Raw genomic sequence first — 288,358 nt, forward strand, 5'->3', positions numbered from 1 at the left:
GGGGATCTTGCTGTGCACAAATTGGCTGCCACCTTTTCTGCTGTAAATAAGCTGAATAAATTTAGGACTGGGGTGGGGTGGAGAGCAGCCTTAGGATTGTCCCACACTGCACAAAATCCATCTACAGCTTCTGGACTTCTGCCACAGTTCCTGCCAGCCCTGAGCCTCCCAGGGAAAAGGACAGCATCCCAGAGCAAAGGAGCCTAAATCCCAAAATAATTGGGTCACGTGAGAAGCAGTCAGTGTTAGGACTTGGTCAGAATCAACCATTCTTCCATTCCTGCGGAAAGATCAGGGTCAGAGATGAATCTGAATTAAACAGGTGGAGCACAATGGCTCCCCTTATTGTCAGTATGCATCATTCAATCCCACTACCACAAACTGAAAGAAATAAGAGAGGCCCTCCCCTCCCTCATCTTTCATTCTCTCTCTTTCTCGTGCAGCTTAGTTTACTCTGGCTAACCCTCTCCCTACAAGAGGACTCTAAACATTTTATCCCTTATACCAATTTCCAGTGGAAGGCTCTCCTCAACCCCCCCGTTTGGATCAGACCGTTTGACAATGAGACTGTTAAGACCCACTGCTGAGAGGCAAGCCTTTGGCCCTGAGGATCTGAGCTGGTCTTTACATGTTACACAAGCCTGCTCCTGCACTAACTCACCACAGCTTAACAACATGCACCCCTAATCCTTTCTCCACTCTCTGGCTATAGAAACGTCCATAGAAGCCAAAGGAGGCTATTAAGCTCTTTATGCCTGTTCTACCTTTCAGGGAGATTATAACAGAACGTGGCTTCAGTGTTATTTCCCTCTACTAACCTCATTTCTTTTGATTCCTTTAACATCCAAAATTCCATCAATCTCTGTCTTAAAAATATTCAGATCCCAAAGATCAATAGCCCTCTTGATTTCAAAGAGAGTCCGAAGATTAAACATCTTTCAACACCTGAATAAGATTGAAAGAGTGCAGAGAAAATTTATGATGATGTGGCTTGAGGACTTGAGGTTTTTTTTATTTATTGAATACACTCTTCCACGCAGCAATCCCTCAATTTAACCCTGGCCTAACCACGGTACAATTTACAATGACCAATTGACCTACCAACGGGTACATCTTTGGACTGTGGGTGGAAACCAGAGCACTGGAAGGAAACCTATACAATTACGGGGAGAATGTACTAACTCCTTACATATTGTCTCAGATGTATAGGATGGAAATAGTGGATTTAGTGGACGTATTGGATTTCCAGTATCTGCAGATTTTCTCTTGCTTCTGATTGAATTTAGCACATGAGCCTGTTCGGTAGAGAGAGTTATTTACAAGGCATTCAAAGGCAGGTTTCGCCCTGGAACCTTACCACCAAATTGTGTAAAGTGACCAAACAGCATAAATATTTTATAACAGTTCATTATGGGATGACACATAACAGTAGAGTAACAGTTAGTGTAATACCTTACGGCATCAAGAGTCACCAATGAGGGTTCAATTCCCACTGTTGTCTGTACGGAGTCTGGACGTTTTCCCAGTAACCGTGTGGGTTTCCTCCAGATGCTCCGCTTCCTCCCACCTTCCAAAGATGTACGAGTGAGCTGTGTGCGTACTGTGTCAGTGTCAGAAGCATGACGACAATTGCCCCCAGCACATCTTTAGACACAAGATGACACATCTCACTGTGTGTTTTTATGTTTTCATGCACATACAACAAACAAAGCTAATCTTTCTCTTTAGTAATTACAGAAGAAGCAGACTTAAAGAAGAAAGAGAGACATTGTCGTGAAATATTAGGTCATAAAAGGGCTTGTCAGAGTAGATGTCAAATGCTTTCACCAAAGGGAGAGCCATGAACAAGGGGGCATAGTTTCACAATTAAGAGGTCAGTCATTTAAAACTGAGTTATGTATGAAACCCTCTCACTGGGCTCAAATGGAAACTTGGCTCATTGCCGGCCTCGCTAACAGCCACGGGACTCAGCAGTGAGAGGGCCACCTTTCATAAACAATATACGTCTAGAGTTGGTATGATGTGGGGTTAACCAAACAGGAACATGGTGATTTTCAGATTAAAAGAACCTCGATTTGAGTGAATGCTGTGCAAATACTGCCTGTATACAATTGTCAATCAGCACGAAATAACAGACTGTACACCACTTAAAATTATAAAGAAAGTATAGTTACAAATTTTTGCTTTATCAAACAGTTAGGAAAAAGACAAGGGGGAAAAAATAAAAGGGCCCATTACAGTTAACCCAGTCCAAGTGTGTACATAAAGTTCGAGCTCATCCTGGAGTTCTCTTTGCTCACGAGCTAGACCCACGTTCTGCGTGAAAACACTCACATCCCGAATGTCGCTCGAAATTCATCTCAAACAAACAGGGTCTCTCTCGGGAGTACTGGCCCTTCCTCCTCAGAGCCATTCATATCCACAAAGCACCTTGTGCAATGGGAACGCTCCTTCCCACGTCATCTTCAGCCATCTTCCATCTTTCCGCAGCTCCCGCCAGAAACCACGAACTCCACCAGTGCCCGCCACAAGTCCCTCTCCGCCCAGCTTTCTCTAGAATCTTCTCCCGATTCCACCCTCCTGATCGGCTGACACAACATTCTTAAGTTGAACATCACACCACCTTACCTTTACCCGAAACCCATCAGTAGGACTGCAGAAAGCTACTAAATGAAATACCCTACAGCACTGGCAGTAAAAATCTTAACCAGGGCATTACATGTAAAAATTTCATCTCTCGAAGGTGCTGAATCTCTGTTCAGTTCTCTGCCCTAGAAGGCTGTAAAGGCTGGGTCATTGGAGATAGTGAAAATGTGGGTATAAGCCAACAGTTCCCAACCTGTGGTTCACAGACCCTTTGGTTAATGGTAAGTCCATGGCTTAAAAAAAGTTAGCCCCTAATATAAGCATTTTTGAAGGTCAGGAGATTGACACAGAGGAGTGGGGCGGTCTGCGGTCGACCAGCCAGAATCACGTTGAATGTTGAGGCAGACTTGAAAGAGCCGGAAGCCCACTCCCGTTTCTGTTTCTTGTGCTCTTGTGCACTTTGTACTTGTATCTTGGACATGTTCTGGAATAGCCTCGAGTTCCACGCTGGACTCATTACATTTGAAATTCTGCAGATGCTGGAAATCCATACATGAAATGCTGGAGGAACTCAACAGACCAGGCAGCATCTATGGGGAGGAATAAACGAGTCCTGCCAAATAAACGGTCTCGGCCAAAAACGGCAACTGTTTATTCTTTTCTATAGATGCTGCCTGAACTGCTGAGTTCCTCCAACACTTTGAGTGTTTCACTCATTACACTCAATGAGCTTAGGACCACTGGCTTATCTTGTATGTTTTAACTGCTTCTGCCCCGTGACCCTAGAAAAGTGGACTGGACACCCCAGGAATCTCTTTCATGATCTCACATTGAACCTTGATGAACCATTGTCACAGAATCCATCAGAGACAGGATAAAGAGGTATGTGGCTTTTCCTTCTGACAGGGTTTCACAGTCCCCAGGGATTTCCCCATGAACTTCACGTTGCACTAGACTAGAAGATGTAACATCACCTCCCTCCTTTCCGAAGAAGAAGGCTGCTTTCTCAGTCTGCACTCCTGGGACCTGGTTCTTGCGAAATGACAAAACTCCTTTGGCACCGGTGACCTCGGAGATGTCAGGAGATGCTATTTAGAGCAGAGCGTGTGTGGCCCACATGTTGTTTACCTCAAGGTTAGAGAGTGTTCTGGTCTACAAGCTCTGCACCTGTTGCCCAGGCCTAACACTCTGACAGCTAAAGGCTTTCTGATACATCTCTCCAGATCCATGAGGAATCCTGAGGGATTTCAGGGAAAAGGGATTCCTGGAGTGGAAGGTGATTAAAAGAACATGTGGCTCTCACGGTAACATTTATTCACTGCTTAGCATTTTAATTTTGTCATGCTCCATAGGGGAAATCTAAAAGTCAAACCTTTAGACATGGAATTTGATATTGGATATTAGATGTAATGATTTCAGTAAAGAGTAATACACTGTAACATGTAGGGCTCTGCTGAGACCCAGAATATTGTACACAAGTCTGATCTCACCCGCGAAATATGAGGAAGAAAAATGAGATGAACCGGAGTGATCATCTGGGAGCCGGTATGAATCTTACGGGCAGAATAGCCTCCTTCTATCTCATTATAAATATAAGTCGTTAATGCAAGGATAGACTTGCAATACAAAGTGTGACTGCATAGACTTCACTTGGGGTAAGCTGGGCACTTGGTTGGCATGGATATGTTTGGCCAAAGGGACTATTCCCATCCAATAGATCTGAGAGGGGTGAAGCACCCCTTTTACCCTCTAGTCCATGACTCTTCCACCCTAAGGAGGAGACTCTTTACTTCACCCCTGCTCCCCCTCCCAGTTTCACCTGTCACCTTGTGGCTCTTCCTCCTCTCCCCCCACCCCCACCTTCTTACTCTTACTCCTCACCTTTTGTCCAGTCCTGATGAAGGGTCGCAGACTGAACCGCCTATTCTAATCTTTTCCATAGATGCTGCCTGGCCTGCTGAGTTCCTCCAGCATTTTCCTCGTGTGTTAAGTTATTAGTAGTGACTCTGGGGGTAGTATACCTGGCCTGGAACATAAATTTGTGGGTTCAAGCCCCATTCCTTGGACTTGACTCAGAAGGAGAGTGATCAGCTGCGTTCTGTTCTGGTCACCTCATTACAGGATGCGGAAGCTTTCGAGAGGGTGCAGAGGAGACTTACCAGGGCATTGCCTGAACTAGAGGGCACGTCTAGCGAGGTTGAGTGAGCTTGGGCTTTTCTCTTTGGATTGAAGAAGGGTAAGAGGTCTTTGATAGAGGTGTACAAGATGATAAGAAGCATGGATAGAGTAGACAGCCACAGACTTCTTCCCAGGGCAGAAATAGTTAATACAAGGGGCATGATTGTTAGGGTTTTGGAGCAAAGTTTTTTTTTAGAGTGGGGAATGTGCAGAAGAGGCTGATGCATTAGAGGCATTTAAGAAACTCTTAGATAAACACATAGATGAAAAAAGAATGGAGGGCTATGTGGGAGGGAGGAGTTAGATTGACCTTAGAATAGGTTAAAAGGTTGGCCAGTACTGTGCTGAACTGCTCTATGTTTTATGATGCTGTCTGTTAATGCTCTTCCTGACCCCACTGCCTTCTCCAGCCCTGGGTGCAGCAGCGTCTGTGCAGTTATAGGCTCAGGCAGGCATCGGCATAACAGCGTCACACAGTTTTACAGCACGTTAACAAACCCTTAGTCCCATCGTGTCCCTGCTGACTGTGACGCCCTCATTAGGCCTGAACTCCCATACTTCTCTCCTAGTCTATCATCTCTCAAAAATCTTTTAAATGTTGGAATTACATCGGCCTCCGGGAACTCGTTCCATCCATCCGCCTGAAAAACTTGCCTCTCGGATCTTCTTTAAATGTCTCCCTTCTCACTTTATCCTCTAGCTCTACACACTTCACACCTAAGGAAGAGACGAAGTATCTATCTAATTTGTACTCCTTCTAATTTATCAACATCCCTAATGTTGCCCGTCAGCCAGTGAGAGTCAACTTGGATTATCCAGTTTCTTCTTTAAAGCCAAGCAGTTCATTCTCGGCAACATCCTGGTGCATCTTTTCTGCACTTTATCCAATGCCACCTCATGATTCCTGTAGCGTGGTGATCAGAACTGTACACAATACTCCAAAGTTTGGTCCAGCTGCTCCCAGTGCTCAGACGAGAGTGCACCCACCCACCTCTCCCCCCCCACCTCAATTGGCCTCTCACCTATCACCTGCCAACTTCTTACTTCATGCCCCTCTCTCCCACACACCCTTCCCCTCTCCCTTCCCCCTCTTCTTCTGATTTCATCCTTCCCCCTCACCTGGTCTCACCTGCCCTTCCCCTCCACGCACCCCTCCCCACCTTCTTATTCTGGCTTCCACAGCCTTCAATTCCAGTCCCGTTGAAGGGTCCTGGCCTGAAACGCTGACAGGTTATTCCTCTCCATAGATGCTACCTGAGTTCCTCCAGCATTATATGTGCCTTGTCCAAGAATGCTGAATGCCTTCTTCATAGCTCGATGTAGTTATTTTCAGCAAGCAATGATATTGGACCCTACCCAGGGGAGATAACGTCCTTTTGCATTTTGCTCAGCATGCCTCGGCGCAGTCAAACGGGCAATGATTTTACATCGGAAACCTGTGACTGGTGGTGGGCTGGGCCCGTCGCTCTTTGTCATTTCTATTAGGGATCTGGATGAGAATATAATTGGCCCGGCTAGCAAGTTCACCGATGACACCATATCCAGTGAAATAGATCTCAGTGAAGAAGTTATCTAAGATTACATCAGGCTCTTGACCAGCTGGGGAAGAAGGGCAAGAAATGGCAGGTGGAATTTCGCTCAGACAAGTGCAAGACTTTGTATTTTGGTCAGGTAAAGTAGGACAGGATTGCCCAGTAAATTTCTGGGCCTCAGAGAGTATTACAGAACTGAGGGACCCAGGATTACAGGTATAGGGTACTGACTGTGACAATAGAGTGATGCAGAAGGCATTTGGCACCCTTGCCTTCATCAGTGAGGGCACTGAGCACGAGAGCTGGGGTATTATGTTACAAAAGGGACAAGAAATTGGTGGGGCCACACTCGGAGTATTGTGTAGGAAGGATGTCATTTAAATGAAAGGGTGAAGAAAGCATTTGCCAGGATGTGATTGGAATTGGAGGGCTTGAGTTCAGATTGGACAGGCCCTTGGACATTTCTCCCCAGAGCAGAGGAGGCTGATGGGTGACCTTATAGAGGTTTAAAAAAAAAATCACGAGGAGCATTGATAAGGTGAAAGGTCGCAATCCTTCCCCAGGGTAGGGGGATCTAAAGCTAGAGGACATAGGTTGAAGTTGAGAGGGGAAAGGTTTAAAGGGGGCCTGTGGGATTTTTTTTTAGAGGGTAGTGGGTATGTGGAGTGAGCTGCCAGAGGAAGCGGTAGAGGTGGAAACAATTACTTCCTTCTTTATTGAGAGCAGCGCTGGCCAGCAAACCCCTGATTTAACCCGAGCCGAATCACGGGACAATTTACAATGACCAATTAGCCTACCGACCAGTAGGAACACACACAAAATGCCGGAGGAATCAGCAGGTCAGGCAGCATCTATGGAAATGAATAAACAGTCGATGTTTCAAGCTGACAGGGCTTCAGCCAGATAAGTCGACCGTTTACTCTTTCCCATAGCTGTTCCCTGGCTTGCTGAGCTCCTCCAGCATTCTGTGTGCGTTGCTTTGGACTTCCAGCATCTGCAAGTTTTTCACTTGTTCGTGTACCGACCAGCAGGTCTTCGGACTGTGGGAGGAAACCACGCAGTCATGGGGAGAACGTACAAACTCCTTACAGGCAGTGGTGGGAATCGAACCCGGGTCCCCTGTACTGTAAAGCATTGTGCTGACCACTACGCTACTGTGCCACCTCATATAAAGAGCCAACATTTAAAAGATATTGGGACAGGAGCAGGGACAGCAAAGGAGTAGAGGAATGTGGACCAAGCCCGGACAAATAGGACTAGCTCAGGTGGACAGTGAGGTTGGCATAGATAAAATGGGCTGAATGGCCTGTTTTTTGGCTGTAGAACTGGATGGCCGTATGGAGGATCATGTCACTATGCCGATCATTAACTTTCACTTTGGCTTCAGAAGTTTGTTCTCTATTGTTGCCCCTGGCAACATACACTCCATCTAACGTTCGCTCGACACTCTGCTCATTTGTTTCAGCGCCGAGGGAGCCTCTCCCTTCCAGATTCTGGATTTCGCTCGCCTGAAGAAGGTACTTGGCAGAATGCTTTCTGGCTTGCAGTGCTGGGTTCTAGCCTTACACACCGAGGTTGTGTGTCCTTTTCCTTATTGCACTCGAATCATCTCGTAGCCACCCTTAGTGATGGATGATGCCCGTCATTTCACCGGTCTCAGCCTGTGACTCCGGCCAAGGGCTGGAGCTCCCCACTGCGCCGCAGCCTCAGATTCAGGTTTATCTATCGCAGTGAAATGCATCATTTGCCTCAGCAACCAATAAAACGGCACGGTATGGTAACATGGCAACCAGTGCAATGTCATTACATCGTCAGCAACCAGGGTTCAATTGGCGCTGCTGGCTGTGAGGAGTTTGCACGTTCTTCCCACAACCGCGTGGGTTTTCCTCCGGGTGCTACAGTTCCCCCCCAACCCCCCACTCCAAAGACATACGGGTTAGTAGGTCAGTTGGTCACATGGGAGTAAATGGGCAGAAGGGCCTGCTACTGTGCCGTATCTCCATGCCTGCAGGAGCTGCCACACGCTCATGCCCACAATGTCCAGCAGAACAACAGAAGCAGCAATCCCTGGACAGTCTTTAGCTCCAGACCCTCAGACATTGGTCACAGGCTTGCAGACATCGGGCTTCCAACGACGAGACACACCGACCCAGAGGCTTTGGGACTCCGACCATTGGGCCACAGCTTCTGGACTCACAGTCTTTGTTCTTCAGCCTTTAGGCCTCAGCCTCCTCAGATTTTATCCAAAATCTCTGTCTGTTTAATCCACAGTGGTGTCAAGAAAACAACCTCTCCCTCAATGTCACAAAAACAAAGGAGCTGGTTGTGGACTGCAGGAGGAATGGAGACAGGCTATTGACATCAATGGATCTGGAGTTGAGAGGATGAACAGCTTTAAGTTCCTGAGCCTAAACATGACCGAGGATCATGTGCTCTGTACACACTGGCTGTGAGGTGAAAGAGGCGCTGTTGAAGAAGTTTGGTGTGGCCCCCCCAAATTCTAAGAACTTTCTACAGGGGCATGATTGAGAGCATCCTGACTGGCTGTATCACTGCCTGGTATGGGAACTGTACTTCCCTCAGTCGCAGGACTCTGCAGAGAGTGGTGCGGACAGCCCAGAGCATCTGTAGATATTCCCAATGTTTAGGACATTTACAAAGACTGGTGTGTAAAAAGGGCCCAGAGGATCATTGGAGACCCGAGTCACCCCAACCACAAACTGTTCCAGCTGCTACCATCCAGGAAACGGTACCACAGGCATAAAAACCAGGACCAACAGGCTCTGGGACAGCTTCTTCCACCAGGCCATCAGACTGATTAATTCATGCTGACACAATTGTATTTCTATATTGGCTATCCTGATGTACATAATATTTATTATAAATTACTATAATTTGCACATTACACATTTGAACAGAGACATAATGTAAAGATTTTTACTCCTCATGTATGTGAAGGATGTAAGAAATAAAGTCAGTTCTATTTAGCTCTTCGATGGGATTTTGGCGGACTCATGAAGGAGATGGGTAGCTCCTGGACGTTCATGTTGGAGTTGGAATTCGAGCCAGCCCTTTGTGATTTCATCACGTACGTGAGGTCGTCCAGTACCGGAGAAAGTTCAGACTCGCCGAGCCTCGAACAGAAACACTGGAAAATTTCAACAGTTCAGGCAGCTTGTGTGGAAAGAGGAGCGGATTGAGAAAGAAAGAAGCAAGTTATTCCAGGTAGTAGAGAAGGTGGGGAGTTTGATGGTGGAATAATAGGATTGGGTGAATTTGGGTGACACAAGAAAGGCAATGGATGCTGGAAATCTGGAGTAACACACACAAAATGCAGGAAGAAGCCAGCAGGTCAGGCAGCATCTATGGAGGGGAATAAACAGTCAACATTTCAGAGTGTTGGATTAAACAGTACAATTATTTTTTTTTCTTTTCAGTTTTAACTTCCTTCTGCCTGCTTGTATTTTATATAACTACTGATTTACATATAACTGTTCTGTACGCTTCCTAGTGGTCACAGTATGTATATGCAATTGTTCAGTGTGCCCCCTAGTGGTCACAAAATATATATGCAATTGTTCCGTGTGCCCCCTATTGGGTACAGTTCTTTATATGATTCTGGAAGCTTCTCGGTATTGCATTATTTGATTAGGGGCTATTTGAAGGTTGACTCTTATCTACAAATTTGAATGGACTGTATCTTATCTATGGTGGGGCTGAACACATTGTCCCACCATCATTGCCATAGGCGGTTGTGGAGGACAAGTCGTTAGGTATATTTAAAGTGGAGGTTGATAGATTCTTGATTAATCAGGGTGTCAAAGTTTGCAAGGAAAAGGCAGGAGAATGGGGTTGAGAGGGATAATAAATCAGCCATGATGGAATGACAGAGCAGACTTAATGGGCCAAGAGGCCTAATTCTGCTCCTGCGTCTTATGGTCCTATAGGATTTAATTGACCTGAAAACCGATCTCAAAATGTATCACTGGATGTGCCATTTGTTGAATATGTCTATTGACCTTAATGCGTCAAAAATCCGACTGCCTCTGTGGAGTTTATAAGTCATCTTGCTATTAATATAGAAACTGACTGCCTCTCCCTTCTCTTCTGTATTCGCAACATCGGCGGCTGCTCTACTCCTGAGTCAAGAATCAAACAGACCCTTTCTACCGCCAGGCTTCCACCTCTCTCTCGTCTCAGCTCTGCCTGAACCCCAAGCCCTTTGTCATAGTGAGCGGACAGACACCGCCATCACTTCCAGGTGTAAGCACCCAACACAACTTGGCCAGCCTTCCATCCCTGCTCTCCATACGCTTCTGTGCACCCAAAACTGAAAGAGGCGAAATTGCTACCTGAACTCGAAGTTTTTAGGAACAGCTTCTTCCCTTCCCCTCTGCCGTCAGATTTCTGTATGGACCATGAACTCACAAACATGACCTCAATGTTTTTGCTCTCTTTTCCACTATTTTTAATACACTTTCCTAATGTAATTCATAAAATATGTTATGGATTGTACTGTACAACTGCCGCAAAACAACAAATTCCATGACATACAATTTATTATTGACAATAAACTTGATTCCAGAGGAAACTGCTCTTAATATGAATGACAATAAAAAATGATCCACATGACAGACAACCCATCGGTATCCCGTGTGCATACTCACACCACGGATGAGTCACGGAGCACTAACGCAGACGCACACACACACACACGCACACACACACACACACACTCACACACACACACACACACACACACACACACACACACACACACACACACACACACACACACGCACACGTTACACAACCCCATCCGTGCTCTGTGCACACACTCAACTACAGACAAGTTACATAAACCCATCCGTGATGTATGCACACTGTCACATTCCAGACAAGTAATAGAACACCATCACGTTCTGTGCCCACAGCCACACTACAGAGGTTACACGACCCTATCAGTCTTCTGAGCACACACGCAAACTACAAAACACCACCTGTATCCTGTGCACACCCACACTACAGGCGAGTTACACAACCCTCTCAATGTTCTGAGCACACACCCACACTACAGACGTTGCACGACCCCATCCGTGTCCTGTGTACACACTCACACTCCAGACGAGTTACACAACCCCATCTGTGATGTGTGCACACTCTCACACCACAGAAAAATTAAAGAATATCATTGTGTTCTGTGCACACACTCACACCACAGATGAGTTACAGAATCCTATCCGTGTCGTGTGCACATGCTCACACTACAGATGAGTTACAGAATCCTATCCGTGTCGCGTGCACACGCTCACACCACAGATGAAATATCGAACACCACCTGGATTGGAGGAGAAATTGGACAAACTTGGGCTGTTTCTTCTGGAGTGGCGGAGACTGAAGGGAGGCTTATAAGAGCATGAGAGGCACAGATAGAGTAGACAGACAATATCTTTCTCCAAGGGTTGAATTGTCGTGCATTTACGGTGAGAGTGGTAATTTGAAAGGAGATGTGAGGGGCAGGATTTTTACACAGACTGGTGGGTGCCTGGTATGTGCTCCTGGGGTGGCGTTAGAGGCAGATGCATGAGGGAATTTTAAGAGATGTTTCACTAGGCACATGAATGTGAGAAAAGAGGAAAGGTTAGGCATTGCATCAGCAGAACGGATTAGTTTAGTTGGCCATTCAATTACTAATTTAATGTAAAAGGGCCAGAACCTGTGCTGTACTGTTCTATGTTCTAGTCACCTCACTACAAGAAGGATGTGGATACTATAGAGTGCAGAGGAGATTTACAAGGATTGGGGAGCCTGCCTTATGAGAATAGGTTGAGTGAACTCAGCCTTTTCTCCTTGGAATGACGGAGGATGAGAGGTGACCTGATAGAGGTGTATAAGATGCATTGATCGCGTGGAAAGCCAGAGACCTTTTCCCAGGCCTGAAATGGCTAGCACGGGGGCGCATAGTTTTAAAGTGCTTGGAGGTGGATACAGAGGGGATGTTTCTCACACAGAGAGTGGCGGGTGTGTGGAATACACTGCCAGTGGCAGCGGTGGAACCGGATACAATGGGGTCTTTTAAGAGCCGTGGAGCTCAGAGAAATAGAGGGCTATGCGGTAGGAAAAATTCTAGGTAGTTTCTAGCGTAGATTACATGGTCGGCACAACTTTGTGGGCCGAAGGGCCTGTAATGCGCTTTAGATTTGTGTTCTATTGTGCCATTCTTTATGCTACTGGTGTCAGTACCACTATTGGCCAGCAGATGGCACTGGTTCCCACCCGGTGCTCGAGTCAGCGGAGGCCAACAGCATCGCCAAGGACGGGCGTGGATCTACAGCTGCCCAGGGCAGGCATAGGAACTTACTGCACTCTGCTTTTTGCCAAGTTCCAGCCTCAAGAACGAGCACTATTTAACCATGTAGCTTTGGGGTTTTAAAAGTTTTTTTTAAAATTCACGTTTGCCGCGTGAATATCATTGGCCTCGTCAGCATTTACAGGTCCATCCTGCACGGCAAGAGTTGTGCAGTGGGGAAACTAGGCCCTGTGGCCCATCACATCCATGCCAACCGTCAGGAGCTATCTACACTAATTCCACTAACCAGAACTAGTCCATAGGCTTCTTTGCCTTGGCAATGCCTCGTGCAAATTGGCCACTGCCTCCGCCAACCCCTTAGGCTGTGTGTTCCAGATCACAAGCAACCTCTAGATGGACAAAATCATCCTTTGTATACGCTTTGTGTAGATGTGCTCAGTGGTGGGGAGGGCTTTACCCGCAAAGGACCGGGCTGTATCCACGACTTTTTGTGGGACATTGGTGTTTCCATACCTGTCTGTGATGCAGTCAGTCAATAAACTCTCCACCACACATCTATAGGAGTTTGTGTAAGTTTTAGAAGTCATGCTGAAATCTGCGCCCTCTCCAAAATCTCCACATCCTTTCTTTAATGGGGTGACTAGAACTGCACGCAGCACTCCCAAGTGTGGTCTAACCAACATTTTATCCAGCTGCAACCTGATTTCCTGACTCTAACACTAAATGCCTCGACCAGTGAAGGTAAGCATGCTGTATACTTTCCTTACCACCACTGTGAGGTCACCTTTAAGGTGTTGTGGACTTGGACCCCACTGATCCCTCTATATTTATATATATATTTATTTACTGTATTTATATATATATATATATATATATATATATATATACACAGTATATTACAAGCTCAGTGGTCAAGTTGAGTTCAAATTTATTGTTATTCTTCTACCACCAAATGCAATAACATTCCTCTGCACCCAGGTGCACAACACAGCACATTAAACTCACACGCAACACATAAAGTAATATTATCACAAATAATTTAACAAATAATGAAATATATTCCAGAAGATTGACATTTAGTACAAGGTGCATTGACAACATGTTGAAAAGTAAACAGTACAATGCCATTGGCGTTCCATGCGTGATAAGACCTGGGAGGTGGCTGGGAGTTCAGTAGTCCCACAGCCTGGGGGAGGAAGCTGTTTCCCATCTCCTGGGATTCTTATGCACGACAATCCCTGGAGTTTACACGGAATGGTTGAAAAAAATCAAAAACAATCCAGTGAGCGGAGGTTCTGGGGGCAAAAAATGCCTTGTTAATGAGAGATGTCAGAGAAGGACGTGATGTCGAGGCTTTATAAAGCACTGGTGAGGCCCCACTTGGAGTATTGTGAGCAGGTTTGGGCCCCCTATCATAGAAAGGATGTGCTGAAACTGGAAAGGATTCAAAGGAGGTTCACAAAAATGATTCCAGGATTAAACAGCTTGTCATATGAAGAGCATTTGATGGTTCTGGACCTGTATTCACTGGAATTCAGAAGGTTGAGGGGCGACCTCATTGAAACCGATCGAATGGTGAAAGGCCTTGATAGAGTGGATGTGGAGAGGATGTTTCCTATGGTGGGGGAGTCTAAGACCAGAGGACACAGCCTTAGAGGGGCATCCTTTTAGAATGGAGATAAGGAGGAATTTCTTTTGCCAGCGAGTGGTGAATCTGTGGAATTCTTTGCCACGGGCACCTGTGGAGGCCAAGTCTTTATGTATATTTAAGGCAGAGGTTGATAGATTCTTGATTGGTCTGGGCATGAAAGGAGAGGGCAGGAGATTGGGGCTGGGAGGAAAATTGGATCAGCCATGATGGAGCAGGCTCAATTGGCAAAATGTCCTAATTCTGCTCCTATATCTTATGGTCTAAGAACGGCCAGACTGGTTCAAGATGACAGGAGGGTGACAGTAACTCACGTAGCCATGTGTTACAACAAAGGTGTGGAGGAGAGCATCTCCGGACGAACATCAGGTCAAACCTTGAAGTGGATGGGCTACAGCAGCAGAAGTCTCCTCTACCTAATGAAATGGCCACTGAGTGTATCTATAAACCAGTAGGATGAAAATGTAGATGAGTGGGTTAATGAGTTTGCAGCTGACACAAAGACTGATGGTGTTGTGAACAGTGTAGGGGTCAGTCAAAAGATGCAGCAGTACATATGGTACTGTGAAAACGTCTGAGGCACATAGGCTGGGTTGCCTAGACTTTTGCACAGCAGTAGAGCAATTTTATGTATTGCGCTGTATTGCTGCCACAAAAAACACAAATTTCATGACGTATGTGAGTGACGATAAACCTGGTTCTGATGTGGGTCTCCTTTGTGGACTGAAAGTGGGACGGGGGCAGGGAGAGGGGAATCATGGCTGGGAAAAGGGAAGGGGAGAGGGGAGGGAAGTGGGAAACACCAGAGAGACATTCTGTAATGATCAATAAGCCAATTGTTTGGAATCAAATGACCTTGCCCGATGTATCAGGGCTGGGTGTGCCAGCATCCGCACCCCCCCCCCCCCCCCGCCCCACCTCTGGCACTCCTTCTCTGCCATCTGTCCCACACCCCTTCCACGGTGCACCACCCTTGCCATTTCTGCAGGGTACGGACCCAGGTAGAGAAATATCTGACGGAGCTTATTCCAAGCAAGTGGGAGGCGTTGCACCTTGGGAGGTCAAATGCAACACTTAGTAAAGGACCCTTAACAGCATTGATGTACATTTAAATACAGAGGGATCAGTGGGGTCCAAGTCCACAACACTTTAAAGGTGACCTCGCAGTGGTGGTAAGGAAAGTATACAGCATGCTTACCTTCACTGGTCGAGGCATTCAGTGTTAGAGTCAGGAAATCAGGTTGCAGCTGGATAAAATGTTGGTTAGTCCCAGTTCTAGTCACCCCATTAAAGAAAGGATGTGGAGATTTTGGAGAGGGCGCAGATTTCAGCATGACTTCTAAAACTTACACAAACTCCTATAGATGTGTGGTGGAGAGTTTATTGACTGACTGCATCACAGACAGGTATGGAAACACCAATGTCCCACAAATAGTCGTGGATACAGCCCGGTCCTTTGCGAGTAAAGCCCTCCCCACCACGGAACACATCCACACAAAGCGTTGCCGCAGGAAAGCAGCATCCAACATCAGGAATCATATAACCATATAACAATTACAGCACGGAAACAGGCCATCTCGGCCCTTCTAGTCCGTGCTGAACACTTACTCTCACCTAGTCCCACCGACCCGCACTCAGCCCATACCACTTCATTCCTTTCCTGTCCATATACCTATCCAATTTTACTTTAAATGACAATACCAAACCTGCCTCTACCACTTCTACTGGAAGCTCGTTCCACGCAGCTACCACTCTCTGAGTAAAGAAATTCCCCCTCATGTTACCCTTAAACTTTTGCCCCCAACTCTCAACTCATGTCCTCTTGTTTGAATCTCCCCTCTCAATGGAAAAAGCCTATCCACGTCAACTCTATCTATCCCCCTCATAATTTTAAATACCTCTATCAAGTCCCCCCTCAACCTTCTATGCTCCAAAGAATAAAGACCTAACTAATCACCCAGGACATCCTCTCTTCTTGCTGCTGCCACCAGGAAGGTGGTACAGGACTCACACAACCAGGTTCAGGGTCAGTGATTACCTCTCAGCCATCAGGCTCTTGAACAAAAGGGGATAACATTGCTCAACACCACCTGCCTCACAACCTATTGATTCACTCTCAGGTTCTCGATATTTATTGCTTATTTATTTTTTATTATTATTTCTTTCACTTCATATTTGCACAGTTTGTGTCTTTTGCGCACTGGCTGAATGCCCAAGCTGGTCTAGTCTTTTGTTGATTCTATTGTGATTATTATTTTATTATAGATTTATTGAGTATGCTTGAATCTCAGGGTTTGTATGTGGTGACATATATGTTCTTTGATAATAAATTTACTTTGAACTTTATGGCTATAACTGGAGGATATGATTTATAACTAATCCGCGATGCTGGCTGGATTAGAGGAAAGGATTTATAAGAAAAGTCACAGAAAGCAGAGTGTAATGCAGAGATTAAGGTGTCTCCCCTGGAGTGTCAGAGGCTGAGAGAAGACCTGGCAGAAGTTTATAAAATGGTGAGAAGCATCAATAAGATAGACAATCACAATCTTTTCCCCCATGGTAGGGATATCAAATACTAGAGGACGTGCATTTTAGGGGGGGGGGGAGTTTAAAGGAGATGTGTGGGACAAGACTTTTACAGATAGAGCAGTAGGTGCCTGGAACAAACTGCCAGGGCTCCCGGTGGAAAGAGATACAGTAGAGGCGTTTGAGAAGCCATTAGATAGAGGGACTGGAGAGATGTGGATCATATGCAGGCAGAGGGGATTTAGTTTAATTTGATAATGTGTTCTGCACAGAACTGTTCCTGTCTATGCATGTCATTATTTGGTTTACTTCTATCAATTTCTTCCTCAATTGTATCAATGCCTGTGAAAACAAATTTAGTCTATCTAAACGGTTCCCTCCCACAGTCCAAAGGCGTACCGGGTGGGTTCATTGATGATTGTAAATTGCCCCATGATTGCGTTAGGATTAAGCGGGATTGTTGAGGTTTGCTGAGGCGGTGCGGCTGATGGGCCAGAAGCCCTTACTCCATGCCTTATTGCCACATAGATAAATAAATAAAACAGATTTAACATTCAGTTCAAATGTGGAGAAAATGTCGGGAAACAGGAATGATCCTGGAAAGTACAGTGTGGAACGAGCTGCCTGAGCAAGTGGTGGATGCCATTTTGATTTCAATGTTTAAGAGAAGTTTGTTTGGTACATGGCTGGGAGATGGACGGCTATGGTCCGGATGCAGGTTGATGGGACAAGGCAGTTTAAACGGTTCGGCATGGACTGGATGGGGCGAAGGGCCTGTTTCTGTGCTGTAGCTTTCTATGACTATGACTCTCTATAAACGCCAGAGATTCTGCAGGTGCTGGTGTGTGTTACCTCCCCCCAGTCTATATGAAATATTTTATCCCAGGCAACCTACTCTGCACCAGGTCTTTGAGGAGACGGAGCCCTGCAGACTTCATGGGGAAAGGGCTGACGTGATGCCATTGGGCAGGGAGATGGTTAGACCTAGCTACGATGACGGGAGAAGCCATTGCCTTGAGGTAATAGGGTGCAGATTGTAGAGGGGCCGGCAGGTGGCGCTGTTGCCTTGTATCTGTTGCCCTGGTCCTCGGAGTTGGGGGTTGCAAGTTCGGGAGGCGTGATTCAAGAAGCTTTGGTAACCACAGTGAGAAGCTTGGCTGTCCGCCATTCGGCGTTCTGTATGTGAGCAGGGCCCTAACAATAGGTAATCGTGAACTGTCAAAACACATGAAGATATTCCCTAGCAATAACAATCCTCTTGGTACAAAATCCGATCACAAACGCATCCATTCACCAAAGTGGAGTGAGGGATGTCAGCTCCGAAGGTTGATCTCTGAGCAGTTGTGTGTCAAGAGTCACGGGGCAGGTTGACGGCTGTGAAATAATTTTACATTTCAAACCCGGGTAGCACTTAGTATGTGTGATTCAGGTGAGGTCCGGGCTGCCGGGCTGTTCTGGGAACTGAATTCTGTGCATGTCAGGAGATCCAGGTTGGCTAGTCAATTAAAATCACCACAACATGCAAATACTGGAAAATTTATTTCCGAATTCTGGCATCTGCAGATTACTGATTCTTATTTCGAAGTTCAATTTATGATCAAAGTTCGTATTACCCTGAGAATTATTTTCTTGCAGGCTTTTGCAGGGAAACAAATACAATAGAATTTATGAAAAACTATAAAGAAATAGACTAAAGCCAGCATCAATTTGAAAAAGAAGAGAAATGGCAAATAAAAAATAATCCTGAGAACATCAGTTGTAAAGAGTCTTTGAAAGTGAGTCGGTAGGTTGCGGAATCAGTAGGAAATCCCTCCAAACAGCAGTAGGAATTGAATCCCTATTGCTGGTGCTATAAAGCATTATACGAACCCCTACACCACTGTGCTGCTCGTGACCCAGTGGTTCAGAGACAGTTCCTTTGCTTCCACAGTCAGATTTCTGAATGGGCCCTGAACCTGGGAACATTGCTTAGTTTTTTATTTTGTTTTGCTCAATTATTTTTGTAATTTATAGTAATTTTTACGTCTTTGCATGGTATTGCTGTCACTGAACAACAAGTTGCACAATTTACTAGTCAGTGACAATAAATCACTGTCTGTTCCCCATTCCTGTCTCTGTCTGTTCCCCATTCCTGTCTCTGTCTGTTCCCCATTCCCCATCTCTCTCTTCCCCATTCCCAATCCTTGTCTCCCCTGCCTGTTCCCTGTCCCTGTCTTATTCCCCATTCCCATCCTTGTCTGTTCCCCTTTTCCCATTCCCCGTCCCTGTCTCTTCCCCATTCCCCTTCCGTCTCTTCCCCATTCCCCATCCCTGTCTGTCTGCATTCCCCATCCCTGTCTGTCTGCATTCCCCATCCCTGTCTGTCTGCATTCCTCATTCCCTGTCCCTGTCTGTTCCCCATTCCCCTTCCGTCTCTTCCCCATTCCCCATCCCTGTCTGTCTGCATTCCCCATTCCCTGTCCCTGTCTCTTCCCCATTCCCCTTCCGTCTCTTCCCCATTCCCCATCCCTGTCTGTCTGCATTCCCCATCCCTGTCTGTTCCCCATTCCCCATCCCTGTCTGTCTGCATTCCCCATTCTCTGTCCCTGTCTGTTCCCCATTCCCCATCCCTGTCTGTCTGCATTCCTCATTCCCTGTCCCTGTCTGTTCCCCATTCCCCATCCCTGTCTGTCTGCATTCCCCATTCCCTGTCCTTGTCTGTTCCCCATTCCCTGTCCCTGTCTGTTCCCCATTCCCCATCCCTGTCTGTTCCCCATTCCCCTTCCCTGTCTGTTCCCCATTCCCCATCCCTGTCTGTTCCCCATTCCCATCTCTGTCTGTTCTCCACTCTCCATCCCTGTCTCTTCCCCATTCCCTGTCCCTGTCTCTTCCCCATTTCACATCCTTGCTCTATGAACCAAAGTCCACAAGACCTGTTAGCAAGTTTGTATTCTAGCCCGGAGTGGATTTTCACAAAGTCTGCTGGGACATAACTGGGTTTACAGGCACAGTGAGGAAATCGGAAAGAACCCGTTGATTAGGGTCTGTTATTGATCTGAGCTCTGGAGCTGCCGACTGGCCTTTCTCAATAGATTGTCCAAATGGTGTAAACTGACCCTCAGTTTCCCTCTGTGAAAGGCTGGATTAGTCAGGCTTGAGCATAAAGTACGGGAGCAGACAATACCTGTTCTTTGGTTAAATCTCTTTCATCTCTCTTTCTTACAGATCAGAGGGGAGAGAGAAAAATAGCCCCTTTGTGCCGATATCATCAGACCCCCCCCTTCCTCAGCTTTTAAAGAGCTGAAGTATCATTTCAGAACCCTACCTTCTGAATGTGATCAGTCCTTTGTTACTGCTGATGGACAGATTGCCATTACGAGCCTGAGGAGTGAGGGAGAACAATCTCAGCAGATGCCAAACGTGGCGGAGCTAGAACGCCCTGGTCCAGTTCCGTTCCCGCACAGTTATCGGCTCCGAGGACTCTGAATGCAGCTTCAGCAGACAACTTCACCAATACCTTTCATAGCCTAGCCTCTCTGAGGAGAGATGCAACCAGGTGCAGAGATGAAAGGGCTTGTTCAAAGCCGTACAGATGGGCATATGGTAACGCAGAAGTTAAGCTACTGGGCGACTAATCTGTGAGTTCAAATCCCACCATGACAGCCAAGGAATTTAAATTCAGGCAACTGAATTATAGTCTACACTTTAAGTAACTGAATGCTTGATTTTAATTCAGTTACTTGAAACGCCTAAATAGGCTGGACAGGGAAAGATGTCCCCTATCGTGTGAGAATCTAGGATCAGAGAACACACCCTCAGAACAGAAGGACGTCTCTTAAGAACAGACATGAGTAACTTCTCACAGCCACAGACGGCTGTGGAGGTCAAATCTTTGGGTACATTTAAAGCTGAGGTTGATGGATTCTTGATTCATAGGAGGGTCAAATGTTAATGGGGAGAAGGCAAGAGAACTGGGGTTGAAAGGGAAAATACGTCAGCCATTATTGAATGGCAGAGGAGACTCGATGGGTCTAATTCTGCTCCTGTGTCTAATGGTCAAACTTAATCTGCTGAATTGTTATAAAACCCATCCAGCTAACTTCAAGCAAAGAAATCTACTGTCTCACCTGAACTGACCCATCAATGACCCCAGACCTACCGATGTGGCTGGCTCTTAACTAGGGTAACTCAGGTGATTAAGTGCGAGCAACAAACCCTGGGAGTACCCACGTCCTGTGAAGTAATAATTAAAATCAGCCTCGCTGGTTGTTCCCATGGAAGGTCGAAGTGCTGGAGATGAGAAAGATGCAGTGGCCATGATGATTCGTAGCAGAAGCCAATTCCACCACAACTCTGCAGAAGGGATGGAAAAGGGAAGGTGGCATGTGGGGGCAATGGGATTTACTGGGAGGAGCAGACATTTGTCTCTAGTGGCCCGGATTCAGTCTGTAGCGGGTGCTGTCTGTGTGGAGTTTTCATGTTCTCCCTGCTCGAGTCCCCACACCACCCCGGGCAATTTCCTCCCGCATCCTGGAGACGTGTTGGGTCGGTGGGTTAGTTGCCGCCCGGGGTATTTGATGGGAATGTGGAGAGATTAGAATGGGCTAGGATAAGAGTGGTGGAAATGGGTGGTTGATGATCAATGTGAACCTACTGGCTCGGAGGACCCGTTCCCATGCTGCCTCCCACTATCACCTCGTCACCTCGCCAGCAGAGTAGACTGAATGGACTTTATGTTCCATATGATTCAATAGCTCCAGAGTCAATTCCACCACTGCATTTGCCCATCTCTGTGCCCACCTCTCCCCCCGCTCCCACCTCTCCCCTTCCTCTGGGAAGTGCTGGCATTCTCTCCTCATTAACTGGGCAGAGTTGAACTTACTTCATTTATTAAGGGATCCAGCACAGTAACAGGTCCTTCCAGTGCAATAAGCTCACACCGTCCATTGTGACCAATTAGCATACTAACCCGTACAAAGTTCAAAGTAAATTTGTTATCCAGGTACATATATGTCACCATATACAATCCTGAGATTCACTTTCCTGCAGGCATACTCAGAATTATAACCATAATAGAATCAGTGAATGACTGCACCAACCAGGTGTTCAACCGGTGCGCAAAAGACCACATACTGTGCGAACAGGGGAAGAAAGAAATAGTAATAATAAATAAATAAGCAATAATTATCGAGAATGTGAGATGAAGAGTCTTTGAAGGTGAGTCCACAGGTCGTGGGAACATCATCAATCCATAGTAGCGGACATGGAGACCTGGGCAGGGGTGTGAGGCGTGAGGAGGTGACTCTGATACCCTAGCCACTAGTGGTTGGTTTTGGATCTTGTCGTGCATTGATTGGCTGCTTGGCCTCCATCATTTTATTCAGAACTCGTCTACGAAGGTGTCCAGAAACACTCCTGACATTTTTCAATCTTTCTATTGTCAAGCTATTCCTAACCCACGGGCTAAACTGGTGAGGGGCCTTGAGACTGGAATGGTGCCTCTGTCCCTCTCTCCACAGTTGCTGCCCGACCCGCTGAGGGTTCTTGGCAATCTCCGTTGCTGGTTCAGATATCCAGCCCCTCCAGTTTGTGATTTTCATTTTCTAAACCAAGTGTTTGCAGAGTCACCTCAGAGATCAATGAACTGGTGTGAGCAATGGAGTCACACAGATCAGGTGAGGGTGGGAGACTTCTTTCCCATTAACCAGATGGATATTTACAACAATCTGCTGATGACAAAATACTGATTGTAATTTGTTTCAATTTTCTTTAACTTAAACTCTACATCTACTATGTGGGATTTGAACTCCAGATCTCTGGATATTAGTCTTGAATCTTAATCACTGTGCTCGAGCATGGTCTGTAATACCTGCCCTCATGATATGGAGGTGAAACTGGTCTTTGAATTGAATAAAGGGGCAATCAGTAATGGCTGATGCCCCATCCCACCACCCTGTGCTTTGAGTAGGCACTTTGAGTGGGTGGGTGGAGGGGATCACTGGAATTTTCCACACAGTTTTAATTGATAAGCTGCTCCGGTGTTCCTAGCTCTGAATCTCTCTACAAATACTGAATGTTTAACATGATGGCTGAGGAGACATCATGTGGGAGATCACAGGGTAGGGCGGTGCACAGAGCACACTGATATTGTGATCTTCGTGAACTCGCTGCTCATTGTGGTAAACTTCGTTATCCTTCTGGCATGGCAGTGAACCTCCCAACAGAGCGCACGCCATACAGCCGGACTCACACACTGCACTGTCAGGGAGTACCAGAGTCCAACTCACCCTACCTGCCTTCACTGTTGGTGATGAAAAGCTGTCAGTAGTGCCATCTTTCAAATATCTGGGGAGCATTCTCTCTGAGGATAGCGGCATTGACAACGACATCCAGAGCCGCGTTAAACAGGCATCAGCTGCCTTTGGGAGATTTCGGCGTAGAGTCTTTCAGAACAGGAGCCTTCGTCCCTCCACAAAGGTCGCCGTATACCAAGCAATCTGTGTCACCACCCTCCTTTATGGCTGTGAAGCTCGGGTAACCTACAACCACCACATCAAGTCCTTGGAGCGCTTCCACATAAGCTGCCTTCAGCGCATCCTGGGAATTACCTGGCGTGAGCGGGTGCCTCACACTGAAATACTTGTAAAGACCAACTGCAGAAGTATTGAGGCCATGATCACCCAGCGTCAGCTGCAGTGGCTGGAGCACGTGATAAGGATGCCCCCATGTCGGCTACCCCGCAGAATGTTATATGGCTAGCTACATCATGGTCGACGCTCAGCTGGAGGGCTGAAGAGATGAAGAATGCTTTAAAAAAGTGCAAGATCAGACCTGAGGACCTGGAGGATGTTGCTGCTGAGCGTATCACTTGGCGACAGCTGTGTAGGGACGGGGTTCGTATTCTGGAGATGGAAAGGACCAGAAGACAGCAGAAGAGAGCCAGGAGAAATACAGCCATGGTTGCCATCACGACCACCACCACTACCACGTATACATGTCCCACCTGCAATAGAGCTTGTGGGTCCAGGATGGGACTGTATAATCATCAAAGATCTCACCGTTAAAGGAGTGGACGTCGTCATTGGATTCCAATGGACAACCAAAGAAGAAGACAATCAGACTCACACTGTACAGTCAGAATCATTCACTGTACAGCCAGATTCACACTGTACAGTCAGACTTTCAAAACCGTATAGCAGGACTCACCTTCAGCAGAAAAAAGATTAGTGAACCAGCACCGGCAGTGCAGCAAATTAATAAGATTGTGAAACATAGTAAAAAAGAATGTCACTTGTATACCAAAGTTCAAAGTACATATGTAATGTAATGCATATGTAATCTTAAACACCCCTGAGATTCATTTTCTTACACACGCATACTGACAAACAACCAATGTGCAAAAAAAGAAACTGCAAATACAATAAATAAATATGCACACACACACACACACACACACACACACACACACACACACACACACACACACACACACACACACACACACACACACACACACACACACACACACACACACCTACCTACCTACCTACAAAGAACATAAGCTGTGGAGTTCAGTGCTGAGCTGAGTAAAGTTATCCACTCTGGTTTAGGAGCCCAACAGTTGAAGGGTAGTAACTGCCCTGAACCTGGTTGTGTGGGACCTAAGGCTCCCATACCTCCTCCTTCATGCATTAGCATTGAAAAATTACTGCAAACTAGATGGGCTGAATGAATGGGCTGTGTGTGAACATAATTCTGTCCAGCATTATATCAAGGGAGCAGCCACCGGAGACGTCAAGGGTCACTGTTTTAATTTTCATGACTTCAAAGAACTGCATTGGTATTTCATAACGGAAAGACAAACTCAAAACTTCACAGTGCACAATGTACCTGTGAAGTATAATCACTGTCAGGTGGGAAAATGCAGCTGCTGTCTGTTACACCATCTCCCTCGTTCAGTGACAATGACCAGGCGGCATCCGTGGGAAGGTCAAAGGCCTTGCCTAGAATGGGATTGGTGCAAATGCTCTGAGTTGGCAAAGACTGGGAAAGCTGAATAGCCACTTTCTGTATTGCTTAACATGATGAGCAGACTGGACAGAACCTTACAACACAGCAGCATAAAAGTTACCCACGGACCCTTCAGTTCACCGTCAGCTCAGTAACATCCATCATCTCATTGATTGTGGACTTCCAGAAGGGGAAGTCGAGAGAACACACCCCAGTCCTCATTGGAAGATCAGCAGTGGAAGGGATGAGTAGTTTTAAATTCCTAGTGTCATGACCTCTGAAGATCAATCCTGGGCCCAACTTATTGATGCAGTTTACAAAGAAGGCACGACCACAGCTACATTTCATTAGGTATTTGAGGGAAATTGGTTTGTCACCAAAGACAATCACAAATTGCTAAAGATGTACCATGGAGAGCATTCTGACTGGTGTTGGGGGGACCACTGCACAGGATTGGAAAAAGCTGCAGAAAGTTATAAACTCAGTCAGCTCCATCATGGCCACTAGCCTCCCCAGTATCAACGACACCTTCAAAGAGCAATGCCTCAAAAAAGGCGGCAGCCATAATTAAGGATCCCAGTCACCCAGGGTGTACCTTCTTCTCATTGCCAGATGTGACTCATTGTAGAACTGTGAGGCGTATAAAAGGTCAGTAATGGACACCGCCCGTAGGTGTCTTAATGCCCATATCTACACAGGGTATGTTAAACTGTATGTACACTTTTTGGTAGGAGAGGAAGTACAGGAACCTGAAGACACACACTCAATATTTCAGCTTCTTCCCCTTTGCCATTAGATTCCTGAATGGACAATGAACCCACGTACACTACCTCACTACCTATCTCTCTTTCTTACACTAATTATTTAATTTATTCTTATTGTAACATAGTTTTTATTATTATATATTGCAATGTACTCTTGCTGCAAAACAACATATTTCTCAACATACTATGTGCCTGTGATATTAAACCTGATTTTGAATCTCATCCACAGGATCCCTCAGGACCGTTTGGAGCATCAGCCTGGTTCTTGTGCTCAGGCCTTGGGCGAGCAACCTGAACTGATGACCCACAGTCCCAAAGGCAAGGGCACCGACACCTCGTCTTCAGTCGCTGACATTACATTTTATCTACCGGCCACAGACGAAGTCTCTATCTGTGGGAATTAACTTCTTGACCACACCTTGCTGTGGGTTCCTCAAGGCTTTGCATTGACTGGAGGCTGCACACTGATTCTTACAGGCGGGTAGACTTTCAGTCACACTGGTGTATGTGAGCCCTGGGCCTGAGGAAGGCCAACAATGGGGCTTCCATTAGGAAGAGTGCTCATGTTGCATTACAGGGTAACACTATCTTCCATCATCCTGAACAACAAGATGAAGATAATGTGGCTCTAAAAAGAGAGGCCTCTTTTAGTTGAAAATACTCAACGGATTTCTGAAAGATGTGCTCAAAAGAAACAAAGAGGAAAGCCATATTGAAAGAGTGTTGGAGTCCCCAAGGATAGTGCTGAGAATTGAAGTCTGCCTTGTTGCTCTAAGGGTTGTTCACCCAGGTTATAGAACATAGAACATTTCAGCACGGAACAGGCCCTTCAGCCCATAATGTTGTGTAAGCCTTATAACCTACACTAAGATCAATCCAATTTCTTTCCTACATAATCTTCCAATTTCTGATCATTCTCATGGCTATTTCAGGCAGATGGGGCCTGTCAGCCACGATTGGCAGCTAACCTAGCGAAGGAAAGCTCCGATCTCAAGCCTCTGCTACCTCGCGGCTATACCCACTCACGAGGAAGGCTGCTGGAGTAAAGCCCGAGGAAAATCCCAGAGCTGCAGTCCCTCAGGTAGTCCTACATTGAGTTCGGTGTTGGCTGACATCTCCTGTGGTGCCACTATGCCAAGCTGTATCAGTCTCTGTGCTGCGTGGAGAGGGGGAGCCTGCTGCACCATATCATACTGCCCTGGCTTGCATACAACTACCTCTTAGTCAATGTCAGCAAGGGCAAGGAGCTGAGAAGGAAATCAGAGGTCCACGAGCCAGTCCTCATTGGAGGATCAGAGGTGGAGAAGGTCATCGTCTTGGTGTTATCATTTTGGAGGACCTGTCCTGGGGTCGGCATGTAAGTGCAATTATGAAGAAAGCGTGGCAGCACCTCTACTTCCTTAGGGGCTTGCAAAGATTTGCATGACATCTAAAACTTTTGACAAACTTCTATAGATGTGTGGTGAAGAGTGTATTGACTAGCTGCATCACAGCCTGGTATGGAAACCAATGCCCTTGAACAGAAAATATTACAAGAAGTACTGGATACGACCCAGTCCATCACAGGTAAAGCTCTTCCCAAGCATTGAGCACACCTACATGGTGCATTGTCACAGGAAAGGAGCATCCATCATCGGAGACCCCCACCACCCAGGTCATCAAAGTTCAAAGTAAAATTTATTATCAGAGTACATACATGTCACCACATACAATCCTGAGATTCTTTTTTTCTGTGGGCATACTCAGCGAATCTGTAGCACAGTAACTGTAAACAGGATCTGTAAACTGTAAACATCAGGAACTGTAATCTGTAAACAAACTGTGTAAATGCAGGTAACAAATAAATAGCAATAAATAATGAGCATTAAATAACAAGATAAAAGAGTCCTTAAGTGAGTGTAGTCCTTTTGTTCAAGAGCCTGATAGTTGAGGGGCAGTAACTGTTCTTGAACCTGGTGTCACAGGTACTGTAAGTGTTCATATATCTGGTGGATGTATGGAATACATCCCTGAGGCTCCTGTACCTTCTTACCTGATGGCAGCAATGAGAAAGGATGCCGTAGGTGGTGAGGATCTTTGATGATGGATGCTGCTTTTCTACGGCAGCGTTTCATGTAGATGTGCTCAATGGTTGGGAGGGCTTTACCCCTGATGTACTGGGCTGAATCCACTACCTTTTGTAGGATTTTCTGCTCAAAGGCATTGGTGTTCCCATTCTAGGCCGTAATGCAGCCAGGCCATGCTCTCTTCTCACTGCTGCCATCAGGAAGAAGTGTCAAGAGCCTCAGACCCACAGCACCAAGTTCAGGAAGAGTTATTAACCCTCAACCATCAGTCTCCTGAACAAGTGGGGATAACTCCATTCAACTTCACTTGCCCCAGCATTGAAATGTTCTCACTTTCAAGGATTCTTCATTTATATTTAATGCTTATTTCTTTATTTCATTATTTCCTTTTTGTATTTGCTGTTTGTTGTCTTTTGCACACTAGTTGAATGCCCAAGTTGGTGCAATCTTTCATTGACTCTACTAAGGTTATTATTTAATTATGAATTAATTGATTATGCCCCCAAGAAAATTAATCTCAGTTTTGCATATGGTGACATAAATGTAGCTTGATAATTAGTTTACTTTTAACTTTGAAGTAACTTGCGTATCGACTACGTAGATACCTAGGATGCACCTCCATTGTCAATCCAGACCAATGAAGGCCTCGCATATCCTGATCTAAGAGTTTCTTAAATGCCTCTGATACATCTACCTCTATCACCACCCCTGGCAGTGTATTCCATACATCCACCAGATATATGAACACTTACAGTACCTGTGACACCCCCCTATACTTTCTTCCAATCATCTTAAAATTATGTCCCCTTGTATTAGCCATTTCTGCTCTGGGGAAAAAATCTCTGGTTGTGAACTCTATCCATGCCTCTTAACATCTTGTACATCTCTATCAAGCCATCTCTTATCCTCTCACTCCAAAGCGAAAAGTTCTAGCTCACTCAACATACTGTATAGCGAATGATACCACGGCCTTCACACCAGTCAGCAGAATATTTAATATTGAATATTTAAAGTTCACAGAGTATCTAAAAAAGAAAATCACTTTTTCTATTGCTTTGAGAGTGGCAGGGCTCACAGAGGCAGGGGATAGCAAAGTCCATGAGATCTTGAGCTTTGAAAGCAGAGCTATAGAGTTCAGAAGCAGAGCAGTTACTAAAACCTTTTCTCAGCATTACGTTGACCACACCTGCAATATCATATCCGCTGTTGCCACAGTTGTAGCTGACTTCATTAAAACCTGTGTGGATGAGTGTGTACCTATGAAAACTTGCTGTACATTCCCAAACCAAAAGCCATGCATGAGCAAGGAGGTTCATCGCCTGCTGAGGGTGGGATCTGTGGCATTTAACTCTGGCAACCCAGGTCTGTATAAGAAAATCAGGTATGACGTGGAGGGATATTTCAAGAAACAATTCCAGCGCGGTCGGAGGCAACATCGGATGCACGTCAACTCTGGCAGGGTTTGCTGGACATTACTTCTTACAAAGCGAAAACATGAACGACAGTGATGCTTCACTACCAGACGAGCTCAACACCTTTTATGCCTGCTTTAAAAGGGAGAACATAACTACACCCGTGAAGATTCCTGCTGCACCTGGTGACCCTGTGATCTCCGTCTCGGAGGCCGGCGTCAGGCTGTCTTACAGGAAGGTGAACCCTCGCAAGGTGGAAGGCCCTGATGGAGTACCTAGTAGAGTTCTGAAAACCTGTGCCAATCAGTTGGTGGGTGTATTCAAGGACATTTTCAACCTCTCACTGCTTCTCACAGTCGGAAGTTCCCACCTGCATCAAAAGGGCAACAATTATACCAGTGCCCAAGAAGAGTAATGTGAGCTGTCTTAATGACTATTGTCCAGTAGCATTCACATCTACAGTGATAAAATGGTTTTGAGGGGTTAGTCATGGCTAGAGTCAGCTCCTGCCTCAGCAAGAACCTGGATCCACTGCGAGTTGCCCATTGCCACAATAGTTCTACGGCAGACACGACCTCAGTGGCTCTTCACACAGCCACAGATCACCTGGACAATGCAAACCTATGTCAGGATGCTGTTAACTATAGCTCAGCGTTTAACACCATCATTCCTACAGTCCTGTTTGAAAAGCTTTAGAACCTGGGCTTCTGTACCTCCCTCTGCAACAGGATCCTCAATTTTCTAACCGGAAGTCCACAATCTTAGCCCATTGCTCTACTCTCTCTACACCCATGACTATATGGCTAAGCACAACTCCAGTGCCATCTATAAATTTGCTGATGATACAACCATTGCTGGCAGAATCACAGGTGGAGACAACAGGGCATACAGGAGCGAGATATACCAGCAACAACCTTGTACTCAATGTCAGTAAGACCAAAGAGCTGATTGTGGACTTCAGAAAGGTAGGACGAGGGAACCAGTCCTCATAGAGGGACTTGAGTTGGAGAGAGTGAGCTATTTCAAGTTCCTGGGTGTTAAGATCTCTGAGGATCTAACCTAGCCCCAACATATTGATACAGCTATAAAGAAGGCAAGACAGCGGCAATACTTCATTGTAAGTTTGAGGAGATTTGGTTTGTAACCTAAAACACTCAAAAACTTCTATAGATGTACTGTGCAGAGCATTCTGACAGGCTGTGTTACTGTCTGGTATGAGTGGGGGAGGGAGGCTACTGCACAGGACCAAAAGAAACTACAGAAAGTTGTCAAATTAGTCAGTTCCATCTTGGGTACTAGTCTCCATAGTATCCAAGATATCTTCAAGGAGAAGTGCCTCAGAAAGGTGACATCCATCATTAAGGATCCCCAGCACCCAGGACATGCCCTCTTCTCATTGTTACCATCAGGAAAGAGGTGCAGAAGCCTGAAGGCACACACTCAGCGATTCCAGAACAGCTTCGTCCCCTCTGCCATCCGATTCCTAAATGGACATTGAACCCGTGAACACTACCTCACTTTATTAATATATATTACTTCTGTTTTTAATTTAACATGTATATATATATGTGTGTGTGTGTGTGTGTGTGTGTGTGTGTGTGTGTGTGTGTGTGTGTGTGTGTGTGTGTGTGTGTGTGTGTGTGTGTGTGTGTATGTGTGTGTGTGTGTGTGTGTATGTATAATTAAATTAGTATATACAGTACTTAATGTATTTACTTGCTTTATCATATATTGCATTGTACTGCTGCCACTAAGTTAACAAATTTCATGACATATGCCGGTGATATTAACCCTGATTCTGATTCTGTTTCAGGGAGGATTTGAAAGCCCCAGAGATTTGCCGAGATGGTTCTAGGTCTCAGGGTCAGTCTGGAGAAACTGAGGCTGCTCCCCTTCAGGCAGCAGATCGGAGACGATCCAATGGAAGTGGAGAACCTCACGAGTGGCTGAGAAAGAGGAGATTGATGAAAGCTGGTTAAAAGTGAGTGTGTGTGTGTGTGTGTGTGTGTGTGTGTGTGTGTGTGTGTGTGTGTGTGTGTGTGTGTGTGTGTGTGTGTGTGTGTGTGTGTGTGTGTGTGTGTGTGTGTGTGTGTGTGTGTGTGTGAGAGAGAGAATGGGAGACAGAGAGAGATTCAAGGATGAAGGGATAAACATTTAAAACATAAGGCAAAATATACAGTTGGGGGGGGGGGGTGGTGGGATGGATGTGAAGAAAAATATCTTGGGCAGTGTGCTGAGAACCTGGAAGGAGAGTGGAAACAGACTCACTCTGACCCTTGAAGAAGAAACTGCACAGAGAATCAAAAACAGAGTGCCTTGCAGAGAAAGAGCAGGGGAAATGAGACTAGTGGGGATGCCCTGATTGCCCTAACGGGAGCCCACATATCCTTGTGAGGCTGATTGCCCCTCTGCTGCGTCAAATGATTCCAGGTTCTGAACCGTCAGTTAACTGTGTGCGCCAAGTGTTGATGAAGTGTTGGCGATCTGTCGGTGAACTGCTGGTGAGATGTTGGTGAACTGTCATTAAAGTGTTGGTGGTGTTGATGAAGTGTCAGTGGACTGTCGGTGCAAGTGTTGTACAAATCCCACAAACCTCACACGAGGCAGCGACTCCTTGCTGGTTGGTTGGACTGGGGTCGGGGCTTAGTCTGCAGGATGCTTAGGTGGGCCTCACCAATCATCTGGCAGCCACTTGCCAGCAGGAAACTGAGCCAAGAGCTCAGGCGGAGGACAAAGTGCCTCTCTGGCCAGCAGGCAATCAATGCCTGACAATGAGGGAGCAGCTTTTCTCATTACGTGGTTGGCTCCTCATTACCCCCAGACTACCACAAGGCCCACCCAAGCTTCAGTAAACATCTCTACATGCCGGATCTTTCAGTCAAAAGCGGCCTAAGGTCATGGGACCTCCATGGGTTTACAAAGCGTGCACCCTACCCAAGGCAGTGACGGCCAGCCAGCACCTATCCTGAACTCCATGTCTCCCAACCAGATCTTTTCCTTTGCAAGGGGAGTGGGGGTGGGTGTTCCCATTTGATAGCTTTTGGTGGGTGAAAGCAGGGATGGGACTTGTGCTGATCAGGTGATGTGAAGTCATTTTTTTTTCATTCACTAGGAATCACAATGAAATTATAGAAATGTGTGGTCCAAAGTCCGGGCCATTCAGCAGATGAGTGCAACTTCAATGCTAGATCCTGAATTCTGCTCCCAGTGTTATCACACTGCTGCTTCAATGTCCGTGCCTGCAGGAGGCATGAAGACCAAAGAGTTGGCGAGCCCAGCGTTTGAGCCCCCTCGTCAGCTAGACCAGGGGTCGACACTGATGATGATCGAAGCCCAAGGGTCGATCGGATGTCCAGAAGTCGAAGCTGATAGTGGAAGCCTGGGGAGTGGAAACTGGAGGTCATGGGGTTGGAGGACTGTCCGTGTGTCTGTGGATGAGTGGCTGGGAGGGGGGAAAGGGGCTTGTTTTGCTGTTGTTGTTTTGCTCCTTGTTGTGTTGTTTGTTGTCCTGCCGAGCACTGTAGGCATGCTATTTTGGTGCTGGAATACGTGGTGGCGCTTTCGGGCTGCCCCCAGCACATTGTTAGACTTTGTCGACCGTTAATACGAATGATGCATTCCACTGCATGTTTTGATGCACGTGTGCTAAATAAATTCGAATCTGAATCTGAAAATCTGCAGTTGCAAGTCTGGGGAGCTGTCAGTTTGCAAGTAGCAGCTCGTACCGTCCACCCTCCAAGCAGACAAGGACTGCCTGAAGTTGCGGAGAGTTTGGTCTTCCAAGTCCCACAGGAGTGACGGGAACATGCTTCATATCTGTACCAGTATGGCGTCTCCCTCCATGCAAAGATAATTGTTAGAATCGTAAACCTCTGTGCAAGTAGATTTCTGCTGTAAGCTCAGGGTGCATTTACAGACAGACCAGTGGAAACTGAAATAGACAACGCTGGAAACACTCAGCAAATCAGGCAGCATCTGTGGAAGGAGTAACGGTGCTAAAGCTTCAGGTTGAAGACTCTCCGAGAAAGGCAAGTGAAGTCTGAATAAGCGATAGGCTCATCCTGTCCTCTCCATTGTCCTTGGTTGTAGACTTTGTCCATAAAACAGAGAAGCAAAATTAGGCCATTTGGCCCATCAAGTCTGTTCTGCCATTCAAACATGGCTGATTTATTAACTTTCTCAATTCCACTCTCTTGCCTTCTCCCCATAACCTTTGATGCCCTTAGTAATGAAGAACCTATCGGAATTGGAAAGGTCGGGTACGGGTTGAATCGAGGCAGTATGTCCCAGGCCCCAGAGCACGTCGAAGCGGCAGGGCCCGGGACCAATTACAGGGAATGACATGAGGTTTTGCAGATTTAAATGCCAGGCCAGATTGAAAAGGTCAGGGTGTCAGGGCCAGAGGCAAGGGATGGGCTGAAGTTCAGCTGACTGCTCACAAGGTTTACTCGTCTCTGTGCTGAACTGAGGCTGTGGCCAACAGCTACTGACTCCTGGATCGGCTGCAGTGATGACTGGTTTCGTGGCTGTGGGCTCACTTTGGTGAATTTCAGTTACTTACATGGTTTGTTTCTTTTCTGCACATTGGGTATTTGACGGACTTTTCATTAATGGGTTCTATTGGATTTCTTTGGTTTGTGGCTGCCTGTAAGGAAACAAATCTCAAGGTTGTATACAGTATACAATCTTTGATAATAAATAAACTTTTGAATTTTGAACCTCCATTTTAAATATATTCTAAGACTTGTCCTCCACAGCCGTCCATGGCAATGCATTCCACAGATTCACCACTCTCTGGCTAACGAAAATCCTTCTCATCTCTGTTCTAAAGGGACGTTTGTCTATTTGGAGGCTGTGCCCTCCGGTCCTTGGCTCTCCCACTATTGGAAACATCCTCTCCATATCCTCCCTATTGAGGTCTTTTAATATTCGGTAGGTTTCAGTGAGATTTCCTCATTCTTCTAAACTCCTGCAAGTACATCCACAGTACCCATAGTGACATGAGCATCAAGATTAAACACAACTCCCTCCACTTCCCCCAAAAATTCAAAGTATTCAAAGTACATTTATTATCAAACAATGTATAAATGATACAATCTTGAGCTTTGTCTGTTTACAGGTAGTCACAAAGCCAGGAACCTGAAAGACCCCATTATAAAAAAAAGACCAATCCCCAATGCGCAGAGAAAGAAAAAAAAGACAAATGGTGCAAACAATAGAAGTGAGCACCAACAACAGTCCTTAGATCCAAATACCCGGAGCAGCCAGGTGTAGGCCCAAAGCCTCGGTATTCAGTTTATACTATTTGTGGGGCAAATCACTGCAAAGCCCACAAACACGAAGCACAGCAGCTGGGGACAGTCTCACAGCCTCAGCATCGTGGAGAGAGGAGCCCCTAGAGTATCCGGGCCAGCGTTTAAATTGTCTGAACAGCACCTCACACTAGGACCTGGGCCTAGATTTTGCTGCTGAAGAAGCTGTTCTCAACCTCTCCTAATTGGCTTGGCACTCAGAGTGATCCAACCTCGCCCGACTCTTTACACCCCGCCCTTCCTGTCTATATGGGCCTGTGTCTGAACAGCAGATTGTACCTCGCAATAGGACCCAGGCCTTGCTGCAGCAAACCGCTCCAGGCCCAGAACCTGCCACCCAGCGATTTACTTCAGACCTGGATTTCGCTGCCAAAGAAGCCGTACTCAACCTCTCCAAATCGACATGGCACTTAGAGCAATCTTGCCTCACACCCGTGCCAGCTGGAGGGGCATCAGAACTCTGTCCCATCTTCTCCCCTCCGAACGCTGTTATCTGTGTTGTTGGAATGCAGCTGCCATTCATTGAATCTACAGAACACAGTAGCATGCTGACAGCTTACGTTAAACTTTGCCGTACTAGTGACGTTGTCCACTCAGGTCTAATTAGTCTGCACGACCGCCACTGGACTCGGGCACTGGCCGACAAGCTGGTGATTTACTTTGTTTTTTATTTCCTTCTACAATCAACTCACAGTCAGTTTTGATTGCTGCACGTTACCTGCGAATGTTGGCGCTCCAAGATACTTTACTGGCTAAGTCTTCTTCGATGATCGTCATCTCGTCATGGTGGACAGGCTTCTGAGTTCCTAAGAGTGATGCCGTCTGGAGTTTAGTCATCTGGTTCTTGGCTCCTGATAGAGTCACCCATGATGGTAAGGTCAAGGGGGGAGGTTCCAGGCGAAGAGCAAGCCAACGGAAACCTCAACAGAGGAGCTGGCAGAAGATGACTCATCACAACGGCAGTGAAGACAAGGCTGCAATGAAGACTCTCTTGTCATCTTGCACTCCACGCCATTGGACCCTGACCCAGACCTATCAAGGACCATGTGGTGTCTCCCCATGCATCAGCCTCCCCACGTTAAACAAAGTCATGCGCAGGCTTCTCCATTAAGGGAATCCACCCTAACATCCCAGTTATGTGGATCCAGGATCAGCCTCACCAGCCATCTGGGGACCCACCAGTAGAAAACCCTTTGGAGCACGTCTTATTTGATTTGAGTGAGTGCATTCCTACTGCTGGCCAAGTGTTATCAGTGAATAGCATGGGAGGGATCGAGCCTGCCTGGCCGTGAATATTACCGGGATGCAGCATCAGCTAGGAGACCTGACACAGCGGAAGGTTAAACATGAGAAAACATGAATGGGAAACATGAGAAGGTCCGCAGATGCTGAACATCCAGAGCAACACACACAAATCGCGGGAGGAACTCAGCAGGCCAGGCAGCGTCTACGGAAAAGAGTAAACAGCCGTTTCCAATCGCCAGCAGAGCAAGAAGCCCTTCTCATCCCACGGTCTGCTTCATGCATTAACCTGAGGTGGAATTAACTGCTTCCATTCATGAGCTCACATAATTGTGAGCTATTATTGTAATAATCATATTTTTGTTGGCAGCCACTTTCAGCTCATTGGGGCTAAATAGGATTCACAAGCTTTTTAAATGGAACACATCTAATACATGATGTCACTGGGAGTGTGTTGTTTAAATCAGAGATACGGTATAACTGTTTAAATTTATTTATTTAAATACAGTGTGGAATAGGCTCTTCTGGCCCTTTGAGCCACACCGCCCAGCCACAACCTACCAACCACAGTCTTTGGACTGTGCAAAGAAACCGGGGCACCCATGGAAAACCCATGCATTCCATGGGGAGGACGTACAAACCCCTTACGGAGGATGCCGGAACTGAACTCTGAACTCCGATGTCCCAAGCTGAAATAGCTTCGCGCTAACCGCCATGCTATCCTGGCGCCCAATTTGATACTTTATCTTGCACAAGCAAGCTCCCACAAGCAACAACGGGAAAGTGACCAAATAGTGTCATAGATTCATACAGCGGGGAAAGAGGCCATTTTTTCCCAACTTGTCCAAGCTGACTGCGATGCCCAGTAAGAAAGTCTCATCTCCCCACATTTGGCCCATTTCCTCTAAACCTCTCCTATCCACACACTGATCTAGATGACCTTTAAATGTTGCTAATGTTCCCAATATTTCTGGCAGCTCATTCCAAGTGCACACCACACTTTGCATGAGGAAGCTGCCTGGGAAATTTCTTAGCTGTGCTATTGGGAAGGTGGATTTTCAACACCTTTACGTCAGTTTGGGGCAGATTTTGGAGGAAGCTGTCAAATAGACGATAAAAATATGAAAATTTCTATAAATATTCACAGCAAACACTGACAAAAAAACATGAAGGCATAGTGAACTTCTTGGATTTCTTGATGGCAAGGCTCCAGTCAGTCCAAGTTGGCAGCAGTAACTCTTTGAACACTGGTGCTCTCCCAGGCTCTGTGCTCAGCCCGATGCTATGCAAACTGCCGACTCACGACTGCACTGCCAGATCCAGCTCAAACCACATCAAGGGGTTGGCCTCATCAGCAATAATGATGAGTCAGCATACAGAGAGGAGGGTGAAAGGCTTGTCAAATGGTGCAAGAACATCAACTTGAGTCTCAACGTGGACAAGACAAAAGAAATAATTGTTGACTTCAGGAAGGCACAGGGTGACTGCACTCCATTGCATGTCAATGGCTCTGCCATAGAGAGAGTGAAGAGCACAAAGTTCCTTGGACAATCTGACCTGGACACACAACACCTTCTCATTTGTCAAGAAGGCACAGCAGTGTCTATACTTTCTGAGGAGATTGAGGCCTGAAGGCTCCCTGTCCCCATTCTAACAGTGTTTTAAGGAGCACCAGGGAGCTGCAAAGCAGCAGACCCCAGGACCCTACAGATGATAGTAAAAACCGCCGAGAGGATCATCAAGGTCTCCCTCCCTCCTATTGTGACATTTACTGGGAGCATTGTATACAAAGAGCCCAAAGCATTGTTCAGGATCCCTTCCACTTATCCCACAATCTCTTTGACCTACTACCATCAGAAAAGAGGTACAGGAGCACCATGACTAGGACTGCCAGACTGGATAACAGCTTCTTCCCTCAGGCTGTGAGTCTAATGAATACCCTGCCACCACGAATACTAGGACAGCAAGCTGTTTGCTGTTTACAGTGCAGTTTACTGTTTATTCTTTACTATTTACCTGTGCTACTTTCTACATGCACTTAGAATTATATTCTATTAATTTACTTGAGGTAATATTTTGTCTTCTGTGTTGTGCAGGATATATGTTGTTAGGGTGCACCGTGGCCCGTATAGATGTTGTTTTGTTTTGTTATACATGTACAGTCAGATTACAATGAATTTGAACTTGAACTTTGAATGGGCATGTAGTGACAAATTAAACTTAAAGTTGAGAAATGACATTTTGGAAGGATGAATTGGAATACAGAGGCAACATAAACCAGAGGATGCAATCTTAAAAGATGAGAGATGGTTAGTTTTTTGTAAGTATTAGGAGAGGTTAAGAAAGTGATTAAACAGCATATGGGACTCCAGGCTACATAAACAGAGGCATTCAAAACAAGAGGAAGTTATAATAAAGGATGTACTTTTAATGCTGGGGGAGGGGGAGTTTAAAAGTAATGTGAGGGGCAAGTTTATTTTACAAAGCATGATTGGTACTGGGAATAGATTACCAGGGATAGTAGTGGAAACTGGCAGTTTGGTGGTGTTTAAGGTATTCTTAGACATATGAATATGAAGAGAATGGGGAGGTATGGATGATACATAGGAGGAGGACATATGGTATCAATTGGCATCGAGATTGCACATTGTGGGCCAAATGGCCTACCTGGTGCTGTACTGTTCTACATTATACAGTAACCCATCCATCAAGTGGAGTATTGCATCCAGTTTTGGGTGCCCCAGTTTGGGAAGTACTTGCAAGCTTTAGAAAGGAATAGATTTGCTGAAATGATTCCAGGAGCAGACAAGTACTTGTGCAGACAAGTACTTGTACACATGAAATAAACTCAACTTTGACTTTGTCAAGTAAAATTCAAATGTACAATCTGACTGAAGAGGCGAATGTGCTCCTTGCATTAATCCATGGTTCATGTGTAAGTTATCTATCCACTCACCTGGACAAAATTCTGTCTCTAAATAATAAAAAAAATGTAAGTGCTGGAATTACTCGGCAAGTCAAGCAGCATCTGTGGAGGAAGAAACAGTGACTTGGTTTGTCCTGACTTTCAGTGCTGCCTTTGTGGAGTTTATATAGTTCTCTATGTGACTGGGTCAGGTACTTAATTGATCTCTGTTAATTATCTCTAGTATACCAGTGAGTGGTAGAATTTAGGGAGGAATTGATGAGAATATGCAAAGAATAAAATAATTTTGAGTAGGATTAGTGTAAAAATGGGTGGTTAATGTCAGCATGGACTCGATGGGCCTAAGGGCCCATGTCCCCCCCCCCCCCCTTAGATACAGACTGACCTGCTGGGTGTGTCCAGTGTTTTCTGCTTTTATTTCAGATTTCAAATATTTGCAGGTTATTTTTATTGATTTTCCAATCTGAAGAAGAGGTGTTAAACCAAGTCATAAAGGAAAGGCTTGGACAGGCACAGGAGGCTTGAATTAGAGCAATGTAGAGTATAGGTTTTAAACTGGAGAATGCTACAGATAAATAAAAAGTCTTTGAGTATAAATAACCAAACTGAACCCACCTACCTATGATCTGTGCTAATCCTATTTTCCTGCATTTAGCCCCTTTGCTGTCTATTTCTTTCCTTTTCTTGTACCTCTCCAAATATTCCTGCCTCTCCCACCTCCTCTGGCAGCTAATTCTGTATACCCACCATTCTCTGTGTGACAAACTTGCGCAGATCTCCTTTAAGTCTTCTCCCTCTCACCCTAACCTGTGTTCTCCAGTTTTAGACTCCACTAACCTTGGGAAAGTATTGTGAATATGAAAGAAGGGATGGACATTTAAAACCAACACTCTGGGGAGGGGGGTGGGAGATATGTAGGCACTGGAGCATTAGGATGCAGGCAGAGTTTGGAGCAGCTGAGGATGAGGGTGATTGTCTGGCCAGAAAGATCAAGTTTGAGTTCAAGTTTATCATCATTCAGCAAACAAAACAATGTTCCTCTAGACAAAAATTGCACAAAACACACAGGGAAATAGTCCAAAAGTAAACAGTATAACACTACTGGTGCTTCATATGTGATGAGACCTGGGTGGTGAAAGAGAGTTCCCATAGCCTGGGGAAAGAAGCCGTTTCCCATCCTAACAGTCTTTGTCCTAATACTATGGTACCTCCTGCCTGATGGTAGGGGGACAAAGAAGTTGTTGGACAGATCACTGATAGCACTCCTGATAAATATCCCTAATGGGTGGAAAAGAGACCACAAAGATCCTCTCAGCAGACCTCACAACCATTTGTAGGGACTTGTGGTCCGATTCCCATACCAGAAGGTGATTCAGCTGGTCAAGATACTCCCAATGGTGAAAGTCCCTCAGTGTGGGGTATGTACACTAAAACAAAAAATGCAAGTGAGAGGAAGGGGTCTAAAGAAGGGGTGGAATTAACGCTGGAGCGTGAAACAAGAGTAAGTGTTTACAACTCAAATCTGTTGGGAGCAAAATTACAGAAAGAGAAATTTATGTTTGATTTTCACACAGGTGTAAGTGATACAATCCTTAAAGGCAGAATTGGGTTTCACTTATTCCTTGTATAACGCAAAGCCACCAAGACCCTTTGAAATGTAAACCATTGTGACAAAAACATTTAGTATCACTAAACAGCAGGGCCAGTGAACAAAGGGAAAATTCGATCCAGTTTCACTTACGACTGGGAGAGGGCACAATTCAGGATCAGTCACTGCTAGGAGATAAAGAGAGATATAAGGACTAATAAAAGGGAGTGCAGTGTTTAAATGCATAAGAGCACCAGACTGTGAAGGCCTTGGGCAGAACGAGTACAATGGAGCCCAGTTTCACCTCGGTACAGAGGATGAAGTCTGCACTTCATGGCTAGTGTGTCAAGAACGCTGGTAAGCTGGTTAAATTAGTAGATGAGCAAAAAAAAAGTGTGAAGACAAATCTTTAACTTGAATTTGACGAACTGGAAAAAAGTAACACTGATAATGAAACAACAAGAATTCCTCTGGTAGATTGATGCTCCTCAGGAACTGTCTGTTCCTGACCTGGCCTGAATGGAGTCACAACTTTGGTTAACACACAACAGTTTCACCAGGACATTCAGTTCCACCACAAGGTTGAATCCACTTAACCACATTTACCACAGTGGCTCAAGAAGGTGTGAGCTTTCAAAGTTCAAAGTTACTCAAACCACTTGTTCAAGGGCTGTCAGGGACAGGCAACAAATGTCGGTCTGCTACTTTGTAAGCAAAGAAAGTAACATGACTTGGCAATTTCCCAGTAGATAGATAGATACTTTATTGATCCCGATGGAAATCAGAGCATCACAGTAGCATTACAAGTGCACAGATAAATATTAGAAGATAAGTAGAAAGAATAAAAAATAAGTTACCACAAACAGTCTAAACCAGGGGTGGGCAAACTTTTTGACTTGTGGGCCACAAAGGGTTCTAAAATTTGACAGGGGGGCCGGACCAGGAGCAGATGGACGGAGTGTTTTGGTAATACACCTCATAAGAGAAAATAAAATATCATGGGATATGTAGAAAACACGTGCTTTAATTTCAATTGAAAATGAACAAATGCATTACAACAAAATATCTGTCTTTGAAGTCCCATGGTATTTAGCTATTTATTGAAATGACTTTTAAAACACTGAAAATTAAATGAATAAAATACAGCTTTTTTAAATAGTAACAGTTATTATTTTAAAGCACTGAAAATTCTGTTATCCTTCAAGATATTATCATCATCACTCTCCTCCTGACTGTCTTTATTTCAAAAACGGTAGGAGATGCAGGTCTATTTGTCCTGCTCCTTCTTATTCAATTGTCCCCTGTGCCAAAACTCAACAACGACCAGCACAAGGACAGAACAGTGACAGCGCGCCAGTATGCGGAGCGCGTTATTTGATCTGGAGCGCATTTTTTATTTTGAGAACATACGTGCACCTGCGCACTACTCATGTCCATCACTTAACAGAAATGACATGTAACATGTAAGGCTTATTGAAAAAAATATTTTCAAATGCATTTTTTACATAACACAACGAAGAAACTTATTTTTAATTTCAGTGGGAACAGTGTTGTTGGTCTCCCTTTTTAGCCAGCACATCAAAGTCTGGATTTAGTTTTGTTGTGGCGAAAACGCCAGAATTGCGGGGAAAAAAACGTTAACAAGGTTTATTAATATAATTTCATCAAGTTCTGCGGGCCGGATTAAAAATCTTAACGGGCCGCATATGGCCCCCGGGCCGTAGTTTGCCCATGCCTGGTCTAAACGGAGGGGGTCATCATTTCCCTGAGTATAGGTTGACTCATTATAGAGCCTAATGGCCGAGGATAAGAATTAGCTCATATAATGCTCTTTGAAGCAACACAGTTGGTTGTGATTAATTTGATTCACCAAATTTGTGAAAACTATCATCTATCCAATTTATCTTTCGGGAAGAAGTGAGCATATTTTTATTGGAAATTGTGGTGTTTCAGTCATTGGTTCTATGTACTCCTCTCTTCAGATTCTATTTCTGAGCACACTGATCTTCATTACAGTAGAACAGTTTTTTTTTGCTGTGATCTGAATCGGTCATACCCCAACTCACTGGCTGAAGCAATGATGCCAAAGGGAATTCTGGACTGTAAAATGATGAAGTTTAATTAACTAACTATTGTACCATGCCAATTAAAGTCAATGGGAAAAAAACTGGACTGACCATAAATGGCCTGTCATCCCAAAGGAGCTCATTTAACACCATTGTCCAAATTAATGAAGGTATGGAAACCAAGTGTTTAGGAGAGTTACAAGTACAAATCATACTTTTGTTTAGCTAAAGAACATAGGCAAACAGAAGCAGCAAATAGTGGGATGTTTTCAGACGATTCTGAGCTTCCCCCTGAGATCTCCACCATCACAGAAGCTAATTTGATTTACTCCACATCATATCAAGAGTAGTAGATGCAGGAAAGGCTTTAACCAAGACAGTGCTGAAGGTCCAAAGTCCAGAACCAGGAATCCTCTGCTGAAGCTGTCCCAGCATGGTTACAATACCAGCAGCTCCCAACAATACCAGCAGCTCAGAGCAAGCAGAACAAATCCAACCCATCTAATCACCACCGGGGCAATTAGGCTACATTTAACCATCATAAAGGTGAAGAAGGGTTCAATCAGTAGAGCCATCAATGCAAGAACTCAATAAAGTTAGGTTTCACCAGGACTACTTGGCTCAAGAGCACAGACAGTGACTGATCCACACATGGATTGCAGAGCTGTCTAGAACTGAGATAAAAATAATTGCCCCGACATCTGGATAACATCTGACTGAGTGTGGGCTCAATGGATTGTTGGAGACCAAACATCCAAGCCATAGGAACTAGTCAGAGTAGTGTCCACAAGCCCAACCATCTTCATCTATTTCATCACAAACCTTGCTTCAGTGATAATATGGTGATGGCTGAGGAACACACAATCTTCAGATCAGTTCATTATTCCTCTGCAGCTGACCTACTATCTGCCTGAACAGAGCATCATCATCATTATGTGCCATGTCGTATGACATGGGCGATCATGATCTTCCATCTGTCTTTAATCTGAGAAGTTTTAATCAGCTCTTCAAAACTTCTGCCTGTCCATCGCTTGACGTATTTCATGAGCGTCATGCGCTGTCAACTGCGACTTTTCCTTCCATCAATTTTTTCCATCACTGCAAGATGTTTGAGCTTCTCTTTCCTTAGTGCATGTCCCAGAAATTCTAGCTGCTGTTTCCTGATTTATGATATCAGCTCTCTTCTTATTCCAGCCTTTTTGCAACAATTCCTGATCTGTTACTCTGTCTTCCACAATAGCTTCATCATTCTCCTCAAAAACCACTGAACCGAGCAAGGTGACTGGAGAAAAGTATGAGTGGGGGGGGGGGGGGGAATGTCAGAGGTATTTTTAACACAGAGATGGTGGGTGCATGGAAAACCCTCCTAAGGGTGCTGTTGGAGGCAGATACATTAAGGACATTTAAGCGACTCTTAGATTGTCACATGTGTAATAGAAAAATGAAAGGTTAAGTGGGATGGAAGGGTTAGATTGATCTTAGAGTGGGTTAAAAGGTTGGCACAACTGTGGGTCAAAAGGCTTGTACTGGGTGAAAGTAGTGTGCTATGTTCTATGTTCTAATTAGACATGACGTGGACAAATAAGTAGCATTCATGTCACCAAATTGCCAAGAAATGATTATCTCCACCCAGGGAATCTAACCACCTACCATGGACATTTAATGGCTTTGCTATTGATAGGTCTCCCACCACTGAAATCTATTATTGCCCAAAATGGTAACTGCACCAACTGCATAAATATAAGATCAGGACAGATACCCAGTGGCCTGTGGTTAGTGATTCACCTCCTGAAACCCCAATTCCCTTTCTACCCTCTACACTGCACACATCAGGAATGTAATTGAACATTCTCCACCCACCTGGACATATGGAGCTCTCAAGGAACTTGTCTGCATCCAGGACAAAGCATCTTGCTTGACTACAATGTTTTCAGCAGCTCTAAACATTCATTCTCTCTTCCACCGATACACTGCAGCTGCTATATAGAAGACTGAATACTACAGCACAGCAGAGAACCTTCAGCCCATGATATAACCAGTTAAAACATGCATTACAGTAATTTGCACAGGACCTTTCAAACTCATGGCTTCTACCACCAAGAAAGGGCAGAGCAGTGGGAACATGCCAATGCCACCGGCTACAGGTTTCTCTCCAACCTGAAAACCATTCTGGTCATTCATCATTGCTGTTTCTAAATCAAGAACTCTTCCCAACAGCTCGGTGGGAAGACCGTCATCAGAAGAACACTGCAATAGCTCAAGTTAGTGGTATAACATCACCAATGTCTAAGGCAAATTCAAAGTTCAAAGTAACTTTATTATTTAAGTACATATATGGCACTTGAAATGCATTTCCTTGTGGGCATTCACAGTAGAAACAAAAACTATTGAATGAATGAAAAACTACACACAAAGACAACCAACCAATGTGCAAAAGAAGTCAAAATGTCCAATTAAAAAAGTAAGAATAATAATGATTAAATAAATAAATAAATAAATAAATAGGAAACATTAGTTGTAGAGCCCTAGGTTGTGGGATCAGTTCAGCGCTGTGATAAGAGAAGTTATCCAAGCTGATGAATGAAGGGTAGTAACTGTTCCTGAACTTGGTGGTGTAGGACCTAAGGCCCCTGCATCTCCATTCCGATGGCAGCAGAAAGAAGAGAGCATGGCCTGGTTGGTGAGAATCCTTGATGATGGATGAGATCTTGAAAAAAAAGTATTATCTCCTTTATTTATACAAGGAATTCAAAGACTATAATTGCATTGCACACGCACACACACACACACACACACACACACACACACACACACACACACACACACACACACACACACACACACACACACACACACACACACACACACACACACACACACACACACACACACACACACACACACACACACACACACATACAAAGGAAAAACAAAAATGCAGATAGATAAACAAGCAATACAATTGCAGCAAAGTGGTGCATAATGTTTTCATTCCGATCTCCACTGAGTAGGAACTTTGCACCCTCTCTGGCAAGACAGTACTGTCACATTCTTAGAGAATGGGTTCAAATGCTGCAAGGCAGATGTCAAGGAAATGAGACCCATCTGTATTGGGTTCTGCGAAGCCAATAGCAGTTGCTCCCACAGCTGCCTTTACACAAGCGTCTGTCATAGATAGAGGAGGTTCTTGCACCCTCAGATATTTTTTCCAGTACAATGCTGATTAGAGGGAGATGATTGTGGGGAGAAAAAATCCAATCATCACTGTAAATCTTTTCCAGCTTCAACAGAAATATTTAATTAATCCTGTCATACCAATGTCTGCTTCTCATTAAGGATCAAACCAAAACCTGACTCAGATTAGAAATTTCAGGCATTATAGTTTATTTCTGGTTCTTCCAGGTTACACACCATGCAGAGGGAACTCATTTATCTTCTTACTAAATAATGCCGTGAGATCTTTCATGTCCACCTGGACTTATCCTTTGCAAATGGGTTCAGTGTAGTATCTGTAACTTCAATGATGCAGATTTTTATCACGTTACCTTGGAAGCTTTCGGAAAGAGTAGGTTGGCCCCCACCAATAGGAAAAAAATCCTTGAAATTCATTTAAACTAATTCATATAATTAAACTGAATTTCTGAGTTTGCATGATGTAAAAGACATTCAATCCATATGTGCGTTACAACTGCATTCCTAAACAAGCTTAAATCCTCAAAGCAGTAAAACAGAAATTCAGTGCATTTACAGCATGTGAAGTTGTACAAATCAGGAAACAACTTAAGTCCAACTGCTTAACCCACTTCGTCAGCTGGGTGGACCCCTACGGTAACAGTGTGAATGATCTGCACTACCAAGATCTTTCAGCTGCACTGGAGGAGGTTACTGACTTCAATATAAGAGGTTGTCAGATTGGCAAGAGACAAGAGCTGATGCCTCCAGGGAGTCTTTAATATTTCATTCAGTGTTTTTATTAGATATTATCATCCACTGAGTTGTCAGATTACTCATTCAGACACTTGTTTATAAATCTGGCCATACAATACAAGAACAGTCTTTTTGCAATTACCAAGCAGGAAACGCAATGCACCACATTCCCAGTGAATGTCCTGAACAAGAGTGTGAGATCATTGCAACCCTTTTGTTCTGCTGCTAATATTTTGGGAATGAACACGGGGGACCAGAGTGAAGGGTGGGTCAGCATCGGAGACCGGGTGCATTTTCTGGCAGTGTACGCTGCTGACTTGAACAGAGCCAGAAACTTGTTAGTGGCCAGGAGGCAGCATTTGGCCCACGGAGGCTGCACTAACCAACCCATTGTTCATTCCCTGTAGCCCTGCAAACTCAAGCAGTTATCCAACTATCTTTTGAGGGCACTGACAGATTCTGTTTACATTACCTCCTACAGGTAATGAGACCAGAATAAGACTAGAAATAAACCGGTCAATAATAAACACAAGAGATTCTGTAGATGATGGAAATCCAGGGAAACACACAACAAATGCTGGAGCCACTCAAGTCAGGCAGCATCTAAGGAAAGGAGTAAAGAGTAAATGTTTTGGCTGAGACCCTTCATCAGGATTCTGGTCAATAATGGCTCCTTATCAAGTTCAGTAGAACCGTCTTTGTCTATAGAGTGAAATTTATTCTCACTGGATGTAATTAAGATGAGAAAAGTAGGAATATTGAACTGAGTAGGAATATTGATCTGAAGCTAAAAGAAATAATGAGGGTAAAAAGGAATAGAAGGTGAATCTACTGAGGTTGGATTGAGAAGGGAACGTGTTCATGAAGAAAAGAATCACCCCCATGGACATGTTGGCAATTGAATGGGTTGTTTCTCTGATCTGTAAATCAGAATCAGCTTTAATATGACCAGAATATGTCATGAAATTTGATAACTTTGCAGCAGCAGTACATTGCAATATGAGATCATATCAAAAAAAAGCTGTGAATTACAGTAAGTATAAATATGTATATTAAATAGTTAAATTAAATGTACCGCAAGAACAGAAATAAAAAAGTTGTGAGAGAGTGTTCATGGGTTCAATGTCCATTTCGAAATCGGAGGGCAGAGGGAAAGAAGCTGTTCCTGAATCACTGAGTGTGTGCCTTCAGGCTCCTGTACCTCCTACCTGATGGTAACAATAACAATATATGTCCTGGGTGGTGGGGATCCTTAATGATGGATGTCATCTTTCTGAGTCATTGCTCCTTGAAGATGTCTGGGATATTAAGGAGGCTAGTATCAATGATGAGCTGACTAATTTTACAGCTCTCTGCAGCTTACTTCAATCTTCTGTAGTAGCCTCAACCCCCCCCCCCCCCACTCCCACCATACCAGACAGTGATGCAGCCAGTCAGAATGCTCTCCATGGTACACCTCTAGAAATCTGTGAGTGTTTTAGGTGACAAACCAAATCTCCCCAAACTCCTAATGAAATATAGCCGTTGTCTTGCCTTCCTTATAGCTGCATCAATATGTTGGGACCACATTAGGCCCTCAGATATATTAACATCCAGCAACTTGACATGCATGAAATATTATTTTTGTTTCAGGCCCTTCCTGCCAAAAATAGCCCAATTACACCCATGAGACCAATTAATGTACTAACCTGTACTTCTTTAGAATGTGGGAGGAGATTGGAGCACCCAGAGGAAACCCACGCAGTTACGGGGAGAATGTCCAAACTCCTTACAGACAGCAGTGGGAATTGATGCCTGATTGCTAATGCTGTAAAGCATTACGCTAACCAACTGTACCATCGGGAAATTCACCAAAAATAAATGCTTAGACTTGATCTCCTGAAGGATTGGTCACAGTTCTTTCTGAAGGCAGAGTGACGATGGTACTGGTCCAGGTGAAGAAATTAATTATGAGTAGCAAATATCGTAGATGGATGTAAGCATGACCTAACTTTTTGGTTTGAACCTAAAACTGTGTTTGCAATGTTCTTAACACTACAAAATTGTAGAATTGATTTCCAAAACAGAGCAAGGAAGACCCCTTGTGTAACCATACCCTGTTTCAGCAGGTGTTAGAAAATGAACATCCCACAATAATGGCACCTTCCTTTGCACCTGTGACCAAAGGAAGCTTTGAAAGGATCACACCACAATACAGTCTCCTCCATAACACGCTTCCAGTCTGCAGTCAAGTGAGGAATTGATGGTAACTCAGTAACAACATAGTCCCGCAAATCTATGTAATTGTGTTGGATTATGAGGTTCCCCTATATTACCACATCTACCGCCAGCTGAGACAAAGTTCATCCTCCAATAGGCAGATTTAAAGTCACCTTTCCAATTGCAACTTTGAGACTTTCCAAAGGGCACTCTATTCATCCCTTAGTATGACTTGTGGCTGCTGCTGCTATATGTCTGTCCCACCAATACATATTGCAAGAAAGACTGATTATTTACAAGCAAAATAGACAATGAACAGTTTTCATTTGTACTGAAACCACAAATATTTTCATGGTACTTGCCCACACTGTTAACTTTTTCTCTCTACTTAACCCCTGTACAATATCCTCCTGTGTACAGCTCATCACAATTGAAGCAACCTTTGAAAAATGCTTAGTTGTAACTGCCCAATAGATATATTTTGTGTGAATCACTGTCCCACTCAATATTCACATGAGTGTGATCCCACAGAACTGAAATCTTACCATGGCCATCTTTACTTGAAGGCTGCTCAGTAATTGGATATAAAACTGACTATTTATTTAATCCCGCTAGAAAACATCAGATCTCACAGTGGCCACCCATTTTAATTTGACTTTCCATTTCCATTCACTATTCCCCATTTCCATTTTCCTCTCTCTCATCTCCCTACCTGCCCCATTACCTCCCTCTGGTACTCTTCCCCATTTTCTTTCTTCCATGGCCTTCTGTCCTCTCCTATCAGATTTCCCCTTGTCCAACCCTGTGTCTCTTTCACCAATCACCTTCCCAGCTCTTTACCTCACCCTTCCCCTTCCTCCCGGTTTCACCTATCACCTTGTATTTCTTCTTTCCCTTCACCCCCCCCCCCACCCCACCCTCTAACTCTGACTCCTCATCTTTTTTTTCTCCAGTCCTGATGAAGAGTATCAGGTCAAAATGTCAACTGCACTCTTTTCCATAGATGCTGCCTGGCCTGCTGAGTTCCTCCAGCATTTTGTGTGTGTTGCTTAAAATTCCTAGAAGCATGGTTTTCCATGAACAAACACCTAGACCTCGCTCCTACTTATGAGCTGATGTGGGCAAAAATTCAAACCACAACGCAAGAAGTTCACCACACAGCCAATCAGTGATGAGATTTCCTCCCCGCATCACAATTGAGTTTCTGAAATGATGTCCAATCAGCTGATGGAAAAGCATATAAAGGCCAAGCATTCAGAGGACAATCAACAGCACACTGATGTTGTCTCCTTGTATGGTGACAATATGTTTGGAAGTAAATCACTAAGATCGGAGAACAACCCAACCCAACCAGACTACTCAGTCCTTAGTAAGCACTCCCTTGTACTCTTTGCATATTTCTTTACAACTCCTCCCTCGGAGCGTCAGACACCCTGAGCCAATAGGCTGGTCCTGGACTTATTTCCACTTGGCATAATTTACCTATTATTATTTAATTATTTATGGTTTTAGTTTGGCTATATTTCTACACTATTCTTGGTTGGTGAGACTGTAACGAAACCCAATTTCCCTTGGGATCAATACAGTATGTCTGTCTGTCTGACCCTGCTTCTTCTATCAATTATCATAAATCTGCTTTCATTTTTCTCCTCTTAAATCCACAACCTCAGCTTGAAGCTCTCTGTGTTCTTTTACCCTTACTTATCTCCCGCAGTTGGTTCTCCTCTTACTATCCTATACAGGTGAGGAACCACCTACAAAAATAGAGTTTTATTTTCTTCCTTTGTGTCTTAGTTCTTGGATGGTCTTTATCTGATCACCTTCCACCTCCCCTTGTTATTTTGATACAAATGGTCCCTCGGAATCACTTGCTATGACATCCTGACAACCACATGGTTTTCCAGTCCAATGAAGAATATCTGCAATGAAAGTAGAAACTTCAACACTCTTTACAACCACATCTCAACCCTGCAGTGTCAGGTCTGACTGACTAAGTCATTTTAATTTGAGCATGCAGCACTAGCTGGATAAATATGTGCTTTAAGATGGTCAGGGAATTAATGTCAAATTGCTGTTTGGACCAGTCCAATATTTAAATTTAACTTTCGTTTGTACTTTACATAACAAACACAATGATTGCATCAAAACTATTGTCCAAAGAAATTCAAGCTCAAATCCAAGGATCTTGTTAGTAAAAACAACACTTAGGAATGCTCCCCAGATATTCCAATCTTCCAAAATATTAATTCCAAATTCCCAATTTAACTGTCCACCAATGACCAGGGGGCCAATCATGCTGATGATAGCACCGGCTCCTTTTGGTTTACATTGATGGGAGATCTTCGGGTGGAGGCTTCAATCATAACTGTATCTGGTCACCTTATCTACTAAATCACTCCATTCCATATTCTATATTTCTATACTTCTCTGCTCTTTCTGATCAAAAAGCGCATATTATTCCTCTCTGTGCAGCAAGCTGGCACTGAAGCTTTTGCCTTGCGCCCTTAACTCGTGGTGGAGTCATCGGGGTGCCGACATGTCAAGCTTTGCACCAGTCTGTTCCATCTGTCGCGGTTGTGTGCCAGAGCCTGGGTCACCGCAAATGTTTTCCCTGTCCATTCTTTAATGTTGTCCATCTATCTTTTCCTCTGTCTGCCTCTCCTTCTTTTCCCCTCCACAGTTCCTTGTAGAACGGTCTTTGCAAGGCCACTGGATCTTGTTATGTGGCCGTACCATCTCAGCTTTCCTTTCTTCACCGTTGTGAGAAGGTCTTCACGAGGGCCAATGTGGTGCCGGATGGTCTTGCGGACCCGTTCGTTTGTGATGTGGTCCAAGTATGAGATGCCCAAGGTGTTGCGATAGCATCTCATTTCCAATGCCTGTATCTTTTGTTTCTACTTTAATCTCTTTGTATGATCTCCAGTGTTGTTTTTCTTTTTGTGTTCTGATTTCTGTATCACATTCATAGCTGCCTTTAAGTTGCTACACCATTTCCTCAATCCCTCCAGTTCGTTCTTAGCTACTTAGGCTTCTTTTTCTTGTTACTCTTCACTTTAACTGGTTTTGTGTGGAAGGCTGGTTAATCTTGGTGAAGGCTGAGAGAGGTTGTGGATGGTTAGTTAATCCTGAATGGAAGAGGTGAAAACAGGAAAGGATGAATGATATATGTTGATACTGTAAATTGTCTCCTTCTGTAAGTGCTGGAAATCTGCAGTAAAACAAAATACCAGGAACTTTCAGCAATTCAGGAAACTAAACCCTGTTTGGGTAACCACCTTACAGAACATTTCCATTCAGTGATAAATGGTGACCCAGAGCTTCCAGTTGCTTACCAGTTTAATTCTCTATCCCATTCCCAGCTCTGTCTTCAATCTCCTTGCCTGTTCCAACAAAGCCCAACATCAATTTAAAGAGCAACATACTGGTACAATTACAATGTTTAAAAGGTGTCTGTACAGGTATTGGATAAGAAAGGGAAAAGAAAGATACCATCTGGCTACCAGAGCAGGTTAAAGGCCAGGAATCCTGTGGCGTGTAACTCACCTGCTGAGTCCCCAAAGCCTGTCCACCATCTACAAAGCTCAGGGCAGGAGTGTAATGGAATACTCACCACTCATCTGGATGCGCGCAGCTCCATCAACACTCAAGAAGCTTGACAAGGTAGCCCAGGTGATTGGTACCCCTTCCACGAGCATCCAATCACTCCACCATCAGTTGCAGCAGTGTGTACTATCTACAAGATGCACTGCAACAACACACCAAAGTTCCTAAGACAGCACCGTCCAGACCCACAACCACCACCATCTAGAAGGACGAGAACAGTGGACACCTGGGAACACCACTACTTGAAAATTCTCCTCCAAGTCACTCACCATCCTGACTTGGAAACCATATTGCTGTTCCTTCGTTGTCACTGGGTCACAATCATAGAATTCCCTCCCTAACAGCACCGTGGGTGTACCTACACTACAGGGACTGCAGCGGTTCAAGAAGGCAGCTCTTCACCACCTTCTCAAGGGCAACTAGGGATGGGCAATAAGTGCTGGCTTAGCTGGCGATGCCTACATCCCGTAAATGAATAAATTAAAAAAAAAAAAATCCTAATGCTGACAAATGGGATTAGCACTGATGGCCAGCATGGACGAGGTGGAACAAGAGAACCCATTTCCATAATCTATGTTCACTAGGACTCTACAATCTCACTTTCTGACTAGACACATTCTAGTCTTCAGGACTTTAGCAGAATTCAACAGTTTTTGAATTCCTGCTTTGTATCAGAACTGTCTTGTGAGGTTATCTCACTCTTTCTTTCTCCGTGGATGCCACGTGACCTTTTGAATACTGGTATTGGCTTATTATTATATAAGATACAATGAAAAGCTTGTCTAGCATGCTGTTCATACAGATCAAGTCACTACACAGTGCATTGCGGAACAAGGTAAAACAATAACAATGCAGAATAAAGTGTAAAAGCTCCTAAAATGCAGTGCAGGTAAGCAATAAAGAGCTAGGTCATAATGAAATCTATTCATTTAGAGATACAGTGTGGAATAAGCCCTTCCAGCCCATTTAAAGTCTGGTGACAGTGGGACACCTCCAAGAGGGCCACCACCTTGCCGCAGTTTAGAAGTTTGCGTGCCTCAATGACCCGGAGAGCTATGTTGGCTGGAGTCAGGGCTTTATGCTTTGGGTCTTGGTAGGGTCTCCCATGCCAAACAGGTCAAAGGGTCGAGGCCAGCAACTGGTCTTCCAGGTTCGGGGGTTCAACTCAGGGCTAACAAACCTGACTGGTCAAACAAAAGTGTTACAGAAACAACAATGAAGAATCCTTCTACATCTGTGTGTAACAGTATTCCTGAGTCTCCACCCCCTCCACCCATGGCTGACTGTACTGAAAACCGAGGGGAAGCTACTGGCATGATGAAGGAAGCCCTGAACACCACCAAGACCAAGACCGAAATTGGCCAATGACAGACAGAGATGGAAGGCTTTAACGCCAATGGCATAGCGGGCAGTAAGTAAGAGTGGGAAAGAAGCTGTTCTTGAGCCTGGAGGTACGTAGTTTCAGACATTAGTATCTTCTGCCCAATGGGAGAGAGGAGAAGAAAGCATGTCCAGGGTGGGTGGGGTCTTTGATTATGATGACTGCTTTACTGCGGCATACAGAGGTGTAGACAGAATCCATAGAAGGGAGGCTCACTCCTGTAATATTCTGAGCTGTGTCCGCAACACTTTGCCATCTCTTGCAGTCACGTGCAAAGCAGTTGCTGTACCAAGCTGTGATACGTACATCCAGACGGAATGCTTTCTTTGGCACATCGATAAAAATTGGTAAGAGGTGACACATGATTTCAAATGTTCCTGTTGCTCTTTCCCTTTTCTGACCTCTCTCGTTTATTCCATTTTCAGGCTGATCACTGTAGTTAACGGGCCACGAGAAGAGCTCTCAATGGCTGTTTCTCAGTCATCGTCAGAGTCGATCAGCTGAATGGTTCATTCTGTGTTAATAAATTCCCTGATTGACCCCAGTATCCAGTGCAGTCCCTCAGGAGTGCAGCAGATTTGGAAGATTTCCTTCAGAAGAGATACCAGACTGAGGCACTGACTCAATCCCCCACCACAATATCAAAGAGGAGCAAGGGAGGGGGAGTGTATTCTAACATTTAATCATCAACCAACCAAATTAGAAACAGATTGTCTGGTCCTTATCACTTTCCAGTTTGTGGAAGCACAAATTGGCCAGGTTACAACACAGACTACACTTCAAAAGTGTTTCATTGGCTGTTAAGCACTGTACTCCGTGAGTTTGCAAGAAGAAGGGCTCTTAAATTGTCTGAGGCGAGAAAATCAAGCCACACGTTTCCACAGCAAGAATAACAACTGGTAACTATGGTATTGCTGGTCGTTGTGCTCAAATAAAATTATCTTTCGTTTACCAGCCAGACTGAGCCCTGCATATCTTTCAACATCGGCCAGATTCATGAAGTGCTTGTTAAGTCGTGTTAACATTTTACACAGTACTAGATCACAAATTCCTATAAACATAAAGCTACCACATCCACTATGTTATTCAGCTATGTACTATGACTACTCCCAAATGGATGCCACACATGTGGCCACGGACTAGTGAAAATACTTTGCTTTTTCAGACTCTGTGATGTCTCAGATCACATAAAAGTGTGCGATAAACATTTCTGCCCAACACATCAGACGCCAGCTACCCATGGCCTCCAGATGTGGTTCACTGTAGAACTGTGCAGCGTATAAAATGTCAGTAATGGACACCGCTCATAGGTGTGTGATCTTAATGCCCATATCTACATAGGGTATGTTAAACTTTATGACACTTTTTGGTAGGAGAGGAGGTACAGGAGCCTGAAAACACACACTCAATATTTCAGGAACAGCTTCTTCCCCTCTGCCATCAGATTTCTGAACGGTCCATGAATCAATGAACACTACCTCATAACACACACAAAATGCTGGAGGAATTGGTAAAGAGTACAGTTGAAGTTTCAGGCCGAGACTCTTCATCGGGACTCGGCCCGAAACGTCGTCTCTACTCTTTTTCACAGACGCTGCCTGACCTGCTGAGTTCCTCCAGCACTTTGCATGTGTTGCTTGGATTTCCAGCATCTGCAGATTTTCTCTTGTTTGTGGCAACACTATCTCAAGATTTTTTTTTTTGCTCTTAATTCACTAATTATTTTCTTAATATATATTTCTTATTATCATTTATAGTATCTTTATGTACTGTGGCAAAACAGCAGATTTCACACCATATGTCAGTGGTAATAAGCCTAATTCTGAAGACTGGAAAAGCAGAGTGTAGCTTTTTTTAAAAAAAGTGTTCACTTCCTTGATAACGGAGATTTGTTTGAGAGAATTGAATGCACATTAAGTATATTTATCTGTAAAGTGGGTGCACAGCAAGTTCCACTAAAATTACTTCACAAGGTTAAACCAGCAGCAATTTCACAGATTTAATCGTGCAAAAAGCTGTATTATCCTTTTATTATCGTATTATGTAAAAAAAATTCTATTACATGATTCTCTGCTGTTAAGCTAACCTCGGCAACATCTCCACTCATTTCCGGAGGCAGGAGGGGCTCAGCTCGAACATCAGACGGGGGAGGCTGCATTCTTTGGGAAAAAGAACAGAGAGGAAATTTGATCGGTGTAAAGATCAGGACAAGTTCGGATAGAGTCTACGGGTCCACAGCTCCACTGGAGGTGGCTGTCCTGGGGTTGGAGGGCTGTCTGTGCATGAGTGTGGGTGGGTGGATCGGAGGAAAGGGGCTTGTTTTGCTGTGGTCATGCTTTGTTCTGTTGCTGGCGCCAGAATCTGTGGCGACATTTGCTGGCTGCCCCCATCACACCTACAGGTTGTGTTGGTTGTTAACGCAAATGACTCACTTCATGGTATGTTTTTGAGGTACAGGTGATAAATAAGTGAATCTGAGTCTGAAGAGGGGAATTGTTCCCATTAGTGGATGGGTTAAGAACCAAAGAAAACAAAGAAAAATCAGGGGGGTACGTCACAAGGGTGGAGGAAGCAAGGAAATATTTTCATGCCAATGAGCATTATGGAGTGACGTTCCTGAGCTGATGGGTTGTGGAAGCAGTCAATCCAGCTTTCAAAACTAGGAGTAGGTACTCAACGAAGAATAATCTGCAGTACTTTTAAAAAAGCAAAAATAAATGGGAGAGATTTGATTGTACATAACTAACAATGGGCCAAATGGCCTCCTTTTGTGCTTTATGATAACTGAAGGTCATCGGTAGAGAACAGAGTGCCTCTCATAGTCCCACATTTATGTTCTCCAGTGAAATGTGAACTTGGCGGGGGTTATCCAAACCGAGTGTTTGAAGCCCGTCGCTCTTGGCTCCCTGTGAAATTGTGGCTATCACAACACTCGTCAGCTGTTAAAGGGGGGTCATGGGACCCAGAGCCCATGAGAGGAAACTTCCAGGAATAAAGCAAAGTTCAAAGAGCAGGTGCAAGAGGCTGGAAACTTGTAAAATGCTCTTAACAGAAATCAAAATGGAGTCATTAAGTTGATTATATCGGACCAGAAGAAAAATCAATGCACAGAGCACCCCTGCCCCTGTCTGCATTCAGCTCCTGGGAGACAGACAATAAACTTGAAAGGAAATTACAGCAAAAAGTGTTTCTTTTCAGTACATCCAGCCACCCACACCCATCCCCCTGCCCCCCACAATAATCAAAAGGGAATTTCTGTCTCAATGTTGTTAGTCTTGAGTACAACTCATTCCCTAATACTGTTGCTTCCTCCCAGAGGCCTGAATCACTTCATTACTGGCTTTAAAACTCAGAAGCAGTTTCAATTTGTCTCCTCGCTGCTTAAAGTCAGTCCTGGACTGAGCCTAGGTCCTGAAGTGACACAGTGTTTTTGCTGTTGATGCAGATAATGCCCATTCTCATCACAAAAGGGTATCAAGTCAAGGATTGGTATGACTGGTTTATATGCTTAGTGAGTCCTGAGGCAAGGAGTCAACATGAAATTCTGACATTCCCTTTCCTCCCACAGATGCTGCTCGACCTGCTGAGTTCCGCCAGAGATTGTTTGTTACTGGCATGTTCCTGATCTTGGCTAAATTTCCAGAGGACAGGAAATCATGTTTGACTGACAATAATAGGCTGAATGAACTCAGCATGTAGGGCAGTGGGTGGAGGCAGTGCTTCTCTCCACACATAGAGCAATACAGCACAGAAACAGATTCTTCGGCCCATCTAGACTGTGCCTAGTCCCTTTGACCCCCACTTGAACCAATGCCCTCCATACCCCTCCCATTCATGTACCTATCCAAATTTCTCTTAAATGTTGAAATCATTCAAAATGTCTAAATTTTGAATTATGAAGAAAGCACAGCAATGCCTCTACTTCCTTATGAAGATTTATGAATCTTCATGAAGATTTATGAAGATTCATCACGACATCTTAATCTCTGATGCACTTCTATAGATGTGCAGTGGAGAGTATTGACTGGCTGCATCACAGCCTGGCATGGAAACACCAAAGCCCTTGAAAGGAAAGTGTTACATAGAGCCGTGGATCTAGCCCAACCATTGAGCAAATCTAGACAAAACACTGTTGCAGGAAAGCAGCATCCATCGTCAGGGTCCTCCACCACTCAGGACATGCTCTCTTTTCACTGCTGCAATCAGGAAGAAGGTAGAACAGCCTTAGGACTCACACCACCATGTTCAGGAACAGTTATTACCCGTCAACCATCAGGCTCTTGAACAAAAGGGGATAGCTTCACTCGACCTCACTTGCTCCATCATTGAAATGTTCCCACAACCAATGGACTCATTTTCAAGGACTCTTCATCTCTCGTTCTTGATATTTATTGCTTATTTATTATTATTCTTTCTTTCTTTTTATATTTGCACGTTTTGCTGCCTTTTGTTCACTGAACGCGGTCTTGCATTGATTCTATTGTGGTTATTACTCTACTGTGGATTAACTGAGTATGCCCACAAGAAAATGAAATATGTACTTTGATAATAAATTTACTGTGAACTTTGAAACTCACTGCAGGACAAAGGGAAACCCAATCTGCTCATTAGGGTCACGTTCAGGTCAATGACCGAGAAGGGAAGAAGTATTTTTCCCCAGATCTGGCAATGATTTGGAACTAATATTGAAAAGTCACATTTCTGAGATCTCTGTATTCTATGGCTCGATATTTGGTAGATCAGCATTCTCACCTTTGCCAGTACTTGTGGGGTGATCTACTAGTTCTATCCTAGTCTTTCCTCATAACTCTTCAGATGACTTGCTCTTCAAGCGCATAGGCAATTTTCCTTCCTAATTACAATACACGGCCTTTCTGCCCATTGGTCCATGTTGGCTCTCAACACAGTGCTCTCAGCACACCAATTTCACCAGTCCTACCTCCCAACCCTAACTTCCCCGTGGCCGTGTAACTCATTCTCTCTCACTTCCCTTTGGTTCTTTCATCACTTAGCTACACTAAGCATTAGTTATAGTCAGCAATCAACCTACCAGCAAGTCTCTGGGATATGAACGAGGACTAGAGGGCTCCAGCAGAAATGGCGTGATCACAGATAGAGCCTAAAAGCTCCTCACAGTGCCCCTCAAAGCTCAGGTCCCTGGTTCTCTGATGCAGCCAGAATGACAGCTGAAACACTTTCTGGCCTTGTTGGCTTTGCTTCCACTACCCTGACAGGGAGCCAACTCCTCTCTTGTATAAAAAGGAATGGAAAGGGTGAGAGAGGGAATTAAGAAGGTTATTTTGGGGGTTAGTTGGAACCAGGTTGATTAGAGCAATGTGGATGGCTTGTGGCTCACAGATGTTAGAAAAGCTCAGTTAATGAGGCCTAGAGCAAAATAACACCAAAACAGGCCTTGAGGTTCATCAAGTCAATGCAGACCATCAAGCAGCCATTTTAACACCCATCCTACTCCAAACCACTTTCTCACATTCCACATTCCGATCAACTATTCCAGATTCTACTGCACTAGGAGCAATGTACAGTGGCCAGTTTTTGGGATGTGGAAGGATGGCCAATTTCCCACACTGCTGTAGTGCTCTGTGACTTTATTCCCTGGAGCATAGGAGAACGAGAGCATATTTGAGAGAGATATGAGGATTTTGATAGGGTAAATGCAAGCAGGCGAGAGACTAGAACCAGAAGTCATGGATTAAGGGTAAAAGATGAAATATTGAAGGGGAACTTCTTCACTCAGAGGATGGTGAGAGTGTGGAATGAGCTGCCAGCAGAAGTGGAGGATGGGGGTTCAATTGCAACATTTAAGAGAAGTCTGAATATGCACATAGATGGGAGGAGGTATGGAATATTATGGTCCAGGTGTGGGTCCAAGCAGAATAACAGTGGGGAAGAAATAACTACCAGCTGCCTTAGCTTGCCAGCCAGAGACAATGAATTTCCGCAAACTATCGGTGTGAAGTGGGACGCAGATATTTACATGGAGTTAGTACTGATAATTAGATCTGCGCTGAACATTGAAACTTAAGACCATAAGACATAGAAACAGAATTAGACCATTCAGCCCATCGAGTCTGCTCCGCCATTCGATTGTGGCTGATCCTGGATCTCACTCAACCCCATACTCGCCATAACCTTCAATGGCCTAACAGGAAACTATCAACTTCCACTTTAAATATACCCATGGTCTTGACCTCCACAGCTGTCTGTGGCTGAACATTCCACAGATTCACGACTCTCTGGCTTAAAAAAATCCTCCTTAACTCTGTTCTAAAGGGTCACCCCACAATTTTGAGGCTGTGCCCTCTAGTTCTGGATACCCTCACCTCAGGAAAAATCTTCTCCACATCCAACTTATCTAGTCCTTTCAACATTTGGTAGGTTTCAATGAGATCCCCCCTCATCCTTCTAAATTCCAGTGAGTACAGGCCCAAAGCTGCCAAATGCTCCTCGTATGTTAACCTCGTGAACCTCCTCTGGACTCTCTCCAATGACAAAACATCTTTTCTGAGATATGGGGTCCAAAACTGTTGACAATACTCCAAGTGCAGCCTGACTAATGTCTTATAAAGCATCAGCATTATCTCCTTGTTTTTATATTCTATTCCCCTTGAAATGAATGCCAACATTACATTTGCCTTCTTTACCACAGATTCAACCTGTGAATTAACCCTCTGGGAGTCTTGCATGAAAACTCCTAAGACTCATTGCACCTCTGATATTTGAATTTTCTCCCCATTTAGATAACAGCCTGCACTTTTGTTCCTTTTACCAAAATGCATTATCCTATATTTCCTAACACTGTATTCCATCTGCCAACTTTTTGCCCATTCTTCCAATCTGTCTAAGTCCTTCAGCAATCAAATTGCTTCCTTGGCACTACCTACCCCTCCACCTATCTTTGTATCATCTGCAAACTTGTCCACAAAGCCATCAATTCCATTATTTAAATCACTGACAAACAATGTGAAAAGCAGCAGTCCCAATACCGGCCCCCTGAGGAACACCTCTAGTCACTGTCAGCCAATCAGAATAGGCCCCCTGTATTCCCACTCACTGCCTCCTGCCTGTCAGCCATTCCTCTATCCATGCCAGTATCTTTCCTGAAATGCCATGGGATGAAGAGGATGAATTTGTTGGGGTTTTGCCTCAAACCATGAACCTTCACTGTATGGCAGTGTTACCCGTACAATCTCCAGTCATGTGCTCTAGCACAGAGAATTCAGTTGAGCTGCAGAGCATTGAATCAGAATCAGAAGCAGGTTTACTATCACTGATGTTGAGCAAATGTCATTGTAACTGCTGAACAAAGCTCTACAGAATTCCAGCTGAAAAGCCAGATCTCCACTTCCAGTGAGACACCCAGGTCCGAGGACACCGTGAAAGAGATTGCAGACGATGTGGCTGAGCAGGAATTGAAGCCCAAGATTCCCAAGACCAAGGAGAGGCTTCTACAAACAAGGGAAAATCTGCCGATGCTGGTAATCCAAGCAACACACACAATATGCTGGAGGACCTTAGCAAGCTAGGCAGCATCTATGGAAAAATGTACACTGCACGTTGCGGGCCGAGTCCCTTCGGCAGAACTGGGAGGCTTTCTACCTTGGCCAAAGATGTAAATGGGTCCACAGGCGATCAAAGGACGCTGTTGGAGTGGTAACTGAGGCAAAGCCTACAATGAGAATGGAAAATACTAAAGAGGATAGACCAATTAATTTGAGAGTCTTAGAACTCAATTCAGCATGGAAAAACATGCAGTATATTACTCAGGGAAAAAACACATCGAACTTTGAGAAGGTTGATGCAACCATTAAATATAACCATATAACAATTACCAATTACAGCACGGAAACAGGCCATCTCAGCCCTTCTAGTCCATGCCAAACATTTACTCTCACTTAGTCCCACTGGCCTGCACTCAGCCCATAACCCTCCATTCCTTTCCTGTCCATATACCTGTCCAATTTTACTTTAAATGACAATACCAAACCTGCCTCTACCACTTCTACTGGAAGCTCATTCCACACAGCTACCACTCTCTGAGTAAAGAAATTCCCCCTTGTGTTACCCTTAAAATTTTGCCCCCTAACTCTCAACTCATGTCCTCTTGCTTGAATCTCCCCTACTCTCAATGGAAAACCTATCCACGTCAACTCTATCTATCCCCCTCATAATTTTAAATACCTCTATCAAGTCCCCCCTCAACCTTCTACGCTCCAAAGAATAAAGACCTAACTTGTTCAACATACTTAAATTTTTAATATTTCAATATTTAAATATCTTCATCATCATCACTTACATGAAAAAAAACAAGTGAAAGATCGTGACCAACTGGAAAATTCAAATGCACAAATTAGCAACTTTAATCAAGTAAAATCAAAGTGAAGAGACAGCTTCATGAAAAACAGAATTGATAAATTGTTTTATTATTTTCACATGTACCGGGGGGAGGGGCGGTGAAGAATTTTGTTTAGCATGTCATGCACGTAGATCATTTCATTACGACAGAGCAGGATGGTAGCACAAAGGAAAAGAGCAACATAATAACAGGTTGCTATTAGCTTGTTGACTCATAAGTGTTAGGGTCTGTTTCAGACTCACAGCTAGAGCTCTGGCAAGCAGTTTCAGGCCAAAGTGGAAACTATTCAGACTCCACGGGTGAATCATGTAAAACCATGCTGCTACTCAGAAATATGCCAGGTCCCATCAATAATGGTGTTTTACATTTCCGCTCAAGACGCTATTGGATGTAACTTTGTTCCTCCCCAGTTTCCAGTGCACTGCGTTGCTAGAGATACTGTCCCTCAAATGAGATGTTAACCCCCAGATGAATATTATACCCAGTGGCCACATTATCAGGTATGCTTGTGCAACTAATGCAAATATCAGCCCATCATGTGGCAGCAACTCAATGCACAAACACATGCCGACATAGTCAAGAGGTTCAGTTGCTGTTCAGACCAAATATCAGAGTGGGAAAGAAATGTGATCTAAGTGACTTTGACAGCGGAATGATTGTTGGTGCCAGATGGGGTGGTTTAAGTACCTCAGAAATTGCTGCTCTCCTGGGATTTTCATGCACAACAGTCTCTACTGTTTACAGAGAATGCTCTGTGGTGTTTACAGTTCTGTGGACAGAAATGCCCTGTTTATGAGAGAGGTCAGAGGAGAATGGCCAGACCAGTTCAAGCTGACAAGAAGGCGTCAGTGACAGAAATTACCACGCCTTAGAACAGTGGTGTACAGAAGAGCGTCTCCAAATGCACAACATATTGAACCTTGAAGTGGATGGGGTCCAGCAGCAGAAGACCATACACATACACTCAGTGGCCATTCCTCAGGTACCAGAGGCACCTCATAAGTGGCCGCAGGGTGTACATTCTGACAGAAAGGATTTCACTACAGTATTTTGAAATAAAAAACAAAGGGACGTTTTTCAGTGTCTAAACTTCCCACACACTGCAATTTCTTTTGGGAGCTTACTGTACCCTCACTGTGTCTCCCTCACTGGAATAATGGCTGCAAAAAGACAATTATTTAACGGACTGTGAAACATGTTGCCCTCCAAGAGGACCGCAACCTTGTTGTAGTTTGGAGGTTTGTATGCCTCAATGACCCAGACAGCTGTGCTGGCTGGAGTCAGGGATTTACGCTTTGGCTCTTGGTAGGGTCAACCATGCCAAACAGGTCAAAGGCCAGACATAAGAGTGTTCCACCACTCCTCCAGGTTCGGGAGCTCACCTCATGGTTAACAACCCTGACTGGTCAACCTAAGTTCTTATGGACAGAGCAATGAAGAATGTCTCTGCACCCGTGTGTGATGATTTTCCTGAGTCCCCACCCGTGACTTGCATGATTGACAGCAAGCCAAGAGGAAGGGACAGAAGCCATGAGTGCTACCAAATACAGCGGACTTTCATTGCTGCCACTGAACACCAGCAGCATAACAGGCAAAAGAAGAAACACATTGAGCTCATGAATGATACAATCCAAAAGCTTCTTTTCCCTTCTTGCAGAACAACAAACAATAAATCTAACAAAAAAAATCAATAGGTTAAAATCTCAGTGCTGCTTTCACCACTTAAGGAGATACTTTTTTTTGTAGAGGTGCAACACGATCACAGTAATCTCCTAACTGAACTGCATTAATCTGGGAGTTCATCCAGGCAGACACAGCCACGCATTGCACTTTCATGGTTGACAAATTTTCAGTGTCAGACACACATATAATGATGTCATTCTCCGTGCAACAGTCCGGCAGAAAGTTGCCAGGGAATTCTGTCAGCACTGCTCCAGGCACATCTGTCTTCTGGCTCTCTCAGTCCAACCAGGTTTTTAATAAAGCTGCAGCAATATGATTTAAAACAGCCTCCTAAAGCAAATAACAGCCTGGCACTGGATCGCAAGTCAGGGAGATCCCCTTTAATTCATCAATTTTCCTCGGGCACTCCATTGAGGTAGTACAAGGGAGTGGAGCTCAACATCATAACACTCAACTAAACTAAGTTTCACAATGGGTCAAGAGTTAGCTTTTAAAAACTGACTGGATACCACTAAAAAAGGAACTTTAAGGAAAGAAAAGATGAAATTGTGAAGATAAGCTAACCTATAATATAAAAGAGGATGCCAAAAGTTTTCTTCAGATATAATGTGTGGATATAATGTGTGGCAAGAGTGGATATTGTTCAGCTGGAAAATGGTGCTGGAGAGGTAGTAATGGGGAGATGAAGAAACAGCGGATGAACTCCTTAAGTATTTTGCATCAGACTTCAACATGGAAGACACCAGCAGTTTGCCAGAATTTTCAGAGTGCCAGGGGCAGATGTGATTGCAGTCACTATTACTAAGGAGAAGGAGCTTGGGAAACTGAAAGGCCTGAAGGTAAATCAATTACCTGGATCAGATGAACTACACCACAGAATTCTGAAAGAGACAGCTATACATTGCAAAGGCATAAAAATCTATAAATAACAAAAATAAATAATCAGTGTGTTAAAAGGGAAATACAAGATGGTGTATACATGATGGCAGAGTGGAGGAAGCTACTTCTGAATCACTACGTATGGGTCTTCAGGCTCCTGTACCTCCTTCCCAATGGTAGTAATGAGAAGAGGGTATTTCCCAGAGTCTTTATGGTCAACAGTTTGAACTATTACTTGTAGGTTCAATGCACAGAAATATTATTGCAAACTAAAGGCAAATCAGCAAGAAACAAATAAATCTTAAACTATGAGACCTGTTCTTTTTTAAGGTGGATGACCAAAGGGCAACATGTCAGATGGAATAATTTTTTTAAAAAATTGCAATAATCTCTACTAAATGGCAGTCTTACTACTTGCGCAAGAAATGAACGTAATCAATCCTACACTGATTTCTTTACATTCTTCTAACACATTCTCTTCGGAATAAATTCCTGCCCTTACTTTCATTGGATTTTAAGCTAACGACTCACTTTATAGAAACATAGAAAACCTACAGCACAATACAGGCCCTTTGGCCCACAATGCTGTGCGGAACATGTACTTACTTAGAAATTACCTAAGGTTACCCTTAGCCCTCTATTTTTCTAAGCTTCATGTACCTATCTAGAAGTCTCTTAAAAGACCCTATCATATCCGCCTCCACCACCGTCACCAGCAGCCCATTCCACGCACTCACCGCGTAAAAAAACTTTCCCCTGACATCTCCTCTGTTCCTACTTCCAAGCACTTTAAAACTGTACCCTCTCATGTTAGCTGTTTCAGCCCTGAGAAAAATCCTCTGACTATCCACACAATCAATGCCTCTCATCATTTTATACATAATACAGAAACTGATGCAGACATATGCCAAGATAAACAAAATTTCAAAACATTCTACTGAAGACATTTATGAATAATTATATTTCATAAACTTCTGGGCAGGATATAATAGATCAAATTAACAAAGATGTTGAAACACTTGAATGTGCACCTGCATATTCATGAAATATTCAGCAAACGTACAGATTTTCTTTCTCAGAATGACACAGTTTGTTTAGGCAAATCCTAAAATCGTGCAGAGGAAGGCAGGATCGAGAGGAAATTATGAAAATTAGAACTGAGCTGGGAGTTACCAGGGGGCCACTCAGCAGCATGGTAGAGTTACTGCCTCACGGCTCCCGTGACCCGGGCTTCAGCCCGATGGCTGGCGGTGTCCGAGCGAAGTTTACGTGTTCCCTCTGTGACTGTTTGGATATCCACAGATAGGTTGGTACTTCATTGCTCCCAAAGGAAATTACAGTGTCACATTAGCATTTTAAGTGCACAGATATAAATATTAGAAAATAAATAAGAAGAATAAATAAAAAGTAAGCTACCACAAACAGTCTAACCGGACAGGGTCATCACTTTCCTGGCTATAGATTGACTCATTATAGAGCCTAACGACCGAGGGTAAGAATGACCTCATATAGCGCTCTTTGGAACAGCACAGTTGTCTTAGTCTATTACTAAAAGTGCTCCTCTGTTCAGCCAAGGTGGCATGCAGAGGGTGAGAAACATTGCCAGGATTTTCCTTAGGGTCCTTTGTTCTACCACAGCCCCCAGTGTGTCCAATTTGATTCCTATAACAGAGCCAGCCTTTCTCATCAGTTTATTGAGCCTGTTGGCATCACCCGCATTGATGCCATTGCCCCAGCAAACCACTGCATAGAAGATTGTACTGGCGACAACAGACTGGTAGAACATGTGAAGGAGAAGCCTGTGTACTCCAAAGAACCTCAGTCTCCTCAGGATGAAGAGACAACTCTGGCCCTTCTTGTACACAGTTTCTGTGTTGGTGTTCCACTCAAGCCTGTCATCCAGGTGCACCTCCAGGTACTTGTAGGTCCTCACCACATCCACGTCCTCACCATCAATAGTAACAGGGTGCAGTGCAGGCTTAGTCTTTTTAAAGTCTATCACCATCTCCTTTGTGTTACTGATATTCAGCTGCAGATGATTCAGCTTTTGCACCATTTGACCAAGTCCTCCACTAGGGCCCTCCCCATTGTTCCATTTCTCCCCATTCCCCTGAGATGTGCAGGCTGGTAAGTTAATGGGCCACTGTAAATAGCCATCAGTGTGTAGTTGAGAGAAAGAGTGTCTGGTGGAGGGAGTTGATAGAACATGGGGGAGAATAACATTGGATTAGAGTGGAATTAGTGCAAATGAGTGCTGGATGATCTGTATAGACTTGGTACATTGAAGGCTCTATAACACTATACAAAAGGCAATAATATTGTGAATTCTTTTCCCAAAAAGTCTGGAGTCCAGGGCTCAGCTGTAAAATCTTAAAAATGACATTGATAAAAAAAATTCTGTTTGGGAAATGTACTGTGAATTACACCCAAAGGACAGTAAGGTGCAGATAAACCATAATCTATTTAAACAAGGGAAGTGACAAGGAGGGTACACAGCAGTTCTTAATCCTAAGGATTTACTGGGGAAGGTGTGGAAGGCTATCAGAGCTTGCAGTGGAATCTGGTCCAGCTGGAAAAATGCCAGATGGAATTTAATGTAGACAAGCCTGAGGTGTTGCACTTTGGAAGGAGCAGTCAGGGTAGGTCTTACATGGTGAGCAGTCAAAAGGAACTACAACACAGAAACAGGCCCTTCAACCCATCTAGTCCATGCCAAAACCATTTAAACTGCCTATTCCCATCCATCTGCACTGGGACCATAGCCCTCCATATCCCTACTATCCATGTACCTATTCAAACTTCTCATAAGTGTTGAAATGTAGATTGCAAGCACCACTTGTTCTGGCAGCTCATTCCACACTCTTACAGCCCTCCGAGTGAAGAGGCTTCCCTCATGTTCCCCTTAAACTTCTCACCTTTCACCCTTAAGCCATGACCCCTGATTGTAGTCCCACACAACCTCAGTAGAAAAACCTGCTTGCATGTACCCCATCTATACTCATCTTAATTCTGTACACCTCTATCAGATCTCCTCTCAATCTTCTACGTTCTAAAGAATACACTCCTAAGCTGTTCAATCTTTCCTTATAACTCAGGTCCTCATGACCCGGCAACATACTTGTAAATTTCCTCTGTACTCTTTCAACCTTGTTTACATCTTTCTTGTATGTAGGCGACCAAAACTGCACACAAAAGGAGTAATATAGAAGAGAGGGATCTGGGAATAGAGATCCATAATTCCTTGAAAGTGGAGTCCAAGGTAGATAAGGTCGTTGAGAAAGCTAAAGGCACATTAGCCTTCATAAATTAATGCATTAAGTTCAGGAGTTAGGATGTTAGGTTGAAATTTTATAAGACGTTGGTGAGGCCTAACTTGGAATATTGTGTGCAATTTTGGTCACCCTCCTACAGGAAAGATGTAAACAAGTTTGAAAGCGTGCAGAGAAAATTTACAAGGATGTTGCTGGGACTTGAGCACTGAGTTTAGGGAAAGGTTGAATAGGATAAGAATTTATTCCCTGGAACATAGAAGATTGAGGGGAGATTTGATAGAGGTATACAAAATTATGAGGGGTATGCACAGGGTAAATGCAAGCAGGCTTTTTTTGCTGAGGTTGGGTGAAACTACAACCAGAGGTCATGAGTTAAGGGTGAAAGGTGTAATGTTTAAGTGGAACATGAGGGGGAACAACTTCACTCAGAGAGAGGTGAGAATGTGGAACGAGCTGCCAGTAGAAGTGGTGAATGCAGGGTTAATGTCAACATTTAGGAGAATTTTGCATAAGTACATGGATGGAAGGAGTATGGAGGCCTATGGTCTGGGTGCAGGTCAATGGGACTAGACAAATTATTAGTTTGGCATGGGCTAGATGGGCCAAAGAGCCTGCTTCTGCGCTGTAGTGTTCTATGACTTCTATCCTGTGTTCACACTAAACAATTTTCTTTCTTCTTAAATAGTTGCCAGGATCCAGTCATCACTGGCAAGGCCAGTATTTACTTGCCTTTTTATTTAACTCTCCTTGATAAGACGTCTTTTTGAAGCACTTAAGTTCATTGGATGTATTAGTTCATGTACTGCCGAGTGGCTTGTAAGACCTCTTCTGAGTCTTTTTAAAAGTCAGCCAGGTGGAGTGGGAAGTTTCACATGAATTAGACTGGGCAAGGACAGCAGGTTGAAGGATATTTAGATGTTTTCATGATCATCATCACTGTTGCTTTTGCCTTCCAGTTTGCAGATTACTATCTGAATTTAAATTACCACTGTGGGATTTGTGGTTTGTTAGGCCAGCTCTCGGGAGTACTTGCCTGTGCATCTGTTCCCTTTAAGTTCTGGGGTAAAGCACAAAACTGTCAGTGTGACTGCAGCAATTATCCCATGTAATCGACATTAACTTTGTGGATTTTGGTGCACGCAGAGCACTCAGATTCAACTCCGAGCAAAACGTTCCTTTAAAAAACCATGACGACTTCTCACCTAGAGACTGAATTTTCACGGAGACACACCTTTCCAAACTTAAATAAGCTCAGCAGTGAAAGTGGAAGCAACTTTCTACATTCATTCAGTGAGTATTAAATATAATTCAGAGCAACTGCTTCAAGTCTGGCACTATGTTTAATTCACATATTTGTAGTACAGGGAGGAGTTCTGATTGCAAAAAGAAAGGGTTTGATGTAAATATTTACTTATAATAATATACTTAGTTGACTTTGGATAAATTTATGGAAATTCTTAAAAAAGAGAGAATCTGCAGATGCTGGAAATCCAAGCAACACAACAAAATGCTGAAGGAACTCAGCAGGCTAGGCAGCATCTATGGAAAAGAGTAAACAGTCAATGTTTCGAGCTGACTGTACTTTTTTCCATAGATGCTGCCTGGCCAGCTGAGTTCCTCCAGCATTTTGTGTCTCACAGAAATTCTTACCCTGTGACAAAGTAATACATCTGCCACCTGGAAGCTGAAGGTGTCATTGTGCTTAATCCTCATTAATAAATATTTGCATAGGCTTATTTAACAAGACTTCTGTTGCTCCTCAGCAGGTGGTATTGAAGTTCAGGATCAGGGCTGTGTTGAATTTGTTATGGCCTCAGTAAGATATGTGAATAAGCAGTTTAGCCCGGAGCCCCCCACTTTTTAAAAACTATCCATGAAATATAACGAAACTTGGTCATGTTTAGCTAATAAAGAAATATAAAGGGGCTCTCAGTATACAGTGTAGATTTGAGTATGATGATGTTTGAGTGGTTGCTGATCTGACTGATCTCTCCTCTCTCACAACACTCCTTTAAGCCTTGACTCCATTCCAATGGCCATTCCGTATGAAATATTAACCCTCTTGTAAAGATTCAGGTACGGAATCAGAATCACAGTTAGTATCACTGACATGCATCGAGAAATGTGTTCCTTTGCGGCAGCAGTTCAGTGCGAGGCATAAAACATTACTATAAATTACCATTTTAAAAATAAACAAACACCGCAAACCAGAAATAACGAGGTGGTGTTCATGGACCGTACAGAAATCTGTTGGCAGAGGGGAAGAAGCTGTTCCTAAAATGTTGGGTTTATGATGACATTCAGCAGTATGTAAACATTCCAGAAGACTGCGGAAGATAAACTCAATGATATAAGTGTTTATATATTAATCCAAGGAAGTTTATTACTTTCTTTAGAAAAGAGTTAACATGATGATTGATAATCTATATAGATTGACATCTGGTAATATCTCAGTTTAAAAGTGTTTATTGTAAACTCTCTACAGCTTCATAACTCCCGACTTCTCTAACCTCTTCCAGTTCTTTCAACCTCAACTGCACCTCTCCAGTTTAAGCAATGCGGCCATACCCAATATTAACCATTCCCCCTCTGTGGCTCAACCTTCAGCTGCCAAGACCTCAGTACTGGAATTCCTCCCCTGAACCCCTCCCTCACCTCTCCCCAACTTCTCCCTCACTCCATTCCCTTCCCGCTCCCTACCCACCTCCTTCTTCGTTCTTCCTCCCTTCTTCCTTCCCCTAAACCTTTCCACTTCTCCCTCTTCCCTTCCCCCACCCACAACCTTCCTCATTCTCCTCCCCTAAACCTTTCTGCTTCTCCTCTTCCCTCCCCCACCCACCTCCTTCCTCATTCCTTCCTCTCCTCTTCCATCCCTTAAACAGTTCTGCTTCTCCCTCTTCCCTCCCTTACCCACAACCTTCCTCATTCCATCCTCCCCCTGCCCTCACCTAAACCTTTCTGCTTCTCCCTCCTCCTTCACCCCTACCCACTTCCTTCCCTCTTCCCTCCCCTAAACCATTCCACTTGTCCTTTCCTCCCCTACCCACAACCTTCCTCATTCTCTCCTCCCCTCTTGCCTCCCCTAAACCTTTCCGCTTCTCACTCCTCCTTTTAAACCGATTTCCATCCATACCTTCTACTGCGTCTCAAGATGAAATACTGTCTATCAACTTTCCTGTAACATTTCAAAATACGGTTTGAATCTTGAAAGATGTTCTATTGATAAATTTTTGATACAGTGACAGGAGGACATTGTGGGAATCATAGGAGAGAGAGGTTCTGTGAATTTAAGCTACACAGAACCTAAAAAATAATAGCACAGTACAGGCCCTTCAGCCCACAATGTTGCGCTGAACTTTAAACCTACTCGAGAGCAATCTAACCCATCCCTCCTACACACCCCTCCATTTTTCTATCATGTATGTGCCTATTTAGGGGTTTTGTAAATGTCCCTAATCTATCTGCCTCTCCCACCATCCCTGGCAGCATAACCCACACACACACACCACTCCCTTTGTAAAAAACTTACCTGACCTCCCTCTATACTTTCCTCAAATCTCCTTAAAATGACACCCCCTGGGAAATTGTCTTTGGATCTCAGTCTATCTATGCCTCTTATCATTTTCTACACCTGCATCAATCCACTCTCCTCCTCCTTTAGTTTGCTGAGCCTCTCCTCATTGGGCATGTCCTCTAACCCCAGCAGCACCCTGGCAAATCTCCTCTGCATTGTCTAATGAGCAGAATATTCCAAGTATGCAAGTGAGACTGCAGTAATTCTGGGGCACAGGAGCCCATGCACAGAGCACCAAGAGGATGCCATCTGACAGCGTTAAGCTGCATCAACTAGACAGCTCCCGTGACTTACCAGGACAGGCACAGAGGTCAGAACAAGAATGCAGGTTTAAGTTAACGTGGCTACGTGGTGGTGGGACAGGAAGTGGGATTGCACTCCGGGGAGAGCCTTGAAGAGTGACGGTGGATGTGATCTTGTCTTGTTGACTGACGACAAACATTTGCTGGAAGATGGGGTCCCGGGTTGGGGTGGGGGGGGTGGGGGTGGGTGGTGAAGAGGCCTGTCCTGAGGTTGGCGGACTGTGCGGGTGATGGATGAGAGGGAGGAACAGGGCTTGTTATGCTGTTGTTGTTCTGTTGGTTGTTGTGCCCTGTGTGGTTCTGCTGACCATTGTGGGCATGCTATGTTGGCGCTGGAATGTGTGGCGCCCAGCCATCAGTGTTAGTTGTTAGAGGAAAACACCGCATTTCACCGGGTATATTTCGATGTACGTGTGATAAATCTGGATCTTGCGTCTTGAAGAGGAAGAGCTAGAAGAAGTGTGTGGAGGGTCGGAGCTGGTGGGGGGGGGTTGACTCGGGGGGTGGGTGCAATGAGAGAGGGGCAGCTGAAGCACGAGGGGTAAGAGGTGAGAGGAAAGGCAGCCAACAAAGAAGATGGGGACAAAATGAAATAGACCTGTGTGTTTAGTTTTTATGCGTGCACCAGATCCGAGCAGCACAACCTGGTGTCCAATCCACAGCCACACTGCCACTGGAGCAGAAAAACATGGTCGCCGGTGTGTAAAGACCAGAGCCAAAGAATTCCTGCTGTACTGGATTATTTCATATCTTTGAAATGGAGTGGAAACAAGTCACCCGGGATCCCACTGACTGTCCAAGGAAAGCTGGGTAGTAATTATAATGTCATGATATATTGTAAATAAACAAAATAAAAATACAGAAGCATTTTTTAAAAAATACTAAATCTACTAATCTTTGTCACACTCTATGAAATTAGTAATATTAATTTAGTATTCGCATTACAGACTTTCTGTGTGATTATGTCATTAGGAATACACATGCATCTCAAGTCCTGCTCCTAAACACACAAGCTCAGTCTCTACATGTCAAACATTGTAAAAGTAATTTGCATTTTATTTCTAAATTCCACTTTCCCGAAGGGCAAAACATTCCCAAAAGGAGCTAATTGGTTTTGTTACTGTTTTGAATTAAGGACTTTTAGGACATTCACAGATTTTCCCAAACCAGGAAAAATTCAGAGAATCGAAGGTGACTAAGAGTGGGCTTTTTGTGTCCATGGTTCCAGTTTAAGATGGTGGCCAATGAAATAAGGAAAACAAATAAATACTTTGTTAATCACTCTTTTTCTGGTAAATAATAATTGCAAACAATAGTCTGTAACTTTCCTTTGAACTTGGAGGCAATTCGATGTGGCAGAACAGAGTTGAGGCGAGCCAGTGGTCCTGTCGCCAAAAGCGAGAAAGATCTGAGGTTCAATTGATTCAAGAGCCATTCTAAATTGGAAAGATCAAATTGGTACAGGTCAAATCAGGGCAGTAGGGTCAAGCCCCAGAATGTACCGAAGTGACTCAACCCAGTGTTTGGATGACAATGTAAGCGCCTGGCCAAATCGGAAAGGCTAAATCGAGGCGGTGGTGTCCAGGCCCCAGAGCACATCAAAGAGACAGAACTTGATGTTTGGACAACAATTTAAGCCCGAAGCCAGATTGGAAAGGTCAGGGAATCGGGTGTCGAGGTGAGGGTCAGGTCAGTTCAGCTCACTGCTTTGATCTAAGGGCCTGTGGATAGACTCTCTTTGGGGACTTCAGCTATTTGTTTATGTTTATTGTTCACGTGATTTGTTCTTTTTTTCTCTGCACATTGGGTGCTTGATGGTCTTTTTTTAATGGGTTCTTTTGAGTTTCTTTGTTTTGTGTCTGCCTGTTAGGAGGCGAATCTCAAGGTTGTATAATGTATTCATACTTAGAAAATAAATGTAGCTTGAACTTTTTGAACTTTGATTGTGTGCATTGCTGGATATGTCTGCATTTATTACCTCCAGTGCCAAATTCAAGTTTACTGACAACACCACTGTCGTTGGCTGAATCTAAAGTGGTGACTATTCAGCATATGGGAGGAAGATTGAAAATCTGGCTGAGTGGCAACAATGTCAGAAAGACCAAAGTGCTGATTTTTGAAACCAGAGATCCAAGGGCCAGCTTTCATCAGAGGATCAAAGGTGGAGAAGGACAGCAACTTTAAATTGCCTGGTGCTATCATTTCAGCAGACCTGCCCTGGGTCCAGCACGTAAGTGCCATTATGAAGAAAGCATGGCAGTGTCTCTACTTCCTTAGAGAATTACAAAGATTTGGCACGACATCTAAACGTTTGACAAACTTCTATAAAAGTGTGGTAGAGAGTATACTGACTGGTTGCATCACAGTCTGGTATGGAAACACCAATGCCCTTGAATGGAATATCCCACAAAAAGTAGTGGATACTGCCCTGTCTGTCACAGGTAAAGCCCTCCCCACCTTTAAGCACACCTACACGGACCACTGTCGTAGGAAAGCAGCATCCATCATCAAGGACCCCCACCAGCCAGGTCATGCCCTCTTCTTGCTGTTGTCATCACAGAGGTACAGCAGCCTCAGGACTGATGTCACCAGTTTCAGGAATACTTATTACCCCTCAAACATGAGGGTCTTGAACCAGAGGAGATAACTTCCCTCAATATCATTCGCAAATCACTGAACGATTCCCACAAACAATGGACTCACTTTCAAGGATTCTTCATATATTTATAGAAAAGTACAGCACAGAAACAGGCCCGTTGGGCCAACAAGTCCATGCCGAAGCATTTAAGCTGCACCGGGACCACAACCCTCCATATCTCTACTATCCATGTACCTATCCAAACTTCTCTTAAATGTTGAAATTGTGCTCGCATGCACCACTTGCACTGGAAGCTCATTCCACTGAGTGAAGAGGTTTCCTCTCATGTTCCCCTTAAACTTCTCATGTTTTCACCTTTCACCCTTAATCCATAATCTCCATTTGTAGCCCCACCAAACTTCAGTTGAAAAAGCCTGCTTGCATTTACCTTATCTATACCCCTCATAATTTGGTATATCTCTATCAAATCTCCCCTCCATCTTTGACATTCCAAGGAATAAAGTCCTAACCTATTCAATCTTTCCTTATAACCCAGTCCCAGCAACTTTTCTCTGTACTCTTTCAGCATTATTTACATCTTTTCTGTAGGAGAGTGACCAAAACTGTACATAATACTCCAAATCAGGCCTCACCAATGTCTTATACAACTTCAACATAACATCTCATCTCCTGTACTCAGAACTTTCATTTATGAAGGCCAATATGCTAAAAATTTTCTTTACGATCCTTGCTGTCCACTGCACCTCTGTTCTTGGTGCCATCTGCAAATTTGCTGATCCCTTTAACCACATTATCTTCCAGATCATTGACTTAGATGACAAACTACAATGGATGCAGCACCAATCCCTACACAGGCCTCTAGTCAGAGAGGCAACTATCTACTACCACTCTCTGGCTTCTCCCACAACGCCATGTTGACTATCCCTAATCTGTCCCTAATCTATCCAAATATTCATATATCCAGTCCCTTAGAATACCTTCCAATAACTTTCCTACTACTGATGTCTGGCTCACCGGCCTATATTTTTAAGAGTTTATTTTTAAGAGCCTTTCTTAAATAGTTGGACAACATTGTCTATCTTCCAATACCTCACCTGTTGCTAATTATGATTTAAATATCAATACTAGGGCCCCAGCAATTTCTGCACTTGTCTCCCATGGGGTTCAAGGGAACACATCATCAGACCCTGGGGATTTATCCACCCTAATTTGCCTCAAGACAGCAAACACCTCCTCCTCTCTAATCTGTACAGGGTCCATGAAGTTGATGCCGCTTTGCCTCACTTCTATAGGGTCTGTGGCCACCTGCTGAGTAAATACAGATGCAAAAAATGTATTTAACATCTCCCCCATCCCTTTTGGTTCCACACATAGATTACCAGAGGATCAATTTTGACTCCTGCAATCATTTTGCTCTTAGCCATATTTGAAGACTCCTTTGGGATTCTCCTTCACCTTGTCTGCTAGGGCAACCTCATGTCTTCTTTCAGCCCTCCTGATTTCCTTAAGTATTTTCTTGTATTTTTTATACACCATAGCACCTCATTTGTTCCTACCTGACTGTACCTGCTATGCACCTCATTTTTTTTCTTAACCAGGGCCTCAATATCTCTTGAAAACGAAGGTTTTCATCTCCCTGCAATTCTAGTTTAACTGCATCCCCCCTCCCTGCAGCATTATCAAACCTTCCTGATTGAATATTAGTCCCCTTCCAGTTCAGGTGCAAGCCATCCCTTCTGTACAGGTCCTACCTTCCCTGCAAGAGAGCCCGATGATCCAAACATCTGATGCCCTCTCTTCTACACCAACTGCTTAATCTCGTATTAAACTGTAAAATCTTCCTATTATTGGCCTCACTAACACGTGGCATGGTAGCAATCCTGAGATCACAATCTTCAAGATCCTGCCCTTTAACTTACCACCCAACTCCCTGAACTCATTTTGCCGAATCTCATCACTCTTCCTACCCATGTCATTAGTAACTACATGGACCACGACCTCTAGCTGCTCACCCTCCCACTTAAGAATGCTGGGGATCAATCTGAGGTGTCCTGGACCCTGACACCTGAGAGGCAACACACCATCCAGGAATCTGATTTTCATTCACAGAACCTCCTGTCTATTCCCCTAACTAATGAATCCCCTATCACCACAGCTTGCCTCTCCTCTCCACTTCCATTCAGAATCACAGAGCCAGACTCAGTGCCAAAAACCTGACTGCTATGATTTTCCTCTGCTAGGTCATCCCCACAAAGTATCCAAAATGGTATGCCTGCTGTTGAAGGGAATGGACACAGGAGTTCTTTGCATTGGCTCCTTAACTCCTTTCCTGTGTCCTGCACCTTGCGTGTAGCTACCTCTCTCTGTGTTCTATCTATCACCTCTTCAGTCTCTGAAATGATCTGGAATTCATCCAGTTCCAACTCCAATTCCTTAACAGGGTTTGTTAGAGGCTGCAGCTGGATGCACTTCTCATAGTTGTAGTTGTCAGGGGCTCTGGAGGGCTCCCTGCCTTACCACATCCCACAAAAGGAGCATTCAATCATCCTGCTTCACTCTTACTGTTCTAACCGAGGAAATATAAAGAAGGAAAATCAATACATAAACTGTAGGGGAAAACTCTACGTACAGCTTTTCGATTTTTCCAACAGAAGCCTCACCCCGCTGAAGCCTCGAAGAGCTAAAGCCTCAAAATCCCCACTCTATGTCCCCTCCAATGTTGGCCACTCCGCTTGTTCTTGTCTTGTTTTAATTTCTTCTTGCCAATCAAACCTGAATGCTGATTGACCACTTCTTAAAACACCAAACTGCCACAAGTCGATGCCTTTTCTGCTCAATCGGCGAACCTGAGTGAGCTACGTCTTCTCACACTTCGGATCTCCAATTAGCCGCTACTCACCTCATGTTCTCAATACTTAATGCCTATCTATCTATCTATCTATTTATTTATTTTTGTATTTGCGCCATTTGTTGTTTTTGCACATTGATTGTCCGTCCTGTTGGGTGTGGTCTTTCATTGATTCTATTGTGTTTCTTGGATTTACTGCATATGCCTGCAAGAAAATACATCCCAGGACTGAATATGGTGACATATATGTACTTTGATAACAAATTTATCTTTAACTTTGAGGTCTGAGTGTTTGAGTGTCTTTCTGGGTCATTTCAAAGCACTGTTAAGATCTAACTGCATTGCATTGGGTTGGATAAAAACAGATTTCCTTTCGTGATCAACGTTACTGAATCAGTTAGCATGTTAGTACATGAAACATTAGAACAATCTGATAGTGTCACTATTTTCAATTCTGATCCCAACTTTCTTTTTAATTCTGCGGCCTGTCATTCACCTTTCCTTTCGCCTTCCCTCCTATTTAATTGCTGATTTTGATTTTCCTGGTGTGATTTGAACTCATGCTTCCTGATCAATACTCTAGGCTTCTCTATTCTATACCAGTAGCATAAGCACTATGCTGCACACCACATTAATGCCAATGGGAGAAGGATTTTGGAAATGTGTTCTATATCTTATCAACAAGTTCAATATGACTCCTTCAAGATTATCATCACATTACTGCAGACCTGATGAGAGATATGTTGTCTTGTACAAACACCAAGTCACTGATTCTAAACACTGAAATGGGTTGTTACAAATTCTAACTTTTTTGATGAATGGTACCTAGTTAAAAAACCAAATTCCACACTTAATACACTTTCCTCGGATTAGCGTCTCTCTGCAGATTAAAATCTTGTTTCAAAATACTTTATATTGCTGATAAACATCAAAAGCCAAACAGTTATGTGTAATACAGACATCAACAATTTGATAACATTAACAGTCGGCAGATAGTGAGAGGTGCTGGGAGGTAACAGTTCAAGTCAACCATGTCCACAACTGTTTATCAGTCAGAAATTCCTCATGAATGAGGCTGGCAAGGGATGCGGCTAATCTTTTCAATTGTCAATGGTAGAAGCAATTTCAACTCTTGACAATTTGATCTGTTCAATGTACCATGACACTTTACTGCACATATTAACAACTTCCACTAACGCTTTATCCATTAATTCTGCCCCTTTCAATCCTTCCCACAGCAGGAATTCTGAGCTAAGGAGCAGATTGGAGCAGGTGGTTGATCTTTCCACACAGTCTCAATCAACGTTCTCGATCTGTTCTCAGAGCAGACCACACAGGGAAGACAAAACTGCAAGGCAGTAATAAAACTCCACATGAGGGACACATGTAATCAGTGATTGAACAACGATGAGAATGGGTTTCTCAGAGCAGCCCGGGGCGGCACGGCAGTGTAGTGGTTAGCACAGCACTTTACGGTGCAGGTGTCGCGGGTTCAATTCCCGCCGCTGTCTGTAAGGAGTTTGTACGTTCTCCCTGTGACCATTTCCTCTGGGTACTCCAGTTTCCTCCCACAATTCAAAGATATAAAGGTTGGGTTAATTGGTCATTGTAAATTGTCCTGTGATTAGACTAGGGTTAAATAGGGGGTTGTTAGGCAGCAAGGCTCAACGGTCTGGAAGGGCCTATCCCAATAAACAAAAAGACCGTGAACCATCAACTAAGAAGTCAGTTAACAGTCAAATACATTCAAGTTGGTTTGGACTAAAAACACTGATTTTTTTTTCCCTTGACCGACAATAGTGGATCAGATTGTTTTACTTTACAACTATTAAGTCTCATGTTTACCCTTCCTAAATAATAATTACTCAAATGTAAATTCCTCAGCTGTCATAGTGGTATTTGGACTCACTCTCTGGATCAATGGTCCAGTAACAAACATTACGCTACCATTCCCTAGAGATGATAGATATTCCTACTTCAGGAGGGACCACACAGAAACAAATAGAAATAAGCAAATCAGTTGCCGCTTTTAATGCTTTCAGACCCACAGATTTCTTTCTTACTCATAAAACTGTTCAATTTAAGCATGGAAGTGACACGCAGATGAGCTTTAAAAATACTTCACACTCTTAAAACTAGGTTTTGTGCAGTAGTACTTGGAAACTGGTACATCAACCAAAATCTCTAAATTACCGATGCAACCCATCTGTCAGCATCTGTGACCCAGGCTGGACTCTGTGGTGACAAGCATGTTTTGGCTTCCATTCAGAAAAGGAGAAGACGAAAATGTCAGCTAACCAGAGCCAGCACATTCAATAGCACATGGGGAACCCCTGGTTCAAAGCCTTTAATTGCTGCCAATTGATAAGGCTGAATGGCCACAGTTCGAAGTGAACATGTGTGTGTAACACGTCTCTGTGGCTGGGACAGTCTAGTGCGACACAATTAACTTAGAGCTGGGTTATGAACACCCATTTATAGGGGACATATCATGTTCTGTCTTCCAGCTCGGGTTTCTTGTTTGCTTCTTTAAAGGAGATTATGAATATTAATTGATTTCTAATACATGGTGCAAGTAAGTGATATCTTTGCCTGAGCTGTTCGCCGCACTGCAAAATAATGTAACAAGAGATCCTTAAATTGAAATTCTGTCACAATCCCATTGTCCCAGAAAGTCTTTGAAGTTGAAATATTTGAAATGAATTGATAGGAGTGATACCTGTGAACACCTGGGACAGCTTTTTCAAAGAAGGGATCTGTTTTCTGACCACGAGTAGGCTGCATTTCCTTTTGTCCGCATCATGGAAGTTCTGGAAGAAGAATTTTTTCCTTCTTTTTTTCATTCCAGAATCCAGTGAGATGTCACTAATCAGAGCCAGATGTGGCAAGCCACTGAACGCCTGGATTGTAGCTTGTTTAGTGTTACACTTTGATTGGCTGACAAAAGAGTGCTCCCTCTTTTGACAAGGTGTGTAATCAATACTCCAGCGCCTGGGTCTCAAAAACTTTCACAACATGCTTTAAGTACTACCATTCATGGAATTCTGGAAGGGTAAAGCACTAAAAGAGGCCATTGGGCCCACTGTATTTGTGTTCCCAGGTGTTATTTTGGACAGCCTGTGCTGGGCACAGCACATAAGTGGAATTACAAAGAAAGCACAACAGCGCCTCTAGTTCCATAGGAGTTTGCGAACATTCAGCGTGACATCTAAAATTCTGACCAACTTCTAAATATGTGTGGTGGCGAGTATATTGACTGGCTGCATCACAGCCTGGTATGGAAACACCAATGCCCTTGAATGGAAAACCCTGCAAATAAACAAATACAACCCAGTCCATCACTAGTGAAGCCCTCACCATTGAGTATATCTATATGAAACGCTGTCGCAGGAAAGCAGCATCCATCATCAGGGACACCCACCAACCAGGACCTTAAGACCATAAGACATAGGAGCAGAATTAAGTCATTTGGCCCATAGAGTCTGCTCCACCATTAAATCATGGCTGATCCTTTCTTCCCTTCCTCAACCCCATTCCCTGGCCTTCACCTCGAACCTCTTGTCGTTGTGTCTGATCAAGAACCTATCAATCTCCACCTTAAATACACCCAACAAACTGGCCTCCGCAGCTGCATGTGGCAACAAATTCCACAAATTCACCACCTTCTGACTAAAGAAATTTCTCCCTATCTCTGTTTTAAATGCCACTCTATCCTGCGGCTGGGGCCTCTTGTCCGAGATTCAACCACCATGGGAAACACCTTTTCCACATCTACTCTGTCTGGGCTTTTTAATATTTGAAATGTTTCAATGAGATCCCCCCTTCATCCTTCTAAATTCCAGCGATTGCAGATCCAGAGTGATCAAATGTTCCTTGTATGACAACACTCTCATTCCCGGAATCATCTTTGTGAAATGCCTCTGAACCCTCTTGAATGCCAACACTTCTTTTCTTAGATGAGAAGCCCAAAACTGTTCATGATACTCAAGATGAGGCCTCATCAGTGCCTTTTAAAGCCTCAACATCAGATCCCTGCTCTTGTATTCAAGACCTCTTGAAATGAATGATAACATTGTTTTTGCCTTCCTCACGATGACGCAACCTGCAAGTTAACCTTGACCATGTTCTGCAAAGGACTCCCAAGTCCCTTTGCATCTCAGATTTTTGGATTTTCTTCCAGTTTAGAAAATAGTGTGCACATTTATTTCTACTACCAAAGTGCATGACATGGTGTCTTCTCACTGCTGGCCATCAGGAAGAAGGTAGAGGAGCCTCAGGACCCACACAACCAGGTTCAGGAATAATTATTACCCCTCAACCATCAGGCTCTTGAACCAATGGGGATAACTTCACTTGTCCCATCATTGAAATGTTCCCACAAACAATGGACTCACTTTCAAGGACTCTTTATCTCATGTTCTTGAGATTTATTGCTTATTTATTTATTATTATTTCTTTCTTTTAGTAGTTGCAGTTTGTTGTCTTCTGCACTCTGGTTGAACACCCAAATTGGGTGGTCTTTCATTGATTCTCTTGTTTCAAAGGTACATTTAATGTCAGAGAAATGTATACAATTTAATGAAATGCTTTCTCTTCACAAACATCCATAAAAACAGAGGAGTGCCCCAAGGAATGAATGACAGTTAAATGTTAGAACCCCAAAGTTCCCCCAGCTCCCCTCCCTCCTGCGCATAAGCCGCAACAAGCAACGATTCCCCCTCCCCTCATTGGCACCCACCACCAAGCACTCAAGCGTGCAGCAAAAGCAACAGCAAAGACACAGACTTGCAGTACTCCAAAGACTACGCATTCACCCGGTATTCGACATACCACAGGCTCGTTCTCTCCTTAATAAGGGAGAAAGATACGTCTCCGTTTCACAGCGAGAGGGGAGACATTACAAACAACTGGCTGGTTTACGATGTTAGAAGCCCGTTGTGTCGCTTTTTCTGAGCTCTGTGCCCAAAGATCTCAGGTCTCTGGGCACACGGCCAAACATCTTCTGGCGCCCACGACACACCGGTCTGTTCGGACGCTTACTGTTGATCCGCCCGACTCCAGAGCCCCGAGATCCTAGGCCTCCAAAGGCGAGTCAAACTCTTAGGCCGAGCCCTTGGCATGTCATATAACGGCCGGTTGTGAAAACCCTGACAGCAGGTCCCATTCCCGCAAAGAACCAAAGTCAGTATGTAACTCCAGGTCAGGGTCTTCAAAAGAGCCCCGAAAGGGAAAAACGGAAATATTAAAGATGGAAATAGAGCCATTTCCAAAGATGCAAGCAAAGGAGTCGCCATTTAAACTAAGCTCCACCCTCCAAAGTTGTGGTTATTTAAAAATTTATTGAGTTTTTAAAAATTTATTCATTTACGGGATGTAGGCATCGCTAGCTAAGCCAGCATTTATTGCCCATCCCTAGTTGCCCTTGAGAAGGTGGTGATGACCTGCCTTCCTGAAGCACTGCAGTCCCTGAGGTGTAGGTACACCCACAGTGCTGTGAGGGAGGGAATTCCATTACACTCCTGACCTGAGCCTTGTAGATGGTGGACAGGCTTTGTGGAGTCAGGAAGTGAGTTACACGCCTCAGAATTCCTAGCCTTTGACCTGTTCTGGTAGCCACGGTGTTTATATGGCTAGAGCAGTTCAGTTTCCTGTCAATGGTAACCCCCAGAATATCGATAATTGAATTTGGTGATGGTGAATGTCAAGCGACGATGGTTAGAGCCTCTCTTGTTGGAGGTGGCCATTGCCTAGCTTGAATGTTACTTGCCGCTTCTCTGCCCAAGCCTAGAAATTGTCTATGGTATGAACTGCTTCACTATCTGAGGAAACACGAATCATACTAAATATTGTGCAGTCATGCGTGCAAGAAAGTGAATCTCAGGGTTGTATATTGTGACATCTCTGTACAATTCTGGAGGCGGAGCAGAGTAATGATAGTGCTAAATGGCAACTCCTTTGCTAGAAACAAAGAAAGCCTACAGCACAATACCGGCCCTTCGGCCCACAATGCTGTGGAAGCAGCTCTATTTCCATCTTTAATATCTTTATTTTTCCCTTTCAGGGCTCTTTTGAAGACCCTGACCTGGAGTTCCACGCTGACTTCGGTTCTTTGCGGAAATGGGACCTGCTCTCGGGGTTTCGTGACTGGCTATTGTCCGGTACGCCAAGGCCTCAGCCTAAGAGTCCAGCTCGGATTTGGAAGACTAGGATCTTGGGAACCTGGAGGCGGATGGATCGAGGTCAGTATCATGGCAGGAGACCCATGTAACATCGGGGGAGTTGAAATATCTATGGCTGTGTGCTTAGGGACCTGAGATCTTTGAGATCTTCAGGCACAGATCTTGAAGAAAGCAACATAACGGACTTTTAACATCGTAAACCAGCCAGTTGTTCGTATTGTCTTCCCACTTGCTGGAAAAATGGAGACACCTCTTTCTCCCTTATTAGGGAGAGAGAGAAAACCTGTGGTATGTCCTAAACTGGATGAAACACTAAGTCTTTGGGGTAACTGCAAGCCTGTGTCTTTGTTATTGCTTTGCACACGCTTGAGTGCTCGGTGGAGGGTGCCCATGCTTCTTTTTTGCTGGTGGGGGGGGGGGGGGGATAGTTACTTGCTGCTACTTACGTGCGGGAGGGAGGGGAGCTGGTAAGGACTTCTGGGTTCTAACATTTAACTGTCATTCATTCTTTGGGGCACTCCTCTGTTTTCGTGGATGTTTGCGAAGGAAAAACATTTCAGGATGCATATTGTATACATTTCCCTGACATTAAGTTGGACCCTTGAACTTTTGAACTTTGATAATAAGTTCACTTTGAGCTTTTTGAACTTTTTGGCCAATCCCACTTTCTATTCCTCGGTCCTGTGGTGAACTACATATACCTGTCTGGACACGCCCCCCGCTGACTGCTCCTGTGGCTCCTCCCACAGACCCCTGTATAAAGGCGATTGGAGGCACTGCTCCTTCCTCAGTCTCCAGGATGTTGTGTGGTGGTCGCTTGCTGCTGACGGTGCTTTCTTCCAGCCAATAAAGGCCTACCTTAACTCACGTCTCCGAGAGTTATTGATGGTGCATCAGGTCCACAGCCCTGAAATTGTCTGGACTCTCTCGTATCCAGACAAGATGGTGTCAGATGCAATGTTCATCAAGTTCGTAGCTCAGACTTACCTGTTTTTTTTAGGTTCATAGGAGTGGTTTTGGGGGTTGTGTGGGGATTTATGGTTAAGGGACAAGGATGGGGGAGTTAGAGATTAGGAGTTAATGGAGCGCTGTCTGCAGGAGCTGCTGTTTGGAGTCCAGGTTGGCACATTCCATGATTAAAGGCCAGTAATCACCCTATTTAAATGTCTGGTTGGCAGGCGCTGAGGACAAAGACCATTGTTACCCAAGGTTGGTGCGCTCCATGGAGGAGGGTTGGAGACCCATCCCTCACCCCCAGATCAGCGAGTCACAGAGTCAGAGGACGGTGCAAGTCAGGAGTTAATTGTTGTGATCAGAGAGTCCTTGGATTGAAACCAGTGGCTGGAGCCCAAAGGTTGATGACTAAAATTGGCAGGCCTAGACATTGAGAGCCAGTGGGGTCAGTGTGTCCGGAATTTGAAGGCCCACTGGTTAGAAGTCTGTCAGTCTGTGAGTCCGGGCCAGGGACTGGAAGTTGGAAGCCTCCTGTGGTTGGAGGCCTGTGTGTGGGTTAGTGGGAGAGAGAGAGAGAGAGGAAAGGGGCTTGTTTTGGTTTTATTTCTGCTTCTGTTGTCGTCGTTCTGCTAAAGATCGCGGGTGTGCTCTGTTGGTGCCAGAATGTGCGGCCACACTTGCGGGCTGCCCCAGCACACCCACCGATTGTGTTGTTTGCTAACCAAACGACACATTGCACTGTATGTTTCAGTGTACATGCGATAAATAAATCTGAATCTGATAAATAAACAGTCTGGTAAAAACTGTCAGAAAGTACAGTATACAAGGGAGTTAGAAAAAGAAAGCCTCGACTAATTATACCTTGTATCCATTTAAGGAATACATCGTGTTGTAATATCCTGTGCAGGTAAGAGGGATGATTCTCCTGCATGGGACAAGTTGGCCTTCGTGGAAAACATATAGATTCTTTCAGGAGACAAAACAGCTTAAGGCATGTAGGCTTAGCATAAATGGTTGGCTGACGTCAGCACAGACTCGAAGGGCTGAAGAACCTGTTCCTGTGCTGCAAGGCTCAGACTCCATGACTCCAAGTGCTATTATTCAATTATAAAATTGACAGGGCTCAGGAGGCATCCGATGAATGTATTTAGCGTCACTTTCCCCACTCTTCTTCAAGTACTTTTCCAACTTCCTCTTTAAATCTGCTGCTACCACCTTTTGGGGCAGTAACTGTTGTACAAAATAATTTCTCCAATGTTTCCTACAAAACCTGGCTCTCCTCATGCTTTGGCTTTACACTTTCCTCCCAGTTCCTGCCCACTCACGTCCTGAAGAAGGGTCTCGGCCGGAAGGGGCAGATTGTTTCTCTACCCAGGGATGCTGCCTCAAGTATTGAGTGTTTCTGGTTTTAGTTTGCATTTCCAGTATGTTTAATTTTTGCTCTCTCTCTCTCTCTCTCTCGTGCTCCTCTCCACTAATGCCTCATTCTTTTCCCTCTTCACCTTCTTCATCAAAATTTTCCTCAGGGGAACAAGTGGATTAGATACCAAGTTCTTCATTCTTCAAATTTTAACCTCTCCCTGCTCCAGGCTATGGTTCCCTCCTGCTTTAACAAAACCATATTCATCCCAGTACCCAAGACAATCATGATAACGTGCCTTAATGACTACTGCCCAATGCCTCTGATATCTATCACCATGAAGTGCTTCAAGAGGCTCGTCATGGCTTGCATCAACTCTAACCTTTCACACAATTTAACCAACTACAATTTGCTTACTGCCAAATCAGATCCTTTTCCCTGGCCCTACACAAATCTTTGGAACATTTGGACACTAAAGACCCCTTTGTCATACTATTGCTCGATGATTACAGTTCTGCCTTCAAACAATCATTTAGGTACAAGGGGGATGTCAGAGATAAGTTAGGAACAAGGGAGATGTCAAGTGAGCTAGATATAAGGGAGATGTCAGGTAAGTTAGGTACGGGGGGTGTCAGAGGTAAGTTAGGTACAAGGGGGATGTCAGGTAAGTTTTTCACACAGAGAGTGGTGGGTGCATGGAATGCACTGCCAGTGACGGTGGTGGAGACGGATACAATAGGGTCTTTTAAGAGACTCTTAGACAGGGACATGGAGCTTAGAAAAACAGAGGGCTATGCTGTAGGGAAATTCTAGGCAGTTCTTAGAGTAGGTTACATGGTGGGTACAACATTGTGTGTTGAAAGGCCTAGAATGTGCCGTAGATTTCTATGTTTATCATTCCAAGCAAACTCATCACCAGACTCCAGACCCAGAAAGTCGCTCTGCAAATGGATTTGGCTTCCTGACCAACAATCAGTAAGGATAGGCAGCGACACATCTGCTACGATTATTCTGAACACTGTTGCTCTGCAAGGTTGTGTCCCCAGCCCCCTGCTCTGCTTCCTGCACACTCATAACTGTGCGGCCAGATTCTGCCCTAACACTATCGACATGTTTGCAAGTTGTAATAAATAGCAGGGGATGTGCTGGTGATGCAAGTTAACTCACATTCCTGTAGTAAGTGGGAATGATCACTTGTCGAACTGCTTTTCCTCTGTGTGTGTAACACAGAGTAAATAGCCACGGAATCTCCAGGCAGGAATATTGATGTCTGTAGGAAGGCGGTGGAGGACACAACTGGTAGAGCTGCTGTCTCATGGCTTCAGTGATTCAGACTCCAGTGCTCCTTCTCCCAATGACCACATGGGTGTGTCATCCTAGATTCTAGACATCACTGTGGGCTGAAGGGCCTGTTCCTGTGCTGAGTGTTCTGTGTCCTGTACATGGCGTGTGCTGGGTTATTTGGTCACCGACCTGCTGAGTTCATCCAGCTTGTTTGTACGTGTTGGTCAGTGAATGAATCTGGGGTAAATAGCGGGCAAGCTAAGGGGCGTCCTGTGGGGCAGCTTCAACTTGACGGGCCAACGTGGTTCCCTTTTAGAAATATATACCACTCCACTCTGCAACTGTTTCTATGAAAATTTCTGCCTGAGGCCCCAGTGCAGGAATTATGAAAGAAAACTTGAAAATGATGGAAACGTTCAACAGAACGGACAGCGTCGGTGGGGAGAGGAATACTGCACAGGGAAAGTTCACAAATGATGAGGAGGCCGAAGGAGTACTACACTCCGACATCAATCTCGCACCCATGGGTCGGACAATTCAACCACAACACAACACAACAGCAACAATCAGGCGCCGCCGCAGTTCCCACAGACCCGGGCCCGTGAGTGTGCATGCGCCATTGCAGAGTGCCCGGCAGGGCGTCAGAGCGCATGTGCGTTAAGAGCCCGCGGAAATTTAAACCGTCACCAGGAAGTAAATTCCGAGGGAGAAAAATAAATACCTTGGCGGCTGGGTTAAGAAAATTGAACTGCACTCGGTAGGTATTGGCAGCGACTCTGCCTACTACCGGGGAAGCATCGAGCGTTGGCCGGGACCTATGTGCTGGGCCTCGGGATCGGCCCCGGGAGGCGGCGGCTTATCTTCTCATGGGCCCGCCTCACGGACATCGGGTCGGCGCGGCACCGTTACCCCGATGATCCCGAGGCATTAGCTCAGAATTCGGGAATTAAAGAAGGGCGTCTGTCATCGTACCGAGAATGATTCAGAGTCCCAGTGTCCCACTCGGGGGCCTGTAACCCTTTCCGTGTGTGTTTGTGTACCACACCGATGTGTCCCAGCAAACCCTTTTGTGATGCCCCCACATTCGACAAGAACTACAGTAGGTATCTGGAAGTGACCCGCCAAACTCCTCTGATGCCCCCGCACTTCCACAAACGAACAGTCTCCGGCAGCAGGTTTAGGAGCCTGAAGACCCACACCCAACAACTCAGAAACAGCTACTTTCGTTCCTCCATCAGATTTCTGAATTGACCCATCAGTACCATCTCTTTCATTTATTTTTGTTATTTATAATTACGTCTTTGCACTGCATTGTTGCTGCAAAACAACAACCTTCATATTAGATAACTTAGTAATAATAACTGTAGTTCCAAAAATAATCAGGTTGCTTGGTGCTTCTTGTCTGAGGATCCTTGTAACTGTTTCTTTGAGCTGAGCTACGGTGATGATGTGAGCAGGCCCAATTCACAATATGTAAAGGAAAGGAACTTGGGTTTACTGGAGGCTGGCTTTTAACTCGAACCTGAAAACTGAAGATCTCATTCATTCCAGACAGAAACAAACCGGGTTATCAGCATTTTAAAATTATTGAGCTACAGCGCAGAATAGACCCAACTGTCCCTTTGAGCCATGCCGCCCAGCAATTTAATCCTAGCTTAATCTTGGGAGAATTTAAATGACCAATTAACCTACCAACCGGTAGGTCTTTGGACTGTGGGAAGAAACTAGCACCCAGAGGAAACCTGCGCGGCCACAGGGAAAACGTACAAACTCCTTACAGGCAGCAGTAGGAATTGAACCAGGGTCAGCTGTACTGTAAAGCGTTGTGCTAGCCACTACGCTAATGCACCGCCCCCATGTAGTCAAGTGATCCATATTGTTTGTGTCCCCATGATTCTACCTTTGGTTTGGCCTAATACTTTTATTTCCAGATGGCTCTTTGAAAGGGTCCCAGCAAGCATCAGCAAAACTTGGCATTAAGCTGCATTCTAATATGGAATTTTTTGATTTTAATTTTGGGGTTTGGTAATTAAATGGTTTTTCTAAAATGGTGGATGTGGACAGATGTAGGAAGGCAGCTGCTGAAACTGAATTGCCCCATTCTGTGTGCAAGCCTGTTTCCTTTTAGTTGTGGTAAAATAGCCTTTCCAGCTTTGACATGTGTGACATGTTCAGAACACCTCACCGTCTCTATTGCAATCTTTTCTCTGGTGTCTTGGAGGAACAGCAAGAAAGCCGCTGCCATTTGTCCAGAAATCTTGCACTTTACTGAAGTGATTGTAGGGTTTGGCAGAGGAACCGAATGCTTAGACATTTAAAAGTTGAGCAACAGGAAAAGTGAAGCAAGGGTTATGTGTCAAGTTTTAATGACTGTTAATTCCACTCTATAGTTACTGCCTGAATTGCTAAATTTCTCCAGCATTTTGTGCAGATTGTAACCTTGAGCTGAGTATTTGATTCTACATCTTACCAAATACTAAGGCTTCAACTTGTATACCTTGTCATCTCCTCTCAAATTTAGCTTAACTGCTGCTGACAAATCCTCTTCTGGAACATCCTGACCTCTGAATGTCTATTTCAATGATCTGGGCATCCACTGGCGAGGTAAAAACTGAGAAACTACAGAGAGCTATACACAGAAATATCAGCTAGAACTTGTGTGCTCAGTTCCTAAACTGCACCAACTCCAATTCACTCAATCACCATTGAACCAAAATATTTTCAGTTTAAAAATCTCCTTCATATTTTCAAATTCCTCTTTTGATCTCTTCCCCCCACAACTGTAAATCTCAATTTTGTTTTGATATGTATCCCTGATATTTTGATATTCATTAGCACACCAGCGACACCTTTGCTAAAATCTTGTCTTCTGGAATTCCATACGAAACCTCATTGGCTCACCTCCCTTTAGTGCTCTCCTATCTGACAGTATCATCAATCCACTTAAGGATGCACGTTTGTAAGAAGCTTGTTGCTTTATTTTATTACACTCTTATTAAGATTTTGCAGGCGCTTTTACTACGTTGTAATTGTTGTATAAGTGCAAGTTTTGTTTAAGACTATGTTTCACTATTTTTGACAAATTTTGTGCAGTGAATCTGCAGCTCTATAATTTGGTCTGAAACCAACAATTTAATCAGAAGGGGCATGATCAAGAAAATTGGTCAAAGTATTGTAGCCAAATCCACACCTGAACTGATTCAATCAAATGAAGACCTGAGCATTAGACAGGGACAGTGTGGTATTTCCACCGGTATGACAATTTTGAAACTTATTTCTCACGATGAGCTTTTCTGTATCAAATAAATGCATTTATTAGTTTCAGTATAATGCTCCCTTAACAGATAAACTTCTCGGGCTTCCAGCCAGTTACAGGTGTCAATTATAATTGATGTTGTGATGACAAATTCTGCCATCTTCTTCAGGGATGATGCCTGGATATATCTAGACCGATGGTATGTTTGTATATTCCTCATGTACGCTGGGAAAGCACTAGATCCTTTTTTTGCTGCCTTAGCAGTTTATGCCATAGTCAGCCTTTTTTTTTTGTCTTTGACTTAAAACTAGTTTTTCTTGCTGTAAATCAGGTTGCACTGTGTTTGAAGTTGTCATAGAATTTAATACATTCCTTTTTGTGTATTTTTTTATTTATTTAGAGATAAAGTGCAAATCAGTTCTGGCCCACTGTACCATGTTGCCCAGCAACTCACTGATTCAACCCTAGCCTAATCACACGGCAATTTACAATGACCAATTAACCGACTGATTGATACACCTTTGGTCTGTAGGAGGAAACTGGAGCACCCGGAGGAAACCAACATGCACACGGGAAGAACATACAAACTTTCTTACAGAGGTGTGTAATCACCTTTTACTGAATTAAAATGCTCCTCTGGTAGTAAATGTCTCTTAGGTAGGTTTCATATAAGATTTTGTGTGTGTATATATTGTTCCTTCAAAAATAATAAAAAAGATAAAAACTGTAAAGTTAAGCTTTTCTTTAAAAAAAATGGTCAGTGAATTAAAAGCTGCAACATGACAGAATTATTGCATAACACATTTTTCTGGTAGTCAGTGCAGTTCAATATGGATGAAGCGATGTGCAATGGGAAGTAGTGACACCACTCTAAAGTAGACTTGCCTGGCGAACGCAATGCAGTTGCAGTCTGCGACTGTTTAATGAGAATGGCCATTGGGCAGTGTGTGTAGTGAGGTTGGTTTAACCTGAAACTGGAAACTTGCTGTTGCTTTGGTTGGAATGAAATTATACAGTGAATGTAATTTCCTCAAAGTTAGACAGCTTTTGCTGTCTAAAGTCGAAATTCCACGCAGGTTGTTGTACTTGTTTTGAGAGCAAAAGTAAATGAATGGTGGGGCCACATTTCAATGTAGTTTTGTTTGAAAGATCGACAGTCTTCTATGAAGCCTACCTAGGAAGCATTTACTGTCAGAGGAGCATTTTGATTCAGTAAAAGTGATTATATGCCTAGTTACTGTAACATTAATCCTGCTATAATTAGAAAAGCAAAGGATTTATTCCTGTCACCTGAATTAGAAGGATAATACTAAGAGGCTAATTCCCAGAGACACAGTTTAGATTCTTTGGTTAGAGTATAACTTGAGTTTGATTTTCAGGAACTTGGTTGTCATCTTATTATGATTCTGTGACCATTCTTCAGTGAATAATTGAAACTAAAAGAACCAAGTTGTATTTGTGACTGTCTTGCAAAGGAAGTAGATTCTAACTCCTTTTATGTTGTTAAGACCAAGCCATATCTTCCCCAATAGTTAAAAGATGCTGGTGACCCACTTTTTCCACAGCAGCAGACTGCCTCCTTTTTGCCAGTGTCTTTTCCTCAATCATGCACACATTCACCCTGCTGAGATATGGATCTGGGCAGGTAAAGGCATGCTCACGTATCCAAGTGGATCATAAAATGTAGGAGCATAATTAAGCCATTTGGTTCATCGTCTGTTCTGCCATTCCATCATGGCTGATTTATTATTCCTCTCAAACTCCATTCTCCTGCCTTCTCCCTTACTATACTTACTAATCAAGAACCTCCACTTTAAATATACCCAATGACTTGTCCTCTACAGCCGTCTGTGGCAATGAATTCCACAGATTCACCACCCTCTGGCTAAAGGCATTCCTAATTGAATTGAATTTTGGTTTATTGGCATTTAGAAACCACAACTACAATGTAGTTACAAAATGAAACGACATTCCTCCAGAATGATATCACAAAAGCACACGACAAAATAGACTACACCAGAAAATTCTCATTATGTTTGGCAATCCCTAAATCCAGAGTCCGGAGAGGCTGCCGCATATTGATATCATGCTACCCTCTTAGCATGTTCCCCGGAAAGGAGCTCCAAACCCACCAGACGAAACAAGACTACCCAGATACACCAAGTCAGGAGACCAACTCTACCAACCAACAAACCAGAAACTAAAGCTACAAGACCTACACAAAACCACATAGTTACAACAGTGCAAACACTACCATAATTGATAAAAAAAACAGACCATGGGCACAGTAAAAATAGTCCAAAGATGTTAAAAGACTATAAGTTCGAAAGAAGCCACCACACAGTTTCCACAAGTCTTCAGGGTCCCGATAGACAAGTCATCCCATGCAGGCAGCAGAAGGGAATACCCCCGCAATGGACTTCCTCGTTATTATCTCTATCCTAAAGGAGCTCCTTGTATTCTGAGGCTGTGCCCTCTGGTCCTAGACTTCCCCGTTATCGGTAACATCCTCTCCACGTCCACTTTTATCTATGCCTTTCAATGAGATTCCCCCATCGTTCTAAATTCCACTGAGTAAATTCCACAGAGCCATCAAGCACTGCTCATACCCATCATTCTTGTGAACCTCCTCTGGATCCTCTCTCATGCCAGCACATCCTTCCTTAAATAAGGGGCCCAAAGCTGCTATTGTTGTCTGGATTGTAAATGCATATGCTGTGCTTGAATCAGCCTAAATATTCTCTCCCGTTTCTTTACATTTGCTTCAGCTGCAGCTACAGGAGGAGGCAAACCAGGAAGGATTTGTAATCTATGAATGTGAATCATGCCACAGAAGGAAGAAGGGAATGTGAATGTGTCTGTGGTAGTCCGAATAAGACCGCTGAACCATCGGGAACTGGACAGTGAAAACCATGTAGTTGCTCAAATGGTTGATGAAAACGTCCTGGTCTTTGACCCAAAGGAAGAAATTAATGATGATGTGTTTTCAGAAGCAAAGTTTAGAAGAGTCAGGGACGCAACACGCCGCAAAAGGAAGGACCTGAAGTTTGTGTTTGACAGAGTTTTTAATGAAAACTCTACACAGCAAGAAGTGTTTGAGTTCACAACTAAACATATTTTGGAAGGAGTTTTGAACGGATACAATTGCTCAGGTAAGAGTTAACGCTGATGTACTGTTTGAAAGCATTGAGCCATTGTAAGCCCCAGTACTGATAAAAATCTGTATTAGTAATGAGTGAAGCTATTCAACTGAAGCCCATTTATACAAAACTTTTCCCAGTGTTTTTTGCGAAATGTACACATACTGTAAGCAATTGTCTTCGCTATTTGGCTTCAACATATTTGATGTGTTGTAAGAGATAAAGGCCTAATGATATGGTTTGTCATCTTAGTTCCGAGAATAATAATCTCTTCTACAGGCTACTTTGTGAGTTTTTGTTGAATCTCAAATGCAAAATAGGGTTTCATGCTGAGTACTTTAGAGTAAATCAAATTCTTTGTGGTTATTTACAGAAGTCTTGCAATTGACCTGTTAGTGTGTCTGGGCCATTTCCCTCAGGGATGGAAAATCTTTGTAAATCAAACCAAAGTACTGACGTAAAGTAAATACAGCTGAATAAACCATACCATATGAAGTGCTGCTCAGATCATTCTCTACACATTACCAGGATAGTGTGTACATGTAGCAAAATGATTGGTGCTTTTATTAATGATACTTAAGGTACATCTATTAAGGCTTTTACCTGATAAAATTCACTATAAAATTCATCTGGAACTAAAGCAGAACTCTGGACAAATTCAGTGAATCAAACAACATCTGCGGAGGCAGGGGGTGGGGGTTGGGGTGTTAAGTGAAATTGGTAAATTCATTATTCGTACCATTAGGATATAAGCAGGATTGGATAGGTTTTTTTCCCAGTTTGTGTTTGGCTTCTCTGTCGCAATGGAGAATGTCACTGTGGGGGTGGGAAGAAGAGTTAAATTGACATGCAATTGGAAATAGAGGCATGGCAGGTCACCTAGTCAATCTTTGGTTTCACCAATATTGAGGAGGTCAGATTGTGAGCACCAATAGTGGTAGACCAAGCTGGAAGAGGTGCAGAACTATTTAGGTGCCTGGATGCTGGTGAGGAAGGAGGTGAAGAGACAGGTGTTACACCTCCTTCATTGCAGGGAGGTGTGAATGGGGAAGAATGAATGTACCAGGATTTCCACAGTGATCAGTTCCTGCAGAAGGAGCCCTTGTGTTTCCTCCATTTCCCACACGTATGTTTTCTGACCCACCTCCTCTCCCCAGGCAGAACAGCAGCGGGCTTCCCTTGAACCTTACCTGTCATCCCTACCAATTTCACATTGTTCTCCACTCTTCCTACATGAATCCAACACCAACATCTTCTCCTCTTCACTCCCTATCTTTCTGTACTTCCTTGCTTATCCCACCTCCTGACCTTTTCTCCTACAATCAAAAGTTTTGTAATGCCCTTTTCTTCACATTTCTCCCTTATCCCCCATGAGACACTAAAACAAATGAGGGGGAAGGTGAAGAGTTAGGTGTTCCTCTTTCAACTCAGTTTACTGTATTAATTGATGAAAACTAGGCAACCATAGAGCACCTGCTCTATGTCCACAATGACAATCTTGAGCTTCGTTACATATCATTGTAATTCTTTCATTCCCACAGTGACCCATCTCTATTGTTATCTAGAGGCCAAATGCAAATTGGAAAAATGACATCACCTACTCCACTTAGTTTGCAGCCCTATGTTGTGAAAATTGGATTTCCCAGTCTCAGGTAATCCACTTCCAGCTTACACTTATAACCATATAACATATACCCCAGTATGACTCATGACTCTAAGCGCAGCTCAGACACATCTATAAATACTCCAATGACGCTGCCTGTTATTGGTAGAATTTCAGAGGCTCACAGGAGTGAGATAGATCGGCTGGTTGAGAGAAATCAGATCAGCAACCTTGCACTAACTGTCAGCAGGACCAAGGGACTGCTGTGGACTTCAGGAAGGGGAAGTTGGGAGAGCACACACAAGTTCTCTCTGAGGAGTCAGCAGTGGAAAGGGTGAGCAGCTTCAAGTTCCTGGAATCAACATCTCAGAGCAGGAGTTCCCAACCTTTTTTTATTCCATGGACTAATACCATTAAGCAAGGGGTCTGTGGATACCAGATTGGGAGCCCCTGTCTCAGAGGATCTATCAACATGATGAAATCACAAAGCCATGCCAGTGTCTCTGCTTCGTTAGTAGTTTGAGGAGATTTGGTATGTCACCAAAGCCTTGCAAATTTCTACAGATATATGGTGGGGAGCATTCTGACTGGCTGCATCAGCATCTGATATGGAGCCTCCAATGCACAGGATCACAAGAGGCTGCAGAGGGTTTTAAACTCTGCCAGCTCCATCACAGGCACAATTCTCCCCACCACTGAGCATATCTTCACGAGGCGGCGCCTCAGGAAAGCAGCATCTATCAGTAAGGACCTTCACCATCTGATACATGCCCTCTTCTCACTAATACCATCAGAGAAGAGGTATGAAGCCTAAAGACTGACACTGAGCGATTCAGGAACGGCTTCTTCCCCTTTATCAGATTTCTGAACAAGCCTTGACACTGCCTCATTATTCCTTTTTGCAGTATTTATTTATTTTCATATTATGGATTCTGTGTCTTTGCACAGTACTTCTGTTGCAAAGCAACAGATGCCACATCATATGTCAGTGATAATAAGTCTGATTCTGATTCCGTATGCCACATGTTCCGCACAGTGGAATACTTGCTAAACAAATATTTGTCGCGTATTCAACCCACTTGAGAAGAGCTCTCCTCCCACGTACATTCACATGTCTACCTAGTTTTTATCTCCCTTTGATCATGCCTTCTATCCTCTCCCCCACCACTTGATTCCATCTGCCTATCATCTCCTCCCCACCTGGTTTCACTTATCATCTACCAGCCCCCTACACACTGCTGTATACAGACAATCTTCATACAGCACTGTATAATCACTTTATACAGCACTCTTTATACAGGGACTGGAATGCCCCTCCAGTCCTGATGCATAGTTGTGACTGAACCATTAACTTACACCTCTTACCTCCACGCATGCGGTTAAATCTGCTGCATTCTTCCAGTGTTCTGTTTTTGTTCTGGACTCCTGCATCTACAGTCTCTTGTTTTTGGTCTTCATAAAATTGATTTAGCATGTTTCGCTGCAGAATTTTTATTGCATTTTGATTATAGCTTCTATTTCTTGAATTCTAAATTGTTGTCTTTCTACTTTCCATTTTTTCCTGACATTTATAATCTCTCTCCAACCATTATGCCCTGATTCCTCCCTCCCACCTTCATTCTGCCCTGTCATTTGTCTCTCTCTCTGCCCTCTATTGTTATTAGTATGAAGAAGCACTAGGTGAAAGTCCCTTAGAAAATTTTGTGCACATTTGTCTTTAAAAATAACTAAGTTTGGTCAAACTTATTTCAATTTAGTAATGATCTTTGTAGTACAATCTAATACTGATCAGCAATGTAGATATGTTTGCAATTAATGCTGGAATGTTGGATTACTACCAATGTTAACCCTTTCCATAATATGCTTCTTGTTTACAGCCCTGAGGTGTCATTACAATGGCAAAGCTTATTGTCTGAAAATAGATTAAGCAGTTAAATTGCAACTAGTCACACAAATATTTTGAGTTTCTGCTGTTTTGTTATCTTCGATTTAAAGTTTATTCCTCATTAATAAATTCAAGACTTACTAGCAGAGTGATAACTTTTTAACAGTTTGATAGAGCAGCTGTACATTACTCACAATAAGTATCAATCTGGTGGTGAAAGCTGCAAGATTTACTTCAAGTTGTGGAGCTACAAAACACAGGTAATTACTGGTGCAATTCTTCTCCATTTGAAGAATACTTCTCTCCAAAGGGGTCTATAATCTGTCTCTCATTTGAGCAGATTGAAATGTGACGGGGAGGAGGAGGTATAGGAAACTGAGGACCCACATTCGGTGATTTAGGAACAGCTTCTTCCCCTTAGTCATCAGATTTCTGAATGGCTCACATCGCATTATTCCTCTTTTATAGGATTTATTTATTTTGAAACTGTGTAATTTTAGGTCTTGTACTGTACTGCTGCTGCAAAGCAACTAATTTCACAATGATGTCAGTGATAATAAACCTGATTCTAATTCTCTCATGGAACATAAAGGAGTAAAATTAACAAGAAATCAAAAATTCCATTGAGTCTGTTGCTTCTGGAAAAGCAGGTATGATTTGTGCCGTTTACACTTCTTAGCATACAAATACATCTTTGTGTACTGTTCAACACAATCATACCTGCAGTTCTAATCAACAAGCTCCAAAACCTGGTCCTCTGTACCCCCCTCTGCAACTGGATCCTTGACTTCTCACTGGGAGACCACAGTCAGTGCAGGTCAGAAATAACATCTCTCCCTTGCTGACAATCAACATTGACGGAAGCTTAAGGATGCATGATTGGCCCACTGCTCTACTCTCTACACCCACGACTGTGTGGCTAGGCTCAGCTTAAAACACCATTATAAATTTGCCGATGACACAACTATTGTTGGCAGAATTAAAGGTGATGAAAAGGAGGCGTACTGGAGCGAAGTAGATCAACTCGTCAAGTGGAGTGGTGTCAACAACCTTGCTCTCAGCATCTGTAAGACCAAGAAATTGATTGTGGATTTCAGGAAAAGGAAGTCGGGGGAAACTCACAGCAGTCCTTGTCAAGAAATCAGCAGTGGAAAGGGTAAGCAGCTTCTGGTTCCTGCGTGTCAACATCTCTGAAGATCCATCTTCTGTCCAACATATTGATGCAATTACAAAAAAAGGCATGGCAGCAGATACATTTCATTAGAAGTCTGAGGAGATTTGGTCACAAAAGAGTCTCTCAAATTTCTACAGTGGAGAGCATTTGAACTGGTTGTATCACCGTCTGGTATGCACTGCACAAGATTGGAAAAAGCTGCAGAGAGTTGTAAACTAAGCTAACTCCATCATGAGCACTAGTCTGCCCGGCATCAAGGACACTTTCAAAAGGTGATACCTCAAGAAGGTAGTATCCATCATTAAGGATCCCTATAGAGTCTTAGAAAAGTAATCCATGCCAAGCCACTTAAACCATCGACCTGCACTGGGACTATAACTTTCCATACCTCTACCATCCATGTACCAATCCAAACTTCTTCTAAACATTGAAATCAAATTACATGCACCACTTGCATTGGCAGCTCATTCAGCACTCTCATGAGTCTCTGAGTGAAGAGTTTTCCCCTCATGTTCCCCTTAAATTTTTTCATTTTTTCACTTTTATCCTTAGTGAAAAAATCCTGCCAACATTTAACCTATCTATCCCCCCTCATAATTTTGTATACCTCTATCAAGTTTTCTCAATCTTCTATGTTACAAGGAATAAAGTCCTAACCTATTTGATCTTTCCATTTAACGCAGGTCCTCTAGTCCTGGCAACATCCTTGTAAATTTTCTCTGTACTTTCAACTTTACTTACATCTTTCCTGTGGGTAGGTGACCAAAACTGCACACTATACTCCAAATTAAGCCTCAGCAATGTCTTATACAATTTCAACATACCACCCCATCTCCTGTACGTAATATTTTGATTTATGAAGGCCAATGTATGACACTATCTACCTTCAATGAATTATGGACCTGTATTGCCAGATCCCTTTGTTCTACTGAACTCCTTAGTGTCCTGCCATTCACTGTGTAAGCCCTACCCTCACACTCATCTGCATTAAATTCCATCTGCCATTTTTCAGCTCATTTTCCAGCTGGTCTAAAAGGCTGCAAGCCCTGATAATCTTGCTCGCTGATCCCCCAATCTTGGTGTCATCTGCAAATGTGCTGATCCAGTTGACCACATTATCATCCAGATTATTGATACAGATGACAAACAACACCGATCCCTGCAGTACTCCGCTATCATAGGCCTCCAGTCAGAGAGCATCCATCTACTGCTGCTCTCTGACTTCTCCCACAAAGCCAATGTCTAATCTAATTTACTACCACATCTTGAATGCCAAGTGACTGAGCCTTCTTAACCAACCTTACTAAATCCACAGCCTTGCATTCATCAGCTTTCCTGGCAACTTCCTCGAAAAGCTCTGCAAGAGAGGTTAGATACAACCTACCACGCATTAAGCCATGCTGACTATCCTTAATCAGTCTATTTCTATCCAAATGCTTGTATATCTGATCCCTAAGAATACCTTACAGTAACTTCCCCACTACAGATGTCAGGCTCACCAGCTTATAATTTCCTGGTTTATTTTTAGAGCCTTTCTTAAACAGCAGAACAACATTGGCTATGTTCCAATTTTCTAGGTTCTTATTTGTCGCTAATGATGATTTAAATATCTCTGCTAGGGACCCTGCAATTTCTGCACTTGCCTCCTGCAGCGTCTGAGGGAGCACCTTATCAAGCCCTGGGGATTTATTTACCCTAATTTGCCTCAACACAGCAAGCACTCCTCCTCTGTAATCTGTACAGAGTCTGTGCAGTTGATGCCGCTTTGCCTCACTTCTATAGACTCTGAACATCTTGTGAGTAAATATAGATGCAAAAAATGTATTTAGGATCTTCCTCATCTCATGGTTCTACACATGGATTACCATTCTGGTCTTCCAGAGGAGTAATTTTGTCCCTTGCAATCCTTTTGCTCTTAACATATCATTAGAATCCCTTAGGATTCTCCTTCACCTTGTCTGCTAAAGCAATCTCATGCTTTCTCTTAATCCTGATTTCTTTCTTAAAATTTCTCTTGCATTTCTTATATTCCGTAAGCACCTCATTTGTTCCTACCTGCCTACACCTGCAATACACCTGATATTTTGACCTTTTATTCTGACAGGCACATAGAAGCTTCATACTCTCACAATTCCACTTGTGAAGACCTTCTACTTACCAAGTGCACCTTTGATGGAAAACAGCCTGTCCCAAACCACACTTGCCAGATCCTTTCTGATACCGTCAAAATTGGCCTTCCTCCAATTTAGAATCTCAGACCTATCTTTTTGACCCATCACCCAGGACATGCCCTCTTCTCATCGCTACCACCGAGGAGGCCACAGCTTCTCCTCTGCCATCAGATTTTTGAATGGACAATGAACCCGTGTAGGACGACTACACTTTTTTTTGCTCTCTTTTTGCATTACTTACTTATACAACAAAATTTCATGACATAGGCCAGTGATATTAAACCTGATTCTGATTCTGTGTTTCTTAATTATTTTCTGTTTTATGAACTATCGTGTCCTTTTTTGAGCTGAGTATCGTGTTGGGTGAGGCCTTTCTCTGACCTTTCCAAGAATATTCACCTAAGATAGACTAGAGTAACTTTATAAAGAAGCTATATTCAGGTGTAAATTTCTTTAAGCGGTGGCTCTTCAGAAAATTCAAACTCCATTCTGGAGCCCAACTACACATCAGGTCAGTGGGACACAAATCCTTTTGAAAGAGTGCCAAATTTTTTATTCAAGATATTTCCAAGAGTCACTCGGGCAAATTCTCTGGAGAAGTTAAAATTTAATGTCAATTTTTGCACAGAAATGACTTTTTAGCATTTTTTATTTTTATTTCAGAGATACAAAATTACAAAGTTTTGTTTTTGCACCACTAACTTTTAGTATTTTATGAAGAAACAGATGTTGTAGTCCTTGTTGCTCCAGCAACCTACCAGTTTCACCTTCTTACCTTTCGCACATCTCTAGTGTTCTTTTTGACCTTGTCAGCATTTTCAGCATCTCTCCTAATAGAGTGAAGTTTTTGAAATGTTAAGCACCATCAGTAAAGCACAAAACAAGGCTGCCTTTTTAGGCCCGTGACCTTGCATTAGAAATGGCATCAAAATGAAACAAAATTGGACAACCAAGCATGCCAAATTCATTTAGCAATGGGTTTTGGAAGGGAAAACAATATTTCTGATTTTACAAATACTGCCAGGCCTGTTGAACAATCCCAGCATTTAGCTTGATGAATGCATCTGCAGTGTTCCGCTTTCCTTCATTCTCCTTGATGTATTTCAAAGTTCTTAACCTCCCTCTGATTTGTGAGGAGAAACAGTGCTGAATCTGGAAGGGCCAGTCACCAATACCTTGCGGAATCAAGTGCATGCAAGAAGCCAGCAAGAAGTGTACTGAGGAACAACACCAGGAGAGAAAAGAATAAAGAGAATTGGAGTAAAAAGTGTAAACAAGAAGAGTTTCAGACCTTAAAACCAAGCAAATCTCAGTAAGCCAGGCAGCATCTATGGAAGGAAATAAACAGTCAATATTTTGGACTGAAACTCTTCATCAATACATGAATTTACTTCTGTAATTGCTGCCTGAATTGCTAAGCTCCTCCAGTGTTTTGTGTGTGTTAGTCCCTTCATGTATAGTGTACAGGATTGAACAACGTTAATATATTACATAAATAGTTTTTGATCTTGGAATGGTATAAGTGGTCATGTTAATCTTAAAGAAGGGATAATGATATCTTCCCAGAGAACAGTTTTGATGTACTCGGCAGTAATTCTGTAATCCAGGCATTGTAATTCAGGTCTACAATTTCACATTTGTCCCATTGCACACTGAGTCCACCAGTTATTCATGTAATGCTGATAGCTGATTGTTGATGTTTAATTAGCGGCTTGAAGATTACTTTTCTAGAGCAGCATTTGCTTTTTTACGAAGCTGTGCTTCTCTAATGATCAGTGATCAAAGGAGAAATCTGTAATCTCTGATTAATCCTAAAAGAAAGATATATTAAAGCAAATGAGATCAGCAAAGTTAATTATGTGAAGATGGATAGGCGACTGAATTACTGAGGAAGCAATGGTAGAAGATTATTAATGAAATTGATCATCTTAAATATAAGAGTAGAAGATATAGGAGCAGAATTAGGCCACTTAGCCCATCACGTTTGCTCTGCCATTCCATGATGATAGATTTACTGTCCCTTCCTGCCTTCTCCCCATAACCTTTGATGCCCTTACAAAGCAAGAACCTATCAATTTCCACCCTAAATATTTAAATTTAGAATAGTTTTACAAAATTGGGTAGCAAATATAGCACAGCTAGGTTTAGGTTTATAATTTTAAGAATATCTCATTCCATGATATTCAGCAATAAATTGCCCAAAAAATATTCTACACTGCTTTCATCCCAAGATCCAGACTGAGCGAAGGACTCAGTTCCTTCCCAGGCCCAGTTCTTTCTATCATTCAGCACTGCAACCATGGAAGCTTTCAACTGATTCTAAATTCAAGGCAGAGAGACTAGCTTCATCAATAAGTGGTGGTTGGAAGGTCAGCAAGCCACTTTCTAATATACCTATCTACAGTAGGTAAGTACCTACAGTTCTGGCAGAAATTAGGAAGTTTAGAAAGCCCATCCCTCTCCAACAAAAACCTGGAGAGGGATGGGCTCTGCCAGGTTTCAGATGCCCAAGACATGCCGTACGATGAGCATAACAGAAAAAAAGCTTGTCAACAAAGTTCCATGAAAGAACTCACCAAGGAGGTTTAAACTGGAGTTGCAAGGGGATGGGAACCAGAGCACCAGACAGATATTGGAGTGATTGTGGAGAAAGATGTTGTTAAGCCTATATACAAAGTCAGGAATCGAAAGGTTCAACATGGTGGGACAAATGTTCTGAGCTGTGTAAATTTCAATGCAAGGGGTATGTAGGAAAGGTGGATGGGCTTAGGGCATGGATCACCTCGTGGAATTATGACATTGTAGCAATGATATTTCCCCTGAGTAGTAATTCCCAAATAGCATGGCTTTGTTGCAGGGGGACAGGACTGGAAGCTCAATGTTGCGGGGTTCTGTTGTTTTAGACATGATAGAGCAGGAGAGATTAATAGTGGCATGGTGGCATTACTAGTCAGGGAAAATGTCATGGCAGTACTCACTCAGGCTTTATGGGTAGAACTGAGGAATAAGAAACCCAACAGTCTGTGGGATTTAGAGGAGCAACACTGTAGAGAGATCACAGACTATTACAAGAAACATAAGGTTGTGATAGGTGATTTTAACTTTCCACATATTGACTGGGACTCCCATACTATAAACTTTCCCTGGCTGGGAAAGTTTGTCAAAAATGTTCAGGAAAGTTACTAGATCTGTTAGGAAATGGGACAGGGCAGTTGATAGAAGTTTGTGTAGAGGATCTAGTGATCATAATGCCATTGGTTTCAAGGTAATTCTGGAAAAGGTTGGGTATGGTCCTCGGGCTGAGATTCTAAATTGGAGAAAGGCCACTTTTGATGGTATCAGAAAGGGTTTGACAAGTGTGATGATGCACAGAAAACATGGAGAAATGCAAGAGTGTTCTGATGAAGGGTCTCAGCCCAAAATGTCGACTGTTTACTCTTTTCCGTGGATGCTGCCTGACCTGCTGAGTTTCTCCAGCATTTTGTGTGTGTGTTGCATCTGCAGGTATTCTCTGTTTGTGGTTTGGCAAGTGTGGATTGGGGCAGCTTGTTTCTTGGCAAAGATGTACTTGCTAAGTGGGAAGCCTTCAAAAGTTTGAGAAGTATAGAGTTTTTTTTTATTCCTCTCAGAATAAAAGGCAAGGAGAACAGGTTTATGGAAACATGTTTTTCAAGAGCTATTGAGGCCCCGGTTAAGAAAAGGGAGGAGGTGCATAGCAGGTATAGGTAGGCAGGAATAAATGAGGTGCTCATGAAATATAAGAAATGCAAGATAACACTTACAAAATAAGTCAGTAGGCTAAAAGAAAGCATGTGGTTGCCTTAGCAGACAAGGTGATTGAGGATTCTACAGATATGTTGAGAACAAAAGGATAACAAGGGGCAAAATTGGTCCTCCGGGAGATCAGAATGGTAATCTTTGCGTAGCTTAAATTTGTATTCCCTTGGGCGACGGATACAGTCTATAGGTGTGAGGTAATACAGAGTGAAGTAATGAACCCTGCACAGATTACAGAGGTGGAGGTGTTTGCTATCTCGAGGCAAATTAGTCTGATAAATCAGCAGGGCCTGACAATGTGTTCGCTTGGATCCCGTGGGAGGCAAGTGCAGAGACTGCAGCGGCCGCAGCAGAGATATTTAGAACATCCTTAGCCAAGGGTGAGGAGCCAGAGCATGGGAGGATAGCTAATACTATTCTGTTTAAAAAGGCTGAGAATAAACCAGGAAATTATAAGCTGCTGAGTCTGACATCAGTAGTGAGAAAGATATTGGAAGGTGTTATATGGTATTCTAAGGGACAGCATATCTGGATAGATTAGGGATAGTGAACATGGCGTTGTGCATGGTATGTCGTGTCCAACCAATCTTATACAGTTTTTCAAGGAAGTTACAAGGAAAATTGATGAAGGCAAGGCAGTGGATGTTGTCTACATGAACTGTAGTAAGGTCTTTGACAAGGTCCCGCATGGGAGGTTGGTCAAGAAGGCTCAGCTGTTAGACATTTCAAAATGTGGTTGTGGTAGCAGTAGTAGATGATTGCCTCTCTGATTGGAGGCCTGTGACTAATGGTGTGCCACAGGAATAGGTGCTGGGTCTGTTGTTTGTCATCTACTATATCAACATTTGGTTCATAATTTGGTAAAATGAACAGCAAATTTGTGGATGACACCAAGATTGGGGTTGTAGTAGAGAGTGAGGAAGTCTTTCATAGCTTGCAGTGAGATCTGGACCTGATAGAAAAATGGGCTGAAAAATGCTAGATGGAATTTAATGCAGACAAATTGGAGGTTTTGTATGTTGGGAGGACCAACTATGGTAGGTCTTACATGTGGTAAGGCACGGAGGAATGTGGTAGAACAGATGGATCTGGGAATACAGATATATAATTCCTTGAAAGTGGCATCACAGGTAGATAGGGTTGTAAAGAACACTTGACATATTGGTCTTCAAAAATCCATATCTTGAGTATAGGAGTTGGTATATTATGTTGAAATTGTATAAGATGTTGGTGAGGCCTAGTTTGGAATATTGTGTGCAGTTCTGGTCACCTACCTACTGGAAAGATGTAAATAAGATTGAAAGCGTGCAAAGAAAATTTACAAGGGAATTATAGAGAAAGGTTGACTAGGTTAGGACTTTATTCCTTAGAACATATAAGATTGAAGTGAGATTTGATTGAGGTATACAAAATTATGTGTGGTATAGATAGGGTAAATGCAAGCAGGCTTTTTCTGCTGAGGTTGGGTGAGACTACAACCAGAGATCCTAGGTTAAGGGTGAAAGGTGAAATGATTAAGGAGAATATGAGAGGGAACAACTTTGCTGAGAGAGTGGTGAGTATGTGGAGTGAGCTGCCAGTGCAAGTGGTGGGTGTGGGGTCAATTTCAACACTTAAGAGAAATTTGAATAGGTACGTGGATGGGAGGGCTATGAAGGGCATTGGTAAGGGTGCAGGTTGATAGGATGGCAGATAAATGGTTCTGCATGGACTAGATGGGCCGAAGGGCCTTTTTGTGGTCTGGTGTTCTGTGACTTTATGACTCTAAGTAGTACTTACAAGCTTCCCAAGGTAATTTATACATATATTACGATCAAGAAGATGAGAGAAAGCATAGGTCCACTCAAGGACAAAGCAGAGAACTTATGCAAGGAATCAGAGAAAGTAGATGAGGTCCTGACGATGGGTCTCAGCCCGAAACGTCGACAGTGTTTCTCCCTATAGATGCTGCCTGGCCTGCTGCGTTCCACCAGCATTTTGTGTGTGTTGCTTGAATTTCCAGCATCTGCAGATTTCCGTTGAAATCTATCCTTGGATAATGAGGAAACAAGGTAGGAGGTTGCTGTGTCCTTGGAAAAGATCTTGTATCCTCTTTGGCTGTGGGCAAGGTAGCAGAAGATTGGTGGGATCCACTGTTGGTAAGTTAGCTTGGTAATAGAAGACAGAGGGTTGCGGCAGAGGAAAGTTTTCCTGACAGGTAGTCTATGTATGACGAGTGGTGCTCAGCAAGGATTAGTGCTGGGACTCAGTTCTTTGTAATATATATCAATGACTTGGATAAAAAGGGTAGCTAGGCAGAGATCATGGCTGTTTAGGTGGGGAGCCACAGGAGACAGCAAAATTTTTAATGAATGCTTCTCATTAATTTTAGTGTGTCGAAGTTCATGGGTGTTAATGAATTAAGGCAAGCAGATTGTGATGTCTTGAAACACAGAGTAATTTCAAAGTAAATTTATTATCATATATATTACAAATTACCAAATTATACCTTGCAATTCATTTTCCTAGAAAATCATTTTACAGATGAAAAGAAATATGAAATTTTATGGAAAAAACTATAGATAAACGGACAAAGACTGACTAACAACTAATGTACAAAGGAAGACAAATGGTGCAATTGTGATGGTGTTCAGTTTGCTGACCATGAAGTTTTAAACTCAAACAAAGACAATAATATGGAGGTATCAATGGAAGTGTACCAGTTAGCAGAAATGGAGGGAGTCCAGATGGAAAAGCTTATAAGATATTTTATTACTCCCTGTCAGAAATCCCATTATGATAGTAACCTCCCTGTTTGCTGGAGAAATTGTGGAAATCAAAATGCAAACCAGTGTCATATTTTCTGGGAATGCCCCGTTATCAAAGGCTATTGGAGTGGGATACACAATGCACTACAAGACATCTTTAAATGTGAAATACCCTTAGAAAGTAAGACCATATATCTTGGGTATATACCTTAAGAATGGTTGAAAAGAGAAATATTTAATGAATATACTGCTGGTGGCTGGTAAAAAGACTCTTACTTGGAAATGGTTATCACAGAAGAGTCCAACCTTAAGTGCATGGATGGAAATTACAATAGACATTTACAAAATGGAGAATATAACAGCATCTGTTAATTATAAGATGGAATAATTTGATTCATACTGGGAAAAATGGTTTAACTACATAACACCTCATAGGCCTAATTTTATCCTCACGAAGTAATGAATATGTTGTAATAAAAAGATCACTCCCTACTTGTACATAGTTTTCTCCTTTTGCTTGTTCTTTCTTTCCTCTCTTTTCCATAAGTGTATACCTCAGATAAATATTATGTGGAGATTTGTGGCATATATTATATATATGTACAATATCTGAAATACATCTTATGGAAATGTTTGATGATGAATTTCAATAAAAAATAAATTACAGAAAAAAACACAAACGAAGACTTTAAGCCGTCGGATATAAATAGCCACGAGTACTCTCACGAAAGGAAGATTATACTGTAACTACCCAATCTGCATAAACTAGTTTACTTCCCTGTTTGTTCTCCATAGTGAGTTGTGCTGCCAATACCTACTATTCCCTACCAAGGAGAAGGTACTTCTAGCTAGCAAAGTAGTTTAAAATACAGTTTATTTACAGTGATACACATTTAAATCCACACACCACTCTTAAAACACATTTAACACTCACAGAAAATTTCTATCTTAAACATTTCCCAATTATAAACCATTTCTATATCAAAAGCCATTTTCAAAACACAAGCATTTCTCAAACTTAAAAGATTAAGGATTTCCAAAACACAGGTACAATTCCTATAAACTAAAAAGACAAACCATGATGCAGACAAACAAGTTGTCCATCACAGAAACCGAAGCTGGAGGAATGGAATTTAGTTTTTCCATGTTTCTTGGTGTTCCTTACCCCATTCCTCATAAGCTGAACTGCTCACTACATTTATACACCTTTTCTCTCAGTCGAGTGACTTCAGAAGCCTGTATTTTTCTTTGGATATCCTTTTAACACAAATGATCTAAAAGCATTTTTGGATACATAGATATTTGCTGGCTACCATTAATGCAGTAAAGCTAACTTTTGAGTATGTAAAACTTTCCCAGCTCTAAGCACAACAGTTATTGATATGCTACTGATATTATTCATCTGGTTCTGCAAGCTACCTTGAACTAAGCAACTTCTGAGTCTACTTGTCTGTTTGAAACAACCCATTGTTTTATACTCTACTTCTGAGCAATAATAAAACAGGTGCAGTGACTCTTTATAGATGGAACTTCTTTAAAATACAGAACCTGTTTGCAAAGCTGTTCTATAAAGTGTTTTTTTTTACTTTAAGCTAGTACCCATTTTAATTTTAAGCACTGAAGACAGACTTCCATTTACAACCAAGAATTAAGCAAAGAATATAATTGAAAGTTTACTTGGAACTCTTTGTGACGTTTCTTGAACCAGTGGAACAACTTCACTCAGCTTTTTGTGCCCCGTCACTGAACTGTTCCCACAATGTATGGATTCACTTTCAAGTCTCTTCATTTAATGTTTTTGATATTTATTGCTTATTTATTATTATTATTTTAAAAAATTTTGTATTTTGCAGATTGTTGTCTTTTGCACAATGGTTACTTGTCCATCTGATGGGCGTGGTCTTTCATTGATTCTATTTTAATTCTTGGATTTGCTGAGTAAGTCTGCAAGGAAACAAATCTCAGAGTTGTATATGGTGACATACATGTACTTTGATAATAAGCTTACTTTGAACTTTAAAATGGCAGCTGCGATTTAGAAAGCAAGCTTAGCAAACATGAAATAGAAACAAATCTCTTATCACACAATCAAAAATAATACTGGGAACATTAGTTGTGAAGAGTCCTTGAAAGTGATTCTGGAGGTTGTAGAATCAGTTCATAATTGTGAATGAAGTTATCCATGTCAGTTCATGGGCCTGGTGGTTGTAGAGTATTAACTGTTTCTGAACCCGGTAGTGTGGGACCCAAGACTCCTGTGCCTTCTGCCCGATGGTAGTATCGAGAAGAGGGCATGGCCTGGATGATGATGCTTGCGGCTTTTGTTTGGCAATGTTCTATGTAAATGTATCCAAAGTGGGGATGGCTGGCAAAACTTCTGGTGGTCTAAAGCACGTCTAGGTGGATAAATCCTCAGGGGCTGACCAAGGGCACAATTGGACTTTGTGGAAAGCTAAGGAAGAAATTATGGAGGTCTTTGGAGAGATATTTGTTTCATCTTTAGCCACATATGAAGTCCTGGAAGACTGGAGAGAGACTATTGTCATTTAGGACAAAAACAGCAAAGACAAACCAGAGAACTACAGGTGAGTCTGACATCAGTGGTGTACAAGTTACTGGAAGGGAATTTGAGAGGCAGAATTTACAGCATGTTGATAGGCAAGGGCTGATTAGGAATAGTCAGCATGGCATTGTGGTGGAAGATTATATCTGACAAATCCAGACATCCTGGTGAACCGCTCTGGCATCTTTTCAAAAGCCTCCACATCCTTTCTGTAAAGGGGTGACTAGAATTGCACACAGCACTCCAAGTGCAGTATTTTGTAGAGGTAGCCAAGAGGATGTATAATAGTAGAACAGTTGTCTGTGGGTCTTTGACAATGATATGATATGCTAGAAGAGCTAAGTAACCGGATTCATAATTGGTTCAATGGTAGGAAGCATATGACAATGGTTCTAGTTTTTCAGAAACATAGAAAATAGGTGCAGGAGTAGACCATTTAGCCCTTCGAGCCTGCACCGCCATTCAGTATGATCATGGCTGATCATCCAACTCAGAACCCTGTACCTGCTTTCTCTCCATACCCCCTGATCCCTTTAGCCACAAGGGCCATATCTGACTTTCTATCTAACTTAATATCTAACTCAGCTGGAAACCTATGCAGTGGTGTGCCTCAGGTATCAGTGCTGGGACCTAGTTGTTCGTTATTTAAACAAGTTGAATGAGAACCTACAAGGCATGGTTAGTTGGTCTGCAATTGATATTAAAGTAGGTGTCTGGGATGAAGAAAGCGTTCAGTACGCTGGCCTTTATCAGTCAGAGCATTGAGTATAGAGGAAGAGTTTAGAGATTTATAATGCAAGTTTTTACACAAAGTAGTGAGTGTGTGGAATGCACTGCCGTGGGGGATGATGGACACAGATACAACAGCAATATCCAAGATGTATTTACACAGAAATGTGAAGGGCAGGGAATAGACAGATATGGACCATGTGCAGGCAGAAGAGATTAATTTTATGTAGCATCATGATGACATAGACATGGTGGGCCAAATGACCTGTTCCTGGGCTGTTCTTTTATTTTCTATGTTTTATAAATATGTAAAGGTGAAATTCATCTGAGGAATCATAATTTAATATTCATCACAATTATCTTCCTCCTGAATTCTTACACAAAACCTTTGACACCGAGGAGTAGTGGCTTTCCACTGTGCAATTGTCATTAAACAGTTTCTTATATTCTCTATGTTCTCTTTCAGTCTTTGCTTATGGTGCTACAGGGTCTGGGAAGACCCATACCATGCTGGGCAGTGAGGATCAGCCTGGAGTGATGTATCTCACAATGCTGGAACTCTATGAAAGAATTGAACAAATGAAAGATGAGAAAATTTGTGAAGTTGCCGTCTCATATTTGGAGGCAAGTTAAAAGCAGATGGTTTTGAAAAGTTCATTCTAAGTATAGTAGCATAGTTTTATTCAATCTTGTTTAACATTAGATTGCTTCCTCTTTTATCAAAATTCCAAGCAAATCTGCTAGTTTTGCTTCAAATGTTTGTATAACAATGGTACAGATTCATCAGGGAGATTTTCAGCTTGTAATACTTGGAGTTTCAGCCAGTGCAGCGTAAATATTCTGGACTTGGGACTTAGCTGGAGCAGAAAGTTGGACTTCCATGTCCAATCTGGAATCCTGAGCTCTACTTAGACTTGTGGGCCCTGGATTTTAAGAGGCAGATTTGCTCATGTCACCCTCTATACCTCATCTAAATACTATGAATTCAATGGTATAATAGATCTACCTAATATCAAAGAATGTATATGGTATGCAGCCTGAATTCTTACTCTTCACAGACATCCATGAAACAGAAGAAAAACCCCAAAGAATGAATGACAGAAAAACATAGCTCCCCCCATGCACAAGCAGCAGCAAATCATCAACTCTCCCCCTCCCCCAGCAGAAAGCATCAGCCCCCCCACCACCCACCATGCAGACTATAGCAAAGACTGACAAGGAACAGGGCTGCAATGCTGCTCTGAAAGGGGCGCATCTTCCAGGCCACACCTAGAGATGTAGGCTGCTCGGCGATCTCCGAGAGTAGGAACCCATTACTGTGAAGAACCACAGTTTGAGTGCAGCTTAGTTCATGGACTCCAACAGTGATTACATCACTGTTGTTGCATGGCAACATTCAAATTGAAGCGTTAACAATTCTGAGCACACAGAATGTAGCTGTTGGCTCTGATTGCAGCCTTTATCAAACACATGAACACAATAGAATGAATTAATTTTTTTCATTCAAATTTTTTCTAACAAGAAGGATATCTGGAAGTAATGGGCAGCAGTTTTTTTCCAGCAGTTCAGATGATGACTGAAGGTTTGTTCTTTGTTCTTGTGGACCCTTATTTAGATCACTACCTTATAAAGTATTCCAAGTCTGTACTCATATATCTCCTAAAGGAGAAAAATAGTCCTCATTCACATGACAAAATCTGCAGATGCTGAAAATCGAAAGCAACACATACCAAATACTGGAGGAACTCAGCAAGCCAGATATGGAAAAGAGTAACCAGTTAACGTTTCGGGCCAATGAATGCTCTTGGCCTGAAACATGAACTGTTTACTCTTTTCCATAAGTGCTTCCTAGCCTGCTGAGTTCCTCCAAAATAGCCCTCATACCTGCTTTATATAAATGGAGCACCACTGTGTAAGCATAATGTGCTGTAGAGTATACCTTGAGCAGCTGACCCCAAAACACTAGACAGTGCCAGGTATTCTGCTGCATGAAATGTGCATGATGTTCTTACCAACCTCGCAAAGAAAGCATAAAGCAAAAAGGAGCTACTAATGCTGCAAAATGCAATTGGTGTTAATGCTCTGGTTTTACAGCACTGTGGGGAGATAACAGTTAAAGAGTTAACTCCTTCTGTTAGAAAAATGTGGAATTGAAACGGTTCAGATTGAGAGGGGAGAAGTGAAGAGAACCAAAAGGAATAGGGTAGACACAAGGTGAATGATGATGGTGCCTTCTAAGAAAGGTTGATGAAGGCTTGTAAATCACAAAGGATCTGTCTGGAGGAGATGCTGGCTAATGTCAGAGTGGTTAGAATGGAAGTAAGGCATCAGACTGAAGAATGAGGCAACCAAAAGCTCCTCGTTCCTCCTATGGATTGAACGGAGGTTTCCTGCAAAGGTGTCATCCAATCTTAAATACAAGAGATTCTGCAGATGTTGGAAATTCAGAACAACACACACAAAAAGCTGCAGCGATTTAGCAGATCAGGCTGCATCTTTGGAAGAGAATAGTCAATGTTTCGGGCCAAGACACTTCATTGGAACTGCGAAGGAAGGGGGAAGAAGCCAGAATAGGAAGGTGGGGAAGGGAAGGAGCAATGTTCCCTCTAACTTGTAATGAACAGCGTGTGTGGAAATCTGGTGTTGTGCAATTTTTTGCACGGTGATTGATAACAACATGTGTGCACTGAATTTTTAAGTGAAAGTAAACCTGCAGCTTATTCTAAGGATAATAAGCCATGCCTTTTGCTTCTTTGAAATTCAACATAGTGAATCAATAATTTCTTAAATAAAAACAGTATAAATAAGCCAGTTCTAAAAGCTGTGGACAAATCATAACAAACTCCACTTTGTCAACACTGCCCGTAACAGAAACTGGAAAAGGAGATGTGATTGTGTGCGATCATGAAATATACTTAACATGCCAATGAGGTAGAGGGTGACAATCTTCTGTGCGCAGTTTAAATTCTTTTGTGCTTGTGCACCTTAGAGGGAACATTGGGAAGGAATACAAGCCAGGATGTGATAGATGAAGCCAGGTGGATATGAAGCAAGGAGGTGGGAGGCAATAGGGAGATAATGCAAAAGGCTGGAGAAAGAGGAATCTAATAGAAGAGTAGAGTGGACCATAGGAGAAAGGGAAGGAAGAGGAGCACCATGGGGAGGTAATAGACAGATGTGGGGAAAAGAAAAGGTAACAGGGGCACCAAAGAGGGGAATTGAAGATTAGGGGAGGGGGAAAAATTACCAAAGGTTGGAGCAATCAATGTTCATGTCATCGGGTTGGAGGCTATCCAGACAGTATATCAGCTGTTGCTCCTCCAACCTGAGAGTGGCCTCATTGTGGCAGTTAAGAAGGCCATGGACCGACTTATTCGAATGGGAATGGCAATTAGAATTAAAGTAGTTGGCCATTGGGAAATCCTGCTTTTGTGGATGGAGCAAAGGTCTGCAGTGACTTTTGTGAGGAAAGGAAACAGTGCTCACATCTTCTCATAATCGGCACATAGTGGATTTATATATCCACCACATCCTTGTACCAATTCTATCTCAGACTTCTAAAGTGACTTCATCCATGTTGAATGGAATACATTGATCTTTAATTGTAATTGACACTGCTCATCATACTTAACTATACTTATATTTTCCTCTCTTTGAACTTTTGTTCCACAGGTACTGCATCCTTACTTCCTGCCCTCCAACTCCAACGTGATTTTACCATTGGTCACATCTTCCCTTCTCCCTAGCTTTGTGTTCCATGGAGATCATTCTCTTAATAATTCCCTAGTCCTCTAATTCCCTTCCCACCTTTCCTCCATGTCCTGTCTGCCTCCTGACCTCATCTAGTTCAACGTACCACTTCTGTCCCATCCCCTCTTTTTCCTTCTCCATCCCCTTCTTTCTCAGTCCTGGGGGGGGGGGGGGGGGGGGGGAGACACAAAATGTCTGCAAATGAATTTTGTTCACTGAGTTCTTCCAGTATTCTGTTTTTGCTCCAGATTCTAGCATCTGCAGTCCCATTTGTTTTCATGCTCGTGTGCATTCTTGGCAAAGTACTTATTGACAAGTTTCTAATGCAGTAATCAGAACAGCAAATAAGGTTTATTTCTTAACTAACAATACACACATAATGCTGGAACACAGCAGGCCAGGTAGCATCTCAGCCCGAAACGTCAACAGTGCTTCTATAGATGCTGCCTGGCCTGCTGTGTTCCACCAGCATTTTGTGTGTGTTGTTTGAATTTCCAATATCTGCAGATTTCCTCGTGTTTATTTCATAACTGTTTATTTTAATTATTCCACAGAGCAATTACTGCTCTCATGCATTTGTGTGTATTAATCTTCCCACGAACACCTGGGATGTAGTTTAGCAGCAACTCAAAGCCTTAGCCTGTCAGTTGCCTTTTACCTTAGTGGTTTGAATCCATCGCACATACTGCTATAGAGGGATACATCACAGAAACAGGCTCTTCAGCCAAATCCATTAATGTCAACCAAGTTGTCTACTGAAGTTGCTTACCTGCTATTGACCTACCATTTGCCCGAATTTTGACCATATCTATCCAAAGCTTTCCTATCTGAGTATCTGTGCAGATGTATTTGAATCATAATTGTTCCCTACTCTACCATTTTATTTTGCTAGCATCTTGTTAAATACACCAGCCTCTGTGTGAAACACGCAGGTTCACTTCAAATATTTCTCTTTCTTACCTTAAACCTATTCAATATAGAAGATTCCCCAACTCTTGGAATAACAGGGTAGAGGAGTTTTCTCTGGTGATAGGTTTATATAATGAAATAATAACAGTTATTTGTTATTTTAATAACAATTCTGATTTTTATATAACAATTGATATTTTTGGTAGTAACAATTATCACAAATAAATCTGGTTATTTTTAAACTGTTTGAAAGTTTTGAGAGCATGGATTTTAGTGCTACTTTTACTTTTCCTCCATTTTAGCTCTTAAACCTTGGTATAAATGATTTTTTTCCCCATATTATCAGGTATACAATGAACAGATTCATGACCTGCTTGAACCTAAAGGCTCGCTGGCTGTGAGAGAGGACCCTCAGAAAGGAACAGTTGTTCAGAGACTAAGCTTCCATCAGGTGGGAGTCACAATCCCAGTGGTGTTTATTCATGCTCTATTGCTGATAGTCTTTGCTATGCCATTGGATAGCATCGGTGTACTGTAATTATTACCAAGCCATGTTATACGTCCATTAATGGCTAAGGGAAAATGAAATTCATTATGTAATCTTTAAATTATAATTTGTTATTTGCAGACAGTGCTGGATCATCTTCAAGCAATGCTTTCCAAAATTTACAGAACAATATAAATTTAGCATTCTTTTTTTGTATTCTTCCAAAGTATGAGCTCTCACTTATAATGGTTATAATGTTAGATAGAACTGGCTCTTAATATGGAAGGACAGAGAAAACTACCTGCCCCTCCATCTAACTTCGTATTGTCTGCAAACTTGGCAACCAAGCCATCAATTCTGTCATCCAAGTCATTGACATATAATGTGAGAAGGGACTGTCCCAACACAGACCCCTGTGGATCACCACTAGTCACTGGCAGCCAACCGGAAAAGACTCCCTTCATTCCACTCATTGCCTCCTGCCAATCAGCCAATACTTTATCCAGGCTTGTATCTTTCCTGTAATACCAATGGCTGTTTACTTGTTAAACAACCTCAGGTGTAAGACCTTGTCAAAGGCCTTGTGAAAATCCAAGTACACCACATCCAATAATTCTCCTTTGTCTATCTTGCTTGTTAATTATTTTGGGCCCCTTATCTATTTTGTGCTGACATTGGAGAGGGTTCAAAGGAGGTTCAGAAAAATGATTCTGGGAGTGAAAAGTTTATCATGTGAGGAGCATTTGATGACTCTGGCTCTGGGCCTGTACACACTGGAATTTAGAAGAATAGTGGGGGGGGTTTCTCATTGAAACCTGTTGAATGTTGAAAGGCCTAGATAGAGTGGGATGTGGAGACAATGTTTCCTATAGTGGGGGAATCTAGGAACAGAGGGCACAGCGTCAGAATAGCGAGTCATCCATTTGGAATGGAGATGAAGAGGAATTTATTTAGCCAGTGGGTGGTGAATATGTGGAATTTGTTGCCACAGGCAGCTGTGGAAGTCAGGTCATTGGTGGAGGTGGATAGATTCTTGATTTGCCAGGGCATGAAACAATATGGGGAGAAAGCAGGAAAATGGGGTTGAGGGGGAAATGGATCAGCCAAGATCAATGGCGGAACAGACTCAATGGGCCAAATGGCCTAATTCTGCTCTGATGTCTTAAGGTCTTATTTTAACAGTGTTCTTTTTCCAAATTGTGAATATTCCATTGCATTTTCCGAATGTTCAGGGATCTTCCACTTTCAGTGTTCTGAGACTGCTGCTAGTTGTGACTTTTCAGTGATTGAAATATGTAAAACAATGTGCCTTTTCTTACACTTCGGCTATAAGTATTTGCTTTTTCTTGTCTTTTGCCAGTTGAACAGATAGGTTTTGGCACTGTTCTAATTACATTGAAACAGCCATTTATTGAGTAGAACATGGCCCTTAAGGATATAGATGTTCAGCAACTTTGTAAATTAAGGGTCATAAGATATTCAATAAAATGAAACTCAAGTCACTTATGATGCTTAAAGTAAATTATAAAAGTCACAAATATGACCATATTTGGTTAATGATTTTTTTTTATTAAAAAGGAAATTCACTTGTAGCCATTGGTCACTGTGTGAGGACAGGCACAACATCCAAACCTACTTGTGGCTCGTAAGGAAGCCTTTAAGCAACTACTAAACTGTTGCTTTATTTATAATAGATCAGAGAAATTGGTGTTTTTAAGTTTATTAAGAGAGTTTATCTGGACTTTTATAAAATACCACGTCAACCTGATGAAATAGTTGATCAGTTAATATTGTAGATAAGATGCTATAATTGTTGATATCATTGACTTGATGGAATGGGTGAAAGGCAAATACTAGTAGTACTTACTAATTCTCTAACATGCAAAGATAGCTTTTGGAACATTAGCCTTCATAAATCAGACTAGTGAATACGGGAGTTGAGATGTTATGTTGAAACAAGATGATGAAATAAGATGTTGGTGAGGCCAATTTTGGAGTATTGTGTATAGTTCTGGTCTCCGACCTACAGGATAGATATCAGTAAAATTGAAAGAGTACAGAGAAAATTTACAAGGATGTTGCTGGGTCTGGAGGACCTGAGTTATAGGGAAAGCTTGAATAGGTTAGGACTTTATCCCCGAGGCATAGGAGAATGAGGAGAGTCTTGATAGAGGGATACAGATATATAAAATAAATAAAATTATGAGGGGTATAGATAAGGTAAATGCAAGCAAGCTTTTTCCACTGGAGTTTGTGAGACTAGAACTGGAGGTTATAAGTTAAGGGTGATAATTGAAATATTTAAGGGGAAACTGAGGGGGAGATCTTCTTCACTCAGAGAGTGGTGTGAGTGCTGAATGAGCCATCAGTGGATGTGGTGGATATGGGTTTGATTGCATCATTTAAGAAAAGTTTGGATGGGAGGGGTATGGAAGGCTATGGTCCAGGATGGGACTAGGCAGAATGCCATTTTGCAATGGATTATTAGATGGGCTAAAGAGCCTGTTTCTGTGCTGTGGTGATCTATGACTCTATGTATTAGAGTGTCTTGCTGTTTCTTATTTCAAACTAATATCTGTCACAAAGTTACATAAATTCTTTTGGGAAAGGATTTATCCATTGTTAGGATGATAGGAGCTCATAGAAGCCTTGGTTCCAAACAATTTAAAACCCTGGGAGCTGTTGAGAGATAGGATGCTGTGTGTTGTAAGATGATGTGGTGTCACAATGGCCATTGAGGAGATAAAGGAGCATGGGATTTACCACCTGGTGATCTACAGAAAGAGAAGTTACTACTAGAGGGGATGGAATTAAAACTGAACAGCATAGAAAGTCTGACTGAACAAGATATGGATGAGAAATTAAGAGATAAATTTATCATCAGCATTGTCATAGATGTTTTATTTACTTGATCAGGACAATTTTGAAGCAACAGCAGAAACAGAAAGAGACAGTGATTTAAACATGGAATCAAAGGAACAATAGTAGGGAGTTGAGAGTTGAGAGTACTCTGAACAGAGACCAGTATTGGGGCGATGTGATAATTTGGATTGAAAGGCTGAAAATAAACTTTTTTGAGCCGGGTTGAAGGCAGTGGATTTGAACAACAGATGCGAGTACCTTAGAAAAGGGAACTATTTATAATGTCATCCACTAAAAGGGCCAAGAATGGGTGTTGTGAGCAAGATGAGCTCAAGGTTTCCATGACAGCAGATGGAAGATGAGCAGAAGGCTACAGGTGAAGCCTGTTGAAGGGTCATGGCTTGAAATGTCGGTTGTTTATTCCTCTTCATAGATGCTAACTGACCTGATGAGTTCCTAAGCATTTTGCATGTGTTACACTTAACAAAAACAGGGACTTAATTATTCATTCATTTGTTTTTGATTCACCCTGGATATATTTCTCAGTTTTTACCTTTTTTGGCAAAATGGGCCATTTTCAGGTATTGAGAAGATTAAAGCTTTGAATCAGCTTTCAGTCTATGGTTAATTGACAATAAAAATAACTGCACATTCATATACAGGCCTGCCCAGTGCATCCATATCCCATGTAAGAATATATTAAATAAAATATTGTTCAATCTTGATCAACATCTCACCAAACAACACTAAAGTTCTGGTCTTTTCATTGGTAAGTCAGAATGTGTGCCTTTTTGTGAATGTGAAGGAAACTTAATTTTCTGAGTTTAAGAAATTGACTTTGTGTTGTTTTTTTCTCTGTCCTTCAGCCCAAGACTGCCAAAGAGCTTTTGGAGATGTTGGCAAATGGAAACCAGAACAGAACCCAGCATCCCACGGACGTTAATGCCACATCCTCGCGATCCCATGCTGTCTTTCAGGTCAAAACTGCTGAGGCCTAACTCATGGGGCTGAAATAATTTAATTTTATTAATGTTTGAAAGTTGCATGCCATCCCTAGCACATAGTTTGTAGGAGTATACATGTACAACAGGAATTGGGAACACGTTTGTTTCATGATTGTTACTGAATCCAGCATTTGCACCTCACAATTCGCATCACCAAACCATGTGAATTCAAATAGTCTCAGGTTTACTGCACAGCAGAGTTATTCTAAGCTTGCACGTTACACGGGGCATCCAGAGGTATTGCTGCCAAGTGTCCCCTCAAGGTAAATGTCAGTATTTACCAAGTTTCAGCGAAGACGGTTAATTTTATTCTGCCTATTGAACTAAAGCTCAAATGGGGAAGCAAAAACTTTGAGAATAGTGCATGTGAAAGTATTTGAAACCAAGAAAATTATATTATTATCAAGATGTAGTGTTGACTTAAAATCAAGTGTAAACTGCCGTCTGTAAGAAGTTTGTTCATTTTCCCCGTGTGGGTTATATCTGGGTGCTCCAGTTTCCTTCCACATTCCAAAAGCAGTTCTTAGAATGTACTGCATTCGTAATGACAGTCTAGGAAGCGAGGGCTATGATTGCAACATTTAATCAAGCACCTTTTCACATGTATGTATTTCGTTGTTACAAAATAGGTGTATGTAAAACAGCAAGATCGTATTGCTAGCATCAGCAAGAATTTGCGGGTGGCCAAGATGTGCCTCATTGACCTGGCTGGGTCAGAGCGAGTTACCGCAACTAAGGCTCAAGGAGCACGGTTCAGGGAGGGAGCAAACATAAACCGTTCTCTGCTTGCATTAGGAAATGTCATCAATGCACTGGCAGATAGCAAGGTAAGACAGTTTATACCCTTTGAGAAGAAAAAAGCACTATCTAATTTTGTTTTGAAACAAAACCTGCTTCAAATTAAGCTGTATCACAGCTGCTACTTCTCTGCAATCACTGTGGCTTCTTTTGTTTTAGCCGAGTAATTACAGGCAAGCTAGATATTCCTTTCATTGAAATCTGTGTTTCTTTAAGAGTTCTGCTGAAAATTTTAAACTGATTGAAGGAAAGTATAGGGGGAGAGGTGGTATGGTGATATCAGAGAGGTATTTTTAAAAAAGAAAGTGGTGGGTACATGGAGTATGTTGCTGGGGTGGTGGTAGAGGCACTAGGGGCATCTAAGAGACTCTTAGATAGGCATATGGATGAAAGAAAAGTGGAGGGCTGCATGGAAGGGAAGGATTAGATTGATCATAGAGTAGGTTAAAAGGTCGGCACAACACCTTGGGCTGAAAGGCCTGTACTGTGTTCTAAAATCACTCATAGTTTTATTAATTTGTGTAGTTCCATGAATGCAGATACCAAAATCAAATAAAAACTAGCCCAATGTTATTACACTGGTGTTCGTGTGACTTTCTATGTATTTAGCAGAGGCTGTTGTACTCCCACAGGGCTGCCTTTATGTTGTGTCTCCCAGAACACAGTTCTGAAATCCTTCTGGAAGTCTCTAGTCAGCCAAACCAAATAAGAATTAAAAAAAAAGAATCTTGGGCTGGGTAGTAATTGAACTGATGCAACTTGTGTAAGCTTTTAAGTATAAAAATCATTAAAGTGATTCATTAGATTTACTGTGAGGACAAGCCTCTCATCCCATAAGGAGAGTCTGAAAGGAATGTTTCCTCTTTTATAATATATTATATTCCTTTTGCAGAGAAGTTTGAATTGAAAGTTCTATGGAAGTTTCTAACTGCTGCTGTTTTCTTTTATTTCTGCTAAGGGTAAAAAATCTCACATCCCTTACCGAGATAGCAAGCTAACCCGTCTCCTTAAGGACTCGTTGGGGGGAAACTGCCACACGGTGATGATTGCCACTGTGAGCCCTTCATCCAGTAGCTATGAAGATACATATAATACCTTAAAGTACGCGAATCGTGCTAAGGATATCAAATCTTCCGTAAGTTTATCTCCTAATGCTAAAAATGTCACAAACACAATTATTATTGTTTTACTATTTTCGACCAGTCTTATAGTGCTCATAAAAAGTAACATCAATGATTTTTCAAACAGTTTTCATCTGCAGATATGGCATACTTGCTTTTAGTAATCCAGGAACTAAGTTCAGGAGATGGAAAGCTTTGCAAAACTCTATTTAGACTGCATCTGGAGTAGCGGATTCAGTTCTGGTTGCCCCATTATAGGAAGGATGTCAAGGCTTTGAAGAAGGTATAGGAGAGATTCATGCATTAGAAGGCATGTTTTATATGGAGATGTTGGACAAACTTGGGATGTTTCCTCCAGAGAATCAGAGGCTGAGGGAAAGATTGAGAGGCATAGCCAGAACAGCCAGCTAGTATTTTCTTCCCAAGGTGCAAAGGTCTAATATCAGAGGCATGCATTTAAGGTGACAGAGGTTAAATTCAAAGGAGATATGCAGGGCATGCTTTTTACACAGAGTGTTAGGTGCCTGGAATGTGTTACCTGGTTGGTGGTGGAGTCAAATATGACAGAAACATTCGGGAAGCTCTAATATAGGCACGTAAATGTGCAAGGAATTGAGGGATGTGGACATTGTGTTGGCAGAAGGGATTAAATGGGCATGTGATTGCTAATTTAGGGCCTGTTCCTGTATGGTACTGTTCTAAGTGTTATGTCGATGATACCAAAGTTGTTGGAGTTGTGGATAATGAGGAAGGTTGTCAAAGGATTCAGCAGGTCAGTTGGAGAGATGTCAGAGAAATGACAGATGAAATTTAATGTGGACAGACGTGAGGTGTTGCACTTTGAGAGGTCAAATGCAAGAGGCAGTGTAGAGTGGATGACAGAGGCCCATGGGAGTAATGATATATAGAAGGATTTAGCTCCTTAAAAGTGGCAACACAAAAAAATTGGGTAGTGAAGGAAGCCCACTGCATAGTTGCCTTCATCAGTCAGGATGTGGAGTTTAAGGATCAGGAAGTCATATGGAGGTTGTATGAAACAATTGTTAGGTGACATTTGCTTTCTTGTGCGCATTTCTGGTCACCACATCACAGAAGGGATCTGGAGGCTTTGGAAAGGGTACAAAAGTGGTTCAGCAGAACGTTGTCTCAGTATTAACTATCAGGAATGGTTGGACAAACTTGGACGGTTTTCTCTGGAGCATTGGAAGCCGAGGAACAAAGCATATAAAATTATGAAAAGCATAGAAGGGGTAAATAGTGTCTTCTTCCCCAGGTGCAAATGTCAGCTATTAGAGAGCATAGACTTAAGGTGAGAGAAGAAAAGTTTAAAGAAGATTTGTGGGGGACGTTTTTATTTACAGGGAATGGTAGGTGCCTTGATCAAGATGCTGAGGGAGGTGGTGGAAGCAGATGCGACAGTAACGTTTAAAATGAATTTAGACCAACACATGAAAAAGCAGACAATGGAGGGATACAGACCATATGCAGACAGATGGGATTATTTTAATTTGACGTCGTGATCAGCAGAGACATCTTGTGTCAAAGGGCCTGTTCCTGTGCTGTACTGTTTTATGTGAAATTCCACACGACCGTGCAGATCAGAACAGAGTGGTGCTGTCTTTTCTTCCTCTAAGGGAGCAACCTGACCACTTTCTGACTGAGCTCTGCAACAGCCGAATGTTTGTCTAAATACTGGGCTGCATCCGTGGAAATAAAAGAAAACAAATATGAAACAAAAAATGAAGCAAGAAATTCCTTGAGGCATTTTTGTGAGAGATCTCATGAGTGAGTTACCGGGAATGGGAAATATGTTGGTGCAGTTGAGACATGCTTTAATGAAGTTAGGGTTGAACTCCATTGTAAAGGTCCATCAGCTTAACTGCTAACCTGAGGCGTGCGTGATATGCAATGCACCTGATGTTCCCTATGTACAGAGAAGCACAAAAAAAATGTTTTAATCCCCAGCTTTCTGTTCCATTAACTTGCTGAATGCCAAGCAGAATAAGGCGTTCCTTATTTTCAGAGCAGTAATTTACCGTGATTGAATAAGTAACTCCATTTTCAGTCATAAAATCTAGTGTTTATACTTGTGATTTGTAAAACATCCTTCTGCATGAATACTGAAGCAATTTGGCATCTATTTAATCTGACCTGCTCCTGAAGACAAATCATAATTTTTGCAAATTGAAAGCGAATTAAAGAAAAGAGAGACACTCCAAGTGCTTTTCTGGTTTTACTTAATCTGTTTGTACACTTGTTTTTATTTTTCTGCTTAAATTTGATTATTTCAACATGGAATAGAGTGAGAATTCAGTTTTAGACATTGATAACTTTCTGTTTAGATCTTCTGCTGTGAATTCTGCAAAGTTTCTGTGTTTAATACTGATCACCCGTTGTAGGAGGATAAAGCAGTTTTATGTACAGACTGATCTTTTTTCTGTTGCAGCTGAAGAGTAATATTGTGAGTTTGGACTGTCATATAAGCAAGTATGCAGCCATATGCGAGGAACTTCGGAGAGAGGCAAGTACTTTGACTTATTTAATCTTCTACTGAGCTCTAAGTTGGGCGCTTCATTGTGGGCTGAACAGTTCAGAATCTGGTTGTCAGAAGATTCCTATCTGGAACTGGTCAGCAGTGAGACAAAAGCCTGAATCTTTTTGCCTGAGTCATGGACTATTACCATAGAATGTAAAGGTGTTAATATAGTGTTTAAAAGAAAAGGTAGCAATGAGGCAGAGCTTGGTTATCATGAGTTCTTTGCAACAGAGTGATGCATGTATGGAACACCCTGTTGTGGTGGTGGTAGAGACAGATATGTTAAGGACACTTAAGAGACTCCTAGATAGGCACCTGGATGATAGTAAGATGGAAGGCTACGTGGGAGGGAAAGGTTAGATTGATTTTAGAGTAGGCTAAAATGTCAGCACAACATAATGGGCCAAAATGTCTGTACTATGCTATAGTGTTCTACGTTCTATTATAAATGTTCACATTACCATCTGTGTCAAGATATCAAATGCTTATCAATAAGGAAGACATTTCAAGCCAAGACATTTATTTCACCAGATCCTGATGAAGGATCTCCATAGATGCTGACTGACCTGCTGAGTTCCTCCTTTTGTGTGTTGCACCGGATTTCCGGCATCTGCAGAGCCTCGTTATTAACTTTGTGGTGCTCCATTGCATATTTTCCAGCATACAAAGAGGCCGAAAGGAGGCAGTGTTTTAGCTCAGGCCTATACAGGCAAAAATGAATGTGCTTGCCAGATGGCAGAGGGCAATTAAAGGTAATCTGCTGCAGCCACTTAAGAATTCCCTGGAAGTCCTTGAGCTGAACACATCAGTTGATTTGAATCTGGTGGGAGACAGGGTTGCTGTATTAGCCCACGGATATCACTATTAGATCTGCTGCTCCTTGTCATCATGAAATAGCTCGTTGTAGTGTTGAGTAATCTGCAGAGATAGAATGTATGCAGGAATGTAGAGGGTGTTAAACTAGTAACATCATATCTTGTGTGTTGTGGGAAAGATAATTACTTCAAAAGGTGTAGAGTTATGCAATGTTAAGTATACAAACACCTTAAAGACAATGAAGGTAAAAAATGTCAGCTGTCATAATCTCTACAGATTCTTGATTAACTGTTGTGAATCCATAACTGAAACATGTGAAGGATTTGGTTTGATTCACCATAAACAAAGTATACTATTTGTCCGTGTTCTGAACGATGTAATTGAGCATATTTTCCATTAACTACACACTTCCCATTTCTTTAAATTCTACCCTCCCCTCTCCTCTCTTTTGTTAACCCATCAACCAATCCCATCCTGTCTATCCATCTCCACAAGTCCCGTCCTCAAACAGAAAGTTAGCTTTTGAAGCCTGTAAGAGAGTTCAGAAAAGGTTTATTGTAAAAACCAGCATATAATAGATTGAAGTTTTGGCTCTTGGAAATTATGTCCAATATTTAGCTCCTGTGTAAAAGCTTCGATCATCCCCTGACTTGACAAAGCATGATCATTGGGTGAATCCCTAATGCAAAGTTAATTCAAATTATTTTCCCTGTTTCACACACGTGATTTTTGTTCCATCTGCTGTTAAGATGTTTCTTCCTCTGGTGAGGCATATTCCTCCCTTCATTAGCATCGGGCACTTTTACTGCAACCTCCCATATAGTAAAGAATCTCGATTCACTTTTCTGTACATGCAAACTTCAGCAAAGCCAGCCAGTGGTGTAGTGACATCTGCACTGGGCTTCGAGGTGAGTGGTCCCTGGTTTGAATCCGGCCAGTTCCTTGCATGCTCTCCACCTGCCCTGGGTTGAGCGTCAAGCTAGCAATTCGGCCTTGTAAATAAACACAAATACTAAAGAAACACAGCAAGGTGCTTGGACTCAAGGTGCCGAAGCAGCTTTGAGTGCTTCATTGCCTCATTAGACAGCCTCCGGGCCCGAACTCCAGCCTCCCACTGCCAGACGCCTTGGCCAGGTGCGGCTGTTCCTGTGCCAGGGCCGCGGCGGTCACAGTCCGGAGAGCGTGACCGAGCAAGGAATACGACAGGTCGCGCGCCCGCCCTCCACCCCCATAGGATCTACCGGCCGATAAAAGTTTGGCTCGAGAGATGACTTTCAGTAGATCGCAGCGAGATAGTTGCTCTGCTACTTACAAAACCCTGAGCCCAAATTAGGTTGTCTGCGAATATTTCAGCACCGGGTTCCCCACGAACATTCGGTGTGGTAAACAGGTTTAGAGGCGGCGCCCATCTGTCCGTGCTCCAGGCCAGTAGCAATGGCACTTCTTGCCGGCCGGTTACCCGAGGCCAACCAGTGATCCCTGGCGCGAGGATATCACTGCATTTAGGCGACTGATGACCTCACGTGCGTTCAAGTTCAACAATGGGCGTGACAGGGAATGAGGAGAGGTGCAGCTGACTCATATCGTTTCCTTGCAGTCCGGTGGTTGGGGACCACTGAAGTACACTGTGTAGTGCGTGATGGGGAAGCTACACGCATGCGCAGTGGCCAGAAACAACGGAACTAAAACCCCGCAACCCGGAAGCAATATCTCAACAGTATTTGTGTATTTATTTTTCTTTTTTTTTGGTATCTAATGGGAAAGTCTCAAAGATCGACCAGTCGATCACAATCGACGGGTTGGCGACCACTATTCTAAATTGTTAGGGCAACAGGTCCTGATGGACTATTTGTGCCATTCTCTAATTGTCCTTTTTTCTCTCCAGTATTGCAACTTTCTTAATGCAAGCTCTAGTTTGCAGATGGGATTTGCGGAAGTTATGCAGCTTTTCCTTTGTTTACGAACAGTAGTGTGTTGCTTAAACTTGTGGACCGTTCCGAATACCATGATCTATTTCGTTATTTAGAGCAGGGTCAGGTTTGAGGATGTTTTTTTCTCTAGCTGCTTGGTCCTATCTCCCCAACCGGAAAAAAACTTACAAAACTTGGTTCAATTTAACCTTTGAACGTGATGAATAGGTGGAATTAAGTTCCAAGCTTCGGGCTCTTCTGTGGGAGGTGTGTCATGTTCATGATAATGTAAACGGTACGGCTAACTAAAGTACCAGAGATTAGAAGTGATTATTGTAAATTGCATTAAAGAATATGCTCCTTTCCAAAATGTTTTGTTTATCGATGTTTCATTTCATGGAACAAATTCAGTTGTGCTGTAAATGCTGTGGAGGAGAACCCTTTATTTTTTAAGACTGTATGCAATATGTTTCAGTTGAACTGCCATTACCAGATAAGCAGTAATCCCCACAATCAAGGAGATGGTTTCTGTGATGATTTTCCATAGAATTGTTGAACCAGAAGGATTTCTTTCTTCCTTGCTAATGTAGGCATTAAAATTAAGCCCAGCTATCAAGCTCAAACTAGATGTTCTGCTCATCAGCACTGCTGTCATTTATTATATCCTTTTTGAGATGAGAAGCCTCAGTTCTTGGGCGTGCCTGAGGGAAGGGGAGAGGGAGCGATTGTGTGTGGCTGTCCTCTGTGGAATTTTATTCAGAATACTGCCTGCAGCCCCTGGGCAGTAACAAATTCCTATGTGATTAGCCACAACCAAACTGAGTTAAATGGACAGTAACTGACTTTCTTGGAATCATCTTTACCCGCAGGTCACACAATTGAAAGACAAGTTGAAGGCTTATGAAGAAGGGAAGTACACCATTACCAGGAGTGACCCAAGTACAGCCCAACCCATGCTGTCCAGTCAACAACAGGGGTAGGATGCCTAGATTTACTTAAATTAGACCCTTTCAGAAGATTGAACAGATTAATCTCAACAATTTTTTCAGACTTCAAAAGCAGTTTATTGCAAACTAGCTAAGTGTCATTAATTCCCCACGCCACAGTTAGTCCTGTTCATTTCTGTAATGCTGGGTTAATTCAGGAACAATGCAATTTGCAAAGCATCAAAATACTAATAGATATTGCAAAGAAGTCATGAGAGGAATCCATTCCATTGGATTTCATGCTCCTGATTAAATAACTTCATTACCCTAATTCACTGTTCATTTTATTCTCCAGACAGATAAATTATACAACTGCACACAAATGTTTGTATTAAACCTCAATCATCCAACAGTCCAGCACTCAGATGCAGCAGGGATTGATTTGTGCAGAGATGATTAGTTAGGATTCCTAAATGAAAGGTCTTGGCCTGAAACGTTGACTCTTTATTCATTTCCATAAATGCTGCCTGACTTGCTGTGTCCCTCCAGTATTTTGTTTCAGGAACTTGAAAAATTGTATTATGCTTGGGCTCTTCTGAAATGCTGGACAATGTTAGCTTGTCCCTAACGGGAGACACTGCTTTCTGGTGCTGTATGTTGTTTACGGCATGGTGCTGTGCTGTTGCTGGTCAAGCAGCTGATGCTAGAGAATCAAAATAGAAATGTACCTCGAACATATCGACCATGATACTGATCTAAACTAACGCAATTTGCTCACAATAGACAAGTGTCGCTTCACTTGTTTGGTATCCTGATAGCTGTCTAAATATTGTTACTATATCTGCCTCCACCACACGTCTTGTTCTAGGTAATCTGCGTGGAAAACCTTACACATCAGATCTCCTTTAAACAGTTTTCCTCTCACCTTAAGTCTGTGCGCTCTGGTTCTAGACTCCCCTAACCTGGGAGGATGACTATTGCTATCTACCCGATGATGCCCTTCATAATTTTGTAAACCTCTAAGGTTCCTACATTCCAGTGAGGACAAGCCCGGCCGATCCAATCTCTCCTTATAATACAGCAATCTATTCCAGGCAACATCCTGATGAATCTCTTCTGCACTCTCTCTATTGCTGCTGCATCATTCCTGTAGTGCAGCATTCAGAACTGTAAATGCACTCTACTCATGTTTTGTCCCAACTCTTACTTTCAAAGCCTCGCCCGGTGGAGGCAAGCAAACCAAAAGTCTTTTTCACCGTCCTATCCATCTATGTCTGCACTTTCAGGGAACCATGGACTTAGATCCAAGATCTCTCTGTACAGAAACGCTCCTAAGATTGTTGCCATTTACTGTACATGTCCTACCAGAATTTGACCTCCTGGAGTGTACTACCTGACACTTGTCTGGATTAATGAAATATTGATAGGATTTGTGTTTCAGACCTCACACTTGGACAATGTAGCTGTGTAAATTGTAGAAGTCTAGAAGAATCACCTGCAGCTGGAATTATCGATGAAACTAGATTCAAGTTTTAATTGGCAGAATTTATATAGATAAGCAACAATTTGCATTTATCTGGCACTTTTCATGACCTCAGGACACCCATTCTACCCCACAAAAGTAAGCCCCCTGAAGCAGCAACTAACAATGACTGTTTAATTTTAGTTGCTTAAGAGGTTAATATTGCATGATACTATCTGTTGTCCTTCAAAAAGGTGCCTCGGCAACCTATATAGCCTGCCTGAAAAGACATAGACTGTGTAACCTCCTCTAAATCAGGACATCTGATGGCTCAGCACTCTGCTGTACTGAAACGTCAGCCTGGATTTTGTGCTCAGGTTTCTGGAATGGGACTTGAACCCACAATCTTTTACCTCAGGGGCAACTGCTGGCCAACCGATGGAAATGTGGAACACACCATTGCTTCACTGCTAAGTGAAGCCCGACAGATGCAATAGATTCTAAAAACAAAGTTGTGGATCCGGACTAACGTATGGTTCCCTCGAAGATTGGTTGAGTTTATTTCCTGTGTTCGCATAAGGGGTGAAGAAAAGTTTGAAGCATGCTGGCAAAGTAAATACAGAGCATTCTTCAGTAGGTTGACTGGAAATAATGTTTGCTTTCAGTATATTGTAGTATGATAAAGATTTTATCTAAGCTGAATCCATTGAAACTATCAACAGATACTCTTGATGATTGATTGTCCTGCCAATGGAAGAAGGTTTTTGGCAACTAAATTTCTGGTTCCAGTTTAGTAAGAAATTACTTAATTATATAAAAACATTGTTCCCACTGAGGACCTGCCTTCCACTACTCTCAACTGATCTCTGACCTTGTGGAAATGAAAGAAAGGATGTTTCAAAGCTCCAGCAGTGGAGAAACCTATAAATCATGAGACAGCAACCTATAAAAACCTGTTAGGAACTGGAAATTTCACTGAACATTTCAAGTGTTCTTTATAATGCAGAATGTTTCATTTGTGATTTGGAATGAGAGGATAATAAGATGCACTTTTTCTATTTTTGTTTTAAAAAGAGTGTAGTTCTGAGGGTACAGAGTACTTTACATATTTATGAGCAGACAAGGATAGGCACTCACTTGCTCCAAGTCTGCACATATTTTGATATGCATGTGATACATAAATCTGAATTTGAAGGCCGAGAAGAGATTTAATAGTGTAAAAGGATCTAGTACATTCACAGTGTATATAACTAATAAACTCTTCTCAGGTACAGTTATCGATTATAACTCGTGTTTTGATGATAACGGCCATCTTCATCAGGGATGATGCCTCGGCATGTCTAGTCCAGTGGTATTTATACTCTTGTGGTCCATCCCTCCTGATGGGTTAGTCCTCATCCAATCAGGTTTCCACTCTCCCACCTTGATTGCAATTGAATTCCAGTTCTTATGAATTCCACTTTTAATGAAAACAAAGGTCTCGCTCCTAAGTAAGAACTGGAATACAATTGTATCAAAAAACAGAGGACATAGATGTAAAAGTTTAGACTAAAGTATACAAGGGGGAAAGTAAGAATAACCATATTTACATGAAGAGCAGCTATGAACTGGAATTGGCTAACTGGGGAATGGTGTAAACAGAATCAATCAGGACTTTAGAAGGAGAATTGAGTAGGCACTTGAGAGAGAATAATTTTCAAACCGACGGGGAAAGAGTTGGGAAATAGGACTGGAGGGATTACTCTGTTCTAGGATTTGGCATTGACTTGAGGTTGAATACTCTTCTGTGCTGTAACAATTCAATAATTTACAGTTTCATTGCTTTCTCAGGAAACATTGTCTCAACCCAACGCACATTTCCACCTATTTCCAGTCTCTGAGTGAATTTTTCACTTCCATGGACTTCAGTCCCACTGAGGTATTTGAAAGCAAGTAGCACTTCCTACATGCAAACAAAGATCTTATATTTTCAAGCAAATTAATTCAAATAAACAAGAAAGGGATATTATTTCCATCAGCTTAGATTTTGCTTTAAGATGTTGGTGTCAAATTGCATATGATCTAGCTAAATTTACAGTAGACACAACACAGAGAACAGTAGTCAAAGACAAAATTTGGTGGAATTGTGCAGTCATGGGGGAGAATAAAACTAATGCAGAGAAGTGGAAAATGACTTGTTTGCCAGAATGGTTGAGAGCCAATATGCACTAACTGGCACTGAAGGAAGTGCAGGAACATAGCTGTATAAAGGCAGATTGAGAAAATCATTTCTTAGTCATAAGAGCTCCTTGGCTGCTCATACAGACGGTACATAATGCTAAGTGAAATTGTTATATTGAACCATCATGACAGATTACGTGTAGATCAAATATATCGTAGCAGAGTGTTTAAATCACTGGACGAATATCCTGAGGCCAGGACAACTGGCATCTCAGAATTCCTTCATAGAGCTGAGGAATTCAAATAATTAAATATATTGGAAATATGAAAAAAAGCAATTAGCCCATAAGACATTGGAGCATGTCTTATATGTGCTTGCTGTCTTAAGTGCGATTTCTCTCTTATATGCTATGTGTGCCTCGTGCTTTGTATAATCATTGCTACTGTGTTCTGCACCTTGGCCCCAGAGTAATGCTGTTTCATTTGGCTATATTCATAGCATTCGTGTATGGTTGAATGACAATTAAACTTGAGCTTGAGAATTAAGCTATTTGACCCATCAAGTCTGCTCCACCATTCCATCATAGCTGATTTCTTATCTCTCTAAACTCCATATCCCTGCTTTCTCTCTATAACCTGTGATGCCATTGCTGGTCAAGAACCTATCAACCACGGCTTTAAATATAATTGTCTTGCACAGCCATCTGTAGCAATGAACTCTACAGATTTACCACAAATAATAATAAGCATCCGTTAGTCTCATGAGACCATGGATTTGTGCCTTGGAAGGTTTCCAGGGAGCAGGCTTGGCCAGGGTTGTATGGAAGACTGGCAGTTGCCCATGCAGCAAGTCTCCCCTCTCCATGCCATCGATGTTGTCCAAGGGAAGGGCAAGGGCCGATACAGCTTGGCACTGGTGTCATTGCAGAGCAGTGTGTGGTTAAGTGCCTTGCTCAAGGACGCAGCACGCTGTCTCAGCTGAGTCTCGAACTAGACCGACGCCTTAATCACTTGGCCACGTGCCAACACAAATATTATAACATCGTTATCTCATCTTTTCTCAGAGGGTGCTGAATATACCTTAGAAGTACAGTTGTGTCAGCGTGAATTAATCAGTGGTGGAAGAAGCTGTGCCGGAACCTGTTGGTCCTGGCTTTAATACTGCAGTATCATTTCCTGACTATGACGGCTATGTGGTGAAAAAAGCACAACAGCTCCTCAACACAGGAACCCCCCAGGGCTGTGTCCTAAGCTCCGTCCTTTACACTCTGTACACCCATGACTGTCGCCACACGCAGCTCCAATCTGATAATTACATTTGCAGATGATACTGCATTGATTGGCCTTATCAAGGCAACCTACAGAGAAGTCATCACCCTGACAAAGTGGTGTCAGGAAAACAACCTCTCCCTCAATGTCGCCTAAACAAAGGAGCTGGTTGTTACAAAAACGAATGTCGCAAAAACAAAGGAATGGAGACAGGCTCACTGCTATTGACATCAATGCACCTAGGGTTGAAAGGGTGAACAGCTTTAAGTTCCTCGGTACATGCATCACCGAGAATTTCACTTGGTCTTTACATACCGGCTGTGTGGTGAAAAAAGCACAATAATGCCTCCTTAACCTCAAATGGTTGAAGGAATTTGTCGTGACCCCTCAAATCCTAAGAACTTTCTACAGGGGCAAAATTGAGAGTATCCTGACTGGCTGTATCACTGCCTGGTACGGGAACTGTACTTCCCTCAATCGCAGGACTCTGCAGAGAGTGGTACGGACAGCCCAGCGCATCTGTGGATGTGAACTTCCCACTATTCAGGACATTTACAGCGACAGATATGTAAAAAGATCATTGGGGACCCGAGTCACCCCAACCACAAACTGTTTCAGCTGGAAAACGGTAGCACAGCATTAAAGCTAGGACCAACAGGCTCCGGGACATCTTCCACCAGGCCATCAGACTGATTAATTCACACTGACACAATTGTATTTCTAAGCTATATTGACTGTTCTGTTGTATATCTTATTGTACATACTATTTATTACAAATTACTATAATCTGTACATTGCACATTTAGACGGAGATGTAATGTGGAGATTTTTACTAATCATGTATGTGAAAGATGTAAGAAATAAAGTGTGGTAGAACGTGATTGATAGATGTATTTAAGGTGGAGATAGATAAAAATCATACTGATTGGTAGGACAAGCATGAGGGCTTGGTGGGACCTATTCCTGCTCCTGCTTTCTTGTGTCTTCATCTGGTCCAGATGTTACTCTAGAACCATCAGTAGGGTTAATTGGCTGTTTCTTCATTTGGCATGGGCAATAAATGGTATCTATATAGCTGAGCAAATTTTAAAAGAAATCTGGCCACCAAACTTTAAGAAGAATGCAGCCAAGATGTACTGGAAGATTTAGGTTCAGATTCATTTATTTATCACATGAACATTGAAACATACAGTGGATGTGTCATTTGCGTTAACAGCCAGCACAACCTAAGGATCTTCAGGGGAAGCCTGCAAGTGTTGCCGCTAATCAGCCAACATAGTATGTACACCATGCTCAGCAGAGCAGCAACTACAAAACAAAAATAGCAAAGTAAGCACTTTCCTCCATCCCCCTCTCTCGGGCTCTCACGCGCTCTCTCTTTCGCTTTCACACCTCCAGCTGCCTCTGGGCCTCCAGTGTACTCACAGACACTGAACCTCCGACTTCCTTTCTGCACTTGCAGACTCAAAGACCCACGGCTTTGGCCATTCAGCCTCTGCTTTTGATTAACCTTCAGTATCCACCCCAGAACTACTCGGCGATGACAGGACCTTAAACACTGTACTTGCTGTTGACAGGACCCTGAACTCCAGACTTGTTGATGACAGGACCCCTAACTCCAGGTGTTGGAGAAGCTGGGGTTATTCACCTTTGAGCAACAAAGGATTAGAATTTGATATACAGAATCTCAGAGTCCTAGAGGCACACAACATGGAACCAGGCCTTCAACCCCACCAGCCATACCAAATATTCAGCAAAATTCTGTGAAGAAAATATATGTTGGCCTTTCCTTTAATTATCTGAAGCATAGGCTACAACAGCATCTCTTCCATTTCATGCACATCTGCTCCCACCACCCCACCAGGGAGGGATAGGGTTCCTCTTGTCCTCACCTACCACCCCGCCAGCATCTGCATCCAGCACATAATTCTCTGCAACTTTTGGCATCTCCAACGGAATCCCACCACCAAGCATATCTTTCCCTCCTCCCCACTTTCTACTTTCAGCGGGGATCCCTTTCCATTCCACCCTCCTGACTAATCTCCCTCCTGGCACTTATCCTTGTAAGTGGAACAAGTGCTTCACCTGCCCCTAAACCTCCTTCCTCACTACCATTCAGGGCCCAAAACAGTCCTTCCAGGTGAGGCAACACTTTACCTCTGTATCTTTTGGGGTCATATTCTGTGTCCGGTGCTCCGGGTATGGCCTCCTGTAGATTGGTGAGACCCGACATAGATTGGGAGACCACTTCGCTGAGCACCAGCGCTCCATCAGCAAGTGGGATTTCCCAGTGGCCACCCATTTTAATTCCACTTCCCATTCCCATTGTGATGTGTCTATCCTATCCATGGCTTCCTCTACTGTCGCGATGAGGCCACATTCCGGTTGGAGGAACAACACCTTATATTCCATCTGGGCAGCCTCCATCCTGATGACATGAACATCGATTTCTCAAACTTCGATAATGCCTCCCCCACCTTCACCATTCCCTATCCCCTCATTCCCTCTCCTTATCTCCTTGCCTGCCCATTGCCTTCCTCTGGTGCTCCTTCCCCCTATTAGATTCCCCTTCTCCAGCCCTGTATCTCCTTTGCCAATCAACTTACCAGCTCTTTACCATTCTCCCCTTCCCAGTTTCACCTATCACATTGTGTTTCTCCCTCCTCTCCCTCTGCCTTTCAACTCTACTCATCTTTTTTTTTCCCCCAGTTCTGCTGAAGGGTCTCGGCCCGAAACATTGACTGTACTCTTTTCCATAGATGCTGCCTGGCCTGCTGAGTCCCTCCAGCATTTTGTGTGTGTTGCTTGGATTTCTAACATCTGCAGATTTTCTCTTGTTTGTGAAGACCAGAAAGGTTGTGCTTAAATTGCATATAACAATAGGGAGGACAACATAGAGAACTGGTCACCATTGTGCAGGAAGAATGTGATAGCAGAGATTTATGAGGATTTACCAAGAATATTTCAACCACGAAGTGTGCTTAATTAAATTGAGTTTAATTAAACCTGGAACAGAGGAGGATGAATTGAATTTTAATTCAGATACATGAAACTGAGTGGCCAAAATGGACAAGAAGAATGTGTTTGCTTTGGAGGTAACTATCTGGAGGTATAGATTGAATGGAGTTAGTAGAAGGATAACAGTACAGTGGATATTCCTTTTCACTTGGAAGGAAGTTGGGAGTATTAAGGGTCTGGAAATTTTCACTCCAGCTTAAAGTGCAGAGGTTTACCATAACCCACAAATCTCTTGATCGGTGGGGGTGGAGGGTGGAAATCGACATAACCCAGATAATTCTCTGTGGTAAGCCCAGACCAGATGCCTGAGTCAGGCAGAGAATGAAGAGTTATGGCCTGTCCTGTTGCTCTCTTCTATACTGTTAGTTGAACATCAGCATAACTGACTAGTCACAATGATCCCTCTATTCCACCGGTCTTGTTATTTCTTCGCTTACTCCTTTTCCGCTATTATTGTTCTTCTGCAAATCTAGCATTCGTTCATTCTTCTCTTGCATATTTACAGAGGTGAGGTGTATTGCTCTGCGGCTTGCCGTGGCAGGCCAGTAAGCCTCTCTCTCGATGAATGATGATATCATAGTGTTGCATTTATAGATTGAACTATTACGTTTGTGGACCATGGACTTTTTTAGACTTATGATTTTTATATTCTGAGCTTTTGTCGCCTGTTCCTTTTCCATTTTATTGTGTGAGGGGATTTATGTTCTGTTAGTTTTTTTGTGCGGGGAGAGATTTTTTTTTGCAGTCAATGTTCCTGTTCTGTTTTTGTGCAGGGGGAGGGGTGGTTTTGGGTGTTGGTGATCGGGATGCGTTCTCTTCTGTGCAGGGGTGGGTGAATTTGATGTTCTCTGAATGGCTTTCATGTTCTTTCTTGTCTTGTGGCTATCTCGAGATGGCAAATTTCAGAGTTGTGCAGGGAAACATGCTTTGTTAATAAATGAACCTTTGGTTTTCTGCTTGGTGAAAGGTGTTTAATTGACTTGCATATTGTCTTGAGTATTTTGTTCATTATCCTCCAGGATTTCCAGCATTTGTAATATTTTCAAGTCACTTATTGTATTTTAACAATATACATGTATACCACCATATAAGACAATGTTTCTCCAGACTAGGATGTAAAACATAGTACACATAACACACAATAACTTAGGAAAATAAGAATTAAATCTACAAGTTAATTATGTATAGATAAACAAACTAAAGTGCATAAATTAAATATTGTAGGGTACAATGCAAATTAACTGATGACACTTTGAATGCGATGGGGAGTTCAGAAGCCTAATGGCTTGAGGGAAGAAGCTGTTATCCATCCTGACCAATCTTGTTTTTATGCATCGGAGACTCCTGCCTGGTGGTAGTGTGTCAAGGAGGATGCTGGATGGATGGGTGGGATCCTTAATGATAATAATTGCCTTGGTAAGTGTCCCCAGTGGAGGAAGACCTTTGCAATACTTGTTCCCTATCAGGTTGATGGTAAATGATGTCCTGCATTTTCAGTTACTCTGTTTAATTCTGGCAGAACTAAAGCTTTAAAAGTTTGGCAACTTAGTCAAATACTAGTCTTGCATAGTCAGTGCCAACCCCAATATAACTTTCCTGGATTCCATCCAGTGAGCAAGGCTGCTTGCCAGGCTACTACAGTCCAGTATGGATTCAGTCTGGATTTTCCTGGAGTTAGCATCCCACCATTAACTAATGTAAGACCAGCTAGAGGCAGGAATTCAGTAGTTTTGCTGATCACACCAGCTGTAAGCCATAGAAGAGTACAGGCCCTTCAGCCCATGATGTGCCAACCTTTTAACCTACTCTCAGATCAATCTAACCTTTCCTTCCCACATAGCCCTCAATTTTTCTATCATCCATATACCCATCAAAGGGTTTCTAATGTCCCCTATGTATCTGCCTCTACCACCATCCTGGCTGCATGTTCTACACACTGACCATTCTTTATAAAATAAAGCAAGCTACCTCTGGCATCCTCGCTATACTTTCTTCCAATCACCTAGAAATTATATTAGCCATTTCTGCCCTGGGGAAAATGTTTCATAGCCAGATCTACTCAATCTATTCCATTTATCATCTTGTACAGAGAGAGAAAATAGCGAGTAATTTATGGCATATGGATGTTTCTAGTAATGTTGCTATTTATTGTACACCTTTAAGTGCCCTTAAACATAGGAGGCTGTTGAGAGTTGACCATCTTCGTGAGTCTGGTGATGTATGCAGGTTAGATCTGGTAAGGACAGTAGATTTCCTTCCCTGCAAGGCTTGTTATTTTGCAGCAATCTGGTGGTTTCATATTTATAGTCACTGAGATAAGCCTTTATTTTAAGTTCCATATTGACTTAATTACTTGAATTGTGTCTCTGAATCAGTGGCCCATATTTCTGAATGCTAATTCAATAACTTACCCACCAGACTGCTGTAACCTTTATTGATATTTGAGGCATATAATGGCAGCCGTGACAATGAGGAATAATAAATTCTTTCCAAACTCGTGTAAAATGAGCCCTAATAAAAGTCTTGAATAGTGTGGTACCCGCGTAGTAAGGAACCTAATGTTTTCAAATACAGTCACACCAAATAAGAGATTATCCCATTCTTTTTAGTTGAATGCAGTGGTTTTACTGGAATGTGTGGCTCTATGGAAAATGGCACATTTGATCTCTTTGAAGACAATGTCTATTTGGATGGCATTTTGAGCCTGGGGAAATGTCATTAGGCTGAGGTGTGCCTGTTGTGGGTTGGATAGAAATACACAGTGTAGTAATGTAGCGTACACTCTTCAATGAGGTCTGTCATTCAAGCTGTTGCATACTCTTTCCCTGTCGTCTTTGTATTCCAGAATTAGATTACACTTGCTAGTAATGTTTCCAAATAACCTCAAACATGCTGATAACATGCAGTGGTTAATGGCCAAAGACAGGCAAATGCGAATGCAAAATTTTTTTTTTAACTCCCATTTGTACCTATTTAAAAAAACTCTCTCTCTCTCCCCCCCAGATCATTGTCTTGCTGCAAATTTTTGGGTAGCTAGTAAGAGCTGGAACCTGAGATACATTCCTTTCCACCCCCCTTGTTTTGTAAAGTATGTTTGTTCAACAGTGTGAAATGTGCAGGGAAACTTGAAATTCCGAACAGCTGCCGGACAGCCTTTGCAGGAATTTGTCATTTTCCTTTTGATACCCAGGACCACAATTCAGCGAGTAAGATGACTGTGGTCTGTACATTCTTTATGTACAAGGACCCTTCAGTTCACACTTCTCAGACAGTGAGCTCTTCTTTCTGACATAAAAACCCAATAGGAAAGGAAAATGCAATTGTAGCCAACAAAAGAATTTAAAGACAGTTTAGGATGAAAGAAAAAGGCTTAGAATGTTGCCAAAAAGACAATAAGCTTAAGAGATGGGAACATCTAGATGATGGCAAGGAAGCACCATGACTTAAAGAAAGAAAGACAAAGAAGAATGCAAAACTAATTTAACAACAACCATAAACATCAAGTTGCAATAGCTTGTACAGACATGTAATCAGCGAAGTTAATGTGAGTTCCTTGTATTCTGAGACCACGAGAAATTATATTGATGGATAAGGAAATGTCAGGAGAATGAATGAAGTAACTTGTGATTTCTCTCCAAATCTTGTTTGTCAAGTGCACAAACCACAAAAACATGCTTACTCAGTCAGTAGATTCAGACAACAACAAACAAATGTTAATTTTAAAAGCAATGAAGAAAAAAAAACCTGTAAAACAGTCTCTATTAGTTGAAGAATTCAGTTCAAGAATCACAGTGTTATGTTGCTGCTTTATAAAACTGGCTGGGTCACATCACTATAGTGTAGTGGTTAGCACGACACCTTACAGAAGCAGCGACCTGGGTTCATTTCCAGCTGCTCTCTGTAAGGAGTTTGTCCTTTCTCCCCATGACCATGGGGGTTTTCCTTGGGTGCTCAGGTTTCTCCCACAGTCCAAAGATGTACCCATTGGTAGGTTAATTGCTCATTGTAAATTGTCCTGTGATTAGGTTAGGCTTAAATTAGGGGATTGCTGGGCAGCACAGAAGGATGTTGAAGCTTTGGAGTGGGTGCAGAAGAGGTTTACCTGAATGCTGCCTGGTTTAGAGGGCATGTGCTATAAGGAGAGGCTGGGTTGTTTTCTCAGGAGTGATGGAGGTTGGTCTGATAAAGGTTTATAAGGTTATAGGAGGCATAGATAGATAACCAGTAACTTTTTCTTCCCCCCACGGTTGAATTGTCTAATTCCAGAGGGCATGCGTTTAAGACGAAAGGGGGTAAGTTCAAAGGATAAATACAGGGCAAGTTTTTACACAGAGAGTGGTGGTTGTTTGAAATGCACTGCCTGGAGTTGTATAAAAAAACAAGTAATGAGGAGTGTTCATAGACTGCTCAGAACTCTGATGGTGGAGGGGAAGAAGCTCCTGTATTTCCTCCTTGATGGTAGGTACAATAAGAGGGCATGTTCCAGATGTTGAAGTTCTATAATGATAGATGCCTCCTTCTTGAGGCACCACCTCTCAAAGATATCCTCATGAGGTTGAGCCTAAGATAGAACCAGCTGAGTTCGCAGCCTCTTGTAATCCTGCGCATCAGAGGCTTTGTCCCAGGCTGTGATGCAACTGGTTAGAATGCTATCCACGGTACATCTTCAGCCTCTTGTTTTGGCAGCCTGACGTACCCACTGGCTTCAAGCAGGCATCAATCATACCAGTGTCCAGGAATTGTCCTGTAGCACTTGCATCCAAAGTGATGAAGTGCTTTGAGAAGTTGGGCATGAAGCACATCGACTCCTGCCTGAAGAGTGAATCTGCTCCATTTTGCCTACCGTCACAACAAATCAAGAGCAGATGCCATTTCATTGCCTCTCACTCAACTTTGGAACATCTGGATAATGAAAATTCATGCTTCAACAGCTCTTCATTGACTACAGCTCAGCGTTCAAAGCGATCATCCCCTCAAAACTAATGACTGAGATCTAAGACCTGGGCCTTGGTACCTTCTTGTGCAACCGGATCCTCAATTTTCTCATTGTCAGACCCCAATTAGTGTGGATTGGCAACCACATCATCTCCACCGTGTTCGTCATTTGCAGTCCGCCCCGATCAAAATCACCCAAAATAGCAACTAAAAAGGAGTGACCAGAAACATCATTACCTGAACTACAGAGTCCAGTCCACAAACTGTGTCATTTAAACCTTGCACATTATCCAGGACTCCGGCATCATCCTCCAACAGCATTGAGGGAGAGAGAGGAAAGAGAGACCATTCTAACACAGGGACCTTCCTTTGGGAGCAGCAAGTGAGAGGGGGAGAGAGAAAGAGATAGACTGTCACATGTAGACACCTTCCTCCAGCAGCAGTGAGCGAGAGGCTGCTAGATGGTGCTGAACACCCACTCGCCTCGATGATTTTAATCTTCCTTGGTGTTTTAATTGGTGAGAAATTGAGTCGATCACAGGCTTTTGCCCTGTCTCTAGGCTTCTTGGCCTCGAGGACGCATGCTTTACTCGAAGTCTCACAGAATCCCCTCGGAGACAGCAAAGCTCCAGATCACTCGGAAATGCACCACCAAAATGTAGATGACAGGCTTCAACAGTAGCAGAACTACATTTGAAAGAAAAAGATTTAAAAGAAGTGTAAGAAATAGTTTCATGAACCTTCTGGTGGATGTCATCCTTGGTCACATTGTTTGCTAGTGCCCTCTTCTGGAACTACTAGTATCATCAGTATGTCTACTCCTATAATTAAACTTGACCAAGTACGTCACTGGAATAAAATATACTGACACAAAATATTGCAGATACTTGAATCTGGAGCATAAAACAAACTGATGGAGGAACTCAGCAAATTGAGCAGTGTCTGTGGAGGTGGGAAGGAATTGTTGACCCTCCCCTTCTCTTTACAATGTGTATTTTCCATTCTCATTCCTGATGCCGAGTGTCGATTCAAAATGTCAGCAATTCTTTTCCCCACAGATGCTGCTCAACCCGCCAACTTCCTCCTGTAGAGTGTGTTCTGCAAGAAAATCAATGCCCTTGCCATTTTGTGTCGCCTTCAAGTCTGAACCTCAAGTGATTGTTGGTCAGTTTAACCAAGAACTGTCATTTGTGACTGGTCCTGACTTGCCTGCAGACAGATATTCAAGTGAAATGCATCAGTTTATGATATCTTTATTCATTCGGTCTATCCCCTAGTAGTTACCATAACAGTTTAGAATGCCAGCAACCAGAAAGTTGGGTACAATTCCTGCCGCTGCTTGTGAGGAGTTTGTATGTTCTCCCCATGACCTCATGATTTCCTACAGGTGCTCCGGTTTCCTCCCACATTCCGTAGATGTACGGGTAAGGGTTAGTAAGTTGTGGGCATGCTCCATGCTTCTGGCACCAATGGAGACACTTGCAAACTGCCCCAGCTTATCATCAGACCATATTGCTCATTGACGGAAATGATACATTTCACTGTATGCTTCATGACAAATAAAGCTAATCTTTAATCTTTCCTTTCTCCTCCCTGTTGTACAATGCTGAAGCTGATACTTATACAAGTTTTGTTCATGAACTACTAGAGGATGATCAAAAATGAAATATAACTTCAGCAGTTCCATGTAATTCCAGAATGTCTGCTTCCCTGTGTCTTGTACAGATGGGCTGGCTGCTGTATGTGCTACTGTATTTTGGTGAAGATGTTAAACATTGATTTAATCTAACAAAATTATGAGAAAAATGTTTCTAAGCCGACCTACCTGGTCCACAAAGACCAAGAAAATGTCACTAATCCATCTGTGTTTGACTTTACAAAATGAAAAATAAATCAAGTGCACAATTCTAGAAAAATTCAACTGGGCAGAAACATGCACCATTTTAAAAAGGCTAAATCCCTGATTCAAGCCATTCCTTATCTTTGTGTTCAGCTTGGAGGCAGCTTTGCGAAATGCTTTCGCCAATCGCCAACTGATTCAGAAGGACTACTTCGAACTGGAAACTCGCAGTAAAGAAATGGATCTGAAGGCTTTTTTCCGTCTGCGGGACCAAGAACGTATTAAAATATTGTGTACCGAGCAGCAGTTGGAACAGGTAAGAGGCTTAATTTTAAATTGGTACAGATCAATTTGACGCCAGGGTCTGAATAATTTGGTGGTTTAGGTGAATAGTTTATTAGGATGGTTTCTGTGGGGACATAATAATGAAGCTGCATATAGTCTGAATGCAGAAGATTTAAAGTTTTTCTCACATTCATATATTTTTTAATATGATTAACAATAAACAGACAAAGCTATAAAAATTCCTGCCTACAAACTGACATTTAATTGCCACTTTAATTAGCTCAGCACAACATTGTGGGCTGAAGGGTCTGTTCCTCAAGCTAGACATTCAAAATTCACTATTGCTTTCAAAGCTATGGAAAATGCAGTGCATTTGGTTCATCTAGAATTCTGTTGAGGCAAGAAATGTGAGATAACAATGTAACGTAGAAACCAATTACCTTTCACTAGAGTTCTTTTCCTAATTGGACAGGCTTCCTGTAAGTTTGAACGCAGCCAGGCAGCTTCTAGCCGTCGCCGCGACCATCTGCTGGAGAAAATGCAGCAAGTCGAAGAGAAACTCAAGGAGAATGGGAATCTCATTTCTCAGCTGGGAACTAAAATTGGTTCAGATGGTAAAACCACATCATTCCCTCAGGTAAGGGAGAAATTAGCTTCTGGAATGTGTCTCAGCCTCATCCTTCTGGGCATAATATCTATGTTAAACAAATTTTAGTAACCCTTTCCTCTTTTCGATTGCTTTACCTTAAAATAATTGTAAAATAACTTTGGTACAAAATTTCTGGAAATGTTATTCTATTGAAGTTGACTAAGCTGCAACAGACTACAGTGTCTTTAAAATCTAAAGGGCATGTATTGAGTGTTATGGTTCAGCCTTGTTAACTTATGTTGAAAGATTTAATCAGCTGTGCTGGAAGTACACCTCACCAAAGCTGGGAACCTCTGCAATTCCACCTGCCAGCTAATTACAAGCAGTGATAACAACAGTTTCTGGAGAAGATCTTGACCCAGATTCCAGACAGTTTTTTGCCCCTCGATGGAAACTAGAACCTGTGGGAAAACAGTTTGATGTTCACAAAGTGATGGGGTAAAATGTCACCATAAGGATTATATTGTGTTAGTTTGTAAATGGTCCTCTTTTCTTCTGAATAATTTATTATGGAACAGATCCTGAAACTGAGCATGCAGAACCTTATGTTGAAGGCTGAAGTGAGCAATAGCAAGCAACATGGTGATTATGTGACACGCCTGATGACTTTGCAAGACCGAGACAGTCGACAGACAGAAAAGTAAGAAGCTTATGCATTTGTTAACACAAATAAATCCAGTTTGTGCTCTTTTATTGTGGCTGAATCAACATTTGTCCATGAAATGTGTGATGCACCAAGTCATACATTTGGGGAATGTGCTGGATTTGATCTCTGTACTGTGCTGAGTCAGTTAATCTTCAATTAAAATGGGTAGTTAGGCTGGGAATTTGTCTTCATACAAAGAAGGGAAGGGGAGAAAGACATCCTGTACTTCAGCTATGATCTGTTGTATGCTTTTGTTTGTGTGCACATGAACAGAGGACAAGATTGAGCATGCTTTGAGGACTGATTCATATACCAAATCTCACTCTTTGCATGTTACTTAAGACCCATTATTTTTGTGCTGAAAGTGGTGAGGTAAATGGTGTGGAAATTGGAATGAGAACTGTCAAAACAAGCATGTAATTCAGAACCAGATTCCTCCACCCTGTAATTGGGACAGGGCTGTGTACAGTGCTGATTTCAACACTTCATCACTTACACATGACACAGAGGAGCAAAGTGTCTCTTACTTAGCTGTACCAGCTTCATAGCTGCGGCACAAAGGTAATTTCCAAAGCAGCAAATAAGATGTCAACTTTCACCAGGTTGTCAAACATCTGAACTTGTCATGATGATGTGTTTCTATTTGGTTTATGGGCTGACTGTGTCACCTTTAGCATTCGGAGGCAGGTGAATTTGTTTCTGCCACAGCCAGCAGTATTAATGTTCTCGAGCTAGGGTATTTTTGATTGTGATTTCATAGTTTCAGATCACGACGGAAGCACTGATTCCTCAGCAAGTACTGTTGAAATCTGTATCCCGAGATGAAGGATTTTGACCTGAAACATGGACTATCCATTGCTCTATGTAGATGCTGAGTTCCTCCAGCATCTTACTTGCTGCTCCACATTCCAGTATCTGCAGTCTCTCATGTCTAGTATAACCGCACAGGCAATTGGTGGTGCAATGCTTTCAGCAAACTGGGAATAGCTTGGAAAGAGTTCTTTGTGTGTCTTTGATTCATTGATCCATTGGATTTGATGTTCAATGCTTACATTTTGAGCCAAACAACTAATTATAGTGCCTATAGTTATTCTATTATATTCTATCTCTTCCATGAACATGGCTACACTTTTGATCTCTGTCTTCTCTCTGAACTCTGCTAATGTCACAGAGCACCACAACCTGAAGGGATTTCCAGGATCTTTGCCTTGATGAAGGATTTATGTCCTGACTGTCACAAGCTGACTTTCCTCACTGCAGAGGCTGGTTACCCTCTGTGTGTTACCAGTACATTCAGAATAGGCTTCAGGGCATTGCAGACTCAATGTAACATGAAAACTGCAGCCACTGGAAATCTGAATCAAATGCAGATAATAGTGTGATCAGCAGCCTAAGTAGAGTGAACAGGCAAATTATTTCAGCAGTGGCTAAAGCACAGGTATTTCTGATAAAAGACCATTTAAAAAGCAATGAAACAAAGAATTTAAGAAATCCTATGAAGGGCTTTAAATAAGACGTGGAAGCAGGATTTGGCCAATCAGCCCTTCAACTCTGCTTCACCATTCCATCATAGCTGTTATATTATCCCTTTCAGTTCTATTCCTTGCCTTCTTCACCCCATTCTTTTGCTTTAACTATATCCAATGACTTGGACCTCCACAGCCATCTGTGGCAATGAATTCCATAGATTCATCTCCCCCCAGCTAAAGAAGTTCCTCTTCATCTCAGTCCTAAAAGGACATTCTTGTATTCTGAAGCCGTGCCCTCTTGTCCTGGACTCAGCCGCTATGGGAAACATCCTCCCCACATCCACTCTAACTAGGCCTTTCAACGTTTCAGTGAGATCCCCCTCATTCTTCTAAATTCCAGTGAGTAAAGGCCCAGAGCCATCAAGCACCACCTGTACATTAACTCTTTCATTCCCAGGATAATTCTGTTAAAGTACTTTAACAGAAGGAGCAATTTGTGCAAAAGGGAAAAGGGAGGATAATAAGAATGATAAGTTGTATGGCAGCTGCGTTTCATGGTTAAATTGAAGCCATCAAGTATTAGCTGATGAAAGTTTACTAAAAGAAAGGAGAGTATTTCACTGTCGCTCCATCTCAACGAAGGTTGGTTGCTTAAGAACTGGAAACACTTACTAGCCAAAATTGAATCCAGATCAGGCTGTTCCAGGGAGAAAGTCCTCTTGCTCTATGGGCTAAGTAAGTGGCAATCACAATTCCTAAGGAAGTTAAAGTGCTTTGCTTCTTTTTGCAATTTCAGGTTAGTGACCACCCTGCTCCAGGTTGCCCGGAAGCAGTTTGACATGCTGAGGGAAGCGAACCTTGCAACTGAAGACACGGTATCACAGTTCAGTGAGCTGGAACGTCTTGTACGAGGAGAGAAGGCAGTCTTATGGGCAGACCAAATAAGCCCAGAGGAATCCAAGGCAAATCAGCATTCAGAAGTAACAGCTCTTGCTACATTTTCTGAACTACATCTTCTACCAGAGAACCTGTTTGAATCCACTGGTAAGCTGTTTACTTCTTGCTTTGTCATGTAAGTGGACACTCAGACAATTGTTTCTAGAGCTTCAGAATTTGTCTCCTTAGAACCTACTTTCATTTGGGAAAAAAGCTTTTTTAAAAAACATTTTTAAAGTGTTTTTCACGATTTGACATGAACTGCATTTGACTTGTAATTTAATTCTTGTAAATTTCTTAAAGATTTTTTAATGAGCATTTACTACTGGGTTTATTGATTTTTATCAATAACAGACAGCTCAGATGTCAGAAATACTGTTCCTTTTTGCACTCACTTCAGCCTTGCTTGTCTTAACTGCAGGACCAAATGAAGGCTTGCTAGCCTTCGCTTACACCGAAGGGACAGACCAAGCTTCAATTCATGATCTAAACTAACTTAATTTTAATATTTTCAGAGGTGTAGTAGGAAAATCAACCAAGGCTCATATCAGAGATTAACTTTATTCACCGTATACTTTTACAAGCACTAGGAATTTGCTGCAATGTGGTGGTCAGTGCATGACATGCAACAAAAAAAAATAGTGATAAAGGAAAAAAGAATTATATAAAAATACGAGGTGAAAGTATAGATAAGAAATAAAATACATAAATACCAGCATGTTTACAATGTAAGCATTATAAAAAGTGGTTTTAAGTAAACCCTAATGTGTGACAGTCTTTGTGTGTAGTTTTTCATTGATTCTATTGTATGTTTTTTGTTCTACTGTAAATGTCTGTAAGAAAATTAATCTTGGAGTAGTATATGGTAACAGAAACACTGCCTATAAAAAGTATTCACCGCCTCCCGGGAGTTTTCATGTTTTGTTGTTTTACAATATTGAATCATGGTGGTTTTTTAATTTGGCTTTTTTGACACTGATCAACAGAAAGAAACTCTTTTGTGTCAAAGTGAAAAAAAGTGATCTTAAGAAATTACAAATATAAAACGCAAAATAATTGAATGTATAAGTATTCACCCCATTTAATATGGCACACCAAACCATCACTGGTGCAGTAATTTGGTTTTAGAAGTCACATAAATAGTTAAGTGGAGATCTGTTTTTGGAGACCTGTGTACAGTCGAGGTGCTTCAATTGACTGTAGTAAAATATGCCTGTATCTGGAAGGTGCAACTGTTGGTGAGTCAGTATCCTGGCAAAACTGCACCATGAAGGAAAAAAGAACACTCCAAGAAACTCCACTAAAAGGTTATTATTAAAGCACAAGTCAGAAGATCGATACAAGAAAATTTCCAAGTCACTAATAACCTTTGAAGTACAGTTAAGTCAATCATCAAGAAATGGGAAGAATATGGTTCAGCTGTAGATCTGCCAGGAGCAGGTCTTTTTCAAAAACTAAGTGACTGTGCAAGAAGGGGACTAGTGAGGGAAGCCACCAAGACACCTGTAACAACTTTGGAGAAGTTAGAAACATAGAAAACCTACAGCACAATACAGGCCCTACGACCCACAAAGTTGTGCCAAACTTGTCCCTACTTTAGAAATTACTAAGCTTACCTATAGCCATCTATTTTACTAAGCTCCATGTACCTATCTAAAAGCCTCTTAAAAGACCCTATTGTATTTGCCTCCACCACCGTTGCCGGCAGCCCATTCCACGCACTCACCACTCTCTGAGTAAAAAACTTACCCCTGACATCTCCTCTGTACCTGCTTCCCAGCACCTTAAACCTGTATCCTCTTGTGGCAACCATTTCAGCCCTGAGAAAAAGCCTCTGACTATCTACATGATCAGTGCCTCTCATCATCTTATACACCTCTATCGGGTCACCTCTCATTCTCTGTCGCTCCAAGGAGAAAAAGCAGAGTTCACTCAACTTATTCCCATAAGGCATGCTCCCCAATCCAAGCAACATCCTTGTAAATCTCCTCTGCACCCTTTCTATGGCTTCCACATCCTTCCTGTAGTGAGGCGACCAGAACTGAGCACAGTACTCCAAGTGGGGTCTGACCAGGGTCCTATATAGCTGCAACATTACCTCTCAGCTCCTAAATTCAATTTTACGATTGATGACGGCCAGTACACCTTATGCCTTCTTAACCACAGAGTCAACCTGCGCAGCTGCTTTGAGCGTCCTATGGACTCGGACCCCAAGATCCCTCTGATCCTCCACACTGCCAAGAGTCTTACCATTAATACTATATTCTGTAGTTACCAGCTACAGTGCCTGAGAACAGAGAGACTGCTCATATAACAATTGCTGCATGGGTGCTTCACAGCCTTATGGGAGAGTGGCAAAGAGAAAGTGGGCATGTGGGGAACTCTGAAGTCAGCTGGAAGAAAGTTCTATGGTCTGATCAAACCAAAATTGAGCTTTTTGGCTATTAGACTAAATGCTATGTTTGGTGTAAACCAAACACAGCGAATCATCAAAAACACACCATCCTCCCACCCCGGTGAAGCATGGTGGTGGCTTCATCATGCTATGGGGATGCTTCATTGCAGGAAGGCTTGTGAAGGTAGTGGGTAAAATGAATGTAGCAAAATACAGGGAAATCCTGGAGGAAAATCTGATGCAGACTGCAGGCAAGAGATTTGTTTTTCAGCAAAATGATGACCCCGAGCATAGAGCCAAAGCTACACAGAAACAGCTTAAAAACAACTAAGTTAGTGTCCTAGAGTGGCGAAGTCAGAGTTCAGGCCTCAATCCAATTGAGAGTTTGTGGCTGGACTTGAAAAGGGCTGTTCACTCACAATCCACATAGAATCTGACAGAGCTTGAGCAGTTTTGTAAAGAAGGGGGGGAAAATTGCAGTGTCCAGATGTGCAAAGCAATAGAGACCTATCCACACAGACTTTGGCTGTAATGGCTGCCAAAGGTGCATCTATGAAATAGTGACTTGGAGGGGGTGAATACTTATGCAATCAATTATTTTGTGTTTTATATTTGTAATTAATTTAGATCACTGTGGAGATTGTTTTCACTTTGACACAATGACTCAATGTTGTCAAACAATAAAACATGAAAACTTCGGGGAGGGTGAATACGTTTTATAGGCACTGTACATACTTTGATAATAAATTTACTTGGAACTTTGAAGAAGTGTTTATAGTGAATTGCAGTGTCTGAGGTAATAGATAAAGAGTGTATGGGGGTGGGGACTAACTAGAATAATTGTTCAGATTAGCTGCCTGATCAATCATATTTCTAATTGCCTAAAATTGAATCTCTTCCAAAAGTGTTTATTGAGTTTAAGGACCCAATATATTTGTGATCTGATTAATGCATATCTGCCCTGCTGATCACAGCCAAGTAAGAAGCGTATGCATCAGTAACTAGCTGGAATCATGCTGTGACAGTTTACGGTAATCACAGGGTAGATTTTCTTTCTAGATAGTCACTATACAGGTTCTGAATTTGTATAACAAATTTGTGAGGGTCAACCATAAACCTGAAGAGCAAATTGGTTCTCATTTAAAAGTGGGAAATCTGTTTTCTGTTAAAAACGAAAGCTACTTTCCGTAAAGGCTTATAACATTTTAAAATTTAACAATGCTGAGGTAATTATTTATTGTAGCTAATCTAGATCCTTAAAATCCATAACCTGACAGCAGGAGAGGTGTTTTTACAACTAATTGAAGTTGGCATTAAGTCTAGACATGCATTGCAGCAACAGGTAATAATTACTTCAGCTTTATAACTCATTTATAATTTTCAGTCACTTTTTGTACAAACCATACAAGCAACATAAGGAAAACTGATAGAGATTTAATTATTTATGTTACTTGTGCAAAGATAGTGACTTTGTTGATGCTTAAAGATTTTTTCCCCAGTTAAGTCATTCCCCAAGTTAACTTACTCAAATTTACTTCCAAATATTAAAATTTACTTACTTTGAAAATTATGATGTAATTCATGTCAAAATGTGGCAACATTTATAATGTTCTTTTAGTGAATAATTTGTACCATCTACTGCATTTTGCAAAACCATAACACTTAAAACCATGCTTAATATCACTTGGTTATCACATGACTCATTCTTAAACCAGTTTTGGAATTGAAATTACATGAAAGGCTTGAGAAAAAATTATTCAATACCTCTAAGGGTGCATGAACAAAATGCTTGCATTGCAATTAATTACTTAAGAAAATTGTGTCAATTGTTCATATGTGAATATAGCACACAGACGGGTGTGTGCTCCGAGTGGCTCACTGTTTGCATTGACTCCAGTGCAAATCCATGCATTTAATTGGCATGGCTGCCTCAACCAGATTACAAGGGATAGCTAATCCTGATACACCCTCCTCAATATCTTCCTGACATCTCGTTTGGAAATCAGAGATGACTGCATTGAGCTTCAGGTCAAGATGGTGCCAGAAAGCAACCATTCCTCAGGCTGCTGAAAAGGTGGACGCCATGGAGGGATTGTCTACAGAGTCTGTGTGGGTGGAGGTTAGAAACAGGATGGGGTCAATAACTTTACAGGGTGATTTTTATAGGTCGCCCAATAGTAACAGGGATATCGAGGAGCAGATAGGGAAACAGATCCTAGAAAGGTGTAATAATAACACAGTTGTCGTGATGGGAGATTTTAATTTCCCAAATATCGTTTGGCATCTCCCTAGAGCAAGGGGTTTAGATGGGATAGAGTTTGTTAGGTGTGTTCAGGAAGTTTCTTGACACAATATGTAGATAAGCCTACAAGAGGAGAGGCTGTACTTGATTTGGTATTGGGAAATGAACCTAGTCAGCTGTCAGATCTTTCAGTGGGACAGCATTTTGGAGATAGTGATAATAATTCTGTCTCTATTACAATAGCATTGGAGAGAGATAGGAACAGACAAGTTAGAAAAGCGTTTAATTGGAGTAAGGGGAATTATGAGGCTATCAGGTAGGAAATTGGAGGCTTAAATTGGAAACAGAAGTTCTCATGGGAAAGTACAGAAGAATGTGGCAAATATTCATGGGATATTTATGTGGAGTTCTGTATAGGTATGTTCCAATGAGTCAGGGAAGTTATGGTAGGGTACAGGAACCGTGGTGTACAAAGGCTGTAATAAATCTAGTCAAGAAGAAAAGAAAAGCTTACAAAAGGTTCAGAGAGCTAGGTAATGTTAGAGATCTAGAAGATTATAAGGCTAATAGGAAGGAGTTTAAGAAGGAAATTAGGAGAGCCAGAAGGGGCCATGCGAAGGCCTTGGCGGTCAGGATTAAGGAAACCCTCAAGGCATTCTACAAGTATGTGAAGAGCAAGAGGATAAGATGTGAAAGAATAGGACCTGTCAAGTGTGACAGTGGGAATGTGTGTATGGAATCGTAGGAAATAGCAGAGGAATTTAATGAATACTTTACTTCAGTATTCACAATGGAAAAGGATCTTGGTGATTGTAGTGATGACTTGCAGCGGACTGAAAAGCTTAAGCATGTAGATGTTAAGAAAGAGGATGTGCTGGAGCTTTTGGAAAGCATCAAGTTGGATAAGTCGCCAGGACCAGATGAGATGTACCCCAGGCTACTGTGGGAGGTGAAGGAGGAGATTGCTGAGCCTCTGGCGATGATCTTTGCATCATCAATGGGGATGGGAGAGATTCTGGAGGATTGGAGGGTTGTGAATGTTGTTCCTTTATTCAAGAAAGGGAGTAGAGATAGCCCAGGAAATTATAGACCAGTGGTACCCCATGCAGGCCTTATTGAGAAAGTAAGGAGACATGGGATCCAAGGGGACATTGCTTTGTGGATCCAGAACTGGCTTGGCCACAGAAGGTAAAGAGTGGTTGTAGGTGGGTCATATTCTGAATGGAGGTCGGTCACCAGTGGAGTGCCTCAGGGATCTGTTCTGGGACCCTTACTCTTCGTGATTTTTATAAATGACCTGGATGAAGAAGTGGGGGGATGGGTTAGTAAGTTTGCTGATGACACAAAGGTCGGAGGTGTTGTGGACAGTGTGGAGGGCTGTCAGAGGTTACAGTGGGACATTGATAGGATGCATAACTGGGCTGAGAAGTGGCAGATAGAGTTCAACCCAGATAAGTGTGAAGTGGTTCATCTTGGTAGGTCAAATATGATGGCAGAATGTAGCGATGGCAGTGTGGAGGATCAGAGGGATCTTGGGGTCCGAGTCCACAGGACGCTCAAAGCAGCTACGCAGGTTGACTCTGTTGTTAAGAAGGCGTACGGTGTAATGGCCTTCATCAATCATGGAATTGAATTTAGGAGCCGAGAGGTAATGTTGCAGCTATATAGGACCCTGGTCAGACCCCACTTAAAGTACTGTGCTCAGTTCTGGTCGCCTCACTACAGGAAGAATGTGGAAGCCATAGAAAGATTGCAGGGGAGATTTACAAGGATGTTGCCTGGATTGGGAAGCATGCCTAATGAGAATAGGTTGAGTGAACTCTGCCTTTTCTCCTTGGAGCGATGGAGGATGAGAGGTGACCTGATAGAGGTGTATAAGATGATGAGAGGCATTGATTGTGTGGATAGTCAAAGGCTTTTTCCCAGGGCTGACATGGTTGCCACAAGAGGACACAGGTTTAAGGTGCTGGGGAGTAGGTACAGAGGAGATGTCAGGGCTAAGTTTTTTACTCAGAGAGTGGTGAGTGCGTGGAATGGGCTGCTGGCAACGGTGGTGGAGGCGGATACGATAGGGTCTTTTAAGAGGCTTTTAGATAGGTACATGGAGCTTAGTAAATTAAAGGGCTGTGGGTATGCCTAGTAATTTCTAAGGTCGGGACATATTTGGCACAACTTTGTGGGCTGAAGGGCCTGTATTGTGCTGTAGGTTTTCTATGTTTCTATGACATCTTCCAGACAGTCAATTATTTCACTTTTTCTACACTTTTTACTTAGTCTTTTTATCTTAATTGTGTTTTGGAAACAGTTGTACCTTGTGACTTAGAGTTCAGTCGAGTAATCCAGCGCTCTGCTGTCTGCACGAAAATTCCAGGAGGGGACCGCGAGCATGAGTGGTCTCAATCAGGAGATCAGAGACGTGGCACGGGGCCACGATCGACTCTATTTCTCACTGATCAGAGTGCCTAAGAGGAGTGAAAAAATAAAGGCAAATGCAAGGGAGGTTGGGCTGGAAGTTGGGAGGCAGTGTAGGGTCGGTGGTTGCTCTTCATGGGTTGGGCTGGAGGTCGAGAGGCCATGGGACCTGAGTTTGACCGCTCGCTCTCTTCTCACTGATGGAGGAAGTTTTCGAAATTTTGAGACATATTTGATTATTGGTATGGCCTGTAGTTTCTTTTGGTCTCCTTCAGTTTTTCTGTGTTTTCTTTCTTGTTGCTGATTGGCGGGTGGGCGATTTTATTTTTTTGGGTGGGGTTTGGGACGGTGTTTTTACTTGTGGGCAACTTGCTAGATTTTTGTGTGCGAGAGAATTTTGGGGTTTGATATTATTGTCGCTTTTTTTGCATGGTGTTTAGAGGTTTGATGTTTTAGCTGCCGTGTCCTGACGGGTGATCTACTTTTGTGCGAGGGAGTGGTTGGGATGTTTGGGGTTTGTGAGTTCTGTTTCTTTTTCTTCTTCGTGTGGGAGGGGGTTTGATGTCCCTTCTTTCACTGACTCTCATGGTTTTCCTATATTGCATGGCTATCTGGAGAAGACAAATCTCAAGAGTTGTATTCTGCATGCATACTTTGATAATAAAAGGAACCTTTGATAGTTTGATCTTCAAGGAAGACATTGGCTGTGACCATCTGTTAGACCAAAAGAAAGCCTGGAATCATGTTCTAATCTTAAAATTGATTGAAATGAAATGGTGTGGTGAATAGACTGACGGTTCATAATTCTGAAGAAATATTAATTTTTTTATTATCATGGAGTATTATTTAAATTTGATCTCTGTCAAAAGTAGTTCCAACTGTAGTCATCATGAAGTAATCTGGCACTTCAACAAGCGGCCCTACTTAATTTTTATATTGCTGCTGCCTCACTCCTCTATATGAGATATCTCTTTTAACCGTATCCCTAACTTTGGAAGCTATATTTTGGTACAGATTTATTAGTGTCATATGTACTAAGTTACAGTGAAAAGCGAGACACATGGTTTAAACGATGACTGTCCAGTGATACTTCAACAATCATGAAGTGCGTGGATCGTATAAAATCTCATCGCACTCTTTCTGGTTTGCCAACCACTCAAACTGGTCCACTGATGATGCCATGGTCCTCCATTCTGTCCTGTCACACTTAAAAACGATGCCTGATACGTCAGGATGTTGTTCATCGACTTCAGCCCGGCCTGTAACATGTTCATCCCACAAAGCCTGGGTAAATTGCGCTCGTTGGGACTCAACACTCCTCTCTGTGACTGGATCTTAGATTTCTTGACAGAAAGACCCCAGTCAGACCGAGTTGGCAACAACATCTCAAGCTCCATTACGTTGATCAGTGGTGCCCCCCAGGGCTCTGTGCCCGACGCTGTGCACGCTGCATACAACAGTGGTTGGCCTCATCAGCAACAATAATGAGTGGGCATAGAGAGAGGATGTAGGGAGACTTGTCAAATGGTGCAAGCACAACAACCAGAGTCTCAACTTGGACAAGACAAAAGAGGTGATTGTGGACTAAAGGAAGGCACAGGTAGACCACTCTCCATTGCTCAGTCAATGGCTCTGCCATAGAGAGAGTGAAGAGCACAAAGTTCCTAGGTGTGCATATAATGGACAATTTAACCTAGACACAGAACACCACCTCACTAGTCAAGAAGGCACAGTAGCATCTATACTTTCTGAGGAGATTGAGGAGTGTAAGAGTGCCCTTTCTGGTTGCATCATCGTATGGTACTAGCTGAAAGGCATCAGACCGTAAGACCTTACAGAGGATTGTAAACACTGCTGAGTGTCTCCCTCCCCCGATTTGTGTCATTTACCAGAAGTGTTGTATACAAGGGGCACGAAGCATTGTTGAGGATCCCTACCATCCAGCCCATGATCTCTGCTGTCAGGAAGGGTGAAGAAAAGCTTCAGGATTAGTATTGCCAGACTGGGTAACAGCTTCCTCCCTCAGACTGTGAGATTGTTGTGTACCCTCCCACCCCCCGAGGTCTTTGTTCACTGTATTGTTTTAGTGTTTATTGTTTTCCTGTGCTGTGCTATAATTTTGAATTATATTTTAATAACTTATTTATGGTAATGATTTGTTTTATATGCCGTGTGTGATATATATCTTTTGTGGGTGCACCATTGCCCAAAGGAACATTGCTTCATTTGATTGTTTCTATGTAGCCAGATGACAATAAACAAACTTGAAGCTTGTCTTATATACTGTCTGTACAGATCAGATCATTACACAGTGCATTGAGCTGGAATAGGGCAAAGCAATAACAATGCAAATAAAGTGTAAAGGCTACTGAGAAAGTGCAGTACAAGTAAGCAATAAAGTGCAAGATCATAAGATCGATCGTGAAGTTACAATTGCATCTTATTGTAGAGTTGGATATCCGTGGGACAGAAGTTGTCGTTGAGCTTGGTGTTATGTTCGTTCAGGCTTTTGTATCTTCTGCCAAATGTGAGAAGGAATAAAAGAGAATGTTTGGATGGGTGGGGCTTTGATTATGGTGGCTGCTTTACTGATGCAATTAGAAGTGTAGGCAGAGTTCATGGAGGGGAGGCTGTTTAGGTGATGTGCTAAGCTGTGTCCACAACTCCCTGTAATGTATTGCAGTCACGTGCCTTACCAAGCCATTATGCATCCAAATAGAAGGTGTTCTGTGGTGCATGGATAAAAATTGGTAAGGGGTGATAGGGTATGCCAAATTCTTTTGCCTCCTGAGGAAGTAGAGTTATTGGCAAGCTTTCTTGGCCATGACATCTACATGACTGTACAGGGACAGGCTATTGGTAATGCTCACATCTAGAAGCTTGAAACTCACCCCTGTCAACCTCAACACTGTTGATGTAGACAGCAATGTGTACAGAGCCCCCCCCCCCCCCCCCATTTCTGAAGTCAACGTCCAGTTTCTTTGTTTTGTTGACATTGAGGGAAAGGTTGTTGTCATGACACCATGTCACTGGGCTCTCTATCCCCTTCCTGTATTCTGAGTAAACGTTATTTGAGATCTAGCTCACTACGGTAGTATCATCTGTAAATTTGTAGATGGGGTTAGAACAGAATCTGGCCGTGTAGTCATGAATGTACAGTGAGTAAAGTGGGGGGGGGGGTACTGAGGGTACAACCTTGTGGATGTTATGATGTTCAGAATAATTGTTGTGTAGACAGTGCTGCTGATCCTTACTGATGCTTAGCAAGTCAAAGTCGTTCAGTTGCAAAGGGAAGCATTAACTCCCAGGATCCAGAGTTTGGTGATGAGTTTGAGGAAGTGCCTTTACTATCCAGGTGTTCCAGAAATAAGTGTAGGGCCGGGGAAAATTTGTAGGCAAATTGCAGTGGTTGAGGTTACCTGGAAGGCTGGAGTTCATGCAAGCCATGAGCAGCCTCTCGAAGCACTTGATGATTGTAGATGTCAGAGCCACTTGATGGTAGTCATTTAGGCAAGTTATCCTGTTTTTCTTGGATACCAAGATGATAGTGGTCTTCTGAAAGCAGGAGGCAGCCACTCCCAAATTGTTAAAACACCTTTTAGACATCAAAAGCCAACGGTCTCTGCTGTGACTAAACTCCCTTTTATAGTATGCCTTTGCGTTTTCCTGCTTTGCTCCTCTACTATATCTATATCTCGCTTCTGTAAATGTTAATAGGATAATAATTTATTATGCATGATTAATAATGTCCTTTCATTTAAGAACGTTGAGGGGAGATCATTGAGATCATTCAGAATATAAATGGATGCAGTGATCAAGGTTTATGTAGAGGAAGGTTTAATTCAGGGTCCAATCTATTTCATTATTTTTGCTATCAACCCCCTTTATCAATCCTTCCTCTCCAATAACGATCAAACACGAGGAAATCTGCAGATGCTGGAAATTCAAACAACACACACAAAATGCTGGTGGAACACAGCAGGCCAGGCAGCATCTATAAGGAAAAGCACTATCGATGTTTCGGGCCGAGACCTGAACCTGACGAGTCCTGACGAAGGGTCTCGGCCTGAAACATCGACAGTGCTTTTTCTTATAGATGCTGCCTGGCTTGTTGTGCTCCACCAGCATTTTGTGTGTGTTATCCAATAATGATTTTTTTTTCAAAAAGGAATAATTATTTCCAACATCACTTTGTGAACTTCTGATAAAATGTCTTTTAAAAAGTTAAAGTCCAGTAGTCTGTCAGCACAGAAGATATAGATTTGTTGTGGGTAGAGTTAAGAAACTGTAAGGATAAAAAGTCCCTGATGGGAGTTATATACAGACATCTGAACAGTAGCAAAGATGTGGCCTACAAATTACAATGGGAAATAGAAAATGCATGTCAAAAGGACAATGTTACAATAGTCATGCAGGATTTCAATATGCAGGTAGATTGGGAAAGTCATGTTGGTGCTGGATCCCATGAGGGGGATTTTCTAGGATGCCTACAAGATTGGTTTTTAGAGCAGCTCATGGTTGAGCCCACTCGGGGAAAGACAATTCTGGATTGGGTGTTGTGCAATGAACCAGAACTGATCAGAGAGCTTAAGGTGAAGGAACTTTTAGGGGCCAGTGATCATAATAGAATTCACCCTGCAATTTGAGAAGGAGAAGCTAAAGTCAGATGTATCAGTATTACAGTGGAGTAAAGGGAATTACAGAGGCATGAGAGAGGAGCTGGCCAAAATTGATTGGAAGGGAGCACTAACACGCATGATGGCAGAACAGCAGTAGCTGAAGTTTCTGGGGAAAATTTGGAAGCCACAGGATAGATACATCCCAAAGAATAAGATGTATTCTAAAGGAAAGGTAACACAACCCTGGCTGACAAGAGAAGTCGTTGGCGACATAAAAGCTAGAGTGGGCATATAATCAAGGACATGACCCACCCAGCCAACACACTTTTTGTCCCTCTTCCCTCCGGGAGAAGATTCAGGAGCTTGAAGATTCGTACGGCCAGATTTGGGAACAGCTTCTTTCCAACTGTGATAAGACTGCTGAACAGATCCTGACCCGGATCTGGGCCGTACCTTCCAAATATCTGGACCTGACTTACACTACCTTACTTTCCCTTTTCTATTTTCTAGTTATGACTTATAATTTAAATTTTTATTATATCTACTTCGATTTGTACTTCAGGGAGCGCGAAGCGCAGAATCAAGTATTGCTGTGATGATTGTACGCTCTAGTATCAATTGTTTGGTGACAATAAAGTATAATACTGCTGAAATCAGTTGGAAGGTAGAGAGGATTAGTAAACTTTTAAAAACAACTATTCTGCTGTTATTGAGCCTTATTTTCCAGTCAACTTTTTGGATCCAAAAACTACTTAGAAATAGGATTTAAATGACATTTTTCTGAACTCTGTTTTGTAAAGAGCATTCTTCCCACACCCAGGAACTGAGTTGTGGAGTAATCACATTTTATAGTAGAAAGCAGAATAAATAATGTTCCTTTCCAGTGGTTGTAATTCACCAGTATGTTGTCAGGAAAGGAGGGCTGTAGTTATGTGAATGTGGATTCCCTGACAGGATAGGATTAGTCTGTATGTGAAGCCCTCCAGTGTCACAGAGCTTGTTGATGTGCATGGTAAATCAACAGCGTTGCGCTTTGGCACTTTTGAGACATTGCTGAATACTGGAGCTATTTATTTAAGAGTAATTATATTTAAAGCTACAGTACATCGATTTATACAGTACTCTATTATTGATGGTGGTAGGTAATATTAGTTCTGTTTTAAAACTAACATATTGCCAGATATCAGAAAGGCATTACCTGAGTGTAGCTTTAACTGTTTTACTCTAGAAAGTTTTACATCTTCTTTAAATGGTTAGCTGTTCATTTTCCCTTCGGAATTCACAGCCAAATGTTTTGTTTATAAATTTGTCATGAATGGGCTGGACTCAGTAGATTGTGTTAATGATACAAAAATAAATGATTTTGGCAGACAAGCAAGATTGTTATCTTTTTTACTCAGTATATATTCTACATCAAAACCGATCAATAAACTTCAGCTCTCAATACCTCCCTGTGTGATTGGATCCACAATTTCCTCACTTGAGGACACCAGTCAGTTCGGATTGGCAACAACATCTCCTACACAATCTCTATCATCACAGGTTCACCACAAGTCTGCTTAGTCCCCTGCTCTACTCACTTTATACTTATGACTATGTGCCTAAGCACAACTCTAACGCCATATTTAGGTTTGCTGACAACATCACTGTTGTAGGCTGAATCAAAGGTGGTAACGAAATAGCATATAGGTTGGTGATTGAAAATGTGGCTGAGTGGTGCCACAACAACATCCGCTTACTCAATTTCAGCAAAAGCAAGAAGCTGATTATTGACCTCAAGAGGAGGAGCCATAAGTCCATTTGGCCCATTGAGTTTGCTCCTCCATCATGGCTGATCATTGGAGCCCGTTCTCATTGGAGGATCAGAGGTGGAGAGGGTCAGCAATTTTAAATTCCACAGTGTTATCATTTCAGAGGACCTGGCCTTAGCCCAGCACACAAGTGCAATTACAAAGAAAGCACAGCAGTGCCTCTACTTCCATAGGAGTTTGCGAAGATGACATCTATGACTTTGACAAACTTCTATAGATATGTGGTGGAGAGTATGGAAACACCAATGCCCTTGAAAGGAAAATACAAAAAGTAGTGGATATGGCCCAGTCCATTACAGTTAAAACTCTCCCCGCCATCAAGCATATCAATATGAAATATTGTCGCAGGAAAGTAGCATACATCATCAGAGACCCCCACCGCCTAGGTCATGCTCTCTTCTTGCTGCTGCCATCAGGAAGATAGTACAGGAACCTCAAGACTCACACCACCAGGTTCAGGAACAGTTATTACTCCTCGACCGTCAGGCTCCTGAATCAAAGGGAATAGCTTCACTTGCCCTCTCACTGAACTGTTCCCACAACCTATGGACTCACTTTCAAGGACTCATCATCTCATGTTCTTAAATATTTATGATAAATATCATAATATCATGAATAATTATTTATTTTCTTTATTTCTTTTTGTATTTGCACAGCTTGTTGTCTTTTCTACATTAGTTGTCCACTCTGTTGGGTATGGTCCTTCACTGACTCTCTTATGGTTATTGAATTTACTGAGTGTGCCCACAAGAAAATGAATCTCAGGGTTGTATATGGTGACATATTTGTACATTGATAATAAACTTACTTTGAACTTTTAACATTTTTAACAGATTTTTGTACAAACGTTTCATTTGTATTGATTTTATAATATTAATTCTAGCAGGTGGTGCCATTTTTTTCCACAAATAAATCTTTTTTAAGATATGGATCTTGACGGTTGTTGTAGTAGTTGACACAGTGATTGCCTGGTGCAGGTATTCAGCAGAGACACTTTGAACCAAGTTCCCATAAGATTTAGCCCATTTGGCCCACCAAGTCTGCTCCGCCATTTCATCATGGCTGATCCAATGTTCCTCTCAGCTCCGATCTCCTGCCTTCTCTCCGTGTCCCTTTGTGCCCTGACCAGTCAAGAGTCTATCAATCTCTGCCTTAAATATACATAAAGATCTGGCCTCCACAGCTGCCTATGGCAAAGCATTCCACAGATTACCCACTCTCTGGCTAAAGAAATACCTTCCTCTCTCTTTATTGTAAATGAAAGCCACATTATTAGTCCAGTTCTAAATATGTGCAGACTCTAAGATGTAAAGCTAAAATTAATTTGTGGAATCAATCAGTGGGAAACATGTCTTTCTGCAGCACTTTCAAAACACATTTCAACAATGGTAAACACTGCTGTCTTAAGAGTTGTTGGGGCTGGTCTACATTGTCAACAAGTTGTTTCAGGTAAGGTATGACACTATCAGTTTAAAAGAGAAATTTCTTATCCTCTCTCTTAAAGTTTGCTTCATCCACTTTAGTAGACTGTTGTATGAATCATTACAGTGCAGTTTTCCCACATTAGCCAAATGGCATCCCCAAGGGGCACTTTCTGATTGTTGGGGATCTTTAGCTCTGACATTTGCCCCATCTGATTATTGGGTAGACATAAAAGACCTTATGACACAATTTGGAAAAAAGCTAGTACTTGTTTTCCTGAACAAAAGTAATGCAGTCTGGTATTCAGGACAGCATATCATTGAGAAGCTGAGTGAGAATTGGTCGCCATGGTTCCTGCTTTACTAAATACACTGAACTTCAGAAAATGCTTGATTGCAAATACTTTGTGATGTTTGGTCATGAAAGTTGCCATATAAATGTGAAGTTTCTTTTTCATTTGGGTCCTGGTTTGAACTTGTCCAAATACAGTTTATTTTTTTTAGGATTTGTTTGAAAGGTAAGAGTCCAAATATCTGCATCACTGATTAAGAGGAAAGGCTGTGCTTATTTTTTAAGCAGGTAAAATGGGGGGAAATTGAGCAAATCTGAATAATTTCACGGTTCCTCATTTTGTTGTTTCTGTGAAAGTTAATGCTAAGAAAACTTTTGTTTACTTTTTAAGAAGTGAAGTTACAAGACCCATCACACAGTTTATAATTCATCTCAGGTCTGCTTTCTTGTATCACTGAAATGCGACAGTGTGCTTTATGCAATGGCATGGCCAAAGACATGATAAAATGTGACAGTAGTGTACTGATCTGGTGAAACATTGTCCCTTCATGAAGCATATTAATACATGTAATCATGAATGGCTTTTTTTTTGTTTACACCCTCTTTTTTTATGCCATGGACCAATTCCAGTAAGCAAGGGGTCCGTGGACCCAGGTTGGGAACCCCTACTGTAGTCCAAAGGTAAAATGTAGCTTTGGTGACCTTGGGACAACCTGTAGCAAAGTTGTCTGAAGCATTATCATTATTGCAACATTGATAAAGTGGTCATCACAAGAAATTGTGCAGATGTTCGCAATCTTGAACAATGCATATGGACTGAACTCGGACTCGGCAAGTTAGGCAGCATCAATGGAGAGGAATAAGCAGGCGTCATTTCCGGATGAGACCCTTCATCAGAACTGCGGTGGCAACTTGAGTGCAGCAATTCCCACAGACTTCAATATAACAACATTCAGTACCTCTGCTTAAATGATGTTTATTGAAGAATAGGCATTATCCAGGGCACTTGGACAGAAATGCTCTAATCTACAAGTACTCTCCTGAAGACAGACTCACTTTGATATTAGATTTGAAAGACCACGAGCCAGCATTGGAATCTCCTTCACCATTCCATAGGATTTTATAGCCAAAGGTCTCAAGTAAAGCTTGAAAACACAACATTTAGTGTAAATTGGCATCAAGATTGGTGCAACATTGTTGGCTGAATGGCCTGTCCAGTGCTGTATTGCTCTGTGTTCTAACTAAGTGACCCAGAAGTGAAAGTACTGTCACAGAGTCGAGATTAAGCATTGTTAAGAATATCACAACATAACAAACTGGAAGGACTAGTAAGACACTCAGCCATTCAATATGTCTGTGGCTACTTCACCTCATGCCTCATTATCTTTCCTGTACCAATTACCCACTCCTTCAAAAATATATCTGCTATAAATTGAATTGACTTTAGTTTCTTACATCCTTCACATATGTGAGGAGTAAAAATCTTTACGTAACGTCTCCGTCTGAATGTGCAATGTGCAAGTTATAGTAATTTTTAATAATAGTATGTACAGAAAGATATACGACAGAACAGACATTATAATTGTGTCAGTGTGAATTAATCAGTCTGATGGCCTGGTGGAAGAAGCTGTCCCAGAGGCCTGTTGGTCCATGCTTTTATGCTGCAGTACCATTTCCCGGATGGTAGCAGCTGGAACAGTTTGCAGTTGGGGTGACTGGGGTCCCCAATGATCCTTCGGGCCCTTTTTACGCACCCGTCACTATAAACATCCTGAATAGTGGGAAGTTCACATCCACAAATGCGCTGGGCTGTCCGCACCACTCTCTGCAGAGTCCTGCAATTGAGGGAAGTACAGTTCCCATACCAGGCAGTGATACAGCCAGTCAGAATGCTCTCAATTGAGCCCCTGTAGAAAGGGTTCGAAGTGATCTTGCCTCCAAAGTAGAGGTTCCTGATAAGTAAAGGCATCAACAGTTATGGGTAGAAGGAGAATGAGGTTGAGAGGGATAAGTCAGCCCTGATCGAATGGTGGGTCAGAGTGCATGGCTCCATTGGCTGAGTAACCTCCTGTGTCTTGTGTTGTTAGGCGATTGGCCCTTTATCTTGCAAATATGTCCCTTTGTTTGATATTTGTGGAAACATCTTGACACCTTCCCCTTTCGTGCTTCGCTGGAATCTTACATGTTTCAGTACGAAAGCCTCTTATTCTCTCAGACTCCAAGAAATGTAGATCTAATTCATTTAGCTGTTAGCGACAGGACAATCTCATTATCTCAGGATCATCCTAGTGAATCTCTTTTGTACAGAATCCTATGCTATAATATTCTTTCTTTAATAAGACCAATATTGCTCATGGTACTCTAGGTATGTCCTGCAATATCTTATCACCGCTTTTGTATCTGTATATGTGATTTCTCAGCGTCAGTTGTAAAGGTTTAATATCTTGAAAGCAAATCAAGGGATACAGATGTTTACACCAGACATTCAATGTGGTAAGGCCACAGGGAAATGCTTTCATTTTTTAATTTGCCACAGACGTTAGTTGTTTCCAACAATATTCATTAGCAGTTAACCTTTCCTGCCCCTCGATATGTGTTTATCCTGTTAGCTATGCCACATTTAGTAACACTAATGTGTTCAGTAATTCTGACAGGAGCTCTCTAAATACCAGGCAAACTCCATATAATTAAGCAGTCCAGGGTAGGAGGAGTTGGAATGAACTGGTTAGACAACATTTGCAGACTTGCTAAACAGAAAGCCTTGGAGGAATGGGAAGCAAGTTACAACTTCCATTTTTAGTGAGGTCCTCATCAGTATGTATAACTTCAGTCGATTTTTCATCTTGCTGTTATGCACAAAACCAATTGAAAAATAGATTAGCCAATCATTTCAATTAATTTCATATTGTATTACTAGCTTACAGCATGCAGCATCAATTTTAAAGACTAACTTTATTTGTCAAAGTACATCAAGGCATACAGTGAAATGCATTGTTTGCATCAAAACAAATCAGCAAGGATTATTCTGGGCAGCCCGCAAGCATTGCATGATTCCAAAACCAGCATACCATGTTCACAAGTCACTAACCCCAAGAGATACCTCATTGGAATGCACAAACTCCTTAAAGACAGCGGTAGGAATCGAACCCAAACCTTACAGCAGCACGGTAATTGCAGTTCACTAACTGCTGCACTACAGTGCCACCCCAGTGGTTAAAGCCCATGCAATGGTTAAACGTCTACTCTGCACAGTCAGGGAAGACTTGCTCACCAGAGCTGCATTTCCTTTAAAAGGATTCTATACAGGAAGGCCATTTGACAGAGTGTAACTGGCCTATGGTGTGTTTTTTCATCAAAGCTATTGCTTCCAGTTGCATGGTAGACAGAATGATATTTTTTCTGTGGATAGTCTGAGGCTGAGGAGTCAGTCAGCAATTTCCTTGTGAGAGGAGAAGTTCCTTTTTGTGGAGGATTGCATTTCTGAGGGATTTGTTCCTTTATTTAAGTTTGAGACTTTGGGACACAAAGGGAGTTTGGCAAGAAAGTGAATGAGACGGATAATTATCTATTACTATATTATGTGGTGGAGCATTCTGGAAAGATGCCAATCCTCTATTGTATGGAGTTGTAGAGCACTACAGCACAGAAACAGGCCCTTTGGCCCATCTAGTCTGTGCCGAGCAATTATAATGCCTAGTTCTATTGATCTGCACCTGGACCACAGCCCTCCATATCCCTCCAATCCATAAGCCTGTCCTTCCCTTAAATGTTGAAATCTAGCCCGCAGTCCACCTCTTATGCTGTCATCCATACTCTCACCACCCTTTGAGTGAAGAGATTTCCCTTTGTGTTCCCCTTAAACATCTCATCTTTCACCCTTAACCCATGACTTCTAGTTCTAATTTAACCCAACCTCAGTGGAAAAAGCTTGCTTGAATTTACCCTATCCATACCATTCATAATTCTGTATACCTCTATCAAATCTCCCCTTATTCTCCTACGTTTAATGGAATAAAGTCCTAACCTATTCATCCTTTTCCCTATAATTCGGGCCCTCATGTCCTTGCAACATCCTTGTGAATCTTCTCTGTACTCTTTCATTCTTATTGCTATCATTCCTGTAGGTAGGTGACCAGAACTGCACACAATACTCCAAAATTAGGCTTCACCAATGTCTTGTATATCTTACGTGACGGTGCAGCATTCAGACCACTCTTCGCTCCTATACAGTGCACCACTTTCCTTTCTCCTTCAAGTTACCTCAGCAGGGTCCCTTTGGTTGCTGTAGTAGAACGTACAGCCATCAGATAGAAAAGACACAATTACTGACCACATCATAGTCAAGCAGGCTCAATCCTGGCTTTCACAGTTCTTAATGTCCTTTAAAAATGCATAGATTATTAGATAATTTCAATTAGACATGACTCTGATGCCAAAAAATTCTATTATCAGCAGCTCATTAAAAACTTCTAACGCCTTGCTACAGGGGCCTTTGTAACCATTTCAGAAAAAGTCGAGCAGAAGACATTCATCCCACTAAATAGCAGCGTGGAAGTATTTTGCTGGACCTGATATTGCTAATAAACAACCTTGTACAACCACAAGTATCCCAGACATTACAAATCACGCTATGAACGCACAAGGATTTGCAACCGGCTTCTAGAACATCAAGTATAACCACAAAATCAACTGCAGATTCATAATAAACTATCATCTAAATTGCTTTATTTTTAAACCTGTTCAAGGAGCCAAGTCCTTCAGATTTGCAGTTCTGTGGGTTTTGGAAGTTCTACAATCCCTTGCAGTCTTTGAGCAGGAGCAGCCCTGAGTTCCTTGAGCCTGTACAGCCACCGGTAAGATCATGACTGGTCTGATGTCCTTTCTTGGCTGTTCTTTCTGGCTGATTTCTGGATTACCCAAAAGCTGGAAACAAAGTGACCTATCTCATCCCTCCATACAGCCAGGATAGGGAGTCCAAAGTCCACGCTCCTCAGAAAGAAATTCCTCCTGTCTTCAGTCATCCAACCTCTTGCTCTGATGTTTTGTCCCCTTATTTCTGCTCTCCTTTCCAGAATAGGCAATTTTACTGCACCTACTTCAAGTCTGGCATCAGGATAACCTAAAGTTTTAAAAGATTACTTCTCTGACTGACAGAGAATATTGGCCTAATCTGTTAAATCTGTATACAATTAGATGACGGCAAAGGGAATCTTTATGAACTTAGAAAGATGATTGCACAGACTACTGCTCTCCTGATGCCCTCTATTAGAAAGTCAACTTCATCATTTTCTTTAGGATTGGGCAATTTTTGATAATTAGGAAATGGAAGTAACAGCAAATTGAATGCTCTGATCAGCCATAAGCAAAAATATTCATACTCATTGGTAATAGGAAATGTTGAGACAGAAAATAGGAAATACTGAAAAGGTCAGGCTGTATATTGATCTTATAGGGGTGTATAGAATCATATTTGTGAACCTCCTTTGAACTCTGTCCAATGGCAGCACATCCTTTCTGAGATAAGGGACCCAACTCTGTTTGCAATCCTCCAAGTGAGGCCTCACCAGTGCCTTATAAAGCCTAACATTACATCCTTGCTTTTATATTCTAGTCCTCTCAAAATGAATGCTAACCTCGCATTTGCCTTCCTCACCACTGACTCATCCTGTAAATTACCTTCAGGGAATCCTGCTTGAGGACTCCCAGGTTTTTGAATTTTCTCTTCATTTAGAAAACAGTCTGCACTTTTATTTTTTCTACCAAAGTGCATGACCGTGCACTTCCCGACAATGTGTTGCATCTGCCACTTCTTTGCCCATTCTCCCAGTCTGTCTAAGTTCTTCTGTAGCCTCTCTACTACCTGCCCCTCCATTTATCTTCATCTCGACTGCAGACTTGGCTGCAAAGCCAACAATTCTGTCATCCAAATCATTGAAATATAATGTAAAATAAAGTGGTCCCATCAAAAAGAAACCATAAAGCTTACAGAGAAAAAAAAAGCTGAAAGTAAGGGATTAAAAAGAATAAACTTAATCTAAAGGGGAGTTATGAAAGTATTCAAGAAAAGGTCCCCACACCTTTTGAAACTTTATGTCCGAATTGAGAAGTGAATAATGAATTTTTTCAAGGTCTAAACAGGACATAATATCATTAAGCCATTGAGCATGAGTGGGTGGGGCAACATCTCTCCACCTGAGGAGAACTAAGCGTCTGGCCAAAAGAGAGGCGAAAGATAATGTTCAACGTTTAGTCGGACTCAAATGCATGTCTCCCTCACCCAAGGTACCAAAAAGGGCAATCAGAGGATTAGGGTCTCAGTGGCAATTAAGAATATGGGATAAAGATAAAAAGACTTCTCTCTAGAATTTCTCTAGACTAGGACAAGCCCAGTACATATGGATAAGAGAAGCTTTGCCCCTGTACACTTGTCACAAATAGGACTAATGTCAGGATAAACCCGCGACAATTTAGTTTTAGACATGTCAGCCCTACGTACAACCTTAAACTGTAAAAGACAGTGGCGAGCACATAAAGAGATTGAATTAACTGACAAGAATTGAATCCCAGACTGCATCAGATAAAGAAATATTTAGATCATGCTCCCAGGCAGTTCTAATTTTATCAAAGGGGGCACGCCTCAAGGTCACCAACTTATCACGAATAAAAGATATTAAGCCTTTACCCAATGGATTAATATGCTCCCTATTTCTTCAAAGAATTCCAAAAGATTTGTCAGGCAAGATTTTCCATTGAGGAAACCATGCTGATTTTGACCTATTTTATCACATGCCTCCAAGTAGCCCAAAACAACATCCTGAACAATTGACTCCAGCATCTTCCCAACCACTAAGATCAGACTAGCTGGCGTATAATTTTGTTTCCCTGCTTGAAGAGTGGAGTGACATTTGCAATTTTCCAGTCCTCTGGAACCATGCCAGAATCTATTGATTCTTGAAAAATCATTACTAATATCGCCACAATCTCTTTAGCCACCTCTTTCAGAACACTGAAGTGTACACCATCTGGTCCAGGTGTCTTATCTACCTTCAGACCTTTCAGTTTCCCAAACACCTTCACCCAGTAATGGCAACTTCACTCACTTTTGCCCCTCTGATGTTTTCAAACCTCTGGCATACTACCAGTATCTTCCACAGCTAAGACTGATGCAAAGTACTTATTCAGTTCGTCCGCCATTTCCTTGTCCCCCATTACTACCTCTACAGCATAATTTTCCAGTGGTCAGATATCTACTCTCACCTGTCTTCTACACTTTATATATCTGAAGAAACTTTTGCTATCATATGTAATATGTATTGGCTGGCTTCCTTCTTTGTGACTTTTTTTTAGTTGCTTTCTTTTGGTTTTTAAAAGCTTCCTAATCCTTTAACTTCCTATTAATTTTTGCTGTTATTATGTGCCCTCTATACAACTTTTATGTTGGTTAGCCACGTTTGTGCTATCCTGCCTTTAGAATACTATTTGTTCCTTGGGATGTATATATCCCGCACCTTCTGAATTGTTCCCAGAAACTCCAGCCATTGTTGCTCTACTGTCATCCCTGCTAGTATTTCCTTCCAATCAATATTGGCCAGCTCCTCTCTCATGCCTCTGTAATTCCCTTTACTCTGCTGCAATACTGATACATCTGACTTTAGCTTCTCCTTCTCAAGTTGCAGGGTGAATCCTATCTGATTACGATCACTGGCCCCTAATGGTTCCTTTATCTTAAACTCTCTAATCAATTTGGTTCATTGCACAACATTCAATCCAGAACAGCTGATCCCCTAGTGGGCTCAACTACAATCTGCACTATAAAACCATCTTGTAGGCATTCTACAAATTCCCCTCTTCGGATCCTACACCAGTACGATTTTCCCGATCTACCTGCATATTGAAATCCCTCATGACTATCGTAACATTGCCTTTCTGACATGCATTTTATATCTCCCATTGTAATTTGAAGACCATATCTTAGCTACTATTCAGAGGCCTGTATGTATCAAGATCTTTTTAGCCTTGCAGTTTCTTAGCTCTACCCACAATGATTCTACACCTTCTGATCCTATGTCACCCCTTTCTAATAATTTGATTGCGGTTTTTTTTTTACCAACAGAGCCACCCATTCCTTTCGATACGATATGTATCCTTGAATGTTAAGCTCCCAGCTATAATCTTGCAGATAAGAATCAGTGATGCCCACAATGTCTCATATACCAATCTGTAACTGTGCTACAAATTAATCTACATTATTCTGTATATTGCGTGCATTCAAATATAACACCTTCAGTCCTGTATTCATCACCCTTTTTGACTTTGTCCCCCTTTTACATTGCAACTCGTCCTGTTATCTGCAATTTTTTTCTATCTTCAGCCTCTTCTTGTTAGTAGTGTCACCACACACCCAGCCTCTGTTTGTAAACCAACTACCCCATCCTCAGCCCTAGCACTACACCCCTACCAAATTAGTTTAAACTCTCCCAAACAGCTCTAGCAAAACTGCCTCCGAGGATATTGGTTCCCATTGGGGTCAGGTGTAACTGGACACTTTTGTACAGATTGTACCTTCCCCAGAAGAGATCCCAATGATCCAGAAATCTGAACCCCTGCACCAGTTCCTCAGCCACTCATACATCTGCCAAATCATTCTATTCTTACCCTCACTGGGACGTGGCACAGTTAGCAAAGCAGAGATTACTCCCTGGTATTCAGCTTTCTACCTAGTTCCGTAAAATCTCTCTTCAGAATGCCCACAGAGGTTTTCCAGTCACTCCATGTCGCCTTAATCCTGAGGGGCAGCTTTTTCTCCCAGAAAGTGGTCTGTATATGGAATGACCTGCCGGAGGAAGTGGGTGAGGCAGGTACATTAAACAACATTGAAACACGGGCGAATGAGAATAGATTAAGTGGGCATCTTGGTCGGCACAGACTTGTTGGGCTGAAGGGTCTATTTCTGTGCTGTATGTCTCCGTTCTGTGGAGCAAAAAATTAAATTGGTGATTCAGGTAAATGAAATATCAAGTGAAAGGTCAGCAACTTGAAATGTAAGATGAGTTTCTCTCTTCAGTTTGGTTAAACAGTGAGAAGAGGAATGTTTTAATCATGTTCCTGTCTGTAATTATGTTTAGATTATTGGATTACCGACCAATATGTAAAAAATTGTCTACTGAGCAATCCCACATTTTAAGCCCAGGGAAACTTTGGAAACGATAGTACTTTGCAAAGTTATGACTTGTTCGCATTTTTTAACACATAGCCTTTGGTTCTTTTGTCTTCTAGTGCCATGCACGATAAAAGCTTCAGCTTCAGAATCAGCTACACAAGTTCCATCAGAGGCTGGCGCAAAAAAGCGACTTCCCACCAAGCGGTGCCTGGTAGAGCTCGGACCACTACCCAGCCTTCTGCAGAAGGAGGAGTCAATGCGATTGAAGAGGAGGAGGACAGAAATTGAGGTGCGCCAAGACGCTCCTTCGGTATCCGAATTACGAAAGAAGCCCAGCTCATCTCGAATCGACCAACTCAACATTGTGCCAAAGACCCACACGAAGGAGACTCAGCCACTTTCAAATCGGAGTAATACTCTAGGCAATGAAGGATCAAAATTTGGCACCTCAGCTGAAAATACGAAAAGAATCTTCACACCAACCATCTCCAGGAAGCCGAAAACTCCAGCCAGCACCACCCCCAGCAGCTGTAACCTCTCCACCATGTCAAGTAACCACGATTTGAATGAAACCTTTGAAACTCCAAGAGTGGGTGACCTAGATAGCACAATAGTTCTTGGTCCTTCATCTGCTCAAAAACCCAAAGTTACCATGCACCATGACATAATGACACAGGCCAACAGCACATTTTTACAGAGGTACGACTCTTTATTCTTATTTTTTCCTCATTCTGTTATGTAATGGAATTTCTTTTAGACATCACTAAAATGGAGGGTTTATGACTCAGTCACCTGATACCAATTTCGACTTGCCACTGTGCTTCAGTTCCGTATTTCCTTCCATTATCACTAATTTTTAACCATGGAACGTAAAGCAGTACAGCACACTAGCATCTTTGACCCATGATGTTGTGCTGACCTTTTAATCTACTCCAAGGCTGGTGCCACAGCAGCGTTGCAGTCTCCATGCAGTTATAACTCAGAGTTTGGTGTTCAATTCCGGTGCCATTCTGCAAGGAGTCTGGAGTGCGTGGATTTTCTCTGCGTCCTTCAGGTTTCTCCCACAGTCCAAAGATGTACCATGTCAGTTAACTGGTCATTGTAAGTTGTCCTGCGATTATCCTGGAGTTAATCAGATTTGTTGAGGGTTGCTGAGGCAGTGGGCTTGAAGGGCTGGAAGGACTATCACTAAATAAATCACTAAATACCCCTTCCCTCCCACACAGCCCTTGATTTTTCTATCATCCATATGCCTATCTATGAGTTTCTTAAATGTCTCTAATGAACTTGCCTCTACCATCTTAATCTATATCTTTACACATTGGAGGTTTCCAGATTCCATTGGAATGTGAAATTTCAGGGGCTTGATCTAGCTGAAATCCCAGTTTTAATGCTGGGGTGATCTGTTTCTGCATCTTGCACTATCAATTTAATTGGGAACAGACTGGCTGAGAGGGGAAAAATGAAGGATAAGACTGTTTGGCTGCAATTTTTATTGTATTTTCATCAATGTGATTTTGTAATTAATTTTAATTAGGCTTTCATTCCAAGCTGGGGTGAAAGGCATGCTTCCATGCTATATTACCTTAAATTAAAAGCTATTAAAGACATGAAAATCAGAGGTATTCAGCAATGCTTCAAAACTCCAAGATACTTGGCAGATGGGAAAGCTTGAGCCGTCTGTACTGGCTGACAAAGACTTGAAGAGGAACCTTAAGACCTAGGAGCAGACTTGACCCATTTGACCCATCAAGTCTGCTCCACCATTTCATCATGGTTAATTTATTAACCCTCTCAACCCCAATCTCCCGCTTTCTCCCTGTAACCTTTGATGCCCTTACTAATCAAGAACTCTTCTTTAAATATACTCATACTTTGCCTTCACAGCTGTTTGTGGCAATGAATTCCCACATTCACTGCCCTTTGACTAAATACATTTTTCCTTATCTCTGTTCTAAAGGGACATTGTTCTATTCTAAGGCTGTTCCTTCTGGTCCTTGATTCTGCCACTACTGGAAACATCCTCACCATGTCCACTCTATCTAGGCCTTTTATTATTCAATAGGTTTCAAGGAGATTCCCTCTTAGTCTTCTAAACTCCAATGAGTATAGGCCTGGAGTCATCACACACTCCTCATACATTAACCCTTTCATTCCCAGGATCATTCTTGTGAACCTCCTTGACCCTCTCCAATGCCAACACATCCTTCCTTAGTATGGAGCCTAAAGCTGCTCACAGCTTTTGTAAGAGATCTGTTCTGCTTGATTCACATCATTCCATTACATTGTTACCCATGGCCTCATTATGTGCTATTAGGACTCTCTGGGTTTTACAAGAGCAAGCCTGGTTGTTTCGAAGAGTAGTGATTATGGGCACTACGGACCCAGTAGTGAAAACTAGGCTACTAAGTTAAGGGGCTACTGTGATTAATTGAGGTAGTGAGTGGGCAATTCTTTTGGCGGAAGCATTCCAGCATAGACAAATGTGAATTCATCCATTTTGGTCAGAATTGTGAAAAGCTTATAGTAGTAATAATCCAAGGAGTCTGTGGAAGTCAACGCACAGTGAACAATAAAATTTCATAGTTGGTAGAGAAAATAGTAATAAAATGGAATGCTGTCCTAACAAGTTACAAGGAGCCAGCTGTGAAAAGTCCTTGTGAAAATTTCTAGGTAGAGAAGGATGGTTTTGGAGGGTATGCCACATACACTTATCAGGATGGCGCCCATACTCCACACTAGAATAGGGCAGCACAGTAACACAGTGATTAGTCTTATGCTACTATAGGGGCTCGATTCCAGCCGTTGTCTGCAATGAGCTTGTACATTCTTCCACGTGGATTTCCTCTGAGTGCTCTGGTTTCCTCCTACACTCAAAATATGTCCAGTTATGGTTATTGAGTTGCAGGCATGTTATGTAGCATGGTAATTCTTGCAGGCTGCCCAGCACAATCCTCGCTGATTTCATTTGGTACAATTAATGCATTTCACTGTATGTTTTGATGTACCTGTGTCAAATAAAGCCAATCTTTAACAAGAGAGTGCAGAAACTGAGGTGATGCCTGGAATTTAACAGGCCCAACTACAATTAAACCACCTACAGAGAGGAGCTGGAAGTGCTCAAGGCCTGGTGTCAGGCAAATAACCTCTTCCTCAATGTCAACAAGCTAAAGCAGATCGTTTTCAACGTCAGGAGAACTAACCACTCACACCCATCTTTACATCAGCGGTACAGTAGTGAAAACTGCAAGCAGTTTCAAACTCCTGGGAGAATACATCACATACAACCTCTAATGGTCCCAAAACACACCATACATGATCAGGAAAGCTCATCAACACATCTCTTTTCTGAGGAGACTAAAAGAGAACTGGACTGTGCACATCTGTACTCATGACCTTCTACAGGTACTCAGAGAGCATCCTAACATGCTGCATCACTGAAACTGCTCTGGGGAAGACCCATCATGAAGGACTTATTTCTAGAAAGGTGCCAGAACAGGGTCAAGAAGATCATGAAAGATCTCACCTACCCTGTTCATGGATTGTTTGTCCCACTCCCATCAAGGAAGAGACTATGTAGCATCCACGTCAGGGCCAGCAGACTCAAAAACAGTTATTTTCCCAAAGCAATAAGACTGATAAACAACTCCACCCAATAACCCACCCCTCCACGTCCCCCACCACCACTTCTTTATTATTTCCTGTCAGAATTACCTCATCTGCAGACACTCTTGCTTCTAGCTTTCCTTTACGGGTATCTGTATATATATATAAAAACTATCTTATGTTTTTTTTATTATTGTGTTTCTCTTATTGGGGTTATTTTTGTGCTGCATTAGGTCCTTGGTGACAATTATTTTGTTCTCCTTTACACTAGTGGTCTTAAACAATCTTGAATGAGGCGATCGTATTGAAGTTAAACTGTATGAAATTGCTAATTTTTCTATATTCATCTGGTGATGGAATGTTAGAGAGCATGCTTTAAATTATTAGTTGCAGACCTTTCAGGAGTGAAGCACAGAGTGGTTGAACATAGAAATATATGTCTGCAAATATCAATGGTTGCCAGATCTGTTGTTAAATTAAACCAGAAACTGATTGATGCTATTAACCAGGGAAAGGGTGGGTCTGTGGAGCAAGTCTGTAGATCAGCCTCAATCATATCAATACACAACAGACTCAGGAGGCTCAATATAATAAACATAAGAAGTTCTCCAGATGCTCGAAATCCAGAGCAACACACACGCAAAGTGCTGGAGGAGCTCAGCGGGTCAGGCATCCTTTATGGAAGGGAATAAACAGTTAAGGCTTTGGGCCGAGACCCTTCATCGGGACTGGAAAGGAAGGGGTCAGAAGCCAGGATAAGAATATGGGGAGAGGGGAAGGAGTACAGGGTGGGAGGTAAGACCAGGTGAAGGGGGTGGGGGTGGATTGGTGGGAAAGAAGGGATAGTGGAAGTGGTTAAAGGCTGAAGAAGATAGGAGGGAATAGTAGAAAGAGAAGTAGGAGGCTACAACCTGCAGGCTCATTTTCAAGGACTCTTTACAACTCATGATCTCAGTATTACTTTGTATTTCCAGTTTGTCTCCTTTTGCATGTTGGTGGCTTGTCATTCTTTGTTTATGCATAGTTTATATAAACTCTATTGTATTTTTCTCCATAAATGCCTGCAAGAAAGTGGGCAGTATATGGTAACATATTTATGTTGATAATTTACTTTGAACAAAAATCATTCATAATTTTGGTCTCCATCAAATAATTGATTTTCAGAAGAAAAACATGTTAGTATATTTATTTCTCTGCTCAGGAAATGGATTATAAACTTTGAAGCCAGCATTTGAGTGGGTCTTTCCATTTCCGATCTGGAGCATCTTGCTTTAGCATGAGATAGATTGTTGTTAATCCAGAAAAAGGCTTTATGTTCAGCATTAAATATATTCAACGGGGAATTGTATGCCCATTGTGTGGAACTTTTGAAGGGTCTATCTAGTCTGCATTGGGGTTTACAAGTCTTATCATGAGGAAAACTTCAAATGCTGGATTCTGAAATAAGAACAGAAAATGCTAGAAATGCAGAAAAGGACTTGCAGAATCTATGGAAAAGAAACAGTTAATATTTCAGGTTAGACTAACTTGCTTTCTCTCTCCATTAGTTTTAGTTTTAACGTGAAATATCGACTCTGTTGTTGCCTGACTTGCTGTGTTTTCAGAGTTTCTACTTCTCTTTTGTTACTTTGAAATGACTTTCAGAGAAAGAGAAAACCTCCAAATTTTTTTAATGTAACTTATTTTCATTGCTTGGACTCTCTTCTCCTGTTTTGTTCAGTGTCCTTTATTTCATATTTACAGATTGGGATTGACAAGGTTTACAGGTAAAAGTCAGCCCCAGGCCCCGTTTATTGCGAGAAACCCATCCGTGGCCGTCAGCAGGTCTGCCACTAAAGCACACTCCAGAACAACAGGGCAACGCAAGAAAAGATATTCAAGGTCAGTCTGCTGTGTGCTAGATTCATAATAGGGGGCAGGGGAGAGGGGTGAGAGGGGTCAGTCTTTCTCCCTTGTTTCTGTGTGCCTATACCCTTCCTCCATTTCTCCCCCTCCAGCTATTCCCGCTGCTCCCTCAAGCATTTTTGCAACTGGTGAGTGAGGTTTGATCAATTCCAGACCCCAAGCATTCTTATTCTATAAACCTTTCAGTAGATCTTACCGAGCTTTCTAATAATGTGCCAGATGGACTTCAGTAGCAGTGGAGGAGAAGTTGGAATTGGAACAATGTATACATCGCAGTGCATTGAACTGGGGATTGTTGAAAGATCGGGAAACCCACAGAGGTGTTTAATTATGATGTTAGTTTTAAATGATATCATTAGAGGTTATCAAGGCAAAGCAATTTCCATTGAACCATTCATATGTAAAGGCAGCATTATTGGTAATCTTATGCTGTTTAATGATGTGGTTAGAGCTATGATTAGAATGATATGCTTTAACACCTACAATCCTAATGTTTAATATTTAACATCAAGTTACTGTGGGCAAAATAAACTATTCTTCCGTTAAGGATGCAAATCTCCTCTTTGAATCCTGAATTGCAAATTTCATCGCGTGTGTTTACTGCCCCGAGTTTTGTTTGGAATGTGACGAGTGTTTACAGAGTACTACTCAGTTTTGAACAATGACCATCTCTCTCTGGAAAGTTTTGGGGTGAAGTGAAAACTGAGAACTAGCCTGTCCCCATTTATATTTCTTGCAAAGGTTCAGATTTTAGACACTAAACTGTAGTTTCTCCGCAGAATCTCATAGACACTGATGTTCACAGCAAGTGACTCATTTTGTTTATGGTTTGACCAGAAGTAATAGGAGTATAGTTACCACGAGGAAATCTGCAGACGCTGGAAATTCAAACAACACACACAAAATGCTGGTGGAACACAGCAGGCCAGGCAGCATCTATAGGGAGAAGTGCTGTCGACGTTTCGGGCCGAGACCCTTTGTCAGTTAGTCCATTTGGCCCATCAAGCTATTCGATCATGACTGATTTATTATCCCTCTTAACCCCATTCTCCTGCTTTCTCCCTGTAACCTTTGACAGCCTGACTAATCAAGAACCTATCAACCTCCACTTTAAATATTTTACAATATCTGTTTAATCAAAACACTTAAAAATCATTCACAGAAAAGTTATGAAAAAGTAACATAATTATAGTTGACCTTTGTCTTTGTTTTAAAATGTTTCTTTATTTTATTCTGAATCTCTAAGATGAAGTAAGATAAATGTTTATTTCTTACAAATTGTTTTTACCAAGACCAAAAATCGGTGTCCATTCAGCATTAATTCGAGATTGAAATCCTTTAAAAACAACTTTATCGAGTCAGAAGCTCACGTGTATGCCAGTCTAGTGTGTGCAGCTGATTACATTTATTGTGCTTGTGCCCCTCATCATTTTCAGCTTGCACCCAGCTGTGACTGTGGTAATAACCGCATTCTGAGCCAGGCTCTCTGTTGTAGATCAGAGTTCACGCTGATAACTGACTCAACTCTTAACTTTGTGAATTGCTGCCAATTCATCAGAGAATTTTCCACAGAAGTAAACAGCCCATTGGAGAGTTCTGGAAGTGCTCAGCAGGCCACGCGGTCCTTGTGGCCAGGCAAACATTACAGATTTTTCATCAGACCTCTGAAAAGTTAGAGAGCTACAGGTTTTAAGGTGGAGAGCAGGTGCTGCAAGGGGAAGTGAAGGAATGTCTGGGCTAGGAAACAAGGATAGAGCATGGTAAAGGGATTAGTGAATCTCAGAAGATCAGTCTGAAGGAGTTGTAAAAGGGAGAAGCAATTAGATATTTGAATTTCCTCTAAATAGTATTTCTACATTCTCTGTGGTTTGTTGATGTCCACTCTGCTGAAACTTATATACTATGAAGTGTTAACTGTTTCTGCACGCATGCTGTATGACCTAATGAACATTTCCAGCATCTTCAGTTTTCTTTCTGTGTTCTAGCTTCTGCAGTACAGTTGGCAGTCCTTGTCCGGGGGGAGGATTGGTTCTGGGACCCCCCATGGATACCAAAAAGCGCGGCTGCTCAAGTCCCTTATATAAAATATATAAAGTATCCTCCCGTATACTTTACATCATTTCTAGATTACTTATAATACCTAATTACAATGTAAATGCTATGTAAATAGTTTTTATACTGTATTGTTTAGGGAATACAGGCAGTCCCCGAGTTACGAACATCCGACTTACAGACAACTCGTACTTATGCACGGAGGGAGGAGAATGCCGTCCACCATTTTAAGTCGGATCACGACGCCATCCGCCATTTTAAGTTGTTGCCGTTAACACTGTTGAGTGTGTAACTTTGTATATGGCTTAAATATTTCTTAGCAAGATTCACCCTGACTCCCCCCGCCCCCTCACCCTTTTCCAGTCAGCACCGCCCCCACTTGTCCCGTTTAACCTGTCTCAGTGCGGGTGGACTTTAGGACCCAGAGCAGCACAAGACCTGCTGCTGTATTTATTTATTAAATGCAATCGTGAACAATAGCCAGATCAGAAATGCTGATCATCTCGTTCCTAAAGAGAACTCTGATAGACCAATCAGATGGTTCACTGCTGCTCAGTGATAGAACATAAAATCCGCAGTTTTCTGTTCCGTTGACGGAAAACGATCGCGATTGGAAATAAAGTGGGAATATTAAAGCGATTGGAAGGAGGTGAAACGCCATCAGTCATTGGAAAAGCTTTAGGCTACAGTCAGTCAACGATCGGAACAACTTTAAAGGATACAGGTAAAAGATAAAGTGAGAATAATGGAGCATGTGAAAGGCCCTGCCCCGATGAAAGCTACAATTACTACTAAGCAACGCAGTGGTTTAATTATTGAAATACATACGTTTCTTAAGTGTTTTATATGCATAGAAAGGTAAAATATATACTATATACCAAGACAAGCGTTTGACTAACTGACGCTCAATGATACCAGATGTCCCTATTCTGACTTACGTACAAATCCGACTAAAAGATGGACTCAGGAACGGAACTCGTTCGTAACCCAGGGACTGCCTGTAATAACGAGAAAAAGAAGTCTGTACGTGTTTAGTACAGATGCAACCACCGCAGCTCTTCTGGGAACGCAGATGCTGCCTCGGCATCAGCCAATCCCAATTCTCCCGTGACCTTTAAGTTCTCGAGGCTGTAGCGCTTTAAATAGCTAGCCAGCTATCTCTTACTAGCTTTAAACTCCTTCCTCTCGCTGACAACACAAGTAGCGAACGAACGAGACAAGAGGCGAACAATGCTCAAACAACGAGTAATACTTTTAATCATCTGTAGATTACAGTACTTACAATATCTAATACAATGGAAATGCTATGTAAATAGTTACACGTTTTGGAGGAAGCTCAATAATACTAAAGTCAGGATCTGTGGAGGTTGAGGTCTGAGGACCACTTCGGCAAGCAACATGCCACTTTTCAAAAGATCGAAGATTTGTACTTTCTCGGCGAGAGTTAGCACTTTACACTCCCTCTTAGCCTTTGAGGAATTGCTTTGACCACTTAATTGCTTTTTAGGAGCCATTTTTTCACAGACGAGACGCGAGGCAAACAATGCTCAAACGAGTGCTGGAGAGAGAACTTCCGGGTTTTCCCGATCCACGGTTGGTTGAGTCCGTGCGTGCGGAACCCGCAGATAAGGAGGACTGACTGTATTTTGCTTGTGGAGTAGCTGATTTTACCAAAACAAGCTTAATTTTGGTCAACCTCTCTGCAATTTTTCACATTGATTTTTGTACAGTTACATTAAACTCCAGCGAAACTTTTATAAATCTCAGCCCAAACAATGCTGAGGGATTAATGAGCAAGTAATAGTCTGTGGTGTTGACATGGCATATTGGCAGCTCTTATTCCAGATTTCATTTGAAGAGCAGATGGTTGTGTCGTTATATCTGAGCAATTATGAGAAAGCAACACAGTGAATTTACAGTTGATTTGTGATCATTACTGTGATCAATGATTTCAGTGGAGGGCTAAATATTCCATCGAATGTTGAAAGGTCTTGATAGAGTGGATGTGGAGAGGATGTTTCCAACGGTGGGGAGTCTAGGACTGGAGGACACAGCCTCTGAGTAGAGGGGCGTCCTTTTAGAATTGAGACGAGGAGGGATTTCTTTAGCCAGAAAGTGGTGAATCTGTAGATTTCTTTGCCACAGGTAGCTGTGGAGGCCAAATCTTTACATATATTTAAATACATATAATCTTTACATATAGGTTGATAGATTCTTGATTGGTCAGGGCATGAAGGGATACAGGGGGGAAGGCTGGAGATTGGGGCTGAGAGGGAAAGTTGATCGGCCATGAGAATATGGCGGAGCAGACTGGATGGGCCAAATTGAAAGGTAATCACCTCCCTACCATCGAGGACATCTTCAAAAGGTGATGCCTCAAAAAGACAGCATCAGTCATTAAGGACCTCACCGCCCAGGATGTGCCCTCTTCTCACTACTAACATCAGGGAGGAGATGCAGAAGCCTGAAGGCACACTCAATGTTTTCGAAACAGCTTTTTCCACCTCCGCCATCAGATTTCTGAATGGCCAATGAACCCATGAAGACTACATCAGTATCTTGCACTCTTTCTGCACTACTTATTTACTTTTCCAATATATATTTCTGATTGTATATTTTATGTTTCGTACTGTACGGTTGCTGCAAAATAATACATTTCACAACGTGTGACAGTAGAGTCTGATTCTGATTCCCAGGAGCAGGTAAAAGTTTAATGGGAGATGCAACCAACTCTGTTTATCAATAACTGTGCCCATCCTTGACTTCATAGTGGCAGTTTGTCCCGTATGGGTGGCCAGAGAAACCAGAATAAATCCAGGAAGTCTCCAGTCTGCAAGAAACGATTTACATCAGGTAAGTTTTACATCTAACATGCAAAACCTAGAACTATAAGTTCAGGAATGGGCAGTAAATGCTGATGTTGTTGGCAATGGTCGTGTAAAATATGAAATGAGTTGTAGCATTCTTTGGTTTCATGATTTAGATGGCTATTCCTTTACATCTCCTTAATTTATAAATAAACAGTTTATTATACAGAGGGATCTTGGAGACCAAGTCTATAGCTTCCTCATAGTTGGTACGCAGGTTGATAGGGTGGTAAAGAAGACATATGGCATGCTTGCCACTATTAGTTGAGGAAATGAGTTCAGGAGTCAGGAAATTATGTTATAGTTTTATAAGCCTCTAGTTAGGCCACATCTGGAGTATTATGTTCAGTCTGGTCATCCCATTATAGGAAGGATATGGAGGCTTTGGAGAGGGTGCAGCCATGAAGCTGCCCGGAATAGACAGAAGGTGCCATAAGGAGTGAAACTCAATCGTTGTTTCAGGCTGAGACCCTTTTTCAGGGCTGGAAAGGAAGGAGGAAGATACCAAAAGAGATTAGTTTAGTTGGGCATCTGATTATTGATGTAATTAGTTTGACCTCTTCCTGTGCTGTACTCCTCTCACACTACAATGTGCTACCAGTTTTATTCATGGTGTTAGCCATTTGGTGCTTAGCTGCTGGTAGCGTCAGCCCATGATAGTAAGGTCAAGGAGGTTCTGGACAAAGAGCTGGTGGAAGACGATGACACATCACAGTGGCAGTGAAGGGGACGGAAGGCTGCAGCAGTGAGGGACCCCAGTCATTTTTCATTACATGCCACTGGACCCTGAGGCTGGTCTGTCAAGGACTGTGTGATGGATGCCAATACATCACCCTCCCCATGTTAAACAAAATCATACACAAGCATTCTCCATTGAGGGGATATACCCTTAGTCCCAAAGCGATAAGCAAGTGGTGAAGGGGACAGGATTATAGGTCCAGAAGCCCCTCAGAATGCGTGGACCTTGGATTGGCCTCTACAGACACTGAAGACCCACCAATAAACAACTCTTTTAGAGAATGTTGGACACATCTTGGGTGATCACTCTACTACCACTATTACTACTACTACTATTGCTATTGCTACTAACGACTAATGTTCTACCACTACTTTCAACTAACGACTAATGTTGCTACTATTTCTACTATTAGTGCTGCTACTATTACTGCTACTACTAGTACTACTAATACAACTAACTACTTGTTACCTATTACTACTGCTGCTACTTCTAACTACTACTAACTACTTACTGCTACTGCTGCTAATACTACTACTGCAACTATTACTAACTACTTACTACTGCTGTTTTATTACTTTTGCTACTAGTGCTGCTACTATTACTACTACTGCTTGTACTGCTACTATTACTGCTACTGTCACTGCTGCTTAAAAGTGGCTCAGCTGAAATGTCAGGCGACTCTGGCCATTTATAAGATGGGAGGATGTGCAGAACTTTTGGCTTTCTGTGCAATCTGCAGCATTTGCACTTTCCATCCAGGATTGTAGACGTTGTCTTGTCAAGCAGCTCAGAAATATGAGCTATAAATAGTATAGTCTGTGTGCACAGATGCAAGCATTTATCCCTTCCTAGGATAAGGGCTGAGATGGCCAAGCAAAGAATAAATATTAACATATGTATTTACTGTTCTGTGGTTGAAAATTGATGGCTTAATTTCAATCAGTATAATGAGAACTAGCTTAATCTTAGACATGGTGAACCTTACTCTGTTGCTCTGTGCCGTAGAGTAGAAGTTTCTATCTAAGTTTCCACATTAATACAAGCAATGATTTATTCCAATACATTTAGAATCTACTTCTGACCTGGGCCCAGTTCAAAGTACATTTATTAGCAAAGTATGTATACATTATACAACCTTGAGATATGTCTCCTTACAGGCAGCCACAAAACAAAGAAACTCAGTCGAACCAGTTTAAAAACCCAATGTGCAGAGAGAAAAAAAACAAATAATGTAAAGAATAAAAGTGAGCAAATAGCATTCAGAACTGAGGTTCGTGAAAGTGAGTCCACAGCCACGATGTCAGTCATCACTGCAGCCGAACCAGGAGCTCATCAGCTGCAGGGCACGGACTCAGTTCAGTGCAGAGGTGAGTAAAGCTCGTGAGCAGTGAGCTAAACACCGTCCCATCCCTCTCCTCCAGCCCCAGCACCAGCACCCTGACCTTTTCAATATGACCTGGCGCTCAAATCAGCTGAACAGAGAAGAGACTGGTATGGATAAAGCAGTGGCTAATTGGCAAGAAGCAAATAGTGGGAACAAAGGGAGTCTTTTCTGGTTGGCTGCCAGTGACTAGTGGTGTTCCACGGGGCGGGGGGGGGGGAGGTCTGTGTTGGGACTGCTTCTTTTTGCGTTATATGTCAATGATTTGGATGATGGAACTGATGGCTTTGTGGCCAAGTTTGTGGATGGTATGAAGATAGGTGGAGGGGCAGGTAGTACTGAGGAAGCAGAGAGGCTACATAAGGACTGAACCAGATTAGGAGAATGGGCAAAGATGGAATACAGTGTGGTGAAGTGTATGGCCGTGCATGTATGAAGGAGAAATAAAAGCATAGACGATTTTCTAAATAAAGTAAAAACCCAAAAACCTGAGGTGTAAGGGGATGTGGCAGCCCTTGGGCAGGGTTCCCTCAGAGTTAGTTTGCAGGTTGAGTCGATAATGAGGAAGGAAGCAAATGCGAGGTTAGCATTCATTCCGAGAAGACTAGAATACAAAAGCAAGGATGTAATGAGACTTTATAAAGCATTGTTGAGGTCTTTTGCAGTTCTCTATCTAAGGAAGGATATTCTGTTGTTAGGGTTCAAAGGAGGTTCACGAAAATTATTCTGGGATTGAAAAGTTGGTCATACGAGGGTCTATACACAGTGGAATTCAGAAGAATGAGGGATAACCTCATTGAAACCTAATGAATGTTGAAAGGCCTCGATAGAATGGATGTGGAGAGGATGTTTCCTATGGTGGGGGAATCTAAGACCAGAGGATACACCCTCAAAATAGAGGGATGTCCTTTTAGAATAGAGATGAGAAGGAATTTCTTCAACCAGAGTGGTGGATTTGTGGAATTCATTGCCATAGGCAGCTGCAGAGGCCGCCATTGTGTATATTTAAGCTATAGGTTGATAGATTCTTGAAAGGAGAAGGCAGAATATTTGGGCTGAGAGGGAAAATAGATCAGCCATGATGAAACGGTGGAGCAGACTTGATGGGCCAAATGGCGTAATTTTGCTCATGTATTTTATAATCCATGATCATTCCTCGTTCTTCGATGCAGGCTCTACCGCTTCAATCCACACTGGGGCCTGGGCTATGCCGCGGCTTGATTTACCCCATACCTGACCTTTTCAGTCTGACCCGGCACGTAAATCAACCAAACATCAGCTTGTTCCTTTGCTCTCAGGCCCAGGCCTCGCCTCGGTTCTGTCACTTCGAATTGCCTCCAAGTTCACTCCAGCAATAGCTAAATCAAGTACATTTATTATCTAAGAATGTATAAATTATACAACCTTGAGATTTGTGTGCTTTCAGGCAGCCACAATGCAAGAAACCCTGAAGTACTCAATTAAAAAAAAACAGTTAAACCTCTAATGCGCAGAGAAAGAAAAAGAGCACAAAACATGCAAACAGTAGAAACGAGCAACAACAACAACAGGATTCCCTGTGAATGCCAAGCAGCATATGTTGGCCAGATTCAGATTCAGTTTATTGTCATTTAGAAACCACAAATGCAATGCAGTTTAAAAAAATGAGACCACATTCCTCCAGAATGATATCACAAAAGCATATGACAAAACAGACTACACCAGAAAATCCACATAGCGTTTGGCAATCCCCAATCCAGAGTCCGGAGAGGCTGCTGCGTATTAATATCGCGCTACCATCTTAGCGCGTTCCCCGGAAAGGAGCTCCAAATCCACCAGACAAAACAAGACCAAAAACTAAAGCTACAAGACCTGCACAAAACCACATAGTTACAACATATAGTTACAACAGTGCAAACAATAGCATAATTGATTAAAAAAAAACAGACCATGGACACAGTAAAAATAGTCCAAAGATGTTAAAAGACTATAAGTTCGAAAGAAACCACCACACAGATTCCACAAGTCCTCAGAGTCCCGATTTGACTCGTCATCCCACGCTGGGGGTAGAAGGGAATACCCCCGCGATGAACTTCCACAGCGCCACCCGACTCAGCCTTGCAGACACAGCTCGCAGTGAAACTGACCTGACCGCAGCGTTGTTAGCCAGATGAGGTGCATAGTGAAAAGCATCAAGGAGCACAGGCAGTATATCCAGTTGGGTTACCCTGACAGTCAACATTTGTATATCTCCTGTAGCCTTGGGGTGACTACCTCCCTGTAGCTCCCGCCTGTCACCTCTTCACTTTCCCTAACAAGCCAAAGGTCATCGAGCTGCAGCTCCAGTTCCTTAACATGGTCTCTAAGGAACTGCATCTTGATGCACCTGGTGCAGGTGTGGCCATGGAGGAGGCTGGTAGTCTGTTGGAAATCCCACATATGACACCCAGAACAGAACACCAGCTCTGCAGATATGCCCAATATTCTCTCAAGAGTTAAGTAAGAAATAAGGAATTAATTTACCTACTTACCTTGCCGAAGCCCCGTTGAGTCAAAGCCTTACCACTCCCAAGATGACCCCTCCGCTAGACAGTACCCTTCTTTTATGGAGACTGGATTTTTAAAGCTCTTCGCCGGACTTGCACGGGAATGTTTCTAGTGTGTCTGTGTCGCTGTCCAGTCAAAGACTACTGTTGCTTTTTCAGGCTCCGCTCTGGCCCTGCATGGGAACGCTTCTACTGCAACTGCGCAGTACTCCAATCAAAGAGGTTGTGTTGTACCAGACCACTGATAATAGAAAGTTCCATTGAAATTCCAGCAGATAGCAGTGAACCAATTAAATAGCCAGATTCCAGTAAGGTGACACCCATCACTAAATCTACAAAGTTTCCAGAAAAATAGGGAGGTAACCGTAATCACTGAACAGTTATATGTATATAGGGGACTGTATAAAAACACAAACAAGCATAGGTATGTTAAATGACAAGAAAAATAAAATTTCTACCATTCAATCCAACAGTAATGATCCAGGCACTGTCTCTTTCCTCCACCCCTGCTTTCAGCTATTTCCAAATGAAGGAGCTGGCAGGTTCGTGAGATACACGTCTAACCGGTGAGGAGGGAGCTTGACACTGTGCCCAGAGAGTGTTGCCTAGGTTTTCTTTGCTTTGGGTGTGAACTTGGACTATAAACTTTTTTTCAGTCTTATAGATTTTGATTTTCTGTGTTTTTCGTCTGATCTTTCTCGTACTTTTGTGCAGGGAAGTGACGTTTGTGGGTTGATGTGCCTCTTTCGTTTATTTTTGAGTAGGGAAGTGAGATTTGGGGGTTGATGATCACGCTGCCTTTTCTTTCTTGGTTTCACGGCTATCTGGAGAAGAAGGAATTCAGAGTTGTATACTTTGATAATAAATGAACCTTAGAACCCTTGAACTGCCCTTGTCAGTAACTAGCCAGAGTGTACATCAGCTGCCTGACACATCGTTATTATGATTGTGAGCTTCAAATGGTAGCTCAAAGTACTTCACTACAATGGACCTCATCTGGAGGCCAACTGCTGAGGACTGCAGAAATTTTAATTTTTATTTCAATAGATAGAAGCAGCATTTCCTGAGTTGCCACCAAGCAGAGAAGGGCTGAGTAGCAGTTAGTGTAACGCTGTTAGAGCACTAGCATCCTGGGTTCATTTCTTGCCACTGCCTGTAAGGAGTTTGTAGATTCTCCACATGATTACATGGGTTTCTTCAGGTGCTGCAGTTCTTCCATATTCCAAAAATGTACGATTTAGTAGGTTAATTGGTCACATGGGTGTAATTGGGCGATGTGGATTCATTGGACCAGAAGAAGGGTCTGTTATGCTGTATCTCTAAATAAATAAATAACAATGACTCAATGGATAAATAATCCCAAAATATTCCTCTACGTTCCTGAGATAGGATTGATTAGGAGCAGTCAACTTGGCTTGGACAGGGAAATCCTGTCTCACAACTCTGATTTCAGACTTTTGAGGAGGCGACTAAGAAAATTGATGAAGGCTGAGGAATGGAGTTGGTCTATGTGGACTTTAGTAAGGTTTTTGACAAGGACCAGTTGTAGACTGGTTAAGGCATAAGGGATCTTGTTAAATCAGATCCAAAACTGGCGGTTAGACATGGATGGGTGTTTCTGACTATAAGGTTATAACAAGAGGTTGATGTCAATGACTTGGATGAGAACAGAGAGGTCTGATCAGTTTGCAGACAACAGGAAAATAAATAGAGGGTACAGAATGGAGAGGGTTGTCTAATGATATAGAGGTACACAAGTCAACTGGAAAAGTGGGTGGAGTGGTGGCAGATGAAGTTTAATCTGGAGATGATGCTCTTTAGAAAATCCGATTCTGTTAAGGCATTCAGAGTAAGTGGCAGCATTGATGGACAGAGATACCACAAAAATGGCAATATAGGTGGATAGGGTGGTGGAGAAGGCATTTTGTTTACTTGCCTTTGTAGGCTGGGACGTTGAGAATAAGAGTTGAGACATCACATTTCAACATTAGTTATACCTCAATTAGAGGATTGTTTTGGTCACCACACTCGGGGAAGATGTGGTAACATTAGCAACGGTGCAGAAGAGATTTGCCAGGATGTTGCCTAGTGACTGGAATAAGAATATAGCTATACACCTGTTAGTGTATAGTTATTCATAAATTCTATATATTATCTCTTTATTTGTCTGTAAATGACTGCAAGGCAATGAATCTCAAGGTAGTATGTAGTAATGCACGTATATCGGTAATAAATTTACTTAGACTTTGAAACAATCTCCTGGAGAAACAGTGTGTTGAGCAGTATCTGGAGTATTTATGAGGGAGGTTAGAGAATTGTTGGTTTTGGGTTGAATTCCAGAAAACAAGAGCAGCATTTGATAGCTCTAGGCTTGTGCTCACTGGGTTTGGAAGAATGGTGGGGTGGGCGGGGGAATCTCATTAAAACCTACTCAATATAGCAACCATGATGGAATGACAAAGCAGACTCAATGGGCTGAATGGCCTACTTCTGTTCCTATGTGGTTTGGTCTTATCAGGACTGGGAGAAGATATGACGAGGGTTGGGTAGTGGTAAAAGGAGACAGCATGATGGAGGCAGAGAGACAGAAGGGAGGATGCTGGAGGTGTTGGGGGAGGGTGAAGGCGGAGGCAGCTGCTGGGGCTGATAAGTAGGAACACAAGGCTATCAACGCTGAAAACTGTGGCATCTCTAGTTTATCTGCTGCCTGGAATAGATGGTTGTAGTTATAAGGAGAGATTGGATAGGCTGGGTTTATTTTCACAGGAAGGTAAGCTATGAGGTTTACAAAATTACGACAAGCATAGATGGATAAAAAAGAGTCTTCTTCCCACAGCAGGGGAGCCTAGAACTGGAGAGCACAAGTTTAAAGTGACAGGGAAGAAATTTAAAGGAGATCAGCAGGGTAAGTCTTTCGCAGAGGGGGGTGGATATGTGAAACAAGTTGCTAGAGGGGGTGGTAGAGACAGGCACAATTACAAAGTTTAAAAGGTATTACAAAGTTTAAAAAATACAATTAGCATGGTGATGCATAACAGCATAGATGACATAGGCTGAACGGACTCTGATTCTATGTCAGTTCACATTTCTGTTTCTTACTGTTTTACATAAAGATATGGTGTAAGTTTCAGTTATGTGTGACCTAACAATCCTTCCTTTGCACAGCGCCATCCTCCAGCCCAAGGTTCTGTCTGGGCAAGAGAAGTGGAACCAGTGGAAAAGTGCCAGTCATCCAGAGCTTTGAGTTCCTGTCCCAATCCGGTGTGAAAGATTCGCAACAACACTTGCTTCCTGAGCAGAGGACGTCAGAGATCATAAAACAGTAATTTCATTTGTTTGTTCTCATTTGGACTACCTGCATTTGAGATTAGAACCTTGTTGAGAGTATTGATTGTTGAGTAGCCTGATGTTGTTTCTAATCAAAGCTGAAGCTGACTCTGCAGTTTTTTTGAACACAGTTAACCTTTTTAATAGTTTTGCATTCACTCTTTTTGTTCTATTATAATTTGCTGCAGTCCCTGCTGGAATAGTGATGCTCCGGTACATGGAAAAGCCTTCCAATGTGCCCCACTCCGCTCAGTGACTGTTCAGCAGGAAACATGATTCTTTTATGTAGCATTATTTTGCTTCCTAATGGGATTGAGTTCTTCAGTCTCATCCTGTGGCTGTGCTGAGTTCCATGAAATTTTCCCAATTAACGCAGAAAAGCAATGTGGAACTTCTGACAGTCATACAATTTGTACAATTGCTTTACATTTTTGCTTCCAGTTAGGGTTCAATATTAATTTAAATAGAATATGATTTTTTAAATGGTTGGAGGTTTGGGGTATGCTCTTTACAGTTGATGGTTGATTGTTGTAAAGCCCCAATCCACAGGCATGTACGTGTGGAAAATTGTACTATGGCTGAAAAGTTAAACCCACTGAGACATGATACAGGCAGTATTTAACTTCTTATGTCTTGCCCTTTAAGAGATGGGGGAAATTCCAATAGTGCCATTCAGATGTAGATCAGTGAGCCTGAACAGGGACTGCATGCCCCAGTGTGAACTAATACCATAGAATTTCAGGTTCCTGCTTTTCGGTTGTGGACTCTTTTCCCCTGGAATATGCAGCGCGTTCTGCTGTAGTGAACAAGCTTTACTTTTTAACTTCGCCTTTCTCGTAGAACGTACCTTTCCATTGGAGGTTTGTGGCGTGGTACACCATTAACAGAAGTAAACATAACATCCCGCTTTCAAACGTTTTGTTGGTTTGGTTCGACTGTCTTTGTTAGGATGCATAGGTCTCCTGTGCAATTATCCTCCTCTTTGACACATAGAGCGTGACAAAAAACAGCATTCTTTTTTATTTGAATGAGCCACTCCTTTCCTCATGCATGGTAGTAGTAACCCTTCCACCTTTTCAGAGCATTGTGCTCAATTGATTGCATAGGTCATAAGCCTTTTGTTTTGCAAATTAATATTTTTATAGAAATTGATGGTTCTGCAGAAACACCATTAATTCTTCATAGGGAAAAGGAAGGTTCCTTCAGATTCTAAAGTGTGAAAATTGGTTGCTATTCTTAGCTCTGCCTACTGGTTATCCATCTTGTCTGATAATGACAGGAAACCTGTGTAGGAGAGTTTTAAAGTGGAAAAGCCGTTGGACTGGGGCGGTTCTACTCGCGTGACCTCAGAAGTCTGGGTCCAGTGGTACAAACAAGCATCACAAACTAGAGTCTTCCTTGGTTCCAGTGGATGACCATGACATTTTATGTGCCTTGTCATGACCTTCGCTCTGCATGGAGCGTTGCAGAACCGCCTTCCTGGCCATTGGGTCTCACTGTAGATCTCATTTGCCCAGAGCAGTCTTTGCATGCTAAGACAAACATGCCCCTATCTCACGGGGGTATGAGGCCGCCAGCTACCCTCACCTGCTTTAGCCCGCGTCAAAGTGGTTTATCGGGCTGTAGCCACTGTCGCATGCGAACAGCTACTTGGATCCACAGGTGAGAACTGAGTTTCCAGTGGGGATTAAAGGTGAGTGAGTTGCCCCAGAATGGATGTGACAAGCCCCTTCACTGGAGGTTCTACCCCTACCTGGAAACCCCATACAAGTTCTGTCCAATAACAAGGTTGCTGCTCTGTCTTGGCAGAAGATAGAAGTGAATGCTTGAAATCTCAGCAACCATGCAACCAACTGCAAGCCTGCCAAGGGCCAGTTGCTAGGCTTTTCCCATCTGTGACATATCAGAGATACGCGAAGGAAAAGGTGTACCATAACTAAAGCTTTCTGGGGGTTACCGAACATCGTTACAGAAGGATGTAATATTTTGAGGGTATAGACTGTTTTATCACCTCTTTTGTAATTCATCCATCTCCATTTCCAGTAATTCTTCATGTTAAAAAATTATTTTAAAAAACTTGGAATTAAAACTCCATTAAATGTAATTTAATCTGACTGTTTTCTTCAAAAACTGCTTCTCAATATTATTTGTCCTTGAACTTTATAATCTTCTCACTCAGATCAGAATGAGCGTAGGACAGGATATGGCGTTTTGATTGGTGCTCCGTTGGTTTACTACAAGCTACTTGCCATTCTACCCAATGGATTACTCATCTCAGTTCGAATCCCTGGACCTGGAAAGTACGACATAATGATTGGAGTAATAAAATCACAATGAATCTGTGTGCTTCAGCAATTGTAATCCTGGAATTACAGTAACAGTTTGGAAACTGAATTGCTATTCTGAAATGTGATTTTATGTTAGAATGAAAGAGCTAAATATAGTGAACTTTAGGTTTGTCAGTTGTTGTTTTGCTGTTAGCTGCTGAACCTTGAAAGGGAGATTACTAATATTTTGTATCAGATGTTCCCACCCCTTGCAGTGTGAAACTGAAGATGAACCAGACTGGATACATCTCCAGCAACTGGTCATAAGTAATGATTTTCTCATTGTAGAAACACATGGATTATGCTTAGACCATTAAATTGCCAGCAATCTGTCTAACAGTTTGAATAGTTCAGATATGCTGTCTTGCTGGATTTTTTTTCTATCTTCTGAATTATATCTTGAAGTCTTGAAATAAAATTTAGATAAAATTTTAAACATTATCAAACAAAAATATATTTTGTTTGACAATGATCATTTACAAATAAATGCTATTTAATGAATTCTTATGACGAGAATTGTAAAAATTGTATGTTAAATCAAACTCAACTCACATTGCAGCACTGTTTTTTATGGTGAAAATATTGTATTTCGAATGTGTATGCTACTCATGACATAGACTGAAATAGATAACATCAGAAAGATTTTGCCATTTATACTGTATTTCTAGCTATTCTATCTAGCCAGAGCTGTTGCCATTGCTAACTTTTAGCACTTAGTTTTCTGGCTATGTTTGGCTATTTTTTCCCCATCTGATGCTGGATGGTCAAGCAAGATGGGCTACAGAATTGCCACCAGCATTCCATAGACTTCCCACTGTCTGGAACAAATGGGGTGTGTTGTAAATAGGTCAAGATGTACAGAGTGGAGCAGCAGTTCGTGCTTTCTAGCTTCACTACTGAGCAGGAATGTAGATCAGTAGTGCCCGTCTGCATACAGCAAGCAAGCAATTCATAAAATTTATATATATATATAGCTTATAGAAAATTACAGTTCTGTTATAAACTTTTATTAATCTCAGTTTTGTACATTGCTTTATTTTTTAACTCTATTCATTGGGGACAATTGTGTTGTCCCTTAATATGTTTGAATGTAAAAGTACTGATTTTATTAGTGTTCAGAGGGCAGCCATAAAATGCAATCCTGAAGTTCACCAATCGCAGTTATGCAAGGCAGAATCTAGTTCACTGTTAATCATTCAGATAACAACTAAACTTTATTGAGTGAAATATGCAGCCTGGTTTATCCTGGTTTATTCTATCCCTCTGCTGTGCTTTATGCACTTGTTGTACAGTGATCTCAAACCATGGTTCAAATATACTGTGGAATTTATATTTACCAACCCCAAATCTGGTGGAATGACACTCTCCTGACTCAAAGCTCTCTGAAGTTATGTGGCTTACTGCCTCAAGGCCAGCACACGTCATTAAGCCGTGGCACTTCTCAGAACCGACATGATGCTCGCAGATGTGATCTGTGGAGACTTGACTGCTGACCATGTTTTAGAGACTCTTCAAGTTCTTCTCAAATGTGAAGGATCCACTATCTGATGTCTGATTCAGCAGCCAGAAAGGTTGACTACTGGGGACACCAGCTTGGTCGCGTTTCAGAGAAAGATAGAGGGTTAATTATGAGGTCCTGAATGCAGCATTTGCCAGTTAAGCATCCAGCGTTACCCTAATCTGTACAAACAGCCCTAATGTAGTGTGAAGTAACTTGCAACTTCTTGGCTTTGAATTTCTAAGCTGCATCCCTTGTAAATGGGTTGTGATCTTATCACGCACTCCAAATGTGATAGGTAAAATTCAGTTGGATTTAGTGGCTGGTTCTCTTTCTTGTCAAATGTGCTTATTTTTTATTAAATTGTTTACTAATGATTAATTGTGTTTGTTTTCTGTCTAATCATATTCATTGGTCGTATCTCTAGCTGAGAGAACAGGGTAGACTGTGAATTTATTAAATCCAGTATTCACTTACTTATCCCGCTCGGTCATTCATCTAGTGCACTTGTTTGGATGTTTCCAATAGTAGGAGAGCGTAGGACCACAGGGGCAGCCCCAAAATAGAAGGACGTACCTTTAGAACACAAATGAGGAGGAATACCATGAGCCAGAGAGTGATGAATCTGTGGAATTCATTATCATAGATGGCTGTGGAGGCCAAGTCATCGGGTGTATTTAAAGTGGGGATTGATCGGTTCTTGATTAGTTAGGGTGTTAAAATTTATGGAGAGAAGGGATTGACACGGAAAATAAATAAGCAGTGATGGAATGGTGGAACAGACATGATGGGCCAAGTAGCCAAACACAACTCCTATGTCTTAGTGATATCAGCCAGAGGGTGTGGAGGGCAATCAAGGTGTGTGTCAGATCTTGGGTTAAGAATACTGGGTACAGGACCAGGGGCAGCAGGAGTCATAGTGGGAGGAGGGGTGTGGGATGAAGTGCTTGTGTGTTTCAACTTGTTTTGTCAGACTGAAACTTAGCACCTAAATCCCAGTGCATTCTATTTCCCCACCCCCATTAAACCCGCCAGGTTTGATGAAAATGTTGTACCATTGTGCAATGTAAATAACGGAAAGAAATGTACATTGGGGTATTCAACTTTAAGGAGTCCAGAAAATCGGAGAGTCCACCACCAAAGTTTTGTGGGTTCCAGACTATTGGAATTTTACTTCATCATGTCCATTTAAATGTGTCCAAATGCATGTATTTGTGCCTCTAAACACAACTTGTAAATAATAGAGCCTTGAATTTCAAAATTCCCTTTCTTCCCTGTCCCTTCCTTCCTAATGAGTGAGGTTTCAATTCTGGCCTTTTGGTCAACACTGAATTTAGTTGTCCCTCTAGGGGTGACTTTGCCTTACATTGCCAAGGCCTTAAGTTCTAAAGTTACTTACATGCACTTCAAAGTTCAAAGTAAATTTATTATCAAAGTACATACATGTCACCATCTAAAACCCCCGAGTTTCTTTTTCTAGTGGGAATACTCAATAAATCTATAATGGAATAATAATTAATAGGATCAGTGAAAGACTGCACCAACTGGGGTTTCAACCAGTATACAGAATGCACAAACTGTGCAAATAGAAAAAGATATAATAATAATAATAATAATAAATAAGCAATAAATATTGAGAACACGAGATGAGTCTTTGAAAGTGAGTCCATGGGCTGTAGGAACATTTCAATGATGAAATGAAGTTGTCCCTTTGGTTCAAGAGTCTGATGGTTGAGGGATAATAATTATTCCTGAACCTGGTGGTATGGGTCCTGAGGCTCCTGTACATTTTTCCTGATGGCAGCATTGGGAAGAGAAAGTGTTTTGGGTGGTAGGGGTCCCTGATGATGGATGATGCTTTCCTGTGACAGTGCTTCATGTAGATGGATGGGCAGGGTTCAACCCATGATGGACTAGGCTGTATCCACTACTTTTTGTAGATTTTCCATTCAATAGCATTGCTGTGTCCATATCAGGCTGTGATGCAGCCAGCCAATATACTCTCCTCCGCACATCTTTAGAAGTTTGTCAAAGTTTTGGATATCATGCCAAACCTTCACAAGCTAAAAAGTAGAGGTGCTGTCATGCTTTCTTTGTAATTGCACTTGCATGCTGCACCCAGGACAGGTCGTCGGAAATAATAACACTGAGGACTTTAAAGTTGCTGACCCTCTCCACCTCTGATGAGGACTGGCTCATGGACCTTGGGTTTCCTCCTCCTGAAGACAATAATCAGCTCCTTGGTCTTGCTGTCGTTGGATAAGAGATGGTTGTTATGGCACCACTCAGCCAGATTTTCAATCTCTCCTATGTGCTGATTTGTCACCACCTTTAATATTCCCCTACAACAGTGCTGTTGTCAACAAACTTGAATATGGTATTGGAGCTGTGCTTAACCACACAGTCATAAGTGTAAAGTGAGCAGAGCAGGGTCTAAGCTCACAGCCTTGTGGGACACCTGTGCTGCTGGAGACCATGGAGTTGCCAATCTGAACTAACGCCGGTTTGCAAGTGAGAAAATCAAGGATTCAATTACACAAGGTGTTATTGAGGCCGAGGTCTTGAAGCTTATTGATTAGTTTTGAGTGGGCGATGGCGTTGAATGCTGAGCTGTAGTTGATAAAGAGCATTCTGCTGTATGCATCTTTGCTGTCTAGATGTTCCAGAGATGAGTGAGGAGCCAGTGAGTTGGCATCTGCTGTGGACCTGTTGCTCCGGTAGGCAAATTGGAGCGGATCCAAGTTGCTTCTCAGACAGGAGTTGATGTGTTTCATCACCGACCTCTCAAAGCACTTAATCACTGTGGATTAAGTTCTACTGGATAATAGTCATTGAAGCAGATTACTACGTTCTTCTTGGGCATCGGTGTAATTGAAGTCTGATTGAAGCAGTTGAGTTCCTCAGACTGCCAAAGGGAGAGGTTAAAGATCTCAGTGAACACTCCAGCCAGTTGATCGGCAAAGGTTTTTAGTACTAGACCGGGTATCCCATTTGGGCCTGACGCTTTTCATGGGTTCGCTCTCCTGAAGACAGCTCACATGATGGCCTCAGAGACTGAAACCACAGGATCATCGGGGGCTGTGGGAGTTTGTAATGGTTCCTCCATGTTTTGATGGTCAAAAGCATTGGGCTCATCTGGACATGAAGCCCTGTTGTTACCCATGTTGCTTGATTTTACTTTATAAGATGATATTAAAGCCTTGCCACAACTGTTGAGCAACCTTCATTGATTCAGGCTTAGTCTGGAATTGCCAGTTCACCCGTGAAAGGGCTTTTTTTGAGATTGTACTTGGATTTCTTGTAACTTCCTTGCTCACCAGACTTGAATGCCTCTGATATGGCCCTCAGCAGATTGCAGATCTCCTGTTAATCCATGGCTTCTGGTTGGGGAAATCTGAATGATTTTGTGGGGACACTATAACTATTTCAATAAATAAACTCTCCTGTTTTATGCGCTTCCTAAAATCTATTTTTGACTGAGACTTTGGTCCCTTCCCATCTGGAGATCACTGTTGTAAAGCACCTTGGGGCATTTTTGCTTAGTTGATGGTGCTACGTGAATGCAGGTTGTAAGTCAACTGAACAGGTTTCTTGCACGTGTAAGGCTGGAGCCTACAGTTGGACTCCAGCTGCCACTTAAATTGCAAAATCTGGGAAAATTGACTCCTGACTTCTAAAACTGAGAGTCTGAGGAGGTGACGACATGCACAGTGTTTGGGAGGGAGTAAGACCAGTTCTTGGCTCAGGCTCTGAAACTTGAGTGACTACAGACCCACATGATCCATACGATTCCCTGGACTGCTTTTGATTGCTTCGAGCAGTAGGAGAGAAACTTTACAGATTGTATTTCCCTTTTAGTCCCAAGGTTTAATCTGGCCTTCCAGCTGATTACAATGACGACAGGAAAGTGTCTGTTTCTGATGCTCCAAGCAGTGTTGTATTGACTTGATGGAAGAGTTGGTCTAATCCATTGCTTTGTTTTGTTTTGCTTATGGAAGACTGCTTAAATGATGATTTTCAGAGCAGATTGATTATTGAGAATCGTGCAGTATCTTAACCATTGAAATCTTGTTGAGGTCCTTTACCCATGGTCCCTTTGCTTGCTCTCATGAATCCAGTTCAATCAAGGACACTTAGATCTCCATTTCTTCGATGTTTGACCCTTGTGGAGTGAGGGGTTACCAAGAGAAAGGCAATTTCACCCTCAATCAACATTCCAGCTCGCTGAAATACTAACATCAGAGCTTCTACAGATGGTGAAAATCCAGAGTAACACACAGGAGGTGCTCAGCAGGGCTGGCAGCACCTTTGGAGAGGAATAAACAGTTAATGTTTCCGGCTGAGACCCTTCATTAGGACTGAAATACTACTAACTGTTTGCGATTGTATTAGCAATTTTATTCACAGAGCAAGACCTTTGATTGTGCCATGCTTTGAAGCCAGTGTAAGAGTAAATCAATAGAATGATCTTTAGTTATGCTCACCCACCAGTGGGTAAAACACTGAAGAATGTTGCTTTGCTTGTGAACATCTGGCTCTAATGTCACATTAAGCCATACTTAAAACTCATTAAACTACTTAAAACTCATTAAACTTGCAACTTGGTAAGGTTTCAAACTGGACCTTAATATTTTTGCCAGCACTGATTGTGTTTTTATAGTTGTGATCATGTTAAGAGAAGTACTTGAAACAGGCAATCTGATAGGAGGGGACAGTGGACTATGGGAGAAAGGGAAGAGGGGGGGGCACCAAACGGAGATGATGGGCAGGTGAGGAGAAGGGAAGGGGAGTCAGAATGGGGAGCTTCTTCAGAAGGTCTCACTCCCGGACCTAAAGAGGTACTCCAGCCCATTGCAGTGTCAAAAGGTGCCAGCCTTCAAATGCACACAGAAACTAGAACCGTGTGTGTGTGTATGTTTAGTTTTGTACACCAGGAGTCTCTTAATAGACCCTATCATATCCGTCTCCACCACCGTCGCTGACAACCCATTACACGCACTCACCACTCTGCATAAAAAACTTACCTCTGATGTCTCCTCTCTACCTACTTCCAAGCACCTTAAAACTATGCCCTCTCACGCTAGCCATTTCAGCCCTGCGGAAAAGCCTCTGACTATCCACACGATTAATGCCTCTCATTATCTTGTACACCTCTCATCCTCCATTGCTCCAAGGAGAAAAGGCTGAGTTCACTCAACCTATTCTCATAAGGCATGCTCCCCAATACAGGCAAAATCCTTGTAAGTCTCCTCTGCACCCTTACTATGGTTTCCACGTCCTTCCTGTAGTGAAGCGACCAGAATTGAGCACAGTACTCCAAGTGTGGTCTGACCAGGGTCCTATATAGCTGCAACATTACCTCCCGGCTCTTAAACTCAATCCCACAACTGATGAAGGCCAATGCACTGTATGCCATCTTAACCACAGAGTCAACCTGTGTAGCAGCTTTGAGTGTCCTATGGACTCAGACCCCAAGATCCCTCTGATCCTCCACACTGCCAAGTGTCTTGCCATCAATGCTATATTCTTCCATCATATTTGACCTACCAAAATGAATTACTTCACACTTACCTGGGTTGAACTCCATCTGCCACTTCTCAGCCCAGTTTTGCATCCTATCAATGTCCCACTGTAACCCCTAACAGCCCTCCACACTAACCACAACACCCCCAACCTTTGTGTGTCATCAGCAAATTTACTAACCCATCCCTCCACTTCCTCATCCAGGTCATTTATAAAAATCACAAAGAGTAGGGGTTCCAGGACAGATTCCTGAGGCACTCCACTGGTGACCGACCTTCATGCAGAATATGACCCGTATACAACCACTCTTTGCCTTCTGTGGGCAAGCCAGTTCTGGATCCACAAAGCAATGTTCCCTTGGATCCCACGCCTCCTTACTTTCTCAATAAGCCTTGCATGGGGTACCTTATCAAATGCATTGCTGAAATCCATATACACTACATCTAAGGCTCTACCTTCATCAATGTGTTTAGTCACATCCTCAAAAAATTCAATCAGGCTCATAAGACATGACCTGCCTTTGAGAAAGCCATGCTGACTATTCCTAATCATATCTTGCCTCTCCAAATGTTCATAAATCCTGCCTCTCAGGATCTTTTCTATCAACTTACCAACCACTAAAGTAAGACTCACTGGTCTATAATTTCCTGGGCTATCCCTACTCCCTTTCTTGAATAAGGGAACAACATCCGCAACCCTCCAATCCTCCGGAACGTCTCCCGTTCTCACTGATGATGCAAAGATCATCGCCAGAGGCTCAGCAATCTCCTCCCTCACCTCCCACAGTAGCCTGGGGTACATCCGTCCAGTCCCGGTGACTTAACCAACTTGAGGCTTTCCAAAAGCTCCAGCACATCCTCTTCCTTAATATCTACATGCTCAAGCTTCTCAGTCCGCTGCATGTCATCCTTACAATCGCCAAGATCCTTTTCCGTAGTGGACACTGAAGCAAAGTATTCATTAAGTACCTCTGCCATCTCCTCCGGCTCTATACACACTTCTCCACTGTCACACTATTCTCTCACGCCTTCTCCTCTTGCTCTTCACATACTTGTAGAATGCCTTGGGGTTTTCCTTAATCCTGTCCACCAAGGCTTTCTCATGGCCCCTTCTGGCTCTCCTAATTTCATTCTTAAGCTCCTTCCTGCTAGCTTTATAATCTTCTAGATCTCTATCACTACCTAGTTTTTCGAACCTTTCGTAAGCTCTTTTCTTCTTGACTAGATTTACAACAGCCTTTGTACACCACGGTTCCTGTACCCTACCATCCTTTCCCTGTCTCATTGGAACATATCTACGCAGAACCCCACACAAATATCCCCTGAACATTTGCCACATTTCTTCCATACGTTTCCCTGAGAACATCTGTTTCCAATTTATGCATCCAAATTCCTGCCTGATAGCCTCATATTTCTCCTTACTCCAATTAAACGTTTCCCTAACTTGTCTGTTCCTATCCCTCTCCAATGCTATGGTAAAGGAGATAGAATTGTGATCACTATCCCCAAAATACTCTCCCACTGAGAGACCTGACACCTGACTAGGTTCATTTCCGAATACCAGATCAAGTAAAGCCTCTCCTCTCGTAAGTTTATCTACATATTGTGTCAAGAAACCTTCCTGAACACAGCTAACAAACTCCACCCTTTCTAAACTCCTCACTTTAGGGAAATGCCAATCAATATTTGGGAAATTAAAATCTCCCACCACAATAATCCTGTTATTATTACTCCTTTCCAGAATCTGTCTCCCTATCTGCTCCTCGATGTCCCTGTTAATATTGGGTGGTCTATAAAAAACACCCAGTGGAGTTATTGACCCTTTCCTATTCCTAACTTCCGCCCACAGAGTCACCGCAGACAACCCCTCCATGACTTCCTCCTTCTCTGCAGCCGTGACACTATTTCTGACCAACAGTACCACGCCCCCACCTCTTTTGCCTCCCTCCTTGTCCTTTCTGAAATATCTAAAGCCTGGCACTTGAAATAGCCATTCCTGCCCTTGCACCATCCAAGTCTCAGTAATAGCCACAACATCATAGCTCCAAGTGCTGATCCACACTCTAAGATCATCTGCCTTATTCATAACACTCCTCGCATTTAAATAGACACATCTCAAACCATTGGTCTGAGTGCGTCCCTCCTCTATCACCTGCCTATGCTCCCTTTCGCACTGTCTTCAAACTTTCTCTATTTGTGAACCAACCTCCCTTTCCTCTGTCACTTCAGTTCAGTTCCCACCCCCCAGCAATTCTAGTTTAAACTCTCCCCAATAGCCTTTGCAAACCTCCCCACCAGGATATCGGCTCCCCTCAGATTCAAGTGCAACCCGTCCTTTTTGTACAGGTCACACCTGTCCTAGAAGAGGTCCCAATGATCCAGAAATCTGAATCCCTGCCCCTTGCTCCAATCTCTTAGCCACACATTTATCCTCCACCTCATTCTATTCCTATTCTCACTGTCACGTGACACAGGCAGTAACTCAAAGATTACTACCTTTGAGGTCCTGCTTCTCAACTTCTTTCCTAACACCCTGTAGTCTGTTTTCAGGATCTACTCCCTTTTCCTACCTATGTTGTTCGTACCAATATGTACCGCAACCTCTGGTTGTTCGCCTTCCCACTTCAAGATTTCGTGGACACGATGAGAAACATCCCAGACCCTGACACCTGTGAGGCAAACTAACATCTGCGTTTCTTTCCTGCGTCCACAATATCGCCTGTCTGACCCCCTAACTATACAGTCCCCTATCACTGCTGCCTTCCTCTTCCCTTCCCTACCCTTCTGAGCCACAGGGCCGGACTCTGTGCCAGAGGCACGGCCACTGTTGCTTCCCCCAAGTAGGCCGTCGCCCCCAACAGTACTCAAACAGGAGTACTCATTGTCAAGGGGGACAGCCACTCTAGTACCTGCTATATTAGTGTCAGAAGCTTAGCAACACTTGCAGGCTGCCCTCTATATCATCTTTGCTCATTTGATTTGATGCAATGCAACTGATGCACTTTAGTGTGTAACAAATAAAGCTAATTTCATATTTCTGCTGCCCCTGCAACACTGAATGGAATACTTGTGCCTTCGAAACTGATGCTAGAAGTCCCACTCCTCCCCTCCGCCTCTGGAGCTGTACAGTTTTGTTTCTCAGTAAATGTTTCCTCTACAGTTCTGGCAGTGCATCATCTTTGCAAACTGCTGCATTAAAACCGATTCTCACTTCCCTGCTGGTTCTTTGCCAGTTCTCTTCACTTTGTGTCCTCAGGTTATCGAACCTGTTCCCAACTCTATCTAAGCCCTTAATTATTTTGAACACTTCTGTTGAATAATATTTAGAATTGTTAAAAATAGAGTAAAGATACATGCCAACTAAGATTAGCTGTATAAACATGCCCAGGAATTTCTATAAAGCTCTGATGCTATCTTTCAGAGACAGGTGTGGTTTAAGAGGCATCCTCGGGGTTAAACACCTCTGACAAATAAAGCCTGTGTAAGGATCCTTTTAATCAGTAATGTCCACTACTAAGTATGAGCAAGGCCTTTGGAATATTTCATTATTTGGCTTTTTCTGTCAAGGGTTTAATAGTTTGATTTAATTGCGTTTAATGGTTTAACTTGTGATTAACTCATTCTGAAAGCAAAAAATTTTACAGTACAAGAAAAAACGGCCATTTACCCAGTTGGTCCATGCAGCTGTCTGCACTCCACGAGGCCAGTTCCACCCAACTTTGCTTAAACTTATGACTCTAAGTTTCCGAAAGCATCCTATTAACATAATATCCGATCCCTTCTCCCTCATGCCTCAACTATTCCATGAAAGTAGCAAGACCCACATTCTAACCACTCTGAGCAACAGATTTCTTCCTGACTTTCACATTAGATTTGCTATTTTGGAATCCTAATTTAATTCTAATCTAAAATGTTTTCCTCTATCTACCCCATACCAAGCAGATTAGTCATTTTAAAGTGATCTAGATCATAGAAACATAGAAAACCTATAGCACAATACAGGCCCTTTGGCCCACAATGCTGTGCTGAACATCGTCTCTAGAAGTCCAAGCCTGTTCAGTTTATCAGGCATGAAGATCTCTGCCAATGAGTCTAATGATGCCCCAAGCTTATCTATTCAACTGGAAAAGGGAATTTAAGGCTGCTTTCATGTTCATCCCCAATGGTTTCTGTATAATTATTAGTGTAGAGGATTGCTACAAAAGTCTTTGAGATAGATGCGCCACAGTAGCGTAGTGGTTAACATGCCGTTATTACAGCTTGGGGCGTCAGAGTTCAGAGTTCAATTCCGGTGCCATCGGTAAGGAGTCTCTGTACGTCTTCCCTATGGAACGTGTGGGGTTTTCCCCGAGTGCTCTGGTTTCCTCCAACAACGTACCGGGTGGGTTCATTGGTCATTGTAAATTGTCCCGTGATTAGGTTAGGGTTAATCGGGGTTGATGGGGGTTGCTGAGGCGGCCTGGCTCGAAGGACCGGAAGGGGCTTACTCAGCGTGGTATTGCTAAAATAAAATAAACAGATTGCTAACACTGTGTCATCTGTGCTGTGCTTCAGCATGCCCGCAGAGTGAACACAGCGTGTTAACCAACAAGAAATCATTGTGGAGATACGGAAGGAGGTATCTCTTTAGGTGACATACATCCATTTGGAAATTATTTTAATTATTGTAGGAATCATGGTAACTTAGGTCGTGATGTCACAGAAACGGGCCTTTCAGACCAACTTGTCCACACCCATCTTCACAAATTGTATTTGCCCGCATCCTATTATACAGTACCTCTCCTGACCCAGTATCTTGTAAATATTGTATCTGCCTCCATATATCCACATATCCAATACCCTCTGTATGGGAAAACCTCACCCCTCAGATCTCCCCTCTCACTTTAAGCCTGTGCCCTCCTCTGTTCTCCTGCCAAACAAATCTTGATTATCCCATCTATGCCAAATAAACCACTAACCTTCATGAACTTGGGAATAATTAAGGAAATCAGAGCACCCAGAGAAAACCCAAGTAATCACAAGGAGATAAAGTCCACACAAAGCTCAAGACTGAACTCTAGCTATTGGCAGTGACTCATATATCTACACTATTCCCACTTCTCTCCCATGGCCCAGTAGAATGTCGCTCTGTTTGTAAAATAGCTCCAATTCAACACTGTCTGTTGTATTTGTGATGTTCCCCAAACTGGATAGCTTTTATGCCCACAGGCAGAAGAAAGGAAGTTTGCTGAAATCTACCTTTGGTGAATTAAGAACCAGCAAAGACATCTGCTAATAGGTGAGACTTCCACCTTAAGACTTTGCATCCATGTATTTTTTGACAGAGAATCATCAATGTTGAGTTTGTTCAGAATTCAGAATAGGCCACCAAAATTTCTTCCTAAACCTACTTATCATTGCTGTATCAACATATGCCCCTTTATTTCCCCCTTATTTCCCCCTCTTGTGTGTACGAAGCTTATAATTTCTTTAAGTGCATCCATGCTAATTCTTCCAGCTCCTGCTTGTGGTTTGAAGTTTCAGACTGTCCCTCCTCTGGGCCAAGGAACTGTTCCTGTGTTTCACGAGTGACCGAAATATTAAACGCTGCACATGCCGGGAATCCGCAGTAAGCCGGATTTGTGTGGCTGGGCAGGGGGGTGGCGGGGTGGGAGAGGGAATCTGTCTATGACTTTTTTTCCAGAAGTGGAATAAAATTACAGGAAAAGTAAGTTTTAGGATGTAGAGAAAGGAAGGGGAACAAAAGGGAATTGTCTGTGAAGGGATGGAGGACAGTTGAGATTAACTCACAAAAAGTGTGTGGCTGGCCCCAGAGAGGAAGCTGAGGAAGTTTACATGGATCGGTTGGAGTTACAAGGATGGAAGACGTTGCCAATGTATAAACTATTGGTGAGGCCGCACTTGGAGTACTGCGTACAGTTTTGATCTCCGTGTTACAGGAAAGATGTGATTATGAAAGAGCGCAGAGAAGATTTGCGAGGATGGCGGCACAGTATCATAGCGGTTAGTGTGATGCTTTAGGCCTCCAGCCATCGAGGTTTCAATTCCTGCCACCGTCTGTAAGGACCAGTCCATTCCCGTGAGCGCAGGGGTTTCCTCCAAGTGCTCCAGGTTCCTCCCACGTTCCAAAAAGACATACAGGTTAGGATTAGTATATTGTGGGTGTGCAATGTTGGCATCAGAAGCATGGCGACGTTGGTTGGGCTGCCCTCGAGACATCAAAGATGCAAACGACACATTTCACTGTGTGTATGCGTGACACGTAAAGCTAAGGCTAATCTGAAGGCTCTGAGTTCTGGAACGAGTTTGTCAGTCTAGCTCTTTCTTCTTCCTAATGTAGAATAGTGCTCACCAACCTTTTTAACCCCAAGATCCCCTACCTCGGCCTTAGTGAAAGGCAAAATCAATCAGTCACACGCATGCGCACCGGGCAGAAAAGACCGGAAGTGAAACCCCGCAACCCGGAAGTAGAAATGATGTGTGTACACCAGGGGTCACCACCCTTTTTTGTACCACGGACTGGTTTAATATTGACAATGTTCTTGCGGGGGTGGGGGGGGGGGGTGGTGTTAAACACGAACGGAATACAGTGATACTCCAAGCAGGTTCCTTATGTCCAGTCTATTCCGCAATTTAGTTTTTGTGGCTATCAGCACTTGCTTCTGTCCCGCTCGCTCACGTTTTTTTCCGCAGAAAAAATTCAACGGGTTTATCTTTAAGTACAGGGTGCTTGGACTCAAGGTGCCGAAGCAGTTTTGAGGGCTTCATTGCCTCATTAGACAGCCTCCGGGCCTGAACTCCAGCTTCCTGCCTGCCCGCCGCCAGACGCTTTGGCCAGGTGTGGCTGGTTGTGGGTGGGGTGAGAGGAAGGTGAGGGCCAGAGGTCCCCGTGCCGGGGCCGCGGTGGTCGCAGTCCGGAGAGAGTGACTGACCGAGCGAGGAGTGCGACAAGACACGCACCCGCCCCCCTTGTAGGATCTATCGGCCGACAAAAGTTTGGCTCTGCTACTTACGAAACTCTGAGCCCGAATTAGGTCGTCTGCGAATATTTTAGCACCGGGTTCACCACAAATATTTGGTGTGATAAACAGGTTTAGGGGCGGCACCCATCTGTCCGTGCTCCAGGCCAGTACCAATGGCACTTCTCACTGGCCGCGTGAGGCCTACCAGTGATCACTGGCGCAAGGGTATCACTACATTTAGGTGACTGATGACCTACCTCACGTGCGTTCCAAGTTCAACAGCGGGTGTGACAGGGAATGAGGAAATGTGCAGCTGACTCATATTATTTCATGTTGCCAAATCATATCATTTCCTCGTGGCCCAGTGGTTGGGGACCACTGAAGTACACTGTGTAGTGCGTGGCGGGGAAGCTACACGCATGCGCACTGGGCAGAAAGAACGGAACTAAAACCTCGCAACCCGGAAACAACCTCTCAACAGTATTTGTGTATTTATTTTTCATTTTTTTTCGGGATCTACTGGGAAAGTCTCAAAGATCGACCAGTCAATCGCGATCGATGGGTTGGCAACCACTAATGTAGAATAAAGGTGATCTTACGGAAACACTGAAAAATTACGAAAGGCCCAGATAAGGTGGATGGAAACACTCTTTTCCCCAGAGCAGGGGAGACTAAAACCAGGGGATGTAAGAGTTAAGGTGAAAGGGGGAAGTTTTTAAAGGGCCCTGAGAGCAACTCTTTAATGCAGAGCATGGTGAATATATGGAACAAGCTGCCAGAGGAAGTTCTGAGGTGGATACAATAATATTATTTAAGAGGGACTTGGATAGGTACTTGGAAGGTGTGGCACCATGGCTGCATGGGCTGGTTGGGTCAAGGGCCTGTGTCCATACTGGATTGCCATATGACTCTATGGAGACAAGACACTCCAGGCACAGGAGTTCCGAGCAAAAGTTAATAAGCTACTGGAGGAACTCAGCAGGTAAGGCAGTATCTATGAAGATAAAGGAATGGTTGACATTTCCAGCACTTCCAGTCCTGATGAAGGGTCTGGAACTGACCTCCCCCCCCCCCCCCCACCTCACAGATGCTGCTCAGCCTCCAACAGATTGCCCTAAGTTTGCAAGGATGTTGGGGAAGTTTCAAAACTTCTATTCAGCATTATTTCCTCAGTTATTTGGGACCTAGGACATTGCGGGAGATTTAATTAAGGTACATAACGTTACGATAGGCAGCATGAGCAGTCTACTTTCCTTGGTAGAGAGAGTGATAACTGGTGCTGTAATTTAGGAGTGGAAAGGTGAGAAGGCAGTTTGGGAAAAAATACCCAAAGATTGGAGGAGTCTCATTGCATTAAAACGCACATTGATAGGCAATAAGGACCTGTAAGGTCAGGAGGCCAGAAGCTGAGAAGTAGGATTAGCTTGGTGATGGGCTGAATGGCCTATTGTAGCATAGATCTGTTTAATAAATCATGCGAAATGGCAGCAAGAATTCACCTTTCTTCCATGACCTATATATATGAGTGAAGTTACCCCTTTGGTTCAAGAGCCTGATGGTTGAGGGGTAATAACTGTTCCTGAACCTGGTGGCATGCATCCTGGTGCTCCTGTACCTGCAGCAAGAAGAGAGCATGGCCAGGGTGGTGAGGGTCGCTGTTGATGGATGCTGCCTTCCTGAGACAACGCTTCATCTAGATGTGCTCAATGGTGGGGAGGGCTTTACCTGTGATAAACTGGGTCGTACCCATTACTTCTTGTAGAATTTTCCATTCAAGGGCATTGGTGTTTCCATACCAGGCTGTGATGCAGCCAGTCAATACACTCTTCACCACGCACCTATAGAAGTTTGTCAAAGTTTTAGATGACATGTCAAATCTTCGCAAACTTCTAAGAAAGTAGAGGCGCTGCTGAGCTTTCTTCATAGTGGCACTTACGTGCTGGGCCCAGGACAGATTCCCTGAAATGAGGGATTTAAAGTTGCCAACCCTCGCCACCTTTGATCCTCCGATGAGGACGGGCTCAGGGACCTCTGGTTCCCTCTTCCTGAAGTCAATAATCAGCTCCTTGCTTAATGCAGCTCCTTGCAGGTCTTGCTGACATTAGTAAGAGGCTGATGGTGTGGCTGATTCATCACAACCTTTGATTCAGCCTACGACAGAGGTGTCGTCAGCAGACTTAAATATGGCATTGGAGCTGCACTTATCCTCACAGTCTTAAATGTAAAGTAAGTAGAGCAGGGGCTAAACACACAGCCTTGTGGTGCACCTGTGCTGATGGAGATGTGGAGAAGATGTTGCCAATCCAGACTAACTGAGGTCTACAAGTGAAGAAATTGGAGATCCAGTTGCACAAGGAGGTTTCGAGGCCCTAGGTCTTGAAGCTTATTGATTAGTTTTGAGGGGATGATAGTGTTGAATGCTGAGCTGCAGTCAATGAAGGGCAGCCTGATGTGTGTATCTTCACTGTCCAGATGTTCCAGAGTTGAGTGAGGGGCCAATGAAATGGCATCTTCTATTCACCTGTTGTGACAGTAGGCAAACTGGAGTGGATCCAAGTCACTTCTCAGCGGGAGTTGATATGATTCATCACTTCCTAATGAAATATAGCTGCTGTTGTATCTTCGTATGGAACATATTGAGCCCAGGATAGATCTTCAGAGATGTTGTCTTCCAGGAAACTGCTCAGCTTTCCCACTACTGATGGACTCGATGAGGAGTGGTGTGGAGCTTCAGTACAGTCAGAGGGCTCCCCAGGAGATCAAACAGCTACAATGGAGGAGAGGTGTAACGGACTAAAGCATTGGCCAGGGAGGTGGGCTTGAAGGCAGATAGTGAAGGAACATACTTCATCCATCCACCCCAATCCTCAGTGGAATGGCTGCTGAGACGATGAACAAGGTTGAAAGTTTCACCTTCAGACTTTATTGGTAGTGGTTTATGCTTGTTACATGTATCAAGATACAGTGCAAAGCTTATCTTGCATACTGTTCATCCAGATCAACTCATTACACAGTTCATCGAAGTAGAATAAGGTAAAAAATAACAATGCACAGTGAAGTGTAACAGCTAGACATGAAGTGCATTGCAGGGGCAGAATAAAGTGAAGGATCGACTTTAGGAATGATCAGAATTGGAGATGGGATTTTTAGTTGTAGATAGCAGTTGTCGAGCGGGAAGGGACAAAATTTGGGAAGGGGAGGGGGTTCAGTGGCTAATGAGAATGCTGGGATACAGAAGAGTATGTGGGGTATGGTGAGGACACAGGAGTGTCTAAGGAATGGTGAAGAGTGTATGTGAGGAAGTGGGTGGACACAGGAGTGTGTGGATGAATGGTGATGTAAGAGGAGAGTATTTGAGGAATGGTGAGGACAGAGAAGTATGGGAGGAATGATGAGGACTCAGGAGCATGTGTGGTCAACAGTGATGACAGAGGAACGAGTGTGAGGAATAATGAGGAAAGTCTGTAAGGAAGGGGGAGGACACAGGAGCATCAGTGAGGAATGGTGAGGATAGAGGGGAGTGGGGGAGGAATGTTGAGAACAAAGAAGAGTGTGTGAGATACTGCGAAGACAGAAGATAATGAGTGAGGAATCGTGAGGACAAATGGGTGTGTAAACATTCTGGGAGAAGAAGTTACGGTGATGGAGGAGTACAAATACTGGAGTGTTCACCTCGACTACAGACTTGACTAGAAAACCACCACTATGGCTGTTTACAAGAAGGGGATGAGCAGACTCCATTTTCTAAGCAAGCTGAGATCCTTCAATGTATGCATCAGGATGCTGAAGATCTTTTACCAGTCTGTTGTAACGAGTGCCGTCTTCTTTGTGGCTTTATGTTGGGGGAGCAACATCGGTGCTGTGATGCAAAAAGACTAAATAAACTCGTCAAAAAGGCTGGATCCATCCTTGGCTTTTGAGTTAGTGGTGGAGAGGAGGTCAGGAAACAACTTGTTATCCATTATAGACAATCTGGCGCATCCTCTCCATGACCTACTGAGTAAACGGTGGAACAGACTCATTCAGCTCCGCTGTCACAAGGATTGTTACAGAAAATAATAAATCTTTCCTAACAAATGCAATAAGCATATACAACAGTTCATCTCTCTGTGACAGGAGAACGCACATCATAGTACAATTATCTCTGTTTTATTATTTCATACATTATTATTGCACATTGATAAATTAATATTGTGTTTATTATTATTCAGAACTTTATTATAAGTTTAGTCTGTACACTGCTAAGTGTGTTTTTAAATGTTGCTGTCACAAAAGAATTTTCCACTCGGGATCAATAAAGTATTTATTATTATTATATTTTAAAATATTCAATGAAATATGTCATGCAATAAGGGTACTTCAAACAAATCTTGAGGTGGTGTACATGGGTTCATTGTTCATTCAGATATCTACCCTCCGAGGATCACACTTGGTCTGTACATGCCGGCTGTGTGGTGAAAAAAGCACAACAGCGCCTCTTTCACCTCAGACGGTTGAAGAAGTTCGGCACGAGTCCCCAGATCCTAAGGACTTTCTACAGGGGCACGACTGAGAGCATCCTGACTGGCTGCATCACTGCCTGGTACGGGAACTGTACTTCCCTCAATCGCAGGTCTCGTGGTGTGGACAACTCAGCGCATCTGTAGATGTGAACTTCCCACTATTCAGGATAGTTACAGTAACAGGTGTATAAAAAGGGCCCAAAGGATCATTGGGGACCTGAGTCACCCCAACCACAAACTGTTCCAGCTGCTACAGTCTGGGAAACGGTACCGCAGCATAAAAGCCAGGACCAACAGGCTCCGGGACAGCTTCTTCCTCCAGGCCATCAGACTGAATTAATTCACACTGACACAATTGTATTTCTAAACTATTTTGACTGTCCTGTTGTATATCTTACTGTACATACTATTTATTACAAATTACCATAGTTTGCACATTACATATTCATATGGAGACATAACGTAAAGATTTTTACTCCACATGTATGTGAAGGATGTCAAATAAAGTCAATTCAATTCAATATCTGATGGCAGAGGGGTAGAAGCTCTTCCTGGAACGTTTACTTTGTGTGTTTAGGCTCCTGTCTTTCATCCTTGATGATCACAATGAGAAGAGCACGTCTTGTATAACGGGGGTCCTTAATGATGGATGCCGCCTTTGTGAAGCATTGCCCTTTGAAACTGTCCTTAATGCTGGGTAGCCTGTCGCCCATGATGGAGCTGGCTACGTTTACAACGCTGTGCAGAGCTGTAATCTGTCCACACTCTTGCACAGGTCAGAAAGCTGATGCACGACAGAGAGCGACTTTGCCAAGCTATTGTCATTCCACACAACGAGCCGCCAGAAGATCCTTCATGTTCTCCAGCTGAGGAAGATCTCCAACCATGCCCTGCTCCTTTAGTTTTATCAAGAACCTAAAGTACAGCAGACCAAAGACAACTTGACCACAATCATACTGAGGAAATGTTGGAGATGGATTGAGCTGGTGATGAGAAAAGAGACCAACTCCTTCATCAAGACAGCACTTCATTGGACTCCTTGAAGGGTGGAGGAGACACAGCAGGCCAAAGACAACTTGGTATCGTACCATGGAGGGCAAAATGAGGACCCTGAACCACATCTGGGGCACAATGGAGAAGGTGGCCAAGGACAGAGAGAGATGAGGACCTTCATTGCTGCCCTAAATGCTAGCAATGTAACACACGGCGAGTAAGCAGTGACCCCTCCATACCAGGTGGTGATGCAACCAGTTAAAAGGTTCAACGGTTCATTTATTATTAAAGCATGGATCCATACACAACTCTGAACTTTGTCTTCTCCAGATGGCCACAAAATAAAGAAAGAACATGACAGTCACTTAGACGGAAACATCAAACCCACCACCCCCCGACCCCCGTACCAAAAGAACAGCATCCCGATCATCAACCCCCCACCCTGCAGAAAATTGAAGAGGAACATCAACTCCCAGATAAGAACTCCTCCATCGCACAAAAATCTAACGGAACATCAACCTCCAAACATCCTCCTCCTACACAACAAAATAGAAAAGGAACGGCAAGGCCCGGAGTCTGGAGTCTGCGGACCGGAGCAAGACCCGGAAGACCGGCTCCGGACCGGACCCTAACACGGTGTACCTTGTAAGGCTCTGAAAACCCGTGCCAACCAATTGGCATGAGTGTTCAAGAACATCTTCAATCTCTCACTGCTGCAGATGGAGGTTCCCACCTGCTTCAAAAAGTCAATCTAGTGTCCCAAGAAGAGCAGAGTGAGCTGCCTCAATTACTGTTGCCCAGTTGCACTCACATCTACTACGATGAAATGCTTTGAGAGGCTGGTCATGGTCAGAATCACCTCCTGCCCAAGCAGCAACCTGGGTGTGGTGCAATTAGACAATTGCCACAATAGGCCCAAGCAGATGCAATCTCACTGGCTCTCCACTCTGCCTTGGATCACCTGGATAATACCTTTGTCAGGCTGGGAGCTTATTGATTACATCTGCCCTGGTTGCCGGTCTGCTCGGAATCCTGTTCTGCCCTGGTTGCTGGCCTGCTCTGTATCTGTTCTGTCCAGTTGGTCTTGTTCCCCTGCTTCTCCCGTGTGCGCTGGTCCCGCTGTTCCGCCTTGCCCGCGCTGTCACGCTGTTGGTTGCCTTTCCCAATTACCGGTGTATCACAGTAATCCTGCTGCTCACCCTGGACCCAGCTCCCTTCTGTTCCCTCGCCTCCGTCGGGTAAGCCAAGCCATTGCCGTTACCCCTTGGGTGGTTCTGTCCCTTCCTGTCCCTTGCCTCCGTCAGGTAAGCCAGGCCGTCTGCCGTTGCCCGGCAGAGGGTCTCTGTTCCCTTCCTACCCCTCACCTCTGATGGGTTGTGCCCCGCACCTGCCCAGGTGTCTGCGCCTTGCCCAGGCATCCGTGTTTCTGCCTGGGAGGTGGCCCTGCCCGGGATCCATGCGGCCCGCCCTGAGGACTCCTACCCTTTCCTCCCCTTGTTTCCGATGGGTTGCGCCCCGCACCTGCTCAGGTGTTTGCGCTTTGCCCAGGCCTCCGTGTTCCTGCCTGGGAGGCAGCCCTGCCCAGGAGTTACGCGCCCACCCTGGGGGGCTCTTCTGCCTGCCTGAACACTGGGATCCTCCTTTCTACCACAAACACTGGGATCCTCCTGCCCTGTCTGAACTCTGGGATCCTCCTGCCTGCCTGAACTCTGGGATCCTCCTGCCTCGCCTGACCTCCGGGATCCAGCCCTGTCTGCATTACCCTTGCATGCCATGTCATCTCCATCCTGTCCTAGCCCTAGTACTTCAGTGCCTGCGTCCTGCATTTGGGTCCATTCCATGTCCGCTCGTGACACACCGCCCGGTCCTGATGCCTTGCAAGGGTTCAGCCTCCTGGTGTTGGCCTCCAAGATAGAGCTCACAGGGTCACCAGACGCTGCAGGAGTTTTATTCTCCTGTGCATATAATGCGTTGATCTCATCTAGGAGTAAAGCATCACAGCCATTCATGATGTGAGGTTTCATCTTGTAGAAAGTAGTGGACTGCAAACCCTGCCAGAGATGACATGCATCAGATTCTGTCTCTAACTTTAGTCAGAATTGTTCCAGCAAAATAGTACCAGTGACCAACAGTGACATCTTGCAGGCAGCTTACAAAACTACTACATACTGTTCCTCCTCTAAATACATTTCTTCTGCTCTACTGCATTTGATTGCAGCCTGTAATTTCCCCCTTTCAAGAATATATTTCCAAGCTGACTGAACAAGCAGGTGCTTCTGCGATCTCCTGGGGGATTTGGCATGGATGAGAATGGAGAGTGCAGCTAAGCCCATTGCTGGGGGTGCACGCTGCATCGATTCCTAATGGCAGAACACGAACCTGTTGGCTCTAATACTCCACGCCGACTAAAGCGTAGAGCAAGGTTAAAATCGTCGAGGACGAGAGCGAACAACAGACAGGGCGTTCAGCTCCGTCTGCCCGTGTTTGACCGGTTTCTCTCGCTACTGCTGGCAGGCGGAAGGTGCAGGAGTCATGGATTTCGTGCCACCGATGTTGGGAGCAGCTGTCGCCCTGCAGCCATCGGGCTTCTGGACAGGCCTCACTGGCCACAGCATTAAACCCGCTCCGCAGCCGTGGACTCTGCAGTTCATGTTCCTTGAGTTTTTGTTTTTGTGCAATTTGATCAAAGAGCTTCAGCGCTGAACTGACCCTGCAGCTACAGCCTACAACCATCAGCACGGTGCTGAGGACACACGTCCGGGGACTCCGCGGTTAATGTTATTTGTTTACTGCTTATTGGTTGCACGATTTGTTCTTTTTTCACACATTGGGTGTTTGATGGTTTTATTGTGCGGGGTTTTTCTTCAAACAGCTTCTATAGTGTTTCTTTGTTTTGTGGCTGCCTGCAAGAAGACAGATCTCAAGGTTGTATACTGTACACATTCCTTGATAATAAATGTACTTTGAACTTTTTTGCTCTTCAAATGGCCTTCTGTAGGTCATACCTGGTCTCTTTGTATAGTCCTAGATCACTGATCTTGAATGTTACAGATCTAGCCCTCACCTGTCCCATCCCTGACTTTTGGTTTGGGTATGTCTAGTATTTTGTCAAAGGACACCCTTATCCACACAGGTCTTGATGAAGTCAGTGATACTTACAGCATAGTCATTCAGGTTCAAAGATGAATCACTGAGCATTTTTCAGTCACCAGCTCAATGCAGTGCTGTAAGTGCCCCTTCCTCTTTGACCAGACCCACTGGTTATGCACCAATTTGCTGGATTGTTTCTTCAAAATGTAGGATGTTGCCCTGAGGGAAGGACTGAAGTTTAGGAACTAATCAAGTTGGGCTGTAGGGCCTGTGTCTATGCAGTAAGACTTCCTGAATCTATAGTCTGGGGGGCTCGAAAGGCTCTATGTCGAGAGGATGTTCCCTCAAAGGTTTTCACCGTTTCAAAGAGGATGTTGCCTCTGGTGGGCAATCTATGTTTTCTCTACAGGTATGCTCCCAGCTCAAAGGGTTAGGGTTAGAGGGAGTTTCCCCTGGTAGGGACAGAGGAGGTAGTGTGGGGAGATCCAAAATTCATGGGCATGGTATAAAGAAAGGGGTTCAACCATATGACTGACGGAAGAGAGTTTCTTCCGTCAGAGAAAGTAAAGTGAGTAAGAGAGTAAGTGAACGTTTGGAACACTATCCCAGGGGGCTGGGTGTGAGGGATTTTGAAGTGTTCGGGAAGTGAAGAGGCCAAAGATCAGGTCCAACCACGACTCTACCAGTCGGCTGACCAAGTCCAAGCTGTGGGGTTTTTCTGCTCCAGTTTCTGATGGTCCCAGATGGGTATCTGGGTATGAGACAATACGAACAATTGAAGCATTTGTTACTTTGACCCCAGTCAGTATAGTTCATTGTCACACATTTGCATTGAAGCTCTGTGAGCATTCATACTTCAGAGGGTAAATACTTAGCTGAGGTGGGGTTACTCAAAAGACATCTAGAGAAATTGAGCTCCCCAATGTACTTCTAGGATCATGTAGATTACTCCTTTGACTAAATGTCCTGTGCAGAACCCAGTGACCATAACCCTTTTACTCGGACAAAGGGGTCTCCCTGAGATAAAGCAGAAGGGCTTGTCGATATTGAAATAAAATGTTGCAGGTCGCCTCCACATTTATGTGCTGAGATGCAGCAAAGAAATCCTTTTTCACGTTAGAGTGGCCGGGGTGTTATTTCACAACGGTGCCGTCTGCTTGAAGCCTCATCTGTTGAAATGACTTTGTAAAAGGAGTGAAATGCTACAGGTTTTGTCATGTTAGCTAAATCCTTGATTAATCAGAACTCATTTAACTGTATAAATATTTCCTGAGCCTCCAGGCAGAGTTGTTAGGAAACTCTGGAATTGGTACTAAAGACTGGAGCCATCTTACACTTTGAGAGGCGGGGAGGTTAGAAGTGGTGGATTGATCTGGAAACAATCAGGAATCTGCAGGGGACATTGGACCCTCAGCTCCAATATCTCTGACCCCAACCTGAGCCATTCTATTACATGGGACATGCTCCTTCCTGGTCAATGTACTGTGCTTCCTTTCCCACCCATTCCTCTCCCTGGTCTGGCCATATTTCTCTAATCTTTGTAAGTTAACACAGGGATAAGGAATAGGAAGCCAGTCTATTTCTCCTATTCAATATCACAACTCATCCTCCATCTTATCCAATCTGCTTTCTGAACCCTCTATTGTTGAAGCCCCTCGTACCCAATATCAATCAATCTTAGAACAGTGAACTTAGCGTCCAGAATCCTTACAGGGCATTCACACATCCCATCCCAGTTTTAATTAGTGTACTCTTCTCCTCAAAATATAACTCATTCTATACTCTGCAGCTTCTCAGCATTTATTCTGTCACACTCTGCCAGTACCTTCGTATTTGCTTTTTGTGCCTTTACCTCAGGAATATACACATCTATCTACACCAGTTTTTATTAGTCACAAGCCAAGCAAAATTCTTCCACCCAAGTGACTGTAAGAATCGACAGAAAGCTGTAAAATTAGTCAGCTCCATCTTGGGTACTAGCCTCCAAGGTATCCAAAACATCTTCAAGGAGCGGTGCCTCAGAGGGGTGGTGTCCATTATTAAGGATCTCCAGCACCCAGGACATGCCCTCTTCTCATTGTTACTGTCAGGAAGGAGGTACAGAAGCCTGAAGGCACACACTCAGTGATTCGGGAACAGCTTCTTCCCCTCTGCCACCCCATTCCTAAATGGACTTTGAACCCATGAACACTACCTCACAATTTTTTGAAATATACAGTGTCTATAAAAAGTATTCATCCCCCAGAAGTTTTCATGTTTTATTGTGTTACAGCATCGAATCACAGTGGAGTTAATTTGGTTTTTTTTGACAGTGATCAACAGTAAAAGACTCTTTTGTGTCAAAGTGAAAACAAATCTCTACAAAGTGAACTAAATTAATTACAAATATAAAACATTAAATAATTGATTGCATAAGTATTCACTCCCTTTAATATCAAATCATCACTGGCGCAGCCAATTGGTTTTAAAAGTCATATAATTAGTTAAATGGAGATCACCGTGTACAGTCAAGGTGTTTCAATTGATTGTGGTATCTGTATCTGGATGGTCCAACTGCTGGTGAGCCAGTATCCTGGAAAAAACCACACCATGAAGACAAAGGAACACTCCAAACAACTCCGTGAAAAGGTTATTGAAAAGCACAAGTCAGGAGATGGATACAAGAAAATTTCCAAGTCACTGAATACAGTTACCGTAGATGTCGGATTATAAGCCGCTACTTTTTTCCCACATTTTGAACAGCTTTGAACACTGCGGCCTTTACTACGGTGCGGCTAATGCATGATTTTTTTTCATGCCGCCAAAAACATTTTGCCTCGTAACAGTAGACCAATAAAATTGATGAGTAGTTCACAGAGGTCCAATGAAATTGTATGATAAATCAAGCGCACTTTCACAATTAAATTATTGTAAATCAGTCATTTGTACTCACCCTCATCAACATGGAAAACACTCGAAGAAAAGCATTGTGCTGCCTTTATGGCAGTTATTTAGTTTATAATATTTTCGCTTAGTAATTCATTTGTTAGTAATTTCTAGTTAAAGTTAGAAGTGTTTTAACTATATTTGTTTTCTGTACTACATCCCGGGATGCTATGACGTCACACCCGGTTTTGCCGCGTCTTGTGGGAAATACCAGTTTGTGATAAACGGGAAGGTGGGGGCGAGCGGCATTAGATCTGAGCGAACGCTGCTTTTAAGTTAAAGGCGATCAATAACTTTTCCTGGTAGGCTGCAGTATATATATTTTTTACCAGTCGTTAGGAGATATTGGAATGTTGTTCAGTAAAAAAGTATACGCAACGTAATTTGTGTTACCGATACGTATGTATATTTAAAAGTAGCCGCGTTACAGGCACGGTTCGAAAAAAAGCATTTGCAATATGTATTTGTTTATGTTACCATATGGATTTAATTAAAAGTTAAAAAATCCTCACGTGTAATATCTTTCTGTGTAAATACCTCATATTACAACGTGGGACACCTGCGGCCGAAAATCCGGTGCGGCCTAAAATCCAGTGCGGCTTGTACAAGTACAAAATTGATTTTCTTTCTAAAATTAGAGCCAGCGGCTTTTAATCAGGTGCGCTCTGTAGTGCGAAATCTACGGTAAGTCAATTATCAAGAAATGGGAAGAATATGGCACAGTTGTAAATCTGCCTAGAGCAGGCCTCCTCAAAAACTGAGTGACTGTAAAAGAAGTGAACCTGTGGGGGAGACCACCAAGAGACCTAGAACAACTCTAGAGGAGTTACAAGCTTCAGTGGCTGAGATGGGAGAGACTGTTGCCTGGGCCGCAGCTTTATGGGAGAGTGGCAAAGAGAAAGCTACTTTTGGAAAAAGCTCAGCTGAAATCTCGGCTAGAGTTTGCCAGAAGGCACGTGGGAGACTCTGAAGTCAGCTGGAAGAAGCTTCTATGGTCGGATGAAACCAAAATTAGGCTTTTTGACCATCAGACTAAATGTTATGTTTGGCATAAGCCAAACACTGCACATCATTAAAAACACATCGTCCCTACCGTGAAGCATGGTGGTGGCTGCATCATGCTGTGGGGATTCTTCACTGCAGCAGGACCTGGAAGACTTATGAAGGTGGAGGGTAAAATGAATGCAGCAAAATACAGGGAAATCCTGGAGGAAAACCTGATGCGGTCTGCAAGAGAACTGCAACTTGGGAGAAGATTTGTTTTCCAGCAAGACAATGACCCCAAGCATAAAGCCAAAGCTGCACAGGAATGGCTTAAAAACAACAAAGTTAATGACCTGGAGTGGCCAAGTCAGAGTCCAGACCTCAATCCAATTGAGAATTTGTGGCTGGACTTGAAAGGGGTTGTTCACTCTCGATCCCCGTGCAATCTGACAGAGCCTGAGCAGTTTTGTAAAGAAGAATGGGGTAAAATTTCAATGTCCAGATGTACAAAGCTGATAGAGACCTATCCACACAGACTCAAGGCTGTAATTGCTGCCAAAAATGCATCTACTAAATACTGACTTGAAGGGGGTGAGTACTTATTTTGTGTTTTATATTTGTAATTAATTTAGATCACTTTGTAGAGATCTGTTTCACTTTGACATGAAAGAGTCTTTTTTCTGTTGATCAGTGTCAAAAAAGCCAAATTAAATCCACTGTGATTCAATGTTGTGAAACAATAACACATGAAAACCTTAGGGGGTGGGTGAATACTTTTTATAGGCACTGTATATTATATCTGTTCTGCACTATTTGTAGTCTATTTAATATACATATATATATTTACTGTAATTGATTTACTTTATTATTTTTTGACCTATATTATCATGTATTGCATTGTACTGCTGCTGCTAAGTTAAAAAATTGCATGACACATGCTGGTGATAATAAACCTGATTCTGAATAACCAAACTTCATCACTTCTTGCTCACTCGTTGAACCTGCACTTAACATGAGAGATGACTTGATAGAGGTACATAAGGCATTCATCAAGTGGACAGCCAGAGATATTTTCCCAGGGTAGAAAAGGCTAATATATAATTTTAAGGTGACTGGTGGAAAGTATATGGGGAATGTCAGAGGTAAGTTGTTTTTTTTTACACAGAGTGCGTGGAACATGTTTCCGGGGTTGGTGGTAGAGGCAGATACATTCGGGACATTTAAGAGGATCTTAGATAGGCAATGCAGTCACAAATGCTGGAGGAACTCTGCAGGTCAGGCAGCATCTATGGAAATAAATAAACAGTTGATGCTTCAGGCCAAGACCATCTCGGCCCGAAGCATCAACCGTTTGTATATTCATTTCTAAAGATGCTGCCTGACCTGCTGAGTTCCTCCAGCATTTTGTGTCTGCATTGCTCTGGATTTCCAGCATCTGCAGGATATCTTGTGTCTTTGATAGGCATACGGATAATTGGTGTGGGACTAGTGTAACTGGGAAGAGGTGCTCGGCAAGGGTGAAGTACCTGTTTCCGTGCTGTCCCCTCTATGATTCTAGGACCACAAGCAGCATCTGGACTCTGGCTGGCATACCACTCGAATGAGCTCACTAAAAGGACAATGAGAAGGAGAGGAGACTCGTGAATGGAGGACTATATGGAAAGGAAGGATTAGGCCTGTATTGTACTGTAACGTTTCATGTTCTATGTTGTCCATTTCTTAACTCCCTTCTTCCATAGTTCCAATGAACTTAGCAGAAAACATGTAGAAAGTACACTCTGGTTTGCTATGTTCTTCATCAGACAATGTAGAGAATCCCCTGTCCCCTTTCAGTTGATAAAAGCAGAGAATAGAATCATAAAACACTACAGCACAAAACAGGTTTTCAGCCCATCTACCCCAATACCAACTATTGACCTAATTACTCCCATCGACCTGCATCTGCCCTCCCGTCCACAAGCCTATCCAAATTTCTTTTAAATGTTGAAATTGAACCTGCATCCACGCTTCCTCTGGCAACTCGTTCCACACTCTCACCACCCTCCGAGTAAAGATGTTCCCCCTCATGTTTTCCTTAAACATTTCATCTTTCACCCTTAACCCATGTCCTCTAGTTCCCATCTCACCCAACCTCAGTGGAAAAAGCATGCTTACATGTACCCTACGAATACTTCTTATAATTTTGCATACTTCTGTCAAATCTGCACTTATGTTCTAAGGAATATAGTCCTAACCTATTCAATTTTTTCTTATAACTCAGATCATCAAGTCCTGGCAACATCCTTGCAAGTTTTCTCTGTATTCCTTCACTGATATCTTTCCTGCACACAATACTCCAAATCTGGCATCACCAATGCCTTAATCAACTTCAACTTAACGTCCCAACTCCTGTACTGAACATACAGGTGCCCATTAATTTAGAAATAATTGATACCAGACTAAACCATTCCTTCAACAAATATATACAATGCATGAATCTATAAATTATTCTTGAGCCTCTGCTGACATTAGTTGAGCTAAGCTATACCCACAGTGAAAGGAATTCCTCCCTGGATCAGAACTTGCTTGAGGCATGTTAATTCTTTGCTTCTGCCATCAACTTCAGATTCAGTTTATTGTCATTTAGAAACCACAAATGCAATGCAGTTAAAAAATGAGACAACGTTCCCCCAGAATGATATCACAAAAGCATATGACAAAATGGACTACATCAGAAAATCCACGTAATGTTTGGCAATCCCAAATCCAGAGTCCGGAGAGGCTGCTGCGTATTAATATCGCGCTACCGTCTTAGCGCGTTTCCCCGGAAAGGAGCTTCAAATCCACCAGACAAAAACAAGACCAAAAACTAAAGCTACAAGACCTGCACAAAAACACATAATTATAACATATAGTTACAACAGTGCAAACAACAGCATAATTGATTAAAAAAAAGACCATGGGCACAGTAAAAATAGTCCAAGATGTTAAAGGACTGTAAGTTCAAAAGAAAACTTGTTTACAATTCAGAAGAAGAATTTACCTGTGTCCATACTGTGTGCAATGGTTGTCGTCAAAGTTTGGGCTAAGTCTTGTCAATTTTTCCTGCAGTTAAAAACTCGTTCAACTGTTGGAGTCATATACCACCGACATTCATTCATTGTTCTTGGTTGAGAGCTTTTAATGCTCCTTTTAAGTAGATTGCCTGAAACAACATATGGGTTTTATAAAATTATATGAAAAGTTGGAATAAGTTGTTTCATCTTGTAACTAAACTCTTGTACACTATCAGCCTTTGGTGACAGTGTAATATTGCTCACACTTTCAGTGAATGTCATCATTGTTAATCAACATCCATATTTCTGTTCCAATGTACAAAGGAAAGAATTTTCATTAATAGAGCTTATAATGTGGCTTCAGAGCTGCCAGAGGTTTCATAGCATATTTACTTTGCTGTGTTGAAGGAATGCATTTGGGACAGAGAGCAAGCCACAGAGCATTGGGGGTTAGTACTTGGTAAGATGTATCCCAGTAACCCTGGGAATCCTCGGCAAGCGACCATTCAGAATGTGAAGTGAGCATTCAAGGTCACATTAAATATATTCGTTGGGACTGCTGGTGAATGTGGGACTCAGGAGTTATGGGGTAGCAGCCTGTGAAGCCAATCAAGAATCAGTTTTCAGTCTAGGACAAGAAGACCGACATGAATAAGCACCAATCAGCAGAGACACCTCTCTATGCAGTGGTAAAAGCAAGTGTTCAGGGTGTCTGGATTCCCATAAAGTGTCTTGAATACAATGAGGTGTCCTTGTCATTTGAGATGTGTTCCCGTTGTGGGCCGAAGTGCCTGTTTCTGTGCTGTACGTTGTATGCAATTGTACAGAACTACTAGTCTACACTCAGTGTTGAAATAGATGTTCTAATTATGAGTATTGGAGCTATTAAATAACCTTTGTAATAAAGAGTATAAATTTTTTCTGTACTTTGACTTCAGGGAAATTCTTCAGTGATTCTTCTATTATCTCTTTGGTGTATAAAATGACGAGAGGCATTGATTGCGTGTATAGCCGGAGGCTTTTTCCCAGGGCTGAAATGACAAACACGAGGTGACATAGTTTTAAGATGCTTGGAAGTAGGTACAGAGGGATGTCAAGGGTAGGTTTTTCACAGAGAGTGGTGGGTGCGTGGAATTCACTGCTGGTAGCGGTGGTGGAAGCAGATACAATAGGGGTTTTTTTTTAAAGAGACTCTTAGATAGGTACATGGAGCTTAGAAAAGTAGAGGGTTATGCGGTAGGAATATTCTAGGCAGTTTCTAGAGTAGGTTACATGGTTGGCACAAGATTGTGGGCTGAAGAACCTGTAATATGCTGTAGATGTCTATGTTCTTCCATTATGCCTCCGCTATGTGTCTGCTTATGCTGAAAAGACCTTTCACATCCACATCTCTGATCTCTGTGATGCTTACTTACCGTCACAACTCGGACTACGCAAAGGTCCAGCACTAATCTGAGGGGAGTCCTCCATTTTCCAAATTATCCACCTGCCTTCTGTCAAACATTCCCTGCTTCCCCAGGAATTGTCTCCCCCCCCCACCCCCCCACCATAGGGAGAATGTGCAAATTCCATACAGACACCACCTAAGGTTGGAACGAAACGTGCTGCTCAGTCCTTGTAGTGAAATCGGAACAAGTTAAGCAGGTCTAAATTCTCCAGAGCTCAGAACAGAGACAAGATCAATAAACAATAAACCACAGGAACAGGCGTAGGTTCTAAGCAAGTTTCTAAAGCTGTTGCTGGAAATCCAAACAACACACAAAAAATGCTGCAGGAACTCAGCAGGTCAGGCAGTATCTATGGAAATGAATAAACAGTCAACATTTCAGGCCAAAAACATACAGACGATTTTCAGTCCTGATGAAGGATCTTGGCCTAAGGCATTGACTGTCCATTTTCATAGATGCTGCTGAGTTCCTCCAAGCTTTGTCTATTAGTGCATAACCAGTGTAGCAAGAATGGGTCCAGGGCGAGGTGAATGTTCTTTGTGTGAGGTGTGGGATCTCTGGAGGTTTCCAGTATCCCTGATAACTCCATCGAGCTGCAGCTCCTTAAAGACTGTATTAAGGAACTGGAGCTGCAGTTCGATGACCTTCAGCTCATACGGAAGAATGAGGAGGTGGTAGACAGGAGCTACCGAGAAGTAGTCACCCCTAAGTTGCAGGAAGCAGGTACCTGGGTGACTGTCAGGAGAGGGAAAGGGAATAGGCAGCCAGTGCAGAGTATACTGCTTTGGTTACTGTTGGGGGAGGGGAACGACCTACCACAGGAAGCCAATGTGACTGAGTGCCTGACACTAAGTCTGGCTGAGAAGGGAAGGGGGGAGAAAATGAGTGCAGTAGTGATAGACAATTCCATAGTGAAAAGCGCAGACAGGGGATTCTGTGGACGTGAAAGAGATACCCAGATAGTATGTTGCTTCCCAGGTTCCACGAGTAGGCATGTCTCTGATCAGGTTCACAGCATTCTAAAGGGGGAAGGTGAGCAGCTGGATGTTGTGGTACATATTGGTATCAATACCATAGGTAGGAAAAGAGAGGAGGTCCTGAAGAGAGAATATAGGGAGTTAGGTAGAAAGCAAAAACCAGGACCACCAGGGTAATAACCTTTGGTGTCACGCACCAGTGAGGGTAAGAATAGGATGATATGAATGTGTGACTGAGGAATTAGTGCAGGGGGCAGAATTTCAGATTTCTGGATCTTTGGAATCTCTTCTGTGGAAGGTATGACCTGTATAAAAAAAGGATGGGTTACACCTGAATCCGAGGGGGTCCTATATCCTTGTGGGCAGGTTTGCTAGAGCTTTTGGGGAGGGCTAACAGAAAAAACAGGAAACCTAACAACAAGGAGGAACCTGTCGCTACTGACTGTGTCCAGTACTTCCACAGTTTCTGGAAGGATTGCCAGGACCCTGAAGAAATATCGGATTAATACAATCCACAAACCTGTGAGGAAGCTTGAATCACAGCTTATGTGGGTTAAGGATGACCTGGGACTCAGGGCGGCTGGCGATTACCTGTGAATGCGGAGCAGCTTATACTGGCCAGAGGGAAAGCACGGTGGAAACCCACATCAAGGAGCACAGAAGGTGTATTCATTTGGATTACTCAGAGAAATTAGCAATGGCCACAGGATTGGCTTTGACGGCACAAAACTACTGTGCAGCACCAATGGCTTTTGGGACCGCCTGGTAAAGGAAGCCATTGAGATAAAACTAGAGGAAAAGAATTTTAACAAAGACAAAGGTTTTGGTCTAAGTAAGAACTGGATTTCTCATATATTAAAACAAAATGGGAGAAGGAAGGAGGGATAATTATATCCGAGGAAGAATAGACAATAATATGGAGGTATCAATGGAAGTGAAGATGGTAGCGTGATATTGATACACAGCAGCCTCTCCGGACTCTGGATTGGGGATTACCAAACGTTATGTGGTTTTTCTTGTGTGGTCTGTTTTGTCGTGTGCTTTTTTTGTCATATCATTCCAGAGAACTTTGTCTCATTTTTTAACTGTGTTGCATTTGTGGTTTCTAAATGACAATAAACTGAATCTGAATCTGAAAGTGTACCAGTTTACAGAAATGGAGGGAGTTTGGATGGAAAAACTTGATAAGATATTTTATTACACCCTCTCAGAAATCCCATTATGATAGCAACCTCCCTGTTTGCTGGAGAAATTGTGGAAATCAAAATGCAAACCATTATCATATTTTCTGGGATTGTCCTGTCTGAAATACCCTTAGAAAGTAAGACCATATATTTTGGGTATATACCTCAAGAATATATATATAATATAGATATACCTCAATAAAAGAGATAAATATTTGATGAATATACTGCTGGTGGCTGGTAAAAAGACTCTTACCAGGAAATGGCTATCACAGGAGAGCCCAACTTGAAACGCATGGATAGAAATTACAATGGGCATTTTCAAAATGGAGAAGATAACAGCATCTGTTAATCATAAGTTGGAACAATTTGATTCATACTGGGAAAAAATGGTTTAACTACATAACACCTCACAGGCCTGATTTTATTCTCACAAATCAATGAATATGTTGTAAAAAAAAAATCACTCCCCACTTGTACATAGTTTTCTCCTTTTGCTTGTTCTTTCTTTCCTCCTTTCTCTCTAAGTGTATACCTCAGATAAATATTATGTGAATATGATATTGTGGTAAACTATGTATACCTGTCTGGACACGCCCCTCTGCTGACTGCTCCTGTGGCTCCTCCCACAAACCCCTGTATAAAGGCGATTGGAGGCACTGCTCCTCCCTCAGTCTTCAAGATGTCGTGGTCACGTTTGCAGCTAATAAAAGCCTGTCTTTTGCCTCATGTCTCCGAGAGTTATTGATGGTGCATCAGATATATATGTACAGTATAACTTCAATAAAAAATAAATTACAAAAAAAGTAAACAAGGTAGGACAGCAGAGATCTGATTGGATGAGGACTAACCAATCAGGAGGGATGGACAACAGGGGTATAAATACCAACAGACTAGACTTCCCTAGGCATCATCCCTGATGAAGATGGCAGAGTTTGTCATTGAAACATCAGTTAAAATCGATAGCTGTACCAGGCTGGAAGCCCAAGAAGAACTTATTTGCCTGCTCAGGAGGGTTTAAACTAATTTGGCTGGGGTATGGGAATTGGAGTGATATGTTAAATATGGGGCAGGTGATGTACAAGTAGATGTAATATGTAGCAAGGATGTGAGGAAGGACATGCAGATGATAGGGGAAAATTGCATTCAAATATAACACCTTTGGAATTAAGTAGGTGATTTTGTAGCACGTTTATAGATTGGTAGGAATCATGTTGTGGGCATCACTGTATCGTCACTGAATGAAGATCATAGCTGGGAGCTTGACATCCAAGCATACACATTGTATCGAAAGGACAGCAGGTAGACAGAGGGGTGGTGTGGCTCTGATGGTAAAAAAAAAATGAAATCAAATCCTTAGAAAGAGGTGATAGAGAATCAGAAGGTGAAAAACCCTTATGGGTAGAGTTAAGAAACTGCAAGTGTAAAAAGACCCGAATGGGTGTTATATACAGGCCTCTGAACAGTAGCCGATGTGGGACACAAATTACAACATGAGATAGAAAAGGCATGTAAAAAGGGTAATGTTATCTTACAGCCATAGCAGATTTCAATTTGCAGGTGGGTTGGGAAAATCAGGTAGGAGAAGAGAAGGAATTCCTAAAATTCCTACAAGATGTCTTTTTAGAACCTCGTAGGGGAAAGACAATCCTGGAGTGGGCATTGTGTAATGAACCAGATTTGATTAGGGAGCCTACTGTAAAGGAACCCTTAAGAGGCAGTGATCATAATATGATAGAATTCACCCTCCAGTTTGAGAGGAAGATCCTACACTCGGATGTATCATTATTACTGTGGAGTAAAGGGAATTGCGGAGGCATGAGAGAGGAGCTGGACAAAGTTGACTGCAAGCGGACTCTAGCAGGGATGATGGCAGAACAGCAATGGCTGGAGTTTCTGGGAACAATTCGGAAGGTGCAGAATAGATACATCTCAAAGATGAAGAAGTACTCTAAGGGAGGATGATGCAACTGTGGCTGACAAGGGAAGTCAAAGAGAGCATATAATATAGCAAAAATTAGTGGGAAATTAGAGAATTGGGAAGCTTTTAAAAACTAACAAAAGGCAACTAAAAAAGGGAGAGAAAAGATGAAATGTGAAGGTAAGCTGGCGAATAATATCAAAAAAGATGCCATATGTTTTTTTCAAATGTATAAAGAGTAAAAAAGAGGCTAGAGTGGATATCAGACTGCTGGAAAATGACACTGGAGGGGTAGTGGTGGGTGACAAGGAAATGGTGGACAAACTTAATAAGTATTTTGCATCAGTTTTCACTGTAGAAAACACTGGCAGTATGCCAGAAATTGGAGCGTGTTGGGGTCAGAAGTGAGTCTAGTTGCTATGACTAAGGAGAGGATGCTTGGGAAGCTGAAAGGTCTGAAGGTAATAAAGTCACCTGGACCAGATGGACTACACTCTAGGGTTCTGAAGATAGCTGAAGAGATTGTCCAGGCATTAGCAATGATCTTTCATGAATCACAAGATTCTGGCCTGGTTCCGGAGCACTGGAAATTTGTGAGTGAGGCAGAAGAAAGGAAGTTAAAGGCCAGTTAGCCTGACGTCACTGGCTGAGAAAATGTTCAAGTCCCTCATTAAGGATGAAGTTTTAAGGTATTTAGAGGCAAAATAGACCAAAGTCAGTATGGTTACCTTAAGGCTGGGATTCCAAACATTTTTGTGCCATGGATCACTATCATTAACCGAGGGGTCCGTGGACCCTGGGATAGACACACCTGCCTAAAGAGGAAATCTTGCCTGACAAATCTATTGGAATTCTTTGAGGAAATAACAAGCAGCATGGACAACAGAAAGTCAGCGGATGTTGTTTACATCGATTTTCAGAAGGCTTTTGACAAGGTGCCGCACATGAGTCTGCTTAACAAGAGCCCATGATATTACAGGAAAAATACAATCATGGATAGAAAAATGGCTAACTGGTTCAAGGCAAAGAGTGGGAATAAAGGGAGCCTTTCCTGGTTTGCTACAAGTAGCTAGTGGTGTTCCACTGGGGCCAGCATTGGGACCACTTCGTTTTATGTTATATGTTATTTGGATGATGGATTTGATGGCTTTGTGGCCAAGTTTTCAAACGATACAAAGATAGGTGGAGAGGCAGGTAGTGTTGAAGAACCATGGTGTCTGCGGAAAGACTCAGACAGATTTGGAGAATGGGAAAAGAATTGGCAAATGGAATACAGTGTAGGGCATTGTATGGTCATGCAGTTAGGTAGAAGGAACAAAGGTGTACGCTATTTTCTAAACAACGAGCTAATTTAAGAAATCAGATGTGCAAAGAGACTTGGTGGTCCTCGTGTAGGATTCCCTAAAGGTTAAATTGCAGGTTGAGTCAGTGGTGAGGAAGGCAAATGAAATATTAGCATTCATTTTGAGAGAATTTGAATATAAAAGTAAGGATGTAATACTGAGGCTTTGAAAGGCATTGGCAGGCCATACTTGAAGCATTGTGAGCAGTTTTGGCACCTTATCTAGGTAAATCTGCGTTGACATTGGAGTCAGTCCAAAGGACATTCACAAGAATGATTCCAGGAATGAAAGGGTTAATGTATGAGGAGTGTTTGATGGCTCTGTGCCTATACTCACTGGAGTTTAGAAGAATGAGGAGGGAATTGGTTAAAACCCATCAAATATTGAAAAGCCAGATAGGGTGGATGTGTTGAAGATGTTTACTGTGGGGTGGGGGGAGTCTAGGACCACAGGACACAGCCTCAGAGTAGAAGGACATCCATTTAGAACAAAGGTGAGGAGGAATTTCTTTGGCTGGGTGTAATGAATTTTCGGAATTAACTGCCACAGGCGGCTTTGGAAGCCAAGTCATTTGGAATATTTAAAGCGGAGGCTGATAGGTTTATTAGTCAGGACGTCAAAGATTATGGGAAGAAAACAGGAAAATGGGGATGTGAGGGATAATAAATCAGGCATGATGGAATGGTGGGGCAGACTCGATGGGTCAAATGGTCTAATTCTACTCCTATGTCTTCTGGTCTTAACTCCAGAGAAAGGAGGGGAGGTTTCTGTTGAGTCGGAGATGTAGTGGCAAGAGGGGAGAGAGAAGAAGTTGGAGACAATGGGGTGAGAAAGGCATTGTATGAACAACAGGAGATCTGCCTGCCTGGACCAACTGCAAGAAGACAGAATATTAGAGTCACACAGCACAGAGGCAGGTCCTTCAGCCCTTTTGCTCCATGCTGACCAAGATCCCATCCAATCTCATCCCATCTGGCCCATATCCCATTGAACCTTTCCTATCCATGTACCTGTCCAAATGTTGTCAATGTACTCAACCATTCCCTTGGCAGTTCTTTCCATTAAGGACCACCCTCCGGGTAAACTTTCTTCCCTTCAGGTTCTTATTAACTCACCTTTAGCCTATGCCCTCTGGTCTTGGAAGAAAAACTGGGTGCACTTGTCTTATCTGTAGCCCTCATAATTTTATACACCTCTGTAAGATCTCCCCTCATTCTGCCGTGTTTCCAAGAATTAATTTCCAACCTGCTCAATGTCTTTCCATTATTCTGTCACAGCATCATCTGCATTTATCCCCTCTGTGCTCTTTTCAGCTTAATGGTATCTTTCCAATGGGAGGGTGGCCAAAACTGGACACAGCACAGCAAATGCAGCATCACCAATGTCTTCGTTCAACTGTGAGGAGTTTGTACATTACCCTCATGACCTGGTTCTCCAGTTTCCTTCCACATTCTGAAGACGTACAAGTTAGGGTTAGTAAACCCTGGATGTGCTCTATTAGCGTTGGAAGCATGGTGACACTTGCTGGCTGTCCCCTACCACATTCTTGGACTGCGTTGGCTGCTGACACAAACGGTGCATTTCACTGTATGTTTTGATGAGCATGTGACAAATAAAGCTAATCTCACCTTTAACATAACCTCCCAGCTTCTATACTTAATGCCCTGACTTTCGTGAAGGTTGGTGTGCCTAGAGCCTGATTCACAGTCTGTCTACCTGTGACGCCACTTTCAGGGAAGATTCAGAGATCGGAAAGAATATAGACAGACATACTTTATTGATCCCGAGGGAAATTGGGTTTTGTTACGACCGCACCAACCAAGAATAGTGTAGAAATATAGCAATATAAAACCATAAATAATTAAATAATAATAAGTTAATCATACTAAGTGGAAATAAGTCCAGGACCAGCCTATTGGCTCAGGGTGTCTGACACTCCGAGGGAGGAGCTGTAAAGTTTGATGGCCACAGGCAGGAATGACTTCCTATGCCGCTCAGTGTTACCTCTCAGTGGAATGAGTCTCTGGCTGAATGTACTCCTGTGCCTAACCAGTACATTATGGAGTGGATGGGAGTCATTGTCCAAAATGGCATGCAACTTGGACAGCATCCTCTTTTCAGACACCACCGTCAGAGAGAGAGTACAACGTGTTGTGATTCAAACGTCAGAAATTCCAATGATCAGGCTTCCAGTTCCTATGATATTTTGCTTTTGGGTTGTTACTTTTGGATGCTTGACGCACTCTGACCCCCCCCCCCCCCCCCCCACTTCAGCTGCTCCTGTCTCTGTGGGGTTGAAGCAGCTGTAGACAGCACACATTCCACTGGATATTCACCCTTCTGCTCCGCTCACCAAAATGGGTTCAAAGGGAAAGGGAACAATTTTACAGGCTGTTCCTTTTCCATTTGGATATTTTTAAAGTAAATTAAATAATTTAGCATAAAATACTGCATTAAAATAATTGCTAGACCATCTGGAGCAACTAGATCTTTGAAACCATCTGATAAATCATTTTTATTTAAATTAAAACAGGGACCCAATCCGATAGGTTAAAAGTGACCTTATGTTTTAGCCCATTGATAATAATTCTCAATTCCTGAACAATACTCTGCTTACACTTTCCACAGAAGGTAAAGAATTTAAAATTTATTCACTCTTCAGATGCAGACTCGGGTTACAAATACCACAATTAACCTCTAATAGTCTGCTTCCACTGGAATAGGTAGTGAGTTTAAGCAGGCATAAGGAATTCTTTCCAAACACAATTTAAAATCAAATGCAAATCCGACTGAAGAAGCACCTTAAAGTGCGGACAATAGAGCCCAGAGGGAGGGGGTGAATTTATACTGACATTGATGATGCCATTTGGCTCTTTAAATCTGTGCCAGCTCCCAGGGGGAGAAATCACATTCTCATCACTCCTTACCCCGTACCCCTGCAATTTATTCCTGCTTATTCACATCCCTGTCAGTTCTCCCCAATACTCTTTGCCAATGGCTGATCCAAAGGGATATATTACACCTTCTTCAGGACATGGGAGGAAACCAGAGCACCTGGAGGGACTCCTGCGATCAGGGAGAGTATGCGCTAACTCCAAACAGGAAGCACGCGAGCCAGGCATCAAACCTGGCTCTTGGAGCTGTGACGCAACAGCACTGGCTTCAAAGGTTATTTGCGACAAGTAAAACGGCAAAAAGCACAAATGGTTTGAGACCCTTTCGAGATCGAATTTGCCTGTTACTTGATTTGCAGAGTCCTAGTTATAATTAACCAACAGCTTGTTCATTGCTGAAAACAGACTACCTTGTGCATCCATCTTGTATCTGCCTTCGTTTTTATTTGTTCTTCTGTGAATTTTTGTGACCTTATTAGAATTCGTTTCCGGATTAACTCTGGCGGCCTATTTTCCAGATCTTAAACTTCAAAGGAAATGGATCCTGGCCTAACTGTGTATAATTGCAGCTTGAAATAATTACCTAAGTACAGTCTTTTTAAGTCAATCAAACACTGCAGTAATTTGAGTGAACCCTCGTAATTCAATCACAGCACTGAAGGTAATTTTGTAAGATCATTTTAATACTGCACGTGGGGTCACAGTTACACACCAGTTTGCTACTTGTACTTTTCAGCATCGGGCTGTTTGGCATATAGACCTCAGTTGCTTCAGAAACAGTTCCATTTCAAAACCGTCCTCTCACCGAGAATGTCGACAGACCCGAGGATGGTGGAGATAGGTGGGGCTGTTTGGTGGAAGGTACTGGGCAGGTTTGGGTGCAGGAGAGCAGGGTTGAGAAGCAGATGGGTCACAATCCAACAGAACGGTGGATTTAAACCTATTTACTATCAAGGACCACACTTGCTGAGTCTGCACCCACGCAACAAACTATATTCATCAAAAAACACATCTATAATCTGGTCATCGATTCTATAGTCCGCCAGCTCACAATGTTGTGCTGAGCCAATTAAATGAATAATAAAATGGATAATTAATCTCTTCTGCCTACATAATGTCCATATCCCTCTGTTTTCCTCCCATTCATGTGCCTATCTAGACATCTCTCAGAAGTCCCTAATGCATCTGCCTCCTCCACCACCCCTGCAGCACAATCCAGGTACCCAGCATACTCCGAGTAAAAAAACCTGCCCCTCACATCGCCTCTAAAATTACCCCCTCTCAACTTAAAGGCATGTCCTTCAGAATTAGATATTTCAACCTTGTGAAAAAAACTGTCTGTCTATTCTATCTACGCCTCTCATATTCTTATGAACCTCTATTTGATCTCCCCTTAGGCTCCAGAGAAAACAACCTAAATCTGTCCAAACTCTTGTTACAGAACGTGCTCTCTAATCCAGGAAGCATCCTGGTAAACCTCTCCTGCACACTTTCTAAAGCTTTGCCATCTTTTCTATAGTGGGATGACCAGAACTATATGCAGCCTAACTAAAGTTCTATAAAGTTGCAAAATAGCTTCCTAACTTTTGAACTCAATGCCTCAACTAATAAATGCAAGCATGCCATATGCAACCTTAATCACCTTAAATGCTAGATAAGGGATTTACTAACATTAACTAAGAAACTTAAGAGTGTGTCACATATGCTAAGGTACTGTTCAGAAAGTTGAATGCCTCTATGACAGGTGACTCAGTGGGTGTAGGTCTTGTATAGATGTTTGTTATTAACTTTACTGTTTTGGTGAAATCATGGTTCAGCTGCAATAGTCTCCTACGTATCGATATAAAATTACCATGTAAAATGGAAGACTCCTGCGGTTTTTGCTTTCCCCTTTCGTGCCCCCCCCCCGCCCTCCAGGATGTTGTTCGAGTGCAGGAGGAAAGAAGCCAAGTGCATCGCTGCTCCATTTGCATCTGGAGCACTAATGCTTGTTTATTTTCATATAGTCCTGACAAGAACACAAATGAAGGCTTAGATTTAATCACTTCATTGCAAGTGAAGTGATGCAGGTAGGTGAGGACTGGTGCAGCGGGTAGAGCTCTAGTGACCCAGGTTCAAACCTGACCTTGTGTGCAGTTGGCTTACTGTCCGGTGACTGTGCGGGTTTCCCCCTACATCCCAAAGACGCGTGGTTTGGTAGGTTAATTGGCTGCTGTAAATCGTCCCTTAATACATAGATGAGAGAATGCACTCTGAGTTTGTCCAATCTCTCCTTATAGCTGGACTCTCTAATCCAGGCAGCATCCTAGTGAACCTCTTCGGCACCCTCTCCAAAGTCTCCACATCCTTCCTGTAATGGGGTGACCAGAACTACAAGCAATGTCCCAACAGCAGCCAAGCCAAAGTTTCACAGAGCTGCAAAACGAACAATTGCAACCTGCATTCCATTGCAAATCTTTCAGCCTGTACATCAAAGCTGGCCTGGAGATAATAATTTGAAAAGTGATTGATTACCAAACTGGGTAACCGCAACCACATACCTCAGTATTTGTTTATTCAGATTCACATGAACCATAAATCATTGTACTAAAGGAAGGTGGAACCTTGTTTGATTCCTTCCAGGTAACCTACCATCAATCAGAGATCTGATCAAATAATCTGACTCAGGTTTAACCCATTATAGAAGCCCTCCTCCATCTCACAGGTGACAAGGCAAAGTACAGATTTAAACTTGTTTGGACATACTTTGGGTGGTAGTTAAGTGGAAATGAAGTCATGCATTAACAATTAAGTTAGGTTAGAAAGCTGGAGGGTAGAACATGCGCAAGGCTTGTATGACTAGTCTTGTGACTAGGCTGGGCTCTCACTGCCTCTGGTGTGCCTGAATCTCAATAAGATGGAGGATTAAGTCCATGGCATTTCTAGGGAAAAGTGTATATGAAGTCAATATTTCATCTTCAAGTCCCAGCAAAGCAATGACGACATTGACCTAACTACAGTACTGTGCAAAAGTCTTAGGCACATATACAGGCAGGGTGTCTGAGACTATTGCACAGTACTGTATTTGTCAATGTGAAGAGTGGGTTTGTAGATCTGGCGGGAGCAAAGGATGTTGGGAATAGCGAGTGAGGAGCACCACAGAAGGTGTGTGGGATACGAAGTGCACACCCAGCCCTGAGAAACCAGTCAAGCTCATTTGATTACAAACAATTGGTTTACTAATCATCACAGAATGTCTCTGGAGCTTCCTTCTCCCATCCCTTTTACCCCCAACCATGATTCCCCTCTCCCTGCCCCCTTCACACTTTCAGTTCACAGTAGAGACCCATATCAGATTCAGGTTTATCATCACACATGTATACCATGAAATAGAGTCATAGAGAAGTACAGTGCAGGTACAGGCCCTTCAGCCCATCTAGTCCATGACAAAACCAAACTGCCAACTGCCATTGACCTTCACCATGACGTCCATACCCCTACCATCCATGTACCTTTCCAAATTTCTCTTAAAACAATGAAATCAACCTCACGTGCACCACTTGTACTGGCAGCTCATTCCACACTCTCATGACCCTCTGAGTGAAGAAGCTTCCCCTCATGTTTCCCTTAAACTTTTCACCTTCCACGCTTAATCTATGACTCTAATTGTAGTCCTACCCAACTTCAGTGGAAAAATTTACCCTATATATACTCCACTATCAAATCTACTCTCAATCTTCTACGTTCTAAAGAATACAGTCTAAACCTATTCAATCTTTTCTTATAACTCAGGTCTTCCAGACCTGGCAACATCCTTGTAAATTTTCTCTGCACGCTTTCAACCTTGTTTACATCTGTCCTGTAGGTAGGTAGGTGACCAAAACTGCACACAATACTCCACATTAGGCCTCACTAATGTCTTATACAACTTCAACATAACATCCCATCTTCCATACTTAATACATTGATGTATGAAGGTCAATATGCCAATCCCTGTGGCACACAACTAGTCACAGGCCTCCAGCTAGAGAGGCAACCCTCTTCTACCACTCGCTGGCTTTTCCCTCAATCTACTAATCCAATTTAGTACCTTAACTTGAACGCTGAGCGACTGAACCTTCTTGACCAACCTCCCACATCAGGTATCTTAATAAAGTCTGTGTAGACAACTTCCACTGCCTTGCCTTCATGCACTTTCCTGTTAACCTCCTCTTTAGAGCCTTTCTTAAACCGCAGAACAACATTGGCGATCCTCCAATCCTCTGGTACCTCTTCTTGCCAAGGATAAATTAAGTATCTCTGCTAAGGCCCTGGCAATTTCTGCACTGCCTTCCATGGGGTCTGGGGAACACCTTGTCAGGCCCTGGGGATTTATCCACCCTGAATTTGCCTCAGGGTAGTAAACACCTCCTCCTCTGGAAATCTGTACACAGTCCATGAAGTTGATACCACCTTACCTCACTTCTATAGACTCTGTAGCCGTTTCCCGAGTAAATATAGATGTAAAGAATGCATTTAAGATCTCCCCCACCTGTTTTGCTCCATACATGGATGATCATTCTGGCCTCCCAGGACACCAATTTTGTTCCTTGCAAACTTTGCTCTTAACGTATCTGTAGAATCCCTCAAGAGTCTCCTTCACCTTGACTGCTAGAGCAACTTCATGCCTTCTTTCAGCCTTCCTCATTTTATTTCTTAAGTGTTCTCTTGCATTTCTTGTACTCCATAAGCACCTTTTGTTCCCAATTTGCCTACATCTGTTATGCACCTCCATTTTTCTCTTAACCAGGGCCTCAATATCTTTTGAAAACCAAGGTTCCCTACATCTTGGGTGGAGTTAAGATGGCGCCAGGTGGCTGCCTCTTAGAGCTCATCTGCAGAAACAGCTCAAGTTCCTCTCCCCCCCCCCCACACCCCTTTTCAAGGTGGTTGGGGTTCTGTCGATGTCCTGATCGGCAAGTGGCACCCAAACTGCGGCTGAATTCCCGTTCCTGGAGCTCGTCGGCCGACCTTCTCCAGGATGCGGCCCTGTGAACAACCGATTCCAGGCCGGTGGTGCTGACTGGGGCACCGCGGGCGACGGAGCGCCAGGATTTCGCTGTGGCGGACGTACGGATGCAAGTCTCTGCGGTGAAGCGGTTGCACTCTTCCTTTTCCTCGACGGAGAGAGACTTTGCCGCCGATTCCCGCGCCGGGCATCTTGGAGTGAAAAGCGACGCGGCAGACCGTGACGGCGGCTGTCCGCCTCCCCTTTCGCTGCGAAGAATGGGCGATGTTAGTGAGCGAGAGAGCGCCTGTAGCGTGTCGATCTGTTGGGTAAACAATAGTTTTTGTTGACTGCAGATCTTTGGGTGTTTTGATGTTGCTTGGTGGGTGTTGAGCGCTGAGACTCCGAGTGGGAGGGGAGGGGGTCGGTTGATGCTGCTCCTTGAGCAGGGGAGGTTCTGAAGTTTTTCTGTCGTTCATTCTTTTGGGGTTCTTCTCTTTCTCATAGATATCTGCTAAGACAAATATTTCAGGATGTATATTGTATACATTCTCTGATAATAAACAGCACGTTTGAACCTTTTATTCTGACAGGCATATACAAGCTTTGTACTCTCAACATTTCATGCTTTTTGAAGGCCTCCCACTTTCCAAGTACACCTTTGCCAGAAAAACAGCCTTTTCCAATCCACACTTGCCAGGTAATTTCTGATAACATCAAAATTGGCCATTCTCCAATTTAGAATCTGCAGCCGATGTGTCGAGCTGCAGCTCCTAAGGGACCGTGTTGGGGAACTGGAGCTGCAGCTCCTAAGGGACCGTGTTGGGGAACTGGAGCTGCAGCTCAATGACCTTCATCTGGTCAAGGATAGTGAGGAGGTGATAGAAAGGGGTTATAGGCAGGTGGTCACACCGGGGCCACGGGAGACAGACAAGTGGGTCATAGTCAGGAGAGGGAAGGGGAAAAGTCAGGTACTAGAGAATACCCCTGTAGCTGTACCCCCTTGACAATAAGTACTGTTTGAGTGCTGTTGGTGGGGGGGACACCATACCTGGGGGAAGCACCAGTGGCCATGCCTTTGGCACAGAGTCCGGCCCTGTGGCTCAGAAGGGTAGGGAAAGGAAGAGGAAGGCAGTAGTGATAGGGGACTCTATAGTTAGGGGGTGAGACAGGCGATTCTATGGACACAGGAAAGAAATTCGGATGGTAGTTTGCCTCCCAGGTGCCAGGGTCTAGGATGTTTCAGATCACGTCCGCGATATCGTGCAGTGGGAGGGAGAACAGCCAGAGGTCGTGGTACGTATTGGTACCAATGACATAGGTAGGAAGAGGTCCTGAAAAAAGACTACAGGGAGTTAGGAAGGAAGTTGAGAAGCAGGACTGCAAAGTAGTAATCTCGTGATTACTGCCTGTGCCACGCGACAGTGTTTATAGGTCTAGAATGAGGTGGAGGATAAATGCGTGGCTGAAAGATTGGAGCAGAGGGCAGGGATTCAGATTTCTGGATCTTTGGGACCTCTTTTGGGGCAGATGTGACCCGTACAAAAAGGATGGGTTGCACTTGAATGCCAGGGGGACCGATATCCTGGCGGGGAGGTTTGCTAAGGCTACTGGGGAGAGTTTAAACTAGAATTGCTGGGGGGTGGGAACTGAACTGAAGATACTGGGGAAGAGGTGGTTGGCTCACAAATAGAGAAAGCTTGGAGACAGTATGCGAGGGAGGATAGGACAAGCTCAGTCCGAAGGTTTGAGATGTGTCTATTTTAATGCAAGAAGCATCATGAACAAAGTGAATGAACTCAGAGCATGGATCAGTATTTGCAGCTATGATGTAGTGGCCATTACAGAGACTTAGATGGTGCAATGGCAGGAATGGCTACTTCAAATGCCAGGCTTTAGATGTTTCAGAAAGAGGTGAGTGACTGGCACTGTTGATCAGAGATAGTGTCACAGCTGCAGAAAAGGTGGACGTCATGGAGGGATTATCTACAATGTCTCTGTGTGTGGAGGTTAGGAAAAGAAAGGGGTTAATTACTTTACTGGGTGTTTTTATAGGCCACCCAATAGTAACAGGGATATCGAGGAGCGGATAGGGAAACAGATCCTGGAGAAGTATAATAATAACAGAGTTGTCGTGATGGGAGATTTTAATTTCCCAAATATCGATTGGAATCTCCCTAGAGCAAGGGGTTTAGATGGGGTGGAGTTTGTTAGGTGTGTTCAGGAAGGTTTCTTGACACGATATGTAGATAAGCCTACAAGAGGAGAGACTGTACTTGATTTGGTATTGGGAAATGAACCTGGTCAGGTGTCAGATCTCTCAGTGGGTGAGCATTTTGGAGATAGTGATCATAATTCTATCTCCTTTACAATAGCATTGGAGAGAGATAGGAACCAACAAATTAGAAAGGTGTTTAATTGGAGTAAGGGGAATTATGAGGCTATCAGGCAGGAAATTGGAAGCTTAAATTGGGAATAGACGTTCTCAGGGAAAGGTACAGAAAAAATGTGGCAAATGTTCAGGGGATATTTGTGTGGAGTTCTGTATAGGTATGTTCCAATGAGACAGGGAAGTTCTGGTAGGGTACAGGAACCGCGGTGTACAAAGGCTGTAATAAATCTCGTCAAGAAGGAAAGAAAAGCTTACAAAATGTTTAGAGAGCTAGGTAATGTTAAAGATCTAGAAGTTTATAAGGCTAATAGGAAAGAGCTTAAGAATGAAATTAGGAGAGCCAGAAGGGGCCATAAGAAGGCCTTGGCGGGCAGGATTAAGGAAAACCCCAAGGCATTCTACAAGTATGTGAAGAGCAAGAGGATAAGATGTGAAAGAATAAGACCTATCAAGCGTGACAGTGGGAAAGTGTGTATGGAACCGGAGGAGATGGCAGAGGTATTAAATGAATACTTCAGTATTCACTATGGAAAAGGATCTTGGTGATTATACTGATGACTTGCAGCAGTCTGAAAAGCTTGAGCATGTAGATATTAAGAAAGAGGATGTGCTGGAGCTTTTGGAAAGCATCAAGTTGGATAACTCGCTGGGACCAGACGAAATGTACCCCAGACAACTGTGGGAGGCGAGTGAGGAGGTTGCTGAGCCTCTGGTGATGATCTATGCATCATCAATGGGGACGGGAGAGGTTCCAGAGGATTGGAGGGTTGCAGATGTTATTCCTTTATTCAAGAAAGGGAGTAGAAATAGCCCAGGAAATTATAGACCACTGAGTCTTACTTAAGTGGTTGGTAAGTTGATGGAGAAGATCCTGAGAGGCAGAATTTATGAACATTTGGAGAGGTATAATATGACTAGGGATAGTCAGCATGGCTTTGTTAAGGGCAGGTCGTGCCTTATGAGCCTGATTGAATTTTTTGGGGATGTGACTAAACACATTGATGAAAGAAGAGCAGTAGATATAGTGTATATGGATTTCAGCAAGGCATTTGATAAGGTACCCCATGCAAGGCTTATTGAGAAAGTAAGGAGGCGTGGGATCCAAGGGAACATTGCTTTGTGGATCCAGAACTGGCTTGCCCACAGAAGGCAAAGAGTGGTTGTAGATGGGTTATATTCTGCATGGAGGTCAGTGGAGTGCCTCAGGGATCTGTTCTGGGACCCTTACTCTTTGTGATTTTTATAAATGACCTGGACGAGGAAGTGGAGGGATGGGTTAGTAAGTTTGCTGATGACACAAAGGTTGGAGGTGTTGTGGATAGTGTGGAGAGCTGTCAGAGGTTACAGTGGGACATTGATATGGGCTGAGAAGTGGCAGATGGAGTTCAACCCAGATAAGTGTGAAGTGGTTCATTTTGGTAGGTCAAACATACTGGAAGAATATAGTATTAATGGCAAGACTCTTGGCAGTGTGGTGGATCAGAGGGATCTTGGGGTCCGAGTCCATAGGACCCTCAAAGCAGCTGTGCAGGTTGACTCAGTGGTTAAGAAGGCCTAGGGTGTATTGGTCTTCATTAATCATGGAATTGAATTTAGGAGCTGAGAGGTAATGTTGTAGCTATATAGAACCCTGGTCAGATCCCACTTGGAGTTCTGTGCTCAGTTCTGGTCGCCTCACTACAGGAAGGATGTGGAAACCGTAGAAAGGGTGCGGGGAGATTTACAAGGATGTTGTCTGGATTGGGGAGCATGCCTTATGAAAACAGTTGAGTGAACTTGGCCTTTTCTCCTTGGAGCGACGAAGGATAAGAGGTGACGTCATAGAGGTGTATAAGATGATGAGAGGCATTGAATGTCAGAGGATAGTCAGAGGCTTCTCCCCAGGGCTGACATGGTTGCCACAAGAGGACACAGGTTTACGGTGCTGGGGAGTAGGTACAGAAGAGATGTCAGGGGTAAGTTTTTTTACTCAGAGAGTGGTGAGTACATGGAATGGGCTGCTGGCAACGGTGGTGGAAGCGGATATGATAGGGTCTTTTAAGAGACTTTTGGATAGGTACATGGAGCTTAGAAAAATAGAGGGCTATGAGGAAGTCTAGTAATTTCTAAGGTAGGCACATGTTCAGAACAACTTTGTGGGCCAAAGGGCCTGTATTATGCTGTAGGTTTTCTACGTTCTTAGAATCTCAGCCCGCAGAGCAGACCTTTTAACATAATTACTTTGAAACTAACGGCGTTGCGGTCACTGGATGCAAAGTATTTCCCTATACAAACTTCTGTCACCTGCCCTGCCTCATTCCCTAAAAGCTGGTCCAGTATCGCAGACTCTCTCATTAGGATGTCTATATACTGATGAAGGAAACTTTCCCGAATACATTTGACAAACTCTATCCCATCTAGTCTTTTTACAGTATGGGATTCCCAGTCAATATGCAGAAAGTTAAAATCACCTACAAGCTTATGTTTCTTGTATTGGTCTGTGGTCTCTTTACAAATTTGTTCCTCTAAATCTGTGGGACTGTTGGGTGGGGGGGGTGTCTGTAATATAACCCCATTAATGTGGTCATACCTTTCTTATTTCTCAGTTATATTCATAAGGTCTCACTGGATGAGTTCACCAGTCTGATCTGACTGAGCACGGCCGTGACATTTTCCCTGGCTAGTAATGCCCCCCCCCCCTTTAATCCCTCCCACTCTGTCATGTCTAAAACAGCAGAACCCCAGAATATTGAACTGCCAGTCCTGCCCCTCAGCAGCCAAGGCTCACTAATGTCTGTAACGTCATAATTCCAGGTGTTGATCCGTGCCTGGAAATCACCCAACTTTCCTATGATACTTCTTGTATTGAAATATATGCAGCTCAGGACACTAGTCATGCCATGCTCAACATTCTGATTCCTGATTTTGTCTGATGTCTTACCAACATCTGCCTCCACAACATCTCCACTACCTGTTCTGGCACACTGGTTCCCATCTCCCTGCAACTCTAAAACCCACTATACAGCATTCCCGCTAGGATGTTAGGCCCTCTTGAGTCCAGACCGTCCCTTCTGTACAGGAACCAGCTTACCTGGAAGGGAGCCCAGTGATCCAAAAAATGTTATGCTCTTCCTGCTATGCCAACTCCTTAGCCACGTATTAAACTGTATAATCTTCCTAGTTCTGGCCTCATTAGCACGTGTCATGGGTGACAATCCTGAGATCACAACTCTGGATGTCCTGACCTTTAAATTAGCACCTAACTCCCTGAACTCCCTATCCAGGTCACTCATCCTACCCGTGTCATTGGCACCTACCTGGACCATGATCTCGGTCTGTTCACTCTCCCACTTAAGAATGCTGCGGACTTGATTCGAGGTGTCCTGGACCCAGGCACCCGGGAGGCGATATTCCATCTGGAAATCTCTTTCTCACCTACAGAACCTCCTGTCCACTCCCCTAAATAACAAATCCCCTATCACCACAGCATTCCTCTTCTTCCCCCTTCCCTTCTGCATCACAGATCCAGACTCAGTGTGAGAAACCGAACCACTGTGACCTTCCTCTGTTAGGTCAACCCCCCAACAGTATCCGAAGCGGTATACCATTTGTTGAGGGGGATGGCCACAGGGGTACTTTGCACTGGGTCTTTAACCCCTTTCCCTTTCCTGACTGTCACCCAGTCTCCTGTGCCTTGCACCTTGGGTGTGACTACCTCTCTATATGTCCTGTCTATCACCCCTTCAGCCTCCCAGATGATCCAGCGTTCATCCAGCTCCATCTCCACCTCCTTAATGTGGATTGTTAGAAGCTGCAACTGGATGCACTTCTCAGAGTTGTCTCCCTGCCTTCCCACATCCCACAAGAGGAACGTTCAACTATCCTGCCTGGCATCTCTGCTGACCTAGCTGAGCAGATATAAAGAAGAGAAAAAAAAACTTAGAGCTTTTCTTTCCTTTGCTTTCTCTGACTGAAGCCTCTCTTAGATAGATAGATAGATAGATAGATACTTTATTCATCCCCATGGGGAAATTCAACTTTTTTTCCAATGTCCCATACACTTGTTGTAGCAAAACTAATTACATACAATACTTAACTCAGTAAAAAAAAATATGATATGCATCTAAATCACCATCTCAAAAAGCATTAATAATAGCTTTTAAAAAGTTCTTAAATCCTGGCGGTAGAATTGTAAAGCCTAATGGCATTGGGGAGTATTGACCTCTTCATCCTGTCTGAGGGCTCTTGCTGAAGCCTCGAAGAGCTAAAGCCTCAAGATCACCACTCTGACTCTGTCCACTCTGACGATGACCGCTCCACTTGTCTTCCTTTAATTTGCTGTTGCTAATCAATCCCAAGTGTGGAATGGACATTGGTCAAAGCTCTATTATGCTGCAGTGACCTCCTGCTGCCTTTTTCTACTAGGGCAGTGGACCTCTGTGAAATCCTCTCCTCTCAAACTTCTAATGTCTGGATTGGTCGCTGTTCAAAGCTCTACTTTGTGTTTCTTTTGCTGCAGCGGCAGTACAGTGCAATACATAAAATTACTACAGTACTGTCTTAAGTGTCTAAGCCTTTTTTGCACAATACGGTACAGTTCTCTCTTTGTGAAGGAGGACTCTCTGCCTTTTGTTGCAATGACTGTCTCTGAAATAAGCATATGCCCGACAGATCCAGATGTTATTGGAGTTTGCCACCTTTCCCCTTCTGGCCTTTTGCAGTGTGTAAATCCCTGGGGAAAAGCAATGAATCAGGGGTAACAGCACCTTCACCCATGGAATGACATTCACTTTGAATAACACTTCAAAACAGCGACGGGAAGATTCTTCGCTCAGCAAGCATGTCTGACATCCTGTTTACAGAGTGCCTGTGAGGGAACAAAATCTCCACCCAGGCACATTACAACACCCTCGGGGAGGAGAGGAGAGAGGGAGAAAATTCCAGAGCGATGACATTCAGGACACTGATGTTTAGTGAGGGTCAGTGGGCCCACAAGTGTTGGGAGGGAGGTGTGGTGTGTGATGGGACCATAGGTGTGGGTGGGTGAATAAGATCCACATCTGAGGGAGATGGGTGAATTAGACTACAGGTGTGTGCAGGTGAATGGGGCTTCATATGTTGTGGAGTCAGAGTCACACAGCATGGAAACAGGCTCCTCAGTCCTTCTGGTCCGTGCTGATCCAAGATTCCCATCTAAACCAGTCCTGCTTTCTTGTGTTTGACCCATATCCCTCTATCCATGTTCCTTTTAAATGTTATTAATATACCTGCACAACCAGTTCCTCTAGTGGCTGGTGGAAAGGTTGCCCTTAAGGTTCCTTTTGTACCTCTCCTATCTCACCCTAACCATCTGCCCTCTTATTGTTGATTCTCCAATCCTGGGAAAAGAGATGATTTTATACACAGAAATTTCTGGAGGAACTCAACAGGCCGGGCAGCATCTATGGAAAAAAAATACAGTTGATGTTTTGAGCTGAAACCCTTCGACAGGCCTGAAGGGTTTTATACACCACGTTCTGGTACGCTCCAATGAATAAATTTCCAGCCTACGCTCCAAAGCTCAGTTCTTTGAGTCTTGGCCAACATTCTTGTCAATTTCCTCTGCACCGTTTCCAGTTTACTGGCATCTTTCCTACAACAGGGTGACCATAACTGAGTTCAATATTCCAAATGTGGCCTCAACTGCAACATGACATCCCATCTTCTGTACTGAGTGCCCAGACTGATGAAGGCCAGCGTTCTTCACCATCTGGCCCACCTGAGATGCACTTTCAGGAATCCACATACTTGTACTTTTAGGTCTGTTCTATAGCACTCCTCATGGTCCAATAGTCACTGTGTCAGTCAACTTTGAAGGTGGGATGGGTGAGTAGAACTTGTATGAAGACACCAGAGACTGTAAATGTTAGACTATGGAACATCAAGTCACATGTTTGAGGAAAGTTAAAGTAAATTTATTATCAAAGTATGTTTATGTTACCATATACTATCCTGAGATTCATTTTCCTGCAGGTTTTTACAGGAAAATAAAACAAAACCTATACAAGGACTGACAAATCAACTAATGTGCAAAAGAAGACAAATTGAGCATAGAAATAAATAATACTGGGAACATGAATTATAGGGTCCTTGAAAGTGAGTCTGTGGGTTGTGGAATCAGGGTCAAGCAACATCTGTGGGAGGAAAGGAGTTGTCGATTTTTCAGTTTGAAACCCAGCATCGGTCATGAATCTCAACCTGCAACATCAACAATTCCTTTCCAACCACAAATACTGCTCAACTCACTGAATTCCTCCGGCAGATGGTTTGGGACTTGTGTGAATTAGCACACAACTGACAGGCATTTGAAGACCTGGGATTTATCGGGTTAAAACAAGGGAGAGGGTCAGGGGGTTGGTAACAGCCACAGTTACATTCTCACCTTTTTGTAACAGAACTCTGCATCCTGCTCCATGAAGAAAACACACGCCAGAAGAGATGACCGAAACCTTTTTTACCAGAGGTGGGTCTATCAAGGAGGGAAAGGAATAAGGGATAGTGGCAACGTATTTAATGAAATAAAATGCGTTAATTTGTAAAGCAAAAAAGGGGCAAAAGCTCAGAGAGAATGTGAAATACTATTTAATGATTTGCCAACATGAATTTTTTTATGAGTTTCAATTTTGGGATTTTACTTACAGGGTAATGTGTACAAATGTTTGAAACTCCCTGTTGGCTCTTTAATATAAGTAGAATAACAGGTGTAACAAATAACCTGAAATATTTGGATAAATCAGCTTTGTTCATTGATTAATTTGCAATGATCACTAATTTGAAAGAGAATAGTTTGACAGTAAGCTGATGTGGCAGGTCTGTTTGTAACCAGGGCTGCCAAGCTGAGCTGCGGTATTGATTATCAGCCTGACTGTCCAGCCACCCTTTGGGCAACTTCCTTGTTAGTGCAAGGGATGATGGGAACTCCATCTGGCAGCACCATAATGGGTTTACAATCAGGTGAAGTTTAAAGCTCAGGGAAACAAACAAAGACAAGAGCGGCAAATGGGAGGCCCGTTGCTCTCGATGACAGCTGTGGGTAAGTTCACCCCCCCCCTCACTTCCCACCTCCTCGCGCGCTTATCGAACACTCGTGTCACGTCGAGAGCTGTTGGTCTTCGCTTTGGAAAAGACTAAAATGGTTTGCCTTCACAAATACCACCCCGTGAAACTGCTTGAGTACAAGAGGGGCGGTGTGGCGGTTGTCAGAAAGGAAAGTTGCAGGTGACTCTGATGACTGTGTGTGTTCTAATTACTGGTCAGATTTAATCAACAATGTCAGGGTTCCTTATATTTCCACATAAGTTACTGAGAGAGAGGGCCTGAAGTCATCAGTAAATTCTGTTAACCTCTTTAACATCTGCTCTGTGTGGCTGGGAAGTACTGAGTATAGGATAACAATGTCTTACCTTTCCTCAGTGTTTTATTTCCACTCTCTGCTCCCATGGTGCTTTGAAGTTGCCCAAAATGGAGGGAAGATTTTTTTTTGCATTATTGTCTTTGCATTTGTTCTCCATCCCCGGCTGCCCCTTGAGAAGGCAGGCTGCCATCTTGAGCACTTCATTGAGGTGACCGAATGGAAGTGAGGGTGACAGATTCCCTCCCTCGGGAGCGTGTTAGTGGCATTAATGACACCGTAAGTGTGAAACCAGTAGAACAGGGACTTTGTTACCGAGAGTTGTCTCACTAGGATCTGAACCTGAACTCAGCAAGATCAGGCCTGCAGATCGTAAAGACGACAAAATCTGCAGATTCTGGAAATCCAAAGCAACGCACACAAAACGCTGGAGGTCTGCAGGACAGGCAGCCTCTATAGAAATGAACTAACAGTTGATGCTTCAGGCCGAGACCCTCCTTTAGCACTGGAAAGGAAGTGGGAAGAAACCAGAATAAAAATGTGGGGGGTGGGGGGGAAGGAGAATTAAGAATAGCTGAAGATGATAGTTGAAGCCAGGCGGCTGAGAAAGGTAAAGGGCTGGAGAGGAAAGAATCTGATAGAAGAGTGGACCATAAGAGAAAGGGAAGAAGGGGAAGCATCAGGGGGAGATGAGAAGAGGCAGGCCTGCAGATTACTCGTTCAACAGCATAAATGCCTCAGTACATCCACTAAAACAAGGTTCTTATGATAAATGGTAATGTTGTGCATCAAAGTTTGTCATCTCTCACCTTTGTCTCTTTATTGCATGGGGGGAGTTGTCAGAAAATGTGAGCAGAATAACAAAACTGGATTAGTGTAGGATTTGTGTAAATGGGTGGTTGTTGGTTAGCACAGTGTCAGTGGGCCAAAGGGCCTACTTCTTTGTTATATCTCTCTAGGGCACTATGGTACGTGGTGTGGAAGAACAGTACAAGGACAAAGTAAACAGAATATTTTTAAAAGATGTAGATATGAAGGAATTTAATGATAAGTTCTTGAAAAACTGTTTGCTAAAAGTCAACATGAGTGTAACACTCAATTATAAAAGCAAATATAACAACATAAAATTTATTGTTCTTTAACAAATGAACAATAACTTTTGTTACGAAAGGATCGACTCGGAAGGATAAAGTTTTGTTGGGGTCTGGCTGAGATCACACCTAGGGCATCGAACGAAGATCCCATCTCCTTACCTGAAGGAGGGGGTGGTTGCCTTAGGGAGGGAATGAGGGCTCACCAGACTGATCCCAGCAATGAGGTTGCCCCAGGAGTAGCACATAACAATGATTCCCCAGCTTAGCCACATGGTCCCTAGATCCACCCCAACCTCAAAAGTAGCCAAGGGGACTCTGTGGGTCTTCAATGAAACTATTTACAAAAATAGTGAAAATAAATATTCTCAGTACCACCAGCTACCTCTCTACACGAATCCCGCACTGATCCAGTTTGCTCCTGGTATCCATGAACCTCAGAGTCCCATGAAGCCCAAACTCCATGACTTCATAAGACGTCAATGACAGGATTGACCATATGTGACCACACAGGTTTTCCTCCACTGGGTTTGAAACATATGCCTTTAGTTTCAAGCTCAGGAGAAGGAAAAGATCTCAGTGCATCCTATAACATTTGTAAATAAATTTAAAAAAAAACACTAATGTAATCTTTTTGAGATCAGAATCAGGTTTATTATCACCAGCATATGTCGTGAAATTTATTGACTTAGCATCAGCAGTACACTGCAATATGTGATAATATAGAAAGAAAAAATAATTCAATTTCAGTAAATATATATACATACATATTAAATAGTTAAATTAAAAATAGTGCAAAACAAATAATATAAAAAACAGTGAGGTAGTGTTCATGGGTTCAAACTCCATTTAGGAATCAGATGGCAGAGGGGAGGAAGCTGTTCCTGAATCACTGAGTGTGTGCCTTCAGGCTTCTGTACCTCCTTCCTGATGGTAACAATGTGAAGAGGGCATGTCCTGGGAGATGGGGCTTCTTAATAATGGACACCGCCTTTCTGAGGCGCCACTTCTTGAAGATGTCTTGGATACTGTGGAGGCTGGTACCCAAGATGGGGCTGATGGGGCTTTTTGTATCTTCATTTGGTCCTTTGTGGTAGCTCCCCATACCAGACGTGATTCAGCCTAGCAGCATGTTGTCCACAGTACAACTATAGAAATTTTTGATTGTATTTGGTGACATACCAAATCTCTTCAAGGTCCTAATGAAATATAGCTGCTGTCTTGCCTTCTTTATAGCTGCATCGATATGTTGGGACCAGGTGAGATCCTCAGAGATCTTGACACACAGGAACTTGAAATTGCTCACTCTCTCCACTTCTGATCCCTCTATGAGGATTGTTTTGTGTTCCCTCGTCTTACCCTTTCTGAAGTCTAAATCAGCTCTTGGTCTTACTGACATTGAGTGCAAGGTTGTTGCTGTGACACCACTCAGTTAACTGGTATATCTTGTTCCTGTACACCCTCTCATCTCCAGCTGAGATTCTACCAACAATGGTTGTATCATCAGCAAATTTAGAAGTGGCATTTGAGCTATACCTAGTCACACAGTCATGAATGTGGAGAGAGTAGAGCAGTGGTCTAAGCACCCACCCTGAGGTGCGCCAGTATTGATCGTCAGCAAGGAGATATTATTACCAATCCATACAGATAGTGGCTTCTTGTTGCATTTATTCCAGATTTCCAGCATCTGTGATGTTTTCTTTGGTTTTTAAAGTTGCTACGTAAAGAATGATTTCTCTGGTTGGTCTGAGCATGAAGAATTGACCCTCAAGGGTGAAAGGAGACACCTCCGCACTCAAACCTCCATGGATCCAGTGAGCTGCAACCATTACTGATTAATTCAAATGCAGACATTTCCGGATACCCCACGTATTAGAGGATGCATAAATTCTTCTTGACTTGGTGAAAACCGTCAATGTAGAGTCAGGGGCTTTAGGAGTTTGGAACGTCTATGCTGATGTAGTGTTTCTCCCTGAGCTTGGAGATGTGTGCTCATTCTTCCACTGATGAGATAGCAGCCAATTTAACAGGAAAGAATAGTTTAGCAGGAGCACCTATTAACTGTGCCTGCAATTAATTTGATACATTTTGCATATAACAAAAAAATGTACAAATGCCTCAGGCTGTGAATCCTGACATAGAGTTGTGGAACCTGCCACAGAGATTGCTTGCTGTTTATTTACGTTTGCCTTCCTTTGAAAGGAAATCACAGCGCATGAAGTAAATCATAAAACCATGTGATAATTGGTGAGTGAACCTCACATTTTGCACCTGCACTATCCATTTAACAGTTTCAGGACTGCTGATGATCCTGATGGTTTTCGGGCAACCAGTCTGTTGTGTCTGTGCACAACTACATATCAATTAAATGAAAGCACAGATGCGGGAGATGGCTTTAACTGGTGTATTCACATTGCAGTGAGAAAGAGAGAGAACAACGCGCTTGCGTAGACAACCACACATGCACAGAAGTCAGATCAATACGTAGTGCTGAGTGGGTGGGGAGTCATTGTTCTAGAAAAAATAGATCCACACATTACACTTCCTCCTCCTTTAGATAATACAACATAAAACTGTATAGGTACAAAACATTCAATTTCCCTTTCAGAACTCCAAATTCCAAATCAACATGCTTTCACAATAACAGTCCATAACTAACTTCACTTTTCTAAAGGTTCAGGTTTTTGGGTGGCGCTCTGCTTCTTTCAGGATAGTGCCTCTGGACCTGTGGAGAGGCATCTGGTTGGCCAGGTGTCTTGTCAACAATAACGTTCTAGTCATGCCTCTGGACATGTGGAGTGGCATCAGGTTTAGTAGGTGTCTTGTCTAAGACAACAGTCTTGGTTTCCTGTGTCATGTTGCTGTCAGTGACATCATCACTGAGAGTTAAGTCCAGTGACTGTACTGTGTTTGTCTCTTTGGATGCGATCGACTCAGGTGTGTTCTTCAGCTGAGCATCCAGTATCTGGTCCACATGACATCTTCCATGTTTGATCTCCAACATCCACTGTGTATAACTGGTCCATTTCTTGTAGCTATCCTACTGAGTGTCCATTTGACTTCTTGGTAATCACGCGCTAGGACTTCCTGTCCAATCCTGAAGCTCCTTGCTGCCTCACTTGGCAACTGGCTGTGGAGAAACGTCCTCCTTGTCCATCATTTTAATGGATTTCTTTAAGGTTTGGATAAACCTTTCAGCTAATCCATTCATTGCTGTGGGTGAGGAAGAGATGATTTGAAACATCCAATGCCCTTTTTCTTCATGAACAGTTAGAATTCTTCTGACATGTATTGTGGTCTGTTGTCAGTCACAATTTGTTCTTGTAAGCCATTTCTGGTGAAGATAGAGCAGAGACAGTCTTTGCTGAGGTGATTGACTTCATTGGTACAACCTCCGAATGAGCACCCACAGCAATCAGAAACAGAGAGTCCATGAATGGCCCAGCAAAGTCAATATGTACTCTATGCCATGGTGATGACAGCTCATCCCACAGGTGAGATGATTTTTTGGCATACTGAGCAGCTTTTGGCCAAGTTTACAATCTGTTTATCTATTCCCAGCCGCCGCACGTAGCTCCGGGCGAGGCTCTTCAGCTTGACTGTACCCAGGTGTCCTTCATGCAGATTTTCGAACACTCTGGTGTGTAGTTTAATGGTGTACAACATGAGATTCACACATTAGCATATTTTGACATACCAACAATTAGTCTTGTCTCACTAAGAACACTGGAAAAATAGGGTTACCATGAGCTGGCCATCCTTGCATGGTGAGTTCTTGACAATGCCGGGTCATTCCTTGTTTCCCTTTGTATTTTGGAATTTGTTACTGGCAACTGGTCTACCAATGCAGAGTGGAACACTTCTTCTGGGTCTCAGTATGAAGACTTTTCTTCTTCAGTTGCCAATAGTGGAAGACGTGTCAAGCCATCAACATTGCTGTGTTGTTTAGTACCCTTGAACTCTATATCATAAAAGTGGGCTCCTAGGAATAGTGCCCAATGTTGTAATCGGGTAGCAGTCATCACTGGAATTCCCTTCCTGGGATTGAATTGGACACAAGGGGCTAGTGATCTGTCACCAGTGTAAACTTTGTTTCATAGAGGTAGTGGTGGAACTTCTTTATTCCCCATACTAGACTAAGGGCCTCTCGGTCAATCTGTGTATAGTTGCGTTCTGCGCTTGTCAGTGATCTTGAAACAAAAGCAATTGGATGTTCCAATCCATCTTTCATAATGTGTGACAAAATGACATAAGGGGACACATCGCACGCCAGTCTGATGGGCAGGGATGGGTCATAAAGGGTGAGCAGTTCATCGGATGTTATTAGTCTCCTTGTTTCATTGAATGCTTTATCACATCTTTCTGACCATTCTCATTTTGCTCCTGTCTGTAACAATCCATTCAAATCGTGCAGCACTGTAGTGATATTTGGGAGAAACTGGTGATAGTAGTTTCCAAGGCCGAAGTATGACCTGAGTTGTGACACATTTTCTGGTTCAGGTACCTGTAGCACTGCTTGTGACTTATGTAAGCCATGCTTGTCAATGATATATGAGATTTCATTTTTGCAAATCTCCCATTTCTCTTTTTTTGTGCGCAGACCATACTTACTTGACCTAGTAAGCACTTTACCAAGGTTCTGGAGGTGCTCTTCATCATTTTTGCCAGTCATGATGATGTCATCAAAATAACTTTGTGTTCCTGGGATATCTTGGATCACTTGGTCCATTGCTCTTTACCAAATTGCTGGGGCTGAAGCAACACCAAAGCCAAGATGATTATACTGGTACAGTCCCTTGTGTGAGTGTTGATTGTGAAGAACTTCTTGCTTGACTGCTCAGTTTCCATTTGCAGATAGGCTCGTGACAAGTTGATGTTCAGCTTGAAATCCCCACATATGTGAATGACTCGGGTCTTCCCTTTCCTGATCACCAGGACAATGTGTGTGGCCCAATCGCTCCGCTCAACCTTGGGAGAGAATTCCAAACGCCTTCAAAAGCTGCAGTTCAGCATCCACTTTAGGATATAGTGTGTAAGGCACCGAACGTGCTTTATGGAATCTTGGTGTTGCTGATTCATCCAGTTCTAGCCATCAGGCCTTCTCAAACACCTTTTCATTAGCATTAAGCAGCCGTGCCGGTCTCTGGTTAGTGCTACCATTTGGGCTGCCATTGCCTGTTGCTGTCACACTGAGAGCTTTGATTCAGTGCCAGTCTATTTGGATTTTCCTCAACCATTCATGTCTGAAAAGTGCTGGGCCTCCACTTTTCAATACATAAAGCTTTGACTGTTGTGTTAGGCCTCCATACATCACACTTATTTTCAGTTTGCCTTTGGGAGACAGCTTTTTGCCTGTGTAAGTCTTTAGCATCACTGAGGTCTTTTCTAATGGTATCTTAAAAAACAGTGTGTTGTAGTCAGCCTCTGGAAGTATGGATTAAGCTGACCCTGTATTCATCTCCGTCTTTGGTTTTACACAGGACCCATCTATTGTGATCTAGATGATTTTTTGATTTGCTTCAATTACACGCTGCAGTTCTAGGTATGACAGTTCACCTTTGTCAGACTCTATGTTGTCTGATTCCGTTTTACATTCGGTAACTTTATCCATTTGCTTAGTTTTGTGTTTGAGACTCTTCACTTGGTTGTGCTTTTTGTCTGCCTTGCACATTCTCTCTAAGTGACCTTGTCTGTGAGAGTCCCTACAGACTTTTTCTTTGAACCAAAAGTTATTTGCATCATGGGAGGGTTTGCCACATCAATAACATTTTTAGCTTTTTTGTGCCATTCAGGGACATTTTGTGCATTTCATATTGATGTCATCAAAGTAACATTGTGTTTCTGGGATATCTTGGAGTATTTGGTCCGTTGTTCTTTGCCAAATTGCTGGAGCTGCTGTAATGCCAAAGACGAGACGATTATACTGCAACAGTCCCTTGTGAGGATCGTCCTGCTTGACTCCTTTTCTATAGTTCTGCTGCATCTTGCAGTCTTCAACAATATTGTGATGGTCAATGCCCGTTCTAAGGTTAGGTCTCTTTCGGACAGTAGCCTCTTTTGAGTGCTTTGACTGTCCTTGCTGCATCCAAGCCTTGTCCCTTAATGCATCAAAAAAATTCACAGTACTGGGAAAGTTTGCGCAGTTCTGCAATGTATTCAGAAATGCTTTCATCATTTGACTGGTTCCTTTTGTAAAATCTAAATTTCTCAGCTGTTACCAGTGGTTTGCTGGCTTTGCAGGAGTTACTAAGTTGCATAAGAGATTGTATGTTCCTGGGCCCATTAAACTAAGAAGTGTAGGGGCATTCTTTTGCTCCTCCACCTTGTTTCTGTTACAACACAGTTCAGCACTCTCAATGTATGACTCCCAGCCTTCATTAGCGCTTATCAAATTTGTCACCTTTCCTGACTGAAGCCTTGGCCATGGTTATTTTCACTTTAAATTCAGTGCATTACTTATGTGTTTGTTAGTGTCTGTACAGCCTTTTCGTGCTGTTTAACTCTTGCTGTTTCATCCTGTAATTGTTGGTGCAGTTGGTAATATTCTCTGGCTTTAATTGGTGTGTTTACATTGCAGTGAGGGAGAGAGAGAGTGATGCTCGTGTGTAGAGATCAATACGTATGCTGGGGTGGGGAGTGGTTATTGCTCTAAAAGAAGTAGATTCATACATTACACAGCCAGTGTCAGACTAGCCCTAATGAAGCTGAATCTAAAAATATTGTACAGATATTTGATCAAGGTTCAACAGCAAATTTTTTTCTGTAGAACACCCCTGGTTATTTTTCTCATACCTAGGCATTGCAGGGTCAATCATCACTGCCCATTCCTGACTGACCGACTGCTGAGATTAGCTTTATGATAAAGATTGGATTTGTTTGTCACATGTATATCAAAACCTACAGTGAAATGTGTTGTTCTGCACCAACGGCCATTACACAGTCCAAGGATCGTTTTGGGACAGCCCATAGTGTCGCCACCCTTCCATTGTCAATATGGCATGTCCATATAGATGCTTCCCTTCTCTATTTCCCACAGACAAGTACATGGATGTTGGTGACATTTGGGAGGGGTATGTTGATGTGCTAGCAGGGGTTCCCCACCTGGGGTCCACAGACCCCTTGCTTAATGGTATTGGTCCATGGTTGGGAACCCCTGTGGTGATGTCAGTATTAAGGAGGTACTGAGTGACTTGAAAAAACATTAAAGTGGAGAAGTCCCCAGGGTCTGACGGGATCTATTCTGGGATACTGAGGGGAGTCATGGAGGAGAAGCTGAGGCTTTGATAGGGACCTCTGCATCCTGTTTAGCCAAGGGGCCAACATACTGGAGAATAACCAGTCGTTCCTTTAATTCATCGGGCAGAAAGGACAAACCAGGACTTTCACCATCTTGAAGAAAAAGTTGCTCTGCTTCCTTTTAGTGCCTCCATCAATTACAACATAGACACTACAGCACAGTACAGGCCCTTTGGCCCTCAATATTGTACCAACATTTTAACCGACACTGAGATCAATCTTACCCTTCCTCCTTCATAGCCCTCCATTTTTCTAGTGTCCATATCATCAGTAGCAGGAAAATCATGGGAGAAGTTTCTTGACAGCGTCAGCAGTTTTCTCCCTGACTCCAGAGACTCGGGTTCAATCCCAGCCTCGGGTGCTGTCGGTGTGGAGTCTGCACACTCTTCCTGTGACCACGTGGGTCACAGAGAATGCAGGGAGTCTGTGTAAGTGTCTCAGCTAACACACGTTGTGATAAAGAAAATTTCAATGATTGTTTTTCAAAGCTGCCGTTGCGAGAAAATTGTACTGGTGTATCAAATACTATGTAGACACTGAGAAGGTTGAATTTCATAATACAAATGGTTTACAAGATGACCTCAGGGGCAAGCATCATTTAAGTGTAACCTAAGATGTTTTTTAATGATTAGGAATGATTTTGCTGAGCCTGAAGCTATTTCAGAATCTCTTGCACACAGCTGACCACAGTCCAGTGCATCGTTGTACCTCATGATTTATGCTTGAGAGAATCCAATCACCAACGGGTTGTCCTCAGGACTAGCATAAGCCACCATATGTGTGGAACCTCAGGCTTCCTATAAGCTTCCTTAAATGGAGAAATTCTGCCAAACAAGAAGAGACACTCTCCCAAACAGTAGGAGGCCATTCTGCCCATCAGTCCTGCTCTATCACTCAAGAAGATCATGGTCGATCTGATCTCACTTCCCTTCCTGATCTCCTAGTCCCTGACTCCCCATTGGCTCAGAATCCAATGAGGCCTTGAATGGATGGAATGGCTGATTGCACACATCCCTCTGAGCCAGGGAATTCCACCTGAGGGAAAAAAAATATGCACAGATGTTAATTCCCCCAACCATTGGCAGTGTGTTTTCATCTCTCTGTAATCCCTCCTCAAATGTGAAGAGGGTGCAGAGGGGATTTACCAGGATGATGCCAGTGATAAGGAGACTCTGAACAGTCTGTTCTCCTTGAAATGGAGGAAGCCAAGGGGAGGGGGCAGGAGCCAGATTGAAGTGCAGAAGATTCTGAAGAACTTTGGCAGAGCAGATGGGAGGAAACTTTTCACTGTCACAAAAGTATCTACAACGAGAAGGCATAGATTTAAGCACAGCTTCAGCTGAGAAGAATTGTTTACCCCAGAGGGGGTTTGGAATCCAAAACGCACTGCCTGACGGGATAGTGAAGGCTGAGACCCTCACAACGTGATTCACCAAGGCAGGGAAGGCTACAAGTGCTGGGAAATGAGATCATTATAGATGGGCAAGCAGGTCAGGCTGAAGATAGTGGACCGAATGGCCTGATTCTGCACCCTTCTATGACTCTATGAATGTGTAAACCTCCTCCATCCGTTGAGGTCCCTCTGCAACCCTCCCGTCCAAACCCCAGACCCCCCCCCACCTGCTCACATTGTGCAGTTCCAGCTTCTGTGAGCCCCCTTCTGGAACACACAGGAACATATTACCTGGGCCAATTTATCTGTGTCTGAAACAGCACTACTGTGCAGCTCCTTCAGCAGCTGCTGAAAATAAAATTTATTATTCGAGAGGCAGCCATTGCAAATAAGTGAAAATTCTGTGCTTAAAGCAGTTTCCATCTTGTGGTAGTTACAGCTGGAACGGCTCTAGTTGCTGAGCCCGTGTTTCCAGGACTTCCCCCACACACATTCCCTTAAAGGTCTAATGTAGGTGAATGTTGCAGTGGAACTCAGGGGAGGGTGTTCTCTGTCTTGTCTGAGCGTCACTGAGGAAGCTAGCAAAGCGCAGAGGCAGGCCCATGAACTGATGACGTCTGCGGAACACACACGCAAATTGCTGCAGGAACTTAGCAGCTGAGACTCAGGAGTCCTGATGAAGGGTCTTGGCCTGACCTGCTGAGTTCCTCCAGCACCTTGTGTGCATTGCTCTGGATTTCCAGCACCTGCAGAATCTCCTGTGTTTGTGATGTATGTGGAAGCTCCATCCGAACTTGGAATGTTGAAGTCCGCTAACACGTTCCAGAACATTCTGCTCTCGTGCTGTGGGTGCTAGAACTTAGAAGTCCTACAGCACAGAAATAGGCCTTTTGGCCCACCTAGTCTGTGTTGGCCAGCAAATGAATATTTATATTATATACAGCCAGTCTCCCCACCTCCCACAGATTCTACCCCTCATCGACACCAAGGGGTTATTAAAAGGGACCAATAAACCACCCATCCGCATATTATTGAGATGTGGGAGGAAACTGGAGCTTCTGGAGCAACCTCATGTGGTCACAGGGAGAACGTGCAAACTCCACACAGTCAGCACCAGAAGTTCACAGGAGTTACCAGGAGCTGTGAGGTGGCAGTTCTTCCACCTGTGACACCGGGTTTCTTTACTGCAGAGAACTACTGCTGCAGATTCCTTTATCCGGTCCCGAGAGTGTAGACAACAAGCCATCAGAAAAACCAACTTCAGCTTTGCACTGGGTGTTGCTGAGCAAGACGTGCAGCATGGATTTAGAACTTAGAGTTTAGAATTTATTTAAGTCTTGCTTCCATCTCAGAAAGTGAGGGAGTAAAACTCTTTGCGTTATGACTCAGTTGCAAAGTAGAGAGGGAGCCCATTCTTACCACCTGTCAGTGACCCATAGAACCATAGAACACTACAGCACAGTACAGGCCCTTCAGTCCTCCATGTTGTGCCGACCCATATAATCCTTAAAAAAAAGTACTAAACCCACACTACCCCATAACCCTCCATTTTTATTTCATCCATGTGCCTGTCCAAGAGGCTCTTAAATACCCCTAATGTTTTAGCCTCTACCACCATCCAGGCACTCACAACCCTCTGTGTAAAAAAAACTTACCCCTGATGTCTCCCCGAAACTTCCCCCCTTAATTTTGTACATATGCCCTCTGGTGTTTGCTATTGGTGCCCTGGGAAACAGGTACTGACTATCCACCCTATCTATGCCTCTCATAATCTTGTAGACCTCTGTCAAGTCCCCTCTCATCCTTCTACGCTCCAAAGAGAAAAGTCCCAGCTCTGCTAACCTTGCTTCATATGACTTGTTCTCCAATCCAGGCAACATCCTGGTAAATCTCCTCTGCACCCTCTGCATAGCTTCCACATCCTTCCTATAATGAGGTGACCAGAATTGAACACAATACTCTATGTGCGGTCTCACCAGAGATTTGTAGAGTTGCAACATGATCTCTCTACTCTTGAACTCAATCCCCCTGTTAATGAAGCCTAGCATCCCATAGGCTTTCTTAACTACTAATAGGCCTTCTTAACTACACTAGACCCTATAGGAAGTCTAGGATCCAGCTGCACAGGGTGGGGTGCAGGCTGATGGGCTGAAAGGTCTGCATCTATGCTGGGTACAGTAGCAGTGTGGTAAGCTTGTTGATAAATACAAGAGACTCTGCAGATGCTGGAAATCCAGAGTAACGCACATGAAGTGCCGGAGGAGCTCAGCAGGTCAGGCAGATTCTGAGGAGGGGAATAAATTCTCTATAGGTATTGTCTGACCTGCTGCTCCAGCATTTTGCATTGGTAGTTGGCATGCTATGGTGGCACTGGCATGTGTGGTAACACCTGCGGGATGCCACCAGTATATCCTCAGGTGTGCTGGTTGTTAACGTAAATGACACGTTGCACTCGGTGTTTCATTGTGCATGTGGTAAGTGACTTGGAATCTGGGCAAGTCCGGTGAGGAGCTCAGTGCCCACAGGTCACAGGTTTGCGTACAATTAGAATGAACGCTTTGAGCGACAGGCACGTTCCAAAGTGAGGCAGTCCAACGATTCAGCAAGTGTTCCAGCAAGCATAGACCTGGCGATACCTGCTTCAGTGTGGAGGCACCACTGGGAGCCTGTCCTGTCCGAACCGATAGCAAACCGGCAAGAAAAACAGCTGGAGATCAATTTGTGACAACGGCAGAGAGACAGTGAGTCAGAGTGGGCCTCAATATAGAGACAGAGGGTCAGTGGGCCTCAAGATAGAGACAGTGAGTCAGAGTGGGCCTCAATATAGAGACAGAGGGTCAGACTGGGCTTCAGGATAGAGACAGTGAGTCAGAGTGGGCCTCAATATAGAGACAAAGGGTCAGACTGGGCTTCAGGATAGAGACAGTGAGTCAGAGTGGGCCTCAGAAGAGTGACAGAGGGTCAGTGGGCCTCAAGATAGAGACAGCAGGTCAGAGTGGACCTCAAGATAGTGATAGAGAGTTAGTGGGCCTCAGGATAGTGACCCAGGGTCAGAGTGGGCCTCAGGATAGTGACCCAGGGTCAGAGCGGACAAAGGAAGGTGATATTGAGTCCATGTGGATCTCAGGGCAGAGCTAGAGTTTCACAGTGGATCTTGGGACAGAGAATAATTCAGAGTGCATCTCAGGACAGTGACAGTGAGTCACAATAGATCTCAAGACAGAAAGAGTGAGTCAGAGTGGGTCACAGGACTGTGGCAATGAAGCAGAATGGTTTTCTGAGCAATGACAGAGTCACAGAAGATCTCAGGTCAGTGACAATGAGTCATAGTGGATCTCAGGACAGAGACTTTAACTCAGAGTTGATCTCAGAGAGTGAAACAGTGGATTGCAAGACAGAGACAGTGGCTGAAAGTAGATCTCGGGACAGTGGCAGTGAGTCAGAGTGGCTCTCGACTGAGAAATTGAGTCAGAGTGGATCACAGGATAGTGACAGTAAGTCAGAATGCATCTCTGGGAAATGATTGAGTAAGAGTGAAACACGGAATAGAGGCAATGAGATAGAGTGCATCCCAAAACAGACAATCAGGCGGAGTGTATCTCAAGATGGAGACAGAGCATCAGAGTGGGTCTCAGGAGAGAGACAGAGAGTCGGGGTGAATCACAGGACAGTGGCAATGAGATGGAGAGGATCGCAGGGCAGAGAGTATGAATCCGAGTGGGTCTCACAGCAGAGACAGTGAGTCAGAATTGATCTCAGAACACAGACATTCAGTCAGAGTGGAACACAGAAATGAGTCAGTGAGATAAAGTGAATCTCAAACAGACAGTGAGGCAGGGTATATCTCAGGACATAACTGTGAGTCACATTGGATACTACTAGGACAGAGACGATGAGGCAAAGTAGATCTCAGGACAGTGACAGTGAGTCACAGTGGATCACAGAGGAAGTGAGAAGGCTGATGTTGGTAAGAACTCAGACAAAGTTAGGAATCAAAATGTTGAGCATGGTGTGACTAGTGTCCTGAGCTGCCTGTATTTCAATGCAAGAAGTATCGTGGGAAAGGCGGATAATATTGCTGAAGATGAGGTGGCTGGTTTACAAACAGAGGCAACGTGTAGTGAGGAGAGGCTGTTGATAGGGCAAAATTGCATCCACAGGATGAATTGAAACGTAAAAGCCGGACAAGATCGAAGAGGGTGAATACAGGACTAAAGGTGTTGTATTTGAATGCACGCAGTGTACAGAATAAGGCAGATGAAGTTGCAGATCGGCAGGTTTGATGTTGCAGGCATCACTGAATCATGGCTGAAAGAAGATTATAGCTGGAAGCATAAAGTCCAAGGATACGCATTGTATCAAAAGAACATGCAGGAAGGCAGAGGAAGTGACGTTGCTGTGTTGGCAAAAAATTAAATCAAATCATTAGAAAGAGGTAACATAGGGTTGGAATGTGTTGAATCATTGTGGATAGACCTAAAGCACTGAAAGGGTAAAAAGACCCTGATGGGGGTTGTATGCAGACCCCAAGCAATAATAAGGATGTGGTCTACAAATTACAACAGGAAATAGAAAATACATGCCAAAAGGGGAATGTTACAATAGTCATGGAGAATTTCAATATGCAAGCAGATTGGGAAAATTAGGTTGGTGCTAGATTCCAGGAGGGGGGTGAATGTCAAGAGTGCCCACGAGATGGCTTTTTGGAGCAGCTCCTGGTTGTGCCCACCAGGGGATCGGCTGTTCTGGATTGAGTGTTGTGCAGTGAACTAGAATAGATTAGGGAGCTTAAGGCAAAAGATCCCTTAGGAGGAAGTGATCATAATATGATCAAATTCACCCTGAAACTCTGTGTTAGAGAATTGAGAAGCTTTAAAAAACCAATAGAAGACAGCTTAAAAAAAGCCATTGAGAAGGTAAAGATGGAATATAAAAGTAAGCTAGCCAATAATATTAAAGAGGATACCAAAAGTTTCTTCAGATACATAACGTGTAACAGAGAGTCGAGAGTGGATATTGGACCACTGGAAAAAGATGCTGGAGAGGTAGTAATGGGGGACAAGGAAATGGCAGATGAACTGAATAAGTATTTTGTATCAGTTTTCAGGACAGATACAATGAGACAGAGTGGATCTCAGGATGGATACAGTGAGTCAAGTTGGTTCTCTGGACAGTAACAGTGAGTCAGAGTGGATCTCATAACAGTGAGGATAATGAGTCAAGATGGGTCACAGGACAAAGAGTCACAGCGGATCTCAGCATTCGTCAGAGAGCATCTCTGAACAGTGTCAGTGAATGAAGTGGATCACAGAGAGAGAGAAGTAGTCAGAGTGGATCTAAGGATAGGGACAGTGAGTCAGAGTGGAATTCAGGAGAGTGACAGTAGACCGTGTGGATCTCGGAACAGAGAGTGATTCAATGGATTTTGGAACAGAGACAGAGTAAGAGTGGATCTTAGGACACAGTGACAGTGAATCTGAATGGATTTCAGGACAGTGACAGTAAGTCACAGTGGATCTCAGGACAGAAACCGAGCTTGAGTGGATCTGAGGATAGTGACAGAGTCTTAGGCTAGTGACAATGAGTCTGAGTGGATTTCAGGACAGAAACAGAGAATCTGAATGGATATGAGGATGGAGACAGAGTCAAGGTGGATCTCAGGAGAGTGATACTGAGTCAGAGTGGATCTCAGGACTGTGACAGTGTGTCTGACTGGATCGCAGCGCAGAGACTGAGCATCTGAATGGATCTGAGGACAGAGATAAAGACTTAGTGGATCTCAGGACAGTGGAGTAAATCAGTGCGGTTTCAGGACGGAGAGTGTGTGTCAGACACAGTGATACAGAGTGGGTCTCAGATTTGGTGCCAGTCGGTCAGAGTGGCCATCGGGATGGTGACAGCGGGTCAGAATGGATATTGGGTAGAGTGGATCTCAGGGCAGAGACAGTCATTCAGAGTGGACAACAGGACATTGACAGCGAGTCAGCGTGTATCTCAGTCCAGTGACAGTGAGTCAAATTGGAACTGAGGACACGGTGACTGAGAGTCAGAGTGGAACTCAGTGAGTCCGTGACTATTTCCCTGTTGGCTTTAGTCTCGGGGTGTCGGGGAAGTAACATAAAAACAACTCCACCCTCAGTGTTGTGTGTTGTTGGTGACGGGAAAACGACGGGGCCGACCCAGGCCGTTCTATTTGCGATGTATTGACAGTATTTACACATATTTACAGAAGTGATCCAGGGCAACCAAATCCAAGGGAGTAATCCAAAAAGCCAAAATCCACACAACAAAAACACAGGTCAGAGCACGAAAACTGCACATTGTTAATAGCTCGGAGACTTGCGTGATCCTTCAACTATCGATTCTTCCCGGCGGCTCTCTCTCTTTTCTCACCGCTTCCCGGATGCCGGCGTCTTTAAATTGCGCTCTCTAAATCCTGATTGGAGCAGCGCTGACAGGGAGGCGGGTCCAGCAGCGCTCTGAATGGAGATTGACAGCGGCTCGGCTCCGCTGAGTCCAGGAAAGCTGGAGCGAGAACAGAACACAAACATGGGCGCGCATGGGCACGCAGGGCGCGGGCACGCAGGGCGCACGCACGCAACAGCGGGTCAGAGTGGATCTCAATCCAGTGACAGTGGGTCAGAGTGGATCTGAGAACATAAGGACAATGAGACCTAGTGGATCTCAGGACGGGGGCATTGAGTCAGAGAGGATCTCAGAACAGAGACAATAGATCAGAGTGGATCTGAAGGAGAGGGAGAGATTCGGGATGGATCAAACGACACTCAGTGAGTCGGAGTAGATCTCAGGGCACAGGCAGTAAATCAGAGAGGGCATCAGTGCAGAAGTGAGTCAGAGTGGATCTCAGGACAGTGACAATGGATCAGAGTGCATCTGAGGGCAGAGAAAGCGACTCAAGGTGGACCTCAGGATTTAGTGCCCGTGAATCAGAGTGGATTTCAGGACAGTGACAGTGAATCAGAGTGGATTTCAGGACAGTGACAGTGAATCAGAGTGGTTCTCAGGACACAGTGACAGTGAATCAGAGTGGATTTCAGGACAGTGACAGTGAATCAGAGTGGTTCTCAGGACACTGTGACAGTGAGTCAGTCTGCATTTCAAGGTAGTGACCGTGTCTGACTCGATCACAGGACAGAGACCAAGAGTCAGAGTGGATCTGAGAGCAGAGATAGACTCAGAGTGGCTCTCAGGACAGTGTCAGCGACTCAGAATGGATCTCGGGACAGTGACAATGGATCAGAGTGCATCTGAGGGCAGAGAAAGCGACTCAAGGTGGACCTCAGGATTTAGTGCCCGTGAATCAGAGTGGATTTCAGGACAGTGACAGTGAATCAGAGTGGATTTCAGGACAGTGACAGTGAATCAGAGTGGATTTCAGGACAGTGACAGTGAATCAGAGTGGTTCTCAGGACACAGTGACAGTGAATCAGAGTGGATTTCAGGACAGTGACAGTGAATCAGAGTGGATTTCAGGACAGTGACAGTGAATCAGAGTGGTTCTCAGGACACTGTGACAGTGAGTCAGTCTGCATTTCAAGGTAGTGACCGTGTCTGACTCGATCACAGGACAGAGACCAAGAGTCAGAGTGGATCTGAGAGCAGAGATAGACTCAGAGTGGCTCTCAGGACAGTGTCAGCGACTCAGAATGGATCTCGGGACAGTGATGGTGAGTCAAAGTGAGTCAGAGTAGTCTCGTAACGGAGAGAGATTGGACCTCAGGACAGTGACAGTGAAGCAGAGAGATTTCAGGTGAGAGACAGTGAGTCAGACTAGATCACAGGTCAGTGAGAGTGAGATAGTGGATCACAGGATGAAATGATAGTGCATCACATTTGATCTCTTCACAGTGATAGTGACTCAGAGTTGGGAAATGTGGATCTCAGAACCAAGGCAGTGAATCAGTGTGGATCTCTGTCGAGTGACAGTCAGTCCGACGGGATATCTGGACAGTACCAGTGCATCAGAGTGGAACTCAAGACGGGCAAGAGGCAGAGTGGATCTCAAAAGAGTGCTAGTGAGAGAGTGGGTCTCAGGACTGAGACAGAGAGTTAGAGTGGATCTCATGACAGTGAGAGTGAGTTAGAGTTTATCTCAGGACGGATGCAGTGAGACACGGTTGATCTCAGAACAGACACAGTGATTCAGACTGGATCTCAGCACAGAGATATTGGGTCAGAGTGGATCTCAGGATATCGACAGTGATTCAAAGTGTATCTCAGTCCAGTGGTAGTGTGTCTGATGGGATCTGAGGACGCAGTGACAGTGAGTCAGAGTGGATCTCAGGACAATGACAGTGAGGCAGAAGAGGTTCTCAGTCGAGAGAATATGAGTCAGAGTGGATGTCAGAATATATGTTCAGTGAGTCCGTGTGGATCTCAGGACACACTGACAGTGAGTGTTACGTACCCCTGTTGGCTTTAGTCTCGGGGTGTCGGGGAAGTAACATAAAAACAAGTCCACCCTCAGTGTTGTGTGTTGTTGGTGACGGGAAAACGACGGGGCAGATCCAGACGTACAAAAAAGCTGGATGAACTCAACAGGTCGGGCAGCATCCGTTGAAAGAAGCAGTCAACTTTTCGGGTCGAGACCCTTCGTCAGGACTAAGGCCGACCCAGGCTGTTCTATTTGCAATATATTGACAGTATTTACACATATTTACAGAAGTGATCCAGGGCAACCAAATCCAAGGGAGTAATCCAAAAAGCCAAAATCCACACAACAAAAACACAGGTCAGAGCACGAAAACTGCACATTGTTAATAGGGAGACTTGCGTGATCCTTCAACTATCGATTCTTCCCGGCGGCTCTCTCTCTTTTCTCACCGCTTCCCGGATGCCGGCGTCTTTAAATTGCGCTCTCTAAATCCTGATTGGAGCAGCGCTGACAGGGAGGCGGGTCCAGCAGCGCTCTGAATGGAGATTGACAGCGGCTCGGCTCCGCTGAGTCCAGGAAAGCTGGAGCGAGAACAGAACACAAACATGGGCGCGCACGGGCACGCAGGGCGCACGCACGCAACAGCGGGTCAGAGTGGATCTCAATCCAGTGACAGTGGGTCAGAGTGGATCTGAGAACATAAGGACAATGAGACCTAGTGGATCTCAGGACGGGGGCATTGAGTCAGAGAGGATCTCAGAACAGAGACAATAGATCAGAGTGGATCTGAAGGAGAGGGAGAGATTCGGGGTGGATCAAACGACACTCAGTGAGTCGGAGTAGATCTCAGGGCACAGGCAGTAAATCAGAGAGGGCATCAGTGCAGAAGTGAGTCAGAGTGGATCTCAGGACAGTGACAATGGATCAGAGTGCATCTGAGGGCAGAGAAAGCGACTCAAGGTGGACCTCAGGATTTAGTGCCCGTGAATCAGAGTGGATTTCAGGACAGTGACAGTGAATCAGAGTGGATTTCAGGACAGTGACAGTGAATCAGAGTGGTTCTCAGGACACAGTGACAGTGAATCAGAGTGGATTTCAGGACAGTGACAGTGAATCAGAGTGGATTTCAGGACAGTGACAGTGAATCAGAGTGGTTCTCAGGACACTGTGACAGTGAGTCAGTCTGCATTTCAAGGTAGTGACCGTGTCTGACTCGATCACAGGACAGAGACCAAGAGTCAGAGTGGATCTGAGAGCAGAGATAGACTCAGAGTGGCTCTCAGGACAGTGTCAGCGACTCAGAATGGATCTCGGGACAGTGACAATGGATCAGAGTGCATCTGAGGGCAGAGAAAGCGACTCAAGGTGGACCTCAGGATTTAGTGCCCGTGAATCAGAGTGGATTTCAGGACAGTGACAGTGAATCAGAGTGGATTTCAGGACAGTGACAGTGAATCAGAGTGGATTTCAGGACAGTGACAGTGAATCAGAGTGGTTCTCAGGACACAGTGACAGTGAATCAGAGTGGATTTCAGGACAGTGACAGTGAATCAGAGTGGTTCTCAGGACACTGTGACAGTGAGTCAGTCTGCATTTCAAGGTAGTGACCGTGTCTGACTCGATCACAGGACAGAGACCAAGAGTCAGAGTGGATCTGAGAGCAGAGATAGACTCAGAGTGGCTCTCAGGACAGTGTCAGCGACTCAGAATGGATCTCGGGACAGTGATGGTGAGTCAAAGTGAGTCAGAGTAGTCTCGTAACGGAGAGAGATTGGACCTCAGGACAGTGACAGTGAAGCAGAGAGATTTCAGGTGAGAGACAGTGAGTCAGACTAGATCACAGGTCAGTGAGAGTGAGATAGTGGATCACAGGATGAAATGATAGTGCATCACATTTGATCTCTTCACAGTGATAGTGACTCAGAGTTGGGAAATGTGGATCTCAGAACCAAGGCAGTGAATCAGTGTGGATCTCTGTCGAGTGACAGTCAGTCCGACGGGATATCTGGACAGTACCAGTGCATCAGAGTGGAACTCAAGACGGGCAAGAGGCAGAGTGGATCTCAAAAGAGTGCTAGTGAGAGAGTGGGTCTCAGGACTGAGACAGAGAGTTAGAGTGGATCTCATGACAGTGAGAGTGAGTTAGAGTTTATCTCAGGACGGATGCAGTGAGACACGGTTGATCTCAGAACAGACACAGTGATTCAGACTGGATCTCAGCACAGAGATATTGGTTCAGAGTGGATCTCAGGATATCGACAGTGATTCAAAGTGTATCTCAGTCCAGTGGCAGTGTGTCTGATGAGATCTGAGGACGCAGTGACAGTGAGTCAGAGTGGATCTCAGGACAATGACAGTGAGGCAGAAGAGGTTCTCAGTAGAGAGAATATGAGTCAGAGTGGATGTCAGAATATATGTTCAGTGAGTCCGTGTGGACCTCAGGACACACTGACAGTGAGTGTTACGTACCCCTGTTGGCTTTAGTCTCGGGGTGTCGGGGAAGTAACATAAAAACAAGTCCACCCTCAGTGTTGTGTGTTGTTGGTGACGGGAAAACGACGGGGCAGATCCAGACGTACAAAAAAGCTGGATGAACTCAACAGGTCGGGCAGCATCCGTTGAAAGAAGCAGTCAACTTTTCGGGTCGAGACCCTTCGTCAGGACTAAGGCCGACCCAGGCCGTTCTATTTGCAATATATTGACAGTATTTACACATATTTACAGAAGTGATCTAGGGCAACCAAATCCAAGGGAGTAATCCAAAAAGCCAAAATCCACACAACAAAAACACAGGTCAGAGCACGAAAACTGCACATTGTTAATAGCTCGGAGACTTGCGTGATCCTTCAACTATCGATTCTTCCCGGCGGCTCTCTCTCTTTTCTCACCGCTTCCCGGATGCCGGCGTCTTTAAATTGCGCTCTCTAAATCCTGATTGGAGCAGCGCTGACAGGGAGGCGGGTCCAGCAGCGCTCTGAATGGAGATTGACAGCGGCTCGGCTCCGCTGAGTCCAGGAAAGCTGGAGCGAGAACAGAACACAAACATGGGCGCGCATGGGCACGCAGGGCGCGGGCACGCAGGGCGCACGCACGCAACAGCGGGTCAGAGTGGATCTCAATCCAGTGACAGTGGGTCAGAGTGGATCTGAGAACATAAGGACAATGAGACCTAGTGGATCTCAGGACGGGGGCATTGAGTCAGAGAGGATCTCAGAACAGAGACAATAGATCAGAGTGGATCTGAAGGAGAGGGAGAGATTCGGGATGGATCAAACGACACTCAGTGAGTCGGAGTAGATCTCAGGGCACAGGCAGTAAATCAGAGAGGGCATCAGTGCAGAAGTGAGTCAGAGTGGATCTCAATCCAGTGTCAGTGGGTCAGAGTGAAAGTCAGGACGGAAACATTGAGTCAGAGTGGATCTCAGCACACAGTGACAGTGAGGCAGATAGTTCTTAGGATGAAGACTGTAACTTAGATGAGATCTCAGGACACATTGACGGTGAGTCAGTGGATCTCAGGATCGTGACAGTGAGCCAGAGAAGGACTCAGCCCAGAGACATAAAGTCAGAGTGGACCACAAGATATTCACAGTGAGTCAGAGTGTATCTCACATCAGTGATAGTGTGTCTGATTGAATCTAACGACACAGTGACAGTGATTTAGGAGATCTAGGCCTCATATGGAGCCAGTGATCATTAATGGAGAATGTGTGGAGCAGGTTAAGACCTACAAGTATCTGGGAGTACAGTTAGACGAGAAGCTAGACTGGACTGCCAACACAGATGCCTTGTGCAGGAAGGCACAGAGTCGACTGTACTTCCTAAGAAGGTTGGCGTCATTCAATGTCTGTAGTGAGATGCTGAAGATGTTCTATAGGTCAGTTGTGGAGAGCGCCCTCTTCTTTGTGGTGGCGTGTTGGGGAGGAAGCATTAAGAAGAGGGACGCCTCACGTCTTAATAAGCTGGTAAGGAAGGCGGGCTCTGTCGTGGGCAAAGTACTGGAGAGTTTAACATTGGTAGCTGAGCGAAGGGCGCTGAGTAGGCTACGGTCAATTATGGATAACTCTGAACATCCTCTACATAGCACCATCCAGAGACAGAGAAGCAGTTTCAGCGACAGGTTACTATCGATACAATGCTCCTCAGACAGGATGAAGAGGTCAATACTCCCCAATGCCATTAGGCTTTACAATTCTACCGCCAGTACTTAAGAACTTTTTAAAAGCTATTATTAATGCTTTTTGAGATAGTGATTTAGATGCATATCATATTTTTTACTGAGTTAAGTATTGTATGTAATTAGTTTTGCTACAACAAGTGTATGGGACATTGGAAAAAAGTTGAATTTCCCCATGGGGATGAATAAAGTATCTATCTATCTATCTATCTATTCAGAGTGGGTCTAACAGATATAGTTAGAGTGGATTTCGGGACCGTGACAATGTATCAATAGGGATGTCAGGAAAGTAACAGCGAGTCCAATTGGATTTTAGGACTGTGACAGTGAGACAGAGTGGATCTTAGAAAAGAGACAGAGATTGAGTGGATCTCAGGACAGAAACAGAATAAGATTGGATCTCAGGACAGTGAAGGTGAGTCAAAGAGAATCTCAGGACAGAGACAGTGAATCAGAGTGGTTCTCATGGCATAGTGAGTCTGTGTGGATTTCAGGACAGTGACAATGAGACAGAGGGAATATCAAGACCGAATCTGTGGGTCAGACTCGCTCACAGGACAGTGAAAGTGAGTCAGAGTATACCTCAAGATAAAGTGACATTGAGTCAGAGTTGATCTCACGACTGTGAAAATCTGTCAGAGTGGATCTCAGCACATAGTAACTGAGTCAGCGTAGATCTCAGGACAGTGAAAGTGAGCCAGAATGGGTCTCAGGACTGAGACAGAGTGAGAATGGATCTCAGGACACTGACAGATAATCAGAGTGGATCTCAGGACAGTGCAGTGAGTCAGTGTGGATCTCAGGATGAATACAGTGAGTCAAAATGAATCTCAATGTTGTAACAGTAGATCAGAGTTGATCTCAAGACTTTGAATGTGAGTCAGAGTGCATCTCGGGACAGATACAGTGAGTCAAAGAAGATCTCAGTACAGAGCCAATAATTCAGAGTGGATGTCAGGACAGAGACAGATTCAGAGTGGATCTCAGAACATTGACATTGAATCAGAGTTGATCTCGAGACAGTGTCAGTGATCCTGAGTGGATCTCATGACAATGACAGTGAGTCTTAGAACATAGAACATAGAAAACCTACAGCACAATACAGGCCCTTCAGCCCACAATGCTGTGCCGAACAAGTACTTACTTTAGAAATTACCTCGGGTTACCCATAGCCCTCTATTTTTCTAAGCTCCATGTACCTATCCCGGAGTCTCTTAAAAGACCCTATTGTATCCACCTCCACTACTATCGCCAGCAACCCATTCAACGCACTCACCACTCTCTGCATAAAAAACTTACCCCGACATCACCTCTGTATCTACTTCCAAGCACCTTAAAACTATGCCCTCTTGTGTTAGCCATTTCAGCCCTGGGGAAAAAGCCTCTGACTATCTACATGATCAATGCCTCTTATCATCTTATACAACTCTATCAGGTCACCTCTCATCCTCCGTCACTCCAAGGAAAAAAGGCTGAGTTCACTCAATCTATTCTCATAAGGTATGCTCCCTATCTAGGTTATTCCTTACAAGTTATTCCAGTGCAGATATTGAAAACCTCTGCAACAAATGACTCTGGAATAGTGGTGGAAGTTGGAAAATGGTGATCTGATCAACTTAAAGATGCTAAATTTGAAAGTTGTATTTGAAGTCACCAATTACAAAAAACATTAATTAGATCCATCACCAAGGAAACATACAGTACAGTAAAAGACTAGGCCATTCATCCTTTGTGTTCCTGACGGTTTTCCTCAATCTGAACTGATCTGTACCTCCACTCTTATTTACTATCTTTTGTCAGTCTCCTGAGGTTCTTACCAAACAAAAACCATTCAGTCTTGGCTAAGCTCTGACTTTGTGCCGTATCCTGTATTCCCTCAATAAAAGAAGCAACAACATGTCTGGAGCTAGAAACAGCAAATTTAAATAATTTTAGATGCCTTGTTGAGATTATCCTTCAATTTGCCAAACCACAGAAATATACCCAACTCATCTTTGAATGATCCATTTAAGCAATGGTATCATTTTGGTGGAATTGGTAACCCATCTCCAAAGCCAACATACTTTCCTAACATACCCAAAATTCAATTGAGCACTCAAGAACTGATTAATGATCTATATAATTAAAAGTAAAAGTTCATTATTTTTTTTCAAACCCCTTACAACACTTTTGATGAATCTCACATAAAGCTCACAAGTTCGAACCCAGTCTCCCTCCCGCCCCCGGGCACACTTTTCATCTGTGCCGGGTTGAGTACCAAGCTAGCCACTCGGCCTAGTAAAAAAACAAGGGTTGAGTCAGGAACGTTCATACCATGACCTGGTTAATCTGAAAGGAGACCAATCCTGACACTACATGCCAGACAAGAATGGCTAATTGTCTGGTGTGACAAGCTATGAAATGAAATGACTTAAAAACAAACAAAAAATTCTATTGCAAAGTCAGAAAATTATATCTGCCTCTTGTGGTATGGCTAGGTTAAATTTTAATAACCCATCATCTGGCTGGAAAATTATCTTTTGTGACCAAGTGAATAATTATGAACTGAATGAAACCTTGCTGCAGAAAGATAAGAGTGTGTTAGTGGTATAATCACAATTTATCAAATGGGCTGATATGATAAAACATAGATGTAAATCACAAAGTAAAAATGAATAAACATGAGTAAGCAGCTCTTCATCCAAATAACATTACCATGTTATCTAAATATGGAGAGTGGATCTCAGGGCATTCACAGTGAGTCAGAGTGTATTTCACTGCAGTGACAGTGTGTCAGATTGGATCTGAGGACACAGTGCCAGTGAGTCCCAGTGGATCTCAGGATAGAGGCAGTGAGGATCTCAAAGCCTGTCAGAGTAGATCTCGGGACAGTGAACATGGGTCAGAGTAGATCACAGGTTAAAGTGACAGTGAGTCAGAGTGGAGCCCAAGAGAGTGAAAATGCTTCAGAGAGTATCCCAGAACACAGATCAAGTGACGGTGAGAAGAACAAGAGTCAAAGTGGATCTCAGTCGACTGTCAGTGAATTGGAGTTGATCTCGGGACAGAGACAATGAGGTACAGTGAATGTTAGAACAGAAGAGTGACAGAGTGGATCGTATGATGTTCACCGTGAGTCAGAATATATTTCAGTCCAGTGACAATCTGTCAGCTTGGATCTCTGGACACAGTGACAGTGGTTTAGAGTGGATCACAGGATGTAGGGGATATCAGAACAGATATGGTAGGTCAAATGGATTTCTGTATGGGGACAGTGAGTCAGAATGGATCCCAGGACAGTGACAGTGAGTCAGATGGATCTCATAACACGGGGCAATGAGTCAGAGTGGATTTTCATAAGATCATTAGTGAGTCAGAGTGGATCTCAAGACAGGTACAGATAGTCAGAGTGGGTGGCAGGGTAGAGGAAAATCAGAATGGATCACAGCGTATTCACAGTGATTCAGAGTGCATCTTAGTCCAGTGACAATGGGCCAGAGTGGATCTGAGAACAGAGACAGATAGAGTGGATCTCAGGACAGTAACAGTGCTCTAGAGTGAAACACAGGGCAAAATAGAGGTGAATCTCAGGAGAATCACAGTGATTCAGAGTAGATCTCAAGACAGTGACAGTGAGTCAGACAGGATCTCAGGACAGTGACTAAGAGTCACAATGAATCTCAAAACAGCGACAGAGTGTCAGGGTGGATCTCGACAGGGACGGCGAGTCACAGTAAATCTCAGGACAGTGACACTGAGTTTGAATGGACCTCAGAACAGATACAGTGAGTCAAAATGGATCACAGGACAGAGACGGAGAGTCAGAGCATAGCTCATGACAGTGGTAGTGAGTCAGTGTAGATCTCAGGACTGATACAGTGAGGCAGAGTGGATCTTAGGACAGACACTCTGAGCCGCTATCAATCTCAAAACATGGACCATGAATCATAGATGTTCTCAAGAGAGTGCCTGTGAGTCGTAGTGAATCTCAGTGCACAGAGACAGAGAGTCAGAGTGGATCTCAGTACAGAGACATTGAGTCTCAGGCCGGTGTCAGTGAGTCAGATTGGATCTTAGAACACAGGGGCAATGAACCAGAGTGGATCTCATAAGATTGACAATGAGTCATAGTGGATTCAGGATTGCGGCAGAAAGGATCTGAGGAAAGAAGAAAAGTTGAGAGTGGATTTCAGGACAGTGACAGTGATGCAGAGTGGGTCTCAGGACAATGACAGTGATGCAGAGTGGGTCTCAGGACAGTGACAGTGTGTGAGATTGGATCTCAGGATACGCTGATGGTGATTCAGAGGGGATCTCAGGATATAGTGCCACTGAGTCAGAGTGGATCTCAGAACAGATACAGTGAGTCAGAGTACATCTTAGGATGAATTGTATGGAGACAGAGAGTAAGACTAGAGCACAGGACAGTGCAAGTGAGTCAGAGTACATCTTAGGATGAATTGACAGTGAGTCAGAGTGGATTCCATGACAGCAACAGTGATTCAGAGTTGACCCAGGACAGTGAGTCAGACTAGATCTCAGGACAGTGACTGTGAATCAGAGTTGATCTCAGCACATAGGGACAGTGGATTTCAGGATTTTGGGATGGTAACAGTGAGGCAGGGAGAATGTCAGGGGACAGTGACAGTGACTCATAGTGGATTTCAGGACAGTGACTTTGAATCAGTGTGGATCTCAGGACACAGTGACAGTGAATCAGTGTGGATCTCAGGACAATGATGGAGAGTCACAACAGATCTCAGTCCAGAGACAATGAGCCTAAGCGGATGTGAGGACAGAGACATAGAGTCAGGGTGGTTATCAGGACAGTGACAGTGAGTCTGAATGGATCTCAGGACAGTGACAGTGAGTCTGAATGGATCTCAGGACAATGACAGTGGGTCAGAATGGATCTCAGCACAGAGGAAGAGAGTCTGAATGAATCTCAGGACAATGACAGTGGGTCAGAATGGATCTCAGCACAGAGGAAGAGAGTCAGAGTGGATCTCAGGACAATGACAGTGGGTCAGAATGGATCTCAGCACAGAGCAGTGAATCAGAGTGGATCTCGGGACAATGACAGTGGGTCAGAATGGATCTCCGCACAGAGGAAGAGAGTCAGAGTGGATCTCAGGACAATGACAGTGGGTCAGAATGGATCTCAGCACAGAGCAGTGAATCAGAGTGGATCTCAGGACAATGACAGTGGGTCAGAATGGATCTCAGCACAGAGGAAGAGAGTCAGAGTGGATCTCAGGACAATGACAGTGGGTCAGAATGGATCTCAGGACAGAGGAAGAGAGTCAGAGTGGATCTCAGCACAATGACAGTGGGTCAGAATGGATCTCAGCACAGAGCAGTGAATCAAAGTGGATCTCAGGACAGTGACAGTGGGTCAGAATGGATCTCAGCACAGAGCAGTGAATCAGAGTGGATCTCAGGACAATGACAGTGGGTCAGAATGGATCTCAGCACAGAGGAAGAGAGTCAGAGTGGATCTCAGGACAGTGACAGTGGGTCAGAATGGATCTCAGCACAGAGCAGTGAATCAGAGTGCACTCTGAACAGAGACCATGTCAGATTGTCAGAGTGATGCTAACCGGCTCAGTAAACTGATTAGAAAGTCTGGCTCTGTTACACACTGGAGACTGCGGTAGAACAAAGGACCCGACGGAAAATCCTGGCAATTCTGAACAATGTTTCTCACCCTCTGCGTGCCACCTTGGCTGAACAGAGGAGCACTTTGAGTTATAGACTAAGATAACTGTGCTGTTCCAAAGAGCGCTATATGAGGTCATTCTTACCCTCGGCCATTAAGCTCTATAACATGTCAACCTATAGCCGGGGAAGTGATGGCCCCCTCCTGTTAGACTGTTTGAGGTAACATTTTATTCTTCCTTACTTCTCTTCTACCGTTTGTATATCTGTGCACTTGTAATGCTACTCTGACATTGTAATTTCCTTTAGGATCAATAAACTATCTATCAATTTATCCAGCGCAAACACAAGGAAATCTGCAGATGCTGGAAATTCAAGCAACACACACAAAATGTTGGTGGAATGCAGCAGGCCAGGCAGCATCTATAGGAAGAAGTACAGTCGACGACTCAGTCCGAAATGTCAACTGTACTGTACTTCTTCCTATAGATGCTGCCTGGCCTGCTGTGTTCCACCAGCATTTTGTGTGTGATCAGAATCAGAATCAGAATCAGACTTTAATCGCCAAGTACCTATGCACATACAAGGAATTTACTTCCGGCAGATGTTGTCTCTCTGCTCATAACAATAATAATGATAGATATAAATGAAAATATAAATTATACATACTATTTATACAGGTAGTGCAATCCAAGTAATAGTTAGCCGACAGTTAACCGGCAGTTAACTGTTCAGCAAAGTGACTGCATCAATTGATGTGTGATGCATCAATTTTTCCAGATTGGCTTTCAGGAGAGAGACGGTGAATTGTAGTTGATCTTTGCACTGAGACAGTGAGTCAGAGTTGATTTCAGGACAGAGACAGACGGTCTGAGTAGATCTCATGACAGCGAGACAGAGAGAATCTCAGGACAGAGACAGTGATTCAGATCGGATCTCTGGTGAGTGACAGTGAGTCCGAGAGGTCTCCGTACAGGGACATTGAGTCAGAGTGGATCTGAGGACACATTTGGTCTACGTGCATGGTCTAATTGTTAGCGAGTGAAACAAGTGGGAAGGGTCCCAGCACCAATCACTGAATGTGTTTCATTCCCCTGAAATGAAAGAGCAGTGCAGATGTGGGGGGGGGGGGGGGGGGAGTGTGTGTGTGTGTGTGTGTGTGTGTGTGTGTGTGTGTGTGTGTGTGTGTGTGTGTGTGTGTGTGTGTGTGTGTGTGTGTGTGTGTGTGTGTGTGGTCTTTACAAACCTACTAGGAATGTGATTTCTTACTGCATCCAGACACTTGAGGGCCATTTGAACTTGCCTCCTTCACTGGACTTTGTTCTGTTTCCATCTCAGTTACCTTTCCACAAACAAACCCAAAAACTCTGCAGTAATGCCGAGGAGAATGAAATCCGTGGATTACTGCATGCGGGTGTTTACAGGTCAGCCTGCTCCTGGTGGGCTGAAGGGCCTGTTTCCATTTAGTACATTGCTGCCCAGAAGAGGGAGGTCTGTCCTCCGACAGGTTTCTGCCGGGGTCCCACACAAGGCAGTGTGCAGGGCAATCTGCACAGGCGGTCAATGAGTGACCACGTCCTGCTCACCTGGTGCCACAGAACATGGGATTGTACTCCTGTACTCCTCTACCCACATCTTCCTCTTGGACCCAGGAAGAGTCCATGTGGAACTGTCCCATTTGAGCCATAAATAAAATGCACGGAATGCTTTTGGGTTCAAACCACATACTTAAAAGCCAACAATTTTTTTAAAAATCAGAACAAGTTTAAATGAGGAATGTGATTCCCACCTCTTGATTACAGGGATAAAGTCCTGGAACATCTGGATAAACTTATTGGTGATTTACAGGAAAGTTCCCATGATACAACAGGTGTCCCAAAATCATGACCAGTTCCCAAGAGTACTTTCAATGACAAGGCTGTTAGCAATGAGGCTTGACGTCTGTGACGTCTCATTTATCAGCCTGGCAGCTCATGGCCGGGACCTGTCAGTGATCTGCCTGCTGGTTCCTGCCCTAGCTGATCGTAGACACCTTCCAGCCATGATTCAGCTCTCTAACCATTGAAGCTTTGCAAGCCTTCCAAGAGCTGAAATCAAAGTTGTTTCTGCCACTTTCTGGGACAGAGTATTCTCTCATTCCATAGGTGTATGCCTCTGTGTACTGGCTGTAAGCAATCCATGTTTCAGAATCTGACTGTGTCCTCGACTAATTGCTTTCTGGACTAAAGCAGTTTTTGTCTAGCTTGATTGTTCACATATTTTATTTTCCTTGAAACAAGGAAGGTGAGTCACACATAGACCACACTGTGAAAGGATGACTGACTCTCTTCTCTGAAGATATTAGTGAGACAGATGGGTTTTTATAATGGTTCGGTGATTTACAGAGACTTCTTAAATTCCAGATTTATTTAATTGCTCAGATTTAAATTCATCGCCTGCTGTGCAGGGATTCAAACTTGCAACTCCAGTAACTAAACCACAGCACCACTGCGTCGTGTACGTAGAAAGTTTCGGAGAGAAGCCCTTGAATAAAACTGACACCTTGTCTGAGCTCCTCCTTTATTTCCCAGTGCTCCCAGTGTGGCCTTTTATATATTGGTGAGACCCGACGCAGACTGGGAGACCGTTTCGCTGAACACCTATGCTCGGTCCGCCAGAAAAAGCAGGATCTCCCAGTGGCCACACATTTTAATTCCACGTCCCATTCCCATTCTGATATGTCTATCCATGGCCTCCTCTATTGTCAAAATAAATCCAAACTCAGGTTGGAGGAACAACACCTTATATACCGGCTGGGTAGCCTCCAACCTGATGGCATGAACATTGACTTCTCTAACTTCCGTTAATGCCCCTCCTCCCCTTCTTACCCCATCCCTGACATATTTAGTTGTTTGCCTGTTCTCCATCTCCCTCTGGTGCTCCCCCCCACCTCCTTTCTTTCTCCTGAGGCCTCCCGTCCCATGATCCTTTCCCTTCTCCAGCTCTGTATCACTTTCGCCAATCACCTTTCCAGCTCTTAGCTTTATCCCACCCCCCCGGTCTTCTCCTATCATTTTGCATTTCCCCCTCCCCCACTACTTTCAAATCTCTTACTATCTTTCCTTTCGGTTAGTCCTGATGAAGGGTCTCAGCCCGAAACGTCGACAGCGCTTCTCCCTATAGATGCTGCCTGGCCTGCTGTGTTCCACCAGCATTTTGTGTGTGTTGTTGTTTGAATTTCCAGCATCTGCAGATTTCCTCATGTTTGCTCCTCCTTTATTTATTTGCTTCTCTTCACTTGTGTGCTCGAAGTGACATGACTCTTGAATCTGGAATGCTGTCCTGGTCTGTGTAGGCTACAGTGGACTTTCTGAAAATTAAGTACCCACAGATTATGTCAATTCACACCGTTGACTGCTATGGATACTTGCTTCCTGGGTGAGGGGGCCTTTTGTCTTTGCCAAGCTTAGCTTTCTGAACACAGCAGCTGCCACTTGTAAAGATCAAACCATGCAAGTTAAACTTCCAACTACATTTTACATTTACATGCAAGTTAAACAAAGTTACATTTGTTTAGCTTTTGTTCATAAACGGGAGCCAGTCTTAAGTTCTTAAAATGGAAACGGCAAGCAGTAATCAGTTTGAAGTTTGAAAACACAGCTTTGCAAACAAGCTCTGTACATAGCAGATGCACGGTCTATAGTAAAGAGGATGCTGGTGACTGTACCTGGTTTATTGCTGCTCAGGACGTGCAATTTAAGGCAATGCATTATTTAATTTGGTTTCTTTCAAAATAGATAACACTGAGTAAAGTTGTTAATTTAAAGAAGCTTATGGACCAGATGGAGATAATGACTTAGTTTATCAATAACTGATCTATTAAGTTGTGAGCTCTTTGTACTCAAGGAAGTTAACTTCGCAGTATTAATTGTGGGTAACTGGGGACTGTGTCTCCAAGATGCTTTTAGTCCATTTGTATTAAAGGGATATCTGAGGAAATATTATACATGCATAAGGTCACCCAAGTGGCAAAGATACTATATAAATGTAGAGAGCTGTTCAGGCTTATTAGGAATGGGGTAAGGAATATCAAGAAACTTGGGCTGAACTGGGGACCAGTTCTCTGCTTCAGTTTCAACAACAGACGATTCATTTATCTGCATCGTTGGTCTGTCTTTTCAGTTTATAGGAATTGTACGTGCTTTGGAAATCCTTTGTGTTTTAGAGATGGTTTGCAATTTGGAAATGTTTTATCATCTAGAAATCCTCTGAGTTTTAAATGTGTTTTAAGAATGTTGTTTGGATTCAAATGTGTATTTCTGAAACTAAATGAGCTGTGTTTTGAACTACTTTGGAAGTATCTTCTCCTTGTTAGGGAGAGGGGACCCACTGTGCAGAGAGTGGGTTTTGGCAGCTAAACTTGCTGTGGAGAATAAACAGGGAAGTGAAGGTTGGTTCATTGCGGTATAACTTCCCATTAGCGATGGTACTCCTGGCTATTTATATCTGATAGGGCTTTGTTTGAGTTTAGAATTTCATGGTCAGCAAACCCAATACCATCACATGGCAACATTTCCACTGTGCTGTCTTGTGGTCACCACTCAGAAGAGGAAATCCAACCTGACATATGAATCAACATGAGAGGCTTCAAATGTAGATAATCACTCCACAAAGGGTGGAACGATAGCGTAGTGGTTAGCACTACGCTTTACAGTAAAAGTGACCAGGGTTCAATTCCAGCCGCTGCCTGTAAGGAGATTGTACTTTCTCCCCATGACCGCATGGGTTTCCTCAGGGTTCTCTGGTTTCCTCCCACAGTTCCAGCCCGATGTGCTGGTTGGTAGGTTAATTGGGCATTGTAAATTGTCCTGTGATTATGCTAGGATTAAATTGGGAGATCACTGGGCGGTGTGACCTGAAGGACCTATTCTGTGCTGTATCTCAATAAATAAATTGGTTTGTGGATGACATGAAATTAGGCGGTTGAGAGTGAAGAAGGCTGTTGTAGATGACAGAGGAATCTTGAGCATTTGGGGAAGTGGCTGAGGAGTAGCAAATGGATTGCAATAGAGATAGGTGTGAGCTGGTGCATTTTGGAGAGTCAAACCTGAGTAGAATTTGTTCTACAACTGGTGGGGCATAGAGAGTGGAATAGAACAGAGAGATCTGGAGTATAAGTGCATAGTTTGATGAAAGTGGTGTCACAAATAGACAGGGCGGTGAAAATGGTATTTAGCCGCTGGCCTTCAGTTGTCATGGCACAGAGTGTAGGAATTAGGACATTTTGTTGCAGTTGTATAAATTGTTGGTGAAGCCACACTTGGAGTACTGTGTAGCATTTTGATCACCCTGCTATGGGAAAGATGAGGACAAGAGGTCATCTGTGCCAACACAGATGCCTTGTGCAGGAAGGCACAGAGTCGACTGTACTTCCTAAGAAGGTTGGCGTCATTCAATGTCTGCAGTGAGATGCTGAAGATGTTCTATAGGTCAGTTGTGGAGAGCGCCCTCTTCTTTGTGGTGGCGTGTTGGGGAGGCAGCATTAAGAAGAGGGACGCCTCACGTCTTAATAAGCTGGTAAGGAAGGCGGGCTCTGTCATGGGCAAAGTACTGGAGAGTATAACATCGGTAGCTGAGCGAAGGGCGCTGAGTAGGCTACGGTCAATTATGGAAAACCCTGAACATCCTCTACATAGCACCATCCAGAGACAGAGAAGCAGTTTCAGCGACAGGCTGCTATCGATGCAATGCTCCTCAGACAGGATGAAGAGGTCAATACTCCCCAATGCTATTAGGCTTTACAATTCAACCGCCAGGAGTAAGATATGTTAAAATGCCGGGGTTGATTGTATTTAATGTATTTAAGTAAACTACTTAAGAACTTTTTAAAAGCTATTATTAATGCTTTTATTAAAACTTTATTAAAGTTTTGCTACAACAAGTGTATGGGACATTGGAAAAAATGTTGAATTTCCCCATGGGGATGAATAAAGTATCTATCTATCTATCTAATCTTAGAATTAGAGGGTACCCATTTAAAACAGATGAGGAGAAATTTTTTTAGCCAGAGGGTCATGGATTTATGGAATTTGTTGCCACATACAGCTGTGGAGGCCCAGTCATTGAGGGTTTTTAAGGAGGAGATTGACAGATATCTAATTAGTCAGGGTATCAAGGGATATGGGAAAAAAAGCCAGAAATTGGAACTAGATGGGAGAATAGTTTAGCTCATGGTGGAGTGGCGGAGCAGACTCGATGGGCCGAATGGCCTACTTCTGCCCCTTTGTCTTGTGATCTTGTGATAAACTGGAGAGAGTGCTAAAAAGATGTATAAGGATGCTGCCAGGAATTGAGTTAGAGGGAGAGGTTGGCCATGCAACGTCCTTATTCCTTGGGACATAGGAGAATGAGGGATGACCTTGTAGGAATGTTTAAAATTATGAGAGGCATAAATAAGGTGGATGTAAAGAATCTTTTCCCCAGAGTAGGGGAGTCCAAGTCTAGGGAGAGGGAAAAGATTTAAAAGCGATCTGAGGGGCAATTTTCTCCACACAGAGGGTGGGGAGTAATTGGGACGAGGTGCCAGAGGAAGTGGTTGAGGCAGGTACATTAGTGTCATTAAAGAAGCACTTGGACAGGTAACGGAGGGATATGATCTGAGCACAGGAAATTGGGACTAGTTGGGTGAGTGGTGTGGTCACTGTGGACACACTGTGCTGAACAGCGTGTGCCATAGATGAGAAAATATGCCGAAGCTGGAAATCCAAGCAACCCATGGAAAATGCTGGAGGAGCTCAGTGTCTATGGAAAAGAGTAGGCAGTCAGCGGTTCGGGCTGGGACCCTTCATCAGGACTGGAGGATAAAAGATGAGAGGTCAGAGTACGAAAGTTGGGGGAAGGAAGGAAGAAGTCCAGCCTGTGTCATTCTGGATTGTTCCATAACTTCATGATGAGGGCCTGTATCTGTGCTGTATTGTTCTGTGGCACTGTGACTCTACGACTCTAAATGATATAAACACAAAGTCTTCCCAGCGGACGTCTTGCCACTACTGTGCATACCAGTGTCAATTCAGTGGGTTTTGCCTTTCTATATCCAACCTCCAAGCATCTTTCCCTGTAGTGCTTCATCTATCGGTCCCCTGCCCATCCTTACTCAATGTTTGACTGGCCTCTGAGTCAGTTGTTAGAACCTCACTCCATGGACGTAAACTCTTGCTCCATGGTGCCAGCTGCCAGTCACTGGACATGTCACAGGGTGTTTCAACGTGTTGGTGATGCCATGTGGATGGCAGAGAATCCCAGAATCACAGTCATCCGCCTGAAATTGGCCCTGCCGAGCATGGCCCACCAATCAACTCCAGTTCCATTTTATTCCCCTCACTCGCCCATACTCTGAAGCAGAATTGGAATTGGAGTCAGAATCAGAATCAGATTCCGATTGTTTCTTGGCCACAGGACAGAGCTATATATATAATATATAAAATTTGTGCAAAAAGGGAACAAAAAGGGTGAGAAAGTATTGATGGATTCATTGCCCATTTAGAAATCTATTGGCAGAGGGCAAGAAGCTGTTCCTAAAATACTAAGAATGTGTCTTCAGGATCCTGTACCTCCTCCCTGATGGTAGCAATGAGAAGAGGGCATCTTGTGGGTCATGGGGGTTCTTAATGATCGATGCTGCCTTCTTGAGGCATCACCTATTGAAGATGTCCTGGATGCTGTTTCATTTAGCTCTATTCATTGGTATTCATGTATGGTTGGATGACAATTAAACTTGAACTATGAATTATGGACTATGCTGGGGAGGCTAGTGCCCATGATATATGGTGACATTTCCATATTTTGACAGTAAGTTGACTTTGACTTTGAGGATGAGTCCATTCAGCCCCTCAAGCATATTCTGCCGATCACATTTCACCACCGTTGTACCCCACACTCTCCCGGAACTTCTCCAAGATCACTGCACTGATGGAGGAGGAGGGGTTGTGCATCAGTGCACATCATTGATAACACTGCTTCAGGGGTGGGGAGCTAAGAGGAATGTGTGGGTGTAAAGAGGGAGCGGAAGAGTTCATCGTTTCCACCTTAAATATCCGAACACACAGACCGACCCAACCTTACACGACCTGTCCATTTCTTGAGGGCGAGATATTTGTCAAGAAGGGAATCCTTTCATCCTGGAAGGGGAGATTTGTGGTCTGTGTAACACAGGTGACCAACGAGTTGTCAGACAGATAATTACACAGCAGTCTGCCATTAATCAAGACATCTGTCACAGCTAAGCGTATAGATTTTGGGACAGCCCAGTGCAGACTGACAGTTGTTTGTGTGTGTGCACCGCTGACATTGGTCAGATCGACTGTCTCCGTGGATCATGTTCCCTCCGCCGTTTTCTCTGTGCATAGAGACACCACTTTGATGTGAGGTGGTGCCGCAGACTGGGACGGAAACTCTCTGGGGACCATACCCCAGGACTCTGTGATACCAGTGGGAAAATAGAGCTAAGGACTTCAGTGGCACACACACACACACACACACACACACACACACACACACACACACACACACACACACACACACACACACACACACACACACACACACACACACACACACACACACACTAGAAATACTGACTCTCTGTTCCAGCGAGTCCATCTTCACTGTGCCCCTTTCTTCTGTGAGTCTAGTCACGTGGTTCCAACTTCCTCGACCGAGAAAACAGCACCAAAGTGCCCACGCTGCCAATCCCTCTCACCCTCCTATACATCTCCGTGAGGCTGTTTCTTGTTCAGGGACCCTCTCGCCCTTTCTACACGGCGCGGTAGCATAGTGGTTAGCACGATGCTTTACAGTACGGCTGACCTGGGTTCAATTCCCGCCACTCTCTTTAAGGAGTCTGTATGTTCTCCCCGTGACTGTGTGGGTTTCCTCCGGGTGCTCCGGTTTCCTCCCACCAAAGACAAACTGCTTGGTCGGTCAATTGTAAATTGTCCCGTGATTAGGGTAGGGTTAAATCGGGGGTTGCTGAGCAACGCAACTGGAAGGGCCTGTATATAATAAATACAATAAATAGACAACTCCTCAGACAAAAATCTACCTGTCACCCTGTTCCAATGCACATCTCCTTTTCGAGATGGTGAACTCCAGGGCATTCTTATCCCCCTTTACCCTGTTACCCTTTGCAAAGAAATGTAATATAAACTATAGCTGTTCTCTGTGTCTGATGAACCCATGAGGAAGATCTTTATGACTGCTGTATTTCTTTATGACACAGAAAGAGGCCAGTCAGCCCATCAAGCCTATGGTCTCTCACAGAGCAAACACATTCTCCATTAATTTTCCCTGTAGCTTAATCTCCCCAGATTCGCATCAACCCGTCCCATATTCTAACCTTCAACTACACACTGGGAGCAACTCAGTTACCGACCTGCATGCCCTCAGAATGCAGAAACACCTGCATTCCTGAAATCGATTCGCTAGTGCTGCGTTCTTCCTCTGAATACTGCTTCCTCGCCACCTCCTCCGGACCAGACTGCATGGTAGCATAGCGGCTAGCGTAAGTTTTACAGTGTCTGTGACCCAGGTTCAATTCTCTAAGGAGTTTGTATGTTTGCCCCATGATCACACGGATTTCCTCCAGTTCCTCCTGTTTCCTCTCACATACCAAAGACATATGGATTAAGGTTAGAAGGTTTTGGACACGTTGTATTGGTGCCAGAAATGTGGTGGTGCTTGTGGGCTGTACCCAGCTCATCCTCGGACTGTGTTGGTTGTTGACATAGACAACGTACTTCACTGTATGTTTTAATGTTTCCATGTACATACGACACATAAAGCTGAGATCCCACAACATCAGAATCAGATTTAATATCACCGGTATATGTTGTGAAACTTGGTGACTTCACAGCAGCAGTACAATGCAATACATGATAAATATAGAAAAAAAAACTGAATTACAGTGAATATATATTAAGTATTTTATATATATGTGTGCCTTTAGGCTTCTGTACCTCCATTCTGATGGTAACAGTGTGAAGAGGGCTTGTCCTGGGTGGTGGGGATCCTTAATGATGGGTGTACCTTCCTAAGGCACCGGCCACTGAAGCTGTCTTGGATGCAACAGAGGCTAGTGCCCATGATAGTGCTGACTAATTTTTCAAGTTTCTGCAACTTATTTCAATCTGGAACAGTTCCCCCCCCCCCCCCCCCCCCCCATACCATGGGAGCTATGCCTAGCCACACAGTCTCTGAACTCAGCATTGTGAGAAGGGGAAGCATTCGGTTTAGAAATGCGCTTGCGAAAGCCCTCGTCCCAAGCAGATCGCCAGCTGTGGCTGCACAACCTTCCGGTGAAACATTTTGTGCAACGTTAACCAGCCTGTGAAGTGGAAAGGTGAATCAAAGGAAGCATCAGATAGCCTGAAGCAAGGAACTGAGCAAAGGCAGGAAGGTAAAGCAAGAAGCCCAAAGCTCTTTCAGATTATTGGTATTTGCAACAGGGCTAATCCACCTCAGATGCTTAACTATAAAATGAGTCATCAAATTATAGAGGTCTTCAATGATGCAGAGATTATTTCTGCTGAAAGCGATTTATCTGGTAAGAGAACAAACTCAATGAAACCGGTTTGTCTACACCCACTTTGAAAAGCTCCCAGAATGTTGCTGGAGACAAAGTAGGGGTTGGCCGATGAGGTACTGGGAGGACTCACAGACCTGGTGAAAGGTCCATTCCCTTCCTCAGTGGCATCGGGAGATTTTGAAAGTAAACACAAGAGGGTTTGCAAACCACAGCATGAAGCACAAGAGCAACTCACACAAAAGCCCAGCAGCGTCTCTACTTTTTGCGAAGGTTGAGGAAAGTCCATTTCCCCATTTCCCCCCCCCCCCCCCCATCACATTCTACAGGGGCTGTATTGAGAGCATCCTGAGCAGCTGCATCACTGCCTGGTTCAGAAATTGCACCATCTCGGATCGCAAGACCCTGCAGCGGATAGTGAGGTCAGCTGAGAAAATCATCGGGGTCTCTCTTCCTGCCGTCACGGCAACAGCATTATGAAGGACCCCTTGCACCCCTCATACAATCTCTTGTCCCTCCTGCCATCTGGGAAAAGGCTCCGAAGCATTCGGGCTCTCACGACCGGACTATATAACAGTTTCTTCCCCCAAGCTATTAGACTCCTCAATACCCGAAGCCTGGACTGACAACTTGCCCTACTGTCCTGATACCTTGCCCTACTGTCCTGATACCTTGCCCTACTGTCCTGTTTATTATTTATTGTAATGCCTGCACTGTTTTTGTACACTTTATACAGTCCAGTGTAGGTCTGTAGTCTAGTATAGATTTCTCTTTTTTTTAATTATGTAGTTCATTCTAGTTTTTTGTACTGTGTCATGTAAACCATGGTCCTGAAAAACATTGTCTCATTTTTACTATGCACTGTATGCTGCATGTTATGGTTGAAATGACAATAAAAGTTGACTTGACTTGACTTGACTTGAAAATGCTAGAGGAACTCAGCAGATCAGGCACCAGTTGACATTTCAGGTCAAGACTGTCCACCACCAATCCCGATGAGAGGTCTCGGCCCGAAATGTTGACCCTTTATTCCTATCTATAGATGCTGCTGATTTGCTGAGTTCCTCCGGCATTTTGTTTGTGTTACTGTCAGGACGCTGGAGCAGGGATCCAATCGCAGACCCAGTACTGTGCACACAGTGATATTAATTGAGTTACAAATCCCGAGGTGCACACAAGGTCAGCATCAAAGTTCACACAGAGAGCAAGACATCCAGAGAAATCCAAAAACCAGAATCGGGAAACAGACAGAGTCGATATTCAGACTGAGTACAGATACAAATGCTGGAAAGGCTCAGGAAAATTCACTGGCACAATCTGGCAACAAACAGGCGAAAATACAGACCGAAATACACTGGGCAATAAACAGAGAGGCAGATGATAGGTGGAGCACAATGAGACACGGGTGTCAGCAATACAGGTAATAATGAGAAATAGATGAGAGATGGAGTACTCAGTGATACAGGGGCCGGAGTATAGCAGGAGCAGGGACAGGAGCACATGACAATACAAAACCACAGACTGACAGCTGGGGGAAGCATACAAAAAGACAGAGTTCAACTGGAGGTACTGACAGTTACTCTGGATTTCCAGCATCTGCAGAAACTCTTGAGTTAATGAGGCAAGAAACATGAGGGGAAGGAAGAACCAATTCAGAAAGGAACAGAGGAAAGTTTATGATTTTGCTGACAAACTGAAGGGATGGGGCCCTGTACATTTAATTGTTCATTTTGGAGGTAAAACCTGATTGATCGATGATCGACAGTGATCGTTCCATTAAATGAATATATACTTTGTCCGTTTCAGGACGGTGTTTAGTGATGGGCTTTGGGAGCAGGCGTTGTGCAAGTTAACATCCGACTAAAATAAATTTGGCATCAGTTTGTGGTTATAGAGTCACAGGGATGTGCAGCATCAGAACAGGCCCTTCGGCCCAACTCATTCATGCCGTAATGCCTATGTACTCTAATCCTGTTTGCCTGCATCTCCTCCTTCATATCTATGTGTCTGTTAAATGTTCCATTTGTACCTGCCCTTACCACTTCCTCAGACAGCTCGTTCACACACCCACCACCCGCTGTGTGAAATGCTTACCCCTTAGACCACACACCCAGCACTTACCCCTCACTGCTTTTATATTTCTTCCCCTCCCCTTATACCCGCGCCTTCTCACGCTTGTCTCCACTGCAGGGAGAGGATTGTACTGTCTGCCCAGTCGACACGCCTCAAATTTTGTAAATTTCTTTCAGGCCTCTCCTCAGCTTCCCACATTCCAGTGAGAATAACCCAGCCTCTTCCATCTCCCCTTTGCCATTTGCTCTACTTCCTTAGGAGTTTGCGCAGATTCAGCATGACGTCTAAAAGTTTGACAAACTTCTATAGATGTGTGGTGGAGAGTGTAATCACTGGCTGCATCACAGCCTGGTCTGGAAACACCAACGCCCTTGAATGGAAAATCCTACAAAATGTAGTGGATGTCACCCAGTCCATCACAGGCAAAGCCCTCCCCTCCAGTGAGCACATCCACATGGAGCTCCATCCCAGGAAGCAACATCCAGCATCAGGGACCCCCACCACCTAGGCCTTGCTCTCTTCTCATTGCTGCCATCAGGATGAAGGAACAGGAGCCTCAGGACTCACACCACCAGCTTCAAGAACAGTTACTACCCCTCAACTATCAGGCTCTTGAACCAGAGGGGTAAATTCACTCGACTTCACTTGCCCCATCACTGCAATGTTCCCACAACCTATGGACTCACTCACAAGGACTCCTCATCTCATTTTCTTGATATTTATTGTTTATATATTATTATTATTTCTTTTTTCCTTTTTGTATTTCCACAATTTGTTGTCTTTTGTCTGTCCTGTTGGTCCAGTCTTCCACTGATTCTTTTTTTTTTAAATTTTTTATTAGTTTTTCAAAACATTTTACAAATTAAAAACCCCAAATCCCAATGAGGAACATTAATACAGTGCAAAATTAAGCATACAATGACAATATGCTACAAAGGAAGAGAATCTGACAAAAAAGCACCTAAGTTGAAGACAAGTAAACTTAGTATCCTCCCCAAGCCCCACAACACAAAAAAAAACAACTCCAGACCAACCACAACACAATATAGAGAGTATAAATCAGGACAATCAAACTCCCAGACTGTGAATACACTTAGCAACAGAGGATAATAAAGCCTACTACCAGAAAAAAAAAGGGAGCTGAAAGCAAGGGACCGAAAAGAAAAAAAACCCTAGTCAAGAGGAAGGTTATGAAAGTACTCGATAAAAGGTCCCCAGACCTTATGGAACTTTAGATCCGACTTAAGAACTGAATAATGAATTTTTTCGAGGTCCAAGCAGGCCATAATGTCGTTAAGCCATTGCGCATGCGTGGGCGGGGCAACATCTCTCCATCTAAGGAGGATCAAGCGTCTAGCCAGGAGAGAGGCAAAGGATAATATTTGGCATTTGGTTGGACCCAGACATAAATCTGTCTCGCCCCAAAAACCGAACAGAGCAATTAAGGGGTTTGGTTTTAGGTGCTGATTCAGAATACACGATAACGTAGTGAAGACATCTTTCCAGAATTTCTCCAAGCTAGGACAGAACCAGTACATATGGATGAGAGAGGCCATGCCCCTCTTGCATTTATCTTCCACTGATTCTATTGTGGTTTTTGGATTTATTGAGTATGCCCACAAGTAAATGAATCTGAGGGTTGTATATTGTGACATATATGTACTTTCAGGTGGTGGGGGTGGAGATATGTCTCTACCAAAGGAAGTGTAAGGCACCTCTTTCCTCCGCTGGCCTGCAGGTCACCCTTGAGCAAGGTGTAGCACCTGCCTTGCCCCCCGATCAGGATCATGTGAAGCAGATGGTCATATGAGCAACTGGGGCATATCACAAATCCCGGTTATGTGACCACTGTGGCCGGGCAGACAATCTCTGAAGAGTATTGACAACGGCTGGGGTCTCCCGTTTTATAAAGACACTATCCGGAAGAAGGCAATGGCAAACCACTTCTGTAGAAAAATTTGCCAAGAGCAATCATGATCAGGCCATGATGTCAAATGAACATAGAACAACACAGCACAGTACAGGTCCTTCGGCCCACAATGTTGTGCCAACCCTTAAACCCTGCCTCCCATATAACCCTCCACCTTAATAGAACATAGAATGACAGGGCACATAATGATGATGTCATATGACATAGCACATACTGATGATGATATGTACTTAGATAATAAATTTACTTTGAACTTTTGAACCAGCCTTGCCTTGAGTTGTTGGTTAATCATCACCTTAATTCTGGTCCACATTATTTAACAAGCAATGTGTACTGTAAATGTAAAGATGGATGAGTCAAATACTGGAGGTTTAAGTGTCACAGAGTTCTAGAGCAGGGAAACAGTGTTGTCCTTTGTTCGATGTGTGATAATCAGTCAGACACATTCATCATGTCATGGAGCCATGGAGTGCTACAACCCTGAAGCAGGTCCATTGGCCCATCTAATCTGTGCTGAAATGTTATTCTGCCTAGTCCCATTGACCACATCCAGACTATAGCCCTCCACACCCCTACTGTCTACATCCTGGGGGTTACCACTGACAGGAAACTGAACTGGTCTAGTCATATAAACACCATGGCTACCAGAGCAGGTCAAAGGCTAGGAATCCTGTGGCTTGTAACTCTCCCCCCCCCCCCCCCCCCCCCACCGACTCCCCAGAGCCTGTCCACCATCTACAAGGCTCAGGTCAGGAGTGTAATGGAATACTCGCCACTTGCCTGGATGAGTGCAGCTCCATCAACACTCAAGAAGCTCGACACCATCCAGTACAAGGCAGCCATTCCACGAGCATCCAATCCCCCCACCATCGACGGACAGTTGCAGCAGTGCGTACTATCTACAAGATGCACTGCACCAACACACCAACGTTCCTAAGGTAGCACGAGCACTACCACCTAGAAGGAGGAGAACAGCAGATCCTTGGGAGCACCACCTCTTGGAAATCCCCATCCAAGTCGCTCACCACCCAGACTTGGAAACGTATCACCGTTCCTTCATTGTTGCTGGGTTAAAATCATGGAATTCCCTCCCTAACAGCACTGTGGGGGCACCTACGCTTCAGGGACTGCAGCGGTTCAAGAAGGCAGCTCATCACCAGCTTCTCAAGGGCAACTAGGGATGGGCATTAAATGTTGGTTTAGCTGGCGACACCCACAGGGCAGCGATCACAGCAGGTGATGGAGAGGAGAGGAGAGAGAAAAGCCTAAGGGGGAGGTTTGAAAAGCAAAGGTAAACATCTTAAAAGTTGAGACAACGTTTGTTTA

General features: G+C 43.3%; 1 protein-coding gene across 2 annotated transcripts; it reads left to right on the forward strand.

Moving 5' to 3' along the window:
• The first annotated feature begins 68,600 nt into the window (after nt 1-68,600).
• LOC140719431 (kinesin-like protein KIF18B) lies at nt 68,601-192,343 on the forward strand. Of its 2 annotated transcripts, XM_073034098.1 has the most exons (20): nt 68,601-68,753; nt 82,848-83,025; nt 92,588-92,971; nt 110,075-110,232; nt 114,614-114,718; nt 118,483-118,593; nt 119,250-119,447; nt 120,377-120,553; nt 122,986-123,060; nt 126,671-126,777; nt 141,565-141,727; nt 142,169-142,333; nt 142,864-142,985; nt 145,257-145,504; nt 169,865-170,447; nt 175,098-175,235; nt 180,082-180,164; nt 182,075-182,284; nt 187,989-188,145; nt 190,330-192,343. In XM_073034098.1, exons 3-20 carry the CDS (start codon nt 92,644-92,646, stop codon nt 190,337-190,339), a joined length of 3,138 nt encoding a protein of 1,045 aa, XP_072890199.1. In that variant the 5' UTR covers nt 68,601-68,753; nt 82,848-83,025; nt 92,588-92,643; the 3' UTR covers nt 190,340-192,343. The 2 variants fall into 2 exon arrangements, with proteins under 2 accessions (XP_072890199.1, XP_072890200.1); XM_073034099.1 differs by lacking the exons at nt 68,601-68,753; nt 82,848-83,025; nt 182,075-182,284 and adding an exon at nt 87,200-87,320.
• Nucleotides 192,344-288,358: the final 96,015 nt, after the last annotated feature.

The sequence above is a fragment of the Hemitrygon akajei genome, chromosome 31 (assembly GCF_048418815.1).
Source record: "Hemitrygon akajei chromosome 31, sHemAka1.3, whole genome shotgun sequence".
Classification (NCBI taxonomy): Eukaryota; Metazoa; Chordata; class Chondrichthyes; order Myliobatiformes; family Dasyatidae; genus Hemitrygon; species Hemitrygon akajei.

Coding starts and splice junctions, on each gene's coding strand:
- LOC140719431 (XM_073034098.1), top strand. CDS start 92,644: ATGCCACAGAAGGAAGAAGGGAATGTGAATGTGTCTGTGGTAGTCCGA. Junction 110,233..114,613: donor TTGCCGTCTCATATTTGGAG/GCAAGTTAAAAG, acceptor CCATATTATCAG/GTATACAATGAACAGATTCA. Junction 180,165..182,074: donor CAAGAAACGATTTACATCAG/GTAAGTTTTACA, acceptor GTCTCCTTACAG/GCAGCCACAAAACAAAGAAA.